Source organism: Bos taurus, chromosome 15 (genome assembly GCF_002263795.3).
Source record: "Bos taurus isolate L1 Dominette 01449 registration number 42190680 breed Hereford chromosome 15, ARS-UCD2.0, whole genome shotgun sequence".
Taxonomy (NCBI): Eukaryota; Metazoa; Chordata; class Mammalia; order Artiodactyla; family Bovidae; genus Bos; species Bos taurus.
Window position 1 is genome coordinate 33,984,249 of NC_037342.1, and position 287,391 is coordinate 34,271,639.

Genomic DNA, 287,391 nt, shown 5'->3' on the forward strand with positions numbered 1-287,391 from the left:
TATGTGATAGTATTTTTCGTGCAATAAGAAGCCCAGAGAAAAGTGGTTCCTGGCATTGGTTTAGGCAGTTGAAGACCCAGGGTCGTTTCCACTATACTATCCTCTCCAGTTTTGCCTTTGATCCTCACGCTGCTACTTTGTGGTCATGAGAAGGTTGTTCCAGCTCACATATCAAGTTCATGTTCAAGGTGGAGAGAAGGGGAATGTGGTGGTGCCAGTGCTGTCTGTCCCTTTTTAAGGAAGCCTAGGTTTTCCAGAAGCTTCCCAGCACACTTGCCTTCCTGTGTCATTGACCAGAGCTGGAAAGACCCACCACTGGCTGCAAAGGAGGCTGAAAAAAAGTATTTATTCTTTTCCGCTTCCATAATACGTAAAGGCACGGAAAGAGGGCATTTGAAATGAGTGTTGAAGTAGCCAACTTACAGTGTGTGCCACAGAGGTTTATCTCTATCTGAGGCTTGGAGATTAGACTGCTTTCCATTAATAGCAACCTGTGCCAGGCAGTAGAGGTGGCAAAATACCCAACCCCAAGAAAAGCAGTGGGACTTCCCTGGTGGCTCAGTGGTTAAGAGTCCACCTGCTGGTGCAGGGGACATGGGTTCCATCCCTCGCCTGGGAAGATCCCACATACCTTGGGGCAACTAAGCCCATGAACCATAGGCTACTGAGCCAGTGTGCCCCCACTGGAGAGTAGCCCCTGCTCGCCGCAACTAGAGAAAGCCCATGTGCAGCACAACCAAAAATTTAAAGAATAAAAATAATGATTCTTAAAAGAAGCAAAGAGGTGGACACGTCTCTTAGCTGTTAGAAGAGACAAAGCTGGATGGGGAAGGGCAGTGTCTCGTGGCCGTTGAAGGAACAGGAACTTCCTGGGGTAAGGGAAGTGAGGCACTTGGACCAAGTCCTTTAAATCTGAATTCTTTCCTCCCACAGGGATTGGGTCTGGGCTGCTATCTCTGCTCATCCTGTGTCCAAGTCTTGCTGTGTTTTAGAATTACCATGGGGTTTTGGAAACTCAGTAACTGCTACTTAACTAAAGTAACATGTGTGGAATTATTGCAGTTCACTATTCTTGTAGTTCAGTTCTGCAACTGTTACACCCACAGAATTTGCGTGGGATTCCACCTACCATATTAATCAGCGTGATCGTTTTCCCTCCCACCCATTTCTACTTCTTGATCATTCCCAAGAACTGCTCTAAAAGAACCCCAGTGCCTACCTTGACAAATAAACCTCACTTCCCTTCGATCATTCCTCCTCAGCTTCTGAATTCCTCTGACAGTATAATAAATAGATCCAATAAGATAAAATTATTGCATTCATTTCCTTTAGGCTGATTTATCTTGGGAAGCACCTCCTCTGTCTTGTCTATCTGTGTCACACCAGGATGATAGCTGTTATGAAAATCCAAAGATAAATGGCTCAAAACGTCGGCAGCCAAATTCCAGAATTTATCTCACTTGTGCAAACCGAATGATCAATCTCCAGTTTGATGAGTCGTTCTGGGTAGACCAAGCATTAATGCTGGGAAGGAGGAGTGTGTGCCGCCTGCAGGAAGCAGGGAGGTTCCATGGGAGGAACTGAGTCACAGGGCCTCTGGAGTGTGACATCTCAGTGGTAACGTCATCACAAAAGAGGAGAAGGGGTCTCTGTCACCAGGGAAGTGAGGTGCTGGTCTGGGAACATTAGAAGCAGCAGTTCTGGAGGAAGGGAAGCAAGCTGTAAGGGAAGGGGGCATTGTCAACACGCCCTGTTGTCTTGAGTTACCTCAGTGACGGACCTCTGAACTGGACATGCTCCCTGCCCTGTGTCCTCAAGGACCATCCAGAATAGCTGGGAGTTAGTATATACTTGCGGAGAAGGCAATGGCACCCCACTCCAGTACTCTTGCCTGGAAAATCCCATGGACGGAGGAGCCTGGTAGGCTGCAGTCCATGGGGTCGCTAGGAGTCGGACACGACTGAGCGACTTCACTTTCACTTTTCACTTTCCTGCATTGGAGAAGGAAATGGCAACCCACTCCAGTGTTCTTGCCTGGAGAATCCCAGGGACAGGAGAGCCTGGTGGGCTGCTGTCTCTGGGGTCGCACAGAGTCGGACACGACTGAAGCGACTTAGCAGCAGCAGCAGCAGTATATACTTGGGCTTCCCTGGTAGCTCAGCTGGTAAAGAATCCACCTGCAATGCAGGAGACCCCAGTTCGATTCCTGGGTCAGGAAGATCCCCTGGAGAAGGGATGGGCTACCCCCTCCAGTAGTCATGGGCTTCCCCGGTGGCTCAGATGGTAAAAATCTGCCTGCAATGCGGAATACCTGCGTTCGATCCCTGGGTTGGGAAGATCCTCTGGAGGAGGATGTGGTAACCCACTCCAGTATTCCTGCCTGGAGAATCTCCATGGACAGAAGTGCCTGGCAGGCTACAGTCCATGGGGTCCCAAAGAGTCAGTCAGTGTACTTAATGATTCTCTGTTTTTCTCTACATGAGTGGCCCTAACGCAGGGTGTGCATGCACTCAGTCGTGTCTGACTCTGTGACCCCATGCTCCGTAGCCTGCCAGGCTTTTCCGTCCATGGAATTTTCCGGGCAAGAATACTGGAATACTGGAGGAGAATTCCTCCTTCAGGGGATCTTCCCGACTCAGGGATCAAACCCATGGCTGAGCCACTGGGGAAGCCCCCTATGCTAGGGAATGGAGAGGAAAGGTTAGCTATCCAAAGGCAAGACTCACAAAAGATACTAAACTTGAATGAAATGGATTTTCCTTCTCGGCCATGTGCTCCCAGCTGAAAGAGGGCATCTGTGTGAATCACAGTTGTTCTGACCGTTTGAATGTCACTCCTCTGTGCTTTATTATTTTTTTAATAACTTTTTTTTAGGCCACTCTGTGCTTCATGCAGGAGCTTAGTTCCCCAACCAGGTATTGAATCCATGCCCCCTGCATTGGGAGAACAGAGTCTTAGCCACTGGACCGCCAGGGAAATCCCTCCTCCATGCTTTAAATTAAGAATGGAAAAGCATACAGCAGGCGCTCAGAGCTGCTGTGTCACCACCTTTTTCTCCACTTAGCACAGATGCATGGCTTCTCCTACAGGCACAAAGCCAAGGGCCTGTGTGTTGTATGGCAGCAGTCCCCAACCTTTTTTGGCCCAAGGATTGGTTTCATGGAAGACGAATTTTCCACAGGTGGGGGTGGGGGTGGTGGGGTGGGGGTGGTTCAGGAGGTAATGGGAGCGATGGAAAGTGGCAGATGAAGCTTCGCGTGCTCGCCAGCTGCTCACGTGTGCTGTGCGGCCTAGTTCTTAACAGGCAGCAGACGGCACAGACCCTCGGTCCCCGGGAATGGGGACTCCTGTTGTGGTGGACGGAACTCTGGACTTGATAATAGTTATCAAAGGTCCCACTTACTGAGCATATTCTGTGTGCTAGTGACATGGTGGAAGCTATCATCTTTCCCACTTGCTTCTAAAGACAGAGGCTTGGAGACCCTGATTAACTTGCTCAAAATCATGGCATTTGTAAGAGGCAGACTTGGCATATTGGAGCCCAGTTTCAGGTGGCTCCAAGACCATGTTTTCTAGTCTTGTGACACTCTGTGTCTCAGAAACCAGAAGAGTTCATTTGGGTTTCCAGCTCTGCTACTTCCCGAGTATTTCCTCTCTCTGGCCTTAGTTTATTCATCTGTCAAATGGGGGTGGGGTGGGGTAGGGATGGTTAGGCCAGGTGTTTCCTGACATTTCTATTAACTCTCAAGTTCTGTGCACTCTGTCCTTAAGCAAGATTTTCATCAGCATAGTCTTAATCAATCTAGATGTAGGGGGAAAGATAAGAGAAATTATTTAAGAAATTTTTTTTTTATTTTTGGCTGTGCTGGGTCTTCATTGCTGTATGGGCTTTCTCTGGCTGTGACCAGTGGGGGCTACTCTCTAGTTAAGGTGCCCAGGCTTCTCATTGTGGTAGCTTCTCTTGTAGGGCTCTCAGGCTTCAGTCATTGCAGCTCAGGGCTCAGTTGCACTGTGGCGTGTGGGATCTTAGTTCCCAGACCAGGGATCGAACCTGTGTCCCCTGAATTGGCAGGTGGATTCTCAACCACTGGACCACCAGGGAAGTCCCAAGAGAAATTCTTCATTTATTTAATTGCTAGCAATGGAGTGCCTCCATGGGGATACAGCAGAGGCCAAGCTGTCATGGTCTGGCCTTTGGAATGTAGCAGTAGAGCCTGGAAAACAGACATGGAATATGTTACAAGCATTGAGTGTTATGCAGAAAGATAACGGTGTATGAGACACTGCTGATGCTAATTCACGTGAACCCGATCCAGTCAGTTCCATGAATGTCTGCATGTTTCCCAAAGCCAGCATGTGTTAGAGTTTTCACAGCAGAGTGTAACAGGCACACTATGCTGTCTTCAGTTCCTATTATTCTGTCTTTTTTTTTTCATTCTTTTTTTTCTCACATAACCTAGTTTCAGGGGGGAGTTGTGGGAAGAGCATGAAGCATTGTACTGTGTCAGCCTCAAGAGGGACAAGGGAAGATGGCAACAAGGAGGAAGGGAGGGAGGGAGCAGGGCTGGAAAGCAGTGTTAGGGGAATGGAATAGGTCAAACCCGTGGGTTATGGCTTAAGAACATCTTTCAATTACTCAGTGCAATAGAAAGGGTATGAAAGGCTAGAAGGGAGAGAAGACAAGAAACACAGATTCATAGTATCTCTGATTTGGAAGCAACCCAATAAGACATGGGCTCCGACCTCCTCTAATTACTTGAATCCCATCTACAATATCCCAGCGAGGCTTTCTAACTTGAAAGCTTTCTTTGGAGGTAGCTGTCTACCTCCCAAGGCAGGCCATTGGACTGGGGGCACGGCTCAGGCTCAGGGGAGGGGCCCTTCTTTCAGTTGAGCTGATTTTTTTTTTTTTTTAATCTTCTATTGTCTGGCTTTAATTCGGCCCTTCTGGATTTCGTTAAGTTGATTCCGGTTTTGTTTCTCGTTTCCTTTGAGTCCTTCAAGTATTTCAAAGTGGCTACCACGTTCCCCTATGGCTTCACTACTGTGCCCCAGAGACCCAACCTTGATTTTTTTTTTAATTAAACATGATTTGTAAGCTTTTGATTCTCTGCCCCAGCCTCGTTGTCCTCTGGAAGCACTTCACTTGGTTGTTGTTTAGTCGCTCAGTCGAGTCTTTTGCTACCCCGTGGACTGTAGGACTGTAGCCCACCAGGCTCCTCTGTCCATGGAATTTCCCAGGCAAGAATACTGAAGTGGGTTGCTATTTCCTTTTTCAGGGAATTTCTGGGCCCAAGGATCGAACCCGTGTCTTCTACATTGCAGGCGGATTCTTTACACTGTGCCAACAGGGACTCTTGTTGGTGGTGACCCCTTAAAAAGTGGAACCCCAAGAACTGAGCACCATATTCCTGGGAAACCAGCTGAAGAGTAGAGCAGGCATTCAGACATTTGAACATGGATGGAGCCCAAGGTCAACTTCATCTTTTTTGCAGCTGTTTTACTCTTTTGACTCAGATAGTAAAGAATCTGCCCGCAATGCAGGAGATGTGAGAGATGCAGGTTTGATCCCTGGGGTTGGGATGATCCCCTGGAGGAGGAAATGGCAACCATTTCCAATATTCTTCCCTGGAGAATCCTATGGACAGAGGAATCTGGCGGGCTGCGGTCCATAGGGTCACAAAGAGTCGGATACGAATGAAGCAACCTAGTATGCACACACCAGCTTATTTAGAGTGAATTAAATTCACATACCCACTCCAGTACTCTTGCTTGGAAAATCCCATGGATGGAGGAGCCTGGTAGGCTACAGTCCATGGGGTCGCTAAGAGTCGGACATGACAGCGACTTCACTTTCACTTCTCACTTTCATGCATTGGAGAAGGAAATGGCAACCCACTTCAGTGTTCTTGCCTGGAGAATCCCAGGGACGGGGGAGCCTGATGGGCTGCCGTCTATGGGGTCACACAGAGTCAGACACTACTGAAGTGACTTAGCATAGCACCATCAATCAAATAGCTACAACTCTTACGAATATGCAATCATTTTGCCTATATTTCTTTATCCTGTTAGCAATGATGTACAGATACTGCTGGATGCATTATTAAAGTCTAAATATTCACTGTGTTTTGCAAGTCCTTAAATCTATTATTGTAGTCTAATAACTGTGTCAACAAAGGTAATCAAGTTCATTTGACATTCCTTGGCTTTAGCGAAACTTTGCTGGCTGCTATTGGAAACAGCTTTGCTTTCTGAATGTTTATAAATTTGTGAAATAATCCAGTTTGGGAAATCTTCTAGAGATCAGTTCGTACTCACTGGTCTATATAGAATCTGCTTTCTTCTCATCATTTGAAAATTGGGGTAGTTGCCCACTTTCATTTTTGCAGAATCGTCTTTATTCTTCATAATCACACACACACATATACGTATGCACACGTGAAGCCAGTGGGAGAAAGTGTGTATGAAGGAGCAGCAAACGAGCACCAGGAGAGTTAACGGTGCATGTATTTGACAACTCAGGTTGCGGGAGCGGAAGAAAACAGGAATGTGGGAGGGAGCCTCCAGCTGACACTCTGGGGATCAGGCAAGGCTCTTTAAAGGACTCTGTCTGTGCTACCACACCCAATTCAGGGCTTTGTAGGGTGATGCAAATGAAGCACTGGCCTTGGGCACAAAATCTAAGAAAGTAGCAAAAAACTCAGTAATCAAGATGAATAATATATTAGCATCAGTGCAGTGTATGTTTTGAAATAATAATCATGCAAAAAAAAAAATCCTGAATATCAAAACTCTAAAGGACAAGATCAGTATGTTACAGTTTCTCTTGGTCTGTTTTTCTTAATAACAGCTCTATTGAGCTGTAACTCACATTCCATGCAATTAACCCATTTAAAGTGTAGACTCTAGTGGTTTTTAGTCTATTCACTGAGTTGTGCAACTGTCACCACAATCAATTTTAAAACATTTCATCACTCCTCAAAGAAGTCTTGAACCATTAACAGTCACTCCCCATTTCCCCCTCATCTCCCCAGTCCTAGACAACCATTAATTTACGTTCTGTCTCTATGGATTGAATTTGCTTATTCTGGGCATTTCTTATAAGTGGAATCATACAATCTGTAGTCATGGGTGACTAGCTTCTTTCACTTGACATAATGTTTTCAAGGTTTAGAAACGTTGTGGCATGTATCAGTACTTCATTCCTTTTTATGGCTGAATTCTATTCTGTTATATGGTTATGCCACCTTTTACTTATCTAATCAGTTGATAAACGTGGGTTGTTTGCAGTTTTTGGCTATTATGAAGTTTTTGTATAGGTATATGTTTTCATTTCTCTTGGGTATGTATCTGGGTAACTGAAGAGCCTGGCGGGCTATAGTCCGTGGGGTTACAGAAGAGTCAGATGTGACTTAATGACTAAACAACAACAATTGGCAGATCATGGAGAGCTTCCCAGGTGGTGCGGTGGTAAAGAATCTGCCTGCCAATGCAGGAGATGCAAGAAATGCAAGTTCGATCCCTGGGTGGGAAGATCTCCTGGCATAGGAAATAGCAACCTCTCCAGTATCCTTGCCTGGAAAATTTCATGGACAGAGGAGCCTGTTGGGCTACAGTCCATGGGGTCGCAACGAGCTGGACACGACTGAGCATGCACGCTCACACACAGTGGTGACTATGTAAAAGCTCTTGAGGACTGCTAGACTGTTTGCTAAAGTGGCTGCGTCATCTTATACACGCCAGGAATGTACGAGGATTCCAGTTTCTCCATATTTTTACCAATACTTGTTATCATCATTTTTATTATAACCATCCTAGTGGGTGTGAAGTTACCTCATTGTGGGTTTTTTTAAATTAGAGAATAATTGCTTTGCAGTGTTGCGTTCGCTTCTGCCGTAGAACCACCTGAATCAGCCTTAAGTATACATATATCCCCTCCCTCGTGAACCTCCCACCCCCTCACAGTCCCACCCCTCTAGGTTGTCGCAGAGCACTGGGTTGAGCTCCCTGTGTTACACGGCAGCTTCCCACTGGCTGTCTCTTTTACATATGGTAGTGTGTATGTTGGAGAAGGCAATGGCACCCCACTCCAGTACTCTTGCCTGGAAAATACCATGGACGGAGGAGCCTGGTAGGCTGCAGTCCATGGGGTCACTAGGAGTCGGACACGACTGAGCGACTTCACTTTCACTTTTCACTTTCATGCATTGGAGAAGGAAATGGCAATCCACTCCAGTGTTCTTGCCTGGAGAATCCCAGGGACGGGGGAGACTGGTAGGCTACCGTCTATGGGGTCACATAGGGTTGGACACGACTGAAGTGACTTAGCATAGCATAGCATAGTGTATATGTTTGGAGAAGGCAATGGCACCCCACTCCAGTACTCTTGCCTGGAAAATCCCATGGATGGAGGAGCCTGGTAGGCTGCAGTCCATGGGGTCTCTAAGAGTCGGACATGACAGCGACTTCACTTTCACTTCTCACTTTCATGCATTGGAGAAGGAAATGGCAACCCACTCCAGCGTTCTTGCCTGGAGAATCCCAGGGACAGGGGAGCCTGATGGGCTGCCGTCTATGGGGTCACATAGGGTTGGACACGACTGAAGTGACTTAGCAGCAGCAGCAGTGTATATGTTTCAATGCTGCTCTTTCAGTTCGTCCCACCTTCTCTTTCCCTGCTGGGTCTACAAGTCTGTTCTCTATCTGTATCTCCATTCCTGCCCCGAAAATAGGTCCATAAGTACCATTTTTCTAGATTCCATACATATGTGTTAATACATGATATTTGTTTTTCTCTTTCTGACTTACTTCACTCTGTACACCTCAGTTCAACTGACTCAAATCCATTCCTTTTTGTGACTGAGTAATATTCCATTGTATATATGTACCACAACTTCTTTATCCATTCATCTGTTGATGGACATCTAGGTTGCTTCCATGTTCTGGCTATTGTAACTCGTGCTGCAGTGAACACTGGGGTGTATGTGTGAGTGTTAGTCACTCAGTCATCCGACTCTTTGTGCCCCATGGAGTATAGCCCACCAGGCTTCTCCGGCCATGGGATTTTCCTGGCAAGAATACTGAAGTGGTTTGCCATTTCCTTCTCTGGGGGATCTTCCTGACCCCGGGATTGATCCATAGTGGCTGTATCAATTTACATTCTCACCAGCTGTGCAAGAGGGTTCCCTTTTCACCACATCCTCTCCAGCATTTACTGTTTGTAGATTTTTTTGATGATGGCCATTCTGAGCACCCTGAGGTGATATCTCCCTGTAGTTTTGATTTTCATTGTGATTTTGATTTTATTTCCCTGATGGCTTATGATGTTGAGTACCTTTTAATATAGTTATTGGCTGTTTGTATGTCTTCTATGGAGATATGTCTATTCAGGATCCTTTGCTAATTTTAAAATTGTTTCTTTTTTATTATTGAATTGCAGGAGCTCTTTATATATTCTATATACAAGTCCCTTATCAGACATATGAATTATGAAAAATTTCTCCAATTCTTTGGATTTTCTTTTTACTTTCTTTAGAGTGTCCTTTGAAGCACAAACAGTTTTCAGTTTTTATCATGTCCAATTTATTTGTCTCTTATTGCTTGTGCTTTTGGTGTCATATCTAAGAAACCGTTGCCTAATTCAAGGTCACAAAGATTTATGCCTTTGTTTTCTTCTGAGGTTTTTAAAAGTTTAGCTCTTACATTTATTTCTTTGCTCCTCATGGTCTATTTTTGAAAAACCAAATTGTGTGACATTTAAGTCTCAGAGACTCTTCCTCCCTCAAACTTCATTTTAAAGTCGAGATTAGGAGAAAAAGAGTTTAACAGAGTTCTTCTTTACAAGTGCCTCAGGGTATTGGGATTTTATAAGACAAAGATGTACAAGACACCTCCAGACACTTTATTAGTATTTTAAGGTGTTACAACCTGGAAATTTTGAGTGCTAGACTGATGGACTCTGCAGGTGGTCTGAGGTGATAAAGAAGGTAAGAGGCTGCTGTCTGTTGCCGTCTGAACTTCCCACCGGCTCTGTTCTCTGCCTTCTGTCCTCTCCCTCCTCTGGGAGGAACCTCTGGCCTGAGATCCCTTTCATGATCTTAGTCCTTCCTTTCCATGTAGTTGCTTTCGCACACTAGCCCTCCCCACTTAACTTCCTAGCCTTCATACCTGCTTGTCCACCCCACCTCCCTCCTGATTCTGTGACTGAAGGCAGCCTAGTTTTCACAGAGTCCCCGCCCCTTTTTTTACGGATCAGGATAATGATCAGCTCTTCGTGCTCCCATGCGAGCCCCCCACTCCCTCCTCCTCTGCCTGCCTTTCTTGGAGCTAATCCGTACATACCTCAGGTTGTGTCTTCTTTTTTCCTTTTTTTCTTTCCCTATAGATAGAACTTACGAGGTTTCCATGGAAACACCTGGCCAGAGGTAGGGGACTTTTGGACAGGGGTGAGATGATGGAGCTTTGCTCACTTCTGTGGGGCTTCCTCACTTCCTCTCCTCTCCCTCCCCAATTCTTCTCGGGCAGCTCTTGGATCTGGTTTTGCATGACCCTCTAGGAGCCCGGAGCCTTGTTAGGACTGAACAGATGGTGGTAACAGTGGCCCTGAAATTTGCAGCTCCAGGAGGAAACTGTTTCTGGGTGATTGTCTGGCAGTTTCAGAAAAACCTGAATCTGGTGTGTTTCACAGGAAAAGGGTAGGTTCTTAGCGACAGTCCAAGTTCTCTCTATCATGTCATAAGGCAAGTCCCAGTTAGAAGAGTTAGGTCCCACATCACCACCATTCTGTTCATGTTTTTAAAAATATTTAATTAATGTATTTATTATGGCTGCATTGGGTCTTTACTGCTGGGCACCGACTTTCTTAGTTGTGGCAAGTGGGCGCTACTAACTCTCTAGTTGCAGTGCTCAGGCTTCTTGCAGTGGCTTCCTCTTGTTTCAGGGCACAGACTCTAAGGCACTCGGGCTTCAGTAGTTACAGCTCATGGGCTCTAGAGCTTGGGCTCAGTAGTTGTGGCACACAAGCTTGGTTGCTCACGACAAGTGGGATCTTCCCAAACCAGGAATCAAACCGGCGTCCCTTGTGTTTCGAGATGGATTCTTAACCACTGGACCACCAGGGAAACCCCATCGTGTTCACATTATTGCACAGACCAGCAGACCTTCTGAAGGTTTACACAGTCATTCCTGTACCTTTTGATGGCTCTGCATGCAGTCTAACACTTAAGCTAATTTAAGTGGGTTCCTTTCTCTGTATAGGCTAAGGTCTTCTTGAAATCCTAAGGTGGGGTTGGAGTTTGGGTGATGATACCTGGCTTGATCAAACCTTGAACTATGATTAAGAGTCTAGTCCTCTGGGAGACTAGATTTTTTTTTTTTTATGGGCTATTTTGAGTAGGATCCATATAGGTCAATCCTCGGTGTCCACTGTTCTCCCACAGATATAGGGCAAATTCGGATGAATATGTGGCTTGGGATGGGATGGGGCCTTGTCCTTGGTATTGGATAGCCCTTGCCCAAAAGGTGTCTACAGTGCTTCTCTCTAAAATCTCTGCCTCAGAGATGCCAGTCTTTGCTTTGGTTAGATCTGAGGTCCAGAGTTGGGGGAAAACCTGACCCAATCCTTGAGTAGATTACCTCAGCCTTACACCCCAGAGATTTAGGGTCATTCTTTTAGTGCCCTGGGCCAAGCCTGGCACCCCAGGAAGACGTTGAGATTTTCGCGTGCTGGGCCTATAAATGAATGCCAGGTCTTAGGTATTCACGAAAAACCCAACATGCAAGAGATTTTGGAGAAGGAAATGGCAACCCACTCCAGTATTCTTGCCTAGAGAATCCTGTGGATGGAGGAGCCTGGTGGGCTGCTGTCCATAGGGTCGCACAGAGTCGGACACGACTGAAGTGACTTGGCATGCATGCATGCATTGGAGAAGGAAATGGCAACCACTCCAGTATTTTTGCCTGGAGAATCCCAGGGACAGAGGAGCCTGGTGGGCTGCTGTCTATGGGGTCGCACAGAGTCAGACACGACTGCAACTTAGCAGCAGCAGCTGGAGATTTTGGGGTACAGAGGTTCTAATGTGTAAATAGTGCTCGTGCTTAGTCACTCAGTCATGTCCAGCTCTTTGTGACCCGTGGACTGCAGCCTGCCAGGCTCCTCTGTCCATGATTCTCCAGGCAAGAATACTGGAGTGAGTAGCCATTCCCTTCTCCAAGGGATCTCCCCGACCCAGGGATCAAACCCAGGTTTCCTGCATGGCAGGGGGATTCTTTACCATCTGAGCTACCAGGGAAGCCCAGCATGTGGCTAAGATGTATTAAACATGTATTAAAGGTTGCCACAGGGTTGTGGAGTTACATATTCCCAAAAGCCAGACCTGCTTTGAACATGATCGTGGACCAGACACACAAACATAACCACCACCTCTCAGGACTACGATACTTTTTAAATGATTAAAAAAAAACAAAAACAAAAAACCCACTCCATTCTTGAAAAAGAACTGCTGATTTAATGTGACCTGTTAGTTTACAGAGGAAGTAAAGAGGGGCTCAGAGAGAAAGAAAGAGTGTGATGGTGACTGGCCTGAAGTCACAGACTAGACCTGGAGGCTTGGGGCAGAGTCAGTGCTGGTGTCAGAACCCAATGCTCTGCTTGGGGTGGGGGGCCAGGCATTCCTGGTGCAAAGGGAGCTTCCTCTGACCAACACCTGGCAGTGCTCACTCAGGGCCTGAGAAAGAAACTACACGTGAAAAGTAAAACTTGAGTGGTTCCACCTTCCCCAAATAAGTGAATGACATCAGTAAGAAAAACTCAGGGTATTTTTTTTTCCCTTGGGGCCAGGGCAAGAGAGGGGTGGGCAAAGAAGAAGCTGTCCTGTGTGTCATTACCCTTTTGAAAGGCAAATTAATATTTTAAATTAAGTCTCTATCACAGAGTATGAATCATAAGAGAAAGATTGGCTAGCCTCCCTTTCAAGACCAGAAGCAGGAAGAGCTTTGAACTTGAATCTAATTGTAGCTTCAGATCTGGTATATTTCTCCGTTTCTGAACCTGGGTCAGTCACATCCAGGATTCGTTTCTTTAGGGGAGGTTTAGAGGACTTGAGATTGGAGAAGGAAATGGCAACCCACTCCAGTGTTCTTGCCTGGAGAATCCCAGGGACGGCAAGCCTGGTTGGCTGCCATCTATGGGGTCGCACAGAGTCGGACACGACTAAAGCGACGCAGCAGCAGCAGAGGACTTGAAAATGCTGAGATCTGTGATTAAATGTCATCTGTTCTTATTTGGGGTGTGAGGTTTCAACTGATACTCAACTCCAAGGTTCAGCTTATATTATGAAAAATGTTTCCGTTTTTCCATTCTGAAGACCTTGCAGTTGGCTGATGTACATATAGAAGTGTGATGTACGTATCGAAGTGTGTGGAAAGTGGATGCTTGTTGGGGTGACCATGTTATCGTATGTGAGGAAGCATCCAGGAGCATATGTGTGGTCAGGTGGCTTGTTGGGGCTTGGCAGGACATGGATGGTGCCCTCAGACAAAGTAATGTGGAAGAATTTAATAGAGATTCTTTGCAAAGACGTGGGAGAGATAAGAGAAATCAGTACGGGACAATGAAGCACCCTGAAGGGTGGCAACTGCTAGAAGAGGGCTTCCTGACCGGAGCTGTGGGCTTGTTACAAGGATCCGATTGATCTGTGGTGATGTGGCAGGAGAAAGCTGTGGTCCAAGCCGTGTCCCCATTCCCTGTTCTCCTGTCTCCAGCCATCACCTCCCCTTGCTGTTCAGTCCCCAAGTCGTGTCGACTCTTTGTGACCCCATGAATGGCAGCACACCAGGCTTCCCTGTCGCTCACCATCTTCTGGAGTTTGCCCAAACTCATGTCTATTGAATTGGTGATGCTATCAAACCCTCTAATCCTGTGTCGTCCCCTTCTCCTCCTGCCCTCAGTCTTTCCAGCATTGGTCTTTTCCAGTGAGTCGGCTCTTCGCATCAGGTGGCCAGAGTATTGAAGCTTCATCTTCAGCATCTGTCCTTCCAATGAATATTCAGGGTTGATTTCTTTTAGGACTGACTGGCTTGATGTCCTTTCAGTCCAAGGGACTCTCAAGAGTCTTCTCCAGCACCACAGTTTGATCGGCGCTCAGCCGTCTTTATGGTCTTTACTCCCTTGGCAGGACCCAATCAGAAGCCAGAAGGCAAGGGAACCAGGTGTATTGTTCCCAAGAGTCAGCCTCCAGGGTCACAAGCAAGACGGTGAGATAGAGATGGTAGATATGGAGGCCACATGGAAATTTTCCAGCACTTGGCCAGAGATAAATGTGTAATTGCAGGTAAGATATGATTGTTTCCTGAGAACACTAAAGTGTTCACCTGGCTTTGTACTTAAGATCGTTCCCACACTTAGAATAGACTTAGACCACAAACTTATGGTTACCAGGAGGAAAAAGGGTGGCGAGGAGGAGGGATAGATTGATAATTTGGAATTGACATGTGTGTGTGTGCTAAGTCGGTTCAGTCGTGTCTAACTCTTTGCAACTCCATGGACTGTAGCCTGCCAGGCTCCTCTGTCCACGGGATTCTTCAGGCAAGAATACTGGAGTGGGTTGCCACGCCCTCCTCCAGGGGATCTGGACCCAGGGATCGAAGCCGTGTCTCCTGTGTTTCCTGCATTGCAGGCGAATTCTTTAGCGCTAGCTCCACCTGGGAAGCCCCTTAGGATTGACATGTACATACTGCTATATGTTAAATAGATGACTAACAAGGACCTACTCTACACAAGGAACTCCGCTCAATATTCTGTAATAGCCTAAATTGGAAAAGAATTTGAGAAAGAAATGGATACTTGTATGGGTATAACTGAATCACTCTGCTGTATACCTGTAACTAACACATCATTGTTAACCAACTATTCGCCAATATAAAATAAAGATATTTTAAAAAGAGTGTTTCTACTTCAGAATCTGTCTCTTTTCACTGATTTTGTTTCTTTCTTCCCACAGTAATGAGGAACCTTGTTTCTGAACTGTGGCATCTTGATTAAGTGGAAAGTACGTGGGCTCTAGGGGTAAATAGTTCAGTTGCCCAGTTGTGTCCGACTCTTTGCAACCCCATGGACTGCAGCACACCAGGCCTCCCTGTCCATCACCAACTCCCAGAGCTTACTGAAACTCACATCCATCAAGTCAGTAATGTTATCCAACCATCTCATCCTCTGTTGTCCCTTTCTCTTCCCGCCTCCAATCTTTCCCAGCATCAGGGTCTTTTCCAATGAGTCAGTTCTTCACATCAGGTGGCCAAAGTATTGGAGCTTCAGTTTCAGCATCAGTCCTTCCAATGACTATTCAGGATTGATTTCCTTTAGGATTGACTGGTTTGATCTCCTTGCAGTCCAAGGGACTCTCAAGAGTCTTCTTCAACACCACAGTTCAAAAGCATCAGTTCTTCGGCGCTCAGCTTTCTTTATAGTCCAACTCTCACATCCATACGTGACTACTGGAAAAACCATAGCTTTGACTTTATGGACCTTTGTTGGCAAAGTAATGTCTCTGCTTTTTATCATGCTGTTTAGGTTGGTCATAGCTTATCTTCTAAGGAGCAAGCATCTTTTAATTTCATGGCTGTGGTTACCATCTGCAGTGATTTTGGAGCCCAAGAAAATGAAGTCTGTTACTATTTCTACTGTTTCCCCATCTATTTGCCATGAAGTGATGGGACCAGATGCAATGATCTTAGTTTTTTGGAATGGTGAGTTTTAAGCCAGCCTTTTCACTCTCCTCTTTCACTTTCATCAAGATTCTCTTTAGTTCCTCTTCTCTTTCTGCCAAAAGGTGGTGTCATCTGCGTTTCTGAGGTTATTGATATTTCTCCTAGCAGTCTTGGTTCCAGCTTGTGCTTCATCCAGCCTGGCATTTTCCATGATGTACTCTGTGTATAAGTTAAATAAGCAGGGTGACTATACAGCCTTGAGGTATTCCTTTCACAATTTGGAACCAGTCTGTTGTTCTATGTCTGGTTTTAACTGGTGCTTCATGACCTGCATACAGATTTCTTAGGAGGCAGGTAAGGTGGTCTGGTATCCCCATCTCTAAGAATTTTCCAGTTTGTTGTGATCCACACAGTCAAAGACTTTGGCATAGTCAATGAAGCAGAAGTAGATTTTTTTCTGGAACTCTCTTGCTTTTTTGATGATACAGCAGATGTTGGCAATTTGATCTCTGATTCGTCTGCCTTTTCTAAATCCAGCTTGAATATCTGGAAGTTCTCAGTTCATGTAGTGTTGAAGCCTGGATTGGAGAATTTTGAGCATTACTTTGCTAGCATATGAGATGAGTACCATTGTATGATAGTTTGAACATTCTTTGGCATTGTCTTTCTTTGAGATTGGAATGAAAACTGACCTTTTCCAGTCCTGTGGCCACTGCTGAGTTTTTCAAATTTGCTGGCATATTGAGTGCAGTCAGCACTCATCAGCATCATCTTTTAGGATTTGAAATAGCTCAACTGTAATTCTATCACCTCCACTAGCTTTGTTCATCATGATGCTTCCTAAGACCCACTTGACTTCGCATTCCAGGATGTCTGGCTCTAGGTGAGTGATCACACCATCATGGTTATCTGGGTCATTAAGATATTTTTTGTATAGTTCTTCTGTGTATTCTTGCCACCTCTTCTTAATATCTTCTGCTTCTGTTAGAGGTAAATAATAGTAGCTTGAAATCTCAGCTCTGCTAAACTTATTAAATGTGAGCTTTGGGCAAGTTACTAAACTTCCAGTTTCTTCATCTGTAAAAGGTGGGTAATGTTAAACTTTTGTGGTTGATCTGAGATCTAAAGACTACTTATCTCTGACTATCTATATCAATTTTATCTCCCTGTGTAGTAGTTGGCTCATGCTAAGTGTCTAATAAATGCTGCCTTTTTTCTTTCCCTCATAAATCTTCTTCCTGTGCTTTGGGTAATGAATTATTTCCTAAATCTTCCATCCCTTGCTCTTCAGTGCTTCTCTCATCTTTATAAATGTACTCACAAAGAAACCTCTCTCCGAACCTTAATGCCTCTCTAACCTGCCGTAGCTTGGCTATTATTCTCTCCTTCTGTTCTGATTTTCTTTAAAAATCATCACATGCTCATTTTGCCAAGTCCCTCACCGCTGCTTGACTTCTTAACTCCTTTCAGACTGGTTTGTTTTCTACCATTGCGCCAAAAATCATTTCAGAACTCTCTAACTCCCAAATGCCCAATCGAGTGGCCTCTTTCAAAAGAGCTCACTCTACAGTGTTGGACATGCCCGGTCCCATCTTTCTTCTTATAATATGCTTCATCTTTGATTTCTGTGCTGGTTGGTATAGCTTCTTGGTTTCCTATTGGCCTATTTCTATCTTAAAACATAGAGAGCTGCCCAGCGTCTCCTGGCCTCAATGGACCGGAAGTAGCAACAGCCTTGTTGATTGTTGTTCAGTCATGCAGTTGTGTCTGACTCTTTGTGACCCCATGAACTGCAGCACGCCAGACTTCACTGTCCTTCACCGTCTCCTGGAATTTGCTCAAACTCATGTCCATTTAGTCAGTGATGTCATCCAAACCATCTCGTCCTCTGTCATCAGTCTTTCCCAGCATCAGGGTTTTTCCCAATGAAGCTCTTCACAGCAGGTGGCCAAAGTATTGGAGTTTTAGCTTCAGCATCAGTTCTTCCAATGAATATTTAGGGTTGACTTCCTTTAGGATTGACTGGTTTGATCTCGCTGTCCAAGGGACTCTTAAGAGTCTTCTCCAGCACCACAGTTCAAAAGCATCAATTCTTTGGTGGTCAGCCTTCTCAATGGGCACTAGGCAAATCCCTTGCATCAGCTGCAGGATGTTTAGCAGATCTTTTAACCCCTCTGGGCCCATCTAAGTGGAGCTGGTCCCATCAGCCCTGGTCTGTGGTGTGTGAGAAGGAAGCAGGCATGCTTGCGTGCTCGGCTGCTTCAGTCGTATCTGACTCTTTGCGACCCTATGGACTGTAGCCCACCAGTCCATGGGATTCTCCAGGCAAGAATACTAGGGTGAGTTGCCATTCCTATTCCAGGGCGTATTCTGGACCCAGGGATCAAACCCACATCTCTTATGTCTCCTGTATTGGCAGGCAGGTCCTTTACTGCTAGTGCCACCTGGGAAACTCGGAAAGGAAGCAAGAAGGGATGTCTAATCTGTTTTGTGTGTACTGAATGAGTACACCATGCATTTACTCAGTGCCAGCTGGACCAAGATTGTAATCATTTGTTACATGTTCCGAGGGCCTTTTGGCAGAGGTATTTTGTGTTTGGGTCCCTTTGGGAGGCAAGTGAGATTAGAGAGTCTGAGGTGGCCAGAGGCAGTCCCTGTGCCTCCCGGAAGAATTACAGGTCACCCCAGTTGGGGTGTGCGAAGTCTTGAGTACCAGGATGCTGGCACTTTAAGAAGCACCGTCTGGTTTCATGAGTAATGGCTGGATGCGAAGTGTCCCCAGGAAGATTTTCCAGAGGAGGGTTGATTTGGCGCAGCCCTCTGGTGGAGTCACGGCTCACAGCCGCTTCCACACGCTTCGGAAAGGCAGCGTGTTTGCTGACACACAGGCCCACACACGCACACGTGAGGCCTGGTGTTTATCATCACAGACAGACTGTATTTGGAAGGAAAGGAGGAACCAGAAAATCCCCAAAGATTCTGAGTTAGCATTCTTTGCACAGCAAATCAAAGATGGTCATTTCAGGGAGCTTGGGGTCTTGTGCCATCGTGAGTGGGCTTTGAAGGCTTCTTAAGAACAGAACTGGCTTCCCTGGTGGCGCAGATGGTAAAGAATCTGCCTGCAAGGCAGGAGGCGCAGGAGACCCTGGTTTGATCCAAGTCGGGAAGATCCCCTGGAGAAGGGCATGGCAACCCACTCCCCTGTTCTTGCCTGGAGAATTCTGTGCACAGAGGCGCCTAGAGGGTTACTGTCCATGGGGTTGCAAAGAGTCGGACATGACTGAGTGACTACACTTACCACTGAGGACACAGCACCCATGCCAGCTTCTCTTCTCCCCTTAAGGGTTCCACAAAACACAGGAGGAAACAGATTCCTCGATTTCTTGGATTCAAGCTCTGGCATCCTCAGAGGTCTCAAAGTTTTGTTTTCTGGTTCTTGGTGTGCATATAGACAAGCATCAACCTGCTCAAACCCTCAGAGTACCCTGTGTGGCCTAGTGCTATAGACTGAATACCTGCATCCCCGCCCTCCAACCACTTCATGTGCTGAAACCTAATCCCTAGAGTAATGATGTTTCAAAGTGGGACCATTGGGAGGAGACGAGGTCAGGAGGGCAAAGCCCTCATCAGTGGGATTCGTGTCCTTCTGAAAACGATCCTAGAGAGCCCAGAGAGCTTGTGAGGACTCGGGGGGAAGGCAGCCGTCTATGGACCAGGAAGCAAGCCCTCACTAGACACTGAATCTTTCTATGTCTTGACCTTGGACTTGCCAATCCCCAGAACCCTGAGAAAGAAATTTCTCTTGTTTATAATATATATAATATTTGTATACAATATACAAATTATATACAGACCACAGTTTGCTCTGGAAGAAGTGGGAAGGAGCCCCTGCCTTCACCTGTTTGTAGGCCCCCTTTCTCCCTCCCACCTGCCTGTGAGGCAACCCTGAGGCTCACCAGCATCTCCATCATACCTCTTGCTCTCCTCGGATCCTCTCACCCTGTAACATCCCACTCTGTCCTTGAGCACCTCTGGACATGAGTGTCCCCCACCCAAGAGACAGTTTTTTATCTTTCTATAACTTTTCACAACTTTGATGATTCTCAGCATTTTTTTTTTTTTTTTCACTTTGGGTCAGATCTGGTCATAATTGCTGCCTATTGGCCTTAGTCTCACACACAAATCATGTCAGATACAGTTTTCCATGGTGATTTTTCTTTTTCTTTTTTTTTTTTTTAAATACTTATTAATGCATTTGGCTGTGTTAGCTCTTAGTTGCCATACGTGGGGTCTTCTTTTTGGCAAGGGGAATCTTTGTTGACTCAGTAGCATCTCACTTTGCAGCATAAGGACTCTCTCTAGTTGTGATGGGTGGGCTTAGTTGCTCCGTGGCCTGTGGGATCTTAGTTTCCTGACCAGGGATGGAACCCATGTCCCCTGCATTGCAAGGTGGAGTCTTAAACCACTGGACCACTGGGGAAAACTCTGTGATTTTTTCTGTTTTTTTGAAGACAGATGCTTCTTCCTCTTCCCCACCCCATGATTCATGTCTTCTACAGGATAGATATGATATGCGCTGTCCCTTCCACAGGTTGTTAGTGATGGGGTGGGGAGGGGGGAGTCATTGTTCTTTGACCAAGTAGAGGTCAGTCTCGTGACCTCTTTGCACAGCCCCACCTATAAACTCCCTCCTGGTTTCACCTTTTCCCCCACTTAATTCTCGGAGCCTTTACTCAGCCACTGTCCTCCCGTGCTCATTGCCCTTTTATTGAACCCACTTTGCAGCCTGGCTTAGCTGACAGGGAGCATTTCAAATTTCCTTTACTCCACTGTCCTCAAACCCATGGTCCCACCACTTTCCGCACTGTATCGCGGCGGGTGACTCCTTAGTACCACTTTAAAAATAAAACAGCAGTCATGGGCCTTCCCTGGTGGTCCAGGGGCTGAGACTTTGCCTTCCAATGCAGAGGGTGCGGGTTTGGTCCCTGTTCAGGGAGCTAAGATTATGCATCACAGCCAAAAATTCAAAACATAAAAACAGAAGCAACATCGTAACAAATACAATAAAGGCTTTAAAAATGGTCCACATGAAAAAAAAATCTTAAAAAAAAACAAAACCAGCAGTCACGAAATGAGGAATCTTTGAACTTCTTAACCCTGTATCAAGGAGCTCTATTCATTGTCCTTCCTGTCTTGTTAAGGTTCCTGTCTCTCATCTCAAGCTAGTTACACCATCAGTGTTTCAGATCTCATCCTCTCCTGCTTTCTCAGACCTTGTTTCCTCTATTGTCCCCTATGTGCCTGACCTTTTGTTCCTGTACTGAAATTGTTCTTGTCAAGATTACTGAATTCCTCCCTGGCATCTTGACTTAATTAATTCGCTTATCAAATATTTACAAAGCACCTACAGTGTTCCAGACACTTTGCATATTGTGCAGTGTGGATTCATCAGGGAAAGAGGCAGGTGGGATCAACGTGTACATATGGGGCTGGGGGAGATGAGGAAATAATTAATAAAGGAGCAAGTAGATTTATAAAATGTTGGGAGTTGAGTGGTAAGTGATGAGAGGAGAAATCAATCAGGGTCAGACCAGGTAAGATCTCTGAGGAGGTGGCATGTGAGTTGGGATCTGAATGAAGTGAGAGACTGGACTGTTCTTGGATAGTGGGAATAGTGAAGACCCTGAATGACCCAGAGAAAAGAGTGTGGGGTATTTGAGAAACGACCCTAAGACCCATGTGGTTGGGCTGGAGTGAATAAGTTACGAGGGTAGTAGAGGAGATTGGACGAAGAGGCAAGTACCGGATCACATGCTGGTGACCTTGGAAACACATTTTTGGTTTAGCTTCCAGATTTTTCTCCCACTTTTCTTGCAGCTCCCACTTAGTCCCTTGCAGATCCTCTTCTTCTGCCTGTCCTTTATGTGTTGTGAGTTCGACAAGATTCTATCCTAGGTCACCCTTTCTTCTCTCTGGACAGTTTGTCCCTGGACAGGACATACAGAGCAGCCACTTAATAAATGTTGTTTGATTCTGGTTACTTTGAGTTCCGTATTCATTCTGGTTAACTCTTCTCAGATTAAACTCTATAATTTTCTATAGATCAAATACAATCTGGCCAAGCAAGGCTCGTCATGGGGCTCTCTCCTCGCTTATTTTTAGGTTCTGTAATTCTATAAATGTAACCTAAATATGTGTCTTAGTCATTGCTGTAGCCCTGATGCTTAGTACCCTGCCTGAGTGATTGTTGGGTAAATTTAGTACAAGACAGGTAGACTCATTCCTTGGCAGCTGGTCCACATGATTGACTCACAGAGAATGTTATTCTTACCACACTCTTATGCTCCTAGGGATGAGTTTTCAGACCTTCAGAGACTGTCTATGAGTCTGTTACATTGTGTCTTGTTATACTTGACTCCTTGTTCCTGAATTTCAAGCTTCTCAAGCGTTTGGTTTCAGCAGTGCAATAGCTTTCCCTCAAGGGTTTTCCATCATCTTTGATTTTGACAAGAATGCCTTGCATATTTTCAATTCAGTCATTGATAAGATGGTTGAACAGGATGAGGTCAGAGACATGGAGAGCCCTCCAAATAATGGGATAGTTTCTTTTTTATATATTGTATTTATTTGGCTGCTCTGGGTCTTCTTAGTTGCGGCAAGCTGAGTCTTCCATCTTAGTTGTGGCATGCGGGATCTTTAGTTGCTGCATGTGAAATCTAGTTCCCCAACCAAGGATCAAACCCAGGGCCTCTGCCTTGGGAGTGTGTAATCTTAACCACTAGACCACCAGGGAAGTCCCCAATGGGATAATTTCTGAACTCTGCTCAGCGACTAATAAGTATGCTTTTCGAATAATAGGATCATTTAATTTGGGGTTTCCCTGGTGACTTAGACGGTAAAGAATCTGTTGCAAAGGAGGCAGCCTGGTTGCCTGCAACCAAGAGGTTGCAAAGAGTCAGACATGAATGAGTGACTTTCACTTTTTCACACTTTAATTTGGATGGTGTTAATAGAAAGGATGCTGAAGGTCACTGATGGGGCCTGCTTATTTCACAGTTGAGGAAACCAAGACTGTTGTGTATTAGGTAAACTCAGCAACACCACTTGGTGTTAACTGAAGGAGAAACTAGGAACAGAGCCCATCCACATGCCAGTTACTCTAGGTGTCTACATGCAATTCATTTTTATCCTTTGATTTTTATTTTTATGATCTCCTGCTTGTTGGCACATAATAAATTACCCCAAACCTCGCAGGGTAAAGTGGTAATAAACATTTTTTATCTCACACATTTTCTGTGAGTCAGGAAGTCAGGAGGAGCTTGGCAGAGTGGTTTGGCTGAGCACCTCTCATGAGATTGTACTCAGATGGCAGCTGGGGCCACAGGCATCTGAAGTGCTGGCTGGAGCTGGACGGCTCAGTGCCAGGGTGGCTCACACAGAGGGCTGGTGAATTTGTGAATTCACGCTGGAGATGACAGATCTCAGTCCCTAATCACATGAACCTTTCCATAGGGCTGTTTTGGGGTCTTTACAACATGGCACCTGGCTTTTTCCAGACTGAGTGATCCAAGAAAGAGAGAGAGCAAGGAGGAAGCCGCAGCATCTTTTATGAACCGGCATCAGAAGTCACACCCCATCGTTTCTATGATAGCCCGTTAGTGACACAGTTTCAGCCCTTGTTCAGGTGGAAGGGTGAGGCTCACTGGGGCTAGACCCTTTTTCTGAAGGGGAAAAACAACACTGTTCTCTTATACTGGGTGTTCCTGTGGCTTGATGGGGGCTTCTCAGGTGGCACTAGTGGTATAGAAGCCGCCTGCTGAAGCAGGAGACCTGGCTTCCATTCCTGGGTTGAGAAGCTCCCTGGGAGGAGGGAATGGCTCCCACTCCAGTATTCTTGCCTGGAGGATTCCATGGACAGAGGAGCCTGGTGGGTTATAGTCTACAGCATCGCAAAAGGTCGGACACGACTGAGCAACTTAGCACACAGGCTGCCTTCCGTGTTTGGCCAGCACCTCAGTTGAGACTCTTTTTACTTTTGCCTCCAATAAAGCTGTAATAGCCTCTGAATGATCATCCCATCCCTGTTTAATTTCTTTCCCTATTGAGCGCAAATCCCATCGAAGTACCTGCTGAGTCTTGATAAAATATAATTTTGATAATACCGTCCATATTCAACTCCTTTGCTCTCTGTTTTTAAAAGAGTTTGAAGGTTTCTTGGGGCTTTCCTGGTGGCTCAGTGATAAATAATCCGCCTGCCAAAGCAGGAGATGAGGGTTGGATCCCTAGATGGGAAAGATTTCCTAGAGGAGGAAATGGCAGCCCACTCTAGTATTCTTACCTGAAGAAGTCCAGGGACAGAGAAACCTGGCGGGCTACAGTCCATGGGGTTACAAAAAAGCTGGACACGACTCAGTGACTAAACAACAACGATGAAGGCTTCTTGTTGCTGAGATGATCATATAAATTTTTATCCAAAAACAGAGTACTTTTGAGAGTGAAGCAGGGTGTTCTTAGTAATTATGCATGAAGCAGAGATGAAATGAAAACTATCTTGAGAAAACCAGACTTCCTGTCATTCCGGTTGCCTGCCAATTAGGAAGAAGAACCTTATTCTGTCCATCGCTTTTCATATGTCAACAGCTTTCTCTTTTCATCACTTTCTCTCTCTCTCAGTGTTGATAGTTCTTCTGCTCCATCCAGTGATACCCAGTCATACCCAAACATAGACTTTCACACATTCCTGTTCTCATGTGTACTGTTCCCTCCAAATGGAATTGCCTCTCCACTTCCAACTGACTCCAGCCTCTTCTCAAAGCTGCTATTGCAACCTCCTCTCAACACATTATGGGCTTTCATCTCAAAACCCCCATAATAGGGGAATTCCCTGGTGATCCAGTGGTTAAGACTCCACCTTCCAATGCAGGGAGTGAGGGTTCCATCCCTGGTTGGGGAACTAAGATCCCACATGCTAAGCCTGCGTGCCACCACTACTGAGCCCATCCACTCTGGAGCCCGTGCACCACAACAATAGACCCCACATGATGCAGTGAAGATCCCGAAAGCTGGAGCTAAGACCAGATGTAGCCAAATAAATACATGTTTTTTAAAAAAGGAGCATCTCAGTGCAAGAGGAGAAGGGGGTGACAGAGGATGAGATGGTTGGATGGCATCACTGACTCAATGGACATGAGTTTGAGCAAACTCAGGGAGATAGCGAAAGACAGAAAAGCCTGGCATTCTGCAGTTCAAGGCGTTGAAAAGTCAGACACGACTTAGCAACCGAAAACAACAAAGTGCCTGAAGACAAGGACTTTGCTTTAGAGGATGTCTGTCTACCCAGTATCCTGTCAAAATATTTTGTGCATTTTGCTCTGCTTTGGATAGCAAGGAAAGAAAAAAACTTTGCTTATTATCTGGCATTATGGGGATAATAATGTCTAATGTTTATTAAATATTTTGTGTAAACCAGAATCTTTTTTTGCATCATCTATTTCATATCTACGTCAATCCAGCAAGCATGGCACTATTATTATCCCCATTTGATTGATGAACAAACAGAGATGCAGAGAGGCAAAGCAACTTCCCCGGCATCACTGAACTAATAAAGGATGGAATTTAGTACCCGAATTCAGAAAGCTACGAAACACAGCCTTTTTTAACAGACATTGTGTCAAGAATTGTTTAAAGCAATCTGTCTTTCCTAATTCAATTAATCTCCATGACAACCATATGAAGCAGATTCTCTTATGTAGATTTTATAAGAGGGCACGGTGAGGTTAACTTGCCATGGTCTCACGGATGAGGGGAAAGTGACTAATAACTTGAAGGGTACTGACTAAGCTTAGCCCCAGATGGCACAGGAGGCTCTTTCTTTCATGCCCAAGATGTTAAAGTAAGGAGAGCAGAAGACAGCTGGCCATTCGGATGCTGGAGGCTTCACAGCCCATTCCCGTCCGGTGCTTCCCAGGTTCCAAAGGCTTTGTCCTTAAGGCGACCTGGAAGCACCGGGCTCTGCTGTCTCCCTCGGTGTTTGTCCTGGAGGCTTCCTCACACACAGTGGCTCCAGTGACCAATGGACACGGTGAGTGGTGCCCTGAGCTTTCCACGCTGCAGGGACCAGAAGAACCAAGAGCGTGAAGTGTCAGACCGATGAGCGTGGCTTCTGATGAGAGTGGCTTAGAGTGGAAGCCTGGTTGCTTGCTTCACAGGGAAGAGAAAGAGTGGATCAAGTAGGCAGTGTGTCCACCGGGGACACATGACACTGGGGAGAGCCAGTGGAAGGTTTGAGAAGCTGCGCTTTCTATTGCTGTAACCGCTCCCGTCACTAGTGTCCCTAAGGGACCATGTTCTCGTATCCCTTTTTTTTTTGGCCTAGTATCCTGTGGGTGGAATGTTAGTTCCCCAACCAGGGATCAAACCTGTGCCCCCTGCAGTGTGAGCTCAGAGGCTTAACCACTGGGCCACCAGGAAAGTCCCTTGTTTTCCCTTTTTGAAGGAGAAATCCACCTTCTGGTTTACTTCTATCTATATTAGGTGTGGAGCCCTGTGGGGCTCCACACCTGACTTTATTGTCCTCCCATTCTGCCCCATGTCTGGAAATTATTTTCCAGCCTGCTCATGGGTCACGATGTTAGGGGCATCCTAATAATCAGATGGGCTTCCCTGATGACTCAGCAGGTAAAGACTCTGCCTGCCAATGCAGGAGACACAGGAGACTTGGGTTCAATCCCTAGGTTGAGAAGATCCCCAGGAGGAGGAAATGGCAACCCCACTGTAGTATTCTTGCCTGAAAAACAAAAACCATGAACAGAGGAGCCTGGTGGCTACAGTCTGAAGGGTTGCGAAGAGTCAGACGTGACTGAGGAGCAACTGAGCACAATAATCAGATAGGTAATAATAACAATAGTAGTAATGATAATAACTAGAATAACAAGTAGAAGGCTTGTTTTGAGTACTTACTGTGAGCCAGATTCTGTGCTGTGAACTCTTACTTGATTGTCACAATGACAAGGCAGAAAATGTTATTTCTACTTAGTAGATGAGGAAAATGAGATGAGAGAGGTTAGCTGAGTTTCCTGGCATCCCAGCCAGGATGTGGCAGTCAAGATTCAAGGCCATGTCTCCAAAGCTCTGCAGCCAGAGCAGCCTTGGCCTTTCTGCCTCCTCCCCCACTTCCTGCCACGTGTGGCCCCACAACCATCCTTGTCATCACAACCCATGTCACTTTGCAGATTTAGAATTCCAGAACCCATCCTTCTATCTCTGTCAGGAAGTCAAGGTGATTTTCTCCTCTCTCATTAAAAAAAAAAAAAAAAAAAAACAGGAAATTCAGACAGGATGTATGTATACATATAGCTGATTCACTTTGCTTTATAGTAGAAACTAACGTTGTAAAGCAAGTGTGTGTGTGTGTGTGTGTGTGTGTTAGTCGCTCAGTCACGTCCATTTCTTTGTGACCCTTTGGGCTGTAGCTCACCAGGCTCCTCTGTCCATGGGATGCTCCAGGCAAGAATACTGGAATGGGTTGCTATTCTGTTCTCCAGAGGATCTTCCTGACCCAGGGATGGAACCCACATCTCCTGCATTGCAGGCAGATAATCTTTACCATCTGAGGCACCCGGAAAGACCCAAAGCAACTATACTCCAATAAAATTTTAAAAACAAACAGAAAAAGAACTCTGCCTGGGGCAGACACTTGCTGTTGTTTGTTTGTTTTTGCTGAACTTGCAACTGGAAGGATGAAATCCTGAGAGTTACCTACCTGTCTAAGCATGAACCAGACAGCGGAAAGTACAGGAAAGTGAGCCCTGATGATGTCATTTGTATCCCCTTGATCAAGCTGCACCTGATATCATGATACTTGCAAACTTGAATCAATAAATTTATTTTCTGCTTTAAAAAATTAAGAAACACTTTATTTTGAATTAAAATACAAATACAGGGAATGATACACAAGCAATAGAACTCGATTGGCTTCCTCTGTTCTGTCTCTTGATCCAATCATGGACTCTCCCCACCCTGAGTAATGCCCTGCTGGCTCTTGTTGTGATCACTTCCTGGTGTTTCCTTGTAGTTTTATCTTTTAGCTGCAACTCTCCCAACATTCTAGTGTAGTCTTTTTCATTTTAATAAGTTGACACGTCTGTCCCTCTCCAGGTTCACTTTTCATCAGTTTCTCTTCCTTACATTTGATTTTATGCAGAACTCGGGGCATACAACCTTGGAGTTTCTCAGTCTGGATGGTGCTGCCTGCACACTCATAATACTGTTCAGTAGTTCTCTGTCCAGTTTATCGCCTGCAAATTGGTTGCTGGACCCAGAAGTTTGGCCTGAATAGGTTTGATCTGAGTAGATCTTGTTGGCAGGTTCAACCGCAGGGAGCATATGGCATCTGTCATCTTTTTGTGATCTTAGTAGTCGCTGATGCTCATTGGCTAGATTCATCAATTCATTGGATGTTGCAAAATGCTGATGTCTCATTATTTATTTTTTATGTATTTGTTGCAGTACCTTAAAAAAGAGGTGCTTCCCCTTGGTGACTATTTGATGACTGTTGTAGTTGATATTTTAGATAGAAAAAAAGATAAATATTGACTCTTCATTTATTTGCCAACTTTCAAGATAATTAATTCCTTGAACTACTAAAGGGGACCACTGAAGGCTATCGATTAATTTTTCTTATTTTAAAATTTGAATCTACCTAAATTAGGAGTTTGGGATTAACATATGCACACTATTATATGTAAAATAGACAGACAACAAGGACCTACTGTATAACACAGGAAACTATACTCAATATCTTATAGCAATCTATAATGGAAAAGAATCTGAAAAAGCATGTATATATATAAAATATATATGTGTGTGTATATATATATGAATCACTTGGCTATACCCCTGAAATTAACACAACATTGTAAATTAGCTATACTTTAGTTTTTAAAATGATTAAATTAAAATAAAATCTTGTTATGGGGGAAATGCCCAATTCCAGCAGGAAACGTTTAAGTATGTTGTACTTAGTTTGGTGGGCTTCCCTGGCAGCTCAGACAGTAAAGAATCTGCTTGCAGTGCAGGAGACCTGGGTTCCATCCTTGGGTCAGGAAGATCCCCTGGAGAAGGGGATCTGCAATCCACTGGAGTGCTCTTGGAGAATTCTGTGGACATACCATGGGGTTGCAAAGAGTTGAACATGACTGCGCAACTTCCACTCATTTGGTAAGGATGTATGTCTTCATTGTGAATCTGGGATTTGTATATCAGAATGATATTACAATTTTACTTAAGCATGTGAGAGTAAAAGTTGCTCAGTCGTGTCCAACTCTTTGTGACCCCATGGACTATACAGTCCGTGGAATTCTCCAGGCCAGGATACTGGAGTAGGTAGCCTTTCCCTTCTCCCGGGGATCTTCCCAACCCAGGGATTGAACCAGGTCTCCTGGATTACAGGTGGATTGTTTACCAGCTGAGACACAAGGGAAGCCCAGAAATACTGGAGTGGGTAGCGTATCCCTTCTCCATGGGATCTTCCTGACCCAGGAATTGAACTGGAGTCTCTTGCATTGCAAGCAGATTCTTTACTAAATATTCTTTACCAAAGTGTATCTTTCTCTCTCTCTCTCTCTCTCTCTCTATATATATATATATAGTGATAGAATATATCGGTATTATATTGCTTTACTAGAGATATAATAAATATTGAGAAATCATTAAAAAAAAAAAAACCCTTATGTTAAAGATGAGGTAACTGAGAACCAGAGGTTAAGTAACTGACTTAACATCTCACAGCACATTGGTGGCAGAGCTGGTAGTTTTCTCCCACCTCCCAGTTCATTCTAATCTTCCCCTTTCACAAGCAGAACCTAAGACCTGGAGCCCTAGGCTCCAAAGCTGTCTGAGAATATCTGAAAGGGCCAATATATATTCAAAGCATTGTCCAGCTCCCCTCCTGGCTCTTTGCATTCAGCGCACAGCCCCGCAGCCAGCTTGAGTCTTACTGGGAAGAGACTGGGGCAGCCGGCAGCTTGTGCACGGCTTTTGAGAGGGTGAGTTGCCAGCCCTGGAAATCCCGCCTGGTGTTGTGGGAATGTGCCCAGGTTGCTATGGGGAAGCTTTCAGCCATGGCTGCCGCAAGGCAGCCCCCTGCCAAATCCTGTCTTGCTGATTCTCAGTGGGGAAGTGGGAAGTCAGAGGAGAAGGTTCCAACCTGTCAGAGAGGAAATAGCTGAGAAACCATCTCTCCATCATGTTAATGATCTCAGCATGAGAGAGAGGGATAAAGAGAGACTGTTTGGTAGAGGAGGTCAGGGGAAGAGATGGAGGGAGGGCAGGTGATCAAATGGGGTTAGGAGAAGGAAGGTGATGTGTAACCCTGTGTGCAAGGGAGGCGGAGGCTGCCTGGCTCCTGAAGACTGCTAAGCACTCCATCTGTTCACACCTACTCATGTAGCTGATGACCTCAGACCCACCTACTTGTCCTGCTCTACCCCTTCCCTGCTTTTCTTCCGATTGCCCCCGCCCCCTCCCCCCAGGAATGACAGCAGCAGAGATAAGGAGGTGCTGTTTTATGTAAGGATCCAAATTCCCTGCTAACTTGTGGGTTAGAGAGCCAGTCAAGGCCAAGGACAAGGCTGCCACCCATGGCCCTGGTCTGTGTCCTGGAACACACTGGTGTGGTTACTTACTTTGGCTGGAGAGCAGGGTCACTGGGACTGCATTCTTGAAAGTGAAGTGAAACTTGACAGTGGGAGATATTACTGCCTCCACTGAGTCATAAAACTGGGATCTTTGGGCCAAGTGAGCAGGAACTTGCTCACTCTAGTTCTTTTCTGCATGAAAGAAGATTCCGGAGGACTTCAGCCTGAAAAGTCATAATAGGCAAGATGTTATAGCAGAATGTTTTTTAAATTGTTAGTTGTGAAATTAATTTAGTGAGTTGTGATCAGAATAATATATAAAAAAATGAAATGGAGTAGACAATAGTCCAGGGTACATTAATGACATGGAGAAGGCGGGTATTGTTTCATGAACTTCTTTTTAGTGTTGTGTGTGTAATTGTGTGGATGTGTACTGGGTCATGATGTATTTCTTACAGTAAATCACAGCCGAAAACTTGGAACATCATTGTTCTTTTAGAAAGTGTCAAGAGTGAAGACTTAGATTCACTGTAGGGTCTGCCAGAAAGTTGCTGTCTGACTTGTGGTGAGTTGTTTAATCTCTCTGATTTTCATTTTCCTTATCTGTGATGTAAATGAAAGAAACCAAATGAAGAGATTAAATCGATGATCTCTATGGTTCCTTCCAGCATCACATTCTATAATTTTTTTTAAGATTCTATGATTTTTAAGATAAATGAAGATTTAATTTGTCTTTAATGATTCTCAAGGAAGGAGATGGCATTCTCTCCAATAAGCAATAATTTCCATTAAAGAGCAGCTCCTTCTCTTTAAGCTTCATTCATTCACCAATTATGTATTGATATGTCAACACTGCTCTAGATCCCGGAGAGCCAACAAGTGGGATAAAATACAGAAAACCCTGTACATGTGATGTTTCCCTAGAAACCTCTGTAGCAAAGACTTCCCTGGCAGTGTAGTGGTTAAGACTTTGCCTTCCAATGCAGGGGGTGTGGAACTAAGATCCCACATACCTTGAGGCCAAAAAAATCAAAACATTAAAAAAAAAAAAAGAAACAATATTGTAACAAATTCAATAAAATCTTTAAAAATGGCCAACATCAAAAAAAAAAAAACCTCTGTAGCAGTAATTTTTTTTTCACTTACCATACATTAAAATAAAACTGAAAACCTTTCTTTAGACTTGAGAGGATAATTAGCATTTTTCCAGCAATTGTTTTGAACTCTCAGCCTCTCCTTCCGTGAAGTGGGAACGCAATCTTGAAATGCTAGGAATTCAAAGTCTAAAAGAGTTCCTGGATATGTTTTTTGTTTGTTTCGAAGGGTGACTTGACTTGATAATCTCGAATAGATAGAAATCTCAGTGTTCCAGACAGGAAATTATTATTTTCCATGAATGCTTTTCTTTTTCCTAGGAGCTCTTGAAATCACAGACCATCCACTGAAAGATAATTCATTTAAAATGTTCCATTTCAGCTCCTTGACATATTCATCTTTTCAGTATAGAAATGAAAAGCCTCCTTTGAGGACTTTGGGATTGGGGAGAAATCTTTCTGGCCCTTAAGTCAAAACTCTACTGTTTGGAGAAAGGGCTGGGTAAAACCTTCAGACTCCTGGCTACCAGGATACTTAAATTCATTGATTAGGAGTGCCAGGAACTTTAGAATCCGAAATCATCTTGACCACCAGGGGGCAGTAAGCACTTAGTTATTCCACACCACCAATGACTGCCATTCCTGTCTACTTTAGCCTGCAATTACAGGCTGGCAAAATAACCTTTTCAAAATATACCCGGCCAAGTCAGAGCCCCTGAACGCCAGGGCTATAATCAGTCATTTGGCTGACACTCCTGTCTCTCATCTCCCAAAATTGAACATGCAGGGCCATTCACTGATTCAAAAGTTATCTATGAAATCCATATATGTATCTAGTACTGCACTAGACTCTGCCAGTCCAGCCTTCATCTAGGCAAAGCCTCTGCTCTTCAGGACTCACAGTCTGTGTTTTTCCACGAATGAGAGACAAGGGCTTTCTGCCTCCAAGGTGGTTTCGCACGGTCCTGAATCCAAGGTTCTAAGGCTGTTTTCTTATAGTGAGGGGAAGGTTCTAGGTGATAGGATCATAATCTTGACAATTTCAAATGAAAGAATGTACATCTCTGTGAATGAGGTTTAGGAACTTCCTTTGGTATTATAACTAAACTTTGGAACATGAGTTGGAGCTGACTGTAGAGTCTCATCATGAACCCCAAGACAGGAATCACTGTTTGGCTGGGTAACCTTGCAGGACTGATCAATCTTTCTGGACCCAGATTTTCCCAGCTGCTTTCAGAAAAGGCCAGGACACTAATAGAAAACTTTGTGAGATAGAAGAGAATGTGGGCATTACCCCAGGATAAAAACCCAATGGGGATTTTGCCTGCCCTTTTGCTATGTGTTTACAGCTGATTGTTTAGTTGTGTAACTGGTAGCTCGCCCTGCCACTTCTTTTATTTGGTATAGATGCAGGGTCTAGGTTATGTTAGAACTGTAGTATTGGAGGGTAGTATGGAGGTTCCTCGGAGAAGGCAATGGCACCCCACTCAAGTACTCTTGCCTGGAAAATCGCATGGACAGAGGAGCCTGGTAGGCTGCAGTCCATGGGGTCTCGAAGAGTTGGACTCGACTGAGCGACCTCACTTTCACTTTTCACTTTCATGCATTGGAGAAGGAAATGGCAACCCACTCCAGTGTTCTTGCCTGGAGAATCCCAGGGACGGGGGAGCCTGGTGGGCTGCCGTCTCTGGAGTCGCACAGAGTCGGACACGACTGAAGCAACTTAGCAGCAGCAGCAGTAGCAGCATGGAGGTTCCTTAAAGAACTAAAAACTACCATATGACCCAGCAATCCCACTGGGTATATACCCTGAGAAAACCATAATTCAAAAAGACACATGTACCCCAATGTTCCCTGCGGCACTGTTTACAGTAGCCAGGACATGGAAGCAACCTAAATGTCCACTCACAAATGAATAAAGAAAATGTGGAACATATATAAATGGAATATTACTCAGCCATAAAAAAGAATGAAATTGGGTCATTTGTAATGATGTGGATGAGCCTAGAGTCTGTCATACAGAGTGAAGTAAGAAAGAGAAAAACAAATATTATGTATTAATTCATGTATCTGGAATCCAGAAAAATGGAACTGATGAACCTATTTGCAGGGCAGGAATAAAGATGCAAATGTAAAGAATGGACTTGTTGGCACAGTGGTGGAAGGAGAGGGTGGACCAAATTGAGACAGTAGCATTGATACATATACACTATCACGTGTAAAATAGATAGCTCGTAGGGAGCTGCTGTATAGCACATGGAGCTCAGCTTGGTGCGCTGTGGTGACCTAGAAAGGTAGAATGGGGAAGTGAGAGGGAGGCTTAAGAGAGAGGGTGTATATATATATATATATATATACACTTATAGCTGATTCATGTTGTACAGCAGAACCTTCACACAACATTGTAAAGCAATTATATTCCAATTAAAAATAAAGTTTTAAAAATGCAAAAGAAAAAATGTAATACATGGTCATATATTGATTAAATAAAATGTTTTTCAGAATTTTTTTTTAAAAAAGCTATAGTATTGGAACACAGAAGCCAATAATTATCCAACCAAGGGATCAGGTTTTATTTTATTTTTCACAAATTGAATGAATTGAGTGTGTAAATGGATGACATAGCTCACTGCTTTCTTAAAGATAGGATGAAATTAGAAGAATTCTGGGACACCCTTATCCCACCCCAAACTTTCTTGGGTGGGTATTGCCTATAGGTCATGTTGAAAAAGTTTGGCAGGATTCCCTATGCAACGAGGAATTGATGGATATATAATTATGTAATTAACTGTATTGGTTTCCCTGGTGGCTCAGTGGTAAAGAATCCTCCTGCTGCTGCAGGAGACTCGGGTTTGATCCCTGGGTTGGAAAGATCCTCTAGGAAGGGAAATGGCAAACCACTCCAGAATTCTTGCCTGGGAAATCCCATGGACTGAGGAGTCTGGAGTGCTACAGTCCATGGGATCACAAAAGAGTCAGACACAACTGAGTATCTAAACAACAAGATATATAATTATATAATAGTCTAACTGTGATTATATATTTGAAATATAACAATTATATAATAAATTTTATATTTATTATAAAATTTTGCCCTTGTTTTAATTTCTTCTGGTGTTTGCGTGGAGTAATTTTTACCAAAAGCCAGAGAAAAAGAAATTTGATTACATAATTTGATGACCTAGACATTTTTAGGTAGTGAACAGACCTTGGAAGGGGAATTAAGAAGACCCAACATGTCATTGTCTTACCACCTAACTACCAGGTAAGCACTTTCCATAATTATGGTAATTTGGAAGGGGCCCACCTGGCTGAAAATTCCACCTTTGCCTCTTACCGTGGGACTCACACAAGTCCCATAATTTCTCTGATCCTGCTCTGTCGTCTGTTAAGTAACAGTATGCCTATTTTACTTCCTTTATTGCAGCTGCTGCTAAGTTGCGTCAGTCGTGTCCGACTCTGCGACCCCATAGACGGCAGCCCACCAGGCTCTGCCGTCCCTGGGATTCTCCAGGCAGGAACACTGGAATTGGGTTGCCATTTCCTTCTCCAATGCAGGAAAATGAAAAGTGAAAGAAGTCGCTCAGTCGTGTCCGACTCTTAGCGACCCCATGGACTGCAGCCTACCAGGCTCCTCCATCCATGGGATTTTCGAGGCAAGAGTATTGGAGTGGGTTGCCATTGCCTTCTCCTCCTTTATTGAGGGGGTTGTAAAAATCATATTGCTCACTGGTGTAGAAGTGTTTTACTTAAAAGGGCTATGGAGACATGAGTTTTTATTTTGGTGGCCATCTCTCAGGATCTTATCTTGACACCTGTAAACTTCTGAGACAATTCTGATTTTATCTGTTTGGGCCTGCCCTTTCTTGCCCTGACAACCAATCAGGAGTTTCTGAGACGGTCAATTGTTTATTTTCTTTGGTTTTTAGAATACGCCCTTTGTCCAGACTCTTGTGCTGAGTTACCATAACACAGCCTAATTACCTGCTGGCTTGAAACTCTAGGACCTTTGCCTGCAGTTCACATGGCTTCCTGTAAATATCTACTTGTGAGAAATGGGTCTTATTTCTGCCTTCACAGTTAGTGACTTACCGGAAACTTTGCTCAATGTTATTTGGCAGCCTGGATGGCAGGGGAGTTTGGGGGAGAATGTACATGTATATGTACATTATATGTATGACTGAATCCCTTTGCTGTCCACCTGAAACTATCACAGCATGGTTAATTGGCTTTACTCCAATAAAAAATGAAAAGCTAAAATGGAAAAAAAAAGTTGGTGACTTAGGTGCCTGAAAATGTTGTTCATCAGGAACAAATTAGTAACAGCAGCAAAACTCAGAACAGACTTTTAGGGCATGGACAGTCTTCTTTCTTTAAAGGTAGTTAGCTGTATTTCGAGGTCAGAAACAGGTGTGTGACTTAGCCTTACTGGGTTCCAATTAGTTTCAAGCTATGATGGAGTTAGAATTATTGAGTCTCAAGATGAGATTTTAGAAATGAGTGCTCCATGTCCACTGCCCACCAGACATTTCTGATTCTAATAAACTCAGGGAGGCCAATGGGCAGGCGGAGGGTGGTGATTCTGGAGACAGGGACCAGACCTTTAGGGACCTTCGAGGACAAGGAGAAAAGGAGTTTATAGAAGCAGAAGCAGAAGTGGGTAAAAAGGCAGGGGGAGAAATCTTACTGAGAAAAGGACAAAAGAAAGAAATGGAGGAGGAAAAGGGGAGTGAGGGTATCAGGATGCAGTAAAGGAGGAAGATGAGGGTCTAGGAGAAGACTTGTTTGCTCCAGTCTCCTACTGAGACGGAGCAGAAACAAATATTCTAGAACAAAATCAACTGTCCTCAGATGGAGTCTTAACCACTGGACCACCAGGGATGTGCCCGACTTCATTTTCTAAGCCAAGACACTCAAAGACCTGTGTCCACTCTCTTTCTTTTTTTTTTTTTAAATTAATTTTTATTGGAGTATAGTTGATTTGCAGTGCTGTGTTAGTTTGTGCTGTACAGCAAAGTGAGTCAGTTATACATACATGTATGTCCACTCTTTTTAAGATTCTCTTTTTCACCTTAGAAGTATGTTTTTAGACAGAATCTACCTTGAGTTTGAGTATTATCTGCCTGGAAAAGAGCACCAATTATATCACAGTGTGCCCTGAGTTCACCCGAGGGTCAGGGCTCTCCCCTTTACTGGAAGGTGGGGCACACGTGGTTTCCGGCCCTCCAAACCAGCAAAGGAGAGAGATTCCACTTTATCCGGTATCACTCCTCTCTACCGTTGAGAAATGCAGCACATCATATACTGTCAAAATGAGAGCTGTGGGGCACTTGCTGTGATCTTTCCTTCCTCTCTCTCATTGCACCAGTGGCTGTGCTGGGGGAACCTGTCTGGAATGGAGAACCGATCCACCAATATGAGGAATATGTAATCATGGGATAGGGGGCATTGGAAAGCTTCCACAAGAGCTCAGGAGTCATTTGCACATCCTGTTTTGTCCTTTGAACTTCGAGAATGAATGGAATGTTCCAGTGAAGAGAGATCAGAGGGGAAACTTGGGGCTCCCCCTCTGCTGGTTCCTCTTTGAGGAGCTGAGAACCTGCATGATGAGCAAGAGACCTTCTTTTTTTTTTTTCAGCTTTTTTTTTTTTTTTTGCTGTGCTGGGTCTTTGTTGTTTTTCAAGAACTTTCTCTAGTTGCGGAAGTGGGGGTTACTCTTTGCTGGGGTGTGCAGGCTTCTCAGTGCGGTGGCTTGTCTTGTTGCTGAGCACGGGCTCTAGGCACATGGGCTTCAGTTGCAGCACGTGGGCTCAGTAGTTGGGTGCACGGGCTTAGTTGCTCCGCAGCATGTGGAATCTTCCCGGACCAGGGATCGAACCTGTGTCCCCTACATTAGCAGGTGAACGCTTATCCACTGAGCCTGCAGGGAAGTCCAAGAGAGTCCTCTCTTGTTAGTCACCGTTTAATCACTGATTTTTGCCATTTTGCTTTCCTGGTAAAACAGTAGACTTTGAGACTTAAATGTTTTCTATTGAGTCCCTGTTAATTGTTGGCTCCATGATGCCCGTAAAGGTTCCACATATCAGGTGCACATACATGGACTTTGTGCAGAATTCACAAAGCTGCCATTGCTGTAGCCCAGCCAAGGGTTAAATTAGTATCTTACTGTTGACGTTTGTTTAGGGTTTTTTTCTGTCATCAGACCCTTCTAAGTTTTCGAAATAAATATAAATGGTTTCACTCTGATTCAAAGAGGATTTTCCCCTGCAGCTGATTTTGCTCTAACATACAGCTTAATATAAAGCCTCACATTCTGAACAGAGTTAGCCTTCAAAGTGGATTAAGATTGTCGTGCTTCGGGCATTTTCAAGGCATTAGTTACAGTACATTGCATTAGCTTTACCAGTTGCCTCTCCTGTAATGAAAAGGATAGAAAGATCACCCGCTTGAATAGAAGACTCAAATGCCATCTTTTAACTTATGTGGAGTGTGATGGAGATGGTAATTGAAAGGGTAAAACCATTCCCATTGTAAGGAAGCAATCAAGCATTCTCTAGCTCCCTTAGAAAAGGCAAGCACAGAAATCTGAGATGCTGGAAGCTGAGAGTTCTATTCATACTAGTGATAATAGTAATGATCGTGATCATAATTGTACCAATTGTTACCATTTTCCACCCCCCTCCTCTTCTCTACAGGCCTTAAGAGAAGCAGACCTGTATTTTAAGCTATTATGTTGACCTCATCTTTATTCATGTCTTTTTTTTGTAAGTGGGGAGCTGCTCAAATGAGCAGCTGTGTAGCCCTGTGTAGCACTGTATGAAGTGGATTTTTATCAGGCTCCCTGGTGTGTTCATGCAACCAGACATTCCTTGATGCTCAGTGCACTTTATTACATTAGTGATTAGTATCAATGCTTATACACACGATTGCAGGTGCAAAACTGATACATGCTTTGACTTCTCTTAGCATTTACTGTGTGTTAGGGACTGTGCTGGAGAAAGCAATGGCGCCCCACTCCAGTACTCTTCCCTGGAAAATCCCATGGATAGAGGAGCCAGGTAGGCTGCAGTTTATGGGGTCTCGAAGAGTCGGACACGACTGAGCAACTTCACTTTCACTTTTCACTTTCCTGCATGGGAGAAGGAAATGGCAACCCACTCCAGAGTTCTTGCCTGGAGAATCCCAGGGACGGCAGAGCCTGCTGGGCTGCTCTCTATGAGGTTGCACAGAGTCGGACACAACTGAAGCAACTCAGCAGCAGCAGCAGGGACTGTGCCAATTGCTTAATGTATATAACCTTGTTGATCGGCTACCACAAGCCTGTAATACAGGTGCTGTTGTTAACAGTCTGATCTTTCCCAAGGGCTGACCGAGGCACTGAGACATTAGCTAAAACTTGTTAATAAATGGTGGATCCAAACTTTGAACCCAACCATTGTAATTCCAGGACCCTTGCACTTAACTGCTAGATCATACTGTCAAAGATGCATGAGGAAATCAGGGGGTATTGTAAGTTTTGTAAAACAAAATTACTTATTGATTTATTGGCTGCTCTGGGTCTTCATTGTTGCACACAGGCTTGCTCTAGTTGCTCTGAGCAGAGGCTGCTCTCACGGTGCATGGGCTTCTCGCTGCAGTGGCTTTTCTTGTGGATTGTGGGCTCTAGGTGCTCAGGCTCAGTAGTTTCCCTGTGACATGTGGAATCTTCCTAGACCAGGATAGAACCTGTGTCCCCTGCATTGGCAGGCAGATTCTTAACCATTGGACCACCAGGCAAGTCTGAGTATTAGAAGCTTACTATAACTGGAAAGTATGCTGTAATTGTCAAGGATATGCAGGTATGTCTGCCAGCTTTGAGAATTCATGTCTGCACATACCAATATTGACATTTATCTCAAACAGGTCATGTGATGGATATTAAAAATGCATATTTTTACAAGGCAGTTGCCATAATTGTGTAGTATAGGCTAATGAATGAGTTATCAAATCAGGTACCAATTTAGAACCAAGATGCTGACATCGAAGATGGAGGTCATTCCACGGAGCTAACCAGGGGAGAGCACAAGCTCTGACTTCAGATCGTGATGCCAAAAACTTGGCCTTTGTGCACCGGTACTGAATCGAATCTCTGAAACAGTGTTTTGGGTGAAGCAGGAAAGAATAGCTTTATTGCTTTGTCAGGCAAAGGGGGATACAGTGGGCTCCTGCCCCTCAGGAACTGTGCGTCCCAACCCTGGGTTTGATTCGGTGAGGAGTTTTATAGCAATGGTTCAAGGGTGGAGTTGCTCATAAAGTGTGAATAGAAATAGAGGAAACACAGACGCAGAGAACAAATGTATGGACATCAAGCAGGAAAAGGCAGGGAGGGATGAATTGGGAGATTGGGATTGACCCGTATACACTGGTATGCACGGAAGAGAGAACTAGTGGAGGCCTGCCGTGTAGCTCGAGAAACTCCACTCCGTGCTCTGTGCTGATCTGGGAGGGAGGGAAATCCAGAAGGGAGGGGGTATGGGTATACGTGTGGCTGGCTGATTCACTTCGCTGTACCGCAGAACGAGCACAGTGTTGTGAAGCAACTATACCCCAATAAATAAATAAAAAAAAATCAGTGTCACTTAGGCACTAAAAAAAAAAAGAATCAGGATGCATGCAGGGCCTGCACTCCTTTAACTGGCCTCGATGGCCTCCTCCCTTGTCTCTGCATCACCTGCCCTTTCCCTGATTAGCAACTGTTGAATCTGCCCTTTGGAACTCAGGGAAGGTCATGGAAGTTGGAGTCTGTTTCCTACCAACAAGAAAGGAAGGACATAGAAAGGCTTCTGTACCCAGGAGTCCCACACAGTCATCTTGGTTTCAGTTTGGCAGTTTGAACCCAGTCCAGCTGCTGATGAGCCGGGTGTCTTTTTTTTTTTTTTTCATTTTTGACTGCGCTAGCTCCTCACTGCACAAGGGCTTTCTCTGGTTGCCAGCAAATAGGGACTACGCTCTAGTTGCGATATGCAGGCTTCTCATCAAGGTGGCTTCTCTTGTGGCAGAGCACGGGTGCGTGGCCTTCAGTAGTTTCGGCTCTCTGGCTTAGTTCCTCCGAGGCATGTGGGATCTTGCTGGCCCAGGGATGAAATCCACGTCCCCTGCATTGATGGGCAGATTTGTAACCACTGAGCCACAAGGGAAGTCCCTATGTGTCTTTTACACGACCTTTCCAAGCCTCATTCTTTTCCTATTTGAAAATGGAAAGAACAACTTCCTCATTGGGGTGATTTGAGGATTAATTGAGATCATGCCTGATTTATAGTAAGTGTGCAGTAAATATTAGCTAGTCTTACTGTGATTGTGTTTGGATTGATACGATTTAAAATTCCCTCCCCACCTTCAGCATACAACCTGTGTACATAAATTGCTCTTTGTAGCATTTCTCCCTGAGAAAACAGGCAAATTGTTCCTGGAACCTGGGCCAAACCCTTACCCGTATAAGGTGGTTTGTGCCCATAAAATGGAAAACAAGCTATTTTGACAATGTGCTGTAGGGAGCACTGTTAGTAAAACAGTAACAGGGAGGATGAAGTAGTTTAGCATTTACAAGCACGTGGTAACTTCTGTAAATCTAAAACTGTTCTTAAAATAAAGTTTATATATATATATATATTTTTTTTTTTTTTTTACAAAATGTGTGTTACTGTGTTTCTGGACTCACCTGCTCGGTAATTAATAGGTTAAATTCGTTTTTATACCACAATAAACAGGCTATCAAAGGCAGCCAACAGAGAGAGGCACTTCTTGAACCAAGTTCCTTATCTATAAAATGTGGGGGTTGGTTTCTTCAAAGTATTTTTTCCGATTTGCAACTCAAATGGAATGAGTAGTCATTTAAGGGGAATTAAATTGTGACTTAACATTGGCCTTATAATCAAGATGGGTAGACATTCTTTGGACAGGAAACCATGGCAGAGAATGGTTATTTTCTGGAGCGCAGGGCAGCTCCAGAGCTCAGGAGGGCCTGGGCTTCCCACACAGGGAAGCTGGCCTGTCTGCAGATCTTTGGAAGAGAGTAGGATGAATTCCTTTCTTGCAGCAATGGTTAAACTGAGGCCTCACCAGTAACTGAGGAAGAACTGATTAAACTCTATTTCAGGGTGTTTTCTTAAGAGTTGATAGGTAAGCAGCTGTTTCCAAGTTCATTCTGGTTCCTTCCGTTAATGGCTCTCCAGAGATCCACAGTCCAAACACCCTTACCTAAGAAACCTGAGCTTTTAGTTAATCAGGAATGAATGTTCTGGGTGGAGAGGGTTATCCTCCCAGGTGACTTCTCCTGAGCTCTCTGTGTGATGCAGGCTGAGTGTAGTGATGATCTCAGGGAAGGAATGACCATGGTCAGAGCTGTCCCAAGGGACACTGCGGGGCTGCAACGGACCGTGTTCTTCAGCCTCCGTTTCTCTAGAAGGGCAGGCAGTCCCCAGAGAGCATGTGTGGGAAGCCAACTGGGTGCCTCTTCAGACCACCCCTCTACACCCCCAGCACTGCCCCACCCACCATATCTTCACTCTCGGATGTTCACTGAGCAGATACACCGTGTGGAGCAGTGAGCTTCGTAACAGGATGACAGAGATGAACGGGGCAGAAATCTTGCCTTGATGACGATACAGTCTGAGGGGAGGTGGGATGTGGAAAATGCTTGCCAGTAATTATGACATGGTGTGGAAAAAGAGGTGTTGCAAAACAGTGTGGGTAAAGTGCACCAAGGGTTTGTTTTTAATACACATATATACAAGTAAGTGAAGTGAAGGTCGTTCAGTTGTGTCTGACTCTTTGCGACCCCATGGACTATACAGTCCATGAAATTCTCCAGGCCAGAATACTGGAGTGGGTAGCCTTTCCCTTCTCCAGGGGGTCTTCCCAACCCAGGGATCCCGCATTGCATGCAGATTCTTTACCAGCTGAGCCACAAGGGAAGCCCATATACAAGTAAGGATTGATTTAAATGAGTGTGGAGGACATTCTCAAAAAAGAAAAGGAGAAGAAATCATAAAAGAACAATTAGAAGAACACGTATGGGCTTTTTCCAGAACCTCAGAACCTCTGGGATACTATCAGCCTTCGACCTGGAAGTGCCCCGCAGTGTCGTCTGGTCTCAACCTCAGTGCAAGAACGTGGTCAGTCTCTGCTTGCTTACCTCCCCCGATGGGAAACTCACCATTTGTTTTTGTTTGAGCAGTGTCTGGTTACTTAAGAAAGTGGGGAGAATTGCTCGTGTGTGTGTGTGTGTGTGTGCGTGTGTGTGTGTGCGCGCACAAAAGAGAGACACAGAAAGAGAGAGAAGGACAGAGAGAGGGAAGAAACAAAAGGGGAAAGTGAGAAAGAGGCAGGGAAGGAACCTAGGTTTTCAGTATCCTGGTGGGACCCTTCTTGTAGGACAGTGGGACCATGAGCGCTGACTGGTTGTTCTTTGGTTAAGCTGGGGAGATTTTATTTTGGCGGGGATGAAACCTACTATCCTGGTTCCAAGGTCCAAGGATGCAGGGCTGAACTTGCAGGGAATGAGATCATGTGAGCCAGCCTTCAAGAACCTAGACTTTGCCCTGGCTGACAAGATTGAAACCGTCGCCTTCCAAAGTCCTGAAAACAAGTTAGATCTACCTTTGGAAGCTAAATTAGAACACAAAGATCACAGAGAACTTACTTTTAAAAGCCTTTAGTGTTTGCTAAGCTACCATTTCAGCAGGTGGTGGCCAGCCTCGTTTTAAGCAAACTAACTTAGTGGAGCCTGGAGCTGTTGTGCGCAGGTCCCACTTAGAGTGTTGTGTGGACAGTCTCAGTGATGGATGGCTCCTGTAGAGCCCTGCTGACCCACCTGAGATCTACAGGTGGACTTTGTACCAGGTAAGGGGTGTTAGAGACACTTGGGTACCAGTTAGGAATTAGGACATCATTCGCTGCAAATGAGAATCTGCTTAGGTGGCCTAAACATGCCAAAGAAAAGTATTTCTTGCAAGCACTTCTGGCAAAGCGGGTTCTGCCAAATACTGGGGATAGAGTTTCTTTTTAAAATATTTAGAATTCAGTAGGAAGGCCCAAGGAAATTGGTATTAGCTTTGTGGTGTGTTTTAGATAGGGAACAAATAGAAACTGAGTTAGGAAAGCAGAAGGTCTTAGTTTGCAAAATTTCAACCCCAGATATCAATTTATTTACCAGATTGCAAATCAAATGAAAGCCATCACAAAAAATGGCAGAGAGAACCAGTTTGAATAGTGGCTGAAAGTATATTTTTTTTACAGGAAGTTGAAATAGAGTAATATAGAGGAGTGGAGAAAACACTGGGATTCAAACTGCTTGGGTTTGAATCATAGCTTAATACCTGAAGTTAATTTCTCTGGGCTTCGTTTTCCACATCTCTAAAATGGGGAAGTTGGCACCACCTCAGGATTTTTGTGAGGCTTAATTGAGAAAACAGAGTGCCTGGCTCAAGAAGTTTTAGATCAATCTTCAAGTTTTTAGGACACTGGAAAATTTCTAATCTATGCTCAGCTGAAACGGATTTTTCATATGGTTCAAGCCATTGTTATTATATATTTGCTTTGAAATGAAAGGATATGAACGTGTTCGTTGATTATTTACACACATACTTTTACCAAGTAGTAGTGTTGTTGCAAAGTTGTGTATACATCAAGTAATATTTAAAATGCATGAGGGGAATTTCCCACAGAAAGGGATTCTATTTGTGTAAAGCAGAAAGGCTTTTCCAAAAGTAAATAAACATTGTTATGTCTTTTGTGCAAATCTGATCATTCATGTGTTGAGATCAGTTCTAGCGAGGTATTTGTGTTTAACTTCTTGCTCTCTGTGGGCTTATGAGAGAATTAGATGCGCACAGAATGTGTGTGGACAAAAGCAGAAAGAGTATTTGGACTCCTTAGTACCATTTGTATTTTAATTATTCTTTGAGGTCAAAATACGACCTCCAGAATAACACTGAAAGCAATTAAAGTAGAATTTGACCAAAAGATATTTGATTTACAGAAAGCAATTTCCATTTCAGCTATATGACCTTGGTCCAGGGTTGATCTCACTAATGCCGTAGTTTCTCATCTGTGACCCTGGGTGGGACAGGGCAGAGGAAGAATGGACCAGATATTTAATGAGATTGGACCAAGTATCTGATGTTTCTTTCAGGCTTATAATTCTATTGCCTAAGGAAGGTCTATTGCTCATAAAACTTTCCAACTGTCAGACAGAATTAATATATCTTCTCAAAGTACTAATTTACATCATGGGAGTGGTGGTTATGAGAAATGGAGCTTTCTTTTCCTAGAAATATAAAGAAATGAGGTCACTCAGCATTCAGTGATGTTTTATGTTCATGTGGACATCTGATATTCAGCGGGAGGTTTCCTTGTTGAATGTGCCTTATTCGAGTCACTTAATTTAAGGATAAAAGTGTTCTTACCCGTAAGGAAACAGTCTATTTTAATGAATTGTTTTGGTAAAAGAAATGATTTTATTCAATGATGATCATTCCAACTCATGTATATATATATAGATATATATATTTTTTTTACTGTGCCATGCAGCTTATGAGGGATCTTAGTTCCCCAACCAACCAGGCATTGAACCTGAGCCCGTGAAGTGAGAGTCTGGAGTCCTAACCTAACTAGTCCAACTAGTTGCCTCAATTAGTTGGGAGTTGCCCCAACTCATGTTTTTAAAATGTGTGTTTTCATATACCAGGATGGCTTAAGTGAAGTAAACCTTTTCAATTCATAGACTGTGAGAGTCTTCAGAGATTACCCAGCATAACCAATTCCGCAATTCCAATTTCAGGGTGTTTAAAATACTGTGCAGTCACTGAATTGAGGTGAATCGGAAGGTCCATCATCTCAGCTCCCAGAACGGGAGTGGGGGGAATGTGAGCAACGGAATTGCCACCAGGGGGCAGTTGGAGGCAGAGTACAGCCAGGGTCCAGGCTGGTGGGCCATTCATGAAAAGTGGGAACACTGGAAAGTGTGACTTTCATTTCAAGGCAACAGCTCCCACTAAATGCAGAATTTTACAGGAATGAATTGTTTACACTTGCTCCCTTCTTGTAGAAGGATAAACGACTGGGGCTGCAATGGGAATGTACTCTATGTACTTGGATTATAGGAGCCATGGCTGAAAAGCCTTCCTGTGTCACAACAAAATAATTCAATTTTTTGTTTGAAGTGATATGTAAAGGCTAGTGTCTCCGTCGTGCTTGGCAAACACGCTGTTATGTCCCATCAGACCAAACTGGGCAGTTTTTACAGTTTCAGCATCATACCCCAGCATGAGAAATTACCACGGTCCTGCTCTACCCTGGAAGTGATTTGGAGCCCACTGCTCTAATACCTGGGCTTCCCAAGTGGCTCAGTGGGAAAGAACCCACCTGCCAATGCAGGAGACGCGGGTTCCATCCCTGGGTCAGGAAGATCCCTTGGAGAAGGAAATGGCAACCCACTCCAGTATCTTGCCTGGAGAATCCCATGGACAGAGAGGAGCCTGGTGGGCTACAGCCCATGGGGTCACAAAGAGTCAGACATGACAGAGCAGTGGAGCACGCACGAGCTGCTCCAACATCTCTACCGCTCTGGACCTGGGTTTATTATTTTTGTTTAGTCGCTAAGTTATGTCTGACTGGTTTACAGACTGGATGGATTGTGACCCGCCAGGCTCCTCTGTCCATGGGATCCAGGGTTGTCTGTAAAAGGGGGCTAGTTTTCTGATGTAAGAGAGGTGAAACTGCCGAGTTGCTGTTGGAAATCAAAGCCTTAAGTAGTTCCTTTAGTGCTTTAACCGGATTGTTTCCTAGACCTTTGGGGCCCTTCTCTTTGAGTGAGTTCAGCCCCCAAGTCTTTGTCTTGGCCTTTACATGCAAAGCCCCTTGTCACCTGTCAAACTTCACCTGCCTGCTGTACAACTAGTTAACTGTCTGTAACCTCCCTGTGCCTCCTTCTCTAATCTCTAAAACAGAATGAACAGTGGGGGTAAAGTGATGGCTAGGTCAGATCTTTGAAATCTCTGTTCCATCATTCTGGAATTTTGTAATCAACAGGATGTAAACTCCTCCAGGGCACAGACTTGGTTATGTGCATACCCAAATTCTCCCACCCCGTTTTCCAGCACTTAGAACACAGCGTGCTCAATTAATCTGTGTTTAAATGGGCAAGAAGGAAGATTTATAGTAGATGTAATCTCTTGCTCTCATCCATCACCTAACATTATGATCCAGACTGTTCTGTGTGTGATTCCAAGAATATATCCTGCGCTCTTGTATACCTCTGTGCCTTTGTGTAGGTGGTCCTTCTGCCTGGAAGCATGCCCCCGCCCTTGCCCCAGCATAGCTAGAAAACTCCTCTGCTAACCTTCTACCTTGGGCAGATACTGCCTCCTTCATGAAGTTCTTTCTGGATCAAACTCTCTGTCCCCTGGGATCACACTGCATTTGATACATGCCTCTATCAAAGTAGGTTTTAGTACTAAACTGTAGTCCTTAGATTGGTTCTCTGCTCTCCCTGCACCGCCACCTCAAGTTTTGAAGCCAGGGTCATCTTTGATAAACATTCAAGAGTTATTTTGAGAAATAAATGAATAGTGTTACAGAAACTTTTCAGAACCGTTTCACAGTACCCAGTATTATGGTATACTTAGAATCCAGGCATATTAAATACTTTTTGATTGATTTGTTAGATTACCAGGTACACCTCCAAGCTTCAGTTTCTTAGATATAGGCAGAACTCCATTTTAAATGGCATAATCATACAGTCACATTTTGTTCCTCTGAAACATAACATCTACCAACAATAACACACACACACACACACACACACACACAATTTTTCCCAGTCTAATTCCAGATCCTTAGAAGAGACTTGAACACATAGAAAATGCTCAATAACTATTTAAAAATGAATGGGAATGAAAGACACTCCTTTCACTGCCTGGTTTCTGGGACTCGTGGTCTCGTTTTGCAGCCTCCGTGTATTGCCTCACTCCACACTCTACCACCTGTAGCAGTCCCGTTTCCTCTCCTGGTCTCATCACCACTGTTCCCACAGAGAACACCAACGACCCATTACAAAATCTAATGGGATTCTCTCTGTCTTCCTCCTGCCTGATTTTGTGACAGCATTTGGCATCACTCACCTTTCTGATATGTGGTGTAATTGAAAAAGCATGAGTTTTAAAGCACAGAGATCTTGGTTTAAATTTGTGCTCCTCTTCCATTTGTTCCCTGTATGAACTTGGGCAAGTCAGGCACCTTTTAAAATCTCTCCTCCTCCTAACATGGAACTTTTGATGTCTATTTCTCGGGGCGGTTGGGAGGGTCAAATGGGATTTTGTGTGTGAAGCACTTAGCCTGGTACCGGGCTTGTAGTAGGCTCCTTCCCTTTCTTGACTTCTGATTCATCCCACATTCTTGGTTTTCTTCCAATCTACATCTCTGAATAAATCTTTGTAGAACTCTTCTTTTCCTTGCCCATCTCCTCTCATTCCACATTTTTCTCCCAGCTTGTTTCAGATTTTCTCCATCTCTTACCTGCAGTATTTGCCATGCATGCATGTAGTCGATACTCCAAAAACACAGACTGATTGAATGACAGTCTCTGAATTGGCCTCTGTGTGTCCCATCTTTTGCTTCTCCAGTATGTATTTCACACTGTCACCAGAATTGATGTTCCTCAAACACAGGTCCATAATGTCACGCCCCCCAAAAAACCCCCCAGCAAAACCTGAATAGCATCCCTTTGTTTAAAGAATAGAACTAGGGACTTCCCTGGTGGCCCACTGGTTGAGAATCCGCCTTGCAATGCAGGGGAGGTGGATTCCATCTCTGGTCGGGGAACTAAGATCTCACATGCCATGGGGCCACTAAGCCCCCACTCCAGAGCTAGAGAACCTGAACACCACAACTAAGACCCGACACAGCCAAATAAACAAACAAAATATTTTAAAAAAATAAAGAATAGAACTAAACTTTGAATACTCACCAGTCTGACCCTCTTGTTTGTCCTGCCTTGCCTCCTCTATGTGTCCTACCATAAGCCCTGACTTCTCTATTTTCCAAAACTCCCCAGGGGTTTTCTTTTTCTTCTTCTTCTTTTCATTCCCCTTACTCAAACAGTTCTTTTACTCCAGAGTGCTCCATTCATCTTTTCTAGTGAAATTCGTACTTTAAGTCTTAAGTACTAATGCCTCCATGGAGCCTGCCTGGACCACCTTTTCCCCTCTCCTTAAAATTGATTTTCTGCTCACACCTGTTTGCACTTATATTTTGCACTTCATTAATTCTGCCTTGCTAGACTGTATGCTCCAATGCACACACTTTGTCCTTCTTAGCTTGCTGTCTCCCCAGGGCTTACCGAGCAACCTCATGTGGTTCTCTAGCTTAACAAGGACTCTTAGAATTAAACTGGGTGGAAAATCAACAGGAGTAGTCATGTTTCCTAATACAGGTCTTATAACGGAGACTTAATTAGGTACAAAAAGGCCGACATTTATAGCACGCTTACTATGTGCCAAGCAATATTATAAGTGCCTTACGCTGTTCAGAGGCTCACCACAGCTCTAGGAGGGAGACATGGTTGATTATCTTGATTTTTTTTTTTTTAATACAGGAAACAGAGACACTGAGAAATTAAATAATCACCCCCAATCTAATAGCTGGTAAGTGGGGGAAGGGCTTAGAAGAGCAGAGAGCAGCCATGTGAGCCTGTGCACGCGGTCGCTAGTTTACAGCACCCACAGTATTTGAGGACCCTTCTGAGGAAAGCAGCAGACCACCCAAAGCAGGTCAGCTGCCTCCCCTGGGAATGGATGGGTGGAGTGACTGCAGAAGTCTTTTCCAGCCCCGATGTCCTTGGAAGATTTAGAGGACAAGTGATGATGCCTGTCTGAAAAAACAGGGTCAGCCAAGTGTTGTGCAAAAGAGTCTGGTTTGACCCCTAAGTCTTTTGATGAGCAGTTAAACCAGGGAGGCTTATCTGGCGACAGTCCTCCTGGGGTGACGTCATTGCTCACCCTGACCCCCACAGAGGCTGGCGGAAGCATGCCATCAACCTTGTGCATTTCCCAGGGCTGAGAGGCCTTGCCAGTGCACAGTCCTTGGGAACTGAAACTTGGGAAAAAATCCTGAAGCTCTTTCTTTTCTTCAGAAGCCAGAGGTGAGGCTGGTCCACTGTGGTTTTATTTAGGTTGTGTTTAGCCAGCACCCTCCGACCCCTTCTAAGTATATAGATTGAATGTGGAAACCGCACTGATGGCTTCAGTAGGGAACTCGTGCTTGGGGCAATGAGGTAGGGATTAGAGGAAGAAACAGACTCAAGCCACCAGGGGACAGCTTGATGCTTACGGTCTCCGATTCCACCTGTCTCCTCAGTCCCTACTGCCAGCTCCTTGTCCCTCACCACCCTAGTCATTGGTCCCTGTATTTCTGTGTCACGGTGCAAGATACAAAAGCTTCTTGTGAGTTTCAGAGAGGTGTTTAGTATCCAGTAATCAGAATGGCTGGAGTCAGAAATGTATCAGTTCAGATGGACTTTGTTTTAGGCCTAAGTGTTGCTTTTATTTAAGAGAGAGAGAATCTGGGCTCCACAGATCCATGATGGTTGGGCCTTTACCAGAAAATTCTTCCTTGCCTCTGCCTCTAATCAGGTTCCAGTTACCTTTGGAGCCATGCAAAGAAAGCTGCCCTGTCACCATCTTTAATCATCCACCGCAGCCCTTACCTGGCCTTCCTCTCGGGAAATGTTTATCATCTAACCTGAATCTCCCACCCTGAGTGCTAACAAACTCATTGCCCCTTTTGTTTATTTATGTCATTTCTTAGTTTCGGCATGTAGGATCTTTAGCTGTGGCATGTGAACTCTTAGTTGTGGCCTGTGGGATCTAGTTCCCTGACCAGGGACTGAACCCAGGCCTCTGCAATGGGAGCACAGAGTCTTAGCCACTGGAGCCACAGGGAAAGTCCCAAACTCATTTTTGCTTGCTCGGTAACAGAAGGAGAGTTTCTGTGTCCCACCCAGCCGTGCTTCATTTTGTATCTGAAGACAGTTTATTACACTGCTCTCATGGCCTCATCTACAGTTCTATCAGAATTTCCAGTTTCTCTGATGGCAGCAAGTTCCTCTTTGTGAATGCCCACTTCCTGCTTCTTTCTCCACTCCATGGGAGCCCTTGGGTCTGGCTACTCTGATGCCAGGCGGGAGAGAGATTCTGTGTCCTCTCCTTGAGGCGGGGTACTGACTGTTTTGTGGCAGCCGTGTTGGAGGGGACACACCTGTACGTGCTCTTGGGAGTTGCCTGCCCTTGGCATCCTTGAGGCTGGAGGGATGTGGGTCTGTGGGGGCCTGCTCCTTCCATTTCCCACTCACCTGGATGTGCATCCGGGAGGAATCTAGCTTCATAGCTGCTATGTTTCAGTTAAGTTCCCTCCTGGAAGTTTCCTACTTAATAATGGACTCTGGAGTTTGTGGGTCTCCCAGAGTAATAAGACAGGTGCTGGGTGTCTTGTGTCTGCAGGAAAAGGGAGCCTGAACAGTTGAGAATAAACAACAGTTGCTTGGTAATATGAGCTCCTTTCATTAAAGTCAGAAGCCTGGCTGTGAGCTGGGGGAAGGGAGGCCTGTGTGTTTCGGCACCACCTGTCTGGAGGGCCAGAGGTGAGGGCACCTCTGAGTCAGCTGAGAGCCAAATATGGGGGAGAAGTGATGAGTGCTGGGGGACGGGGGGGACTTGGGGAAAAATGCAGTGACTGAAGCTCTTTAGTCCTGACCCCCGACACCAGCTCCTCTGAGAAATTGTTTTTCAAAACTTTGCATTTCCATTTCCTCACTTGTAAAATAATGGTTGGAACTGAATGGCTTCATGTCGTTTAGTGATATAGCCAACTAAGATCAGGGCTGGTAAAATTATGTTGCTTCCAAGGGACCTGATGTCCAGAGCTGATTCATTTGATGAGATTTGGGTGGCCTCTAACTAGCTTCAGATGACCCTGGCTCAAGTTCAGGCTTTGTCATGGATCAGTTATTGTGTTTTTATCTGCGACCTTGGATATCTTTCTGTGTCTCACTTCAATAAATTACAAAATGAAGGTAATAACATCTGCTAGGGTCACTGGAAGATAAAATATTATGTATGAAGGCTCTTTATGAAAGTGTAAAGGTTACTCTACAAACAGAACACACAGGACCCTGGACAGAATCCAAAGAAGGACAAACTTCATTCTTCCCTCAATGTGCGTAGAGTTTTCACTGTAATGATGACTTGTAGCTGGAGGGCATTTCATTTTCAAACTAATGTCCCATTTATCATCTTACTTGATAGGAACAAGTAAACAGCTGAGGGTGGTGGAATGAGGAATGTGTTTTTAAAAAAAAACTTTTTTTTTTAAATTGAAGGAGAGTTGATTTTGGGGCTTCCCAGGTGGTGATAGTTCTTTACGAACCCGCCTGCCAGTGCAGGAGACATAAGAGACATGGGTTCCATCTCTGGGTCGGGAAGATCCCCTGGAGGAGGGCATGGCAGCCCACTCCAGTATTCTTGCTTGGAGAATCCCACGGACAGAGGAGCTTAGAGGGCTACCATCCATAGTGTCGCACAGAGTCAGACATGACTGAAGCGACTTAGCACAGAGTTGATTTACAGTGTTGTGTTAGTTTCTGGTGGATGTGCTTTGAGAAAGGTTTTTTTAATTTTTATGTTTTAGATGTGGACCATTTTTAAAGTCTTTATTGACTTCGTTACAGTATTGCTTCTGTTGTATGTTTCGGTGGTTTTGGCCGCAAGGCATGTGAGATCCTAGCTCCCCGACCAGGGATCAAACCCTCATCTCCAGCATTGGAAGGCGAAGGCTTAACTATTGTACCTAAAAAAATAGAGTTTTATTGGGTGACAAGTACTTTCTTTTCTTGAAGCCAAGAGTGCAGGTGGAGGTGAGCCAGGGCAGTGGTCGAGGGCTTCACGTGTCTGCTTTCCAGCCAAGTGAAACACTCACAGATTGAGTGTGGAGGAGGTTTTCCCTCAGGCCAGAAGAGACGTAAATGATCATTCTCCAGGTCTGCTGGGCACAAGGCTTAAATTAAATCTCACAGGAATTTAGATCCAGAATCTCTCGTGGGTGGAAAAGTGGGTGAGGTGTGTGGGAAGAGGAAACTGCTGAGTTTTCTTCCTTTTAGAGGCATATGTTTAAATTCAGAGGGCTCACAGTCAAAGTCAAAGGGGGCTGCCCTTGGTGACTCTCCCTTTCCCCCAAGTACCCATGGGGTCCTTGGGCACCTGTCTGTGGACCCTTCTGTTTTGTTTTGTCTTGTTGTGTTTTGTGGCTTCCTGGTGAATGGTAGTGACTCACCTTCCTGTTGCCCGCTAAACACCCGAGACCCGGCTCTCTGACTTCAACAGCCCCTCAACAAGCAGGTTCCCTGTACCAAGAAGTTATCAGATCTCCGGCAGAGCACTCATCCTTGGAGGAAATCCAAGGCAGTGAGCAACTCCGTGGCTTAGTTCTGGAGCCTGAAGAGTGGAGTTACAGCCCGGCCTCCTTGGCGTTCCCAGAGCCGGATGCAGTGTCCGGCTGCTTGCCCGGCCTGACACCTGATGGCAAGGGGTTTCTCCTTTCCGTGACACATCCAGGAGTGAAAATAGAGTGATACTGAGCCCCCTTGAGAGAGCCAGTGATCGGATGTGGAAAAGAGTCAGAAACAAGATAGGCCACTCTTCCAGGGAGACGTTTATGGGTGGTCTGGCTCTGGCCAGGAATTGGAAAAGACCCTGATGCTGGGAAAGATTGAAGGCAAGAGGAGAAGGGAACAACAGAGGATGAGATGGTTGGATGGCATCGTCGACTGAATGAACATGAACGTGAGCCAACTCCAGGAGACAGTGGACAGAGAAACCTGGCATGCTGCTGTCCATGGGGTCGCAAAGAGTAGGACACAACTTAGTGACTGACAACTGGCTCTAGTTTTTTTGGCTACGGTCTCTCTCACCCTGAGTGAAATGTACTTCCCCCAGATTCCCGGCCTTGGGGAGGTTGTGCAGTGTCAGGATGCCTGGAGCCATGCCCCCCTCCCCAGGTGTCACTGCAGGGCATGGTGGACCCAGGGCCAGCTGTCACACAAACTGAAGGGGTGTGTTTTCTCGCAGAGCTCTGGTGATCTTTAGGAATGTGGTTTCTCCTCAGTTTAGGGACATTTGTGACATGCTCTTGTGACTTTCATCCTGGCACAGAAACAAGGCATCGGTTCCCTCCTGGACTCATAGAAAGGGCAGAAAAGACAAGAACCGCATCTTGGACTTCAAGGTGCATTATCTGTGTTCCTCCTGGTCTGTCTGAAAGCTCCCATCTCTACTTGGGGCTTCCCCGGTGGCCCAGTGGTAAAGAATCCACCTGCCAGTGCAGGAGACGTGGGTTCTATCCCTGGGTTGGGAAGATCCCCTGGAGGAGGAAATGGCAACCCACTCCAGTATTCTTGCCTGGGAAGTCCCATGGACAGAGGGGCCTAGTGGGCTACAGTCCATGGGGTCACAGAGTCAGACATGACCAAGTAACCGAGCACACACATACACACATCTCTACTTTGGTTCTTACATGTAAGACTTACTGGAAAGGCAGATGGGCTGGGCTGGGAGGGAGGGTACATGTTAACTTCTTTGCTATAGGAGCTGGGCTCTTTAGACTCAATCTTGACAGAGGACTCCTCAGTGAGGTGGATCAGTTCTAGGGCCAGTCTCTTAGGGTGGAACCTGGGTCTAGAGAGTGAACTTTCTAGGTTCCATGACCCGGGGACATATAGATGTTTTGTGACCCAGTCCATGCAAGTGGAAGCAGAATTGACCCAACCCCCAGAAATGTAAAGGGAGTACCCTCAATTCCCTGGGACACCCTTCATGCTCATCTTCCTCTGATTTTATTCTGTGCATGGAATGGGGCTCTGATATGGAGGGGGTCACTCAAGATGTAGAGACCACCCCCCTTTTCCTGACTGGTCCCGTTGTGCCCTGTGTCTCTCAGGTCCTGTTGTCTGTCCTTCCCCCATATGTCATGTCTGCTGTCTTCAGCTTATTCCACAGAGCTGTCCTCTCTTCTCAGCTTGTCATTTTGGAAGCAGCCTCTAGGAACCTTACTGACCCCCCTCTGACTGTGTCCGGGCTTCCTGTGCCCCGACCTGTACCCCAAGTGATTGAAAGAAAGCACCTTTCTCGGTAGAGGAGATCCGGCCCCAAGAGTCTCCTAGTTTCCCCACCTCAACCCTGTATCCTTAGGTGGCCCTGGCGATTCCGGACTGAATTCCTCGGGTTCTCCCCCACCACCACCCCGCCCCGCTCCCCCTCCTAGGGGGAGTAAAGACTAGTGAGAGCTGCCTGGCCAATCGTCGCTTTGAGAAAGTTTGGGCCGTGATCCTGTTTCATTAGGCTGATTGGAGCAGCCGGGACTCGAAGGTAGAGTCCCTCCCCAGGGATCCCGGGTACTGTTACACTAGCTGTCGCCGCCCGTGCACGCCCCTTCTGGACAGACGTGACCCCCGCCCCCTTGCCCGCTCCTCGCCCCCTGCTCCTCCTCTTTTGTTTTTATCCAGCGTCTGCTTCCTCTCTCTCTCTCTCTCTCTCCCCGTCTTCCTCCTTCCTCTACCCCTTCCTCCCGCTCTCTGCCTCCCTGCAGCGCCAAGCCGGCTCCCCAGCCTAGTCTGCCGAACGCAAACCACTGAGAGTTTGCCGAGCCTCCCCCGGGGGCGCGGGCCGCCCAGTCCCACTCCGGCACGGTCGCCAGCCGGCGAGGGAACGCCGCCGAAGGAAAACAAGCGGGCGCGCGAGGGGAGCCCCGGAGAGGGCGGCTGGGCGGCGGCGGGCCGCCGAGTTCGAATCCGGGCGGCCGCGCCGCCAGCCCCCGCGCCCCCTCCGCCCGCGCGGCGCTCTGGGGGACGAGCTGGCTCAGCTCGCGGCTCGAGCGGCGAGCGTTTCCTAACGTGAGAGGCCGGGCGCCGCGGGCGAGGGCCGGGGAGCCGGGCCGGCGGGCGGCGAGGCGCCGGGGCAGCGCGGAAGCAGCGGGTCCCATGCCGGCGGCCAACATGATGGAGAATCTGCAGCCGCCCGCCCTGCAGGTGCCCGAGCCGCGGGGCGCCCCCGAGGGCAGCCCGGTCTGGTCCAGCTCGTCGACCCCCACGCTTCGCCGCCGGCGCTTCAAAATGCGCCGCACCAAGAACGTGCAGGAGCCGAGCCTAGAGGCCGGGCTGAGCGGGGACCTGCCCGGCGTCTTGGCGCCCGGCAAGGAGTTCCTGCAGCTGCCATCCATCGAGATCACGCCCTCCAGCGACGAGGACACCCCGTGGTCCAATTGCTCCACGCCCAGCGCTTCCCCGCGCCGCAAACGCTTCCTCCTGCGCAAGTGGCTGCGGGTGAGGGAGCGGAAGGAGTGCAGCGAAAGCAGGTACGTGCCGTCCCGTCCCCGCCTTCTTCCCCTTTCCTTCTCCAGCCTCCCCAGAGCCGCCAGGGCGGGGGGAAGGGGGGGAGGCGTTCCCAGGGCACCCGGGAAACTAAGCAGAGGATTGCAGGAGCCCTTCTCCCGAGTGGACGGCTTGCCCACGTGTCACCCATCTTCCCAGCCCAGGTGGGGCCCGGTGACTTTACAGTACACGTGTACACGGGGCTTCACGCTGCGTTCCAACCCATCGGATCCTCACAGCAACACGAACAGTAAAAATCTTAGCAGCTAGTGTTTACTGAACCCTTAGCAAACTCGGGTCAGTAGGATGCGCACTTCACCGTCTATCTCCACATTTAATCCCCACAGAACCTCTTTGAGATAGGTACTCTCAGTACCACTGATGGAGATCGTAGAAGGCAAGAGAAATTAAGTGGTTCCTCCACTCAAACTTCAGTTTGTAAGCTCCATTTAATGTTGATTATTTTATTTTTGGCCACCCCAGGTTGTCTTTCCTGGCCCCCCACGTGTAGAGGAGGTGTATTCACATTGAGTGAGTCAGCTTTCCTACCACAGAGAATCTTTAGACAGCTAGGCAGGGTCCACATCTTTGTAGATTGTGCCAGCTATTTTTTGCCTGGGTAGATGTGGCTTTTGAGTAGTTGGGAAGTTCGCTTTCCCTAGGCAGAGAATTTGTATAAGAGACAGGTAGGGCAGCTCCACACAGCCTTGGAGGAAGAAGGGAGTTAGGTTTAAGCCAAGCCAGTTGCCTGGTGGAGGGACGGGGCTGTCCTTACTGGCTCATTGATATCTTGTACCCTACTCATTTACTCTCAGACTCTAAGGCCCTGTATCTTAACAATGGTCTGTGCCTTTGTGTGAGGCAGCTGAGCAGTTGGCCACCTTTTCCTGGACACCTGCTCCCAGTCTGTTCAATTCCATTCATTTCAGTTCAACAAGTATTGATTGAATGCTCTTATGAGTCGTCTGATATTAGCTGATGGTGCTGTGGCCAGGAGGCAGGAGGTAGGGGGGGCTGGGTAGATGTGGGGATGTGGTAGTTAAGAAGGAGGATGGGAGGTGACTGGGATAAGAAATTAAGGCATGTGAGTTTCGCTGGTACTGAGGAGATGGAATCTTTAGAAGTCACCACTGTGTGTCACGTGGTGGAGGCTCCCCAGGTGGTGCAGTGGTAAAGCATCCGCCGCCGGAGACGCAGGAGAGAAGGGTTCAATTCATGCGTCAGGAGGAGCCCCTGGAGGGGGCAATGGCAACCCATTCCAGTATTCTTGCCTAAAAAATCCCTTGGACAGAGGAGCCTGGTAGACCACTGTCTCTGGGGTCTCAAATAGTCAGATGTGACTTAGCAACAGAGCACACACACATGCCACGTGGTACTGACTGTACAGCAAAGAGAGGAGGAAGACTCCTGGAAGGCAGAGGCTCAAACCAGGACACGTACAGACAGGTAGTAGAAAACAGCAGAAAGAGTATGATATCGGGGACATGAGATCAGGAAAGGGGAACAGTACCTACGAACATAAGAACAGGATGAGGTGTGTCTTTGAGAGGATGCTAAGAAATTGGGCTGGGTTATATGGATGATGAGTGTTCTCAGCCTGCCAGGCTCTCTTTCTCTCTCTCTCCCTCTTTTTTTTTTTTTGGTTGTAATGACTGGATGTGGTTATCTCTGCAGGCGAAGATGTAAAGCTTTGTTCTGGGGCTTTTCGGGAACCTGAGGATAACAGTTCTTTCTGTACTTGTCCATCATCCTGCCGCCTTTCCGCCTTTCCCAGAGAGTGGAGGGAAATGGGACAAACTTGGTGGGAGCTAATTTTTAAATTTTTTCTTTTTAAAAAGATTAAGGCTGTACTTTAAAGAATTGTAATTTTATTTATTTATTTTTGGCTCTGCTGGATCTTCATTGCTGTATGGGCTTTTCTCTAGTTGCAGCGAGCGGGGGCCTACTCTCTAGCTCTGGTGTGCGGGCTTCTCATTGCAGAGCACAGGCTCTAGGGCCTGTAGACTTTAGTAGTTGCGGCTCCCGGGCTCCAGAGCACAGGCTAAGTAGTTGTGGCACGTGGGCTTAGTTGCTCCACGGCATTTGGGACCTTCCCAGATCAGGGATCAAACCAGTGCCTCCTACATTTGCAGGCAGATTCTCTGTTGCTGAGCCACCAGGGAAGCCTGATGGGAGCTAATCTTGAACTAAAATAGTTCATCCCGGTTTGTCAGCTTCACCTCAAATGTGAGAGACCCTAAAAGAGGCCCTGTTTTGACCCTGAGATTCTGCCATGTGTACTAAGGACAGTCTTACATTGGTAGTCAGGGTGGGGATAGAGTGGATTTGGTTATTTTAGGAAAATGTAGTGTCTCGGTTTTGAGATGTTGCTCTTGGTTTTGAGTTCTCTGAAGGTGCAGTACAGGGAATTTCCTGGCAGTCCAGCGAGTTCACTGTAGAGAGCAGTTTGATCCCTGGTGAGGGAACTAAGATCCTCTAAGCCCCGAGGCATGGCCTGCCCCCGCCCTCCAAAAAAAAAACGGTTCAGTGGAATCTTCATTTTTGTTGGAGCAGGGAACAAACTTGTATTTATTTATTTTAAAAAGTATTCATATTTCTTCATTTATTTGGGTGCAGCAGGTCTTGGCTTCAGCATGCGGGATCCTCGATCTTTGCTGTGAGATGCGGGGTCCTTAGTTGCAGCATCCCAGCTCTTGTTGTGTCGCAAGATCCAGTTCTGGGATCCAGTTCCCCGACCAGGGTTCGAACCCCGGACCCCTGCATTTGGAGCGTGGAGTCTTAGCCACTGGACCACCAGGGAAGTCCCAGGGAATATACTTTTAAATCAGGAAGGGTTTTCACCTTCTGGGAATAGTTTAAAAACTGGCAGTAGTTTTCTGTGGTGACTTGTTGGGTTAGAAGAATGTTGGTATATATGCAGAAAAAGGCAATCTCTGGATTCAAACCTAGATTTGTCAGACTCCACTCTCTACTCTTAACTGCTGTGGAACTGCCTCCTGTTGGAATCTGTCTCAATTGTGGCTAAAACAAAAGCCCATTCGTTTTATGCCTTGAAAGTAGAAGGTTTCTGGGAAAGAAAAGAAGCAGTCAAGTGAATGAGTGACTGTAGATGGCCAGGATGGTTCCCTGAGAAGGAACTGGCGTTTAGAGGCAATAGGGCCCAAAGAGCATTGGATCTCATACCAGGAAAAAGTGAAGTGTTCGTCGCTCAGCTGTGTCTGACTCTTTGTGACCCCGTGGACTGTAGCCTGTCAGACTCCTCTGTCCTTGGGGTTCTCCAAGCAAGAATACTGAAGTGGGATGCCTTTCGCTTCTCCAGGGAATCTTCCCAACCCAGCTCAAGGCTACGTCTCCCACATTGCAGGCAGATTCTTTACCATCTGAGCCACCAGGGAAGCCCCATGTCAGGAGACCTGGGTTTAAATTTAAGTTCTGTCCTTTGTTAGCTGGGGAACCTTGCACAACTCCTTTCATCTTTTCTACCTGTGGATTAATGGCCAGTCTCAAGAGTGATATGTGTGGACATGTTTTGTAAACGTCCCTTTGCTGTGCAAGGGGGAAGGAGTATTGTCCTCTTCCTGTGAGTGGCTCACATGGAGGGGATGTATGCTGGAGAGTACAGGTTACATACCCGCATGTCCTGGAGCAGCAACCCGGGGCTCCTCACATGTTACAGGATTTGGAGATGCTGATGGGGAAGTGACCCAGCTCTGGCTCGGATAAGGGGACGAGCACAGCATGCCCTGTAGGGCATCTTTCCTCTTCGTGATCCTCACCCCAGGTCTACCTCTCCACACCAAGGAAAAGACCTTTGCAGGCCTTCGATGCCATTCTATCCCATGTGGTAGAGAGCACGGGGCTGAGAGGGCCTCGACTTGTGGATTTTTTTTTTTTTTTTTGGCTACACTGGGTCTTTGTTGTGGCACCTGGACTTCTCTAGTTGCAGCATGCAGGCTCCAGAGCGCGTGGGCTTAGTTCCCTTGCAGTATGCAGGATCTTCATTCCCCGACCAGGGGTTGAACTCACGTTCCCTGCTTTGGAAGGCAGATTCTTAACCACTGGACCACCAGGGAAGTCGCAGCTTGTGGGTTTTAACTGCACAAAGATAAAAATATAATCAGGAGACCTCTTTCTTCTCCTTTGGGAAGATAGAAGTAGAGAAAATGATGAAGTTAGCAAGGACCTTGGAGTACTCCGAGTCTAATTTTTTCTGGCTCATCTTTGTATTTTCACTGTCTAGCACTGTACTTGGCCTTTTGTTATGATCAATAGATGTTCATTGATGAATAAATTAATAACGGGTGAATGAATGATTACTTTTACTCTACTCTTTATAATGAAAGTGTCCTTATTCATGAGTCAGGGAAAATAACCTGCAGGAGATGAGTCCAGAACTGAGTTTTTTGCTGTATGATGGTTTTATTGAGACATAATCTTCCCAGGTATCCTAGTGGTGAAGAACCTGCCTGCCAATGCAAGAGACATAAGAGACTCTGGTTTGATCCCTGGGTGGAGAAGATCCCCTGGAGGAGGGCATGGCAATGCACTCCAGTGTTCTTGCCTGGAGAATCCCATAGACAGAGGAGCCGGGGGGCTATAGTCCATGTGGTTGCAGAGTCAGACACAACTGAAGTGGCTTGGCACACACATAATCTACATGCCATACAATTCAGTCACCTTTAAAGTACACAATTCAGTGTATATTTTAGTATATTTACAAATATGTGCAGTCATCACCCCAACTTTAGAACATTTTCATGACCTTGAAAAGAAACCCATACCCTTTATATATCACCTTCAATCCCCAGTCCTCCATCCTCTCCCCTCCAGACTAGGCAATCACAAGTCTTTTCTATGCGGAGCTGAGTTTTGAATGGGAACCAGATGCCTCTTAGTGAAGACAATTTGGATGTGTTGGCTTGAAGATGGGGATGGTCTTGATGAGGGATGTAGGAAAATGAGGGTAGTGATGTGATGGGCTGACAGACTATGATGTGTGCTGAAGAGTTTGAATTTCAATTAATGAGTCAGTCAACAAAGATGTATTGAGATCCTATGGACAGTGTGCTTTGTCTGCAGAGAGGATTCAACTCAATGGGGAGCCATTGTAGCTTCTGGAACCTGGGAGAGACATGCGCAGAGTGGTATGGGAGGCAGTGAATTCTTGCTGTTCTATGTGAACCAAGTGTGAGGTGGAGGCTGGAGCCTTGCACAACTCTTCCAGCAGTTACTATTACAGCTGGGGATTGTCATCTTGGCCACTGTTTGACATAAGGTAGCACAGTTTTTTGCTGGCCATGTTGCCCTCTGAGCTCTGTGAATAATGAAGTCTGAAGTTGATGGGGAAGGCTCTTAGAACTAGTACCCGCATGTCTCCCCAGATCCCTTGGCCATAACTGGTTTTGGTGATTGTTTAAAACCCAAATTGAGAGATTTCCCTGGTGGCAAAGTGGATAAGAATCCACCTGCCAACAAAGGGGACACAGGTTCGATCCCTGGTCCGGGGAAGTCCCACATGCCCCAGAACAACTTAGCCCATGCAGCACAACTACTGAGCCTGCGCTGAAGAGCCCAGGGACCACAATAAACAGTAACCCCCGCTCGCGGCAACTAGAGAAAGCCCAAGAGCAGCAAAGACCCAGCACAGTTAATAAATAAATTAAATTAAAAAAAACCCAAAAACCCAAATTGAGCACCAGAGTCCCTCTCACCTGCTGGAATACAGCAAGAGGTCAGAATTGGACAGAGATACAACCTTTCTGACAGCATCCTGATGTCATTCTGTGGAGGAGGGTGGGAGAGTGCCAAGGAGTGGGTGAGTAGGTGTGGCTGGCTGACTTCGGGCTATCTTTCTGGGGGACACAGAGCATTTCTGTGTCTCCCCAGGACATCCTCCTTAGCACTACCTCTTGCACCGCTTTCCCTCGGCATTTCTGTCTCCTCTTCTCTGTGATGTAGCGACCCTGCCATGTCTTCTGCCCGGCTGTACGTCTGATCTCAGCTGTTACCTCTCACTGACTCTGCAGGCCTGGTGGGCCTGGTTATCTGTCTGCTGCCAGCCTAGCTGACATGCGTGTTTGCAGGTAATGATTACCCATCACTGGGTGTATTTATTAATGTATCTGTTTTAAAACATTCATTTATTTATTTGGCTCCGTCGGGTCTTTGGCGTGTGATTCTGTTGCACCTGGGCCCCCTGCATTGGGAGCGTGGAGTCCTCGCCATTGGACCACCTGGGAAGTCCCTCCTTGGCTTATTTATCTTGAGTCTTCATCCCCTTCCCCTGACCTTAGGAGGGAGTCTTGCTTCCAGTTTTAGCTCAGTTTCCAGGGAGCAATCTGATGAGTGCATCCAGATGCCACACCCATCACTTTGGTGAGGACCCCGCCATATGGGAGAAGCACAGAGAGTGTGAGAAGGAGAGAATTCATGTCTTTCTTCACACAGAGCATCAAAGAGGAGACCTGTGATTTGTCAGCAGATAAAGTAATTGGTGCTGGATAAGGTTAAACTAAACCTCACCCAGACCCTTAATTCCTTGAGGGCGGGACTGTATCTTACTCTCTGCTAAGAGCCTTAAGTATGCATTTAATCCTCCCTACAAAGCCCCAGGTGGGTTTTTACAGCCAAGGAACCTGAAGTTCAGAGATGCGTTTGCTCTGGTCACACAGAAGCAGGGGTGAGATCTGAGTCATGTTCTTCTAATTCCAGAGACCCGCGCTCTTGGCAGCTCCACAGCACCATCTCCCCAGGGCCTGGGAATGGTTGGCCCTTGCGTATTTGAGATTCCATCCACGTGGAGGGGGTCTTCCCTGGTGGCTCAATGGTAAAGAATCCACCTGCAAAGCAGGAGATGCAGGAGACATGTGTTCTATCCCTGAGTCGGAAATACCCCTGGAGGAGAGCATGGCAACCCACTCCAGTATTCCTGCTTAGAGAATCCCGTGGACAGAGGAGCCTGGAGGGCTACAGCCCTAGGGTCTCAAGGAGTCGACAGGACTGAAGCGACTTAGCACACACACATGCACGCACGTCACGTGGAGGGGGAGGTGGGAAGGAGGTCTGAAGGATGGATAGGATGCTGAGATGTGTGTAGGGGCCAGGGGTCGGAGGTCAGCATGGGGATGTGTGAGGGTGGTGCTACCTCCATGGAGGGTGGAACTGCTCCGTGAGAAACAGCCGGCCTTGGGCTGTAGATGTGGTTTCCGGATTCAGACAATTTGCGGAAACAGAGAAGGTAGATCTAAGCCACTGAGAAGGTAGATCTAAGCCCTGTGGGCTGATTCACACTGGCCAGTTTCCTTCATAGCAGTTGATATCTTGACAGTTTCCGTGGTGGTTATACACTCAGCGGGTGCCAGTTCCATATAAGGGGAGAGACTGGGATTTCCGTGGGGTAGATTAACAGGTGATAATTCTGCCTGGCTTGGTTAGTCTCTCCCAGCAACACCAGTTGCTATGCTGGTCACTGATCATTGCTTTTAGGGTAACTCTGGAGTTTTCCTTAAGGCACTAGAAGGGCAGAGCTGCCAGTGGGGAATTTCCTTCCTGACTCCAGTGAGTGAGCCACTGGCCCCTGAAGCAGGTGTTCAGATACAGAGCCAAGCTGGTCCAAGAGCTGGGGAGTGATTGCAGGCTTGCTCTATGTACCAGAGCTTTGTGATGTCTGCAGGCTTTTCCTGGAGCCTCTGGCCTCTTGGGGTGCTTCCCTCTGAAGCCCAGATTGGTGTGGTGACTTGCCAAGGGGCATTTGGTACCTCGTGTGAAGAGAGATGCTTTTCAGCATGGGAGGAGCTTAATGAACCCTTGTCCTGTGACTTTGGAGCCTGAGGAACCTTTTTTCTCTTAGAGGAGATAGTGAGGGTTCTCAGGGATGAAGGACATGGGGTAGAAAATGGAATGTGGAAGGAAGGCAGGATGGGAGAGGCTTCAAGCTGACGCACAGAGGCCACTTGGACACAGGGTGGGTAGCTGCATGCCGCTTCCTGGAAGAAGTCCTGGTGGCTCAGTGGTGAAGAATCTGCCTGCCCATCCAGGAGACATGGGTTCGATCCCCGGTCCAGGAAGATCCCACATGCCTCGGAGCATCTAAGCCTGGGCGCCACAATTCTTGAGCCTGTGCTCTGGAGCCCATGAGCAGCACCTGCTGAAGCCCGAGTGCCCCAGAGCTCCTGCCCTGCAACTAAAGAAGCCACCGAGATGAGAAGCCCACGCACGGCAAGCCCCTGCTTGTCGCAAAAAGAAAAGCCCATGCAGCAACTAAGACCTATCACGGCCAAAAATAAATAGATAAATATTTTTTAAAAAAAGAAAGTCCCGGTGTCAAGTATTCTCCCCTGTTTTCAGACCCTGTGTCCGGATTTTCAGTTCCGATAATCTGATCAAAGTCATCGCCAGGAAGATGCGGCTGTGCTTTCACTCTGACCAGTGGTAAAGAGGAGAGGGAGGTGGAAACCCGTGGCTTTTTCATTTGAGGCCCTGATACATCTTTTGGGTCAGATGGTTGTGAAGCGCTTTCTTCTGCGTCCTTTGCACTTACTCTAACTGGCTCTAATCAGGTTTTCCACCCTGATTTTGTAGATGAGACAAAGAAATCTGGTGATTAGACACATCTCAGCGGCAAATCTGGGTTACAGCCTGGAACTCAGGCCTCTGACTTTAACCTCTAACGTTTGGGCTACTTTCTATCTGTCACATCTCTGGAACTTCTTCCAGCCTGGTGCCTCCTTCCTCCATGGTCTGACCACAGAGATTTTTTGCTCTTTCTGTTTTTGGTTCACAAGTTTAGTCAGGAAATGAGGGGGCTGAGCAAGGGGACTGAAAAAAATAATCCACAACCTACTTGTTTTTTCCCTTTTCTTTGCCACTATGCAGAAATAATTTGCCTTGGGGCCCCATTTGGGCAGGGTTGAGTGTGTTAACCCTTTATTGTTTGTTCCAGGAACTCAGGAAATACAGAAAGACAATGGACAGTTAGTTTAGTGATACATTTTTGAATCTAAGAGTCTTACAGCTTGTTGTCTTAAAAGGAATTTTTACATTATTAAAGTCAATGAGGAACTTTCCTGGTGGTCCAGTGGTTAAGACTTCATGCTCCCAATGTATGGAGGAACTGATATCCCACATGCCACATGGTTTGACCAAAAGATTGAAAGAAAAAGTCAGTGATTACTGTGTGTAGTCATATAGCTAGTTAATATCAAACTTTTGGATAGTAGGGAAAAGGAAGAGAGCTCATCATTTTATTAATACTGTGCTAAACCAACCAGTAGTAGTATGCTTGGAATATTATTTCCCAGTATTTTTTTCTCATTCATAGTTTCTTTCTTTTTTTTTTTTTTAATTTTATTTATTTTATCCTTGACTGTGCTGGGTCCTTGTTGTGGCACGTGGGCTCTTCACTGTGGCTCGTGTGCTCAGCTGCCCCAAGGCATGTGGGATCTTAGTTCCCCAACCAGGGATCAAACCCACATCTCCTGCATAGGAAGGCAGATTCCCAACCACTGGAGCACCAGCGAAGTTCTCAGAGTTTGTTTTTAACTGAGAGGCTTTTCACCAACTCTTCTGTATCTTGTACTGGTGGAAGGTTAAGGGAGGACATAAACCCATAGGTCAAGGACAAATAAGTCTGTGAAATAAGGAAAAAGAAGAATTTCTGAAGCATTGTTTCTGGAGGAGTCATCAGGATGAGATATTTCTCTGAAGTGGGGGGATGTGAGCCCTCTCATCAAAAAGATACTGTTTAACCTCGTCCTCCTGTTCTGCGTGACCCAAGGTTGGTGTGAGTGCCAGTCTGACCCCTCCGAGCAGTCTGCCTTGGTCCAGTAACCATTTGTTTCCTGGCTGGGTCATTATATTCTGGAGCGCTTCCTGACCTTTCTGTTGATTCTCAAGATTTTTGGATGGAATGGCAGTAATAAAGGTTACTCTGAACAGGGTGGAGCTTCTCCAGAGAACAGTTTGCCCTTAGCTTGGGTGATACCATGCCTTTTCCCTGTGTCTACAATGAAGCACGTCTTCCTGACATGTGCAGATCCCATTAGAAAAAAAAAAAAAGATAGTCCCAGGAAGGAGGATTGTACTACCTCTCCTCTCTTGGTCACTTCTTTCTGTGTTTTCAAGCCCAAGATCTAACTGAAATCCTCCATGGTATAATTCAAACACGTTCTCTTATTTTGTCCTCAGCGAAGGTGAGAAGACTATCTGGTCAGTGTCCTTTGAGAATATTCTTTCAGAGACTTATTATTAACAACTCGGGCTGTTGCTTCCAGATTCTAAGAGAAGTCCTCACTGGTTCTCCGGTGGGGACTCTGGGACCCTGCAGGTGCAGTGGGGGGACTGGTGGCCACACGTGTTAAAAAGCAGAGCCAGAATCAGACAGAACAAGGCAGGAAGTGGCCCGCCCATTCAGAAAGTTCTCAGGAACACTGGACAGTTCTCCGAAGTGCCTTCTCCATGCCTGGACTGCTCCCCAAAATGTCTCTGTTTGTCGACACCAGACAGTTCAGGCTGAAAATGTAGATAATTCAGGAGAAGTAATTCTCAAGTTCAACAAACACTTTTGGACACTTGCAGAGAATCAGCTGCTGTCCTGTATACTTGGGGCACAGAGATGGAGACAAGTGGCCCTTCCTTGAGGAGTTCATAGCCTTTGGGGGAGACCAATGTGCAAAAAATAATTTCAGTAGCATATGGAATTCTGACTAAAACATAAAAAGTAGGTCTGAGGAAAAGATTTGCTCGGAGGGAAAAGGGAGGAGGGTCCTGGGACCTAGGTTTCACTCCTGCTTAGACTTTTCTCGGACTCAGCTGCCACCTGTTAGTACCTGCAGCTCTGGTTCTCCTTCGCTGTCAGAGAATCTAGTCTTCATGGTGGGTGAGGCTTGTTCAGTCATTTATCTCTTTTTTAAAAATATTTATTTACTTATATCACCCCACTCCAGTACTCTTGCCTGGAAAATACTATGGGCGGAGGAGCCTGGTAGGCTGCAGTCCATGGGGTCGCTAGGAGTTGGACACGACTGAGAGACTTCACTTTCACTTTTCACTTTCCTGCGTTGGAGAAGGAAATGGCAACCCACTCCAGTGTTCTTGCCTGGAGAATCCCAGGGACAGGGGAGCCTGGTGGGCTGCCGTCTCTGGGGTCACACAGAGTCGTACACGACTGAAGTGACTTAGCATTTACTTATATGGTTGCATCAGATCTTAGCTGTAACAGTTGGAATCTTTGTTGAATCATGCAGGATATTTTGTTGTAGTGCACAGGCTCAGTAGTTGCGGCGCATAGACTCCAGAGTTCATGGGCTCAGTAGTTGCCTTGTGGCATGTGGGATCTTAGTTTCCTGACTGGGGATTGAACCCTTATCCTCTGCATTGCAGAGTGGGTTCTTAACCACTGGACCACCAGGGAAATCTCCAGTCATTTCAACTTTGAGCAGACTGGGAAGGTCCAAGGCCAGGAGGCTGGTCAGTGGCAGAGATAGCTCTAGAAGAGATCTGCAACCTTACTGTGTGATCCCCCGACTCCATGTCCCAAGGAGCTCATCTTTGCCCAGGATGGAGCCATATCTTCATCAGTGAACCCAGGAAGCTCCGGCAGGCCTTGTCTGTTGTTAGGGACAGGATGACGGTTTGTCCTAGACGAATGCCCTCGCTTACATCAGTCCAAGGGATTGTCTGAGGCACCATGGGAGTGGAGGCTCTGCTTTAATTTTTATTTTTTTTTTTACTACGTGAGCCTAGACAGGTTACTCAGGCTCTCTGGGCCTCAGTGTCTTTTCTTGTTTGTAATATGGAGTTGTGAGACAGAATTAAGTACAGGTGTCTGAAGAATCATGCTGTTTTTGTCATTAGTTAATAACTGATTTCTTTGGTGGTCTATGAGGCTTCTGAGTCTGCTCCTCTGGTTAGGGTAAGCTGAAATAGCAGTTTGTTGTTTCTTTGATGAGATGTCACTTTTCTGATCTATTAATAGGCACTGAAAATGAGTTTATGATTTTATAACTTGTGTCTGCTCTTGGCTGTCTCGTCTCTTTGTTGTTGGTCTGCTTAAGGCTTTGAATCTAGGTTTATTTCTCCTTCTCTATCTCCCCTCACTCTCCCACCTCTCTCCTCCTCCAAAATCTACATATTATCCTTGGGCTATTTTATTCACTCTTTTGAATTTAGTCATTCCCTCATGATGAGCAGTCTCACATACACATCTCAGACCTCATTTCTTTCCTGAGCTTTAGGCTCAGCCCTTCAGCTGGCTGATGGACATGTTCATTGGAATGTTCTTCAAAGCAGTTCGTAACTTAACTCTTCATCTTTCCCTCCAAACCAGTTCCCCTCTGTTCCTTGTGGTGGGGGTTGGTACCCTTCAGTTTCACCAGGTTTCCTTCCCTGGAAGAAAGTCTGTCTTCTCACCTCTCCCACTGTTACAGCTCCCTGGGCCACCACCGTCTCTCACATGTATTTTTCAGGCATCTGGAGCCACAGTGGCCCTCATGGCTTCACTTCTGCTCCCCTTCCTGCTTCCTTCATTGCCACTCCCAGTCCTCGGCCTCCAGCCAGAGTAACCATTCAGTGCCACAGATGAGATCTTCCTTTTATTTCCTGTTTATTTATTAATTAATTTTTTTGGCTGCATCAGCTCTTGGTTGTGTCACACGGGATCTTTTGTTGAGGTGTATGAACTTCCTGGTTGTGGTGCACGGGCTGAGTTGCTTCAGGGCATGTGGGATCTTAGTTCCCTGACCAGGGATCGAACCCTTGTCCCCTGTGTGGCCGGGCAGATTCTTAACCACTGGACCACCAGGGAAGTCCCAGGGATGCTTCCTTTTATTTCCAGGTCTTCACAGACATCGTTCTTCCACACAGAATTCCTCCTTTGTAACACTGACTTGCTTGGCCATCTTGCCCTTCATCTCCTTTGTATCTTAGCTCAGTTACCCTCTCCTCTGGCAAGTATTTCCTCACTGGGGTATTTATTACAAATCTGTATTCTTAAGTTGTGACTGTTTGGTCTCATTGTATCTTTCACTGAATCAGAAGCTATGAAGGTTGAGTTAATTTTGTTCAGTGCTTGTTTTATTCAGTACCTGCTGGACTCTCTGCATGGATCCTAGTAGGAGCCCAGTAAACATATACTTATAGAGTGAATAGTCAAATGGATGAAGAGCTGTAAGGAAATTTGATTTTCATGAAATTCTATTGGAAATCGTGTTATAAAGCAAAAAGTCCTCTTGAAGTTGAATAATTATGCCATTTATGTAAATCTGGATTGCTGCATGTTGTTGGTCTGTTTTAAGCCTGTTGATTTCTTTCATGGTTTTTCCTTTGTGCTGTGTCTTCCCTCAGACTGTGAGTGCTCACAGACCAGATACGGCTGCTGTTGTAAGGGTGGTCTCTATTCCAGGAGACAAACTCGGGCATCATGAGGTGGAGAGTGGTTGACCTCTCCCAAAACAAGACTCCAGAGTGCAAGGGCACTTTGGGAACAATGTTTTGGCTTATGGTCAACCTTACGGCTTATGGGGCCCAGGTAGTGACTAGCCTTTTCCCACTGAGGACCTGTGGCAGCTTTGAAGGCTATTTTTATTTTTGGATCTGTGATTGCCGTGATAATACTCCTTTTCCTAGTTTTCTCTGAGTCTTCTAATTCTAGGTCGGGGCAACGGTTGTTCTACTTGCAGGAGAGAAGGATTTTGTGATAGATGCACCCTTCCTTCTACCCCTTTTCCCCCCTACTTAGTCCAATCAGTGTTTATTGAACACATAGGACATGCCAAGTACTGTTCTAGACACCAGAAACAATAGAGAACAAAACAGTTTCTGCCCTAGCAGAATATGCATCCTAGGGAGGGGAGAGAGAGACGATAAACATGTGTTTGTTAACAACATTGATCCCTATTTATTATTGTTATTTAATTAATTTATTTTTGGCTGTGCTGAGTTGTCGTTGCTGCCTCCAGGTTTTCTCTAGCTGCGGCAAGCAGAGTCCACTCGCTAGTTGCACGGGCTTATTGCGGTGGCTTCTCTTGCTGCAGAGCACAGGCTCTTGGGTGCGAGGGATTCAGTAGTTGCAACACGTGGGCTCACTGGTTGTCACTTGAGAGGGGTCTAGAGCGTGGGCTCAGTAGTTGTGGTGCATAGGCTCAGTTGCTCCTCGTTAAGTGAAATCCTTCCAGACCAGGGATCAAACCCATGATGCCTGCATTGGCAGGCGGATTCTTAACCACTGGACCACCCTGGAAGAATCCGTGTGTTTTCTAAAACTGGAAAATCAGGAGCTGTGAAAGGAGCGTCTTCTACCCCACTCTGGAGAGAGAGATGATGGGGTTGAGCTGGGGCCCGACTCCCCTCCCCATGATAGTGCAACTTCATTCAGTTCTAGAATGCAGATGCACCTGCTGCTCTGACCTCTCCCAAGACCTCGGGAGACACGCTATGAATCTGGGCCTCTCTCTGCAGCTGTCAGGTGCCAGAGCAGTTGTTCTCTGGGTGTTTTGCTTCTTTCCTCCTCTTAGTGTTAATGGAAGCCAAGAGCCAAAGGGCTGCCAATACACATGGCCCTTCTTTTTTATTTTTTTATATCACAACATTGTTTATTATGTGAATTTTTTACAATACAAACAAAAAAATACAGAATTGCAATATATGAATACAGCTAAATGCAGAATGATGACTTTTTTTCCTTTTCAAGAGGCCATAATTCCCATTTCTAGTAAAAGACTGCACATAGGTAGAAATAGGTTGGTTGTTAGCTTCACAATTTTGCTTAGAAATGATCTATATATGCATTTTCCCCCCTGCTACTTACCATAAAGAGTAAAAAGGGAATTAAAGGAAAGTTTCCTTGTTGGTTCCTATCATATGAAAGATGCTATATTCTATTTTTTAGCAGGGCCAATGTAACACATGGCCCTTCATTATGCCGAGTCCTGACAGCCTTGAAGGCAGGTTGGGAATGCCATTGATTGGGGCACTCCAGAGTGTGGAGCCTTGAACTGGGAGCTGGGGAGGAGGGTGGTGCAGAGGAAAGAAGGGGTGCTGATGCCTGCTGTTGGGAGATTCCGGTCAGAGCGGCAGACAGTGGTGCCCACTTGGACATGAAGAAACACAGTGCTCGTCATAGTGATGTAATCATCTCTTAATCTGGGGGCGCATTTGATCCTTTTCAGTGTGATTTACAAGGCCCTGGGCTCTGGAAGGTGGCACAGGATATAATTATTCTTTGTATTTGCTGCACCTGCCATGGTGCCTGGCACACACCGAGCCTTTCAGTAATATGCTTCTGGCATGACAACCTAGCACTTCATTTGTCCCCACATCCTATGGGGTAGATGTAACAAGTATGCCCACTTGGAAGGGAATTGAAGCTCTGAAACGTGCTTACATCCATGCAGTTGAGTAATGATGGAAACCTGACTCAGAAGGGTTGTGTCCCGGCACCTTTAATTCAGGCCTTTTCCATCTTGTACAAACATAAGTGCATCTGGCACTGTACCCAGGCTGATGTTCACGTGCTGACAGCGTGGGTCAGCAGACACAACTGAGCGACTCACACACACACACACACACACACACACACACACACACACACACACATTCGGCCTTCTTTAGGCTGGCACAGTGAGAAGAGTCCAAATTCTACAAAAATCTGACAGCTTGGCTGCAGTGTACCTGCCACTGAGCTCTGACTGGCCTCTGTGCTTTGAAGAGTTCAGTCTAGTATATTTATTATTCATCCCCTCATTTGTTCAACTGCAGGTTTTAATTGGGCGTCTATTAGGCAGTCAATGCCAATCATAGAAATAAATGTAAAATTTAAAAATGTGACTGGTGTCTCCACAGAGGGGACAGCAGTAGCTGTTCCCTTGTTAGTCCTGGTTATTGGCCAGCCCTTGCTGTGAAGGACATCCTCTCTGTGGACAGTCTTCCTGAGGAAGTGGGGTTGGATGGACGTTTTATTTTAGGAGAGGAGAAGCAGTTTCCTCTCAGCGAAGGACCTAGCTCATTCATCTCAGAGTAGGCGAAGGTGGCCTGTGTTTTGTTGGCTGGAGAACTCTGGCTGTGGACATGGGGTAACCAGTGGTTTTTCTGCTCCTCCCTCTTTATACTGGACATGGAACCACTGATGCTTTGGTTTCTACAGCAGACGGTGGGCACAGAAAACTAAAAATTCTGTTTCTCACAAACATCATTGATGCAGTGATTCAGAACTTAGGCATTTGGGACTTAATTAACTATGCATTTTTCTCCCTTGTAGCCACAGAGAATCTGGAGTCCTAGAGCCTCTACCTCCCATTTTCCGCTAGATTAAGGCCCCTATGGGTGACAGGTGCTGTTAAGTCACTTTTACTTCTTAATCAGCTCAGTTGTGTCCTTAGTATTTCTTACTAAGAAATAGTTGGCACAATGCAGGAAACTGCAAACCTCACTCCTCCAGGTTAAGTGGATCAGTACTGGGGGATGAATGAACTACTGAGCCTTTAAAAATAAATGAATGTTTAATAGATATAAACATTACATATGGTGGCTCAGTGGTAAAAAAAAAAACAAACCCACCTGCCAATGTAGGAAACAAGGGTTCAATCCTGGGGTTGGGAAGATCCCCTGGAGAAGGAAATGGCAACCTGCTCTAGGATTCTTGCCTGGGAAAATCCCATGGAGAAAGGAGCCTGGTGGGCTGCAGTCCATGGGGCCTCAAAAGAGCTGGACATGACTGAACAGCTCAATATATACATATTCATATGATTTTGCATATAATTTTAAATTATACATATTATATAGTAGTAGTGTTAGTTGCTCAGTCAAGTCTTTGCAACCTCACGGACCACAGCCTGCCAGGCCCCTCTGTCCATGGGACTCTCCAGGCAAGAATGCTGGAGTGAGTTGCCATTTCTCCAGAAGATCTTCCTGACCAGGGATCGAACCTGAGTCTCCTACATTGCAGGCAGATTCTTTACCATCTGAGCTACAGGGAAGTCCCTGTATATACATATAATTTTAAACCCTGGGTGTTCCCTAGGGCAGGGGTCCCCAACCGGTCCATGGCCTGTTTGGAACCAGGCTGCATAGCAGGAGGTGAGCAGTGGGTGAGCAAGTGAAGCTTCATCTGTATTTACAGCCTCTCCTCATCACTTACATTACACCTGAGGGCATTAGATTCTCATAGGGGTGCAAACCAAAATGAGGTTACAGAGTAGACTGGACATCAGCAATACACTTTGGGTGTTACTCTCTCCCATCACCCCTAGATGGACCGTCTAGTTGCAGGAAATAAACAAGCTCAGGGCTCCCACTGATTTTCATTATGGTGAGTTATATAAAAAGGGTGGTGGTGCTGAGAAGACTCTTGAGAGTCCCTTGGACTGCAAGGAGATCAAATTATTTAATCATAAAGGAAATCAACCCTGAATATTCATTGGAAGAACTGATGCTGAAACTGAAGCTCCAATATTCTGGCTACCTGATGCAAAGAGCCGACTCATAAGAAGAGACCCTGATGCTGGGAAAGATTGAAGGTGGGAGAAGGGGGTGACAGAGGATGAGATGGTTGGATAGCATCTCTGACTCAATAGACATGAGTTTGTGAAAACTCCAGAAGATAGTGAAGGACAGGGAAGCCTGGCATGCTTCAGTCCATGGGGTGATAAAGAGTCAGACACTTAGTGACTGAACAACAAATTTCGCAATATAATAATGACAGAAGTCAAATGCACCATGAATGTAATGTACTTGAATCATCCTGAAACCACAACCCTCCCCCGTTCTTGGAAAAATCATCTTCCACGAAACCGGTCTCTGGTGCCAAGAAAGTTGGGGACCGCTGCCCTAGAACAAGTGAGGTCCTCATTGGCTGTGGGATGGTGACTCAGCTTTAACCAGCAAAACAAAAAAAAAATTTAATTTGCCTATTGAATACTATCTTTGCCTTGATGTCAGCATTCAAGTTAGTTCCATCTACCTCAGAGAGACTTAGAGACTTGGCCTGGCCTGTTCTGAGTGAGGGCAGGTAAGCCCACCTGCAGCTGAGTGATGGCGCATCTGGAGTCACAGGTGGCCACTGATTGTGAATTAGAGAGTGATGGGGGCAGCTGAGGAAGAGCATGTGTCATTTCTTTGCAAAACACTGTCGCTAACTTCCCAGGCCTACACTGTTCCTCTCAGTGTCTACACAAATGGCTTTCCATGGATCCCCTTTGACTTTTATCCCAGTAGTAATTTGCAGCCTGCTTCCATGGGGTAAAATTCCAGCCCACAGCAAGTTGTCTTCCCTTAGATTGCTCTGTGTCATGAGTTTCCCCCTCTATAAATAGAGGATCTTGGTAATACCCACCTTGTAGGTTGGTTTGAGGATGAACTAGGAAAGGTAAAAAGCATCTCTCTGTGCACAGTGCATGGTCACTTTCTGATTATTTTCTCTTTATCTCCCTCCCCTTTCATTTCCAGGGAAAGAGGTGTTTTCCAATTGGTGTCCTTTGGGGCCAACTTTATCTGATATGAAGGACAGGCCCTGGGACTTGTGGTTGTTTGTCATTGCGGCATCTTTGCTGAGTCACTTGGGGTTGGTGGACCTGAAAAAAAAATAGTGAGTGGTCCAGAAGGTGATTAGGGCTGTTGTGTGATCAGTTCAGGCAGCCTGTCCTGTGTCCGTACTTCCCAGTACACTTCTGAAACCTGATCCCCTTTCTCATAGGAGAGGGAGGGGACCGAGGAGCCAGCCCCGAAGGTGTTGTGTGTGTTTTTCCCAGCACTGAATTTCCTGTGATGTGGCTTCGTGAACCTATGATTTCAGCTTAATCAGTGCTGCCATAAGGCTCGGCTGGAGGACTCTAGATGATGGAGGGCAGGATTGTCTTCTGAGTTAGAGATGAGTGACAGTCTTTGATATGAAGGATAATAAGGAGAGAAGATGCTTTTGGTGCTAGGGAGACGATGCAGAGAGAAAACTCTTAGCAAAATGAGAAGAACTTGTAAGAAGGAGACAAGGTAAGATTTAAAGACAGTTTTTAAAAGAAATTTGGAGGGAGTGGGAGGTACAGTATACATGGGATAAGATAGGCGCAAGGATGGATTGTACAACATGGGGAATGCAGCCAATATTTTGTAATAATTGTAAATGGAAGGTAACCTTTAAAAATTATATAAAAAGTAAAAAAATTAAATTAAAAAAGATATGAGGCGTTTGTGAGATTAGAATTGGTTTTGCGTGTACCCTGTGGTGCTTGTGCCGTCTTTCATGAGACTTATTTATGGAACTTGTATTTTGAGAAACACTTGTTATATCTGAATGTTTTATGAGCACTTAATCTTATATTAGTAGGAATATTGACATCTGTTTTGTCCTCATCAGCAACAATGGTAAATATTGTTTGACTATGTACCGTGTAAGAGAGCTGTTTAATATTTAGGAAAGTAGGAAAGCAAACGTTTAAGTCTGATCTGGTAAATTTTGTCACTTAATAGTGATGTGACCTGGACGTATTTTTTTCTTTTTTGAGACTTCGCACCACTCAGCTTTATTATATTCATAATATTTTCACCTTTTAAATTGTCTCATTTTTAAAAATTTGTCTCTTTGTTGATGATCTGTATCCCATCTCAGCATCCCTGCTGCTGAACCATTAGAATCTAAGGTGTTTAGGAGCAGGGTTATGTCTCTGGTTAGGACTGAACTGGTACTAAGAAAACACTCAACAAGGGCACACAGAGCCCACGTTTTATGGAACGAACAGCAGTTAGTAAGTTAGTCCTCATTATGAGTGAGAACACCGAAGGGTGAAGAAAAAAAGTAAAATACCTCCTCTTCACCCCAGGAGTTTATATTCTCAGACTTGAAGGGCAGCTGTGGGCAGAACTCTGCTCTTAGGCCAACTGGAGTGTTATTTTTTGCAATGCTATTAAATAGCTCTGTGGCTTTATACACATCTCTTAACTTCTTTGGCCTTTGGTTTCCTGTTCTGAAGGGGAAAGGAGGTGGGAAGATCATCTTTTTGGCCTCTTCTTGCTGTAAGGATTGGTCCATAGTTTTATTAGTAAAGTTATAGATGATGATAAAATGATAAGCTGGAGACAGAGTGACAGTGAAAGGAAGCAGGGCTTAATGGAAGTCCGCAGAAGTGAGTCAGGATGACAGGTTTCTCTCTCTGCCGGTGAATTGCCACTCCAGGTGTCTGAGTGACTCTGGTCTTCAGCTCCCTGCTGTACAGCCCAGGCCGCCTCGCCCTCCTGGTTCAGTTCATGCAACACCCTTCTCTGCCACTCACTGAGCTTTCAAGTTGATTTTCCCTGCAGATTTCCTTCCGTACTTAAACCTTAGCCTCCTCTAGGGGATCTTCCCAACCCAGAGATATAACCCATGTCTCCCACATTGCAGGCGGATTCTTCACTGTCTGAACCACTAGGGAAGCCCAAGAATATTGGAGTGGGTAGCCTATCCCTTCTCCAGGGGATCTTCCTTATCCAAGAACTGAACCGGGGTCTCCTGCATTGCAGGCAGATTCTTCGCCGGCTGAGCTACTAGGGAAGCCCAACCTTAGCTTCATTGCACGTTTAAGGCCAGAAGGTGGTTGCCCAACACAGACAGCAAACCGAGGTTCAGAAAGTGATGCTCCTTGCTGTGTGTGCTGCTGAGTCAGGGAGCCAGAGCTGGACCCAGACTTCTGAGACCAGGTCCAGAGCTATTGCTCCACTCTGTTTGCAGTGTCTTCCATATGTTTTTATTTTTGACAGGTGAGTGTTTCTTTACACATGACTCCAAGATGAGTGTATGTGGATGCTCTAGAGAACCCAGTCGGGCGCTCTGAAGTCTTTTTATAATCCACTTTAGCAGTCATCCTGCTCTCATCCTTGCTACAAGGATCACCACCTCTGTTTCTTGCCCTGTGCCAACCTCTCCATTTGGAATATGGTCTGCTCATAAAATTTTACTTTCAAATGTCAGCTCAAATGCTTCCTTCTTTGTGAAGTGCTGTTTGTGTTCCCATGCCACCCAGCTGTTCTTTGTCTGGTTGTGGGTCCTGAACTTTGAACACACACTTCCTGCACCCTGCCCGCTTGCAACAGTTATTTCATTGTGTGTGATCTCAGTATCTGATGGACTGTCTGTTTCTCTGTTAGGTGGTGAATTCCTTAAGGATGGACGGTATCTTTTTCCTTTTTAATTTTGGTGTTCTCCCTCAAATGGAGCCTGGCATATAGTAAGTGCCCCGGAAATGCCACTTTGAATGCCCAAGGTTATTTCACTAAGTACTGAAATGAAGCCAAGGGTACTTTTTACCCCAAGAAGGAATAGTGATTCCAGATGTTGTAGAAATGTCAGGAAGAATTGAGATAGGAAAAAAGGCCACGAGGCAGTCATTGGTGACCTTTGATAAGAGAACAGTTTGTATCAAGGGGTAGAATTGGAAGCTTGATTGTGGGGTGAAGTGAATAGAGAGGAAGTGAATACAACTGGTGGAGACCACCAGTTAGGAGAGGGGGATAATCAAAGGGAAAATGTGGTAACTTCAAGAAGTATGATGAAACCACAATGGTCTGACCCATTTGGGGTGAATATTGGCCCTCTTGGGGGCAACTGGATACCAACTTATCTGATGCAAATGAGACTCTCCCAGCTGAGTCAGGAATGGAGCCTGCCCATGCAGTATCACTCATTACCTTCTTACTAAAATTGCCTGGAGAAGAAACTGGATGTAAAACAGAGTCTGGAGCAGATGGCCTTTTAATTAATTGATTGATTGATTGATAGCTGTGCTGGGTCTTCATTGTTGTGCTCGGGCTTTCTCTAGTTGTGACTACTCTCTAGTTGCTGTGCGCGGGCTTCTCACTGTGGTTGCTTCTCTTGTTGCAGAGCTCAGGCTCTAGGCATTCGGGCTTAAGTACTTGTGGCGTGCTAGTTCAGCGGTTGTGGTGCAGGGGCTTAGTTATTCTGTGGCATGTGGGATCTTCCTGGACCAGGGATCAAACTTGTGTCCCTTCCATTGTCAGGTGGATTCTTAACCACTGAACCACCACAGAAGTCCCTAGGTGGCTTTTTTGCTTTAAAGGAGCCTAGCTAATGAAATAAGGAAAGCCCCCCCGACCCCCGACACACACTATTTATTGCTGAAATGTGGGTGACGAGCAGAAAAGACAGAAATGAATACGAGCATTTTGAGTGATAAAGTGTATAGGGTGTGTATGTACAGGTGGGATACTTTAAGGTGTCAGCTCTGCAGATGGGTGATTACAGAATGAAAGCGGAGCTTCTGGACTAGCCCTCTGGGCTTCTGTAACTTCTTCCCATCTCTGAGTCAGATCTCCTTAACTAGTGATGTGCATTGTTGGGGAAGGAAGAAAAATTTCCTATATCCTTCTAGGTTCTTCTGACTGGCCTAAGAATGAAACTGACATGAGACAGAATAATAGGAGAAAATTAGGGACTTCCTTGGTGGTCCACTGGTTAAGGCTTAGTGCTTTCACTGTCATGGCCCAGGTTTGATCCCTGGTCGGGGAATTAGGATCCCACAAGCTGTGTGGCACAGCCAAAAGAAAAGGCTAAACCGGGAGAAAAATCAAACAAAAGTTTAATAGCATGTACACGTGGGAGAGATTCAGGAAAACAGTAATTTGCCACAGCGGCCCCAAGGCCTCTCCATAAACACCATCCTCATCTAAAGACAGGAGAGGATGTTGAGGGTGGGAGAGTCACAGGAAAGGCACGGTGAACAAGGGCGATGGTGGTGTAGATTTACGTTGCTATCTTCGCCACTAGTAAGAGTTTCTAGAGATTTGTTCTCCTCCTCTTCCAGGTGATGACAAAGACAGCTTTGTACATGGAGAATTCTCTTACAGATGTCAGTGTCTCTTTCAAAAGGGCAACTTCTAGTTGGTTTTTAGAGTCCTTCCCAGGTCTGCTGTTTCTCAGAAAAGAACCAGCTTAAAATATTTATGTGACAGTGTGCATGCCTGCGTGCTAAGTTGCTTCAGTCGTGTCCAACTCTTTGTGACCCCGAGGACTGTAGCCCACCAGGCTCCTCTGTCCATGGGATTCTCCAGCCAAGAATACTGGAGTGGGTTGCCGTTTCCTCCTCCAGGGGGTCTTCCCAACCCAGGGATTGAACCCATGTCTCCTGCGGCTCCTGCAATACAAGTGGATTCTTTACTGTTGAGCTACCGGGGAATCACCCTTAAAAGAGATGTATTTTAGGATGCTGATTTCTGCTCCCATACAGTATATAAGCATCTTAATGCTCTTAGCCCAGCAGAGTTACATAGAGGACTCAGCAGTCTTGTGAGCTTCTGGCATCATCAATGCAATCGCCTCCCTAGCCCTGAGCTTGGAAAAGCATTTAAAGAAGTTTGTTCGGGGGTGCTGTGTTGGTCAGAAAGAATGTCATTGTGACTTATGGTTTCCAGGGAGAAGAATGGGGGGAACAGATAGTGAGGGAGTTTGAGATCAAACATGTTGTTGTTTAGTTACTAAGTCGTGTCTGACTCTTGGCAGCCGCATGGATTGTAGCCCGCTGGGCTCCTCGGTCCATTCAGTTCTCCAGGCAAGAATGCTGGAGTGGGTTGCCATTTGCTTCTCCAAGGGATCCTCCCAACCCAAGGATTGAAGCCTTAGCTTCTCCATTGGTAGGTAGATTCTTTACCATTGCTCCGCCTCTGCTATATTTAAAATAGATAACCAACAAGGACCTACAGTATAGCACATGGAGCTGTGTTCAATATGTGGCAGCCTAGATGGGAGGGGAGTTTGGGGAGAATGTATACGTGTATATGTGTGGCTGAGTCCCTTGCTGTCCACCTGAAACTATTACAACATTGTTAATTGGCTGCACTCCAGTACATAAAAAGTTAAAACCGAAAATTCCCAGGAAATACAAATAGAATCTGGATAATAAAGTCATAGGTGGGTTATATTTACAATGGAATTAGGACAGATGGGGATACTTGGTAACATAAAATGGTACACTTGTATTCTTGCAATAAATAAGATGAATAGATTAGAATTTGAATTAAAATACATTTTCTTCGAATACTGTCTTTTTAAAGTGAGATCATGTGAAAAATGCACATAGTGGACACTCAGTACATGTTAGTTTCCCCTTCCTCTATGAAACAAACTTGGTCTCATAAATAGTTATCATTAACTTTTCTGCTGCATTTCTCAGCACACATTAAGATCTTAGGGTACTTTGTGTCCATACTTTTCAGCACAGTACCTGGTCCATCTAAAGTCTGCTTTCTCATCTTTTCCCTGTTTACGCGCTGCCATTTAAAGAGTTCTTTAAATAAATTTTGAGTGAATGAATTATCCACTTTGTAGATCATCAAAATCTATTTTATGCCTTTGTCTATATATGTGACTCCTAGAGCAGAAATAAAGAGGAGATGTGATGGGCGGGTGGGAGGTTGTTTCATTAACATCCTTATATGAAAACTTAATGATTTATGATTTATTCAACTTCTGTTATTTTTTGTTCACTATTCTCATAACTATGTAATTCTCATAATTATATTCTCATATACTTTTGTTCATAATTCTCATATTCTCAAGGTGTTCCAGTACCTGTTGCCTTCTTGCTAGTAAAAAGTGAGCAATGAGTGGCGTATACCTTATCAGAAAGTTGTCAAGAGTGCTTAGCTGAAAAGATAGGCGTTACCTCCTGGGTGGAAAATCCTTTGTGCAAACAGATCAGGTGTCCCCAGTCCACCCAGATGTCCCCAGTTCAGGTCCAGTCAATGCTGTTTCTTCCCAGGCCCCTGAGGGGCTGTCTGAGTTGGTAAGTGACCAGAGTTCTTGGTTAGGACTGCTTTTGTTGTTGTTCATTTGCTAATTTGTGTCCCGACTCTTTGCAACTCCGTGAACTGCAGCACACCAGGCTTCCCTGTCCTTCTCTACCATCTCCTGGACTCATGTTCGTTGAGTCGGTGATGCCATCCAGCCATCTCATCCTCTGTCACCCCCTTCTCCTTTGCCCTCAATCTTTCCCAGCCTCGGGGTCTTTTCCAGTGAGTTGGCTCTTTGCGTCAGGTGGTATTCTTGCCTGGAGAATTCCATGGACAGAGGAGCCTGGCAGGCTACAGTCCTTAGGTAGCAAAGAGTTGGACATGACTGAGCAACTGAAATAAAAACAGGACTGTTTTTATTTCTTTTAATTGGAAAAAATATAAAAAACCACGATAACAGTTGTACCTTAAACCAGTTTTTCCTGGGGCTAAGGACAAATGAATTTGGGGATGGGAGTGGAGGTGGGTCAGGGAAAGGGGACACAAGGAGACTGGAAAGACTGATTCTGGAATAGAGCACACCCTCACTCTGTCCTTAAAGGCCATGGTCCCTACGTGGCATCTGACCGTTTATTTGCAATAGGGTTTCTGCATAAACACCCCTCCTCCCCCGTGTGTCCTTTGTCCTGTAGGACTCAAAAGAGTTTGACCTTCTTTCCAGATGCCTTGTCCTTTCTTCCCTTGGGTGCCTCTGTCCTCAATCCCTGGGGCAGAACCCAAGGCTTCTGTATCTTGCCTACTGTAACCTTTAGGACTCAAACACTTTCAGCTTCGGGGGTTTGAATTCTATTAACTAGAGGGAAACAGGTGGTGACAAAATTAACTGCCAGTTGGGAAGCCACAGTAATCAAATGTCTTGAAAACATATTTATTTTTAATTCAGTTGGATCTTTAATCAGCTGTAAAGTAAACCCTGGCCACCTTTTTCATTTTGGGGAGGGGGGAGAATCTGAAACATTCCTGTAGGAATTCACCAGTTGTTTCTGGAACATCAGCTGCCCAGTCTACTCCACATTGGCTCCTAAATCAAGCTTCTTCTACCTTGGCTGGCAGAGAGTCAAGATGGCACTGACAAGTGTTTCCTGTGCTTATTTCTGTGCAGAGGCCCTCAGGGCACCTGAATTTCTGGTCTGTGGCTGGCCCGCCCCTCCTGAGTCCTGCTCTCAGACCTAAATGGGATGGTCTTGGCCTTTCTGGTCTTACAGGCCTCCCCGTTGGGCTCAGGCCAACCTTCCACTGGCTTTCTAAAAGTGTCTTTGAGCCAGGCTCTGGCTCTAGGAAGTCCTACTGTCTTTCCAGGCACGTTGCTCTGGCTTATTTGGCGTGCCTGTGACTTTTTCACCAGCTGGTTGATGAAACAGCTGGACTCTGAAGCATAAGTTGTATTTTTCAGGTATCATCAAACACTTGTTTATTTCTCTGATTTCACTTGTGGCCTTGAGACGTTGTGGCAAGTTGCATTATCTGTCCCATCTCACGTCAGTGCCCATTGACTGGTTAGGGCTAACTCTTATCACTTCTCATTTCAAGGATTTTGCGGCTTTGGACTTCCCAGATGGCCTTGCTTTCTGGCTGAGGGCTGCCTCCTGCAGAAGAGAAACAATGGACAATTTCAACAGAATGAACATTCAGGCCCTTCCCAGCAAACCCACCCCCAAGTTCATATCTTCCCCAGTCTCATCACTGAAGTCATTCCTGCCACCCACCCCTTCCCAGTTTTAAGTGAAAGCTATGGCCCAACTCAAGGTGAAATAATAAAGAGTTCAGGGTTAGAGAACCTGGATTGAAATCCTCACTGCTTGACTTAGCAATTGTTTACGCTTAGACATGTCATATATTCCCTTGAGTCCTTGTTTTCATCATCTTTATTTATTTTAAAAATACTTATTATTTATTTATTTGGCTGCATTTTCTAACTATTTATTTGTCTTAGTTGCGACATGCCAACTCTTAGTTGCAGCATGTGGGATCTAGCTCCCTGACCAGGGATCAAACCAGGCTCCTTACACTGGGAGTGTGGACTCTTGGCCACTGGACCACCAGGGAAGTCCCCTTCATCTTTAAAATGAGGATCGGAGTGTGTGTATGTGTGTGTGTATGTGTGTGTGTGTGTGTGTGTGTGTGTGTGTGTGTGTGTATATATAGTAGATATATATAAAGTAGATAAAGTATATATAGAGAGTATATATACTTATAAAGTAGATAAAGTATATATATATATTTATCTACTTTATAAGGTTGGAAAGGTCAGATGGAAAAATGTACAAGAAAGCACTTTGTAGACTGGAAAGCACTGTTTAAATGTTACGGATTGCCATTAGTATTAAACACAACATGTTAGTGTGCAATAGCTTGAATACACTGGAAATAACACTCAGTGTCTGTGCTAAAGAAGGGTTTCTCTGATGCAGCCAAAGGATTATCTCCAAGGCTAGGGCAGGGCCACTATTATCACTGGTGATAACTGCTAAGGTTTGGACTTGTCCTAGCTCCGTGGCTCAAAGGGAACAGAGCTTTGGGTCAGGTAAGAAGAGAAAACCAACAAGCTAGACCCTGGAGAGACAACAATATTATTGTGATTTTTTATTTGTTTTTATTTTTTGGCCATGTCTCGAGGCATGTGGGATCATAGTTACCCAGCTGGGGATTGAAGCTACTCCCCTGGCATTGCAAGCGCAGAGTCCTAACCACTGGGCCACCAGGGAAGTATTGGGAAATACAGTTTTTGAGGTGGAGTCTGTGGGTTCATGTGGAGAAGGAAATGGCAACCCACTCCAGTATCCTTGCCTGGAGAATTCCATGGACAGAGGAGCCTGGTGTGCTGTGGTCCATGGGGTCACAAAGTTGGACATGACTGAGTGACTCACACACTGTGGGTCCATGTAGAACAGACATTTAGAGGACAGTATGGACAAAGCTTGGAGGAGTGAGTGGACGTAGTGTATTTGGGGGGCACAACTGACTCAGTGTCAACAGAACTTTGGGGCTTAGGCAGAACTTCCTGTCGGGTAAGTTGAGAAGAAGTTGGTTTCGTCTTGTAAGACCTTTGGACTGTCATCTGTGACATAAGCGGAAACCTTTAAAAGACTTTAACCTGGGAAGAGGTTGTTTTAGAAGATAAAGGTGATGCTCTAGGTGCATTCTTTGCGGGATGACCTTGCCTCTACCAGCTGTGCACTTAGCTTCCCCATTGTGATTTTTTTTTTAGTGGCATCACGTTGGTGCTTGAAATCAACCGCTGTGGGAGTATTTACAGCACAAAACTCAGCAGATGATACAAATCAGTCTCTTTTCCGATTGGTTGTTAAAAAAATTTTTTTTCAGCACAGTTAAGAGACCATTTCAGTAGGGTAGGACTTAAGTGGTTTGCAGACTTAAGATGTGCCTTAAAAATCCTTCAAGCTCCACCCAGACCCCCAGCATCAGAATCTGGCAAGTGAGGCAGGCAGTAGGAACCTATTTTTTAAAATGTTTTCAGTCAGTTCTTATGCAACCAGTCTGGTATGACCAGGGCAAGGACAGGACAGGGAGGGAGAAGGGGATGGATATAGTAGGTGTTTCAAAGGTAGGAGCAGCAGAACTCAGTGACAGCTTGGAGGTGGGGAGTGGAGGAGAGGGAATTGCCAGAACTATTTCTGAGTTTCTTCTTTGTACAACTAAGTGGATGGATCGTGGTACAGGTAGCTGAGTGAAGGAAGGCAGATGTGAGTTATTTGGTAGTACAGGTGAGAGTGAGGAAAGGAGAGGGTAGTTTTAGACATGCTGCTTGAGGAGTCCATGGAGGCAGGGTTTTGGTCATGTTCTGTAAAGAGCTGGATCCAGGGAATTGATGCTTGGTGGAATGATCCAAGCTGGTGGTACAGGTTTGGGAGTCAACATGTGGGTTGTTGAGGCCATGGACTTGCATGAGATCATTGAGAGAGAATTTGTAGAGATGAGAAGGGGACTGTACAAAACTCTGTCAGTCCTAAAGGAAATCAACCCTGAATATTCACTGAAAGGACTGATGCTGAAGCTGAAGCTCCAGTACTTTGGCCACCTGATGTGAAGAGCTGACTCACTGGGAAAGACCCTGATGCTGGGAAAAATTGAGAGTAGGAGGAGAAGGAGGCGACAGAGGATGAGATGGTTGAATGGCATCATCAACTTAATGGACATGAATTTGAGCAAACTCTGGGAGATAGAGAAGGACGGGGAAGCCTGGCATGCTGCAGTCCATGCGGTCGCAAAGAGTCGGACACAACTGAGTGACTGAATAACAACAGAAGAGAAGCCAGAGGAGATCCAGCAAACCCAGTTTATATATTGATTACCAAAGTCAGTGGTTCCTTGGAGGGTGGGATTCCATCTACAAAATATCCAAAGGCTTAATAGAAACCACACGTTGTCTGATTCAAATTCTATCAACCCAGGGTATTGAGGCGTGTTATTGGGTGCTGAGCTGAATGACAGTTGAGTGCCTTTCACTAAAAACACACATGCAAATTAGCCAGGAGACAGATAGTCTCTTATCAGTTATCTCTTTCAAAATGTGATAGTTGAGAATGTGGGTAAGGGTTCTTGGTGAGGAGGAAGTAGGGATATCTGCAGGACAAATCTCCTGACTTACCCCTCTGACATCAGAGAGGGAACTTTAGCTTCTCATTTTGAGCACTTTAAAAGGACCAGGATCAAGAGGATTGTCCAAGGGACTTCCTTGGTGGCCCAGTGGTTAGGACTCCACAGTCAGGGGCCTGGATTTGATCCCTTGTTGGGGAACTAAGATCCCATAAGCTGTGCAGTGTGGCAAAAATTTTTTTTTGAAGATCATATTTGGGGGTTATCTGTGGACCAAATGGCTTCTGGCTCTCCTGGGGTTTGAGAGCCCTCAGCAGCTTCCTGAAACTGGATTGGGAACGAGGGGATTTTCCAAAGGCGGAGGGGCCACAGGGGGCTGGCTGGCCTTTGAGACTGTGCTGCCCAAGGTCTTAGTGAATTCTCAGAGACTTCAAGTCCTGGAAAACAACTGTTTGGCCCCGTGACCTCCTGAGTTTACCAATAGGAGATGTGGTGAAGTTGTATTTACTCTCTTCAGAGGACCTAAGATTTCACTGTGAAGCTAAGTAGTGACTGAAGCCAAAGATACTACTGGAATGTGGGAAACTGGGGAAAGGCAGTATATTCCTTTAGCTGAGAGCAACTGAAGAGAGTTTAAGCTGACCCAAGTTCTCCTTGCCCCGTCTCTTCAGGCCCCATCCGAGGGATGTAATGGGTGAGTATAGTTCTTTTCATTATGTGAGACCAGAGGCCCAGGATTCTGTCATGGGTGAGGGGTTCTTTACCCTTTGTGAAAACTATCTCAGAACACGGCTTTCAAGAGAAGAAATTCTTTTTTTTCCAATCAAAGCTTTCAAGAGAAGAAACTTTTTTTTTTTCAATCAAAGCTTGATTTTCTGTATACATGAGAGCTGGAGATGAGCATGAAAGTTTAAAACTCATTGTTTGGGATTAGCAAGTACAAACTACTGTATATGAAATAGGTAAATAACACAGTGCTACTGTATAGCACACGGATTTTATACAATATCATGTAATAAACTATAATGGAAAAGAATATGCACTTTTGTACATATGTGCATAATTGAAAAAAATGTACTTGTATACATATATGTACTGAATACACATGTGTACACATATATGTAATACATTTATATACGTATGTGTAACTGAATTACTTTGCTGTATGCCAGACACTAACACAACATTGTAAATCAACTATGCTTCAATAACAATTAAGAAAAAAAAGGAATACCAATGTCAGCCCCCAAAAAGGTACTAATGTTCAGTTATAAATGAATAAGTCACAGGGATATAATTTACAGCATGATGACTGTAGTTAACAACATTATATTATGTATTTGCAAGTGCTGAGAGAATAAATCATAAAAGTTCAGCTCTCATCACAGGAAAAATACTGTAATTATGTAGGTGATGGATATTAATTAGACTTACTGTGTTGATTGTTTTGCAATACATACAAAACCGAATGTTGTATACCTGAAATTAATGTAATGATTTATGTCAATTATACCTCAGTAAAATATACAAAAATTTTAAAATTTTTGAATAAAAAAAGAAAATTTAATGCTCATGGCATCTTAGAAAGAAAGAAACAAACAAAAATTTGGAGGCTTAGACTGCAAAATCTTTCCACACTGATGTTTACCTGTGATGTCTAATTGGAGGGGCACGTTCTTTCCTGTTTGCCTTTTGATGGAGGCTCTGTCAAGCATGAGATACGGCTTCTTCACATCACATATCTGAGAGCTGGGTCGCAGCTTTGGCACAGAGGTGGGGCTGGTGTTAGGAGGCCCATGCCAGCCCCCGTGGGTTCTCTTACAGGGGTGGCTTTATGTGGAGGGTTCGAATGCATCTAATTCAAGTTGGTGTCTCCAGGGCACCAAAGCTTGAAGCTTGGTCTGCTGCAAGCATGAATGAGTGAGTGACCCATGAGGAATTTGTATAGGCTGGTGGGCTTCTGGAGGTCTCAGGCCGGGCCTTACACATTCAGTAAAGCCTAGCAGGATACTTTGAACACAGGTATTGAGGAAAGGTTGCTGAACATGTGGAAGCACATTGTAATCTGGAGGAAGCGGGTAATACTGTACTCAGCAAAGTGTTTTCTGGACTGGCTGGGGAGTATTCATCAGAAGTGGACATGTCAAAGGAAGGACAAGCCTAGATATTTGTGTGTTGATTTTTTTTTGTTGTTTATTTTTGGCTGTGCTGGGTCTCCATTGCTGTGCATGGGCTCTCTCTAGTTCGGTCATGTGGGAGATACTCTCTAGCTGTGGTTCACGGGCTTCTCATTGCAGTGGCTTCTCTTGATTCGGGGCACAGGCTGTATAGGCGAATGGGCTTCAGGAGTTGTGGCGCACAGACTTAGTTGCTCCAAGGCATGTGGGATCTTCCTGGACCAGGGCTCAAATCTGTGTCTCCTGCATTGGCCAGTGGATTCTTATCCACTGTACCACCAGGGAATTAATTTATCAGACACATAGTGTACATCTAATATGTGCTAAGCACAGTTCCAGGCCCTGGAGATGAACAGAAATGACACATGAAATAGGATCTTTGCTCTCAAATAGCTAACAGTGTGGTGGAAGGTATAGGGCACAGAATCAGTAATTCCTGTATCCCAGGGAGGATGAGAAGTGTCATGATAAAGGGAAGTACAATGTGATACAGGACCACCGTGTGGGCGGTGGCCATCAGGGAAGATTTCCCTGAGAAGGTACTACTTTTGGAGGATGATAATAGCTTTAATGTTGAGTATGACTCAATGCCAGATACCTAAGTATTTTGTAGGTACTAATTTATTTAATTTTTACAACACTGTGCTGAAAAAGATATTTTTATCATCCCATTTTTTAAAATTTATAACATCTTTTATTTAAGGAGTACAAAGTACTTCACAAACGAGTGAGTGTGATGGGAGAGATGGAGAAGATAAATTACCTACCCCAAACCACACGGAAAATTCAGGAACAGAATATGTGATGCCTGTATCATCCCCATTTTATAGAGGGTGAAATTGAGCAGGTGGAAAAGTTGAGATTTGGATGTTGTTGTTGTTCAGTTGCTAAATCGTATCCGACTCTTTGCAACCCCATGGACTGCAGCACAACAGGCTCCTCTTTCCGCTATTTCCCAGAGTCTGCTCAGATTCATGTCTATTGAGTCTCAGTGATGCTAGCTAAACATCTCATCCTCTACTGCCCCCTTCTCCTTTGGCCTTCAATCTTTCCCAGCCTCAGAGTCTTTTCCAATGAGTCGGCTCTTTGCATCAGGTGGCCTAAGTATTGGAGCTTCAGCTTCAGCATCAGTCCTTCCAATGAATATTCAGGATTGATTTCCTTTAGGATTGATTGGTTTGATCTCCTTGCAGTCCACAGGACTCTTGAGTCCTCCAGCACCACAATTCAAAAGCATTAATTCTTCGGCGCTCAGCCCTTATGGACCAACTCTCACATCCGTACATTGACCGTCTAAAACTAGAGCCCTCAGTCTTAATTCCTGAAGATCCTACCTCAGTGATAGGAATGAGTGAAGCAAAGAGGGGAGTGAAGGAAAGGATGTATTGATACTAGGCTGGGGAATAGCACAGGCAAAGCCAGACAACTGGAAGGACCAGAGTGGGAGGTGAAATTCTGGAGTGCGTGCGGGAGATGTGGGCACTGGGAAGTAGATGGCATTCAGCTTATTGGGCTTTTGTAACTTAGTTTTAAGTCTGAAGTAAGGAGTTTGAGCTTTGTTCTGAAATTAGGGGATGCCTGAAGGATTTTAAGCTGAGAAGAGCCATGATCAAATCTGCATTTCAAGAAAAACACTGTTGTATCAGCGTCAGGATAGACTGGAGCAGGGCCGGGTTGGCAATGGGCGAAGCAGTTAGGAGCCGATTAAAGTAATCCCCGCCAGGAGTGATGAGAGCTTGACCTCAGGCAATGGCAGTCAGAGTGATGAATGGAGGATGGGATGCCTTGGAGGGATAGTGAAAGTCGCTCTGTCGTGTCCTACTCTTTGCGACCCCATGGACTATACAGTCCATGGAATTCTCCAGGCCAGAATACTAGAGTGGGTAGCCTTTCCCTTCTCCAGGGGATCTTCCCAACCTAGGGATCGAACTCAGGTCTCCTGCATTGCAGGCTGATTCTTTACCAGCTAAGCCACAAGGAAAGTCCAAGAATACTGGAGTGGGTAGCCTATCCCTTCTCCAGGGGATCTTCCCGACTCAGGAATTGAACTGGGTTCTTCTGCATTGCAGGCAGATTCTTTACCAACTGAGCTATGAGGGAAGCCCCTTTGAGCGATAGTAAGGTAGCATCTTGATGAAAGTGAAAGAGGAGAGTGAAAACGTTGGCTTAAAGCTGAACATTCAGAAAACTAAGATCATGGCATCTGGTCCCATCACTTCATGGGAAATAGATGGGGAAACAGGGGAAACAGTCTCAGACTTTATCTTTTGGGGCTCCAAACTCACCACAGATGGTGATTGCAGCCATGAAATTAAAAGAAGCTTACTCCTTGGAAGAAAAGTTATGACCAACCTAGATAGCATATTGAAAAGCAGAGACATTACTTTGCCAACAAAGGCCTGTCTAGTCAAGGCTATGGTTTTTCCTGTGATCATGTATGGATGTGAGAGTTGGACTGTGAAGAAAGCTGAGCGACGAAGAATTGATGCTTTTTAACTGTTGTGTTGGAGAAGACTCCTGAGAGTCCCTTGGACTGCAAGGAGATCCAACCAGTCCATTCTGAAGGAGATCAGTCCTGGGTGTTCTTTGGAAGGACTGATGCTGAAGCTGAAACTCCAGTACTTTGGCCACCTCATGCTAAGAGTTGACTCATTGGAAAAGACTCTGATGCTGGGAGGGATTGGGGGCAGGAGGAGAAGGGGACGACAGAGGATGAGATGGCTGGATGGCATCACTGACTCCATGGACATGAGTTTTGGTGAACTCCGGGAGTTGGTGATGGACAGGGAGGCCTGGCGTGCTGCAGTTCATAGGGTCACAGAGTCGGACACGAGTGAGCAACTGAACTGAACTGAACTGAAGGTAGCATCTGCAGGACCTGGTGTGAAGTTGATGAGGACGTGCATTTCTAATTTGACTGCACCCTTAGTTGTGGAGTCAAAGGGAGAGGACAGAAAGATGGTGAATTCATTTTGGGCCATGCTCAGTTTGAGATTCCTGTTGCACCCAAGAGAGTCCAGTACCACGGCAAATGTGCTGCGCTGTGCTTAGTTGCTCAGTTGTGTCCTACTGTTGGTCACCCCACGAACTGCAGCCTGCTGGGCCCTTCTGACCATGGGATTCTCCAGGCAAGAATACTGGAGTGGGTTGCCATGCCCAGCTCTAGGGGATCTTCCCAACACAGGGATCGAACCCAAGTCTCCCACATTGCAGGTGGATTCTTTACTGTCTGAGCCACCAGGGAAGCCCAAGAAAACTGGAGTGGGTAGCCTATCCCTTTTCCAGGGGATCTTTCCCACCCAAGAATAGAACTGGGGTCTCCTGTATGCAGTGGATTCTTGACCAGCTGAGCTACCAGGGATGCCCCATGGCAAATATATAATAATAAAAATAAGTATTACTGAGGACTTCCCGTGTGGTCCAGTGGCCAAGAGTCCACCCTCCCAATGCAGGGGCCTGGGTTCAATCCCTGATCAGAGAACTAGATCCCACATGCCACAGCTAAAAATCCCATAGGGCTACATCGAAGATCAGAGATCCACGTGCTGGCCAAATACATAAACAAATATATATATATATATATATATATATTTTTTTTTTTTTTTTTTAAGTATTATTGCTTCCCTGGTGGCTCAGAGGTTAAAGCGTCTGCCTGCAATGCAGGAGACCAGGGTTCGATCCCTGGATCGGGAAGATCCCCTGGAGGAGGAAATGGCAACCCGCTCCAGTATTCTTGCCTGGAGAATCCCATGGGCGGAGGAGCCTGGTAGGCTACAGTCCACGGGGTCACAAAGAGTTGGACATGACTGAGCGACTTCATTTCATTTATTTTTTCATTTTAACATTTTTGTGGTACTTATTACTTGCCAAGACTTCTATTAAGTGCTTTATATCATTAACTTGCATAGTCCTCCAAACAGGTCTGTGAAGTGACTTACATTTTAAAAGACAAGGGGGCAAGAATGTAAAGAGAGGTTAACAAGCTGCTCTGAGTTACTCAGATTACAAGAGGCAGAGCTGGAACTCAAATCCTAGGTTTGATCTGGAAACCTCTAAGCTGTGTAATAAAGCTTTCTAGTTGTACTAATATGGAAGCTAGTAGCCACATGTAGTTATCAAGTTCTTGAAATGTAACTAGTACAACTAAAGAGCTGAATTTACAAATATATTTCATTTATTGATTTATTTCTTTGGCTGCACTGGGTCTTGGTTGTGGCATGCAGGGTCTTTAGTTGCAGCATATGGGATCTAGCTTCGTGACCAGGAGTTGAACCTGGGCCTCCTGCGCTGGGAACGTGGACTCCCAGCCACTGAACCACCAGGGGAGTCCCAAGGAACTGAATTTTTACTGAATTGAAGTAACCACATGTGACTAGTGACTGCTCAGCTCTCTGCTATCTTTGGGTGTCATTAATGTATCCATCACGATTGAAGCTTTGCATGTGGATATGATTCCCCCAGAGATATATTGCAGTGGATTTTAATCTCCTGTGGATTACATTCTGTAGTTGAGAATCAGATGAGAGCTATAAATCCTCTCCCATGAATGTGTAATATAACAATTTCATAGATCCACAAAACCTAGGCTCCCTGGGTATAAAGCTTGGAAGAGCAAGATACCCAATAAAATGTGAACTCCTTGAGGTGTAGAGTTTCAGCTTCAGCATCAGCTGCTGAAGCTGAAACTCCAGTACTTTGGCCGCCTGATGTGAAGAACTGACTCATTGGAAAAGACCCTGATGCTGGGAAAGATTGAAGGCAGGAGGAGAAGGGGACAACAGAGGATAAGATGGTTGAATGGCATCACCGACTCAATGGACATGAGTTTGAGTAAACTCTGGGAGTTGGTGATGGACAGGGAGGCCTGGCATGCTGCAGTCCATGGGGTTGCAGGGTCAGACACAACTGAGCGGCTGAACTGAATTTAACTGAGGCATAGAGGTTTCTTCAGTTTTGTTTACTACTCTGTATTTCGTATCTAAATTCTAGAACAATGCGTGGTCTATAGTTGGTATTGTGGACTTCTCTGGTGGCTCAGACAATAAAGAATCTACCTGCAATGCAGGAGACCCGGGTTCGATCCCTGGGTCAGGAAGATCCCCTGGAGAAGGGAACGGCTACCCACTCCAGTACTGAGAATTCCATGGACAGAGGAACCTGGCACAGAGTCAGACACAACTGAGCCACTAACTCTTTCATAATAATGGGTATCAGATAATTTATTAAATGAGTGGCTTAATGAGTCCTCGGAAACATTTTAGGACCAAACAGAAGAGTCCACAAAGTTTGCTAAAAAAAGAAGAGAAACCCATAAACAGGATAAAATCCAAGAACCAGCAGATGGTTGTGTCATAGAAGGCAAGAAGAATGAAGTTTAAAGAATGGGAATAATCATCAGTGGCAGAACTGCCTGGGTGGTCAAATGAGGTTAGGATAGATAAATAACTATTGTCATTGGCTGGGAGTAACAGAGGTCCTGGTTGATGGCAAGGCAGGGTAGGGGTGTGGTTCAGGTTGCAACAACTAATTCACGAGTCAGTGGTGAAGAAGTAGAGGCAGAGGCCTCCATCCTGGTTGCCCCCCAGAATCACTGGACACTTTTTAAAAATATGTATTCTTGAGCAGGCTCAGACTCTGACTTCATAAATTGGAGGAAGAGGCCAAAGAATCCTGATAGTTTTTTTTTTTTTTTTTTTAAGTAATTTAAAGTTTACTGATGGCCATAGAAGCTTCCCACATGGCTCAGTGGTAAAAAATCCACCTACCGACGCAGGAGACACAGGTTTGATCCCAGGATTGGGAAGATCCCCTGGAGGAAGAAATGACAACCCATTCCAGTATTCTTGCCTGAAAATCCCATGGACAGAGGAGCTGGCGGCTATAGTCCATAGAGTCACACAGAGTTACACACGACTGAGCACACAGGCACACACACAAAGGAGCATTAGATGTGATAATATTTTAAATGTTTTAAGATGAAGAATTTTAAATTACCTAGAAAAATCAGAATAAATGAGATATGCTTGAAATAGGGAGATAAGTATCTTTTCTTTATTTTTAATAACTACTTAATCATCACAACACATTAGATGTAAATCTGTGATACAGTTGTGATGAAGTTTGGCAATCACCAAATAATTTGTTCGTTCAATTAAATAATGGCCCTGAAGGAAAGGAAGGAATCATAAAGGAGATAGGGAGAGATTTTTTTTAAAGTCAGAGACATGGGTATGTTTACAGGCAAAAAAGCTATTAAAAAGAGAAGTATTGGGAATTCCCTGGCTGTCCAGGGGTTAGACTGTGCTTTGACTGCCGAGGGCATGGGTTTGATCCCTGGTTTGGTTGCTGTTCAGTTGCCCAGTCGTGTCCAACTCTTTGCGACCCCATGCACTGCAGCCTGCCATGGTTCCCTGTCCCTCTGCATCTCCGAGTTTGCTCAAGTTCATGTCCATTGCATCGGTGATGCCATCCTACCATCTCATCCTTTTAGCTCTCTTCTTCTTCTGCCTTCAATCTTTCTCAGCCTCGGTCTTTTTCCAATAAGTTAGCTGTTCGCATCATGTGGCCAAAGTATTGGAGCTTCAACTTTAGCATCCGTCCTTCCAATGAGTATTCAGTGTTGATTTCCTTTAAGATTGACTGATTTGACCTCCTTGCTGTCCATGGGACTCTCAAGAGTCTTGGATCCCTGGTTGGGGAATTAAAAATCTCATAATCAGGGCAGCACAGCCAAAAGCAACAGCAAAACCTAGATAGAGGAGTGTAGTGAGTTATAGTGAGTTAAAAGACATTTAGCTGGATTCTGAATCCCTGAATCTTTGACCAGCTACCCACTCTGTTACTTGTTCCCAGGGGAGTCATTAAGCAGAAGCAGTCCCTGCTATCTTTGCAGACATATCATTAATTTTCATGCATAGCATGTAATTTTCTAAGTAGTAGTTGAGAATATTCAGGTATGTTGTGTAAAAAGCAGTCCTTGGCAGTGTCTCAAATCACATCTGTTTACTTTCTATTATTAGACTTTCTTATAGCCGCTTGCCAGATGACAAACAGAAACTGTTCCCTTTTATCCTCTACTTATTTGCTACCTTATTTATTTATTGCTTATTTGCTATCCTCTACTTATTTTCTCCCCCCAGACACCCTTCTTACTTAAACTAAAATGGTAGGTGCCAGAGTCATTTCACAGGTGCATATAATCCAACATGAAAACTCAGTCTTTTGTCGGTGATGGCGTGAGTCTACTTTTCAAGTCAGTGGCTCTCAACATTTTTACCATAAAGGTCTCTTCTGCTGTTTCCCTTCCATATATTGGATGTTTCAAAGTATTTATCTGCTGCCAAAGTAACTGTGAATATTAAGTCCAATGAGTGTCCAACATCTCAGGTGCACCTACCAAGGCCCCAGCATGGACCTGTGTGTGCTCAGTTGTGTCTGACTCATTGCAACCCTGTGGCCTGGGGCCTCGCTATGGAATTTTCCAGGCAACAATACTGGAATGAGTTGTCATTTCCTACTCCAGGGGATCTTCCCCACTTTGCCATCGAATCCGAGTCTTTTGGGTCTCCTGCATTGGCAGGGGAATTCTTTACCACTGAGCCACCTGAGAAGCCCAAGATGGGCCTGCTGCTGCTGCTGCTGCTGCTGCTAAGTCGCTTCAGTCGTTTCCGACTCTGTGCGACCCCATGGATGGCAGCCCACCAGGCTCCCCCATCCCTGGGATTCTCCAGGCAAGAACACTGGAGTGGGTTGCCATTTCCTCCTTCAGAGCATCAAAGTGAAAAGTGAAAATGAAGTCGCTCAGTCGTGTCCGACTCTTAGCGACCCCATGGACTGCAGCCCACCAGGCTCCTCTGCACATGGGATTGTCTAGGCAAGAGTGCTGGAGTGGGGTGCCATTGCCATGGCCCTAGATGTTTACACATGGTAAATGGTTACCACCATTTCTAATCCTCATTACAATCTTTAAAGTCATGTAGAATATCCATATCTGACACTTGGGAAAGTAAAGTAATTTGCCCAGTGTCACTGTGCTAAGTGGCAAAACTTAAATCTTCCAGACTCCAAATCCTGAAGTCAGATGTTGTGATTAGATTACTCACAACTTAATCCTCAGTACAGTTCTACAAGTGGTGTGTTACTGTTCTTATTTTCCAGGGAAATAGGCTGAGAGAGGGTAAATGACTTGTCAAACTTATAGCGCCAAAAAGAAACAAAGCCGGGGGTGAACCTAGGTGTGTCTGTCTCTATAAAGACAGGGCTTCCTTGGTAGCTCGGATGGCTGAGAATCTGCCTGCCACTGCGGGAGACCCAGGTTCAATCCCTGGGTTGGGAAGATCCTCTGGAGAAGGCAATGACAACCCACTCTAGTATTCTTGCCTGGGAAATCCCATGGACAGTGGAGCCTGGCAGGCTACAGTCTGGGGTCACAAAGAGTGAGACACTACTGAGCGACTAACACTTTCACTTTCAGAGTAATTCTGTTACATCCACTGCTTCAAATAATTTCTTCCCCCACTTTTATTAACCAAAGACATACGTCAATCAAAGCCACTCTGAGCTTTTCAGAGCTTCTAATTAGCATAAGATAATTGGTATCAACACACTAAATTGCTCTGATTACAGCCCAAAACAAATGCGAAAAATGAGGCACAGCCTTAGTGTGGGTAAATGTACAGATTCCACCAGGCTCTGGAAATACTAAATGACAGCTCACACATCCCCATAACTGCTTGGAATCTCTGGAATTTCTCAAACCCCTTCTGGGTTTAGGAGTCACAGTAGTGTCATCTGGGTAAGAAAGAGTTGTTTCTACTTACAAAGCACCAGCTCAAAAAAGGTGCCAAATTTAATTTCCCTCAGAGTGAGGCGGTACTTTATAGAGGACAAAAGGACACCTTCCCAGTAGGTTGTGTGTTTAGGCTGAACGCCCTTCCTGCCAGTGCCCAGGGATGAAGGTGGGTGGAGAAGGGAGACCAGTGGAATCATGGGAATTTACCCAGACTGCATTGCAGAGCTTCCTGCTCTAGCCTGTGAATTTCTGCCTCTGGGGTGTACACTGCCTCAGATGGAGTGGATTTTTTCCAGCCAACGTTCCTGGTTTAGTGTGACCTTCTAGGATAAGCTCCCAGCACTGACTTGCTGGCAGAGAAACAAAACCAGGACTCTGGATTTGATTCACTTCAGCTAGTTTCCCTTAGGAATGTAAAGAAGCATTTCCCCCACCTTATTTGGTAACTCCGTCTGGTGTTTCAAAATTGAATTTCTATAGTGAATTTTATCAGCAGCTTGAATTTATAACAGGAAAGACTTTTAGTCTTCCTCCTGCCTTAAACTAGCTCTTCTGAGGAAAAGGCAAAAAACAGTTGCTTATACAACTGCTTCCTTGCATTGTTAAGCTGACTTTGGGTCATCTGGTGCCCAGGCTAAATCACCCCAAATCAGACTTTCTGACAAAATATTTTCATCTGTGAGCAACCTCTGCTGGCCTTCCTCCAAGTTCTTCTTACCTTCCTTAAGCTGCAGAACCCACACTGGTCACCTGCCCTCCAAGGCCTTGACTGAAATGGAGTCACTGTGGGTGTGGCCCTTGACCCTCCAGCCTCCACATGCATGCATGCCTGCTAAGTCACCTCAGTAATTTTCTGACTCTTTGGACCGGAGCCCACCAGGCTCCTCTGTCCATGGGATTCTCCAGGCAAATATGCTGGAGTGGGTTGCTGTTTCCTCCTCCAGGGGATCTTCCCCACCCAGGGATCAAACTCCTGTCTTTTGTGTCTCCTGCGTTGGCAGACGGACCACTGAGCCACCAGGGAAGCCCCAAGCCTCCCACACTCCTCTGTAAACACCCTGCTCTGGTGGTGGTTTTTCTTCATGACCTCAGAAGCCTGGCAGATTGATGTAGAGGGCAGGGCAAGCTGCCCAGTGTCCAGGTAGCCTGTCTCATTTGAAAAGGCTCATATAAGAGAGGAGCTGAGAGGTTTTTTGTTTTGTTTTGTTTTTTGAGAGAGAGGCCATATCTGAATCTCTGAAAAGTCTGCTCAACAAATATCATTTCATGGAGTTGAGTGGAGGATGGGAGTGGTTGGCCTCTATCTCACTTTTAAAGATGGTGGTGAAAAAAATGTTCTGAAAATGGGAGGAGAGAGGACCCAGCTCCTCCTGTTGGCGGGAGGAGCCTGTGCACTCTGCAGCGGTTGCTGCCATGGATTTACCTGGAGGCCTCTTGTCTCACCTTCACCTCTTCACTGTGTTGCCTCAAATCCCCCAGGACAAGTGTCTGCGACCTGTGGCCTTTCACCCTGTGGCCATTGCTGTGTCGAAATACTCAATGAAGGTTAATTAATTAATATGTGGTCCGTGTTTGGTGAGTTGAACTGAACCAGAACCCTCTCTTCTGCTCATCCTGAATCTGTTTGAATTTCAAGTGTCAGCAAAAAACCCTTGCTGTTGAGTCAGTTTTCTCTTACCAGCCCCGGAAGGAAATGATCTTTCTCTGGTCTTTGTTTCTGTAACATTTAATATTGACTTCTAAGAGCTGTCATTTTCTACTTTTAAATGTAGTTTATATTGACTCTTACTTTCCAGATTGTAAACATGTTGAGAGATGTTTGAGATCAGACAGAGATCCTTGTCTGATTCATGACTTTATTTTCCATGACCCACAAAATGATGCCTTACACGTAATCATAGCATTTTTTACAGCAGTTGATGGGCTTCCGGTGTTGCCCGACTGGTAAAGAACCTGGCTGCCAATGCAGGAGATGCAAGAAACAAGGGTTTGATCCTTGGGTTGGGAAGATCCCCTGGAGAAGGAAATGGCAACCCACTCCAGGATTCTTGCCTGGAAAATCCCACGGACAGAGGAGCCTGGTGAGCTACAGTCCATGAGGTAACAAGGAGTCGGACACGACTGAGCACGCACACACACAGCTGTTAATATGTGCCAAACACTGTTCTTGATATTTCTTTAATTCTTGGAATAGCTTTGTATTCTTTAATCCTTATGATTGTTAAGAACTTTCATAACATCTGTCTTCATTTTGTAGGTAAGGAAAACACTGTTCAATAAGTTGCTCAGAGTCGTGATAGTAGGAAGTGAAAGATAATCTGAGGCAGAATATTCTAAGGTCTAAACCTAACCTTGATGCTGCCTCTTCTTCATATATGTGCACTTAGAGGGCATTATAAATACTTGTTGAATGCATGCAGTTGATATTTCTTAGTTGCTTAGAACCAATAAATAGTTTGAAGGTGATCCATGGTTGCTTTTACCTCCACTTTCTGAACTGTTTTCTAAGCAATGGGAAGGCCAGAAGGGGGCGCCAGAAGGTTGGTTCTAGTTTTGGTTTCAGAGGCTGGATGGGATTGGCTGCCTTCAGGTTCTGGTTTGGAAGACGGCAGTGCCATCTAGTGGGGTAACTTGTTAATATCAGCTCAGTTACTTTACTGAAACCCTGGTTCTTGCCGTTTGGTTCTGGGAGCTCCCTTTTTAGGCTTCCGGGGTGGTGCAGTGGTAAAGAATCCGTCTGCCAATGCCAGAAACGAAGGTAGGAAGATCCCCTGGAAGAGAAAATGGCCATCCACTGCACTGTTCTTGCCTGGAAAATCCCATGGACAGAGGAGCCTGGCAGGCTATAGTCCATGGGATCACAAAGGATCAGACACAACTGAGCAGTTTTGATAGCCCAAGGGAAGGTAGGGTGAGAAGGAAGAACAGCCCATTATAGTTTAAATGGAGTCAAGTTTAATTTCTTCCATGAAGAGGCTGTAGTGCTGAGCGTGGTCATCGGGTTGGTGGCGCCCCTTTAAGTTTTAGATGGTGTAAAGCACGGGGCTCCAGACACCCCTCCTCCCTACTCTCCACATGTGCTGCCAGAGATGTAGACTGATATTCTTCTCTCTCTCTCTTTTTAGTATATATTGTTTTGGTATTCCTCTCTTGATAATGGGTCTGCTTTGGGATTTGAGTTCTAGTCATCTGTGGGTTGCCTGCTGTAGCCTTAACACCTATCCTAGGTTGTATAGAGGAGGATACTTGATCCATATGACAGGTCAGTCCCAATGTAAAAAAGTCCAGTGGGTCAGCAACATGATAGCATAATTTGTTACGCGTTTTTTTTTTTAATTCACTTATTTTTAATTGAAGGATAATTGCTTTACAGTCTTGTGTTTGTTTCTGCCGTACACCAAGATGAATCAGCCATAGATACACACACGTCCCCTTCTCACACCTCCTACCCCATCCCACCCCTCTAGGTTGTCACAGAGCACTTGTTTCAGCTCCCTGAGTCATACATCAAATTCCCAACGGCTGTCTATTTTATATATGATGGAGTATATGTTTTTAAAAGGCAAGTCGAATGACGAGGAGCCATTCCGTAGGGAATGAGCGGCAAAAAAAAGTGCTCTGTGTGCACACTTTGTTCTGCCAGGCAACTGGAAGCTTCGTATGTGGCGCTTTTCTGATTTCTGGTGTGTGTGTGTGTGTGTGTATTTGAAAATGTGTTGTAAATTGCTTCTGAGTTCATTTACTTCTTGCTGAAAGATGGGATCATGAGAGCATGGTTATAAAATCACTTGCTTCTTTGATGGAAAGTGTGCAGGCACTGCGACCAGCACTTACCCTGTGAGAATGTTCAGAGTTTGCTGTCTGCTGGGGATCTAGTCTAAGGAATATACGGTGTAGAGATCAGTGCTTTTTATGGCTGTAAACTATCCAGCAGAACAAGGGAACAATATTGGTCCTACTGGGCCTGCGTTAGAGTGACATGTATGGTAATAACAATTTATTATTAATAGAATTTATACAAAACAGGGGTTTGCTAACATTTTCTGTAAGGGATCATACAGTAAATATTTAGGCTTTGTGAGACTAATGGCCTCATTGCTGCACTTAATTCAGTTCTGCCTTAACTACACAGCTCCGCCCTTGTAGCAAGAACAGTCCTGATTACTATGTAAATGAATGAGAGTGGCTGTGTTCCAGTAAACCTGTATTTAGGACATATAATTTTGAATTTCATGGAATTTTCATGTGTCATGAAATAATATTATCATCATTAAAAATTTTTTTAAAAATTCCCAACCATTTAAAAAAGTAAGCACCATTCTTAGCCTGCAGGGGCTCCAGATTTGGCCAGGGGGCTATGGCTTAAGGACTCTTGATTAGATACCTGGGGTACTTAATAATTAGCAGTTAATACAATGACTGATCACCAGCTTTGGGTTCAGCTAGTATCATAAGATGTCCAAACAGCTTTTCTTTCTCTTGAGTAAGATAAATGACTGTTGAATTCCACATACTTTTAAAGTAAGTGTCATGCATGGTATGTGCACTGTTTGGAAGAGAATTTCCAGACAGAGGCAGAATGAGAGAATAGAGTTTATTGCTCTTTGAACAGCTGACCAGCTCATGGTAGAACTGACCCCTTTCACAGGCTAGTAGCCAGTTTTTATAGCCTTGATGCTTTCGAATTGTGGTGGTGGAAAAGACTTCAGAGTCCCCTGGACAGCAAGGAGATCAAACCAGTCAATCCTAAAGGAAATCAACCCTGAACAGTCATTGGAAGGTCTGATGCTGAAGCTGAAGTTCCAGGACTTTGCCAACCTGATGTAAAGAGCCAACTTATTGGAAAAGACCCTGAAGCTGGGAAAGATTGAGGGCAGGAGAAGAGGGCGGCAGAGGATGAGATGGTTAGATGGCATCACCAACTCAATGGACGTGAATTTGAGCAAACTCTGGGAGATAGTGGAGGACAGGGAGGCCTGGCGTGCTACAGGTCACAGGATTGCAGAGTCATGCAGTTTAGCAACTGAACAACAACAAGGCAGAGAATATTCCTACTGGAAGGGTGGGTATTTTACCTCATACGGGGTCAAGGGCCTAGCAGGTTTAGATCCGAAGGCTCCTGGCAACAGTTGCTATGGGGCTTGGGTAATTCTGGAGATTTTTATCTTGTGACCTTAGTACAGGGCTCCACGGTATGCACTTTAAGAACTCTGTGAACTGAAGCTCCATAATCATCGTGCCTCCAGGGCTTTAAGGATCCCTCTGCTCACCCTCCTTGCCCTCCCAGGAGGCGAAGAATCCTGCCAGGTGGCCCCAGGCCCCATCGGGTCTCAAGTCTTTCTCCTGCTGGAATTCCCCTCTCTTCCCCCCACCGCCACCCCTTCCCTTCCTGCCCCATTGGCTGTGCCCGCAACTGTGGGTCTCAGGTGACGGGGTTCTCCTGCAGATCTAGAGGCCCAGGGACAGAGAATGCCAGAGGCACTTGCTCCATGGAACTGGCCTGGGAAGAGCCAGGTAATAGGTCAGGATCTTCCCGGGAGCTTTAGGTAGGATGGGTGGGGTTTTCAGAAGGTCTCAGTTCCACTGCCTGCCAGTTATGCCCTCTGTGTCAACTTCCATGGTAGGGGGAGGGAACATGTACCTTTAAAATGTTGTAACCCTGTTTCCCTGTCGAGCTGGAGTCTCGGCGCTCCCCCAGGGTTGAGAAAGGAGGCGAACGTTAACGGTTCACATCCTGTCTTTCCTCAGCAGCCAACAGAGCAGCCAGCAGAGCAGCCAGCAGAGCAGCCATGACGATGACTCCAGCAGGTTCCTGAGTCCTCGCGTGCGGGAAGAAAGGTGAGATCACATGGCCAGGGAGGACGGGAGGCCCGGGAGGACGGGAGGCCAGCGATGACAGGGGACGGGGAAGATGTTTGAGGAAGATCAAGTTTCTGCCAGAAGTGAGAACCATGAGAAACTGCAGAGGAACAGAAGCTGGCCTGACCTCTGTGCTCCAACACGGTTCAGAAAGAGAATGCTACCCCCTCGACCTGAGAGGGGACTAATTCTAAAGGCTTTGGGTGCTCAGTAGAGGGAGAAGTCAGTGTGTGGAAACCAAGTCTGTTGGAAAGATGTCGGAGTGGGACCTGAGGTGTCCTGTAAAGGTTGGGAATGCTGTGGATCTGGAGAGGGAAAGGGTGTTTCCAAGCCTGAGGAAAACGGCGTGGCCTGGGATGGTGTGTGTGTCATTAGAGTGGTACCTGAAAGCTGGGCTTGCCTCTTGCTGGGTGTCAACCAAAAGATACTGCCAAGTCAAAGATCCGGAGAAGGGGACTTCTGCTAAAGCTAGGGGTACATGCATATTCATGCAGGCACTTGAATGGAGGAGAATTCAGCATAGAATTTGGACAAAGGTCAACAGAGTTCAGGCTCTAGTTGAATGAAGTCAGGAGGGTCTGTCCATCCTCCACCTGGGTGGGGGCCTTAGTTCCTGCAGAGCTTGCAGACTTGTATCAGATGATTATGTGTAGTCCTTGACAGGGGTGGGGGGGTGGAAACTAGGACTGTGTTTCCTGACTGATTTTCCTTTGTCCCTGTCTTCCCTTACTTCTCTTAAGCTTCTTGGATCACAGAATGGCTTCTCTTAATGTCAAGAAAGCCATTCCTGGGACCCCAGGGTGCTTGGTGGTAAAGAAGCCACCTACAGTGCAGGAGGCACAGGAGATTCAGGTTTGATCCCTGGGGTGAGAAGATCCCCTGGAGGAGGAAATGGCAACTCACTTCCATATTCTTGCCTGGAAAATTCCAGGAACAGAGGAGCCTGGAAGGCTACATACAGTCCATGGGGTCACAAAGAGAGTCAAGATACAACAGAACACACATGCTTAAGAGGCTGGGACCTTTTTTTTAGATTTATAAAGCTTTATGTCTCTTGCTATAGTTCTCAGTTCTGTGCTTATTACTAACCATGATTGACAGTTAAGCTCATCAATTTAGGTGGAGGCATGGGACACTCCCGGAGAGGGCAATGGCACTCCACTCCAGTACTCTCGCCTGGAAAATCCCATGGACGTAGGGGCATGGTCGGCTGCAGCCCATGGGGTCGCTAAGAGTCTGGCACGACTGAGCAACTTCACTTTCACTTTTCACTTTCATGCATTGGAGAAGGAAATGGCAACCCACTCCAGTATTCTTGCCTGGAGAATCCCAGGGACAGAGCAGCCTAGTGGGCTGCCATCTCTGGGGTCACACAGGATCGGACACGACTGAAGTGACTTAGCAGCAGCAGCATGGGACGCCCCTGGTGGCTCAGATGGTAAAGAATCTGCCTGTAATGCAGGAGACCTGGGTTCACTCCCTGGATTGGAAAGTTCCCCTGGAGATGTAAATGGCAACCCACTCCAGTATTCTTGCCTGGAAAGTTCCATGGACAGGGGAGCCTGATGGGGTTAGTCCATGGGGTCGCAAAGAATCGGACACAACTGAACAACTAACACTTTCATTTTCTTCATGGGGTCTCCAAGGGACAGAGACTAATGACTTTCATCAAGATGCTTGATCAGTTATGATCCGCTGGGAGTTCCCTCAGTCTCTATGAGGCAGGAGATATTAGATGGGCTGCAGGTTAGACATTGACAACTGGCCCCTGTTCACACTTCCCGGGGTGACAAAAAGATGGGCTGCAGGCCGAACACTCATTCCCAGGCCCCTGTTTACATTTTCTGAGCCAAGAGACAAATGCGCTCCAGGCTACATGTTTGTGGCCAGACTCCTATCTACATTTTGAGATCTACACCTCGATAAAAGAAACGACAGGAATAGGGTGAATAACGACATTGGACGCTTTTATGGTAGGAACAGAGCTAAGCCCTATTAGAAGATCAAGAGGTCATACATTTCCATCCTTGGGGCAAGGGAGAAACTACACTTGCACAAAAGGTGTAATGAGGCCAAAAAGGCAGGGGGTGCCAGGCTATAGGAATTCTTGCCGTCTGCCTCCCGTATGCCTCTGGGATGAAATCCATCTTCACTGAGCGGTATGATCCCACCTAGGGGAGGGTCCCTAGACAAATTAGCTTCGGGGGGTGGGGGGAGGAGGGGTGGGCTGGGGCTGGTCAAAACAAGATTGACTAAGAAGCAGACAAAGACCCGGAAGACTGGCCACTCACAAAGGATTTAAACCTCCCAAGGCACAACTCTAGCAACTGAATGGAGTTTGCACATGTGCTCTGCCTTTCTAATAAATACTTTACTTCCTCTACCTCATTGCCTAATTTCTCCTTTCAAGGTAGATAAGGACTGGGGACTTAGATTCTAGCCACTAGTCCCTGTGGTCTATCAGTTAAGATTCCTGGTTTCCACCCAGGTGACCAGGCTTTGATTCCTGACCAGGGAATTAAGGTCTCGCTTCCAGCCGCTGCTCACTGCTTTGTGCATCTGAAATCATCTAGAGTGGCCTTCGCCCTCTTTTCAGTGCTCTCTGGATTCCGACAACCCATGCTTCCAAAATTGGAAGGGTCTGTAGAGTTCCCCAGCACAACTCCCTTCCCCATGTTGTGCGGTGAACATCCCCTGAAACTGTCCATTTCTGATCATCATAACTTCAGTTGATCGGCAACTCCTTAGTCCTCTATTTTATCTCTGCCGCTTGCTATGTTCCTGGGAGAGATGAATAGGTACCGACTTGCAGAGACTCTACAGCACGTTTTTCCCACGGCTCCTTGCTAACTAGAGTCAGCCTTGATTTTGTTCAGTACTTCAGATTGTATGTTGATAAAAGTGATATTTTAGCTGTTTCTCTGCCCCCTCCCACAACCCAAATGAAATATTATGGATGATCTCTCCTCCAAACCTCTGCTCGGAAAAATCCTTTAAATGTCTTCCCTGGTCCTTTCATCCTCATCCCTGGCCCACTGACAGCCCCTTGAGCTCTTCATGGTGGGTGTTGGATATAGTTTTGCCCTAGCTCACGTTGGGCAGTATGGGAAACAGAGAAGGCCGTGAGCTGAAGGATGCTTCTGTGGTGGTCCCTGTGGACCCCTGCCCTGGAAACTCAGGACTGGTGTGTGCTCACCATGGTCTTTCTGAATGAATTCGGTTTTTCCTTCACAGTCAGTGGGTTCTCCTGGAGAGAACAAGTCCTCAGAGTGCTAATTAATCACTCAGCCGCAGCTCGGAACAAACCTTGACACCCTTCACCTAATCCTTCCTCCAGCAGGTTTCTGACCAATTAAGAGACTCTCTGGGGCGTTTCAGATGTTGGTCTGTGATATGCTGGCCTAGAGCAAGTGTGCGATCTGAACCCTGGGGAGAGGGAACCTGACTTGTGCTCATTGCTCTGGGCCCAGTTTGATGGACAGCGCACCCTGCTGGTTACGATGGCATTTCCCACACCGGCCAGTGTAGTGCCTGGCCAGTATAGTGGATAATACGGACCCTTTTCTGTGGCTGCTCCTAATTCTGCAAATCACATTGTCAATTGCAGAATGAAGGATTGTTTCATAGAGCAGACAAAAAAAAAATTTGATTTTTCTGTTCTAAAGATCAAAATTATAATCCTTCAGTATGAAATAACTTTCCACTGGTTAAATAAAACATTGATTTTTCTTTTTTCTTGTAAAAGGTTTAGAATGGATATCATATTTAGAGATAAAATAGCTACTGTACTGTAATCTTTATAAAATCCACATTGGGACTTGCCTGGTGATCCAGTGACTAAGACTCCAACCTCCCAGTGCAGGGGGCCTGGGTTTGATCCCTGGTTGGGGAACTAGATCCCACATGCCTCAAGTAAAGATCTCGTATGCCTCAACTAAGACCAGTGTAGCCAATAAGCAGGTAAATAAAAATAAATATTTTTTTAAAGTCTGTATACTGCAGAGAGAGAAATGCCTTAATAAGACATCCAAACTGAAGGGCTTCTGAGAATTTATTTTCCTCATTCACATCAGCTTCTATCCAGAAAGGAAAAAAGCCTTTGGAACCATGATGGGGGGCAGAGTTCCCAGCCCAGGAAGTAGCTGCAGAGAGACAGTCACTTCCTGGGCAGGAGTGCCAGGGAGAAGTGTTGATTTTAGAGAATCAGTTTGTTGGAAACAGAGATTGTCTCAGAGATAAGAATAAACCCCTCAGGTTTCTGTTTGAAAGCAGACTAGATCTAGCTTCCTTAAAGTATGTGTATCACGGAATTTAGGATGCTGATCCAGTTCCATGCTTCGAGGTGAAGCCAGGGGTGCATTTACAAAACAGTAGTTCTCAGGTCCAAACTGGACCAGTTGGTAAAGGTTTCCCAGGTCCCTAGTTTTTTTTTTCTTCAATCTTCTCTATTTGTTTGCTTATTCAAACTACACCGTTGATTAAAAAAATTTTTTTAATGTATTTATTTACTTGGGTGTACTAGGTCTTGGTTGCAGCACACAGGATCTTTTAGACGCAGCACGTGAGATCTTTCGTTACAGCATGTGGGATCTAGTTTCCTGACCACGGATGGAACCTGGGCCCCCTGCATTGGAAGCACAGACTCTCAGCCACTGGACCACCAGGGAAGTCCCCACTAAGTCTTTATTTAGTACATTTCACCCAGTGTCAGGACCTTTCATACAAATCCACAAGCATAGAAAAAAGAGATGTTTCACTAAGGACCGTTTCTGTACAGGATGTTAGTCTCAACAGAACGTGATCTCAGTTGAACCAGGAAGCCTTTTCATAGTAGGAAAATGAGACGTGGACGGGGCTGGAGTGCAGCTGAGGACCAAGGCAGGGCTGCATGCATTCACATGCCAGTTCTACGCTGCATGCCGGCCTGGTTGCCACAAACCGGCGTGAAGTGTCTACAAGATGCTGGAGCCTGCCATAGTCAGGCTGCTGGAAGAATAGAGCCTGGCCCTCTGCCGCTTGGCCCTGCAAGATGCAGGCAAGAGCGAGAGCCTCAGTCAGCAGACCTGGTTTTGTCTTCTGTGTTGACTGTGCATTTTTAAAAGCATTTTACTCAGCTTTTCTGAACCTTAGTTTCATCACTTGTAAAAGCCTTTTCTTGTAAAGAGTACATGAGATAGCATGTGTTGAGTGCCTGGTGCTTAGTAGGTGCTTAGTAAGTGGTAGCTGCCAGTACTCTGATGGTTTTGGCTATTGTGAGTTTATACTGTCACTTTTTTCTTTTAATATTAATTTATTTATTTGGCTGTGCTGGGTCTTAGTTGCAGCATGTGGGATCTAGTCCTCTGACCAGGGATCAAACCCAGGCCCCCTGCATTGGGAGCATGGAGTCTTAGTCACTGGATCACCAGGGAAGTCCCTTTACTATCATTTTCTTCACAGATCTATGCTCTTCTGTCTTTGAAGAAACAGAGACAGAAAGAATGTGTAGAATATTGATCATCTACAAAATATCAGATACTGATCCTAAGCATAAATAGAATAAGGCATGACATTTGCTCTCAAGAGCCTTCTTATCTTTCAGTGACACATATCTATAAGAAAGTAAGTATAATGTAATAATTGACAGATGGCACTTTGTCTCATAGAATTTCATTGTAATAGAACTAAAGAATTTGTTTTCTAATGTTCCTAGTCTGTTCAGAGACTCTTATGTACACTTTTAAATATAAACCTCTCAACAGCCCTTTCAAATAGATGCTATTATTATGTTTATATTGGAGTTTAGAGAACTTAAGCTCGGTGGAGTTAAGAAATTTGCCTGAATAGAATAATGTAGATCCTCCACATAGGGTAGGATGGGGGAGGAAGGAGGGAGAGGGCGGTGGTATCCAGAAAGACTCCACGGAGGGGGCTGTGCTTCAGCTGAGAGCTGCGAGGGGAGTAGGAGTCTGTCACATGGCAGCGTTCCTAGGCGTGGGAACAAGATGTACATAAGCCGGAGGTGTGAGAAAGCAAGGCGTGCTCAGGAATGGCAAATACTTCAGTATGGATGCCAACAGTGGCCCAGGAGTGGGGGTAGCTAGCTAGTGGCTGGAGATCATCTTTGTACAGGTAGGCAGGTGCCTGATCATGTATCATCCTGCCGGGATGGAGTGGACTGTATTTATAGAAGAGGGAAGAGAGTGAGGTCTGTCCCAGGTATCCTTGTGAGAAAAATCCTCTTGGTCCTTGTGTGAGAGATGGATTCAAGGAACAAACGCTGGAAGCAGATAGACAAGGAAAGTTGTTGTGCTCAGTTGCTCAGTTGTGTCTGACTCTTTGTGACCCCATGAACTGCAGCATGCCAGGCTTCCCTGTCCTTCATCATCTCCCGGAGTTTGCTCAAACTCATGTCTAGTTGAGTCAGTGATGTTATCCAATCATCTCATCCTCTGCTGCTCTCTTTTCCTGACCTCAATCTTTGCCAGCATCAGGGTCTTTTCCAGTGAGTTGGCTCTTCCCATCAGGTGGCCAAAGTACTGGAGCTTCAGCTTCAGCATCAGTCCTTCCAATGAATATTCAGTTGATTACCTTTAGGATTGACTCCTTTGATCTCCTTGCAGTCCAAGGGACTCTCAGGAGTCTCCTCCAGCACTACAGTTCAAAAGCATCATTTCTTCACCGCTCAGCCTTCTTTCTGATCCAGCTGTCACACCATACATGACTACTGGAAAGACCATACCTTTGACTTTATGGACCTCTGTCGGCAAAGTGAGTGTATGGCAGAGAAAATACAAGCTTATATGTGTATTGAAGAAAGGGAACATGGTTTCATGAGGAAACATATCAAATAAATTGGGCCAGGACCAAAGTGGGGGTGGTGAGAGAGTGTGGTGGATGAACTAAGGCCAGAAGGATGAGTCTGAGATGGGAGGGAAGCAGTGAGAGGAGGCAGATAGTGAGACGAGATGAGAGGAGCTTGGTTGGCCACGACAAGGACTTGAGTCTTTATGCACAGAGCACTAGGAAGCCATCGAAGTTTTAAGAAGGGAGCCGATGGGGTCAGATCTGATTCTAGATAGATTGCAACTTGGGGAAAGGATGTACAGTTAGAAGGCTGTTAAATAGTTCAGACGAAGGGCTGGATGTTGGTGGCTTGGATGTGGGATGCTGGTTGTTGGGGGTCGGGGGGAAAGTAGGTGAGTTCCAGAGACATTTAGGGGATAAAACGTCCTCAACTTGTGATGCCCTGGACAAGGGGTGTGAGAGGGGGAGGTCTTCAGAGTTGGTCCTAGGATTCTATCGTGCTCTGCTGGGTGGTGCCTCTGCTGAAAGATAAGGAAACGGGTTTGGAGGAGGTGAGAAGAGATTGATCTAGATCAGAGGTGAGAGGACTAGTCTAGAATAGGAGAGAATAGTGGATGTGGGTGCAGGTGAGTTCACAGGTGAGGAGGAGGTGAGGAGGAAGGTGAGGAGGTTACTAACAGCAGCACCCCTTTTCTGTGTGAAATAGGAAAAAAGATCAGCTCCTACGATCAAGGAAGGTGGAGTGTAGTAAGAGGCTTGGGTGTTGTTAATTTATGGATTTCTTATATCACGTCTTCTCTGATGAGCTTCAAAGAAGTGCATGTCTTACTAGAACTTGCCCTCACTTCTCCCAGTTAAGGTAGGGAAGGCAGGTTTCATCACATCTGTTTTCTAGGCATAGTATTTAGCAGGCTGTGGTTAATTCTGCCCGCCACATGCTCTGTGCTGTGCACTCTTTGGTTCACTTCTCCATCTCCCCTCTAGCCTGGGAGACCCTGGAGGACACAAACGGTATCTCGTATGTGGCACAGGGTAAGTGCTCAGCAGCAGATGTTTGTGGAATGGATGAATGAACCAACAAGAAACCAACGCAGTTGGAGTTGGAGCTCCTGGGGTTGGAGCAAGGCCAGAAAGCAAGCCCGTTTCTTCCAGCTCAGGTCTGGCCATCCGAATAGCTAGCCTCCTATCAGAAGGAAAGATGTTTTCAGTTTCTGTCCCAGAAATTGTTCCCAAATCCTGTATCTCCAGGGCACTCTAGCCCCATCTACCCGCCTGGCTGTTGAATTCCCCACGGCCCCATGGACACTCAGGTGATCTCCCCGGTCAGCTCCCTCACCGGGAGGAAAGAGCCAGGAGTAACAAACCCTCTGGGAATGGTGCCCACGCTCCCCCCACCCGACCCCCCTTCCAGCAGCTGACATCACATGCAGGTACAGCTCCATCCTCCCTGTCTGAGGACAAAGGAGGAGAGGAGACTCACCAAGTGCCCGGAGCACTGCCAGATGTGGGAGGGTGGAGGAGGGCTCGGGCCACGGGCAGGGGGCATCCCGGTTAGGTCGGAGCCTGAGGCCCTCCCAGCCCAGGCCCTCCGCCCGCCTGTGTTCTGTGTGGAACCTCAGGGCGGGGAGAGCTCAACTATAGGGGCCGGTCGACAGCTGGAGGAGCTGCACGAGCAGCGGCCCTAGAGCGAGCCCCCAGCCCACGAGGTCCCTGTGGCCATGTGCTGGGCTTCCCCTTGAGCCCAGCATGGTGCAGAACCTGTGCTCCCAGACAGTGTCTTGCAGCACAGCTGTGAAGCAGGCCTGCCACCACCACGTCTCCTCCTTGAGGAAGAAGCTGTCCTTTCTACGAGCCAAGTAGGTGCAGGGCCCTGAATGGAGATCAGGGCAGGAGGATGTGGCCCTTGGCTGGTTTGGGGTGACCCGGGGCTCGTCGCAGAGGCGGGAGCGCTGTGGGGTTGTCTGCCGTGTTTGGGGATGTTGCAGTTCCTTGCCGGGTGACAGGTCCCCAAGAAGGAGTATGGTGTGTTGGCAGAGGCTGAAGGTGAAGGATGTGGGGTGCAATGAATGAGGCTGTGCACTCCTTGGAGGATGCATTGCTTGAGTGGACCTTGTCTCCAGGCAGCTTCCTTGGCTCTTTGGGTTCTTCATGCCCAGCCAGGGATCATTATTTTCCTTTTTCATGGTAAATTACTTCACTTGGTAAAGAACTCGGGGTTCCCAAGAGAAAGGTGAGAGAGAGAACGATGTGTTCTGCCTGATTTAGGGGTGATCTCTGGGGTCTTCGGGGGTGTTAATTTCCTTCCAGTGATAGGGACCTGTGCATAGGGACCTTTGGGGGTGTTGCCTTTGTGTGTTCACATCATATCTGCTCACTGGGGACTTCGCTTGAGAAGCTGCCGAGGAGGTCCAGGTGTGTGGCCCGTTGTGCTAACGTGGGCCTTGAACCTGGCAGAATCGTGGGGTGGTGTCTCATTGCCAAACACACTGTACCTTGGGCTTTGTGACAGGAAGAGGGGAGGAGGTTTTCTGGAGGAGAAAGAGGTCCCGACTTCTAGGATCAGAGTTAAATTCAGGGGCTGGTGGACATTGGAGAGAGAGGGGAGGCATGTAAGCTTATGGGCAGTTGTGATTTGTCGTGAAGAGAAACACAGTAGTGAGGACTAGGAAAGACAGGGCAGACGGGTGAGGGGAGGACAGGGAGAAGAGAGATAGGGAGAGGCTCGGTGCGTCTCAGAGGTAGGTACGGGCTGGAAGTGGTCAGTGATGGTCTGGATTCTTGCCCACACGCACCTGCACTCCGGCATGGACGCCCACGAGTGTTCAGCCATCTGTTGACAAGGGTGCTCTTCCCAGGGAGCTTTCAGGTGGAGGTTTGAGGCTGGGGAACAGAGAGACCCAGTCCTCACTCTCAGGTGGTGGCTCCCCGGGTACCAAGGACCCAGTGCTGTGGGCGCGCAGCAGACCCCCAGCGGGCCATGGCAGAACCCTGTGGTGTTGGTGGCAGGGACAGCAATCTCTGTCCAGTGGTCACGTGGGACTCAGGACTGCACTTTGAAGATGAAAGGATGACCTCAGATTAAATCCGGACTCTACCACCTACTGGCTGTGGTGCTTTCACAGCATCATCTTACCCTCTCTGCCTCTGCTTCCTTGTCTGAAAGTGGAGATAACTGTACCTGCTTTATGGAGGTTGTGGGGATCACAATGAGATAAAATGGGAGAAACACTTGGTACTCTGTCTGGCATGCAGGAAATGGTAGCTTCTGTTGGAACTGCTGTCGGCTCAGGCCACCCCTGGGAGCTGAGAGGAAGGTCAGCTTGGCGCTCAGAGAACCGTAGCTGGAGACTTGGTCAGAGTGAGTCTAGGAGAGGTGGCGTTTGATGACTCCTTAGTCACCCAGGGAAGCCAGTCAAGTCGACTCCAGTCCTCAGCCTCTCAGCTTTCTTTATGTGTGTGTGTGTGAGTCCGTCTGTCCCCGACTCTACAGCCCCATGGACTGCAGCCTGTCAGGCTTCTCTGTCCATGGGGTTTTCCAGGCAAGAATACCAGACTAGGTTGCCATTCCCTTCTCCAGGGCATCCTGCTGACTCAGGGATTGAACCCCATGTCTCCTGCATTGCAGGCAGATTCTTTACTACTGAGCCACCCATGAAGCCCAGCTTCCTTTACATCTTGGCACTGCTGCTGCTGCTGCTAAGTCACTTCAGTCGTGTCCGACTCTGTGCGACCCCATAGACGGCAGCCTACCAAGCTCCCCATCCCTGAGATTGTCCAGGCAAGAACACTGGAGTGGGTTGCCATTTCCTTCTCCAGTGTAGGAAAGTGAAAAGTGAAAGTGAAGTCACTCAGTTGTGTCGGACCCTCAGCGACCCAATGGACTACAGCTTTCCAGGCTCCTCCGTCCATGGGATTTTCCAGGGAGGAGTACCGGAGTGGGGTGCCATCGCCTTCTCCTACATCTTGGCATTAATGGTGTCTTAATTGTATTTATTTGTTTACTCGGTTGTTTGTCTCCCCAGCTTGTCCTAACCTTCGTGAGAGCAGGGACTGTGTTTGTTTCATTTGCTAGTTGTACCCAACTCTTGGAGTTGTGACTGAAACATGGTGTGTGCGTGTGCGCCAAGTCACTTCAGTTGTGTCCGACTTTGTGCAGCCCCATGGACTGTAGCCCACCAGGCTCCTCTGTCCATGGGATTCTCCAGGCAAGAACACTGGAGTGTGTTGCCATGCCCTCCTTCAGGGGCTCTTCCTGACCCAGGGATTGAACCCGAATCTCTTACATCTCCTGCATTGGCAGGCAGATTCTTTACCACTAGCGCCGCCCGGGAAGCCCTGACACATGGTAGGTGCCCAATAAATATTTGTGACGTGACTACCTGGAACTTGAATACCTGTCTGAAGCTTTTTGCGAGCTCTAACGTTCTGTGATCATGGGATTCTGTGACTGTGGCCCAGAGGGCCGCTGTAGCCCTTAACATGTGTTAACCTTTGTGACAGTTTCATGGTCTTTGATCTGTGACTGCCTCTCACACATGCCCCTTTCTCTGATCCACAGACATGTATGCTCAGAGGATGTGCGGTCTGGGGCAGACAGCACAGAGGCGCTTGGGCTCAGCCTTGACTTTGGGGGCAGGGCTCTCCAGCTTGCCTGCACCGCCCATCCCCGCCCGAGTTCCCAGTTTGTAGCTCCGCTCCGGCCGCTTCTGTTGCTGTCAGCAGAACTGTCTGCAGGTGTAGCCGTCACCTGCTCCGTGTTTCTCCTACTCCAGCATTTCTCCTTTTCTGCCTGAGAAAGAGGGGTTATTAATTATAGCTCAGCATACCACTCTCTCTCTCTCTGTGGATACCATCGCTGGGGTTTAGATTTGGATCACTGGCAGGTTGGCTAGTAAATTTCGTTCCCCAGCATCTCCACCTCCTGCTGGGAGAAACGGTATCCTCTCGGTGGGGGTGAGGAAGGAATGTGAGTGGGTGAAGCTCGGGGCTCAAGTCGGAACCCCACCTTCAGGCTTGTCCCGCTCTGAGCTGCATTCTTTGTCTTCCTCTCTACTCTAGAGCTAAAATGCAGTTGGAGGCTCAAACTCCTGGATTCTCTTCTCAACATGACACTGATGAATACTGTAAGCTCAGAGCAGCTATTTGCAGAGGCCACTCCTTGTTTTGAAGCAATACTTTTCCAGAATTATTTGATACTCCAGCTTGGTGGCAAACCCCATCAGTAAAAAAATTTTTGAGTGGTATCACTAATGTCATGTGTGAATGTATGTATGTACAGAAGTTGTGTGCTTGCACTACTGTATGAAGTATTCTGTATATTATGTAAACAAGTGGACATTTTAAAAGGATGAGCTAAAAAGTATAAATATAACTTCTAATAGCTCCTTCCTTCACTGCATGGGAAGTGTTTATATCTGCTTGATAAAGAGCAGCCAGCTTGGGAGCCCAGGGTGCAGTGGTCCTCATCCTTTTAACAGGTTTCAGAATCACTTGCTGGAGAAGGAAATGGCAACCCACTCCAGTTTTCTTGCCTGGAGAATCCCAGGGACAGAGGAGCCTGGTGGGCTGCTGTCCATAGAGTCGCACAGAGTTGGACACAACTAAAGCGCCTTAGCATGCATGCATACATTGGAGCAGGAAATGGCAACCCACTCCAGTATTGCCTGGAGAATCCCAGGGACAGAGGAGCCTGGTGGGCTGCTGTCTGTGGGGTCGCACAGAGTCGGACACAACTGAAGCGACTTAGCAGCAGCAGAATCACTTGCAGAGCTAATTCAGTATTCACATTCCTGGGTCCTCCTCTCCAATTCTGAGCCCCAATTCTGAATTTGCACAGGTAACACATTTCCCAAGTGGTTTCCATGCCAGTGGTCTTTGAGAACACACTCTGTAGCCTGCAACCTTCTAGCTGTATCAAGAATCCAATTTAAGGGACCTCCCTGGTGGTCCAGAGGTTAAGGATACACCTGCCAATGCAGGGAACATGGGTTCAATCCCCTGTCTGGGAACTAAGATCTCACACGCTGCAGGGCAGCTAAGCCTGTGGGCTGGGCTGTGGAGCCCGTGGGCTGCAACTACTGAAGCTAGAACACCCTAGAGCCCACGCTTGCCGAAAGCAGAGAAAGCCCATGCGCTGCAAGGAAGACCCAGAGGAGCCAAAACAAACAAAAACCCAATTTAATATGGCCGGACCAGGGAAGACCTAGGTGTCCTGATTGGTGACATCAGTTTTAGGGAATCTCTGGCAGACCCTTGGTCCCTTTTTACCTGGGATGCTGGGTCAGTGTCTGGCTTGTGTTTTTCCCTTACCTTCTGCATAGCCCAAGAATCACCACTGTGCAGCAAGGAGAAAGGTGGGTGGGTTGGGATGTGTAATTAATCATTTTCATCTTATCTGTCATCACTTTTTGGGCTGCTCAGTGCCTGCCTCTTCTGATCCTCAGACCCAGGAGCCACAAGCAGTTAAGTGCTGAGCTCTCTCCCTCTCTTTGCCAGTACTCTTTAATCCAAAAGAGGCAGCTCATCCACTGAGATGCAGAGAATCCCATTGCTGCCCTGGTTGGAACTGGTCCTGGGGGTTGGGGGAGCTGGAGAGAGTGGAGGAAGTCTGAGTATTTCACTCCCACCCCCCATCCCCCACACATACACACACACAAACACAAAAGCTCCCTTTGTCATTCTTTGTGTGAGCCTGATGGGTGAGTTAGTAAGTAGAATTCTGGGTTGACTTTTGAAACTCTCTAGTTTATTAGTTTGGCTCCATGCCAGACTTGCTTTGGGATCCACAAAGTGAACACTTGACCTGCTCAACTCCTTTCCCTCTGGAAATGCAGCAGCTATTACCCACATTTCCTTTTCCTGGCGTGGATTCCCTTCTGGCTGAGAGTTGACATCAGTTGTCCCTGTAAATAAGGGTAGAGACCTACTGAAGGAGCCCTTAACAAAGAATTTGAGGGGCCAGACACTATGCTGCTGCTGCTGCTAAGTCACTTCAGTCGTGTCCGACTCTGCGACCCCAGAGACGGCAGCCCACCAGGCTCCCCCGTCCCTGGGATTCTCCAGGCAAGAATACTGGAGTGGGTTGCCATTTCCTTCTCCAATGCGTGAAAGTGAAAAGTGAAAGTGAAGTCACTCAGTGGAGTCCGACTCTTAGCGACCCCATGGACTGCAGCCTACCAGGCTCCTCCATCCATGGGATATTCCAGGCAAGAGTACTGGAGTGGGGTGCCATTGCCTTCTCTGCCAGACACTCTATTCTTTACTAATTCATGAATTTCTTCTTCATTATCTATGTCAAGTGGTTATCTGCCTCTCTATGAATCACTTCCATAATGGGAAATCGGCTAAGTACATTCATTGGGGTCTTTTTCAGTAACGAAATATATAATTAATAAGAAATTACTGCAAATCTACAAATGAGAAGAGCAAATGCAAGACAACACGGAGTGTCTGTGTGCTTAGTTTGTGGGCACAATATCTGAGGTATTATTTGTTGTTACTAATAATAGCTCCTATTTTGAGAGCTTATTATGTGCTCAATGCTGTGCTTTTCATGTGCTGTTCTTATTTAATCATAATAGTGACCCAGGAAGGGAAGTTACTGTTCTACCCATTTTCTAGATAAGACAAAGTCCATTGTCTTTGCTTGTCAGTGGCAGAGCTGACCACTTTACTTCAAAGCTCAAGTTTTATTTGCATCGCTTTATGACTTCCCCTTAAAAGAGGATACACATGGGGGCCCGGTGCAGGACCCTCTGCTTTTCCTTATATCTAGTGGGCCTTTCGTTATCAACTTCCTAGAATTGAAGCGTCAGACGTGGAAGTGTATGAGCTAGTAGTCTTTTAATGAAGTTTATCTCAGAAAGCTTCAAAATCAGACAGAAGAAGAAACAAACAGGGAGAGAAGAGACCACAGTGATTCTGAATGATACAGTTAAATATGCCCAGAGGTCAAATAGATTTTTTTTTTTTTAATCTTTTTTTCAGTATACTTCCTGTGCATGCATGCAAGTGCATGCTCAGTCATGTCCAACACAGTCATGTCTGTGACGACATGGACTGTAGCCCACCAGGCTCCTCTGTCCATGGTATTCTCCAGGTAAGAATACTGGAGTGGGTTTCTACTTCCTCCTCCAGAGGATCTTCCCTGAGTGGGTTGCCATTTCCTCCTCCAGGAGATCTTCCCAACCCAGGATCAAACCGTACATCTCCTGCATCTCTTGCGTTGGCAGGCAGATTTTTCACCACTGAGCCATCTGGGAATCCTATGCTTCTTATACCATGCTGATTTTGAATAGTGCCTTAGGATTTTAACTAACAAGTTATATGCACAAAAGTTTCTGTACATCTCTGTTTGACAGTATCTCTTTATACAGCTTTCTTTCCATTTCACCATTATGCCTCAACTGCAGAACAGAACTGTTGTTACTCTTACCTCCCAGCAGGTCCCTGGTGAAGCCCCGGTGGTCAACTGCAGGACCGGCAAAAGTTCACTTCCCTGTGGGTTCGCCAGCACCCTCTGCTGGTGGTGACTTCCCAGGAGAGGAGGGAGTGGCCATCTGATCCCTCAATGGTAGCTGAGCTCAGTGGTGAGTCAGCAGGCAGAGACGGCAAAGGGAGTGGCCTGGACTCCACTCCTTCAGTTGTGGAGGGCTGGGGTGTCTGCCTAGCAGGACACCTTCCACCTCGTAGCTGTGAGAGAGGACACTGGGGGAAGGGAACGGCCAATGCCAAGGAAGAACTGCTGGTTGGTGTTGCTGTGCAAATGGGTTTGTATGTTCTTCTTAGACCCTCGGCTCAGATCCCTCTGGGGCCCATGAGTTCTTCCTTCGACATTTAAATAGCATGGTTCCGTGGTTGTTCTTTTCCCACCCCACCCAGCTTCCATAGCTTAATGGTCTGTTTGTTTTCTGGATGTAAGCGCTGCAGCGGCAGCTCCAAGGATGCAGCGGAGCCAGTCACCTTCAGAAGAAAAGCTAGGACAGTCTGGAGCGGGTGGTCGGCTCCGGAGGCATGCTCTCCACGTTTTCCCTTGTGTGCTGCTGGCTTGCAACTCTTCCCCAGCCCCTGGTCCAAGAACTGACGCGGTTCTGTATGTGCATCTTTCAGTTGCGTTTGCAGTCTCTTAGGAGATGTATTTGCCGGGAGGAAGGTGATCCCCGCCTCCCACCCCTCCACTATCTTGAAGCCCTCCCTCTGTCCGCCCCCACACCCCACCCTGGTCCCTTAGGAGAAACTTGGGACCCAGAGGAGGATACCCTGCCTCGGGAACTTGCCCTCAGTTTCTCCCTTACCTCTCCCATTGGCCTGGTCTGGCAGTTGCAGAGAACAACAATGAGGGAGTGAAACACTCTTGTTCAGTAGGCCTTCCCAGGGATCTGTGACCTCCGTCTGTCTCCTCATCTTGTTTTCCTCTCGGTTTCAGCAGTAGTCGTTAGAAGGTACCGCATCCCGTGTCCAGTGGATGTCCTAGTGACCTTTGGAGGGCCCCCGGCTCTCCCACCCTGACCTCCACCAGCACTGCCTCTGTCCTCAGTAGAGTGTGTGGTTGTACAGTGGCAACGTGTGCAGCTCCTATTAACATGTACCGTAAAAAGGTCAGGTAGTGTGATTGGCCTTCTCCCCTCTCCCCTGGCTGCTAACCCTCCTGCTCAGATAATCCCGTGGCTTCTCATCTCTCACCCTGAACCCTGATGGGAAGGGCTCTGGGGTCCTCTGCTACCTGGCTGGCTCGAAGTCTTGTGTGAAAATTGATACAGGCATAGGCGTCAACCTCCAGCGAGAGGAGTGGGAGGATTTCCCACCTTATGCATTTATGGCCCTTCCTATTTTTGAAGCACTCGCACAAATCTGTCAAGTGGTCCCCTCGCTCAGGGACCAGCTGCTGGCTGGAAGTAGTGTGACTCCACTGGAGATGGTGAGTCAGGGCAGGACTGGTGTAACCAGACCAGTGCCAGCTTTGCCTTGGCACCAAGTGCAGATGGCCTAGGATTTGAGGGAACTCAGGGAGTTCCCATTGTTCCCAACTCCCGAGCGTCCTTAAAATAGTCATCACACAGGCGACATTATTTTAGTTGACGTTTGTGGAAAGTGCCTGTTGGTGTCAGTCACTGTGCTCTTGTTTCAGGTTCCCCACTTCTCTATGAAATGTAAAACTATTGCCTCCATTATATAGATGGGAAAACTGAGGCTTAGGGAGGTATCAGAATTTGCATAGGAACACACCACTGCTAAGTGGTAGGCTGAAATCCAGGTAAGTTGACTCTAGTTTTTAACCACTATGTGACACTGCCCTGTCCAGTTCTAGAGGCTGATGTCCAGGCAGTATTGTTGATACTCCTGTTGCTTGTGAGGTCCCGGGAAGTGCTGCTGGCTGAGGCAGATGAGTCTTTGGATGTCTTGTACCTTGAGGAGCTTTGATGTGAAGCCGCAGTGATCCTGGCAAAGACCTCGGAGTCTGGCCTGAGCTGTGGGTTTCCCCAAGTGAGCCCCCGTGGGAGGTGGGCGGCCTGGCATGGTCCCTTATCCAGCCAGTGGAGGGTGCCGTCCAGGGAGCAGTTCAGCTTCGTGAGACCAAGTCAGACTTGCACTTGGCAGGATTAGCTGCCAGCTCCTGAGTTTCCCTCATGCTGGGCAGTTACTCTCCAGCCACGGCTCCTCTCGGACACTTCGGTTAAGCCCTGTAGTGGAAATTTCCACTTTGAGTTTGGAATTGCTTAGTCTCCTTTCTTCTCCCACTTCCAGTCAGATTGGTTTCCTGATTTTCTTATTTCTTTTTTTCTAATTTTATTTATTTATTTTTTCGCTGTCCTGAGTCTTCATTGCTGTACAGGCTTTTCTCTAATTGCCGTGCGCCAGCTTCTCATTGTGGTGGCTTCTCTTGTTGCAGAGCACGGGCACTAGGGCTCATGGGCTTCAGTAGTTGGGGTGTGTGGGCTCAGTAGTTCGGCTCCCAGCTTCTAAATCAAAGGCTCAATAGTTGTGCTACATGGGCTTAGTTGCTCTGTGGCATGTGGGATCCACCTGGACCAGGGATCAAATCCGTGTCTCCTGCATTAACAGGTGACCACTGAGCCACCGGGGAAGCCCTGGATTTTCTTTGTGAATCTTTCTTTCCCTTCTTATTTTCATGTGGAGTCTTCCCTTGTTCTTTGATGGCTTTCTCTGCTAAACTCCCCTCTGTGTCCCCACAGAGTCCATGACCCTTCAGCGTTACCTGCAGGTGTCTCCTGGTGGTCTCTTCCTGTTGCGTTTCTGCCTTTTCCTTGTTCTGGTGACTGCCTCACCCCACTGCTCGAGTGCTTTCATTCCACTGAAAAAGCAGTGGGGGCAGGGCTTGTTTTCTGTCCAACCTACTTCCACCATTGTCACCCCTGCAGGGGTCTTAAAAGGTTTTGCTCTGGTGAGGAGAGGTTGTTTGGATGGAGGAAGACAGGAAATGAACCATTGAAATTTTTTTTTTTTTAAAGCTCTCAACGTTTAAGTAGTATTTCCTGTGAAGTGAAGTGAAAGTCGCTCAGTTGTGTCCGACTCTTTGCAACCCCATGTACTATACAGTCCATGGAGTTCTCCAGGCCAGAATATTGGAGTGGGTAGCCTTTCCCTTCTCCGGGGGGTCTTCCCAACCCAGGGATCGAATCCAGGTCTCCCACATTGCAGGCAGATTCTTTAACAGCTGAGCCACCGGGGAAGCCCAAGAACACTGGAGTGGGTAGCCTATTCCCTTCTCTAGGGGGTCTTCCCAACCCAGTATTGAACCCAGGTCTCCCGCATTTCTCAACCCCTTCCCTATGTTATCTCATTTAATCCTCATAGTAGCCAGTGAGTTGAGGGATAGTGTTACCCCTGTCTCACAGATGAGGAAATGGGGCACAGAGGGGCAGTAACTTCCCCAGGGTGACACAGCGGGGTGGGCGGTTGAGTCAGAATTCAGACCTAAGGAGGAGGATTTGAGAGGCAGGCTTGCCGTGAGGCTCAGCTGCCCCTGAAGAGCTGATGGCTAACGAGCAAAGAAGAGGCTGGCACCTTCCAAACCGTCAGACACACAGTCGCCGTCGTGGGAGCTCACACACTCTGCCCCCTTTCACTTGCGCTGTCTCCTTCTTTCCTGTTCTGTCTCTTCGTCTCTCAAGAGAAGCTGCCGTTTTCTGTGTACGAGGAGAGCACACATCAAGTGACCTCTCAAGGTCTGTCGTGCTGGGAGACTCCCTGTTTCATCACCGTCTTCGGTTCACAGGAAGTGTCGGCAGTCTAGAGAGAAGGGATTTCACCTCTTTGGCTCAGGCACCTGATCCGTATTTGTGGTCTTAGGACAGGCACAGTGATCCGGCTGCAGATTTTATAAGCAATGCAGACAAGGCTGCCCCACCGCCCTTCACTCAGGGCACCTCACAGCCGCATGGTGCAGCAGGCTCACTCATCTGACCAGGGTCTGAAACAGCCAGTCCTGCTTCTTCCTGGCAGTGCCTCCTCCCAAAGGCAGGTGCCCAAGGAGGCGCTTCCTAAAAAGCAGCTGCAGTACCTGCCTCTGAGCTGTCCTCTAGGACTGGGTGCCTGGACTCCCCACCCCACGCCCTAACCGGCCCCTGCCCAGAGTCACTGTTGCCTCTTTTCAAGCATCTGGGTTTTTTTTTTTCCCCCTCCTTAACTTTGTACATAAGTATGGTGATTAAGAAGTTAGAATATAGTATCTAGGGTAAAGTAATTGGGCTTCCCCGGTGGCTCTGGTGGTAAAGAACCTTCTTGCCAGTGCAGGAGATAAAGGAGATGCAAGTTCGATCCCTGGGTTGAGAAGATCCCCTGGAAGAGGGCATGGCAACCCACTCCAGTATTCTTCCCTGGAGACTCCCATGGACAGAGAAGCCTGGTGGGCCACAGTCCATAGAGTCGCAAAGAGTCGGACATGACTGAGTGACTGAGCATGCAGCATGTGCGTAATTAGTATGAGTAATTGCCCTGGAGAGAAAATGTTGTAGTGATGTTATAAAGAGGACCTCCTAGCCTTTCTCTGCCTATCTATCGGTCTGTCTACCTATCGGTCTGGTCTGTCTATATATCTATCTGTTGGTCTATCTATCTTTTCAGTAAACGTTAGGCAAAATGTAAGGAGATGAAGCTGTTGGAGAACTTCTGGGCCCTAGTTCAGAAAGCAAGTGCATGGAATAGAGGAGTTATTTATCCTATAAGGAATCATCCAGATCAATTTCTTGCTGGTAAGTAGCAGAGATGCAGACTCAGTGGCTTCTTAATTAGATACTCTGCTTTTTTTCCTTCAATGTCATTCTCTTTTCTGTCTTTTTCTTTGGAGGTGTCTTTGGACTCAGGGACACAGTCCTCTTCTCTCTCATCAAAGCTTAGCACTATCCCCTACCTCCCCCCACTGTCCCAGCTTCCAGGTTGTCTGTTCTATAGCTAGTAGCACTCCCCTCTGCCCTGCTCTAAGTTCAGGGCAGATGAATTGTTTTGTAAAATACACATGAATGCTTCTGGTGAAGCACCCCTTCTACATGCTGTCTCCAAGCTCACCATCCAGGGCTGTGTGAGGTGGATGCTTTTAAGAACTGAGTAGGTGAATGTGTTTGGTCTCTGGGGAGACTGGGTGACGTCCCATTAACATCGTCTGGTTTTTGTGTGATTCTTATGAAACAGAACATCCTCATTCGTGGGTACCAACCTTCTGCTCTCCATCTGTTTGTACATCTGACTGTCAGTCCAGGAACAGAGAGGCCTGTAGGCCACAGCGATGGCCAGAAGGCACATTCCAGGCCTCTGAGCAGAGCTGACAGATGTGGGTCTGGCACGCCCCACACGCAAAGGTGTGGAAATATGATGGAATCTCACCACTGTGATACTGACCAAGTCTCTTACTCACCTCAGGTTGAATAGGTATCTGTGACAATAGTCTAGGGCTTATGGAAACCAGGCAATGAGTTAATGAAAAACAATTCATTGACCTGCATGATTTTCTCTTACTCTCATCCTTGTCCTTTTTTATTTAGGTTTATGGAACTTGGCGGCCCTTGGCTAATAGCGTTAAGATGAGAAAGGGAAGGGAGCAGTGATCTGTCTGGTGTTGATGATGGTTGGAAAAGAATGTACCTCCAGGAACCAGGATATGCATCTTTTTTCCCTCCTTAATTTTAATCTTGATGGTTGACCAATTTGGTCAGGTGTCTTGGTCTACGTTTTTGCTTATAGAAAGTGATCATGAATGAATCTTTGATGATTCTTTTATTTTTTGGTTCCGGAGAGCAGGGGCTACTCTCTCGCTGTGGTGCACGATCTTCTCATCGCAGTGGCTCCTCTTGTTGCAGAGCATAGGTGCGAGGCGAACGGGCTTCAGAAATTGTAGCACTTGGGCTCGGTAGTTGCAACTTGCTGGCCCTGTGGTGGTTGGGCTTCAGTAGCTGCAGCACAGGGGCTCGTTTGTCGTGGGTCGAGGGCCTTAGAGCATGCAGGCTTCAGTAGTTACAGGACATGGGCTCAGTAGTTGCAGCTCGAGGTCTCTGGAGCACGGGCTTAGTAGCCCGAGCCATGTGGAATCTTCCTGGCCCAGGGATAGAACCTTTGTCCCCTGTATTGGCAGGTGGATTCTTATCCACTGCACCACCAGGGAAGCCCATTGATGATTCTTTTTAAAAGCAGTTTCCATCGGACACAGGAGATTTGCTAAATTTATACAGTACCCTCTAGATGGATCCAGGATTTTTTTTTTCTCCTAACGTTTGATAGTGTATTTTCTAATTTGCCATCTTCAACAGAAAGGTGGAGTCTCAAAGGGAAGTTGCAAATTAACTGAGGTTTTATGTGAGTCTGTAGTCCTGGGAAGCAGGAGTTGGGGACTGAGGGGTGAGAAGTTTAATAGAATAACGTTTAGTGGAAGGGGATTTGGAGTCAGTGAACATGGGTTTGAGTCTCTGCCGTACTGTCTGTGTGACCTTGGGCAAGTCACCTAAAGTCTCTGAATCTGTTTCATTATCTGTGAAACGGGGAAAACAATATTGTCTCACTGGATGCCTGAAAGTGTCAGATGAGGTAATGGATTGGCAAACATGTAAATTATGGAGCACTGTACCAGTGGGAATTGCTACTGTTATTATTCCTGCCAGACCCACAGATGCTGGTAAAATAAACTAGGGGAATTGTTGATGTAATCATTCTTTTGGAAAGCTCTTTCCTTGATGTGCTGGTTACCTGACTGCTTGGATTCCTTGTGAAGTCAGGCTTGAACAAACAGAAGCAGGTACTAGAAAGAATGAGGGCAGGTGCATGTGGTAAGGGTTGAGACCTTGGGTCACTGCCTTCTTTTATTTGCTGTGTTTTAATCTCTCCCTTTAACCCTTGCTTTGCTGGGTTTTCTGTGCTCTGGGGGCTGGATTGCAGAAGTTGGGGAACGAGGGCATCAATTCTCTCAGGATCTCACCACCCCTGAGGGAAAATCTGTGTGGAATTGGGGAACAAGTGCTGGGAGACCTTTCTTGGATCCTTTTGCTTTTTTGCTGGGCCTTGGTTTTCTTCTCTGTTAGAAGGAGCTGAAACTTTAAAGTCTCATCTACCTGTAACTTTTTGCGGGTCTGAAATTACAGACTTTAAGGAATCTGTGTCCCTAACAGCAAGCCCAGGTTAGCACGTTAGAAGCGCTGCTGTAGAATGATGGAAGGAGGTACTTAGGGATGCCCTGGGATATTGACCTGCTCGTCCATAGGTGGTTCTCTCTGATTGGGAGAAAGATCTAAAGATGCCAATGTGTTAGGTTGAACTCCAGCAGGAAGACTGGTGGTTCACCAGAGCACACAAACTTGTTTCCTTGCTGGTTCCGAGGAGCTGAGCTGCTCTTTTGCATTCTTGCTGCTGCTGACACCTGGCAGACTTGGAGGAATGGATACGTGCGCTGTGCTTTTAAGTAGAGACTCTGCATTTCCCCACAAATGCGAGCAGCCCATGCCCCCTTCTGCCTAGGCCCCGGGTGCTCTGATCCCTCTCCCCGCGGCTGCCCTGACTGCCACAGCCTATCCCCGGTTGCCCGGGTGAAATGGGCCAGAGAGGAAGCGGTAGTCACTGCGAGCAGAGCGGCCTGTCCCTGCTGGGCAGGAAACCTAGAGTGATGAATGGGGCCGGATGAAGTCATCCTGCTCCTCCAATCAGGCTGCTCCAGAGAGATCCAGGGGCCTCTGCAGATCCAGCCGGCTGCCGGCTGCTCTCATGTACCTTTAGACAGGCTGTGAGTCTCTGGGAGTGGAGTGGGGGGGTGCGAGCCGCCCGCCCCGGCTCCTGTGTAGGCCTCAGTCAGTCTGAATGTTATTGCAAGGTGAGTGGCTTCACCGGGCGTATTCCTCTCCCTCTGCATTCTCGGCCTTGCCTGCCGGGCCCTGGCTTTGTGGCTCTGGCACCTCCTTGCACAGCACCTTCTGCTTCCATCTGAGGGCCTGCCCCTTCTTCTTGAGGTTCTCACACCCGCACCCCACCGCCCCCCAGCCTTCTCCCCTCCTGCTACCCCCGGAACTTGCTCAGCACCCGCCAGCTGGCCTCTTCCCACGAGCTCCCCTCGCCCTGACCTGTGGGTACCAATTGGCCCGGTGATGGGAGGGCAGGGCCTTCATCTCTGTGAGCTCTCCCCCAGCAGGGGGAGCCCTGGCGAGACCTGCACTTAACTCCTGGGAAGAAGGGCCCCCTGACTCAGCCCGAAGTGGGCGTCTGTGGGAACACGGGCAGGCCCCCGACATGCGGGGGGGACCCCAAGGCTCTTTGCTCCCCACCCCCAGCCGAGGAGGTCCCGGGGCCAAAGCTTGGAAACAGGTCTCTCATTTCCCGACCTTCAGAGGGGCTGTCTGTTCTTTCTGGGTGGACCTTTGTGACTCTGCCTTTTCTCTCTGGACGGCGCCGCTGCCCCTTAGGCCAAGCCGCAATCATGGAGCCGGCTGATATGGCGACAGCAAAGGTAGGATGGAAATGCTGCCGGCCGCACTGTGCGTAAGTGGCTTCGCTTGGCGAGTTCTACCTTCGGTTCACTTCTCTCTCCCCTCCTGTCCCTCAGCCCCTCCCTCCGGGAGAGTACCCAGGGACCGTGTCAGAGTGGAGGGAAATGGTGCAAGAGTGAGGACCTGCGGAGGGGAGGAAGGCCGGGCCCTCCAGTGCACTCGCCTCACCTCTGTGTGCCTGGAAGCCTGGCGGGTGGGGGCGGTGACCTGTAACTGTGATTGGGCTGACCCGTGTGTGTGCATGTCTTTCTTGTTAGCTTTGCCTCGGTTTTCCTTGACCTTTATCCTGTGTCTTTTCTCTCACCCTTCTCCCTTATTCTCCTTGCCTCCTCCCCGCACTGCAGTGCTGTCTTAACCCATCTGTGCCACCTCAACACTCTCTTTTCACCTTCCTTTGCTCCTCTTTTCCCTCTGCCTGCTGTATAAGGACCGGGTGGGGTCGACGTGGGCTGGACAGTCTTGAGAGCAGAGACTGCCTGTCATCCTGCAGCAAATGTTGGCCTTGGGATTGGCGAGGGGTTTGGCTCTGAGTGGTGGAGGTGACGGCTGCCCCTCCCACCATTCGTCTGATGCCCCAATGGAAGTGCAGGTCTGGGCATCTAGGAAATCGTGCCCGGTGCTATGTCGTGGGGACCCTGTAGGCACGCTAGAGGGCGTCCCTGAGATTGGAGTCTCTCCTGACTCCTGCTTGCAATTTGCAATTTGTTTTTCTGTGTGTTTTTTTCCCAAACAAGCAGCTTGAGCCATTAAGCGTGGATGGGGCGCTAAGGAGGCTGAGTGTGTAAGCCTCTGTGGTCCTTCCAGAACATCTCAGGGCTTGGTTTGGGGGCCTTCCTCTTTGGCCGATGGCAGGGTCTCCTTTCTCTCAGAGATGGACGATTGGACGAGGTTCAGACTTCTGGAGCAGGTTGGGTACCCCATGTGCGTGTGGCAGAGAGAGGGAGGTAGGAGCTCCAGCCAGCAACACTGCTCTGGGCAGTAATGTGTTAAAGCGGTTAGGATGCGTCTCTGGGACCCGCAGAGCTCAGTTCTCAGCCCCTTCCTCCCACTTCCACGTGCTTTGTGCTCTGATCCAAGTTACTTAACCTCTCTGGGCTTTCATCTCCTCGTCTGCATAATGGTGCAAATGACATGCGTGTGTTGTTTTAATGAGCTTAGATTCTGTCAGATACTTCCTTTTTCTTGCAGACAGAAGCTAGGGAGAGCAAAACTGAATGGGAACACGCCTCCCTGGATTCTCGGACCACATTGCCCCCCTCAGTCCCCTCATCCTTCCTGTCTCTTTCCTTCCTTCCACAAACATTTGAGCACCCATATCGAGCATGCATGGTGCAAGGTGCTCTATCCCCTTGGCTGTGTGCTGTGGCAGCCGTGGGAGCAGGCATCTGCAACTGTGTTTGGATCCAAAACAGTGTGCTCCAAGCAGTTTGCTGTCTGGCTGTAATGGTGCTCTCTGTGATGTCAAGTGTCATTTCTCACCAGGCTTACCTCTTACAAACCTGCTAGTCAACTCGCTCTTACAGTTGTAAGTGGTTTGGGATCAGTCAGCCGGCTGTCAAGGGGCTGTGGTGGTGAGTGCTCTGGGGAAGGTGTGGTTTGTAGGGGTGGGGGAGTTATTATACAGTTAGTTTGGAGATTTGTGTTTGCATTTGCCTATGGAGGTAGAAACGGAATGTGCTTCATTTTTCTTGGGTTCTTGCCCTTCCTTTGTCTAGATTGTGGATTATCTAATCAGGCCAAAAAAAAAAAAAACCAGACCTTGGAGCTGAACCATTCCTGAGGCTAACATTTGTGTTCAGGACCTTGACCACAAGAGGGAATCTGATTGGTCAAGGAAACAGACAACATTTAACCCTAGCGTTAATTCTTTTTCTTTAACCTTTTGTAGCCCAAATCTTTTGGGGAGAGTGTAGTTCAAGTGTTTTCAGTCTGGGTCCATGAACCATTAAGGTCCTTGGATGGACTTTAGGAGAGGGTCCAGGAGCTTCAATCATTTGTATACAGAATTTCCTATCTCTGTATTTTTCTGGAAAGAATATCCACAGCTCTCATCAGATCTCAGAGGGCTCATAACTCAGAAAAGTTTAAAACTCTTTTAACTCCCATAAAGAATCTGCTTGCATTTTACAACCCAGCTACAAAGAAAACCTGTACGTTGTGGTTGGCACAATGACATTGGAGGATGATGTGCACATGCAGGAACCACGGAGTAAAATTTCATAATGTGACTCACTGGTAACTGGTTTAATATGATGTGGGTGTCATTTTTAAATATATTGTTATTGTTTAGTCACTAAGTTGTTTCCGACTCTTTTGCAACCCCATGGAGTGTAGCCCACCAGGCTCCTTTGTCCATGGATTTCCCAGGCAAGAATACTGGAGTGCATAGCCATTTCCATCTCCAGGGATCTTCCCTACCTAGGGATCACACCCAAGTTTCTTGCGTCTCCTGGATTGGCAGGCAGGTTCTTTACCCTCTGAGCCACCTGGGAAGACCTTAAAATGTCTAAATACATGTAAATGCATCTCCCTTACCTTTACTCTGTAATATCTGATATCCTGTTCCCTGGATCCCTTCAGCTCCCAATATATTGGGTTTAATTTATTGTTGTTGTCAAGTTGCTTAGTCGTGTCCAACCCTTTGCAATCCCATGGTCTATATAGCCCACTCAGCTCCTCTGTTCAATTACTCCCCACTGAAATAACTTTTGGTGGAAGGTGTGGTCACTTGATGAGAGCCCCGCCTATTTAGACTATATTCAGTTCCTGGAGGCGGGCTTTTAGAGGTGTGACTTCATCTCTGGGAGTCTGCATTATTGCATTGAGATGGTGCTACTCTTTTTCTAAGGTTGCAGTTTCAGACTGGGGTCATCGGATGTCCCAACATGACTGTTAACATAAGTAGATGATAAATTGTGTCCTGAGAGTTTCCATTTCAGCCTTGAGAAAACGGGTTGATAAGCATTCATTAATCCATTCACTCAACAAATGTTTATTAAATGCCGATTATATGCCCGCAGAGATTCAATATGTGGAAGTTTTTGATGAATAACACAGGATCACTGTGAGCACTTAGTTCCTCATGGGTTCTTGGGGAGGACAGATGAATAGACAGATTATGATGGCACAAAGGTGATAAGGGTTGTAATAGAAGCTCAAGTCACCAGGAAAGCACAAAAGAACTTGGATGTTGCCTGTGCAGGCATCAGGGCTTTCTATAAGAAGTGACATTTGATCTGAGGCATGGGTGGGAGTTTATTGTGTGGACAAGGGGAGAGAGATGGTCTGGTTATAATTTGGAGCTGGACAGGTTTGAGTTCAAATGCTGGCAGTCCATGTTTTCTGGCTCAGTGAACTTGAGCGAGTTATCTTGACTTTTCCTAGTCTCAGTTTCTTCCTTTGTAAATGAGGGTGATATCATCCCCCCTACAGGACTGTTGTGAGGATTAAATACCTTCGGTAAAATGCCTGCACGTCGGAGATGTTCACTGACCAGTCGTGAGGCAGAAGCGTGTGGCAAAGCCCAGGTCACCACAAGTAGTTGTGCCTGATCGGCGCATAGGATGCGTGTGGATGATGGGAGGCAGGTGATGAAAGTGGAGAAGGAAGCAGGAGTTGACCCATCAGGACAGCCTTGGTGCTGCTGCTGCTGCTAAGTCGCTTCAGTCGTGTCCGACTCTGTGCGACCCCATAGACGGCAGCCCACCAGGCTCCCCTGTCCTTGGGATTCTCCAGGCAAGAACACTGGAGTGGGTTGCCAGTTCCTTCTCCAATGCATGAAAGTGAAAAGTGAAAATGAAGTCACTCAGTCATGTCCCACTCTTCGCGACCCCATGGACTGCAGCCTACCAGGCTCCTCCGTCCATGGGATTTTCCAGGCAAGAGTACTGGAGTAGGGTGCCATCGCCTTCTCCAGGACAGCCTTAGCCCTGCTTAAATACTGGGAGCAATTGAAGGACTTTATTTAAGATAGCCTCAGGTCTGCTTTTGAAAAAGTATTCTTTGACTGCAGGGTAGACAGATCATTAGAATTTTCCTCATTGTGTGCCCTCTCTGAAACTTTTATGTTTTCCACGTCTGTCTTCCCCGATTCATGTGCTAAGTTGCTTTAGTCGGGTCCGGTTCTTTGCGACCCCATGGACTATAACCCGTCAGGCTTCTCTGTCCATGGGATTTTCCAGAGGAGAATACTGGAGTAGGTTGCCATGCCCTCCTCCAGGGGATCTTCCCAACCCAGGTATCGAACTTGCATCTCTTACGTCTCCTGCATTGGCAGGCAGGTTATTTTCCACTAGCACCACCTGGGAAGCCCCCGAACTGATGTGACTTTATGCCTAATTAAATGCGAGGCAGGACAGGAGGCATGTAGGATGAATTCCTGGTCTCTGACTGGGTGGTGCCATCTTTTGGGATAGGCTCAGGAGATCATGGTCAGGAGGAGATGTAGTGATGTGGAATTTCATTTGTTGGTCTGGCTCTGAGGTGCCCATGGGACATAAAGGTGAAGGTATTCAGGAACAATTGGGAATTTGTATGAGTGCCCAGGGGAGTGGTCATAGCTGTACACATGTATATTTGGGAGGCACAGTCTTAGCTCCAAGGCATTGTTCAAACAGCCAGGACTGGATTAGGTCCTTATAAGAAGAACAGTTGTAGCTATGTGTGTGTAGATGGATGTTAACTGGACTTCCTGTAGTGATCTTTTTTAGTACCTACATACATGGAAGCATTATGTTGTACTTCTGAAATTATCACAATTATATCTCAATTAAAAAAAAAGACTAGATTAGGAACCTCTGTGACCCAGACAGCCCCCTTGGACTGGAGAAGCTTTTCAGATTTTTCATCAGCAGTTACGAGGCGGAGGCTCTCTTTCAAGTGCAGTGTGAGATCTTGGAACTGAGAAGGCCTTCTTCATAGGAGAGTCTGAGCTTTGTGGGTTTTGTAGAGAGATTGAAAAGTGTCGATGGACTGACCCAGAATTGCCACATATTTTTTTTTAACCCATAAACGGTAACAACAGGACTAAACTGAACTAAAATGTAGAAACTACCACTACCACCATTTGTGATGGGTTGGCTGAAAGGTTGGTTCAGGATTTTTTGTACCAGCTTATGGAAAAACCCAGATGAACTTTTTGCCAACCCAGTATTTAGTGAGAATCTAAACACAAAATTTTAAAGGATGAATTATTAAAAATTAAAGATACAGTATATTTAGTTTTGGGGAGCTTAACCACATTGCCCTTATTTTTCTCACTTGTCTGTGGATCTGCATGGATATATCATGGTGCAGGCCAGCACTTGGGCGCTCCTGAAGCAGCACAGGTAACTGGGGGTTGAGTTACAGTTACGGGAGGACACAGGTGCATTTACTGAGGAGCCCTGCAACCTGGGCTCTTAGGTTCACTCATGATTATTACCAGTCTCCTGTCTGTTGTGATTTGAGAATATCGTAGGTATAGCAGCCTGAATCATCTTTGAACATTTAATTTTCAACTTTAAGATGCTGATGAGAAAATATACTGATGTAGGAAGTGAAACTTCAGAATGCATCCTTTTAGACACTGCTCCATCCAAATAAACCTGTATTTATTGGCAGCCATCGAAGCAATATGTTCTGAAGGCACTATTTCTAGACACCTGTCATGCAAAGAGGAAGTTCTGGTCTCCATAGAGGATGATGACAAATATTGGATCCTTTTTCTGGCTAACTCTTTGGAGTTAAGGCCATACTAATCAAGAAATAATTAACACAGATTTAATATAGGCTTAGCTGAGAACATTCACCGTTACTCATTAGTTGATTGAAAAATTGGCATAATGATTACAAACCTATCTTCATTTTGAAAAACAGAAGTACTCTGCTGGTCTGATTAGCTGTGTCTCTCTAATGGGACTTATTGCTTTAAACTTTATGTTAGATTTATTATAACTACTTAATGCCCATGCCTTGTGTTCCTTATTAGCTTATGAGCTTTTAGAGCTCAAGAATGATATTGGATTGATCATTGAAATATCATCTTGGTTTGCCTGGGTTATGAACACATTAGCCACTCAATGAGTACAGCTATTGTTGAATAAATAAATAAATAGCTGACTGACCTAACAGAAACACCACAAAATAAAACCACCCAAACATCTCCAAAAAAATAGGAAACGTGAGAAACTTTGGCAAAGAAGAAAAAGTAGATCAGGAAGCACAGAAATGGAACCTGTGGTTCTTCTGCAGTGGGTAGTGGTGGTCTGCGGTCCCTGGTTGAGAATAAGCAAAATAAGGGTTAAAAAGTGTTGAGCACTTACTCGATATTATATCACGCCTTGTGTCATTGTCATGGATTGTTGACATCATGGCTTTTTTATAGATAGAGCCGAGGCGTAAGTGACTTGCTCAGGGTCACGCAGCTTGTTCAATACGGATTTGAACTGAAGTCTAGTTTCGGAATCCTTGTGCTGAACCACAAAACCATATCTCCAGGACTGGTGTCAGGCCCGTGTCAGTTAAGAATGCAGCTTTTCTCTGCTGGTCCTTGTCAACAAGCAAGCAGTTTCTCTGCCAGCAAGAGATTCTTGTCTTGTCCTTGGCCTGGAGACTTCCACTGTGAAAATGAGTTAACACTTGATTCAGCTGTCTGTTAATGGCAATTCTCATATGTCACTTAGTTGAGAAAGGAGAAATCTCCATTTGGTGGGAGGACAGCAGGAAGCAGCTGGCTGTGGGTGTATGGGTGCTCGGGCTCCCTCCCTGAGAAAACCTGAGAATGTTGATGCGCATCCTCCAGGGTCCCTGACACCATCAGTCACCCCGAATTTCTCCAGAGAATAAACCAGGAAGGAGCAGGGAGGGGTAAATAGAAATCTGCCTTGTTTCTTCCATCTGGCAGCAGACATGTTTCCTTTTGTTATGAGTGTAATTAGAATGAGGAGTGAAATGAGGCCACGTTCCCCTCTCCTGGGGGGTGGGATTTCTCCGAGGTGTGCGATGTCTTTCCTGACAGGAGGGCATTTACCTCCTAGAGGCCGCCCGTCTGTCTAGCAGCAGCAGGAGTTGTGATCCAGGATCTGCTAATGAAAGAGTTGTTGTTGTTTCATCATTAAATTGTGTCCTACTCTTCTGTGACCCCCTGGACTGAAGCCCACCAGACTCCTCTGTCCATGGGATTCTCCAGGCAAAAATCATGGAGCAGGTTGCTGTTTCCTCCACCAGAGGATCTTCCCGACTCAGGGAATGAACCTGCGAGTCCTGCATTGGCAGGCGGATTCTTTACCTCTGAGCCACCAGGGAAGCCCCCGATGAAGGAGTCCTACAGGTAAAGCAGCACTGAGTCAGGCAGGCAGGTTTGGAAAGCAGGGAGGGACTTTGGAGGAAAAGTGGAAGGCAGGATAAAGAGCAGGAGTCCAGTCCCCTTTGGGATTTTCATTGCCATACAGAGCAGAACCCAGGATGGTCCTGTCTCCTTTGATCAAGCCGGGAAGTAATCATGGAGAGGGGATGTCAAGAGCTGCTTCAGCAGACAGGGAGGGAAAGCTTAACTGGCTTCCGTCCCCAGGAGAGCAGGGGAGGCAGCTCCCATCCTGGCCTGGATTAGAGGGAGAAGGGCCTGGGCTGGAGAGCGCAGATGGTTTTGAGGCCTTTGTGGTTTCTGGGCACAGGGCTTTGCTCCCTAGCTTTTGCTCTCTTCACCAACCCCCACCTTATCTCAGGGTTGGGAGTAGGATCAGAACGAGGCCTCCCAGGGCCTCAGTTTCTCCTTCCATCCAGTGTGGTTTAGTCACATCTCACTGGGTTGTTGTGAGAACCCCAGACCTAATGCACGGGAGGCCGTCCGAAACTCACGTGGACAGACACCCCTGTGTGGAATCCCTGGCCGCCCGCCTCCATCTCATCTCCCTCCCTCCTCTCTGGTCCTGATGAAGAGGGGGTGGGATGAAGCCTACCAGAGCTTGACTTTGACCTTGTCCATCCTATTGGTTGCCTGGAGGAACCTTCTGGATTAGCAGATTGTGAAGGAGGAGCGAAGAAGGCTGGGGGTGGGGGTGGAGGTGAGTCTGTCTGTCTAGCACCCTAAGCAAATCCCTGGGGTGCAGAGGCAGAAGGAAGCGTCCTTCAAATGATCAGAGCCTGGCTGGCCTTCCCCACGAACCTCTCTACCCCAGCTACTCCGTGGCCTGAGCCGCCCCTCCCTAGAGTGGCCCGCGGGGCTTGAGGGCAGAGGTCCAAGCACTGGAGGGGTGGGGCGGGCTCAGGAGGCCCCAGGCTGGGTGCCAACCAGAGGGCAAGGCCAATGCCTGCAGTCCACACCGTCACCCCAGAGCCAGTGACTAATAGTGGCAGAGGGTGGGGAGAGGAGAGTGGAGGAGGGAGGGCAGGGAGGAAGGGAGAAGGCACGGGGAAGTGGTGGGGAGCACCTGATGGGCGCAGCTCTGGCCATCTGCCGTCCCCTCACACAGCCTCTGTTGACCGCAGCGTGGAATTCTGGCTGGAGGACGAGGTGTGGGGGCTTGTTGTTCAAGTGTTCAGGAGGCTCCCCCTCCCCCACTGCTCCTCTCCACTAGCTTCCTGACCTCCAAAATGCTCCTTAAATATAACGCTCTGGGCGCCTGACGACTCCCTCTGCCTGAGCGCGGAGCTCTCTGTCTCCCCAGCGTGTGACTGCAGCACTGCTCTGCCCCAGTTTTTGCCAGCTCCTGGAGGCATGTGGCTCTGCCCTGCAACTGCGGCGCTCCTCAGGAGCAGGGGCAGAGCGAGGGCAGCGCAGATCCGAGAGCAAGAGAGAAGGCGGGCCTGCGGGGACCACATTGTCCATCTATTTTCTGCTCCAGATACGCTCCACTCCCAGTGACTTCCCAAGGTCGTGAGGAGGCATGTGCGTCTGCTGCCGGAAAGAGGAAAGAGCCGCTGGTGGGGAGGTGGGAGTCACGGGGCTGAGTTCTCGCTCCGGCTCACAGATGCAAGGCGTCCCTTGGCTGGGGGCCTTTGGTGTCCGGTTATTGGTCACCAGCTGTGTGCTCTGGTTGAAAGGCCTCTCTCACCATTCTGACCCTGACTCACAGATGAGGCAGAAAGTCCAGTTGTGATATTGTCGGGTTAGCAGAGGAACAGCATGAGGGTGGGTGAGACCTCAGGCTCCTGGGGGCCAGGAGGGAGCCAGGGCAGCTAAAATCAGAAAGGAAGTTTTTTCCAGCCTTCATTCCAAACCCAGTAACATTCGGAAGGAACCACTGTAGCAAGAAGCTTAGAGTCATGTAAACCAACCTTCTTCTGTGAACGGAACCTTGGGCACACAGCCAACTTGTGAATATTTGTGAGACTGGGAAGATCAGTTTTTTGAACTGAGATTTTGGAAAATGCATATAACACAAAAGGTTGTCATTGTCAGTCCTTCCCCCACCACCGTCCTGCCCTTTCATCAAGTCTGTTCACAAAAATAGGCAAAGGCTGATGCCAGGTGAACACAGCTATGCCTCGTACCCATCCTGCTGACCACACTGTCCTCCCACCCTATGGAGGTGACCACCTCCTAAATGTTGGCTGTGTCATCCCCGTGACTTTTCGTTTTATGGGTACAGATTATCTCTTTATACAGATTCTCTATTTGGCTATAAAATGTCTGGCTTCAATCTATCGATCTCAGGCTTCCCTGGTGGTTCAGATGGAAGAGAATCTGCCTGCAATGCAGGAGACCTGGGTGCAGTGCAGAAGACACCCTGGGTCAGGTAGATCCCCTGGAGAAGGGAATGGCAACCCACTCTAGTATTCTTGCCTGAAGAATTCCATGGACAGAGGATCCTGGCAGGCTACAGTTCATGGGATCACAAAGAGTTGGACAAAACTAAGTGTTACTTGGGCAAAACTAACACTCACTTTTCACTTTCATCTATCTATCATGTGTGTTATATATATATATCATCATACTGTAGGTATTCTTCTCTGATTCACTTCCTCTGTTCAACATTGTTTCTGAGATTCATCCACTTGTGACAGTAAAGTATACATTTTCTGTATGCTGTTGTTATATACTGGGGCTTCCCAGGTGGCTCAGTGGTAAAGAACCCACCTGCCAGTGCAGGAGACACAGGAGACACAGATTTGATCCCTTGATTGGGAAGATCTCCTGGAGAAAGGAATGGCTAACCCATTCCAGTATTGTTGCCGGGAGAATTCCATGGACAGAGGAGCCTGGCGAGCTACATACAGTCCATGAGGTCACAAAGAGTTGGATGCCACTGAGCATGCAGGCACGTATTGCTGTATACTATCCCAGATCAAGAAAAGAGCAGTTAATTTTCCTTCCTGTTGTTGACATTTTTTCCCCAGTGTTTTGGTGGGTCCCTGCAAACCATGTTGTCATATTCAGTGCTGTGTGGAGTTTCTCACGTGAGCCCTGACTTTAGACGTTAGGGGAGGCACGTCTTCAGCCTGCCCACATAGTACCAAGTAGTTTCCTTAGGAACCAGACTAATACACACTTGCATAGCTCCTTTCCAACCTTGATATTGTTAGACTTAGACTTTTTATTTTATTTTATTAGGATTTTTTTTTTCTGATGTGGACCCTTTTTTGAAGTCTTCATTGAATTTCTTTCAATAGTGTTTCTATGTTTTGGTTTTTTGGTCGTGAAGCATGTGTGATCTTAGCTCCCCGACCGGGGATCGAATCCTTACCCTCTGCATTCGAAGGTGAAGTCCTAACCACTGGACCACCAGGAAAGTCCCCATTAGATTTTTAAAATTTTACCAATCATCTGGGTATGAGGTGGTATCTCACCAAAGTTTAAATTTGCATTTTCCTAAGTACTCATGAACTTGAGCACCATTTCGTATATTTATTGATCATTTCCTCTTCTGAAAGTGCTTATTCAAATCATTTGTCTATTTTTCTCATTGTGGTTTTTTTCTTATTAATTTATAGAATTTTAAAAATAAACTCTGAATAACTCCAGTTATTACACAGTCCAATTACATATATTGCGCAGTCTTCTCTCAGAAAAATCTTGTCTTTTCTGTGGTCAATGCTGATGATCATATGTTCTTAATCTTACTGTGGTTACAGCCTTCCTTTTCTGGACTTTTTTTTTTTTTGGTGAATTTCTTAGGAAATTCTTAGGCAACGATCTGTGTGAGGATCCATTTGTAATTATGACTTATTGGGGAGATTGTTTTTCTTTCCTCATTCACTCACTGTCAAGGTTGAAGACAGTTTTCCTTTTATATCCTCAGCAGCACCGTGTCTTTCAAGTTCACCCTTGTGGTGAGAGTTTAGTTAGCAGGACCTGCTTTCCCAAGTCTTCTCTCACATTAGCGGGCTTTTGGCATCACATAGGGCTTCGCTGGTGGCTCAGTGGTAAAGAATCTGCCTGCAATGCCAGAGACCCAGCTTCGATCTCTGGGTCGGGAAGAGCCCCTGGAGAAGGACATGGCCTCACACAAGTGGGCTTTTGACTTTGTCCCTTGTCCAGTGTGCTCTGTGAGGCCATCAGAACCAAAACCAGTTTCACAGGTTCCAAAAATGTATCCTCAAGGCATCCCTTGATTTTCTGGGTTTCTGCGCTCACTACATTTGTGCCTCTAAATATTCCTGTTTTGATAGCTCATCAAGCTTTTTGAAAAGAATTTTTCTTTCTTTGTTAGTGTTTTATTTTATGCAGCATTTTTTAGTTGTTAGCAGGAAGGACCATCAGGATATCTAGTCTACCATATTGCCAGAAATAGAAGTCCTCTGAGTTTAGTTTTTTTTTGGAAATTCTTGCCCTTCTTGAAAAATGGGTATCAAGGAGTGGCCAGCCAGATTGCAGTCAGGCAGAAACAGGAGAGTCTAACGCACCTGCCTGATCATACACAGATGAATGTAGAATTACGTCAGTGCTGACAATTTACCGGTCGGGGAACTTTTCAAACCGTACAAATCAGACTGTCCTCTATGAGAAGATAAAAGAAGGAACATATACTGAATGAGGAATCTCAGGGTGCTCCTCACATCACATACACACAGTGACATGCAAGCCAGCTAACTCATCAGTTAAAGGAAGAGGAAGCTAGCTTGATTCAGTCTTCCTTTTACCTGTGGCCTGGATTCTTTTTGTTCTGGGAGCACATTAGCCCTTATCATCAGCTTGTCTGATGATGGAGAAGATTTTTCTTTCATCAACATACATTATGATGGAGAGACTGGATATTGGAGTTGGCCATGCCTGCATTCAAATCCCAAGGTTGCAGCTTGTTGGTTGGTATTAGACAAATCGAGACACTACACTCTAGTTTACCAGGTTTTGTCTTGCACCTCTCCATTAGCTGTATTACCTGGAAAATAATGAGAGTTAACTACTTCATAATGTGTGTGAGGTTTCAGTGAGATAATGCTTGCCCTCAATAAAGTCTTACTTAATAATTGTGAAGCAAAGGGGAGTTTGAAAAATAATAGGTAAAGTGTAAAAGCTAAAGAATTTGAACATTACAATAGTGTTTCTAATGTAATGCTTGGAAAGCTTTGATTCAGGTTTTATGTATCACCTGTGATCAGAGCAGTTGATGGGCAGAATGAAAGCATCTTCCTGGAGTCCTCTAAGTGACATTAGCCTAGGGGCTGGGTCACAGGTCCTGGAAAGTCCTTTGAGAGAATTATCTTGGTTGTAAAGGAGAATTGTATGCACTTCTGGAATCTTCTGCATCCCTATAATACCTAGGCTGACAGTATGGCCAAGGGACAAGCTCAAGGAGCTTTAGAAACATAACCACAGATGTCTTCAGAAGTCTTGTAAGTGTTTCAGTGTGGTGTCCCATATGGGGACTATGGATGGAGAGAAGTTCCATCACCCAAGGATATCTTTACCAGTGTTTCTGCAGAACCATCTGGACGCTGGAGAGAGACAACAGTGCTTGAGTTAGGTTTGAATGAGGTCAATTAAACACTGGCTTATCAGACCCCTACTGGGCAAGCATTCCTACTCAACTGGAGAGATAAAGCTGAACCCATATACTTCCCCTGCCTTCATGGAGCTGATCATCTAAAAGGAGGAAGGCAGATCATAAACAAGTAATTATCTGCACTCTGGTTTTTCTTAAGTGTCACCTTAGAGGGTCAAGTGTAGATGGTGTGTGCCTATAGCACAAATGGATATCTTGATTGCTTTGGGGCAAGTTACAGGGTAAAGCCTTATTATGGTTCAGTTGATGGTTGCTATGTCATAATTAATCTCCTCTTTGTTCATTCTCACCCATCCGCATTACTGACGCAGATAGTCAGTAATCTAGGGGAGGACAAAAGGGAATGGCATGGTCAGAGGAGTTGCTGGGGCTGGAACTCCTGGACCTCAGCTTGGAGGATTGTAAGAAGAGCCATGTCTCCTTTTCCTGGGAGTCCAGTGTTCGAGTTGATGTTGAAAAATCTCAGTCCCTCCTCACTTGATGCTGGGTCTTGTCTGGATCTTCATGGGGCCCTGTGTGATGATAAAATGTTGTTTAAATCCTGCACCAGGCCTTGGTGGCCACCTTAAAGGGTTTCCTGGGCCCAGGTGACTGGGGGCGCTGCTGGGCCACCACAAGGAGCTGCCTCATCCTGAGCCCAGAGAGGCGATGTCCCCAGCAGGGAAGAGAACTGAGAGTTCTGAGTGCTGTGAACTGCTGGGGACCTCGAAGCCCTGTGCCTGCCCCGTCTTGCTGGGGAAGGGCGAGGACTCTATTTAAGGTGGTCCCAGGCAGCTCACCTGCCTTAGGACACCAAGGCACCTGGCCTCTTAAGTTGGCTCAGCTTCAGATTCGGGGCTTACCGAGAGCCTGGGGGCCATGCCCCCCTCCCACTCCCAGTGTGGGGCATTTTAACCCTTTGACGGATACCCAGGGAAGCACTTGTCCTCAGACCTTTCTGCCCTGTCCTCTTCCTTCTCCGGCAGCCACATCGCTCCCCCATCCTCTCCCTGACTTTCTGTCCCATCCTGCCATCCTGGGACAAAACGTGTGCTGTGTCTTTAAATGGGCGGAAGTGGCTGGCAGGGCTTTGCTTGGGTACTGCATTGATTAGGAGATTATATGGAGCTGCGGGAGCTGCCGCCTGGGGGAAGAGAGGTGCAGGTTCTACTTGTTTTTGCTCTCCTCCCGGGGCTCTGCTTGGGGGTCCTTTCCCTAGGCTGCTCGGAGCCGGTGTGAGGAGAGGGTGGGAGGGTAGCCGGCCAGCCTGCCTGTTGACAGCAACTCCAGGGCTTGTTTTGCAGCCTTGCCAGCCGTGCCCATCCTCATCAGAAACTGGCAGTGGCAGCGGCCACTCGGGCAGGCGGGCAGGCAGCTCCAGCCCCGGGCTGGGTTTGCAGAAGCTGTCCTTTGCCTCTTCGCCCAGCTTTCAGCTGGGAACAGGGAGGGAGAGAAAACAGTGGAATACTTCTTCTGGCTGGCGCTGCCTCTCTCTCTCTGTGTCTGTCTCTCTCTCTTGCCTTTCTCTTTCTGGGTTCAAGTCACATTTCATGGGATTCTGTTCTTTTTGGGACTTCGTCATCTTTTCAAATATGTTCTGGGACCTTCGGAGCTGTGCCCGGGATGCTAAGGACACGGTCAGTGGATTATCGTGACTGTACTAATGAAAGGATTCAAGCTGTCCTGGTGAGTAGACCAGGGAACAGGCAGCTCCCCCTGCCGCTGTCTTTCTTCACCCCAGTGTTTCCTGCCCCCACCCCCCTCCCCTGCTCCCCCCCAGCACCTCCACGACCTCAGGAGAGGTCTCCTTCAGATAGGCTCCCTCTTCTGAGCCGGGTATCGAGGGGTGAAGGTGGGGTCCACACACTCTGCAAAGTTGGGTTGCCCTATCTGGCTCACCCCCCAGCTTCTGCACCGCTGCAGTATTTTCTGCCAGCCTCTTCCTGGGGGAGGCGTTTGGTGGAAGTTGAGGGGCTGTGGAGAGAATCAAACTACAGCTAAAAAAGAGGCTCCAACTTCGAGGGGGCCGAGGGCTGGCGAACGCTGAGGGAACTGGATAAAGAAAGAAACCTTTCACAGGATCCCGTATGTCCGCATTAAGCTGGTGGTGCAGACTTTCTTTACCCGAGAGCATCCCAGGGGGCCCTTATCCCCCTGCTCCTGGGGCATTCTCACCCCTGGTGAGCAGTCTCTGACCTCTTAGAGGCTTCTCTCTGAGAAGAGAGTTGGGGGGCAGGGGTGCTGCAGGTTCTCCCCTCTAACGTGCCTGATGTCCCTTGCCCACCATGGACACACCTTGGGGCTTTGCAAGCCCTTCTTCCTCTTGCTTGGGGTGTGGGTATCTGTACTGTAGCCGCCAAAGTCCTCAGAATATTTTTGCTTTCCATTTTAAAAATAAAACCCTACCTCTCCCTCTTCTCCTTTGAATCAGATGGGTGGGTGACTTGGCTTTTTCTCTGGTTGAGCAACTGGAGATTTTGCTCGGAAAACTTCGCCATTCCCTGCAAGGTGGCGTGTGCAGCTCCGAGGAAGAAGACTCCCTGGCTGGAGATGGAGCTTCTTCTTGAAGGCTGTAGAGGTGGGAGGAGGAGGAGGCTTGGGAGTGCTCCCTGTGGCCGGAGGTCCTGGGTGGGGTGGTGTTGGGTCACTTTTCTAGAATGGAGGGTGAGTTGGGTATTGAGCTGTTTAATGCAGAGAGTCCTGGTCTGGCTCTTGGCCACATCTGGCTTTGCAGAACCACCCCCTCCCCCAACACCACCACCACCCCAGCTTAAACCCCAGAAGAGTCACTCTAGGCTAGCCCTCCTCCTTTAGGCAAGAGGGTCCTTCAGTGAAAAGATACTTTAGAAAAGATACTTTGTGGAAAGAAAGTGGAGGAACTTAGTTTCTGGTGGCTTAACCCTTCATAACTGTGAGGTCTGGGGCAGTTGGTACACAGCAGTAACCACCCAGCCTGTAGCTTCTGCTCCTCAGCGTTTGGTTTCACTTGCTTGTGTATTGGCTCCTGTGCGCAAGGAAAGCCCCCTCTGAGTTTGAGAAATGGAGGTGGGGGTACCGTGGTGCCTTTCCTGCCCTGGCTTTCTTGGGGCCAGGTTCTCTGTTCCTCCTGGGTTGGCAGGGTTAGCAGGCCCAGTCAGCATCCAGAGCTGGCCCCTTATTCCCCAGCAGAGCCGAGCTGGGCCCATGACTTGCATGAGGCCTCCAAGGTGAGCATGGGTGCCGCCCGGAGAGCAGGGACGCTGGCTCGTCACGGAGATCACTCAGCTTCCCCCGCGCCCCTGCTGTCAGCACGCTGGGGTCGGGGCCAAGGGGTGCTTGGCTGTCATTCAAGATGAGACATCACTTTAACGCAGAGTGTTTCTCTGCCCAGCCCGGGCTGGTCCCCTGGGGACATGCAGAGATGTTTGCCTTTAAAAATCTGCCTCCAGTATCTCTTGATGCATTTCAACCAGAGTGCAGTGTTAGGCTAGGAACTATAATTGGGGTAACCTTGTCCTTTTCAGCCAAGTATAATGTATAATGTTAGCAGGATAGGAAAATGGTGTGTGTGTGTGTGTGTGTGTCTGCCCCAGGGACTCTCAGACCCCGTGATTCACCATCTCATTAGGTACAGATTTATCGGTCCGTTTTGGCCCTGGGGCCAGACCCTGTAGTTGTGCTGTGGCTGTTTGGGCTGGAGATGCGGCTCCGTTTGGTACGATCTTGTGTTGGGGTACTCTCTCTCTCCCAATTGCAGGACTTGACGGAAACAAGGGGAGATAGATACCTTTGCTGCCTTGTTTTGGGTAATACTCTGTGTCTACGGAAGAGGATGGAATGAATTAACTCTCTAATGTTTGAACCATTTCTAGACACATTTCTGAAATGCCTGCTATGTGTTAGTGATTAAACTAACATGTATTGAGTGCTTACTGTGTGTCAAGCACCATATGAAGCACTTTACATGTATTAAGTCATGTAGAATTATAATTAAGGCCCCCACTTCACAGAGCAAGGAAATACAAACAGAGAGGTTAAATAACCTGCTTCGAGATGTACAGATACAAGTCTGGCTTTGGATTTGCAGGAATTCTCCCCAGTGATTCACTTGTTCTTTCTTCTGTATTTTATGTATATACATGTGAATATATGGGCTCCCTAGGGGGCTCAGTGGGTAAAGAATCCACCTGCATTGCAGCAGGCGCAGAAGACACCAGTTCAATCCTTGGGTCAGGAAGATCCCCTGCAGGAGGGCTTGGCAACCCACTCCAGTATTCTTGCCTGGAGAATCCCATGGACAGAGGAGCCTGGCAGGCTACAGATGATAGGGTCCCAAAGAGTTGGATATGACTGAGAGCTACTGAGCATGCACATATTGGCTGGTTTTTTTTTTTCTATTTTGCTGTCTCTTTGCCTTACTTTTGTGTTGATGTTGTTGTTAGTTTATTAGTCTTTTAAAAGTGTATGGAAGTGCATTATCCCATCCAGTCCTCACTATAATGCCATGAAGTGGCTGGCATCTCCATTTTCAAGCTAGGGAAACTAAGCTACAGAGCGATAAAGGGTTTTGACTAAATTCTTGCAACTAGTTAGTGAAAAGCCAGAATGCAAACTTTTTTTACTTGACCATGATTTCAGTTTTGCCCCTGCCACAACAACAGCAGAGTGTATCTGGTTAGACCCACTTCTCTAGAGCGCAAGGTCCAAGGTCTGTAAATTCATAAATCATCCATCCCTTCATTCTACAAATGCTGGCCAAGTAGTTATTGTTTTCACAGCCCTGTGCCTAGATACTGTGGGGGATGAAAAAATGAAAGGACATGTCACGTGACCTAGCCTCACCAGTAGAATGAGACCTGATGCCCCTCAACACAAACACATGCCCACACACACAACCTGCAGAGCAAGTCAGGAAGTACTAAAGCAGTGAACACCGAGCGCTCTGGAAACTCAGAGGGGGTTGGAACTGACTTCAGCTGGGGTGGCAGAGACACTTCTTGAAGTAATTAGCACTTAGTGGGGGTGTGAAGGCCAGACAGTGTTAGGTCAGTGGATGTTGTCCTATGTACAGCGTTAACACTGCACCTATTGGAGTTACGAGGTTATCACGGGGGGTGCTTTTGGACAAAGCTGATCAAGATACATGTCTGTGAATGACAAGTGCCTGGATCGTGAGCTAGAAATCCTCCCTGCAGTCCAACCTCCTTCTCTCTGGGCCAGGGGCTTTAGGTTCTCTTGAGAGATGATTCTGTGATTCCATCTCCTGCTAACTTGGTGAGCAAGGTGAAGGTGGCACGGAGGAGATTGGGAGAGGAGTGTGTGTTAGTCACTCAGTTGTATCTGACTCTCTGCAACCCCATGGACTGTAGCCCGCCGGGATCCTCTGTCCATGGGATTCTCCAGGTAAGAATACTGGAGTGAGTTGCCGTTCCCTTCTCCAGGGGATATTCTCAAACTCAGGGATCGAACCCAGGGTCTCCTGTATTGCCGCAGGTTCTTTATATCATCTGAGCCACGAGGGAAGCCCCCCGGGAGAGTAGGTACATACATAAATAGATAGGGCTGTGCCCGAGCAGAACTGCAGCACACGTAATTTGGAAACTAAAGAAGTTATTTAAAGACCACTTCACCAGTCCTTCTTAGCTTCTACGTGGTGGTTAATTTTTTCTTTTGTATTATGTGTGATGTAAAGCTGTTCTTAATTCCTGCAGAGCTTTAGGAACTCAGTCACTAAAAAAGTCTCCAGTTTGGTGGGGCTGCTCCCTGTACAGATTGTTTTGGCCTCCACAGGGCTTGGCAGCCTGAAGTGACATCTGTCTGGATTCTCTGTCCTCACATTCCTAGTCCTCACATCTGTTAAGGGCTGTGACAGACCTTCAGAAAAGTCCATGTGCTGGAAGAATTGCATTCAGTGAAAAAAAAAAACACAGAGTTGAGACAGAGCCTAGGTCTTGACGTGTAGCTGGGGGAAGCATTTCTGTGGCCAGGTCTTGGTCCCCAGTGGAGAGGAACTTCGAGTTCGTCTCTGTGTTTGAGTGGGTGAGCAAGCAGTCATGTGGCTTCACGCTGTTTATTTAGGAATGTGAATGCCGTGTGAGAGAACCCAGTCACTTATGTTCTTACCGGGTAACTGGAAGGGAGTCTGTTTTGCACACCTCCATCTTCCGTGGTGATACAAGGTATCACTTTTGATTTGATTTGATTTTGTATTTTATTTGATACAAGGTCACTGGTCCAGTGTGTGCCTTCTCTTCACATCTGTTAACACATGGAGACTTGTTCCTTCTTCAGCTCTGGTTTAGACCCAGGAAGGAAGAAATGGTTGGATTGAAACAAGAAGGATTTAAATTAGATGTAAGGGAAAGTTTGGAATTTCTGGAGTGTTATGATCAGGATGTGTATTTATCTTTTAAGGTCCTTTCTGTGAGGTCTGCTGTAGAGGAGGACCCTGGGCATGGCCTCTGCATACCCTCTCTAGAACCGAGCTTCCCAGCTCTTCTCAAGTTTACCAGGAAGTGAGCTGCAGTCAAGATTGGGGTTGCTTAGTGACTGGAGATTCTGGAAAGCCAACTCAGAAGTCTGAATCTTGTCACCACCTTTAAAAAATTGTTTTAATTAATTTATTTTTTGGTTGTGATAGATCTTTGTTGCTACAGGGCTTTCTCTAGTTGCAGTTAGTCGGGGCTACTCTTCTTGCAGTTGCTTCTCATTGCGTTGGTTTCTCTTGTTGCAAAGCACAGGCTCTGGGCACACGGGCTTCAGTAATTACAGCATGCAGGCTCACATAGTTGTGGCTTCTGGGCTCTAGAGCGTGGGCTTAGCTGCTCATGGGCATGTTGGATCTTCCCAGACCAGGGATCAAACCCATGTCCCCTGTGTTGGCAGGCAGATTCTTATCCATTGTACCACCAGGGATGTCCTTGTCATCACCTTTTGACCTACTGTGTGACCTGCTTGTTAGGTGACTTCCGTTTGCCCCCAGTGTAGCCGTCATGAAAGTGGGATTAAGTAACAGTGCTGGGCAGATTAGAGGGTCTCTCAGCTTTCTTTGACCAATGGTTTAAAAAAAGGCACAGTCCCCATAGAGCGGATCACTTGTGATGTGGGCCATTGGTGCACTTCTTTAGCCAGCAGGAGACCCTAAAAATAAACCTTCACTTGAAAATATTAAATATTCATTTACAAACATCCCCCAGCAGGTACACCTCTTGCTAACAGCGTGAGAGTTACTTATTACTTGGTGGGATGGGAGAAGTGGCATTTTCCCATGGTCTTGGTAACTCCGGGGCACTGAGTACTCGTCATATAGACATTAAATCCCTTGAGTGATCAGGAGAGCTTAGGGCAAGGACCAAATCTTCTGACTCTGCAAGATTTCCTAAAGGGATAGGGCCTTTTCCTACCTCTTACCCAGGTGTTTTTTTTTTTTTCCTACTTTGGGAAACTGCATCTGGCTTGAAATAAGCAGTACTAAACATTATTTTCCTTGTGTTTGTTTTGGTTTTTTGTTGTTGTCATCATCATTATTACTTAGGAAGAAAGATTCACTATATTAAAATGTAAGCCTCTGGATGGCAGAGATTATGTCAAACAAATCAGATGATGAGCACTTGATGATGAGCAGTTGTGTGGATGCCAGAGTCTTTGCTGCTGGCTAGAAACTCTTCTTCTTGGCTATTCCGAGACTTGTTGTCATTGCCTTTTACTGCTGGAAGAGATGATTTAGGGTTTCTCATGACAGAACTTGAGGAAGAGAATACTTCTGATCTCTTGCTCAGTTGTCCAGAAGTCTGGACATTGGTCTCCTAAATGAGCCATCAAGAAGAAAGCATAGGATAAATGGGGTATTGGCTAGATGTTTTTGTGTTTACTTATCCTTAGTGCTGTTCTTTGGTGGGTATTTGCAGAAAGCTGTTGAATTAAACTGGATTATCTAGGTTATGCCACGATGACAACCACCATCCCACTCCCCATCTGCAAACTCAGCACCTCAGCTCTCATTGTAAGTTAGTTTTTGACCATCCGTGTCCTCCCGAGATTCTGGAAAACTCTGTAGGGATCCATCCTCCATGTGGTTAGCTCTGTGATCCAGGCTGTAGAATCTCCTGGCATCTCCTCCACAAGCACTGCAGGGGAAGGGAGCATGCCACTTGAATGGTTCCCCTTGGAAGCTAATACACTGTCATTGCCCTTTCGGTGCATTGGCCAGAAGTAGTCACGTGGCCCTGCCTGGCTGCAGGAAAGCTGGGAGATGTAGGCCTATGATGGTAGGAAGAGAGGTATTATTGACACTAGTGATGCCCACCGCAGCTGTTTTTATGAGAGTGTGGGTGTGGGCGCATGCTTGCTCAAAACCTTACAATGTATTCTGACCGCCTGTAGAACAAGGGCCTTAATTTGCGATACCATGGAGGACCCTGTGTGACCTTGTGTGGATGCCAAGAGCTGCATTCAGCTTGCTGCCTGTTTTTATACAGATGGCAAGCTAAGAATGTTTTTGGTGTTCATAAAATTGTTTTTAAATGGTTGGAAAAAACCAAGAGAAGAGTCATATTTCATGACATGTAAAATTATGAAATTCAGATTTCAGTGTTCATGAATAAAGCTTTGTTTATGCATTGTCTGTGGCTGCTTTCATGCCTTAGCATCAGAGATAAGGCGTTGTAACAAAGATCTGTGACCCCCAAAACTGAAATAATTATCATCTGGCCCTTGACTCAAAGTTAGCCCCTAGTTTAGGCAAATAGAGATGCCACTCAAGTACAATGAAGTGATGTTTTTACTGGCTCCATCCTAGCTAGCCGTCTTGTTCCAAGCACCTTAATAGTAACAGTGATGATGGTAAAGATGTTAATAATAATAGCTAGTACTTATATAATAATTCTTCCCAAGTGGCACTAGTCGTAAAGAACCTACTGTCAATGCAGGAGATGTAAGAGTTGCAGGTTCGATCCCTGGGTCAGGAAGATCCCCCGGAGGAGGGCACTGCAATTCACTCCAGTATTCTTGCCTGGAGAATCCAATGGACAGAGGAGCCTAAGTGTTTTCTGTATATTAACTCATGGCCATTATGTGGGCTTTGTACTATTATTATGTAGGTTTTACAAATTAGTAAGTGAGGCACAGAGAGGTAAAATGATTGTTCCAAGATCACACAGCCCAAAAGTGTTCAAGATGACAATCTGACTCCAGAGCCCAATTACAAAGCAGTTGGAAATCAGGTCTTTGTCCATAAAAAGAAAGAAGACTAATACCCATGAAAAGGTAGAGAAATATTCCAAGATAATTTATGAAGACATTTAATGATATGAATTATAAGCACTAATGATGTGCAGGAACAGATGGGGAAGAGTAGTAATGAGCAAAATCAATGGAGAAGGGCTGGATGGAGCAGGTGGGATGTGAGTTGATCTTTGAAGGATGGAGGCCACTGAGATCTCTAGAGGGTATAGCAGATCTCTCAGGCAAGGAAGAATCAAGAAGTGGGTCACAGAACCAGAATGAGGGCCTGATGGATGAAGAGATCAGAACAGAGCTGAATGTTCAGAGGCAAGTCGGGGCTCACCTGCCCACAGCCTCCAGAGAGAGGCTGAGGCTGCGGGCTTGCTGTCTTACTTTGTGAGAAGCCCTTAAGCTCAGGGTGACCCACGTGTGGGAATGCCATTTCCCAACTTGGAAGGCGAGCCGTTCTGGCTGAGAACTAGAATAAGTTTGGTAGCGTGTGTGAAGATTAGCATTAGAAATTATAATAACAGTACTTCTCTGAGGTTTTCATTAAACAATTCTCATAATAAGCTTCACGCAGCCCTATAGGAAAAGTGATACTCATCCCATTTTACAGGTAAGGAAACTGAATCTCAGAGAGGTTTAAATCACAGGCCTAAGACCATGTGGTAAGTGGCAGAACTGGAATAAAATGAAAGATGCTAGCTCTAAAGCCTGTGCCCTTAACCTCCATCCTCTGCTTCTTGACGATGGTATGAAAAGTGTTTATTTGGTAGAACTGCTTTATACTTTGCATTTCAGCAGAGGTTTGCAGAGCAGGTGGGACAGCCTTTCTTGGTGGTGGTGCTCCCTTCGTCCTTCAGTCATGCAGTAGAATAGTTTTTTCCAGTGCACTCACCCCTGCAGGCTGAGCTGTAATCCTGTCATCTGTTCTGGTGGCTGTCACTTCAGGGCTGGGTCAGGGTTTCCTTAAAAATTTTTTTTCTCTTAATTTATAAAGTGTATCATGCATGTGAAAAAAAGTGTATTAATGTATCTGTATAACTTAAAGAAGAATACTTAAACATTGTCACCAGCCGGTTACCCATTAGAACATTGGGCTTCCCTGGTGGCTCAGACAGTAAAGAATCCACCTACACTGCAGGAGACGTGGGTTCCATCCCTGGGTCGGGAAGAGCCGCTGGAGAAGGGAATGCTACCCACTCCAGTATTCTTACCTGGAGAATTCCCTGGACAGAGCAGCCTGGCAGGCTACAGTCCGTGAGTTGCAAAGACAAAGAAGAGTACTTAAAACCTTGTCACCATCCAGTTAACCATGAGGACATTACGTAAACCTTTGAAAGCCATTCAGTTTTTGTTCCTTTTGTAAGATTTATGGAGATATTCGTAGGCGGAGAGGGCAAGCAAAATGCAAATCTTGGGAATGGAGCACTGACTGCTTTCCTGAACCTGGGTTTGGGACTTTCCTTCCTAGAGCAGCCAGGAGCTGCTTCTCACCTGGCACCTCTTTGTTCTAACACTGGCATAAGTGGCTGCTCCATTGGGCTTCCCTGGTGGCTCAGTTGGTAAAGAATCTGCTTGCAGTGCAGGAGATGCAGAAGACTCGGGTTCGATCCCTGGGTCAGGAAGATTCACAGAAGGAGGGCATGGCAACCCACTCAAATATTCTTGCCTGGAGAATCCCATGGACAGAGGATCCTGGCGAGTTACAGTCTATGGGGCTGCAAAGAGTTGGACAGCTAAGCATTTGGGTATAATGTGGACCCCAAGGACAGATACAGATGGTTCTGCTGTTTTCTAGTTGTATGATTCTAGGCAACTTCTTACTGTCCCCAAGCCTTGGCTTTCTCATTTACAAAATGGGACTTACCACAGCTGCCTTGGAGGTCTGTTGTAAAGACTGGGAGGATTACACAAGATCATTCCTGTTAATGCATTCTGAAGGAAACCTGGCACATTGTAACCACCTTATAAATGTTGAGCTGCTGTTAAAATCTCCTTTGTTCTGTGTTTGGCATCATTCAAAGAGTGCATGGTCATGGTCCTTGCTTTCCACACCTAAAGTCCAAGATTGTTTTCATGCCTTAGATGGACAGAGAGAACTCTGATCCTTATCTTCCCTGGGTACCCAGGAGCTACTGCTTAGGCCACTATCGGTCAGTTTCACCCCTCCTTTCAACTTAACAACTTCCTAAATCATATGTTTTAGTCTCATTGCTGGAGCTCTTCTGTCTCCTGTGCCAGGTGGATATGGTTACTTGGATACTTAACTGGGGGCTGGAACTTGTTCTGCCACTCACTGGGTGTGTGGCCTGCAGCGAGGCACCAGTGCCGTCATGCCTAAGATGGTAGGCAAGATGAGAGCAGCAGATTTTATCTCTTTTGAATCCCCATGGACTACAGGCCAGGATCTTTAGAGTACAGGACCTTTTAATATTCTTCCCATGGGAGTTGTCTGGCAGTCCAGTGGTTAAGACTTTGTCTTCCGATGCAAGGAGCACGGCTTCAATTCCTGTTCAGGGAGGTAGGATCCCACATGCTTTGGGGCCAAAACAAAACACAAAACATAGAAAACCAGAAGAATATGAAAACAAATTCAATAAAGACTTTAAAAATAGTCCACACCAAAAAAAAAAAAAATTCTTGCCAGGTTCCCACTGGATTCCTCCTATCGTCTCTTGAATTCATTTATTCATTTGTTGACTCAATGACCGTTTCACTGGGCTAGGTGGTAGGAGCACAAAGAGCAGTAAGAACGGGTCCTGGCCCTAGAGAGTGTGTGTGTGTGTGTGTGTGTGTGTGTGTGTGTGTGTGTATGTATTATTTGCTCAGTCGTGTCTGACTCTCTGTGACCCCATGGACTGTAGCCCGCCACTCTCCTCTGTCCATGGAATTCTCCAGGCAAGACCACTGGAGCAGGTAGCCGTTCCCTTCTCCAGGGGATCTCCCTGACCCGGGGATCGAACCCAGGTCTCCCACACTGCAGGCAGATTCTTTACCATCTGAGCGACCAGGGGAGTGGGGCTCAAAGTAGAGGGGGAGCTGGCACTGGACTCCCTGCCCTGTAGGGTCTCGCCAACGCTGCATATTATAGGAAAATTCCACAGAGGGACTCAGACGCCTCTCCTGCTGTAGTGCAAATAGATTTATCTTCCAGTTAAGATCTTTTTTTGGACCTTTCTCCTGAGACTGGGAGCCTCATTGTTTCATAATAGCCTCTCTGCGGCGATCTCAACTTTTTATCCTAACTGAATGGCCATGGTTTATATCCGGTGGCATTATGACCTGATAGGCAAAACCTCTTTGTTTTTCCACAGCTTAACTTGACAAGCCTGGGGATAAAAATTCTGGGAACTCTGACCATTGGGCTTTAGAAGGTGATTTGCTTTGCTCATTGCACTTCATTTTCCTTAGTCATCTTTTTGTTCTAAAATGGGCCATTTTTATATATTTATTTTGCATCTGTTGACTCTGGCATGTTCAAATGATATTTTTTTAACCCTCTGATTTTATGAACCTAGGTTTCTACTTCAGGTTCTTGCCTTCTTTGATACAAACAAATGAAAAAATAGATTTGTGCCCTTGTGAGGCCCATTAGTAATAGGAGCTAACTACTGCCATTCAGCTTTTGAGTAGTCTTTGTATAAACCATTACATTTGTAACTGCAATGATTATACTCCCTTTTACAAAAGTCTGTACGTGGAGCAGTAAATACTCAGCTCTGTTAAATGCTTGGAATATTGTATGTGTAGCTATAGAATTGGTTTTGCTTGCTTGCTGCAATCTTAATGTCTTTCTCTGGCTAAATTCTCCTAAGTATATTTGTAGGCATAAGTTAGGACCACTTTTAAATTGGTCAGTAGTGCTAAATATGGGCTTCCCAGGTGGCTCAGTGGTAAAGAATCTGCCTGCCAATGCAGAAAACTCAAGAGACACAAGTTCAATCCCTGGGTCAGGAAAATCCCCTTGAGTAGGAAATGGCTACCCTCTCCAATACTCTTGCCTGGAAAATTCCATGGACAAAGGAGCCTGGCAGGCTACCGTCCATGGGGTTGCAAAGAGTCAAACACAACTGAGCGTGTACACACCACCCACCAGTGCTAAATATAATTAATAATTTTCATTACCAGTCACAAAAGACCCTTAGCCACCATTGCTGGGAGAAGGACTGTCAACTCTGGATCTGCATCCCACTTTCTGTTCCCTCAGTTCTGGAAATGGGCTCCGCTCCACAAACTCACAACACGAAAAGCAAATTTATAACAATCTCCCTTCCAGCCTTCCCCTCACATCCTCTCTTAGTCATTCGCATTGGAAACTTGTGAGCTATTTTTTTACTTGTTCTTCCTCACTCCCCACACGGTTACTTCCGTCTTTGTAGTGTCTCTCTGATCATCCCCCAGTCTTTCCCGTGACTACTGCCACTGACTTAATTCAGAACCTTTGAATATCTTGCTTGGCCTGTTGCAGTAGCCATCTGGTTGATCATCTTCTTCTTCTTTTTTTTTTTTTTTACAGTTTTATCGAGACGTAATTCACATACCATACAGTTTATTCATTTAAAATGTATCATTCAGTTTTTAGTATATTCACAGATACATACAACCATCACAACAACCAATTTTAGAACATTTTCATCACATCAAAAAGAGACCCCATACCTTTTAGCTGGCATACCCCAGCCCTCCCAGCCCAGTCCTGGGCAACTACTGATCTACTTTCTGTCTCTATAGATTGCCCTGTTCTGGATTTTATGTAATATAGATATATGTATATATACATACAGGGCTTCCCCAGTGGCTCAGCTGTAAAGAACCCGCCTGTGATGCAGAAGGTGCGGGTTTGATTCCTGGCTTGGGAAGATCCCCTGGAGAAGGAAACGGCAACCCACTCCAGTATTCTTGCCTGGAAAATCCCATGGACAGGGGAACCTGATGAACTACAGTCCAGGGGTCACAAAAAAGTTGGACACAACTTCATGACTAAACAACAACATATATGCATACATACATGTATACACATATATGTATATACGTATTTTCCATTTGTGAAATATATGTATATATACTCACATGCATACACTTTGGTGACTGACTTCTTCCACTTAGTATTATATTTTTAAGGTTTATCCAAGTTGTAGCATGTATCAGTACTTCATTCCTTTCTTATGGCTGAATCATCTCATTTCTTTTGTAACTCTGGGATCCATTTTTCATTCAGCTGTCATGCAGGTCAGATTCCCAACTCTTCTGCAAAACCTGAATTTGGCTCCATGTTGCCCACAGAATGCAGTTGACACCCTGGTATGTCGCTCAGGGCCTTCTCAATCTGCCTCCATCCTGACTGCCCAGCCTTGTCATCCACTCCATCCTTCCAAGATATCTGCTGTCCCCACCAGCCTAACATAGCTACTCTCTAAGAGATCTCAAATACCTTTTCCTGGAACTACAGTCTTAATTGTACTGCTCCTTTGTTCCTGCTCCTTTCCTCCCTGCCCATGGAAATCCTACTTATCCTTCAAAATTCAGGTTTACTATCACCTCCTTGAAAAAAGCCTTTCCCAGATTGATCTTATCCTCAAATAGGAGTTAATTAGTCCTTTTCCATTCTCTGAGTACTTTGCTAGGATTCTTATAATCACATTGTGTTGGGTTAGACGTCTTTATAATATTGTCTTTGAAAGTAGAGAGTTATTCTAATTTTGGGGTTTTTTTTCCATTGTACTTTTTAATTTTAATTTTTATTTTACATTGGAGTATAGTTTATTTACAGTATTGTGTTAGTTTCAGGTGTACAGCAAATCGTGTTTATATACATATATCCATTCTTTTTCATATTCTTTTCCCATATAGGTTACTACAGGATACTGAGGAGAGTTCCTTGTGCTATGCAGTAGGTCCCTGTTGGTTGTCATTGTACTTTCTACAGGGCTTTACACATGGTGCTCAAAAAAATACTTGCTGGATAATTGATTGTATTCCTGTATTTACAGTTTGCTTTTCAAAGTTCTTTTATAGATGTCTTCTCTTTTGAAAATCAAAATTAAAGAAATTAAAAAAAAAAACATGAGTCCTTTTAACTTGTTAGATTATTTTTTGCAACAAATATTGTGGATATTGTAGAAAAATTAAAAATATAAAATGAAAAATATCATTCATAGTACCACCCCTCAGAGATAATCACTGTTAACATTTTACTTTATATGCTTTGAGCTATTGTTCATAGAAAGATAAATAGATGAAATTTATAGCTCATTCTATACACTGTTCTTAAGTTCTTTAATTTCTGATCTCTCTGTAATCATGAACATTGATTTACCTAATTCCTTTTAAGGGTATTATTACAAATTTGCAAGTATTTGTCCATTCTTCTCTTACTTGACATTTAGCTTGTTTCTAATTCTTCAGGATTAAACATAATGTCATGTTAACATTCTTCAGATAAAAATTTAGAAGCCAGATTTCTAGGTCAACAGCCTGTATCACACATGTGCCAAGTTGCCCTTGGAAAGGTTGTTCCAATATACAACCCACGCCCCCAAGTTATGAGAGCTTTTGTTCCCCCTGTCCTTGCCTGCCTGGCATTACCATTCTTTTTAGTCTTTGCCAATCTGATACTCCGCGAGTGGTATCTCAGGGTTGCATGAACTTGCATTTCTTTGATCACTGGTGATACGCTTTTAAAGTCCTTATTACCCACGTATATTTCTTCTATGAATTGCCTTTTTTTGTTCTTTGCCCACCTTCCTGTTGAGGTGTTTGTCTTTCTCCTTGCTCACAACTCTTTATCATAATAAGGCTATTAACCCTTTATCATACATGTTTTCAGTACTTTCCCTGGAATTTCTGCCTTTTCACATCAGGCTGATTTTCAGCATATTGAAGTTTGTTTGTTCAAATGTGATCAAGTCCTTCTTTCTTCCCCTGTTTGGTATTATTCATAGAAAGTCCCTACCAACCTTTAGAATATACATATGCATGTGTGCTTTCTTTAGGTTCTTCTGTGGTTTGTTTTTAAATTTAATACATTGGTCCATTTCATGTAACATTGTATCTGCTTCTGTAAAACTGATACTGTACTTCTGACTACATTTTTCAGTCATGGGATGAAAAGGGACTATCATAAGTCACATTCATTTTCCTAGCATCAGAGCACCAGCCCTGGCAGATGGGACCTCTTTGCCAGAGTATGACAGTCTCCTCCTTCCCATCCGTCACTCACATTTTCCATCATGCTTTCTGAAATCACCTGTTATTATGTGCCAGTTTCATGTTAATAATACCTATCTCGGTAGGCTGGTTTGAGGATTAAATAAATTTGCAAATTGAGATGTATGACAAGCTACAGCACACTGCTTGGCACATGAGCAGTTCGCATCGGATTTGCTGAGTGAATGAGTGAGTGATGATTTGAGCAGCGATGACAGGTTGCTGAGGATACCGTGAGGTAGAAGCAGCTCCTCCACTGAAGCGGGACCTTGGCCAAGCAACAGTGTAGGGAGAGCATGTGCCCTGGGGAACGTGGAAGGAGGAGGACTCCTGTTAGGGGTTTTAAGAAGGTGACAGTCCGTGGGTTAGGGCAGAGTCCATAGGCTCTCATACACCACACTTAAGGTATATAAGCAAGTGGGAGGTGTACTGGAGAATTCCACGGAGTGTTGGAGAATTCCAAGGAATGCTGGAGAGTTTGAGGTTTAGGGGGGGTTTATCAAGAAAATCTAATTGGGGAAGATGCACTGGGAGCAGAGCTTTGAAGGAAGCTGGAAACATACAGATTGGATTTGTGGGATGAGGTCATTTGATGCAGAGAGATTGATGTAAGTAAGCAAGCAATATATTTTTTTGAAATAGTGATTTTTTTTTCCTTCTTTCCTTTCTACCTTTGCTTTGGATCTCACTGTTTGCCTATTCTCAGCTTTTCTTACCCTTCCTGCTTTTAGTGCCATTTAGAAATCTCATGTTAAAAGTTGTTAGTACAGTTGAGAAAGTTATTTTTGAAGCACTTGAGCTCTCGGGTAGAAAGACACCAGGGAGCAGGAAATAAATATGTCTCAGAGCAGCCTTTTGAGAAGATTCCAGCCATAACAGCCTCTCTCCAACTTCAGTCAAAGCAGAGGGGAAATTTGTGTTTTCTAAGATTTACCTAGCACACCCCAATTTAAATTGGGGCACACCCCAATTTAAATAAATCAGTGAAAGAGTGAAAATCTGCATGGGTTCCCTAAAATGCACAACTGTTCAGGAAGCTGACGAAGAACAGACTTGGAGGACCCAGCCAGCTGTGGCCTGGGGAACTGGGTGAGGGGCGGGTGTCTTGTGATGAGGGGTTCTGAGGAGGACACCCTGAAGGGTGGCCGTTCAGCCAGGCCCACCACATTTGCTGGAGGAGGATGAGACGCTGCCCTGTGACCTCCCAGTCTCAGGCATTAGAGGAAATGCAGAACAAGGAAAAGAAACCTCTGTAGTGCAGAGAGGTACTTGGCAAACTCTGGGCATAGATGCTGAGGAAACCAGCATATGGGAGTCATTGCAGTTGACTAAAAACTGTTCTTGAATATCAAGTAAATGGTTACAGTACTCTCAGTCCCAAGAGAAGAGCAAGAAATGGGTTTCTGCCTCCTTATCAGCATTCATCATTTCCTCTATTAATGCCATCCTTTATTTCCGGGGTCAGCCAGCTTCAGCCTGCTGCCTGTTCTGTATTATAAATAAAGTTTTATTGGGACGCAGCCATGTTCTTTCACATCCATGTTGTCTATGGCTGCTTTAACCTGCAGCAGCAGAGTTCAGTAGTATTGTCAGACTGTCTGGTCTTACTCTCTGGCTCTTTACAGAAAGAGTTCACTGACCCTGGCATTATATGATGAATAGATGACTAATTTTGAATCGTTTTCCAGTGCGAGTCATGATTTGCATCAACCCACACAGTTTCCTAAATGAGGCCCCCTTTCCTCATGGTATACATTTGCAAGATGACTTACTGGAACCAGTGGTGTGGTCTGGGGTTCAGGCCGCTTGAGGATACACTGAGTGGCTAGTACTCTGAAAATAAACATTATTAATTTCTAACATGTATTTACTGCTCAATACGGTGGCGCAGTTGTAAAGAATCCACCTGCCAGTACAGGTAGATGCAAGAGACATGGATTCAATCCCTGGAACGGGAATTTCCCTTGGAGTAGGAAATGGCAGCCCACTCCAGTATTCTTGCCTGGAAAATTCCATGGACAAGAGGAGCTTGGCAGGCTATAGTCCATGGGCTATAGAGTTGGACATGACAGCACCACAACTACCACCACCCCCATATGCCAGTATTGCAGAGGAATTGCAGCTCAGCGACTCTAGGAAGCCTGTGCTCCAGGTTACATTAAACGGCAGGATTTGAACTCATTCTGGAGGAGGAAGGCTTCCCCGGTGGCCTAGCGGGTAAAGAATCTGCCTGCAATGCAGGAGACAAAGGAGACGTGGGTTCAATCCCTGGGTCAGGAAGATCCCATGGAGAAGGAAATGGCAACCCGCCCCACTATCCTTGCCTGGAGAATCCCATGCACAGAGGAGCCTGGTGGGCTACAGTCCACGGAGTGGCAAAGAGTTGGACATAACTGAGCGACTAAGTGCATGGCAAGTGTAGGAGGAAACCCCAACCACTCCGCTGCATATCCTGCCAGCCTCCACTCCCCACCCCGCTTCTCTCTGATTTCTGGATCAATCATCTGTCAGCTTTTCCTCTCTTGGATGAAATATTCTTGGAGCATCCATTCCTCGTCCATTTTCTTTTTGGACCGCCCCCCCACACCCCCCTGCCAGGAGTTGTCCGTGACCTGGCTCCCCAAGTCCCCTTTCCTCGGGGCCAACTCTCCCTGGAGGATGAGTTTGAGAAACAAATGAGGTCTTGCGTTTCCTCTGCATCGGCACTTCCTGCTCCATCACTGAACCTCGCCTGGAGCCACAGCTGTCACGCAGGTGGTCTGCCTTCTCCCAAAGACAGCAGGTGCCCGGAGAACCAGCTGGAACGGGGTGCATGGCCCAGGGCCTCAGGGCACCAAAGTGGCAAAAACGGCAGCCACCGGGCAGGCTGAGCTGGCATTTCTGACCTTTGTGGAGAGAGGGCGTCCTTAAAGGGACAGCGGGCTCTTTTCTTCCCTGGTGGCCGGCTGCCAGCTCAGATGCCAGGGATCTGAAGAAGCCATTGTTCTGGCGACAGGAGATGGGGGCCCAGGCCGCCCAGTCCTTTCTCCCTTTCCCGTCCCCCACCGCGTGTGCCCCTCTGATGTGCGGCTTGTTGAGGACCAAGGGACGGCGAGCTCCCTTCAGTGCCCTCACCTGCTCCACCGTCTGAATGCGGCCTGTCATCTGCTCCCCTTCCCTGGGGCCGACGTGGGCGCCACTGAGGGGCCCAGGGCACCGTGTCCTCGTCCCAGCTGAGCCGAGTGAGGTGGCGGGGCTAGTTCTGCCCACGGGCCTTTTGTGAGCCACCTGCATTGGCCTGGTCTTAAGCGCCTGTTAAAACTGCAGGTTCTTGGTTCCAATTCCAGAACTTCCGGGACCCCGGAATCTGAATATCCACGCGCACGCTGTTGTTTGAGAACCGCTAACTTCATTAGCAAGCTCCACACCTGCCTGGCCCTCAGGACCATGTGGGAACACACTGAATCAGAGTATCTGCATGAGGCCCACGGGCTGAAGCAAGGCTGCTTCTCTTTAATGGTTAAGGGTGGATATCCTGGAGGTGACCCACTGGCCTTGACTCTGGGGCCCACCAGCTATTATCTCTGTGATCTTGGGTAAGTTTCTCAACCTCCGTGTGCTTTGGTTTTCTCACCTGTGAAAATAGGGGCGGTTTCGAACCTATTGTACAGGGTGGCTAAAAGGATGAAAGGAATGATATTTGCAAAAATGGTGATGGTGGTTCAGTCACTAACTCCTGTCCAATTCGTTGCAACCCCACGGATTGTAGCTCTCCAGACTCCTCTGCTCATGGAATTTCCCAGGCAAGAATACTGGAGTGGGTTGCCATTCCCTTCTCCAGAGGATCTTCCTGACCCAGCGATTGAACCCGTTTCTTCTGCATTGTCCCTTGCATCGCAGGCGGATTCTTTACCACTGAGCCACCAGGAAGCCCATTTCTAAAGAGAGCACAGCAAAACTAGCACATCCGTATAGTAGACTTTTTTGTGAAATCTTTCCTTTTGGTAAACTGGTTATCCAAGTTTCATACAGGAGATTGTGATAGTCTTTTAGTGGTGGCGTGCCCTGGCTAAAGCTGGCCTAGGGGAGGGGAGCCATATATGCTTTTGTAAATGACCAGCAATTCTCAGGTGCATCTGTGTGACTCGCTCTGAGAAGGTGGCCCTGCCAACTCCTCTCACTGTCCCTTGGCCAGTAGAGTGAAGAGAAAAATCCTGGCCTGATTTCTACCTCTGGGTAAAGTGATGCTGCTGAGTACTGGAACACTGGCACAGGAAGGCCAGAAGCCACATGTGTAAGGCTGACTGACCTCTTCAGAGGGAATTGAAGGAGGAGAAAACAAGCTGCAGGCCAGAAATAGCTAGACATAAATACAAGGTATGCTAATTACTACCCACACCCAGCACCAGGCCCTGAGTTAAATGGAACCCTCTGCAGAGCCTTCCTGACCTCAAGGAGGGAGCCAGACACACGCACACAAGCATCCGTGGGAGATCGGGGGTGTGTGTAATTGGGGTGTGTGGGTGGCCCCACCCTCAGGAGCAGAGCGCTAGGGAGCCAGAATGGACCGTTCAGCATGCATCCAAGATTTTATTATAACTTTCTGGTTTTGCTCAACCCTTACTTTTCTGAAAACGATTCTGTTGGACTTCATTTTTCCATGTTTAGTATCCAGCTCAAGGCTTCTTTTTCTTCCTGTGCTCTTTAATTTCTCTTTGCATTCATTACCCAGGAGTCACATTTATCTGACTGCTTATGGGCCTGGCATGCGGTTGAAGGAGGGTGGGAGAGAGACACCCAACCTGACAGGATTGAGCGGTTGCTTTCTACCTTGCGCCACCCCCAGCCCACACCCGCACCGTCCCAGGGAGTTCTGGGAAATAACCAAGGCCGGACAAAAGGCCATTGGTCTAGTAGAGAATTCTAATGCTGTACACCCAGGCGATGGTATTTTATAGATCCTAATACAAAGGTTTTTGGTGAGTCAAATGCTAGATTATTTAGAAGAAAACAAGCCAGTCTCCCGGGCACGTCTCATGGATGTTTTCCATCTTGATCACAAATGTCAGCATACAGGGAACCCAGCAGTGGGCAGAGCTTTCCTATTGCCCACTCACTCCCACTTGAGCATATTTCTCAAGGTTTCCAGGAAGCTTCACAGGCGCATTTCTGTTCTTGGTGGGGATTCTGGTACCTCCGGTGACTCTGAGACCGGCAGTGATGGGCAGGAGGTGGGGCTCGGGGGATTGTGGGAGACATATTATCAACCTCTCCTGAGAGAAGGATTTGGCCACCTGCCCCATTAGTTAACAAGATTGACTCATTTTGGAGGCTTATGGAAATGATCCTTTGGTTTCTTTTTCTTCTCTTCCGGGGAAGCTGCAGAGGAAATCAGTGCTTTGGGTGAAAAATCGGGCTGAGTGAGATCAAAAGACCTTCTGCTTTGGAGATTCTTGGAGTCTGTGGTTATGTCTCTGGCCCCTATAAGAGAGAGGAGACCTTCCCTCTCAATCTGGAGAAGTATCTATAGAATAAGAGCAGATGGAGATTCCCTACTGGTCTCCAGGATGAAATCAGAAGGCCCCGTGCTCATCCCTACCCTGTAGGCTCACTGGGTGTCATCTGTGACGGGACATTGCTCAGCCTCAGATGATGTCTCAGAGTTGGGAGTTTTCATAAGATCGTCTGGACCAACCTGGAGGTCAGGATGTGAAATGAACCTCTTGCCTGGAAGCATACCCTCTACTCTACGAAAGCTCCCTATTCCTTCAAACCCAGTTATGCAATCTGATAACTTCTCTCTAGAAACACAAAACATGGGACTCTTCTCTCCTTTGGATTTCTCTCTCTCTTCCTTTTGTCAAATATTTCCTGTCCTGCTTGCTTTAAGGCATGTCTCCTTTAGTCTAAACATTCCTGGTTACTCTACACTTTGTCGTAGGGGTGGCTGTTCAGACCCACACTGTCTTATTTATCTTATCTGAACAATGGACCTTGTAAAGAGGGGTCCTCTTTCTAGGTATTATTTGCAGGGGTTATTACCTCCCTTCACTTGCTTCTGTGGATGAAGCCCAGGTGTATTGTAGTTACTCTTACGTGCATACTGTCCATGCTAAGTCGCTTCAGTCTGGTCCAACTCTTTGTGACCCCATGGACTGTAGCCGCCGGGCTCCTCTGTCCATGGGGTGCTCCAGGCAAGAATACTGGAGTGGGTTGCTGTACCCTCCTCTAGGGGATCTTCCTGACCCAGGGACCGAACCCGTGTCTCCAGAGTTCCTCTCACAGCCACTTTGTATTGGGTTGGCCAAAAATGTTCGTTCAGGTTTTCCTGTAACATCCGAATGAACATTTTGGCCAACCCAGTTGTTTTGGTCCATGCTGAGCATTGTGATCTCCGCCCACTCTACTTGTATATTCTTCGGCCTTTTGTAGAAAAAGGCTCTTACCATATGTCAGGGCTTATTCTGCAGTACGCCTGACATCAAGGACTCTCCAGCACCTGGGGTGCATGGCTGAATGAATAACAGTGTGTGGATCGTGAGAAAGGAAGCTAGTGCTGGTTGGATTTGATTTTGATTGGATCACGTGGTAACGCCAGGAGGTCACAGCATATGCCCGTGTGGTGAGTCAGCATCCCCAGCTTGCCCCATGGCTGCTCACTTTCTTAGTTCGGTCCCTACCTGTTCCTTTCCAGCTCTCATCAGGTCAAGGCCAGGTCCGAACTCTTTAATAAGGCTTGGCTCCCAGCTGCCGGGCACAGCCGCCCTCACGGCGTTTCAGCTCTTTTTCTCTGGAGAGATAGGAGATGGAGGGGAAGGGAGCCGAGAGGCAGGTGATTTGAGGCAATGATGTGTTCAGAAGAGACAGAATATAGAGAGAACAGACCCCATGGCCGGTCACGGGCCCTGGCTGTTCTGGTCAGCCTTGCTGCCTTGTTCTGCTTCAGTCTGTGGCCACAGGACTCTTTTTTTTTTTTCTCTTGGAAATTATTAGCACTTGGAGATGTGTGAGGGTAAAGAATGGTCATGGGCCTCTAGAACAGGAAATAATTTAAGGGGTCATCTAGAACAACCCCTTCTTTAAAAAAAAATTATTCATTTATTTATTTATTTGGCTGCATTGGATCTTAGCTGTGGCCCACGGCCTTAGTTGCTCCAAGGCATGGAGGAATTGGGATCAGACCCGTGTCTCCTGCATTGGAAGGTGGATTCTTAACCACTGGAGCACCAGGGAAGTCCCTAGACCAACCACTTCTTATAACAATTTGGGAAACTGAGTCCTGGAGAAAAGGTAGGATGCACTGAAGGTGTGTCCTCTGGGCGCCTGTGCCTTTTGAAGGAGGGTGCTGTCTTATAAAGTGAGTTTGGGGATTGGGGCTGGTCAGTAACTCCTCCCTTAGCCTGCATCGTCCTCAGTGAGAGTCAAGTATATTCTGTGTCCATAACCAGGAGGAGGCCTGTCTTGGGAACAGTGGCCAAAAGGGCAGCCCAAGTGCTGCCCTTGGGGAGGGTGGCCTAGCAGACTGGCTGCCAGGGCTGGATGTGTATGGAGAAGTGGACACTGAGAAAAGATGTCCACAGATGTGAGCAACTCACATCATCGGGGATCCCAGGCAGGGTCTTGAAGCCCCACAGAGCAGCTTGGACAGACCTGCAGAAGCTAGACTGGATGGAGGTGGCACTTCCAGGGTCCAAGGAAAGGGAGGCGACGAGTTCTAGGCGCCTCTGTGAGAGCCCGCTCAGTTCCCCTCCGGAAGTTCCCCTCCGGAGAGTCTGCAGTGAATTCAAGAGGAGCTGGGGCGTGACCGGTGAGCTCTTGAGCTTTCTCTCTACTTGGCTCTTCTGTCCCAATTCCACTGACCAACCAAACTCCTGAGACACGACGTGTGGAGTGGGGCCAGGAGGCAACTGCAGCCTCCCTGGCACACACCAGGGACCTCAAGCTGGGGCAGGGTCGTTGTTGTGACTAGGATCCTTCCAACTCGTCACCATCCCCCCACACCCCCACACACACCCTGCCCCAGCCCAGAGCTCCTCCCGTCTCTTCCCTACCGCTCCAGTGCTGTGCAGACGCCTAACCATGGTGTGAGCTCTTAGCTGCCAAAGCTGGCTGGTTCTCTCTAGGTTAAAGGAAGAGTGGGCGGTGGGGAGAGGGAGACGGAGGGCTGGTCATGCGACTTTAGCCTTAGGCCAGCGGCCAGAAGGACTCGAGATCTGTCCTTAAGTACCACGTGTCAACATCTTAACTGGGGCACCAGCGAACAGGCGTCCCTCTCTAAAACCTTAATCCAGGATTAAGGAGAGGTCAGTTACCTCCACAAAGAGGTGGTTTGGAAGGGGGCTTAGTCTCCCCAGAGGCGGACAGAGGTAGAAACCATAGCATGGGCTTCCACTTGTCCCAAGTGGTCAGGTCTCTCTCTCTCTCTCTCTCTCTCTCTCTCTCTCTCTCTCAATTCTAGACTGGTACTGAATTCTTGAGCCTGAAATTTGGCATTTTTCTTAAATTTCAGGGGACAGTCCTGTGACAGGACTATGACCTTCCTACTTGCACATTCCTTCATAGTAGTTGGTGTGTGTCTTAGGTTGAAAAGAGACCTTGGAAGAGACATAGAGACAGATTTTCCTGCAGGAGGTTTATTGGAAAGTGCTCTTGGGAACAAGCCTGTAAGTGGGTGAGGGGATCGGGATTGGATAGATGGAGAAGTTCAAGACTGACGCACTTGGGCCAGTCCCGGGCGGCCCAGGCTCTGGTTCTGGATGCCCCTACCGAATTATCCCAAACCAAGGCAAAGGGACAGGTTTCTGTATCCTGCCAATGGACCAGCCGTTTGGTTCTGTCTGTTCTCAGGGAGGCTTCCCTGGTGACTCAGTGGTAGAGAAGCAGCCTGCCAAGCAGGAGATGAGGGTTCAGTCTCTGGGTCAGGAAGATCCCCTGAAGGAGGGCACAGCAACACACTCCAGTATTCTTGCCTAGGAAATTCCATGGACAGAGGAACCTGACGAGCTACAATTCATGGGGTTGCAAAGAGTCAGACACAACTGAACAACTGAGCACATTCTTAGGAAGGAGGCACCCTCTTCCTTAAGCCTTCTCAAGGGCAGGGCCCCTGGAGGAGCTCAGGTATGACCCATCGGCAGCGCTTCCTGCAGGCAGGCAGCCAGGAAATGAGTGCCTGGGTCTGAAAGGGAAGCCTCGTGCAGATAATCACCGCACTGTGGTGTTCTTATATGTGTCTCGTAGTCGAGGACGTTGCACTTGGCCTTAAGTCTCTTCTTCCTCATAATCGCTTCTTATAGAGCCAGGTACATTATTATTTAATCCTCTTCCACGTTAACCCTGGGGTTTGTGGGCAAGTTAAACAACTTTCATTTGCATAATCAAATAATTAGCTTATCTCTGTGCCTGTGTTTTGAAGGTCTCCAACCCCACTTACAGCCACCCTCCTGGCAGTTTCTTCTTCATGGGCCTTCCTGCTTGGGCAGTTCGGTTCTCCAGGAAAGAGGACACCTTGCCTTAGAATGGTCCCTCTTCTGTGAGACCAGGTCCTTCCCCTGAGTTGCCGATCAGATCTGTCGGCCTCCTCACTTTTTCTACTTTCACTTCCCAATGCTTCCTGGGATCCACACAGACTCTTCTTACCAACTGCTTCCCATTGAATCATGATCATAGATTATCTTCATTGGCCTCAATCCCATTTTTTGTCTCCCCAGGAATCAACTCCAGTTCCTTGCCCCCAGTCCTTTCCACATGCGAGGTGTAATGTGGGGGTCTGGGCTTTCTTTCTCTCTGGGGCAGGACACAAGGACTGTTCTCGTGTGTAGATTTTTGCCATGGCCACCGAGCACCCACTCTAATTCTGAAGATTCTAAAAAGATAGGGGAAAATGTCTTGGTTCAAAAAAAAAAGTTTGACTTTTGGAAAATACAGATCACTATTCTTTCAGAAGAATGTTTGTACTACATTAAAAGTGAATTAAGATTAAAATTTTATACACCAGTGATTCTTAAACTTTGCTGCACATCAGGATCATTAGAAAATACAGAAGCCCAGCTCTAACCCCCCAGACTCGCTGATTTAATTGGTACACGCTGGGACCGGGCATTGGGGTATGTAAAAAATACAGGGTGTAGTAAAGTTTGGGAGTCACTGGTATAGACCATTCTGTGGATTTATATTTGATCCTGGCTGAAAATCTAGGACTGATGGTCAGGATCATTTAGAAAAGAAGACAGGGATACTCAGGAGTCAGTTATTTTATTTGGATAGAGTTACAAGAAAATTGGTGGCACCTTGGTGAAGAATCCACCTGCCACTGTAGGAGACAGGGGTTCAATCCCTTGGTCGGGAAGATCCCCTTGGAGAAGGAAATAGCAATCCACTTCAGTGTTCTTGCCTGGAGAATCCCGTTGACAGAGGAGCCTGGCAGGCTACAGTTCATGGGGTCACAAAGAGCTGGACACCACTGAGAGACTGAGCACACACCTAAGAAAATTGGTAGTATCAGCAGGCATGGCAACATGCGCTGTGACTAATACGTAGAGGGAGCCCCTCCCCAGAAAGCTCTCTTCCCAGTGGGCCAGGGGATGGATCTTTCTGTCCTACTCGAGTGCGTTTGACTCTCGAGAAAGCTTGTATCCTGCTGAAGTCTACCTAACCAGTGAGCACGGTTTTAGTGGAGGTGTTGGTGTACGGTAGGGTGTGAGTGGTGCTGGATCTATCTGAATCCTCATCCCTCTGTCCCCACCCTTCTGGCCATTTCTTGCTTCAGGTTTTAATTATGTAGACATCACTGTCCCTCATGTGAGAGATGCAGTATTCATGAGAGGTCTTGGGTTACAGCTGGGTCACAGGCAATCCATCTACTCATTCAGAACCCCCAACCCAGCTTCCCTGGATTAAAGTCTGGGTTTGGGACCTCAGGGAGGGCAGAGTGGGGACCTGTGAATCATCCGTTCTCCCACATTAATGGTTCATAAAACACGGACAAGCATTAATTCCAAAAGAGATATTTAATAGGGTCTCCTGGGTATTTGATGACCAGGGTACACCACGTCTTTTACACTAAGAGGCTGACTTAAAAGACCTTTAATGGTACCCCCTCATATTTTGAATTCTTCAGAGATATGTGGACCTCTCCAGCTAACAATTTAATTTCTTTTTCTCTTCCAAACTTTGTGGAAGACTGTTGTGTTTCTGTGTCCCACTTGTGCTTCCTTGACCCCCTTTCTCTCTGACTGCAGCCAACTGATAGCAGCCTGGCCAAGAATGGACTGTGGGGTCAGAAACTCTGGTCTCTCTTTCTGCTGTGTAATCCAGGGAAATTATTTAATCTCTGAGATACCTCAGTTTCCTCATCTGTAAAGGAGAGTTGATGTGAGGATTAAATGAGGGAGTACACATTAAATGTATAAAAACGATTTGGCTCATAGAATGCCCTAGAGCCATGGTCCCCAACATTTTTGATGCCAGGGACCGGTTTCACAGAAAACAGCTTTTCCACGGACAGGTGCAGGGGAGGGGCGTGGGGGGGGATGGTTTGGGGATGATTTAAGGGCATTCAAGCTGGTCCGAGGACCATGGTGTTTACAATTAATTGATCACAGCCAGTTACTGATATCTGGGACTTCCCACGTGGCACTAGTGGTAAAGAACCCGCCTGCTAATGCAGGAGCCATAAGAGACACGGGTTCAATTCCTGGGTCAGGAAGATCCCCTGGAGGAGGGCACAGCAACCCACTCCAGTATTCTTGCCTGAAGAATCCCATGGACAGAGGAGCCTGGTGGGCTACAGTCCACGGGGTCTCAAAGAGTTGGACACGACTGACACAGTTTATCACAGCAGAAGTCCATTACATTTATTGTGTACTTTGGGTGTATTATTGTTAAAATATCAGCTCCACATCAGATCATCGGGCATTAGATCCCGGAGGCTGACGACCCCTGCTCTATAAGCTTTTAGCCATTTTATTATTACTGACAAGGGCAGTGTCTTATTCCTCTGAGCTGCTGTGTGCTCATCCCTATAGAGCAGTGAGAAGTCAGGAGACTGAGACCACACCAATATGGTAAACAGGGAAAATTCAATATGAAGAATCATTAATGGGTAAATGAGTAGAGCAGACTCTAAAGAATGCAGGAATAACAGAGGTAGGGAGCAGTCATGGCCTCTAGGAATGAGGCAGAACACCCAACAAGGGAACAGTTTGTAAGTGTGCCCCCAACATAGGAGTACGATTCAGAGCTCTTTGGATGGGTGTGGCTGTCACCCAGTATATGGCACAGAAAGTTCCTGAGAGACTGCAGGCTGGGGTGCCAGGGAGGCTCACAGGCTGGCTGGCAAAGTGGGTATAGATCCCGCATCACAAGGTGAGGCAAAGAAGGGTGGATTTGGAGCTGAGGAGCAATAAATGGACACCTCGCCTAAGTAGGAAGAATAGAACTTACCTTGCAGGGTTGTGTTGAGGACTAAACGCAGTGCTGCTGCTGCTAAGCAATTATGATTAAATGCATATGATTAAAAGTGCCTTTTCTTTAGTAAGGGGTTTATTTATGGAAGTAGCATGGTGTGGTTTGAAAACGTTGATTTTAGAAATATTTCTGTGATCTTGGGTAAGGATGGGTTTCTGTACTCAGTTTCTTCATCTGTTTGATTAAAGTTTCATAAGAAAATATATAATAAATAAAATATGTGACCAGTGCATGGTCAATTCTCAGTAAACATTATAGATCTTTGTTCCTTTTCCTTCTTTGACTTACCCCCACACATTTCAGAATCTCCTAGATGTTTATGCTTTGGAAAAGCACGCGGCTTTAGATGATAAGAGTCAGGCTCCCTTTAGCCTATCACTCCCCGTAATTAATGGGCTTCCGGTGGATGGGGAGCGCTAGTGAATCCACCTGCCAATGCAGGAGCTGCAGGTTCAATCCCTGGGTCGGGAAGATCCCCTGGAGGAGGAAATGGCAACCGCAACCTGTTCCAGTATTCTTGCCTGGAAAATTCCATGGACAGAGGAGCCTGGCGGGCTACAGTCCATAGGATCGAAGAGAGTCAGACACGACTCAAGGGACTGAGCATGCATGCATGGCCCATTATTCAACAAATTCAGATTTAGTTAAAATCTTTGAAGTGTTTGCTATGTTAAAAACTCTTTTGTTTTCCTTGGGGGTGGGCGTAGGATTCAGAGATAAGACCTTATCTTTATCATCCCTACCTTCCATTCTTATCCGAAACAGCACTTGAGATGAACAAGATACCGTGGAGGCACCGACCTTTTTATAGCATGTGATTGAATGGGACTGGATTGAATGGAACCACTTGGTTCAGTTGGATTTGCAGATGCCTTAACTTCTTTTTCTTCCCCCGATCCCTCCAGGGTGCTCTCTGGAAAGTGCTTTTGATGCTGCACAAGGCTCTCAGAAACCGATTTTCCTTTCAAAAATAGAAACTCATGTGAGTTTTCCATATCTCTGAGGGAAAGGTTTAATTCAGAAAAAGATACCTTACTCTCTCCTCAGTGTCCTAAATTCATTTACAAAAAAGCAGTTTGGGAATTTAGGCAGCAAATTGTTCAGCCCTTGAAATGTGGAGATTTGAGTCAGGGGCAGGAATGCCATCTGGGGAAGCCCGGTCAGCTTTGTCCAGGTCACTGCCAACTCTCTGAGGTTCAGCTGGCCTCTTTGGAGTTTGCACTGTGACTTGAGGAAGGATGAGCACAGCACTGCAAATCTGTAAACACCATGAGTATGAAAAGGCCCCTTCCCGCCTCATGGCAAGTCAGTAGCCTTCTATTCATACACAATTAATGGTTGAGAATAGGACTCGACCAAGGGGGCCTAGGTTTCAGAAACATGCTCTAATGTTCATTAACCTTATACTGTTGTTCAGTTGCTAAGTTGTGTCTGACTCTTCGTGACCCCATGGCTCCTCTGTCCTCCACTGTCTCCTTGAGTTGCTCAGATTCATGTGCATTGAGTCGGTGATGCTATCTAACCATCTCATTCTCTGTCACCCTCTTCTTTTGTCTTCAGTCTTTCCCAGCATCGGGGTCTTTTCCAATGACTTGGCTCTTCACACACTTAGCCAGAGTATTGGAGCTTCAGCATCAGTCCCTCTAATGAGTATTCAGGGTTGATTTCCTTTAGGATTGACTGGTTTGATCTCCTTGCAGTCCAAGGGACTCTCAAGAGTTTTCTCCAAAAACACAGAAAGCATCAGCTCTTCAGTGCTCAGCCGTCTCTACAGTCCAACCCTTACATGACTACTGGAAAAACCATAGCTTTGACTAGACTTTTGTCTGATCTCTGCATCTGCCTTTTTAACCCACTGCTGTTGATCTGAATCATGTAGACACTAACACTGTTGAGCTATGCAGAGCTCTTTCAGAAGAAAGTTGAAATCTCTGCATTTCATAGTGGAAGAAGCAAAGTCTCCAGAAAGTATGATTTGTCCAGAGTCACATAGTGAATAGAGAAGGTAAGACCAGGGTGTGGGCAGCTTGGCCTCACTAGCCCTTTTGTTGCCTATCTTAATGGAGGATGGGACAGTCAGTGCAAAGATACTTACTGATACTTCTGTTGTACCCAGTACTCCTACGTGTTGGAGGGACATGAAAGAAGTCGCCTACAAGCTTAGGGATATAAAACTAACAGCATGACAACAAAAGCTACAATTAAATTCTATATTCTGTACTACAGTTATAAGCTCAGAGGTGGGGGACATAACCAGCCTCCTTGTACCTTTATTCTATCATTTTTTTTCAACCATGTACAAGAGGACATATACCTATTTTTGGCTTTTGCAGATGAAGAAAATGAGTCTGAGAAGAGGGTAGCTGGGCAACCAACAGTCACAGAGCCAGAAAGCAGCAAAACATAGCTCTGAATGCAGACTGGACCCCAGAGTCTGAGATCTTTTTCTAGAGTAACAGAAGGGGAGGTAGGTAGGTGGTCAGCATTTCAGAAAAAGCCGGACTTGACCAGACAAGTGCAGGCGGGTAGAACTGGGGCAGTGCTTGCGGCCCAGGGCATTGCCAGCACACCTTTCTTTGGCACTGAAATTCCTCTAGGTAAATGAGATGGGGGCCAGACAGTGCAAATCTAGGTGCTTCCTAGACACTGTGAGGCTGCTGTTCTCTCGACAGGTTGCAGGTACAAACAATCCCGGAAGGACCTTTCTTGATGAGCTGATAGGGCTTGGCAGTCCCAGAATGAGACTTTTTGCCAACAGATGCCCAACAAGTATTGAGTCTGGTGAGGACACAGGTGGCATCGATGGATCATAATTATTACTCACCTTCAGCATGTTATCCTGTGCAGCTGCAGCAGGCAAACCAAACTCTGCCCTTTAGGGACACCTGAAGAATGAGAATGCATAAACCAATCCTTTGCTACTCAAAAGTGTGGTCCATGAAATAGCAACATGGACATCACCTGGGAGTTTGTTATAACAGTCGACTCTTGGGCCCTCCCCTAGACTTAGTACATCAAAATCTGTGGTTTAAGAAGATCCTTAAAGTTTGAGAAACAGTGAGCTGTCACCATTGCTTTTGATGTTTGTTTTGGTCCAGATTTTGGATCCCTTTGCTCCTCCCCTCAAAAAATACTGGTGGTACTCTGAATTCTGACAGTCATCCTTGGGGTTTTATGGGATTTCAAGTCAGGTGGTCTGGATTCCCAGCTCAGCCTTTGTTGCCATGGGACCTCCCACCTTTCCAGGGCTCAGCATCCTTTTGTTAGCTGTGATCCTAACAAAGGCTTTGTAGGTGATTCTTGTGGAAATCAAATGAATTAATGTGAATGAAAGTGCTTTGTAAGTCATAAATGACTTTCACAGTATTCCATTAAAGTCATTTTGAATAGAATACCTCTCATCCGAAAGAATATTCATCTGGACTGTTTCTGTACCAGTGCTGCATTCCGGTGAATGTTGTTTTGTCACTCAATTGTGTCCAGCTCTTCGTGACCCCATGGACTGTAGGCCACCAGGCTCCTCTGTCCACGGAATTCTCCAGGCAAGAATACTAGAGTGGGTTTCTTCTCTGCGGGATCTTCTCAACCCAGGGATTGAACCCATATCTCCTGCATTGGCAGATGGATTCTTTACCACTGAGCCACCAGGGAAGCCCCATTCCAGTGAATGGACAGGAGAAAAAAAATTTTTTTTTCTTGGAGGTGCCGCTTAGAGTTTGAAATGACCATGCTTTGTCGTGGATGTAATTGTTTTACTTGTTAAGGCTCTGACCCACAGGTATCACGGCCTGCTGCCTTGGAAGTCCGGGGTAGGCTTCCCTGAAGAGTCCCGGTCATTTTCTGTGGTCTCCAATGCCGCCGCTTTCCCTTCCTCTGTTCCCAAGGCTCAGGCAATAAGCGCAGCTGTCATCCTTTGAAAGATGCAAGGCTCTATTTTGAGCCAGGCACTTGTGTTTTGATTTAGTATCACCTCCTTGATACAGGTTGACCTAATAGGCAACACCTGGGAAATAATTGGTGGCAGCAAAGGGAGCAGAATCTCTCGGGAGCATCATCTGGTGTTTTGTCAGATTGGGGGATGGAGAGGAAATAACGGCGCTCGCCGCCCCAGCGGCTCGGTCCTCCAGGGCGGCATGAATAATTGAGAGCGAGCAAGCTGACTGCACCGAAGAGTTGCTTATGTAAAGCGGCAGGCGGCGGCGGCGGCGGCGGGGTGTGCGCGCGCGTTTCTGCGTGCGTGTGTGCGAGTGTGTCCGCGCGCCGGAGGGGTGCGTGGCTGAGTGTGTCTGTGCGCTGTGCGCGTGCGTGCAGGATCCGGGAACAGCTGTCTTGGGAGGGAGTCCGAGGGAGAGAGAGAAAAGGAGTGAGGGCTGGGAGAGAGGGGCTCGGCGGTGTTCTGGTTCGACTGCAAGACCACGCCAAATACCGGCCGCAGGGGAGGGAGGGGGGTAGAAATTGACGGGGAGTCATGCTTACCATTCCAGAGCGGTTGGCAACAGCAGAGAAAGGAAGCTCCCCCAGCTTGTGAGCGCCCTGCCCCCCGCCGTTAGCCACAGGGCCGTGGGATGGTCATGGAGGTGCGTGCCCTCCGGCGCCCCCAGGGCCCCCGCTCCCCGCCCCCGCCCCCCACTGCCCAGTGCATGAATGAATGAGCTCTGCACTGTGCTCCACTACCTTCCCAATGGCTGCCAGGTTAGTGCTCACTCTTGCTGACGCTTGTGTGTGCGTGTATGTATATGTCAGTCCATCTTTGTTCCCTCCGCGCATTTTTTTTTTTTTTTGGAAGGGGGGCCTATGCCCAGGGGTCGGATGGGGGCCCCGGGGGCTGGAGCAAGGGCCTGTCTCTCTGGCTGCCGAGCTGTTTCCAGCTGGCGCAGGCCACCGGAACCGCCGAGAACACAGACCTTTCCAGGCACAGTAAATCCGGAGTCCATGTTGTTTGCTTCTGTTCTGTGTTGGGGGGATCCAAAAGCAGCCGGGGTGACATCATGCTACAGAGATGCCTCATTCTTTTTCCTCCCTGGCTCTTTTCTCTCCCCCTTCCTCACCTTCCTCAGGGCAGCACTGCCTGAGCTGAGCCGTAGAGCCGGGAGGGGTGGGCCCAGGGCGGCTGGAGGGAGGGGTGGGGTTCAGGCTGATGGAGTCCCCTTGGCCATAGAGACTTATTCAAGGGCCTGTAACTTGGAGAAAAAAGGGCAGAGGATTGCATTCTGGGGCGACCAGGCCGGAGCTTCTGGGGGAGGTGTGGACAGGCCATGTGCTCCTCTAGGTCTCCACCCACTGACTTAACTCTGGGGTGCCCCTGGTGGGGGAGAGGTGACCAGAGCAGAGGTGAGGCCACCTTCTCACAGACAGATACTGCTTCTTTGATGGATGGCTCTGGCTAACGGGAGGAGAGGATGAGAGGGCAAGTTGATAGCTCCAGTCTCAGGGAAATAAAGGGATTTGTTTATTCTTTGGCTTAGCCGGCATTTGGCTCAGAGATTTGCCATGTGTTTTCAGAAAATAGATACCCAGTGGCTGGGCCTTACTCCCCCACACCTCCTTGCATTGTTAGTTATTTGCTTGATTTAGGCAAGTGGAGGGTGGGGGAGGATTTGAAGCTCTGTCTCCTCGGAGACTCAGCCAGGCGCTTAGCCAGGGCTGGGGGGAAGGGATCTTCGCTTCTTTACCTTCTGTGACACTTCGCAGCAAACTGCTTCTGTGGACACCCCCTGGCTCCTCCGCTTCCCACCTCCCTCTCCCGGCTAGCCTGGAGGTGGGCATGCCTTCCTCCTTTGCCTTGGATAGTACTCTGTGGGTTGGAGAAGTTTAGGACCCGGGTGGAAGGAGCTGGCCTTGAAGGAAAGGGGGAGAAAGGGGTGTTTCAGGGAGCTGCCGTGGCAGGAGTATGTCAGTGTTGAGGCCATGGACAGTGGTACCCCACTGGGAGAGAATGAAGGAGTGGGAGCTTCTGTCATCCTACCTGGGAGAAAAGCTCCTCCTGTTCCTGGCCCTACGAATGTTCTGTGCAGGCAAGAGCCAACTTGCAGCCCCTTTCCTCAGCCTTGGAGTTGTCAAGCACAGGTGCCTTATTGGTGGGTCACAGACACACCCTCCTCCCCAGCTTGACAGAGGAGAGGCAGACGCACCGCACTGATCTTTCAAGGTCACACACTGTTCGGCCAGGGGTTGCCAGCTGTTTCTGTAAGACGCAGAGCATAGATACTTTAGGCATTGTGACCCAGGCCGTCTCCGTTGCGATGACTCAACACTACTTTGTACAGCAGAAGCAGCCACAGACATAGAAGGACAAACGCACATGGCTGTGTTCCCAATAAAACCTCATTTATGGACTCTGAAATTTCCATTTCATACAATTTTCACACATCACAAGATAGGCTTTTTACCCCCAACCGTTTAAAGATGTTAAGAACCATTTTTAGCTCGTGGGTCACACAAAATGGGTGTTGGGCTGGATTTGGCCCTTGGGTCATAATTTGCTGACCTGTGAATTAGTCCTGATTAGAATGGCCTGATGATCACCTGAGACCTCCCTGAGAAAGTGTGAAAGACGTGAGCGGCCTTCACCTTGCTCATGTTTGCACACACACACATCCTTCTATATGGTGACAGACAGAGGGCTGAATGAATTCACTTTTCCTAGTGACCTCAGATGGAAGCTCACTGTTCTGCTCTTGGCCAGCCAGGTGAAACCTCAGCTTTTCTGCAAGTCAGGCAGTTAGGGTCCAAGGAGCAAGTGTTTGGACTGGAAGGAGGAAAGCATTTGCACTTGAGAGCATTGCTGTGGTTCCGTATCTGTCCTGGAGATGCTCATATAAAGGTTCAGAATTGGAATATAACCTGAGTTGGGCTGAGAGCTGAGTGGATTCTTCATCATTCCACCAGAACTTGAGTTTGTCCAGGAGGGGGAAGGAATGGTGGGCGCGGGGAGTATCTCTTGTAGGGATACAAGCATACTTTGTGCATCCAGGCACTCTCTGTAGCCCCAAGGCTGTAGCCAGAGATATGTAAGAGACCAGTGACTAATTCTAGATTCCTCTGATTCAGAAGATGACTCCAAAAATATATGTTTGCAGTCTCATTTCCAGAGCACATGGAGTGATGGTTCTGCTCTATTCTGAGCTCATCAGAAAACTTATTTGCTGTTCTACAACCGTGTCTGGGCTCCATAGTTAAAGGGGGATTGAGGAACTGGAATTCATTTAGAGGAGAGTGAACCCCTTGGCTGAGGGGTAGGCTGGAGAGACTAGCAAGTCTGAAGGAGAAAAGGCTGAGGGAGCACAAAAGCCACTTTAAAAGTGCATTTGGAAGAGAAATGTGATTTATTCTACACCTGCCAAGGGGGCAGATATGTGGGACCTTTGGTGGGAAGCCACAGGAAACAGATTGAGCTTAAAATAAGAACAGTTGTCCAAAGGTGAAATGAGTTACATCATCAGTTAATTCTCTCCCTGTCACTTGAGGTAGACTGTAAACAAAGATTAGGTGGAGATGTAGGAGAAATGATTTTAAACTTCTAAAAATAGGTTTGAGGCCTTAGATGCATTCTATCCAAGGAGGGAGAATAGGAACAGAGGTGGTGCTGTAGTTAATGAACCGACCTCAAGTCTGGGAAAGCTGGAATAAAAGAAAATGGCGTTGAGTGCATTATAACAAGGTTTTTTGTTTTTTTGTTTAATCACAAAGAACTTCCTGATGGTTGCAGGAGACAATGAGAAGGATCATAGAGGAAAGCCCTGGAATTTTGTACTCTGAATATATTTTATTTTAAAGAAGGCTACTGATAAGAGCGGACATTCATCCCTCAGTTTCTATGTTCTTTAAAAATTTTTTAAATTGGGATTTCTTGACAGTCCAATGATCAAGACTCTGTACTTCCACTGCCATGGCCCAGGTTTGATTCCTGGTCAAGGAGCCAAGATCTTGCAAGCCATGTGGCTCAGCCAAAAAAAAAAAAATTTTTTTATTAAAATTTTGTGTGCTTAAAACTTTTTATTGAAGTATAATATACACACACATATATGCAGAAAATTGCACATATCACAAGCATAGAGCTTGATAAATTTTTGCAAACTAAATACACCTGTGTAACCAGCACCAGCTCAAGATATATTTTACTTAAGATTTTTTTAATGTGGACCCTTTTTAAAGTCTTTGTTGAATCTGTTACAACATTGCTTCTGTTGTTTATGTTTTTGTTTTTGGGGCCATGAAGCCTCTGAGATCTTAGCTCCCTGAGCAGGGATCGAACCTGTGCCCCCTGCGTTGGAAGGCGAAGTCCTCATCATTGGACCACCAGGCAAGACCCAGGATACAAAGCTACTGTGAACATCTGGGAAGCCCCTCCCACTCCCCTTCTGAATATATTTATATGAGGGTACAGCCTCTCTGGGTGACATAGATGTCTGCCAGCAAATGGACAGATTGGCTGAGCCTCCTACAGACCTCTTGGTTCTAAAATTTCTATGATCTTACTTGCTTCAGTCTTTTTAGTCGTATCCGACTCTTTGCAACCCTATGGACTCCAGCCCGCCAGGCTCCTCTGTCCACGGGATTCTCCAAGCAAGAATACTAGAGTGGGTTGCATGCCCTTCTCCAGGGGATCTGCCCAAACCTAGGGATCGAACCTGCATCTCTTGTGTCTCCTGCATTGCAGACAGGTTCTTTACCCACTAAGCCACTTGAGAAGCCCAACGTAATGGTTCTTCTTCAGCTCTGTTTCTGTTTGTTCTCTACCAGAAAGTGAGTCAGAACTGGGTTTGAATCCACAGGGTCTGGAGGGGTTTAGCCACTTGCTTAGCTCAGACAGCAAGGTTAGGAAGGAGCCGCAGGAGGGAAAAATATGCCAAATGCTGCTCTGTACCCCTGGGCACCTACACTTTGCACACCACCTGGACTGCCGGCCTGGTTGGGACTTTGTCCTGACAGCCAGCCCCGGCCTCTGGTCCCTCCAGTGGCGTTGCCCTGACCAGAGGGAAAGCGGGTGATGCTGAAATAACTAGGGGCCTGACTGCCTGGTGGCTCAGATGGTAAACAATCTGCCTGCATTGTGGGAGACCTGGGTTCGATCCCTGGGTCGGGAAGATCCCCTGAAGAAAGAACTGGCAGCCCACTCCAGTGTTCTGGCCTGAAAAATCCGGTGGACAAAGGAGCCTAGCGGACTTCAGTCTACAGGATTGCAGAGAGTCGACACGACTGAGCGACTAACACACACACCCCCCAGACTGCCTGGATCCTGTTTCTGGATCCTTTGCTGGATTTAGATCTGGGTTCCTTTGAGAGAACGCTCTGCTCTCAGGAGTTCACCATGTGTCCTGTATATGCTTTTTATCACCCCCACCCCACTTCTCTGTGGGGGGCTAGGCCACATTCACATCCAATCTTCTCACAGGTTGAAGCTGAAGTGCAGAGAGGAGGGATTGGCTCCCAGATCACACACAGGGAGGGCTTCCCTGATAGCTCAGTTGATAAAGAATCCACCTGCAATGCAGGAGACCCCAGTTTGATTCCTGGGTCAGGAAGATCCACTGGAGAAAGGATAGGCTACCCACTCCAGTATTCTTGGGCTTCCCTTGTGGCTCAGCTCAGCTTGTAAAGAATCTGCCTGCAATGCAGGAGACCTGGATTCAATCCCTGGGTTGGGAAGATTCCCTGGAGAAGGGAGAGGCTATCCACTCCAATATTCTGGCCTGGAGAATTCCATGGACTATATAGTCCATGGAGTTGCAAAGAGTTAGACACAACTGAGCAATCTTCACTTCACACACAGGGAAAGGAGCCAAACCAGGACTGCCTGGCTTCCTTGACAGGTGACTGGGGGAACTGTTTTGATTGACTCCATGTAGCTCCAGTACTCTTGCCTGGAAAATCCCATGGATGGAGGAGCCTGGTAGGCTGCAGACCATGGGGTCGCTAAGAGTCGGACACGACTGAGCGACTTCACTTTCACTTTTCACTTTCATGCATTGGAGAAGGAAATGGCAACCCACTCCAGTGTTGTTGCCTGGAGAATCCCAGGGACCGCGGAGCCTGGTGGGCTGCCATCTATGGGGTCGCACAGAGTCCGACACGACTGAAGCGACTTAGCAGCAGCATGTAGCTCTTACTGCAGGGTTAGTTAATTACACGTCTGTCTCTCTCACAGGTGATAGATTCCTTAAAGAAAAAGACTGAGTCCCTCATGCCTAGAGCATTATCTGGCTTGGAGTGTGTCTCTTCAGCTGTTAATTGGATGAATGGATGGATGGATGGATGAACAGATGAAGGAACGGATGGATTCTGCACAAGCTCTTTGTAGCTTTAGTAGCAACATTTCTCTTGCAGAAGTTGGGGGTGGGGCCCTTGTGGATCAAACTTAGTCGAAGCCAGAAGTTCTATTCAGTTGAATTCCCTGCCTTGTCCCAGTGGTTTGTGGTATTGAGGCTTCCGAAATATTTTGAGTGGATTGTACTTATATTTGATTGAGATTGATAGTCAAGTGTAAATGTATTAAGTTCCTCTTGTGTATTCAGTATCATGTTTAATAATGTGTATTTAATCCTGTGTATCTACAAAGAACCACAACACAGTTGGCTGTCCCGTGGGGTCCTCAGGGAGAATGTGTAAAACACGGGAGACGCATACGTAGTAGGTGTTCAGTAATGGCCGGTTTAACGACACCCAATCAGCAAAGTTAGCTTAATTTCTAAAGACTGTAAAGCTCAGAGATAGCTGGATGGAAAACGATCACCAAGAATCGTGGAGAACTAAGGACCACGGGGCTTAAAACTTTGGAGCTGTTCTAACATGTACGCAGCCACCTAGTGGGTGCTCTCTCCTTGGAAACCTGAGGTGTGGGGATTGGGTGGCTGTTGTCAGGGCCTCGAAGAGGGAGCTCCTGCATCCAGTGGGGGTTGGGATTGCATGCCCACTAAGGCCGCTTCCAGACTGCAGACTGTCATTATAGATCAGTTCAGCCAGCACTGCCTGCAAACCCGCAGGACTCTCTCCCAGACTTTAGGTTTGTCCTGCTGTGAACAGCCTCAGAAGGGAACTTGTCCGTCATCAGTAAGTGCCTGTGTTTCATTTCAGCATCTCCTGCTTCATGCTAAGTCTTTGTCCTCCTAGCCCTGTGGAAGTGGGGGCTAGCTAAAGGTGTGAATAGCGGCAGTTTGTGTTTTACTCCTGGTCTTTGCTTCGTGGACAGGACGGAATGTAGAAACAGGATGCAGTTCCTTAACTGGAAATTCACTCCCTACTTCTAACCCCCCTTTTGCCTCCGTAAACAGATTATAGGGACCCCTTTACTTTGGGGATGTGCTGCTTTTTTTTTTTAAGCTTCTGTCCCCCATCCTAGTAAGCTAGGTTGTGATCATCCAACAGGCAAGGAACACAGATACATGGAAAGATAAAGGGACTTTTCTCAAGGGTACACGAAACAGCACAGAATTTAAACTCAGATATGTACGCTTATGTCTAGACAAAGTGACTAGGCCAGCAAAGTCTGGAAGTGATGTCACATTTTAGTTTTCATGGATCCAGAAATCAGAATAAGAACCAATGGGCTGGTATTCTCAGAAGGCAGATCTGGGGCAAGCTTGAGAAAGAAATCTCTTAATGGAGTAGCTGAACAGTGGTTGTTGAAAGAGCTCATTCCTTTATTCATGCAATACATATCTGTGACCCCACTGAGCTGGAGGCACTGGGGAACCACACAGTAGACAAGGCCCCGGCCCCTACGGGGTGTTCAGTCCAGTGTAAGCAACTGAATGACAACAACAACAAATAAAGACAACTCCCAGTCCTGACAAGTGCCGTGGAGTGGGGAAGTGGAATGATGTGAGGACGACCTCCTGGAGACAGGGAGGGCACCGTAGATGCAGGGGTTCTTCAAGACAGGCTACTCTAGGGAGGGGACGTTTGAATTTTGACTTAAAGGTTGAAAAGGAATCCGAGTTCAGAACTGTAGGGGGAGAGTTCTGGGGCAGGGGTGAACTTGGTGTGTTTGAGGAACAGAAAGATCCAAGGAGGCCAGAACAGAGGGAAGGAGAAAGTGGTACAATAGAAGTTGAGGGAGATCCCTGAGTGTGGATCCCAGGAATGGACTGCTGGCCATCAAGTCCATCCCTCCAGAAGGTGAGGCCAAGGACACAGAATGGATTTGGTGCAGCCTGTGCACCCTTTGGGCAAAACTATTCGTGTCCACTGGTTCTGTTGCGTCATCAATTTTCAGAGGTTATCGTCATTTGTTCCTCTTTGAAACGTCCATAGGATGACTGGAGCTCTGGCTTGTCCCTCAGCTCTGGCCGGACTCAAATGAACTTACTTTGTTCTTGTCAGAAGGGGGAAAGTGGGTCAGGCTGTTTTGGCATTTCAGGCATGGAGTCCTGGTTCTACTGCAGGCCCTGGTCTCCATGGAAATGAAAAATAGTGTTTGTCATGCCTGTTCCTGGATTGAATTCCAAACTCTGGGCTGAACAGAAGCTTCAGGAAAGCCAGGGAGTAGGGGAGTGGGGTGGATGGAGCCTGTGGCCACTGTGATGAGAATCTGCCCTCCTTGGCTTGTGTTGGAAAAGGCAGGCAACCTTTGCCCAGTCTCTGACCCTCTCTTCACCCATCACCTCTCTGAACCAGAAACACCAGTAAAAGGGTAACTGATACCCTTCTGCCTTTCTCCTTGGCCAAAGACTTTCCATGGACCTTGTCTTTTTGTTAATTGGTCAATTAATAAATTCATCAACAACTGAAGTCACTGCTAAGATCTTCTCCACAAGTACTTTTCCAGGCTTAAGTTAACTCCCTAATGAGAATGTATCTAGTATGTACCTGCCGTGTGCTCAGTCGTGTCCTACTCGTTGCAACCCCATAGACTGTAGCCCGCCCGGCTCCTCTGTCCGTGGGATTTCCCAGGCAAGAATACTGAAGTGGGTTGCCATTTCCTCCTCCAGGGGACCTTCCTGATCCAGGGATCAAACCCCAATCTCCTGCATCTGCAGGTGGATCCTTTACCCCGCATCACCTGGGAAGCCTCCATCGAGTACCTAGAAGGCATTAGACGGCTGGCTGCAGATGTTTTGGATGGGCTCTGCTACCTTTCATTCCTTTTGTAGGATTTTTTTTTTTTTTAATTAACTTCACATAGGTACTTGAACAAGATAGGGATGGAAGAATGAGTCAGTGGAAATTGTTGGCCATAAAAAGTGCCCTGAATTGTCTACACAGTAGCTACAGAGATGGGGACCCAGTGAGGGACAGTGCAGAGAGGGGGTGGGGGCTGGGCCATGTGGACCCTTTGAGCCAATATTGGGGTGACCATTGGCCACATAGTGAGTCTGGAGAATTGTCGAGCTTCCGTTTGTAAAGTGTCCCTGCCCTTGGTCTGATCTGGTAACGATCTAGTTCTGCGTTCTTGGTTCCAAATTTCAAACAGAACCTGTCCCTGAACACTGTGTCTATTTCACCCAAAGGCCCAACTTGGAAAGCCCCCAGGGCATTTCAGCAAGTTACTAGCACAGAAAAGAGGGAACGAGCTGTTCATCTCTGTCAGAATCTTGGTCTTCTGGCAGTGGAGGGAGACCCACTCTGTGTCACGGTCTGAAGTTGTATTGTATGAATTGTGGCAGGAAGGAAGAGCATTATCCTTAACCTTGCTGAAATGTAGCATGATGCTACATTCTGGCCAGAGTGTGGTGTGCTGGAACCAGGCTGAGAGAGACCTGCTTTAGCGTAAGTTGGGAAGAGAGCTTCTATGCCATAAACAATGCATGCTGTATATGCTGAGTCACTTCAGTTGTGTCCCATTCTGTGACCCCGTTGACTGTAGCCCACCAGGCTCTCCTTCTGTGCGTGGGATTCTCCAGGCAAGAATAAAACAGACCAGCAAAAAGTGCCAACAGCAACAAAAGGGCATCTCTTTAGAGGCTGTCTGGCCCTTCTCTTCAACCAGGTAATCACAGTGTGACACATAAGGCACCATTGGCTTTTTCTCCCTTAAACAAGGAATTGGACCCAGTGGCAAAGTTGTTGCCAGGTCTAGGTTCTAAGTGCTAGGCTCTCAAAGAGTGAGCTCTGTACATGGTCACCAGGCGGTCCTCTTAGGGGAACTGTACTACATTTTCTGTCCTTTCCAAACCCCACCCCATCTGCTATCCTAAAAAGCGTGGGGAGGGGGGAATGTCACTGAGACTTCCCCTACTGAGCACCCCGTCCGGCTTCCTGCTAACCCCTTGGTGGACAGTCACATCATCTCTCTGGACCTGTGCTTCATCCATAACAGAGAGAGGACTGGATCAGATGAGCCCTTCTAACTCTGGAACAGTCATCCCTGAGACTGTGGTTTTGTATTCATGGGTAAAGAAGGCCAAGACCAAGAGCTTCAGGACATTGTAACAAGAACTGAACAGGCCTGGGAAGTTTTTTGTTTGTTTGTTTGTTTGTTTGTTTCCTAAATGACTTGGTATTTTGCTCTCCAGGGAGGAGAGCCCAAGGGGAGCGTGGAGCCCAATTAGGATTTGTGATCTGGGCCATTTTTCTTCTTTACAAAGTTCTGATTGGGTCTGCCCTTCCCATCTTCTGTGCTGTGTGCATTTAATGGGTACAGAGCCACTATGTGACAAGCAGGAACACAGAGAGGAATCGAAAATCAACCATCTTCAGGGAATTCCCCTAAATTCTGAATTTGGATCCATTTTAGGTGGACAGATTTAATGGAGGCATTTGCAGGTAGCATGGAAATTTCATGCAAATGTTATGCAAATACACCTGTGGGCCTTCCTGTCTCAGACACTCGAACATGTGCTATAGGAAAATTCAAAGTGGAGCTGGCTAATTTGCATGGATATTTGCAGTGCTATTATAAAGAAGTGAGGAGGATTACTGATGAGACTTCCGAATTGTCATGGGGATGGGAGGTGCATGGCTGGTTAACAGAATAGTCAGCTGTTGGGAATTAGGGACAACTGGATATCAGAATCAGCTTTAACTCGATGATACTAAGGGCAAGGAGGGATGAGGTGCTTGTAGTATGGCTGTGGGCACGGGATCTCATGATTAATTATCAAGCTCCTGCACCAAAAGAAGGTGTGTTGTGTCATGTTATTGGTTAGTCATTAAGTTGTGTCTGACTCTTTGTGACTCTGTGGACTGTAGCCCACCAGGCGTCTCTGTCCATGTAATTTCCCAGGCAAGAATACTGGAAGGCATTGCCATTTCCTTTTCTGGGGGATCTTCCCAACCCAGGGATCATACCTGTATCTCCTGTATTGGCAGGCAGATTCTTTACCACTGAGCCACTAGGGAGGTCCATAGTTTTGAGAACCACACCTTCATGCCCAGTCCCAGCAACCCTGGGGTCTTCTCCATCGGCAATTCCTCTGACAAGCTCTTCACGACCCAGATAATCACGATGGTGTGATCACTGACCTAGAGCCAGACATCCTGGAATGTGAAGTCAAGTGGGCCTTAGAAAGCATCACTACGAACAAAGCTAGTGGAGGTGATGGAATTCCAGTTGAGCTATTTCAAATCCTGAAAGATGATGCTGTGAAAGTGCTGCACTCAATATGCCAGCAAATTTGGAAAACTCAGCAGTGGCCACAGGACTGGAAAAGGTCAGTTTTCATTCCAATCCCAAAGAAAGGCAATGCCAAAGAATGCTCAAACTACCGCACAATTGCACTCATCTCACACGCTAGTAAAATAATGCTCAAAATTCTCCAAGCCAGGCTTCAGCAATATGTGAACTGTGAACTTCCTGATGTTCAAGCTGGTTTTAGAAAAGGCAGAGGAACCAGAGATCAAATTGCCAATATCTGCTGGATCATGGAAGAAGCAAGAGAGTTCCAGAAAAACATCTATTTCTGCTTTATTGACTATGCCAAAGCCTTTGACTGTGTGGATCACAATAGACTGTGGAAAATTCTGAAAGAGATGGGAATACCAGACCACCTGATCTGCCTCTTGAGAAATCTGTATGCAGGTCAGGAAGCAACAGTTAGAACTGGACATGGAACAACAGACTGGTTCCAAATAGGAAAAGGAGTATATCAAGGCTGTATCTTGTCACCCTGCTTATTTAACTTCTATGCAGAGTACATCATGAGAAACGCTGGACTGGAAGAAACACAAGTTGGAATCAAGATTGCCGGGAGAAATCTCAATAACCTCAGATATGCAGATGACACCACCCTTATGGCAGAAAGTGAAGAGGAACTCAAAAGCCTCTTGATGAAAGTGAAAGTGGAGAGTGAAAATGTTGGCTTAAAGCTCAACACTTAGAAAACGAAGATCATGGCATCTGGTCCCATCACTTCATGGGAAATAGATGAGGAAACAGTGGAAACAGTGTCAGACTTTATTTTGGGGGGCTCCAAAATCACTGCAGATGGTGACTGCAGCCATGAAATTAAAAGATGCTTACTCCTTGGAAGGAAAGTTATGACCAACCTAGATAGCATATTCAAAAGCAGAGACATTACTTTGCGAACAAAGGTCCGTCTAGTCAAGGCTATGGTTTTTCCAGTGGTCAGGTATGGATGTGAGAGTTAGACTGTGAAGAAAGCTGAGCACTGAAGAATTGATGCTTTTGAACTGTGGTGTTGGAGAAGACTCTTGAGAGTCCCTTGGACTGCAAGGAGATCCAACCAGTCCATTCTGAAGGAGATCAGCCCTGGGATTTCTTTGGAAGGAGTGATGCTAAAGCCGAAACTCCAGTACTTTGGCCACCTCATGCGAAGAGTTGACTCATTGGAAAAGACTGATGCTGGGAGGGATTGGTGGTAGGAGGAGAAGGGGATGACAGAGGATGAGATGGCTGGATGGCATCACTGACCCGATGGACGTGAGTCTGGGTGAACTCCGGGAGTTGGTGATGGACAGGGAGGCCTGGCGTGCTGCGATTCATGGGGTCGCCAAGAGTCGGACACAACTGAGCGACTGAACTGAACTGACAAGCTCAGCTGATTTTCTGTTCCAGCGAGTCCACCCACCCAGTAGACACTGAACAGCTAATATACTAAAGAGATTTATAAACAGATTTATCCCTTGATACTTACACGATTAGTCCATGGGAACACTCGTTCTCAAATTTTGGAGTGCGTCAGAATGAGCTATGGTGCTTGTTTTCAATGCAGATTCACAAGACGGTTTCCTGGAAATTGTCATTTATTGAGTGGAGTGCGGTTGGGATTTTGCACTTCAAGGAAGCATCCCAGTTGGATTTGGTTCCCACTTAGGAAGATCCCTTGGAGAAGGGAAAGGCCACCCACTCCAGTATTGTGGCCTGGACAATTCCATGGACTATATAGTCCATGGGGTCGCAAATAATCTAGCGTGACTGAGCGATTTTCACTAGGAAGTAATAGGGCTTCCATGGTGACTCAGACGGTAAAGAATCTGCCTGCAATGTAGAAAACCTGGGTTCAGTCCCTGGGTCAGGAAGATCCCCTGGAGAAGGGAATGGCTACCTACTCCAGTATTCTTGTCTGAAGAATCCCATGGACAGGGGAGCCTGGAGGGCTGCACTCCATGGGGTCACAAAGAGTCAGACACGATTGAGCAACTAACACTTTCACTTTGATGGGAATTAATATTTGGGAGCATTCAAAGCATGTTCATAGACCACTCTGAGGGAAAAGGGCAAGAATAATCCAGTTTTTACAGAGAGGAACAAAAACCTTAATACTATCAGCTCAGAAATATTTATTGAGCATTCATTATGTCTCAGGCACTACACTAAAGATCTGTGTCACTTGTGTTATTTCATTTAACACAACAGTCCTCTGGGATAGGTATCCATGTTTTTCATTTGTCCTATGAGGAAAATAAGGCTTAGGGGCCAGGTTTGTACAGCAAGTTGCAGAGCTGGGCCTCAACCCTGAGCCTGCTGACTCCACACACTGGCATTAATCCTGACCCTGCAGGGCCCAGGCAGGCCTTCAGCAAACTGTTTCAGTTGAAACTGGCTTTCTAAATTTCTAATCCGATGCTGTATCAGAGTAGGGTGCCCTGGAATGTATCGGGCAGTCTTCTAATGCTATACAATGTGCCTGTACAGCACATTGAAACTGTGACAGCCGTTAAGTTTGATCAGCCAGGTATTCGCAGAACTGGGCCCAGGGGGAACCAGAAAGTGAACATGAAGAATCTGGGGGTGGGGAGGAGGGGTCTGATTGGGGATGAGCCAGAGCTGGAAGGCTCTGTGGCCAGAGACCCCGGATGGAGCTGCTGGGGGTAGGGCAGCCAGTACATACCTTGAAATCTCTGGGGTAGAAACAGTTGACTTCACTGCAAGCAAATGAGTTAACCTAGGTGAGGAGCCACCGGACCTGTTCTGCTCGGGGATCTGAGACTGTGTGGGTAGCTGATCAGGAAGCTGGCTTGCTGGCACTGTCTACCCGGGCCAACACGACCACACCGGGCGGGAGGATGGGAACAGGATGCCAAGCGGACGGGGGCTGTGGCTCCCGTGTCTCCAGTGGGGGTGGGAGATGCAGCCAGGAAAGTCGCCGCAGAAAGCCAAGGGCCTTGGTCCTCTTTCCCTGGGCCCCTGTTTCTTGGGGACTTCAGGCAGACCTAACTGTGGGAAGCCAGGACCGAACTGTAGCATGTGGGACTGTGGTCAGACTTTAGGAAGCACTGTTTGTTAGCAAGGTAACCGGGAGAGGAGTTAACATTGTCTTGTTGGAGGTTTTAAAACAGGAGAGATGGGAAGTGAGTGAATGACCTCTGGGCCCCTTGCAATGGGTTAAAAGTGACTAGGGGAGGTCGTCTCAGCTGACCTAATATTGGGGAAAGCTGATGATGACAAGAATCTTTTTCTAAGTACTCACTTACGTACGTCATGCTTCAGAGGCACACAGTTCCTTGTAATGTGCTATGTACTCCATGCTCTCTTATATTTTAGGCTTTCACACCTTTGTTCTTGCTGATGTTTTGGCTTATTTATTTACATATTTTGATTTTTCAGGAACCTTCTCTTCCTGCTACCATGCCCTTCACCTGGCTCACTCTGACACATTTTCCAGGACCCAGCTTAAATCCCAAGGGCCATATCTTCAAGGCAGCGTTTATGGACCCCTGTCTAAGACGCCTTTCCTCTTTCCTGTCACACTGCTTGTTGCTTTTATTAAAATGAGAGGAACATGTGTCTAGCTCTTCCTGATGGCAGTGTCCCAAGCATAAAGATCCTTTCTCACTCACCAGTGTGAACCTGAACTTGAACGCCTAGGATTATGCCAGGTGCTCAGTGTATGTTTGTAGAACAGAAGACCCAGGTAAGAAGTTCTGTCACCTAGGCCAGGCACACAACCTCTATTGCTCAGGTTGCTTACGTGAAATTAAGAGTTGGTTATATTAACTCTAAAATCTACGAGGGGAGTTCTTAGTCCACTAGCTCCTCCAATCCTTGTCTTCCTTTTCTTTCTACAGCAAATCTACAGTCATGTTTAGCTTTAAAACCTGCAGATTTTGAAATATAATGTATTACTATTGTTAATAAGGATGGCCGAATCAGATTAAAGGCGAATCGTGGAGTTTGTTGGAAAGACAATATTACAGATTATAAGATTCATCAGAATAGGTTTTATTTGTTCAGCAGGACAGCTGAATCTGTAGAATGGAGTGCCTTTAAAAGAGTTTTAGGGGGAAAACCAAATATTGTATATTAATGCATATATGTGGGATCTGAAAAAATTGATATAGATGGTCTTATTTACAAAGCAGAAACAGAGACATGGACATAGAGAACAAATGCATTGACACCAAGGGGGGAAAGGGGGTGGGATGAATTGGGATTGACAGATATGCATTATTGATACTATGTATAAAATAGATAACTAATGAGAACCTACTGTAGAGCAGGGGGAACTCTGCTGAATGCTCTGTGGTGTCCTGAATAGGAAAGAAATCCATAAAAAGAGGGGATTGTGTAATGTATAGCTGCTTCACTTTGCTATACAGCAGAAACTAACACATTTTAAAGCAGCTATACTCCAGTAAAGCTTTTTTTAAAAAATAAGAGTTTTAGGAGGAATTTCCTGGCAGTCCAGTGATCAGGACTTAGCAGTTTCCCTGCTAAGGGCCTGGGTTCAATCTCTGGTCAGGGAACTAAGATCCTACGAGCCGCACAGGGTGGCCAAAGTGGGGGCGGGGGGAAGCTTAGTAAAAGAGTTTTGTTGTTGCTGTTCAGTCGCTCAGTTGTGACCCCATGGACTGCAGCACACCAGGCTTCCCTGTCCTTCACCATCTCCCAGAGCTTGCTCAAACTCATGTCCACTGAGTCAGGATGCCAGCCAACCATCCTGTTCTCTGTCATCCCCTTCTCCTCCTGCCTTCAGTCTTTCCCAGCATCAGGGTCTTTTTAAATTACTCAGTTGGCTCTTCACGTCAGGTGGCCAGAGTATTGGAGCTTGAGTCCTTTCAGCACCAGTCCTTCCAGTCCAGCAAATCTAGTGGTGGTTTTGCTGAGTTAGGGCTCTAGTAGCTCCAAGCATTTTCTTCTCATTTAGTGAGGGATCAGAGTGGAGGAGGAGCATGGGGTAGGGGATAAGAATGCTTTTGGGCTCGTCTTGAGTGTGAGCGTTGTGTGGGAAGGTCTGGTGTCAGGTGGACGAGTATGGGAGGGATCTGGGGACAGGCTTCGATGGCTGAGGCAGAGCGTGTGCGGGTAGGAGCGGCCAAGCAGGAGCTCTCAAGGGTACTTGGAGGTGATAGTTGGGGAATTTCTGACCGTAGTTTGAAGTTCACATTATTCCAAGAAGGGTAGAAAACCAGAGAGAGGAGGGTGGCTAAAAATGACAGCTTTACTTTTTGTAAAAAGTTCATTTTGACAGCAACATAGGGAATGGATGGAAGCCTGGAGGCAGAAAGTTGATTCTTCTTTCCATTCACCCAGCTCACCATCAGTCCTTGTGATCTATCCTACATTCGCTTTACTCAGCAAACAAGCATTATTGAATGCTTGGTTCTGAGCACAGGCTCTGTAATCAGTAGGCCCACATTTGATCAGTCCTCTCCTGCCCCTTACCCATCTGTGTGACGCTGGGCAAACTACTTACTCTGTCAGTTGTTCAGTTTAGCACCTGAAAAGTAGGACTAGCAACACCCCTAAATACTTGGCAGGGTGGTTTGAAAGATTAAATTAGATAATGCTTAATAAGTGCTTGCCATTATGCCAGGAGCTCATAAACGTTCATGAACTTAGCTATTTGTGTTCATAGTAGCAGGTTGGCGGTACAAATGCGGGAGCTGTCGTGATCCTGGGGGCTGTTAAAGCCGTGGGTGGTGTGGAGAGCTGCCCCGGAAGGAGACTCGGTGCAGATGGTAGCTGAGCTCATGCTGTTAATACTTACAGAGCATCCTGGTGAACCATGAGGAAGGTGCAGAGGCACGTGCCCCCAGGAGTGGCAGCTCTTCTCTTTAACACCAGGCAGAGTGTGATCAGTGCTTTGGTCAGTTCATTGGTGAAGATTTAGAAAAGCCTTTTGGAGAAGGTGGGGTTGAATTGGGTCCTAAAGGATGAATGAGACTCCATTGGGTAGATGTGAAGGGAGAGTGTTTCCTGCACAAGTGGTGAACAGTGGGGGAGTCAGAAAGAGGATGCATGCTAAGAAAACTATGGGGAGATAAGCAGGCCTGGAAGATAGGAACTCTTGTTTTTTTCTGGCTGCACTGGGTCTTCGTTGCTGCACTCAGGCTTTCTCTAGTTGCACTGAGCAGGGGCTTCTCTCTGTTGTGACGTGCAGGCTTCTCATTGCTGTGGCTTCTCTTGGTGCGGAGCACGGGCTCTAGGTGCTCAGGTTTCAATAGTTGCGGCTCTTGGGCTTAGTGACCTTGAGGCATGTGGAATCTTCCTAGCCCAGGGATCAAATCCACGTCCCCTGCATTGGCAGGTGGATTCTTAGCCACTGGACCAGCAGGGGAGTCCAGTGGGGACTCTTTAAGTGAGTACAGAGAGAAAGTATTGAGGTCTAGGTAACTGTCAAAGGATTTTTGGTAGAGAACTTTGAATTCCATTCTGAGGATTTGAGACTTTAATATGAATGTCAGTAAGAGGGCAGATAGGTAGTATCAAGCTTTTATTTAGGAAGACTTTTAAAAAGGACAAAGATATGAATGGTCACAAAAGAGGGAAGGCGAGGAGAAAACCACTCAGAAGGTTCTTAGAAAACTCTAGGGCAGAAGCATTGAGAACTTGAACTAGGACCCTGGGAAAAGAAGGAAAGGATGCATTCCAGAACTTTAAGGAAATGGAATTGATGGGATTCAGTGACTCACCTTTTGTGGGGGGACATGGAAGTGGTGAGTTTGCAGCCTGAGAGACTAGGAAGTGGTGGTGCCACTGAGGACGGGCCGTAGTGGGAGGAGGCTTGGGAGGAGAGACCACCTGCCCGGCTCTGAATCCGAGGTGCTCGTGAGATACCCGTTTAGAGGAGCTGTCCTGTTGGCAGCAGGTTGTTGGGCTGAAGCTAACAGATGTGATTTGGGTCAGAAGCAGGTAGAGGAGTCCTTTGATTCCAGGCATAGTTGAAGTCACAGAAAACAGGAAATGGCTTGGGCGGTGAAGAGCCCACCTTTGGAGAGGAACTGAATTATAGGCAGAAAGGCGAGAGTGGAACTAATTGCTGAGACAGGAAGAGGAATAGGAGAGGTGTGTGTCATCAGGAAGAAGGGGAGAGATTTTCAAGAGCAACGCAAATGATCAACAGCCTTATAAGCACAGAGATGGAAGTGGCACATGAGCGTGTAAATTGTTGATTGACATGTTGAAAGCAGCGTCTTTGGGTGACATATGGAGGGTCAGCTGACAGGGATCACTAAGGGTGGAGGATATCTCATGGACATGTCCATCCTGGGTGCCTGAGAGGCAAGAGGTTTTGGATAGTTGGGTACGTTTCCTCCAGGTTGGGATTTTTTGCCCACCCCTTGCTTGAATCTCAACAGCCACTTATCAGCAGGGATGCAGAGTTTGAGGAAGGATAAAGGGACCTCCTTTCTATTCCCAAGGCTGGAATGACTGTGTGTGAGGATGTCTTATCTCAGAAAAAGACGGGAGCCCACCTGTGGGTTCATATGTCTGAGATGGGCTTGTGCAAGGTGTCATCCACTCTCTAGTTAGTCCTTCTCTGAGTACACTGGGTGAGGTTAGGGGCAGAGTTCCTGGCTGTTGTTCCAGCAGAGCAGTCTTAGGAGATGGTGTCAGCCCTGGAGTACTTGGCCATGGGTTGAAATTGGCTTGAAAGAAAGGGGGCTGCCCCAGGGAGATGAGCGCCTGAGTCCGCTCTTTGGATGGGTCCAAGAATCCACTTGCCACCGTTTTAATGTTCCGCTTTTCCAGCTGAAGGAAAGGAACGTAATTTCCTTTCTCCAGGTTTTGTCGTAGTGGATGACAAGGTAGAGGGTAAGGATGTTGGCAATGTGGTGAGACCTGGAAGAGCCGCTTGTTGTAAATCCTAGTTGTTGTTGGTACTGTAACGAGTTTCAAATTCTGTTTGGGGTAAAGCACAGCATTGGCCACAAGTGTCTCCACACATCCTCTCGCGGTTCGTTTTTCCCTTTTGTTTCTGCTCTGCATCAGCTTCCTTCCAGGAGTCAAAGGCTCACCCTTGTCCCGCTGCTGCCCTCCTCCCACACTTGCTGGCTGGGGCTTTGGGGCTCCCCTCCTGTCCTCCCTGCCGAGGATCCCCAGGTGGAAGGTTCTGCCCAAAGGGGATGGTTTTCATTGCAAATGGGTCCAGTGGGCCATCTGAGGTTGCAGCTGGATCTTCATGCAAATGGCAGAGTTCCCCAGCCTGCACTCCACTCGCTTAGGGAGGGCCCAGAGTGTTTCCTGGGGCCCTGATGGCCTTGGATCTGGCAGTGCCCAAAGTCTGACGCTGCCCTTGACTGCCCACTTCTCAGCCCCTCCCCTTGTGCTTCTTTGGCCTTCCTGTCTCCTGTGTGTTTTCCATCTCTTTCCTACATAACCTTTCCTTTCCCCATTTTCTCAGAGCAAAGCAAACACCTGTTAGAACTTGGCTGCATCGAGTTTTCCTCTCCACTTCCTTCCTTCATCTCCTCTAGTCCTTTAAGAACACAAGATAAATATTTATAAAGTGCACAAGCCTTGGTATGAGGGGATTTGGTGGGTGTATAAGGTAGTTGTTGGAAATGAATTTGGGGGAGGGGACATAGCATGTGGGAACTTCCGCTGTGTTTACCTTTGCCCTGGGCAAGGGGAGCAGGAGATAACATGCTAAGTCACTTCAGTTGTGTCCGACTCTGTGCAACCCCATAGACGGCAGCCCACCAGGCTCCCCCATCCCTGGGATTCTCCAGGCAAGAACAGTGGAGTGGGTTGCCATTTCCTTCTCCAGTGCATGAAAGTGAAAGTGAAGTCGCTCAGTTCTGTCCGACTCTTAGCAACCCCATGGATTGCAGCCTAACAGGCTCCTCCATCCATGGGATTTTCCAAGCAAGAGTACTGGAATGGGGTGCCATTGCCTTCTCTGGGAGATAACATAGCTTGCAAGGAAATAGACGTGTGGGCGAGTTACAAGTCAGAAGACCCAGATTTCGTTTCTAAGCCCTCTGTGATCGGAGGACACTTGGTTCTCTTTGCCATGTACTGGTCTTTATTTTAAAAATAGGAATTGTGGCACTTGTCATTACTACCTTGGTGAAATGATTCCTTAAATGCTTTGGAAAGTGGGATTATTTTTGTTATTTTTTTATGGGCAGATATCTGTGAGGCAAAATGTAGAACTGAATTTTGCAGCATGTATAAAATGAGCTGATAGTATTGATAAATGATCTCTAATGAGTCTAATGAGTCTAATGAGACTCTAATGAGTCTCTCAGCTCTTATATTCCGTTTTCCCTAGACAATTCTTGGCATATAATGGGGGGAGATGGTAGGTCCTAACAAAATTTGGTGGATGGACAGACAGATGGATGGCTGGATGAACGAATCTCTAAATGTCTAATCGCCCTACTTATACCCCTTCCTACTGCTATTTCCATTTCACGTGGGCGCCACCGCCCCCTCCTGGCCAGCAGCAGTATTACTGTGCAGTCCATAGGTGGGCCATAGCTGGGCCCTTTCGTCCCTATTTCTCCCCAGCCCCAAACCCTGGCTCCCTGAGCTGGCTCCTTGGGACCTGTCTTTGGCCCTCAATTACTGACAGCTTGTCTTTCCTGCCCCTCCCTGTTACCCCACTCCCTCTCTCCGTCTGCCCCTGCAGCACTGCCAGTAACTCCAACCGCAGCACGCCAGCCTGCTCCCCCATCCTCCGGAAGCGGTCTCGCTCACCAACCCCGCAGAACGTAGACGGAGACACCATGGTGGAGAAGGGCTCAGATCACTCCTCGGACAAGTCGCCGTCCACTCCGGAGCAGGGCGTGCAGCGCAGCTGCTCCTCACAGTCCGGCCGCAGTGGTGGCAAAAACTCCAAGGTGAGCCTGACCCGCCGGCCACTCTGTCCTTGCTCATTAGCTGGCTGCAGGGAGGCTGGCGTTGGGGGAACAGTGAGGTAGAGAACCCCTTCGTGGAGGGACCTGACGTGATTGACCAGCTCTAGTGTACCAGAGAGAGCCTCTGTTCTGTGAGGTGAGAGTGGGAGGCAGGGGAGAACCCCTATTAAATCTTGATCTTCTTAGCTTAGCCCTCAGAGAGGCCCCAGGAGCTAGTAAAAGGATTCCACAATGACCAGTGTCTCTCATTAGGGGCGAGGGAGGCTCACAAGCCTTGAGATTTGGAGGAGGCGAGCTCTGGGGGTTAGGTGGAGGTCATCTCTTCAGCACTGCTACCGTTTCCAAATTTGGTGTGGAAGGGAACATTATTTGGGACAAATACAGTGCTGGGAAGGGAGTCCTCAGGGACCATTGCAGAATGCTGTATTGACCTTGGCCTTGGCCATCACCCAGCCTTATCTTCGGTAATAACCCACCTGGTACCCACCTGGCCAAGAAGAGGGCGACAGGGCTGTCCACCCCTCCCAAGTATGTCCTTGTTACCACCTGAGCCCCCGTTTGCCTAAGGGGGCCTGGGCTACTTATGCTTCCACAAAGAGTCGTCCGCCCCCCCCCCCCCCCCCGCCCCTTTAGTCCTTTGGGAGGCAGACGATGTCTCTGCCTTGAAGCTCCTTAAAGGAGCTTCTCTTTCCCTCTTGACTCACAGTCCCTGGGGAGGTGGGGAGACCCTGGGAGGCTCGGGAGCTGGCATCCCAGCTGAATTTGTCTTTTGATTTCTTGTTCTTCCTCTTCTTCCCCACCATCCCCCAAATACCTTCTTTGCATGCATGGTCTTAGTCTCACAAGCGCCTCTCAAAAGTAAGCCATCTTTTGTCTCTGTCTTCGGTCTCCCCTCCGGTGTTGAATTGTCTGTAGTGCTCCGCACCCCACCCTCCGCCCCCTGCCCAGTTTGGCCCATGTGTCTTGCTTGGTCCCTTTCCCAGAAGGGCCAGCCCCACTGACCCTGGCAGGCTGGCTGAGGTCACCAAGGGACCATTCCCACTGCACCTGGAGTCAGAGAACAGACCCGCCCCCATCCTCCCCACCCCACCCCTAACCCCGTCTCTGCCTGCTCCCCAAACACTGCCTCGGCAGGGAGTCTGTCCCCTCCTTACATGGTGCCGTTGAGAAGCAGAGTCCTGCCGGGGCTTAGTTTCACTCCTTTGGGGAAGGGAGGCTCCGGATCTGGTGGAGCAGTGGGACCTGATGCCTGCTGCTCAGGTGAGTTGATTGAAGCTCACAGATTCCCCTACGTGAGTTCCCTGATACAGTAGAGCGACCCTAGGAGCTCACCTTAGCCACTCCTTCCTTCTGCTTGCTCAGCCTGAGCGCTCCTCACTGCTTCCATCCACCGTCCAGCCTGCGGCTCGTGGTGTTCTTAGGATCCTGGCTCGTGATCAGAGGGGAACGTTTTTCCCAGAGGGCATGGTGCCAACACTGGAAGGTCATGGACATAGACAGCCCCTACCAGGCCCTGCATAGATGTGATCAGGTCAGGGAGCCTGTGCCAAGAGTCTACCCGGGACCCCAGGATTTGAGAAGCCTAAGGAGAACTTAGAGGGAGTGGAGGATGAATAGTAGGTGTTTCAGAACAGCGGGGCTCAGGAAATGATACCCACAGGGGAAGCGGGTGGCTACAGCCTAGAGAAAAGAGAGCTGAGAGGTGAACTTAATCATAGTCTCAAGCCTCTGTTTTGGGGAGCAGCAGGATAAACAGCTGTTCCGCTTCCTGAGGGGTGAACGAGAGGTTACAGGGCTAATCCTGCAGTCTGTGACCTTGAGGGTAAAAGCTCATCTTAGCTCTAAGGATTTTGAATGACGGCTGCTGGCTGTGGGCAGGAGGAGGAAACTGTGCCTGTACTGAGCAGGCCCCCAGGAGTCTGCTGTGGGTTTGGGACTTAACGGTGCAGGGCTGTGGGACGGACGGGTCTGGAGATGACCTCTGTCCACCCCTCCAGAATGCCTCAGTCCGTTGGCTGGGGAGAGGGCAGATGCTGCTGGACAAGGTGTCTGGTTATTGTTCCTCTGCCTCTGCCCACAGGGCGTGTACCTTTGCCATCCTAAGGTCAAGCCTCGAGCTTCCTCACCCTCTTACCCCTGTGCCAAGGCACTCAGCGAGCAGAACACTTACTTATGGTCAATAGCACTCACAGAGTGCCTCTTTTGGTCAGGTGATGAGGTTGAAAGGAGCATCCAATAATGGGGGGTTTTAAAACTTGTAAGTAGTAGATCTTCTGTAAGAAAGGAATATGAAGACCAGATTCTCACCCCCAGGCAGCGTCCAGTCTGGAGAGAGAGATAAGTAACACAGATTATCCACATTGTCTGTTCCCAGATTATCCACAAACCAAACCTGACCTTAAGGACCACAGGAGTAGTTGGGATGCTCCGTGAATTCAAAGGCAGGGGAGAGCTCATGTCTGAGGCAGGGAGCTGGTGCCCAGAGCTGGGCTAGAACTCCCAGTAGGATTGTGGAGGGGCACAAGGGGGCCTCAGAAGGGACCGGGACCTGAGTGTAAACCCAGAGTGCATCTCGGCCCCTTTCCTGCTGAGGAGCTGAAGAGGGAAGGAACGAGCTCCCCGCCTCCCCACCCCATTCATCACTGACACCCCAGCAGTTAACAAGGACTGAGTTGTGCGGGGAGGGTACCGTGCCACCCCAGGGAGACGTGGTTGCAGCCATGGTCGGTCTGGGACAGACTTCGAAGATGACACCTGAGGACCAGTATAGAAATCAGGTTCTGCAAGGTCAGTGCCTGGAGCAGAGAGCGAGGGAAAGCTACAAGGGGGAGAGAAAGGGAGGAGGAGGGTCTTGTGGTGGGAACACCCCATCCCCCATGGAGCATTTTTTCAGGTTGACCCCATGTACCCACAAGGAGGGGTCTCGCGGCTAGAGCTATCGTCACTGTTCTCACAGCCAGGCCACCTCTCTCCCTGTGTCACCTGCACCTTTTAGGGGAGATGACCTCATATACTCTTCAGACGGACTAGAGAGTGCCCCCACTTTTCCCTGGAGCCAGACCTCACTCACAGTGTCTGTCTCCTCTTCTCCGCACCCCCGTTTCCTTGTGTGTTAATACGTTGGAGTTGGACTAGGTAGCCGGGGAGGTCTTGCTCCTGTGACTCTGTAGCTATCCCGGTGCAGCTGACCCTGGCTGGGGCAGCCCTGCCCAGAGCCCAGGGCTGGACATCAAGGCCCAGTTCTGTTCCAGGACCCCTTAGTTGGTGCCACCTCCCAGCTTCTGCTCTGTAGTGCTGGCCTGCGGCCACCAGGGGGAGCCCCGCAGCCGTTGCCTGCCCCACCAGCTCCTGAACTGGGTACCGAGCTGTCTGGTAGGACCCAGGCTGGTCCCTGCCTGGCCCCGCATTGTGGCTCCCTGCGCTGGGTGTGCAGTGTCACGGGCTCTGTAGCTCTGGTGTGCCTTTAACCTTTTGACCCTCGCCCTGTTTTTCGATCCTAATTTTTGTGGTTTCCTTTCCAGTACGACAGACTTTACCTGATCAAAGTAAGAAACTGTTCTTTGCTCCCTACTCCTAGAACTGTAGCACTCCTCTGTCCCTCCCCTGCCCCCATCCCATCTCCAGACTCCTGGGCCTTTGCACTGGGGAGATGTGTAAGAAAGTTGCTGTTTCCAGGGACCTTGGGGTCCCCCAGGGGCTTGCTCTGCAGACTTCTAGGAAAAGCATAGAAGCCTGCTCAGCGCAGCCCTCACCCAGCAGCTGTCTTTGGGCAGTTTTCCTGATGTCCCCTCCTCCCCTCCTGGCTAAATCCACTAATACGTAACCTGTTAGAAAGCCCTTGCCCACTCCTTCATTCTGTTCTTCCCCCACCCCCAGCCCTCTGCACAGGAGGACAGAGGGGGCTGAGAACCTGCTGGCCAGTGACCTCACGGGTGCCAGGGGGCACTCTCCAGGTCCACTGGGCCTGGCCTCTCTGCCCTGCGAGTCAGGCCCTCCTGGCCCAGCAGCTTCTTTAGGACTCGGTACTCAAAAGCAGAGCCATGGGGATTGAACTTGCCCTTGCAAGGCTGTTTGGAGTTCAGGGGCTCATGCCCACATGGCTCTTCCCAGGGGCTGCTGTGGATTTGGCCAGAGGGGTGGACACCCTCAGTGGTGACGGGTAACCAGCTGCCCAGAGAGCACTAGATGGAGGCAGAGTCTTAGACAGAGGAACAAAAGTCCTTGCTCTGTGTATCCGACATGGCAGTACCTGCAAACCCATATTCTTATCCCCAATTTACACAAGCAGGTAACATACAGAGGAGCCACCCAGCGAGACAAGAGAGGGGCCCGGCTTCCCTGGTGCAGGCTCTCAGTTGTCCTGAATTTCCTTGTTCTAGACAGATTCAGAAGGGTTGGTTTGGTGAAACGCAGGCACACTGTGAGCAGTTGAGGCCAGTGGCTCCTAGAATGTGCCTTTCCACTGTTGAGAGGCATTCTCATGGATCCCTGCACAGCCTCATGCCCTATGAGCTCAGAATTGGACCCAGGAATTTCGGTGCCCTAAGATGCAGTTAGGGGTTCCCTGGTGGCTCAGTGGTAAAGAATCCACCTGCCGTGCAGAGACGTGGGTTCAATCCCTGGGTCTGGAAAATCCCCTGGAGAAGAAAATGGAAACCCACTCCAGTATTCTTGCCTGGAAGATCCCATGGACAGAGGAGCCTGGTGGGCTACAGTCCATGGGGTCACAAAGAGTTGGCCACGACTTAGCAACCAGACCACAACAAGGTGCAGGTAAAGTCTGACACAGCCTCCTTGCCCTATCCTCTCTCCTCCAGGATGACTAGAGGCTAATTTTCAGTCCCCAGTTCCCTTGTGGTAATAACTCCCTTCTTGATGGAATCATTGGTTTTGAACATTTGGACTTGGGTTGGAGGAGAAGACAAGGCTGTAGTGGGAATATGTGACTCCCAGATGGGGCCATGGGGACAGCTTTTGTTGGAAGATGACTACGGAGAGCATCCTGCAGAGAGAAGAGGGTTGAGATCCTGCCCTGCCGTCTGCCCCCTGGCCAGTGAGCTAGGGTGTGGAGATGAGCAGATAGAGGCGGCACCCCCACGATGCCTGTCCTTCCCCTGCTGACATTCTTCCTCTTCAGAGTGAAGGTGAAGGGCTCTACGGAGTTCTGGCAGGATGGGGTCACCGGCAGAGGGAGCGATGGCATGACCAGGCTTCATCTCTGCAGTCACACTCACCCCCCGGGCTCCACCAGACAACAGGCCTCCTGGGACGGGCTGCCTCCTCCTTCCCTTATGAGTCAGACCCCGTAGGACGAGGTGGACGGGATAAAGGTTGCTAACTGCACCCAGCTTCCACACCTCTGCATGCACAGCCCTACCTCGGAGGGCCCACCACAGTGAAGCAAAGGTTACAGTCCAGCAAGTCATGTGGCTTTTCTCATTTACCAGTGCGTATAAAAGTTATGTTTACCCTGTGCCTCATCCTGTCGAGTATACAATAGCATTCTGTTTAAAATAGCAGTGTATGTTTAATTAAATTATAATTAAAAATAAAATGTTAATTAAAATGTAATGCTGTAGGCAAAATGACATCAATAGACTTGCTTGACATGGGACTGCCACACACCTTCAATTTGTTAAAAAAAAAAAAAAAAGCAATATCTTCAAAGTGCAATCAAATGAGATGTGTGTGTAGTTAAGATGTGGACCTGCAGGCAAAGCTTCCTTGCACCCAGCCATTCTCCTCCAGAACCACACCCTTGGCAAAGTTTCTAAAACTGAAAATACTCCAGTCTACCCAAGCTGAACCTGTCGGACAGCCCCTCGAGGCAGGGGTCTAGACAGGTGTGTGTTTGTTTATCTCTGTCTGCCTGTCTGTCTGTCTTCAAGTGGGCTGTGTACGAGGGACTCCTGGCCTGTGAGATGGAAGATGGACCAAGCACAATCTTACTCATCCCTCCTCTTTCCCTAAGAAACTTCCCATTCCTGTGAAAATGAGCAGCCTTTCTAGCAGGGCTGGGAATGGAGGGCACCTGCAGGGTGGAGTTGGGTCGGACCCGCTGTGTTGGTATTGACTTAGAGCCTCACGAAGTCAGGAAGGACCTTTAGCAATTACGTGCTCCACCTGTCCTCCCAAGGCAGAGCCCCAACCACTTCTTGGCCACTATCTCTTTGCGGATCAGCCAGTTGGGTGGAAGGAGGAATTTGCCCAGTTGGAAGGAAGTTTCTAGCGATCCCTTGGATCCCCGACCCCAGAGGTTCCACCCAGCCTTTCCAAGGGGCTGACATGCAGCAGACGGCTGTGTTAGTCTCCATGGGTACTTTGCTTCTGATCAGGGACCATTGGGGACTTGGTCTCGGATGCCTGCAGCGCATCTCTCCCCCCCACCCCACCCCCATCAGAGGAGCCTTGTGATGGGGTCGACTCCCTCCCAGTCAAGCTCTCGCTGGTGCTGCGCTGCCTGCCACCCCAGCCACGGGGGCTTCCAGCATGGACTGCTCCCCGGGCCTCCTTTCGGGAGCTGTCTTGAGAAAGGAGGACCCTGCCCCCTGCCACGAGCAACAACACGGGGGGCCTTGAGCTGCCTGGGGATTCCTCCTCCCCGCCCGCCCTCCGCTGTCTGTGTAGCTTCCCCCTGGAGCCAGGAGCACTCTGGCCGCTCCTGCCACCTCTCCCCCCACTAACTTTGTTTCTCTTTTACTTTGTTCTTTCAGAAAAGCCAGAGCTGGTATAATGTAAGTATCCCTTTTCTCTTCTTGTTGGGCGCGTGGGTGGGGATGCCTGTGCTTAGGGGATGGAGTCGTGGGGGCGCACTGTGGTCTCCCTGTGGGCTTGGAGCCTAGAACAGTGGGCTTTGCCCCTGACCAGACCCCTCCCTCAAAAACCAGACCACAGTTACCTTCTGTAGCAAGGCAGGACTGCTGGTGAGGGAGGGTGTGCAATTCCCGGAGACCACGCAGGGATGGACTGTCTCCCCGAACCCCCACCCGAACCCCCGGATCCTGGACACTCTCCGGCCCTGATGGAGGAGACCAGGCTGGGGAGGCCCCCCCAGAGCGCAGACAGAACTTGGGACAGGGACCACCATCCTGGGGCCTGATCTTAAGGCCAAGTTTTCCTCCTTTTACCAAGACATTTGGAGGAAAAAACAAGCAGCCAGAAACCTTTTCGTTTAGCAGAGGCTGGCTTATGTAAACAGAATGTGACTTCTGCCCCAGGGTCTCCTCAATCAACCCTGGCATGCTCCACCCAGAACACATCCCCCGTCCCTGGGGGCGCTCCAGCCAGGAGCTCCTACTGGGAGGCCAATTATGGAGCAAGCAGCCCCTGCAGAGGCCACACCCTCTGGGTCTCTAACTCGCCCCTGAAGAGCCACAGGCTGAAGTCTCAGCCTCCTGCCCCGTCCTACTCCACCCTCCTGCCGTATGGATGGACGGGCAGTTCACAGCCACCAACTGGTCTCCAGCCACTGTCTTCCATCCCGGAGCCTGCTCTTCCCCGAGCTTCCCTGGTCCTGTGGATGCATCTTCCCCACTCCCCTGATACCAGGGCCAGTTGCATGGTGGACCTGGGGACGGTGTGGGAGCGGACGGCTGAGAGACAGACTTGGAGGATGCTTTGGTGCAGGGGAGGGGGGGAGAGGCTTGGGTTTCATGTAGACGCTCCGGTCAGAGTCACTGTGTGTGGGGGTGTGGAGGCGGGGGAGTATTTTCCCACACGGTTCAGCAGTTCCCCCAGAATCAAGCAGCCAGCAGTCAGCCCTATAGCTTCCGACCCGCTGCTGCTCAGGGGACTGGCCCTGAGATAGGACTGTTGGATCCCCTCCTTGACATCACAACGGCACAGACGAGGAGGTTGGCGGGCTGCGCGGGTGGGAGGGGAGTTGAGGGCTGAGATGGCCCGCCTGGAGGAGAAGCCTGCCTGGGGCTGCAGCCCCTCAGCCCCCTGGGCCAACTGTGGTCTTCGCCTGGGCTCACAGCCGCCCCGTGGCTTAGGGCTGACATCCCAGGGGAGAGAGGAGCTTGCTGTCTGTGGGAGGAGGTGAGGCTGGAGAATGCTTTCCTGGGAGTGGTGGGACCTCCAGCATCCTTTCCCTCACAGAATCTTCCACCACCCGGGGTGGGGGTGAGGGGCTATTGTAAAATTAGTGCCTCACAGAGGACCAGGAAACACGTGGCTGCAGACCCATGAGTCTGTTAAAACGACCGGATTTGGACACACAGGGCCTCGTCCCTGTTGCGCTCCCTCTCCCCTGCTCCTCTCTTTTCTTTCCAGCAGGCTTTTCCGTTCTTTCTCATGTTGCCTTCCCTAGAGTCCTTCCCTCCCCTTTCCTGGCTGACTCCCCCATTTTTGTCTCTCCACCTCTGCTTGCCGCTCCTTTCTGGCTTGATTATCCCAACTGGCTGTCTCTTTCTCTCTGATTCTAATGGATTTTCCTCCCTCCCACCCTTTTACCTCTAATCTCTCCCTCAGCCCTGCTCAGAAGACCTGGTGTCTGAGCCCTCAGCAGAGTGACAGGCTAGAAATAGGTGCTGCCGCTGGGCTGGATGATGGAGGTGGGCCAGCTGCCCTGTGGGGTCAGGGGGTTCTGCTGGCAGATGAGTGAGAGATGGCAGAGCTGGGCAGACAGATTCTTCACCACTGAGCCACCTGGGAAGCCCACTCAGATGTACCAGCGTGCTTATCCACGGGCACGGCCTGAGCGTGGCTGTGCTTCCAGGCCGAATGGTCTGGCTCGATCAGGAAGCCAGGTCCTGGGGCTTCCCCTACTGGAGCCCGAGCTCAGCCTCCTGAGCCCATGCACACGGGCATGCCAGGCCCTGTCCCCCACAGAGCACTGTGCTGTGTCAGTGCCTGCGTGCCGAGGCTCCACCAGGAAGCTTCCCTTCAACACCCTCTCCCCAGCACTGCCCGCCAGTGCTCCATTCCTGGTTTCTTGAGAGGTGCTTGCTGGGCCTCTGTTGCTCTGACCCGGTTCTCTTTTTGCTGCATCTGCTTGGTCCTCCTGTGCCACCTCTGCGTTGCCCCGAGGCGGCTAGACTCGGACCTTCAGGAAGGAGGTGGGTGTCTCCTCCTCAGCTCTGTCCTCAGCCCTCCCTGGCCCCTCTCCTGACACCGGTGGTGACTCTCCGGCTGCTCTGCTGCCCGAGGCGCCATCGTTGGCTCTGAAAGTCCTTTGGATGAGCAAAGGCCTTGTCGTCCTCGGCCCTGGGGACAGTTAGAAGTGCCTGGCCGGATCCAGGACAGGGAGGGTCAGCGCAGACTTGCTGACTGCTGCAAGAATGTCTCCAGCCCGTTGGCATGGCCTGGGTCTGATAAGAGAGGAAGCCAACCCAACGCATCCCTGCCCTCTGCCCCAGCCTCCCCCTCTACCTGCCTCTCTTCTGCATTTTCTTCTTCTGTTTATCTGGGGAGGAACTGTCACCATTGTGACAAACCACCTTGGCATTTATAAAGAGTGGGTCCCATGGAAGGAGGTGTTTGGACCCCAGGGAGACATGGAAATGCTGAGACAAGAGCCTCTGGTCTCCAGCAAGGGCTCTTCAGATCAAGAGTGGGGTTTGAGGGACTTCCCTGGCTGTCCAGTGATTAGGGCTCTGCACTTCCCAATGCAGGGCATATGGGTTCGATACCTGGTTAGGGAACTAAGATCCCACATGCTGTGCAGCATGGCCCAAAAGAATGGGGCTTGAAGAGGGGGCTGTCGGCAGCTGCCCTGAGACCCTCCCAGGGCTGATCACATCTACTGCCCCTGAGTCCCCCTCGTCTGTTCCCCACCCCGCCAGACCCACCGTTGACCACCACAGTTTTATTAGTCAAGGCGCCTAGTTTGGGGGATAAGTTCACGGAGGGATAAGCTGAAACAGGGAGCCAAGGGGCAGGAGGGGGAATAATGTGCCCCCAAAGATGGCCCTGCTGGATGCAGCAGACTCAAACCTGGGAGGAAGCCAAGTCACAGAAGTGTCTTCCTGGTGCTCCAGGTAGACAGAGGTGCCTTGCCTCTTTCCTGGGATCAGTTGTCTCCAGGCAACCCAGGGAAGGAGCCCAGACCCTGGTGGCTGCCCTGAGGCTTTGGGGCCCAAGTTGCCTGCTGGTCCAGGTGGGGGCGATGCTGGCTGTCCGGGGGGAAGAGGGATGGCGCCAGTCCTGCGGAGTGACCGGGCATGTCTGACAGACATATGACTGAGCAAGAGGACAGAGCTTTGTAGGAATGAAACTCAGATTAGGTCGTCGGTGAGAAAAGTGGGAGTGAGTGCTGAAGGCATCCCCAGCGACACCTTGGCAACCTGGTATTTTTTTCTGGGGAAGATGGACTCCACTTCCTCCACATACTGACCCCTGCATCCCCAGTAGCCGTCTTGACTCTGCGGAGTGACCTGTCTCCAACTGAGACTCTTCCCAGTCCTGCTCCTTCATGTCTCTCTGTCACACCTTTCGCCCTCCCCGTCTCCTTCCTTTGCTCAGTCACCTCCCCCATCTCCCCTTAGTCCACATCCGGCTCCTCCCTACCTGGATTTGGTTGAAAGTCCAGCGTTTCTTCTGAGGGTCTTAATTGGCTTTCTTCCTAGGCGAGGCCAACATTCTACCAAAATCCATCTGTTTTTCTCCTGGGCTGCTCCACCCTCTCCCTCCTGCTGCTCTACCCAGGGAGCAGGTACCACTTGGTCCCAGCTCCCAGTGTTTGCCGTGGAGTTAATATTTAGCCCAGGTCAGTTCCCTCTTCTCAGGCTGGAAGCTGGCAGTGCCCTGCCCGGCGGCAATTTTGAGGGGGTGTAGGAGACAAAGGGTCCCAGGGCTTATCTTTCTGGGTGTGTCCTGTCCCTGAGTCACCCCGCTGGAGCCCAGTCATCCCCTCATCTGGCTCCAGAGATACTCAAGCGTTTCCAGGATTCAGCCCTCATGGGTCCTGCTTACTGCCTAGATCATTGGATCTGGGGGGGCCCAGGAGAGGGGCATTCCCATCACCCTGTAAAATGGAATTGCTGGGTTCTCCTGTCTCACTGCTGATGATACTGTGGAGAGAAGCTAGGATATGTGGCTTGGAGAGTGTTGGCATGGACTAGGCGCTGGGGTGCCATGCCTAATAGGAGTGAGGACGTGTATGGATGTGTGCACACGAGATGCCATGTCAACAGGAACAGTGTCAGAGGTGTATAAGGAATGCGTTCATTTGGTAAATAGGTTTTGAGCAGCTGATGCTTGAAATTCACCATGCTGAGTGCTGGAGGAGATCGTTTGAGGCGTAGCGTGTTCCTGGAGACAGTGGTAGTCTGATGGAACAATCGCCCTGTGTGATATGATGGGTGGAGGTGGTGGCTGCATCCGGGGTGTGCACAGAGAGAGACAGGAACACAAGTCCTGGAAAGGACTCAGAATCTCCCTCTGCTTCCTCCAGCACCATATAACTGGGAGACGCCAGGTTCCTCTGAATCAGAAGTTCGGGATCTAGAAGCAAGAATCTGTATCTTGCATACATTTGTTAGATCATTTTTAAGTACAGTCACGTCTGAGTCAAACAGGACGAAGGCAACGTTCTCCATCATGTGCAGCCTGGAGAGCCTCCTGGGCTGGACGTAGCTGGGGAGGGCGAGGAAGGTGCCCTGTTTGTCTCAAAGTTCTGACGTTTCCTGGGAATCCAACCTTCCCGGCCCCAGTGCTGTCAGACCTCTGCCCCCAGCTTCTCTTTCTGGAGGCCTCCTTGTTTCCATCTGCCTGGCTCCCGTCCTCACCAGAGATCTCAGCTTCCCTGCTGCTTTTGACCCGGCCCAGTCTCTCTGCTCAGAGCACGGTTCCTTGGCCGCCAAGGTCTGAGCGGCTGTCTGGGAATCCTCATCCTGGCCTTGATCCCCATCCTGCTAGTACTGGAGACAGGACAGCGTCCCCGGGAAGGAAGGAGATGCCTCAGACGGACCTGGAAACTGCTGACCTCAACTTCTCCCCACCTGCACCTCTGAAATGGGATGAGTTCAACTTCCAGGCTCCTGCTGCTGCTCTGGGGAGGTCGGTGGATGGATGGATCAGTGAGGGGCCAGTGTGTCTCCAAGAAGTCCCTGGCTGTTTTGCGTCTTCAATTTTAGATTTTAGCATAACAGCAGTGCCCCTGGCACCTCCTCCCCGCCCTTCCCCCACTCGGAGCCTTGGCCAGCTACTTTCCATTGCAGGAAACATCTGCTGGGGAGGCCAGGCTCGGCCGGGGGTTACTGCAGGACATTGGCCGGTACCATCACCCAGGTCCTGTAACTTGAGGCATGTGTAGGGCTCTGGCCCTGCCCGCTCACCCGCCCAGCCACCCCGCCCCCCTCCTGCCACGGATGACTCTAACAAAGAAGTTGTTTGCTGGTCAGCCGAGGAGAGCTCGGCCTGGGAGGAAAAGGGGGGTGTGTACGGGTGGGGGTGGGAGCAGGCCCTGGTGCCTTGGCCAGCCGTGGCTGTGCTGCCTGGGTGAGGACCATGAGTCATAGCCACCAGCGCCCGCCCAGAGGAGCGATTGCACGTTGAACGGGCTGCCTTGTGGGACCGGCCAGACGGCACTGGGGAGTTGGGTGTCCGTCCTCCTGGGAGTTTGAGACCCACCACAAGCCACTGGGCTGTGAGTGAGCCGCAGCAGGGCGGACCTGTGGCGGCCCTGTGCACCTGCCCCGTCGTCTGCATCCTGGCCACTGCCGGCTGCTCAGAGCAGCTGTCCACACCAACCTGGAGAAGGGCTTCATCACGTCCCCTCTGGGTCACCCTTAGCCCAGAGACCTGCACTGGGAGCCAAGTGGGATGAAACAGCCCGGCCACAGGAGGCTGGCCAGCCAGCCTGTCCTGAGAACCATGCTGACCACACCCGCCCAGTTGTGAAGCTTGGCGCTGGGAACCAAGCTCAAGGGAAGCCAAGGAGGTATCAAGGGTTGCACAGACCCTCTGCCGAGGAGCCCGAAGCCACCCATTCACGTCCAGCCCGGGCGAGACTGACTGACTGCATCCTGGGAGCACGGTGAGAGATCTGAGCTCGAGGATCAGCGTTTCGTGGGGAGGTAGCCTGTGGGAGCGATGGAGTCTCTGACGGAATCGGGGGTCCTCTGGAGCCTCCTGCTGGAGCAGGACAGCCAGCCTTTGCAGCAGCACCTGAAGAAGCTGACGGAGGGACCTGCCGGTGCGGAATTCTGCTGCCGGCCCGGGTCTGAGGAGATCCCCGCCGTGAGTGCATGTCCTCGCTTCTCTGTGCTCTAGGGGCCCCGGGTTTGACAATCCTTGGACCAAAATTCTTTGGCTATTTAAAATGAAAATGCATGAGCCTTGCTTCTCTTTCCGTGGGAGGAGATGGCTTTAAGAGCGCGAGGACGCCAGGGAGAATGGGTCATCGCCTCCCACGTCACTAAGGTAGCTGGTGGCAGCCGACTAATATCTCTGTACTTTAGACCCTGGGAGGCTAGCTGGCCTGCCTTCCATGCTGGCAGCCTGCTCAGATCAGGCCACTGATTTGCAGGCCTGGGTTAAGGGGTTCCTACACCCCAGGAAGCCCTCGCAGCACTGGCAGACCTCCAAGACCAGGGCTGGATGGGCCCTCCCCTCCTGACAGCCAGGACTGTGTTTGAGGAGAGGAGGAGAGAGGGGGTCTCCCTCAGTTTGCCTCTGGTTTGGAGGTTAGGGCCCGACTCCCTGCACCTGCATCTCTGCTGATATCTGAGTCCTCACTGGATGTGAGAGGAGCAGGGGGTGACAAAGCTCCCTGGAGAGAGCATTAGCAACGGGAGGACTTCCAGGCTGGGGGTACTCGCGTGTCTGACGTCCAGGTTCAACTGAGGGGGGATTTGGGGCCATCTGGTAGGCTGGTCCTCAGGCTGATATTGGAACTTTGTAAAATATAAAGACTGACTCGACTAATAGTTTTTGTTTTTTTAATTGTGGGAGTTCCCTGGCAGTCCAGTGGTTAGACATGGGTCTTTCATTGCCAGGGATCCGGGTTCATTCCCTGGTCAGGAAACTAAGATCCTGCAAGCTGCACAGTGTAGCAAAAAAAAAAAAAAAAAAAAAACCCACAAATAAATTGTGTTAAAATACATGTAACATAAAGTTTACCATCTTAGGTATTTCTAAATGTATGTTGCAGTAGTGTTAAGTAGGTTCACGTTATTGTACATAAAATTTCTGGAACTTGCAAAACTGAAACCATACCCCCCCAAAAAAAGATCCACTTGCAGGCATGGAAGGCTAGCGGGGACCCCCACATAAGTTAGTATCTCATCACCAAGAGGTTGTGCTCGGCTGGGGCATCCCGGTGGTTCCCTTCTTGGCTCAGGAACCCCAAGGCTGTGCAGAGTGACAGCTCAGACCAGGAGCTGTGGACCACACTGTGCTAGTACCATGGTTACACTCTCATTTGTAACCATGTGCCTCGGGCAAATTGCTTAAACTCTGTGCCTCAGTTTCCTCGAGTCTAAAATGGGATAATAAAGATGACCCTGTAGTCAGGTGAAAGGATGTGAAAGGCTTTTGACAGTGCTTGGAGCGTGGTTATTTCTCACTCCATGTTAGCTCTACGAGGTCGGTCAGGAACTTATAGACAGTCAGGTGGTCAGGCAAGGGTTTTCAACGTGTGGACTCTTGTTCTGTGAGGCCAGGGAGCCTCACATTGAGGTTGGATATCTGTGTCGTTTTGAAACTAACATGTAGGTCAGAGGAGTGTTGTCTTCTGAGGTCTTTTCTAGCTATCGAAGTCACGGGGTGGGCTGGCTTCCAGATTTTTCCTCCCAGTGAGTGATCCTGATTCTTGAAGTTTGGGATTCTACAGCATGTTATTGCTTTGGGGAAGGTAACAGAGGATCCCCTTGGAAATACAACTCATTTTATAAATGAGCCAAAACAAGTTTAAATTTCAAATTAACTCTGGGCAAAGTAGTTGAAAGTGCTGTCTTCTCTCTTACATGGAAAACCTTCCCAAACTGAAGTCGTGCTGTTTTCTCTCCTCCAGCTTCCTAAAATCCTCTTCTCTCTGGCACAGGTAGTCAACTGAGCTGAGGGAGTCAGAACCTGCTGTCAGGGTGGCCAGGCTGCAGCAGTCCCTGTCTTGCAGGCTGTTGGTTCTGCAAAAAAGCCAAAAAGCTAACAGTGTGAAGCTCACTCCATTGTTGCCACAGCTAGTGGATTCTCAGGAAAGTGGGCGAAAAAGCGTAAATGGCCAAGACCCGTCAGTCAGCAACACCAGGACAGTCTGCCTACCTGGGTGTGCTCCTGACGTAAGTCGGTCAGCAGGTCACCCGAGTGGAGTTCAGATGGTCTGTATCATGATACCTGGCCCTTCCCGGGTTGTGCACTTATCCTTGGGTCCTTTCATCTACGGGCACACGATTGTAAGCTTAGAAAGAGCAGAATTCCTGTCTGATCAACTGGTTTATGGGATTTCCCGGAATGATTCGCTATCATTAGGAGTTTGCATTGAGGCACCAAAAAGGTGGGTGGATGCAGGGACGTCTGGCAGCTCAGGTGGTGGCAGGAGGTGAGCTGGGAACCAGGGATCCAGAGATTTGCCCCTGACTGGCCAGGGGACCTTGGGCAGGGACCGCTCTCTGAGCTTGGTTTCCTTGGTGGTAATGTAAAAGAGTTGGATTGGATAGTCTTGTACGCGGTGGTGAGCGAATGAAGTTTGAGTACCTCAAGTTGCCAGTTAGGCTTTTAATTCTCTACTTGTGTGCTTTTTTCAGTCCTAGTTTTATGGGTTTTTAAAAACCCAGGGCAGTTCTGCCCCTCCCCGCACCAGTTTTATTGTGATATAATTGACATAACATTGTACTGGTCTTACGTTTTAGGATTTTTTTTTTCCCGTCGTAAATTTCAGACCCAGCCAAGTGCTTACTATATTATTCACGATGGCAGCTTCTGAGAGCTGTACTAGGCACCATCGTATATCCTGGGTCCTGCTGTGGGGGTAGGGGGTCCCCTTGGGCCCCTACTTCACTGTCAGTTGGTGCTTCCTGCTGGCAGAAGGCAGGACAGCAGAAGCCCAGTGTGGTCCCCTCTTCCTTTCTCCACTTGGGATGTGGTTATGTGAGCCCTGCTTAGTAGGGTTGACGTTTTCTCACTGATAGACGCTGGGTAACACTGGGTACGAAGCCCTTGGCAGCTTCAAATTCTCTCCACCATGTTTTTCCACACTGAGCCCCCTTTGCCTAGCCTGGCCTCCTGGGGTCTCTGCCTTAACTGGAACCTCAACTTTGCCTTTAAATATGCAAGCAGGCTCTCCTCCTGCACCTTCCTCCCCCGCCCATGAACCTAGCAGCATCCGCTAACCTTGGCCATTGTCACTCAGGTGTTAAGCCCCACATACAAGCAGAGAAATGAAGACTTCAGAAAGCTCTTTAAGCAACTTCCAGACACGGAGCGCCTCATTGTTGGTGAGCGGGGTGACCTGTGTGTGGGGGCAGGAAGGAAGGCTGCTTCTCTGACTAGAGGGTCCCCAAGTGAGAGTGTCTGTCTGGGAACTGGGAGAGGAGACATCCAGAGTGCTGACCCAGTGATGGGGGCTCAGGGCTGAGCCCCGTGTGTGATGGTCTCCAGAGAGCCCCGCCTGGGAGGAGTCGTTGCTACTCTTGTGTCTGCAGATGGCCCAGCGAGGGACTGGGGAAATTATGGAGGGGGAGTGGCGTTAGCTGAATTATGTTGGCCTTTCTGCCTCTAATGTTCTTGCTTCCTCTGCTGTCTCATCCTTGCCTCTGCCTCCAGGCAGTAGCCTGTTTCACACCCTTCATGTTCCCAATCAGAAGCTGCTAGGGACTCCCTGGGCCGCTAGGCTGGTATCTCTCACACCTAGTCTGTGGTGGGCAGTTGGGCTCCCTGGGGCTGCGGGCGGGGGGCCGGGGGGAGGCGGTGTCTTGCTTAATTGTAGCGGTTTACTGAGAAGCCTCCCTGTCCCTGAGCTCCATCTCCCATATTCTGCTACAGATTACTCCTGTGCACTCCAAAGAGACATTCTTCTTCAGGGCCGACTCTACCTCTCCGAAAACTGGATCTGCTTCTACAGCAACATCTTCCGCTGGGAAACTCTGGTAAAGACTGGGGCTTCCCTGGTTGTCCAGTGGTTAAAACTCCCAAGCTTCCATTGCTGGGGTGCATGGGTTCAATCCCTGGTCAGGGAACTAAGCTCCTACTAGCTGCACGGCCAAAAACTAAATTAAGAAAAAAAAAAAAAAAAAAACCTGAGACTTGCTCCCCGAGGCTGTCCCCTGGGCTGTGGCTGAGGAAGTGGCCTCCACTTTTGTTCTTTGGTTGACTTCATGCTCTACCCAAGCCTTTTTATAATTCACAAAAGCATGAGTCTTGAAGGATAGGTCTCTCTACCATGCCTTCCCCTCTTCCCTCCTTCTTGGATGTGGAGGAGAGTGTGGAGACCATTTGATTTGGGGGAAATGCAGGTAAATATTTAGGCTTCCCTGGTGGCTCAGTGGTAAAGAATACGCCTGCAGTGCAAGAGATGCAGGTTTGATCCCTGGATAGGAAAGATTCCCAAGAGAAGGAAATGACAACCCACTCCAGTATTCTTGCCTGGGAAATCCCATGGATGGAGGAGCCTGGCAGGCTATACAGTCCATGGGGTCCCAATAGCTAGGCATGACTAAGTGACTAAACCACCACCACAGAAGCAGAGTCGTAAGAGTCAGAGGAAACTTGACCTTGCAACTCAGCAGAACTGGCTTGTACTTTCTGGGTTCTGCAACCAATTAGCCATGCAATTTGAAGCTAGTCCTTTATTCTTCATTTGCCTATTTCCTAGTCTTACAAAATAAAGTGAGAAATGATAGATAAGTGACTGTAAGGTCTCATCTGGTGCCAGGGTTCTGTGTTTCTGTAAGTGGCAGATTCTGATGGGATCCATGCATGTTTATCAGGCTGTGTAGAAATGAGAAAGCAAGCTCCTTGGACCAAGAATCAAGAGACCCTTGAGCTCCCAATGAGGGTTGCTCTACAGCCTCTGAAATAAGGGACTCAACCAAGTGATCTCTGAGGAGGTTCCTTCGCGGTTGAGAAGCATATAGCCTGTGATCTGACTTCCTCTGTGTGAACTGGTGCCTGGAGAACACTCTTCACCTGACTCTATTAATGCTGCCTCTTGCTTGTTTTCCTTTCTCTGTTTCTGTGTGGATGCCAGCTAACTGTGCGTTTGAAAGACATCTGCTCCATGACTAAAGAAAAGACAGCTCGCCTCATCCCCAATGCCATCCAAGTTTGCACTGACTCAGAAAAGGTAAGTAGAGTCTGATCTTGGACTTACTACTCCCCCAAACCCCAGTCCCTCTACTCCTGGATTCCTGCCCTTCAGTCGCATTAATGGGGAGACCAGTAGGGTTGGGGTGAGAGGTGGTAGAGTGAAGTGGATTGTGGGAACCACCTCTGTGGTGGGCAGGTGCTTAGAGTCTAGCAGACATGAGAGTGGAGTGCTGGGACATTGAACTTAGAGCCAGAACACCTGAAATAGAGTCCCGTGGCTACGGGAGTAGCCTGAGCCTCAGTTTTCTTATGTGTGAAATGGAGCCAGCGATGCCTATTTGTCAGAATCTTGGAATGACCTCCCACATTTGAAAACACTAAATTGTAAAGCTCTAAACAACGGAAGTTGTGTCATTATGTATCAGGACAGCTCATCAAAAGGAGTGAGGAGTCTGATAGGAAACGGATTGTCTACATTGTTGCCATGGGGAAGATGTGGTAGATAAAATCTACAGTGGAGAAAGCACTGTGATCTTTGACCTTTAACCCAGGCCCTGAAGACTGATACTTTCAGGGCTAGAGATGGACTGAACACAGGTCTATAACACCCTTTGACTTCAGGCACTTCAGGATCAAGAGCCCTGAGACTTCAAAGTCCAATAGTCTCTGCTTCGAGTTCTGCTTCTAGCATGAAGCAGCTTTGTAATTACAGGGGTCACCTACCATCACCACCCTATTTCTCTTTATTGGATATTAGCAGTCGTGTTTATTTTCCAAGGTTTTAGTGTGGTTTAAATGAAGTAGTATTTGTGAAGCACCTAGAATGTCTTCAGTAAAATCTGGTTTTCTGTCGCATTCTTCCCGCATATTATAAAAGGTCCCCACAAATGTGTAGGCTTCTTAAGAGCAGCAGTTTCTTTCTGTTTTGTTACTGAGCTCAAAATATGTAGAAAAGTGTTTGCACATGCGTCAGTGTATGTACATGTAGAAGAGGGCACACACTGATATTCAAGTGTTTGCTGAATTAATGAATCAAAGGGTGATTAGTGGGTTTACCTTCTCTTTCCTTTGGGCTGGTTCCCAGCTCACCACTTACCAATCTATGAATGGAGGCAAAGGAAGCTTTTTATGGAGGTGAAAACTTCAAACCAGAAAGAGAAGCACTGAGCAGAGTTGGATGAACATTGAAGGACTTAGAGACAGTGGGTGACTCAGAGGTCCCAGGTGCCTGGGCCATGGCAAAGGACTTGACGACAGTGGGTAACTCAGCGAACTGACCCCTTTCACTGCAGAGCCCTGTGCTGTCATCGTGGGTGCAGTATTTGAGGATGGGTTAGTAGCTTTTTAAATATATATATATATTTTTTTAATTTTTGGCCATGTCACGCAGCATGTGGGATCTTAGCTCCCCGACCAGGAATCGAACCCACACCCCCTGTGTTGGAAGCATGGAGTCTTAACCACTGGACCACCAGGAAGATCCCTCGGTAGCTTTTTTAAAGGAAGGAGTCCCATGTCTCCATCCATTATTTTGTAAGTCTTCACAGACATTTCTTGCCACGCTCTCTTTCAATCCAGCACTTTTTCACTTCGTTCGGGGCCCGGGATCGGACGTACATGATGATGTTCCGGCTCTGGCAGAATGCTCTCCTGGAAAAGGTAAGTCCTGCCCGCTCCTTCCTCAGCCTGAGGATGCACACCCACTAGAATGTCCCTGCCTCTTGGGTGGGAGCCACTGGGGTGATGGCTCTTGCTGCAGCATTGGCCCACTCTTAGGAAGCCCCTGCTTCCCCCTGGTTCCGGAATTCCTCCAGGCTCGCGGTAACGTGTCCTCCACTGCTGGTGACTCAGGTGCTGGGAGTAACATGTCCTCTTAAGTGAACAGCCTCCTGGCTGCCTGGAGCAAGGCCCTGTTGACTTAGGGCACTCAGTTCTGCTGTTTTAAAATGTACTGGGGTTTGTTTCAATCAGGTGTGGTAAAACACACAGAAACAGAAATAACTGTCATGAGGAAGAAGGTTTTATACTCACAGATCCCTGGAGCAGAGGCCCAGCATACCATACAGGAAGTTCCAGGTTAGTCAGGAGGCAGAGAGAGCGAGGAGGGACAGCAGAACAAGAGCCTTCATTTCACAGGAACGAATGAGTGTTTCTGTTGCTTAGTTGCCCAGTTGTGTCTGACTCTTTTGCAACCCCATGGACTGTAGCCCACCAGGCCCCTCTGTCCATGGAATTCCCAGGCAAGAATCTTGGAGTGGTTTGCCACTTCCCTTTCCAGGGGATCATCTTGATCCAGGGATCAAACATGCATCTCCTGCATTGGCAGGTGGATTCTTTACCACTGAGCCACCAGGGAAGCCCAAGCAGGTTTAGGACTGGCTAGTTTGAATGTTTCATCAGGCTTCAGGATAGAGAGACTTCTCTCCAGAGAGACTGTCCAACGGTAATTAGTGCAAGAGAGAATTGGCCTGGAATGTAAGAGCTATAAAGGGGGAGGTCCTTGGGGGTGTGGCTTTGGCTTGGAGGCTTTGCCTAGAAAAGGTGTTCTTCCTCATGGGGTGATTTTTATCCGTAGAAATTAGCTAATCCTGCAAGGGACAGGCCACCCACAGTCAGCAAGGCCTTAGATGTCAGAACATGAAAAATACAGAAAATAGGATTGGGAGTTTGTGATTAGCAGATGCAAAGTATCATGTATATATAGAATGGATCAACAGCAAGGTCCTACTGTATAGCACAGGAAACTCTATTCAATATCCTCTGATAAACCAAACTGGAAAAGAATATGAAAAAGAACATATTGATATATAGGCATATGTGAATCACTTTGCTGAACAGCAGAAATTAACACAATATTATGGGTCAACTAGACTTCAATAAAATAAATCTTTTTTAAAAAATACAGAAAGTAGGAAAATAAGTTAATACAGCCACCAGTTGACCACCTGAGTGAAGGGGACTCTGTGGGAAATGTAGATGAAGGAGACCTGGCTGAAGGTATTAGAGAATTCCCATGCAGATGCCAAAGTTGGCGAGGGGAGCAGGGGTTAAGAAACAGCCTCCTTGCCAGAGAAAGAAACTTAGGGGGGGAAATTATATGATGATATAATAATTCCAATTATATATATGACATGTATATAGTTAGGTATAATGTGTGTATCTACCTTGACTCTAGCCCAGACTTACCATCATCTAAAGGAAATTGAACAGATGTGTTATTTAGAGCTTTTTCTAACCTGAAAGTCTGTAGCCCTCGTGTAAATCCTGATAACTTGAGTTGGTCATCAACCTTTATCAGCCATGGATAGTGGTAAAATGATAATGCATTTGGGTCTCCACTGGCAGGTTTGAATTTTCAGCTCACAACCACTGTCATTTCTAAGACAGCACTGTCATTTCTAAGACAGAGGATCATCCATATGGTTTGCAAAACCTCTCACAAAATAACCAAGAATTCCGCCTGATGAGCAGAGTCTGCCAGTTGTGCTTGCCCCAGCTATGGTCAGATGAGCTGAGCCCGGTGGACTCAGGCAGGGAAAGCTGCGTGGAGAAGGCAAACTGTGAGGAAGGGGAGGGCGTGGTCCGACAGGGAGGCAGGCATGTCCCGGGCACGGTGGATGGTGTCCATGAAGCTGGAGGGAGGAGGTCCAGGTATAGGAGAAGCAAGTGCCTTCTTCTGGGACCAGGAGAGCGAACACAGAGAGCTGCCCCCCGACACACACACACACACACACCCCCACACCCACACCCCCCCACACACACACACACCCTGGACCTTGCTGGCTCAGAGAGAACTCCAACTGCTATTCTGGGCATTTCTCCACTGGATCCTGGAACCCTGGCTCATGGCGTCCTGCCAGCTGCCTGCTTCTTAAACTATACCTTAAAACCGGTGGTGGTTTAGTCACTATGATGTGTCCGACTCTTGTGACCCCATGGACGATAGCCTTCCAGGCTTCTCTGTCCATGGGGTTCTCCAGGCAAGAATACTGGAGTTGGTTGCCATTTCCTCCTCCAGGGGATCTTCCCAACCCAAGAATTGAACCTGGGTCTCCTGCATTTCAGGCAGATTCTTTACCGACTGAGCTACGAGGGAAGCCCATACCTTAAAAGGGTGACGTCAACAGAAAGCTCCGATTCCTTATCAGATCTATTGGTGGGAACGTTCTTTACTCTTTCTGTTTTTCTTAACGCTTTTCTTTTTCACATATGTATCCCTCCCAGCATCTCTCCCTCCCAGCAAACCAAGACTCATCCATGGTCTCCACCTTTGACCTTCATTCTTTGACATTCTGTTGCCTCTTGCCTGAAACTCTGAACCTCAGTGAGAGCTAACTTTTCTTAGAACAGTGCTTTTGGGAAGAATATGTAGACATCCAGTGAAATAAGAAAAACTGTATATGGAACTAATACATAGACCTGTAGGCGAACTGATTGTGATTAAGGATAAAGAAGGAAGTATTCAGGCAGTGAAGAGAGAGTTGGATGCAGTGACCTTTGAGGCCCCTGAAGCTGTGAGAATGGCAGCTTCTTTCCAAGCACAGGAACTGCCCAGCTGAGGAATGGGCCACCTTGTTGGTGTCACATCTTTCTTGGATCTGATCCACTGGGGCCTGTGAGGCCACTGTTAGCATCAGGAGATTCCTGCTGAGTTAGGGAGACTGGCTCAAAGTTGTCTCATTCTGAGTCCAGCTCAAAAGCTCTGTGATCATTTTGGCCCCAGAGTGCCTTGGTTTATGCTGCTTAATGCAGGGCCTCATTCACAGGAGCAGGAGGCGGGCAGTTCAAGGGCCCATCGGTTCTGCTGTGCAGACCTGAATAGAGGAAACAGGTCAAGTTCCTGGCTTTGCTAAAAGCCATGTTCTTAGGGGAAAAACAGATCTGGAGCAGAGGGCAGGGCAGGGGTGGGGTTTGCATGGAGCGGTCGCTCTCCACTCATCCAGCCGAGGAGGGTAGAGTTTGGCTTCTCATCCCTCGAGGGAGTCCAGGTAAACTCTGCCTCTGTGGAGAGTGGAGTCCCGAGGAAGGGAGGCTCAAGCCTCTCTGCCGTCCCTGCAGCCCCTGTGCCCCAAGGAGCTGTGGCACTTCGTCCACCAGTGCTATGGGAACGAGCTGGGCCTGACCAGTGACGACGAGGACTACGTGCCCCCCGATGACGACTTCAACACGATGGGGTGAGCGGGGCAGGGGGCAGGCCGCCTGCGGGGAGCCCTTCCAGAGGGGCGAGGATGGCCAGAGACTGGCATCTAAGTCAGGCCCTGAGGGAAGCGAGGGGGCACCCGGGACGGGGCTGTGGGAGGCCCCTCCCAGATGGAGGAAGTGGGTGGCTGGGCCAGCCAGCCAAGGCCAGGTAGGGAGCAGGAGGTCAGGCTGGACTCTGAGGGCTGCTGGGCCAGCATGATTTCTTCAGAGGAGGATGAGAAGCCAGGGAAGGCTTCAAATAGATAATTGATGAGACCTGACTTAAAATTTTAACATCACTCTGTCTCCTGGGTTGAAGATAGGCTGAAGGGGAACCAGGGCAGACCGGCTAAGAGGCTGGTGAATAATTTAGATCCTTTAGATGAGAGGTGATGGTGGTTTGGACCAGGAGGGTAGCTGTAGAAACAGCAGTAAGTAGTTAGTTTCTGAATATATTTGGAAGATAGAACCAGACGTATTTTGGAGGATTTGCTGATGAGTCAAAAAGGACTCACAAGTGGCTTTAAGGATCCACCAGCTGGAAGAATAGAGTTGTTCTGAACTGAGATGGACAATTCTAGACGAAGAGCAGCTGTGAAGGAAGATTGGGAGCTTGATGTTAGGCAAGTTGAGTTTGGGATGACTGTTAGCCACGTGGAGATGTCACGTGGGTGTTGATGTGTGTGAGTGTGGGGAGGTCTGGGCTCAGGCCATAACCTCGGAGGTTATTAGTGGCTGAGATCACCAGGTGATTGAATTAACATAAGCAGCAGCTCAGGGACTGGGCCTGGGAAAGAGGCAGGAAAAGAAAACACAAAAGAACATCCATTGAGGTGGGAGGATGCTAGCAATTTCGTGTCCTGGAAGCCAAGGGGAGGATGTTGTGAAGAGAAGGGGCTATTGCTGTACCATGTGCTACTGATGGGTTAAAGCGGTGCAGGCAGGCTTGAGGTAGAGGTGTCGTGGTTGTGTGAGAGGCATAGAAGAATAGACCGCAAGGAAAGAGCATCAGATGTGCAGTGCATAGGCCTACGCTCAGGTACCGCTTCTCACACTGAATAGTATTACCACTTCACTGTGTATCTACTTGATTGTCTCTAAAATGCATATCATGATTGACGCAGGGTTGTAACGCATCCAGATGTGGTAATGAGTAGAGGTTAGATGCCGATGAGAATGGTGATGATGGTCTCTCCCTTGGGAGAAGCTACAATGGCATACCTGTGGTGTCCACAGAAGGGTGCCTGCCTTTATCTCAAGGAGGGTTTTTCCTCAGTGTGTGATGCAGAGAAGTTTGCTATTTATGATCCAGAATCTGGGCAGCACCAGCAAAGGGCACTTGTTCAGAGTCCTGTCCTAGTCGCTATGGGAAATCAGATGTATGCTCAGAGCACAGATGTTTCATTAAATGGTCAGATTGGGGTGGGATGGGGTGCCAATGGGCAAAAAAGGAATTTTAAGACAAATAATGGTCACATTTAAGAGAATGCCTGGAAAAGGTGAATTTGAGGATAGAGATTTTACCACGGGAAGGAGGGGTAAGGTGGGAAGGAGGCTTTAGAAGGGCAGTTCACAGGCAAGTAGTGGCTGGAGGAAGGCCATGGACACAGCAAAGAAACAGACGAGCCCGTATAGTTTTAGGAGTGTGAGTTTCTTGTGAGCTGGCCGTCTTGGCCACCGAGGTTAACGTAGGTTCATGTTGCCTTTCTTTTTTTTTTTTTAATCATTATTGTCTACCTGTGCATGTTGCCTTTCTTTTCAGCTACTGTGAGGAGATCCCCGTAGAAGAGAATGAAGTGAACGACAGCTCATCCAAAAGCAGCATAGAGACCAAGCCAGATGCCAGTCCACAGCTGCCCAAGAAATCCATCACCAACAGCACACTGACGTCCACCGGGAGCAGTGAAGCCCCCGTCTCGGTACGGAAAGGGACCCCACTTTGCTTCCACCCCAGCCCAGTGATGGTGTCTCCCAGCCTGGGGAGCGGGTAGAGGGGAGGCTGGTTATGCCATGATCAGTTTATGCAGAGAGGCTCCACATTCAAATGAGTGTAGAATCCAGAGCTGGGTTCTCAGTGCAGCGGGTACCAGATTTTGTTTGGCTTAGCAGATGAGAATCATTCAAGTCCATTGTATGAGCTTGCCCTTGGTGGCCTGCCGTGATCAGCCCGCTGGTGGAGAACTATTCCAGGTCTTCTTTTCACTGCCTTGATCTGAAGTCAAAGTCTCACATGAGTACAGGACTGCACCACTGCTCTCTGTTCATTCATTCCATAAAGCGTGATGGAGCCCCTGGTATGGACACTCAGGGCTACCTTCCTTGCTACCTACCTGCTGTGCTGGCTTTGCAAAAGACGTAACAGTGTGGAAGAAGGAGTCTGTCCTCTGGGACTTGGTCATGGAGCGGGAGAAGCTGGATGAAGGAAGTGTCCGGGTGTGAGCTGGCAGGTCGAAGAAAGGGTTCCCAGAAAAGGGAGCCTTGTGTTGTAGTGGTTTAGGAGTCAGACCACTTGGCCTTAGAATGAAAACATCCATTCGATGCCTGGTCTCCATTTTCTGTCTCTGAAGTTAACTTGTTTTTTTAAGTCATTGTGTCTGAGTTTGTTTTTTTTTTTTGACTGGCACGAGTCTTTGTTGCAGCATCCAGGCTCTGTAGTGGTGGCATGTGAGCTCTCTAGTTTCAGCCTGTGGGCTTAGGTGCTCTGAGGAGGAATGTGGTAGCTTAGTATCCTGACCAGGGATTGAACCCACATTCTCTGCATTAGAAGGCAGATTCTTAACTGCTGGCCCACCAGGAAAGTCCCTGAGGTTAACTTTAAAATATAAAGAGGTGTACCTGTTCCCTCACAGGGCTAAAGGGAGAATGAGTCAAATATTGCTTGAGAAGCCTTTTGAACCTCGCAGGAAACAGGCAATAGTGGAGACAGGCTCACGTGGTAGAGGCCTGGACCCAGGAGAAGGGCGGGACTAAAGGATCCGGCTGTGCCCACATGTGGGGCTTGGGGTCAGGAGAAGGACAGGGCCTCCTGCTGGGTTCTGTCTTCCACAGCAGAACTGGGGAGAACCCTGGCCCCCACACCCCAGTTCCCGAGCATTCTGAACGTGCAGGCCCCCTCGGCCAGCTCTTAGACTTCCCCCTGGAGAGGAAACCAGGCTGACCGCTCTGTCTCCACCCCAGTTTGACGGCCTGCCCCTGGAGGAGGAGGTGCTAGAGGGCGACGGGTCTCTGGAGAAGGAGCTCGCCATCGACAACATCATCGGGGAAAAGATTGAGATCATCGCACCCGTGAACTCCCCTTCGCTGGACTTCAACGACAACGAGGACATCCCCACTGAGCTCAGTGACTCTTCAGACACCCACGACGAAGGTGGGTGTCCACAGTGGGGGCAGAGTGGCCCTTCCTCTCTCCAGACGTTTTTGAAGGCTTAACAGACGTTCCCATAATGGAGACAGAAGTCAGTGTGACTTCCCGGCAGAAGGGTGTGTGGATAATAGAGCTCTTTTTTAAAAAAGATACTCTTGTTATTAGCAAATATCCCTTTTTTGGGGTACTCAGTGTACGATCCTTGTCGTTTCATAGTTGTGTGTCTTTGCTCAGCGGGCAGTGCTTTATCCTGCCATTTAGTCTTGTCATTGCATGTTGGTACTGGCTTTCCTACAGCTCTGCCCATCAGTGTTTATGCCACCAGCAAAGTACCAGCTCTCTGCCCCTGGAAATTCATGGTCGTGTCTGACCAACAAAGAGATGGAGAAGAAGTAGCCGTGACCTGAGAGCTTGTTTTCCTGGAGACTAAGAGTAGAAAGCATTCAGACAGGAAGAGCTGATCAACCATAGGAGCTGACTGTGGGATTTAGTGGCAGCCTTGAAAAAAAACACTCTCAATGGAGAAAGTTAGTCACTCAGTCATGACCGACTCTTTTGCGACCCCATGGACTGTAGCCCCCCAGACTCCTCTGTCCATGGGATTTCCCAGGCAAGAATACTGGAGTGGGTTGCCATTTCCTCCTCCAGGGGATCTTCCAGACCGAGGGATCAAACCGGCACCTCCTGCGTTGGCAGGCAGATTCTTTACCACCTGAACCACCAGGGAAGCCCCTGGAAAATTAGTTAGGTTTTAATAGACACTTGCTTTGACTCAGCATAAGGGTTTCAGACCTAGTCTGTTGCCGTCAGATAGACTGTGGAGATGGTGCTTCTCTGGCATTTCTAAGTAGGTGGCTTCTTACTTCCCTCCTGCAGAAGGTTGGCCTCTCACCCTCGCCCAGGAACACGGTGCCTCTTACATTCCGGGGCGAGAGGCCAGATGCTCAGTGTTGATGAGTGTGGTTGACGAGCACTGTGAGTTGCTGGTGGGGTTGGACTTGTGAGGCTGGGCCAGCAGTGCCCACTTCTCCGTCTGTGGTCAGTCTCTCCTGTGAGTCACCTATAGCAGTATCTCACCTGTGGTTGCTTTGCCACTGCCGTCTAGGGCTGCACGGGTGGTTGCTGTGTGATAACTGGGGTGCCGCTCTTGTAAACTGAGAAGTGAGTGTCCCTCCCGACTGTGCTCCACAGTCCTGATCCTGCACAGTCGTGGGCATGGACCCTCCAGGATGCCCTGGCCTTCTCAGGGTCACAGGGATGCCAGAAATGTCAGCTTCCTGCTTGAGATCAGACTCTAACCTTGTGGGTCCCTCAATCAGGGCCTGTGTGGTGCTGAGGGCTCAGGAGGAGTGCTGAGGTTTGAGCAACTCTCCTGTGCTCTGAGGGACTTCCTGCGTGGCTCAGCAGTAAAGAATCTGCCTGCCTATGCAGGATACATGGGTTTGATCCCTGGTCAGGAAGATCCCCTGGAGAACGAAATGGCAACACACTCCAGTATTCTTGCTTGGAAAGTCCCATGGACAGAGGAGCCTGGCTGGCTATAGTTTGTATATACATGGGATTGCAGAGTCGGACATGACTGAGCGACTGAGCATGCACACACCTGTACTCTGAAACTTTCTTCTTGTAGAAAATGACAATTATGAAGTCATGGGGGTAGAGGCTGCTTTATGGAAGGAGAGCAGACCTTACACATCACAGATCTCCGCCCCGTAGTCCAGCCTAGAAGCTTTTATATAAACAGACTCATAAGCGTCCCTGGACACACCTGTGCCCTGGGCTGCGATGGCATTTGCTGTCATTCATGGTTTAACTTACAGACAGTTGGTAACTGATCCTCTGGGTTCCGTCCGGCAGGCCCAGGGAGTAGTCATTGATTGTATTTAAACTTAGGTCTAAAAGACCACTTTACTTTGGAAGGCTGAAAGTGTAAGGGCGAGTAGCGGCTCCACGAGCTCTTGTGAAGGATGAGTGAATGGGATGGAACTGCAGTCCCGTTGCACTAGTCCCCTTGGCATCCAGCGTGCGTGCCAGCCGAGGAATGGGGCCATCGGACACGAAGCCACAAACGGAGGAGGCCAGGGCTCCCCCGCCCCAGCCGAGGCCTCCTCTGAGCCTTGGCGGCCATTCCCATATTAACCGCAGAGACATAAGTGCCCTGGGGGTGTCCCTGGGGTGTCCCTCATCTTCCCAGCCTACCCTCCTCATCCTCTCTGTGCAGGGGAGGTCCAAGCCTTCTACGAGGACTTGAGTGGCCGGCAGTACGTGAACGAAGTCTTCAACTTCAGCGTGGACAAGCTCTATGACCTCCTGTTCACTGACTCACCCTTCCAGCGGGACTTCATGGAGCAGCGGCGCTTCTCAGGTCCGTGCCCCTCCCCAGGCTGGTGCCTCCCACCCCTTCCCTCTCTGTCTGCTCTGCTCTCCTCTCCTCCTCTCCGATGCACCCGTCTTTTCCCAGCCACCTGATGTACACCCTCCTTTTCCCAGCCACCTGATGGCCCAGGGCACTCCCTCTCTGGCTGCACGTGGTTCTGGAGCTCCCTGGGGCCCTGCCAGCTGCTCCTCTCCACGCCACTGTGGCTGTACTTGTCCTCTGCACCCGGACCTTCAGTACCAGCCCCCAAAGGCTCAGCGGTGAACAGGAACCCCCAGGGCTCAGCATCTAGCTAAGAGCAGCAGCTGCCATGTCCTGGTTGGCACATTGCACCCAGCAGGCTCATGACCCTGTCTTGTCTCATTCAATCCTCCAGTCTGCCCTGGGTGCTGGTATTATGGTCCCCATGATACCAGGGAGGGAGGTGGATCTCAGACCCCTGTTACCTGCCTAAGATCATGCAGCTGAGAAGGGGCCCAACCGGGGTTCAAACCTAGGGCTCTCAGAGTCAGTGCCTTGCACCGGATGCTCCTTGCTCCCGCCCTGCAGCTCCCCGGAGACCAGTAAGGCTGCTCAGCGTCCAGGCCTGCGGAGGAGCCCTTGGGCATCAGCACAGCCCTCTGCCAGGAGGAGGGGCGTGCCGAGAGCAATGGGAGGTCACGTCTCAGAGGAGAGGGCTTCTTCCCGAGGATCCCAGGCCCCCATCACAGTAGCTCCAGTGTTGCCAGCACCCCCGTAGGTGGCCCGCAGGACCTCCTGCCCTAGTCCAGAACAATCCGCATTCCGGAGCCTGTGTAGGTCCTCGGCCAGTCTACAATGAGCCTCTTTCTGCTCGGACGCCCCCTCCTCTCAGCCTCCTCCCCCGGCCCTTTGACTTCCTTTGGGGGTGCCAGTCGGCAACCAGGCCGAGAGAAGGTCGCTGGAGGGGGCCACTCAGAGGTGGGGACAGCAGGCCTTTTTCCTTCCCTCATCCCCTGGCTCCCCTCTCCCCTCAGATATCATCTTCCATCCGTGGAAGAAGGAAGAGAATGGAAACCAGAGCCGAGTGATCCTTTACACCATCACCCTTACCAACCCTCTAGCTCCCAAAACTGCCACCGTCAGGGAGACGCAGGTGAGCTGAGGTCGGGCGGGCACGGCCTCTGTTCTGCTGTAAAGGATTCAGGAGAGAGACGTCAGGATGAACATCTGGGCGGGAGTGATGTTCAGCCTGAAACAGTGCTTAGATGCTGCGTTTCCCTCGGTTCTGGGTCCCAGTTCAGAAGTCAGGAGCGGGCTGGGGGAGGTCGTCGGGAAGGAGGGGTTTCTCCCGTCTTGCTCCTCTTCAGCCCCATCCCCCCACCCTTTCTTCCCTGCAGACCATGTACAAGGCGAGCCAGGAGAGCGAGTGCTATGTGATCGACGCCGAGGTCCTCACGCACGATGTACCGTATCACGACTACTTCTACACCATCAACCGCTACACGCTCACCCGCGTGGCCCGCAACAAGAGTCGACTCAGGTGCTGTCTCTGCGGGTGGGCAGGTTATCAGACAGCACTGATGTGCTCCTGAGGAGGAGGAGGGAGGTGAGGGGTGTTGGCTGTGAGCTCATTCTTTATTCTGTCTTTTCTCTGAATACCTCAAGACCCGCCCCATGCCCTCTGCCCAACCTGACAGCTCCTGCTTCTCCACCACATGTTTCCTTCACTCCTCTGTGTATCTTTGTCTCTTTTGTTTTAAAATATTTACTTGGCTGCACCAGGCCCTGCTTGCGGCATGCACCACCATCAGTTGCGGCAGGCAAGATCTTTTCTGAGATGCAGCACGTGGGATCTAGTTCCCTGAGCAGGGATCAAACCCGGGCCCCTGCACTGAGAGGGAGGAGTCTGGGCCACCGGACCACCAGGGAAGTCTCTGTGTCTCTCTTTAGTAAAAGTATCAGAGCCACTGCTACTTACTGACTGTCTGCAGTTTATAAGCATTGTGTACTTACTTACCTCCATGAACTGGATTCTTTAGAGTAACCCAAGGAGGTGAGTTTGTCCTCACTTTTCAGGTAAGAAAACTGAGGGTCATTACAAGATGAGTAAGTTTTCCAAGAGTCACAAGCACTGAAACCCAGGTCTTAGAGAAGTGAATCTCTGCCCTTCCTGTCCTGCTGAATGCTGGGCATGTGGCGAGTTTCCGGGCATCTTGCTGATGGCAGTGGCTCCAGCCGTCCAGGCCAGCAGGAGCCCACCCATCACTCTGTTCCCAGCACCCAGGATGGGGCCTGCGCACAGCGGAGTTAGAAAGTGTTGATTGAGTGATTAGTCCGATGCTGTTTATGGCTGTCCAGGGCACTGTGATGTGCGTTTCGAGGATGGAAGAAATTTAGACTCTGACATTTCAAGAAGCTTGCCTATCATTTGGATTGAAAAGCCAAGACACACACCCATCTGAGAATAACTGGGTCGTGTACCTGTATCTTAAACCAAAATCTTTGATGGAGCAGAAATTCATTCGTGTCATTCAAATTGAATAGGAGTTTGATAAAAGGTTGCAGAGGGGTCTTTGGGGAGTCAGGAAGATCAAATGAATACCCACAGTTTGGAAAAGGGTCTGAATCTTTCTTGTCTTCTTATTAAAAAAAAAATTCCTTTTTGGCTTCTGTGAGAGCAAGCCCTCCCATCCCGCTCTTCTCTTTTTCCTCCTTCTCTTCTCCCTCCCCGCTCCCTTCTCTTCTCCCTTCCTTCTTCCTTTTTTCCTCCCTCTCCCGCACCCTCTCCCTTCTTTGACTTCGCTCCAGCCCCTCTCTTCCTCTCCTGCAGGGTCTGTGTTCCTTGCTTCTAGATTCCTTGGGGAGGGGGTCTTCCAGCTGGATGTCCTTTCTGCCCAGCTCCCTTAGAGGTAGCTGCTTGTCCAGCTAGACCCCCACAGAGCCCACCCTTAGTCCAGGAAGTGGTTGCTGGGAGCGGGGTGAGGGGCCATGGGCGTGCACACATCGGACTGGGGAGGGGTCCCTTCTTCTTCCTTGTGAGGGCAGAGCCGGCAGCCTTAGACGTGAGGAGTGTTGGCAGTAAAAGTGAACCTTCAGGAGAGCAGAGCAGCAGCTGAGCAGGAGCAGAAGGAGCTGATGCTGCAGGAGACCAGGCAGCAAGAGGCCCACGGGCAGAGCAGAAGCTGGCAAAGTGCTGGGGAGGTGGAAAGGCAGGAGGCGGGTGGTAGCCAGTGAAACTCTTAACGGTGGAAACTAGGAAGCCCAAGACTCTGCCTTGGGCTCGAAGTCTCTGGAGACAGAGAGAAGGGCCCTGGGCCCTCCCAGGAGGAGGCCCCATGGTGTCACGAGTGAGCTCTAAGCTGGGAGTCAGGGCCCTTCATGTTAGTCTTTGGTCCGCTTACAAATTGTCAGACTCAGTTTTCCCATCCCTAAAATGAGGATAACCCCACTAGCTTCACCTGCCTCCCGGGTTGCCCAGGAAAATCACATGAGGTCATGGATGCGAACCTGTAAAGGGCAGCATGAGGCTGCTTTGACCTTAAACCTGAAGTTTCCTGTTCCCAGCAGAGGAGGGTCCACCCAGGAAAGGGCTGATCTTGGTTCTGGCTTGCTCCTCAGGGTCTCCACGGAGCTGCGCTATCGGAAACAGCCCTGGGGGCTGGTGAAAACATTCATCGAGAAGAACTTCTGGAGTGGGCTGGAGGACTACTTCCGCCACCTGGGTGAGCACCTGTCGATGCTGCTGGGTGAACTGTCCCTCGGTCCCTGTTCAGGCAGGGGAGGGGGCCTGGGACACAGGGAGAGACGGAGGAGGAGAGGGGGACTTCATGGGGTCCCTGAGTCTGCCCAGAAATGGGTCCATATATGTGAACGTGTGCATGTTAAGAGTCTCTGACTGCGGCCTTTATGAGATAGTAATCGTGATGGGTGGGCTTCCCTAGTGGCTCAGTGGTAGAGAATCCGCCTGCCAATGCAGGAGACGTGGGTTCCATCCCTTGGTCAGGAAGATTCCCTGGAGGAGAAAATGACAAGCCACTTTGGTATTCTTGCCTGGGAAATCCCATGGACAAAGGAGCCTGAAGGGCTGTAGTCCATGGGGTCACAAAAGAGTCGCACACAACTTAGCGACTAAACCACAATAGAAAGGATCCGTGACCGCCCCCCCCCAGAATGAGCCTGAGATCTAGACACACTGGTGGTAATACTGTTAGAAGGAAATAGCCACTGAAGGCGTCCACTGGGAAATGTGCCGTGCCCTGGGTTGCATATGTGAGGGTGTGTGTTGGAAGCCTTTGTCTACACACTGTCGAACGACCCAGAAGAGGGCTTTGGGCTGGGCTGGGTCCCAGGAGAACTTTCTAGGGCTCAGGGGCATGCCTGAGGGACCCCCGGCCTCCAGGCAACACCCCAGAGTCCGGTATGGGAACATGGTACTTTTAGAGGGCATTCAGCTAGCAGTGGACAGAGCTGCTCCAGAGGTCAGTATGTTAGGTTGGAGGCGAGGGCACGTGGCCTCTTACGTGGTCTTTTGACCCTGACAGAGAGTGAGCTGACCAAAACAGAGAGCACCTACCTGGCGGAGATGCACAGACAGTCTCCTAAAGAGAAGGCCAGCAAGCCCCCAACGGTGCGGAGGAGAAAACGGCCCCATGCCCACCTGCGGGTGCCACACCTGGAGGAGGTGATGAGCCCCGTCACCACGCCCACTGATGAGGACGTGGGCCACAGGATCAAACATGTGGCAGGTGCGTGCCAGGCGGGGGCGGGGTGGATGTCACGGGGCTGTGGGCAGAGCTCCCAGCCTGTACCAGGCACACAGGCACACTCGCCCTGCAGCCTGGGATAGACTGGGTGTGACTGGCTCACGACTCACAAAGTCTGAGGCTCTGGATTCTGTACTGCAGTGGCCGTCAACCTTTTCGGCACCAGGGACCGGTTTCGTGGAAGACAGTTTTTCCATGCACTGGGGTGGAGGGCAGGGTGGTTTCAGAATGAGTCAAGCTCATTACATTTAGTGTGCACTTTATTTCTCCTATTATTACATCAGCTCCATCTCCGAACATCAGGCATGAGATCTCAGAGGTTGGGGACCCCTGCTCTACTATTTCCTTTTGCCCTTAAGCTCCCCAGCCCCTGCTGTACCCTTATGTGCTCTGTTGAACAGAAAGTGTCTTTTGAGTTTTTGCCTCCGTGTTCCCTGAGCTCCATGGCTCCCTGAATGAGCTTGAGCCTGAAGCGTCCGCATTCTCAGGAAAGGCTCCCGGAGAAGCTGAAGCTCAGACCCCAGTGTTACCTCGTAACAGGTCAGGGGGTCCAAGGTGGCCCCCTCCTCCGTGTGCCTCCCTCCTCCCATGGAGCTGTTCACACACTCCTGTCTTTGCTCAGTCGTGGAAACCTGCAGCAGGGGTTTTTCAGACTATGCTCTGCTCCTCCCTCCCCGGATACTGGGGTGTTGATCAGAGGAGGTTGAGGCAGGGGGAGGAGGGGGGTGTCAGCCTTCCATGTCCCTCGACCAGCTTTAGCCAGAGCACTCCCATCTTATTCGTGTGTTTTACATACAGGACTTCTGACTAACTTCTCACTTGAATAAACTGACCCTCAGCGTTCACGTGACTTTCTCAGCATCACGTGGCCGGTTAGGGATAAAGCCAGCGCTGAAAGCTGCCTCTGGCCCAGCCCAGCGCTGTTTGCCTTCCACGGCTGCAGGTCTCTGTCCTGCATCTGCAGGTCCCTGTCCTGCATCTGCAGGTCCCAGCTACAGGGGTCGGGTGGTTTTCTCATCCGTTCAGTCGCTTCCCTTCTAGTTGCAGAGGGCAGAGGGCTACCCACGAAGCACGTGGTTTCTGAGACAGCAGCATCACGGACAGCTCTGTGCAGGACCAGCCTCATGTCAGCTGGTGGTAGGCTCGCGGGCCGCGTGATGATGGCCTCTTCCTTCTCCCCACAGGTTCCACACAGACGCGGCACATCCCCGAGGACAGCCCCAGCGGTTTCCACCTGCAGAGCGTGTCCAAGCTGCTGCTGGTTATCAGCTGTGTGTAAGGGACTCCAGCTCTCCCCCAGCCCTGCTCCCACCCCTTCCTTTCTCGCCTGCCGCCTCCTCCCCATCTGTCCTCTCAGGCGTCCAAACAGCCTCGCTGCTGCCCCGGTTCTTGCTTTCTCCTCTAGTATCTCTCCAGATCCGTTGCTCTGTCTGTCACTCCTTGCCTCTTTGCTGCTTTTTTCTGTTTGATTCAGTGCTTTACTGTGTGCTAGGCCTTCAGGACTCAGAAGAAAACGCTGCATACAGCATCCGTGACAGGAACTCAATTTCAAGTGGGTCAGATGGGCAGGAATCGATGGTTACTGCAGTGCTGGATCGGAGAAGGCAATGGCACCCCACTCCAGTACTCTTGCCTGGAAAACCCCATGGATGGAGGAGCCTGGTGGGCTGCAGTCCATGGGGTCTCGAAGAGTTGGACACGACTGAGCGACTTCACTTTCACTTTTCACTTTCACTCATTGGAGAAGGCAATGGCACCCCACTCCAGTGTTCTTGCCTGGAGAATCCCAGGGATGGGGGAGCCTGGTGGGCTGCCATCTATGGGGTCTCACAGAGTCGGACACGACTGAAGCAACTTAGCAGCAGCAGCAGCAGTGTTGGATAAATGCTAATACAGAGATGCCACAGACGTTTTAGGAGCCCACCCTTTTGTTTGTGGCTGGTGTTCTGGTTGTCTGCTCTGTGCTGGGCATTGGGACTGTGCACTTACGGGCCCACCCTTGACTGGGTGGCCAGACAAAGTCCAGACTTTGGAGTCCAGGAAAAGTGTGTGCTTATTTTATTGTAAGCAATGTATACTCATTGCCATAAGCTATAAAACTGTGGGCTCAGTAACTTGCACAGGAAGTTCATTGAGAGAAATGAGGATGTAAGGTGGGAGGGCTTCCCTGGGGGCTCAGATGGTACAGAATCTGCCTGCAGTACAGGAGACCTGGGTTTGATTCCTGGGTAGGGAAGATCCCCTGGAGAAGGGAATGGCTACCCACTCCTGGGAAATCCCATGGACAGAGGAGCCTGGCGGGTTACAGTCCATGGGGTCGCAAAGAGTCGGACACGACTGAGTAACTAACACACAAAGCGGGAGAACACAGCTCTGACGTGTAAGCCCAGAGCCTGCTCTAAGGACTTCCGAACACTGGGCAGGAGCAGCTCAGACAGCTGAGTGCCAACCCTCCTCCCCTTGGTTGGGCCATGGCCTGACAGCCTGGCCCTTCCTGCCTGGAGCTGTGCTGGGGGATGTGGGGGCACAGCTTAGGGAGTTGGGGACTCAGGAGCTGCCCAGATGCTGCCCTCTCAGGGGTGTACCAGGCACTAGACTGTTCGTAGCTCTGTCCTGCTCTGTGATGCCCACCCCACGCCCCAGCCTTCATGCCTTCACTGAGGCATTTTCAGAAACACAGAAGCAGGCACACAGCTCTGCCCACAGGAAACTGGGAAAGAAGCCCTGCATTGACATGGATGGATTTGCACTTAAAAAAAAATCACCCTGACGGCAGCATTGTTACAGAATAGACAAGAACAGGCAGGAGGCGGGGAGGCCAGTGGAGCAGATGGCAGTGATCTCAGCGGGAGGGGCTGGTCGGGCTGAGGGCCGGGGGCTGAGAGGGCCCAGAGGTTAAGGCTTGTGCCACCTGGTTACATAGCGAAGTGAGGACTTTCGGGTCCACATGGCCGTGAGGGTTGTGTCGTGGACAGAAACCTGGAACTTAGTGAAAAGATGTTGCGGAAGATACTGTCAGTCCCCAGTGTTTCTGAGGTTGTCCGAGTGGACATGACAGACAGATAGCTGTCAGTGTGGACCTGGAGCTTAGAGGGGGAGTTTAGGCTGCAGTTGGAGATTCATTTGTCAGTAGCATCAGAGCCATGGTGTGCACGAGATCATCATGGCGGCGAGTATGGAGAGCGAGAAGGGGGATGGGCTGAGGACAGACCGGGGACCAGGTGGCAAGAGGGGGCCTGTGAGTGTCAGGAGGGGGGTGCTCTTGTTCACCGCACCTAAATATGTAGCATAAAAATAGACGCAAGTCTTCTGACTATGACTATGGCATAAGCAGCCCACATATTTTTATATAAGTAAATACAAAGACAACTGTAGGACCAGTGAAAATCCACTTTCAGCAGCAGCATTTTAATGTCATTCCTACCACTGTCAAAACTGAATCTCTGATGTTGGGTTTGCTTAACAGAAAACTCTAACCTTGGGTTAGCTCTGTTTCAGCTCTTTCTGTGTTTTGTTGTAAGTAGAGAAGATCAGGTGGCCTGAGTAAATTGTATAGTGGATTAAGTCAGGTTGGAGCTCTGATAGTTTAGGATATTCAGACCTCATCTTTCAACCCTAGAGCGTCCGGGCAGTGGGTCTGCTCCCAGTGTGCAAGTGGAACCTTTGAGAACAATGCAGGGTGTCTGTCTAAGTGGCCCACGCCACCGTAAGCCTGCCCTGTGGCCATCCACCCTCGCATCTTTTCTCTGTTTAGACCACCCTCAGGCCTTCACTTGAGCCACGTCAAGGGATGTCCCTTGGCCTCCGCTGAGCACAGACCAGACTGTAAGCACAGTCCCAAATGCAGGTGCTGAAGTGGTTGCAGGGCACCTTGAAGAGGTGGCTTTCAGAAGATCCAGGTGTCTGGTGCAATTAAAGGTGGTATCGTTGAGATTCAGTACATCGCTTAGAAGTCCTTGTGGAGAGCTCAGAGCCCCAAGAACACAGCTGAGTAGCCCCAGGGATCTGTAGCGCCCCTTTAAGGAAGACAGCCTTCCCGGGTGCCGGAAGCCAGGGTGAGAAACACAGAAACACATGCCATATGTACCACACATTTTGAAAGGTCAGAGACGTGGCAAAGATTTTCTTTTCTTTGTTGGTCTTTTTTCCATCTATTTATCTTCCCATTTTTGTCATTCCTTTTCCTGTGTGTCTGGACCTCCTCCTTTAATGAAAGTAACCACACCCCTCGTGAGGGGTTTCACATACACCCCCTCTGTGCACAGAGTCACCCCAGTAGAGTGGGTATTATTGGGAAACTTGATAGGAAGTTAAGAGGCTTCAAAGCTGGGAGCCAGGCTTTGTGCCCAGTTCTGCATGTCTACATCCTGTCTGTCCCAGAGTCTTCATCTCTCCATCCCATGAACCTTGAGGCCGCTGAGGCCGAGAGGAGAGAGTTCTCAGGCCCTCGCTGACTCTCCATTCCCCACTGGGTCCGACCCCTGCTTATCCTCCCAGCTCCCTGTCTCCTCGTAGCTCCGGCCTATCCCTGGGAAGCCTCTGCTGGTCCCCGTGCCCCCGGCGGGGCTCTGGCAGATGCACAGAGGAGCCAGGAGCCCTCAGGCAGCTGTGCTAACATCTGGGAAGTGTCGGGGGTCAGAGCTGGGAACCCCCCTGAAATTCCTCCCGCAGTTCGGGTTGGTAGGAGGAACCTTGTCTCAATTGATCTCCCTTGAGATACCAAAGGTCCACTTACGCTTGCCCCATCCCTTCCTCGCTCACTGTTCTCATCTGCTGTTTTCTCTGCTCCTGGTGTTTCTTTCTCACTCTCTCTGGCTCGAGTTAGGCGCAGCCTCCCCTTCCCCGCACGAGTCTGTTTCCAGCCTCTGCCTCCTCCCCACTTTTCTTCCTTGCTCCCATTAGGATCTGTTTCAGGTGCTGTCTGATCGCTTCTTTCACCCCCTCATCTCTCTTCCTCTCCATCCACCTCTCTTCCCCAGCACCCACTTCTGGGTGGTGTGTGTCTCTCCTTCCTGAGGCCTGCACCCCACACACCCCTCCATGGTCCTGCTGCTGTGCCCCAGCCCCTGCAGGTGAGAGTGCGTCTCTCTCTCTGTCTCTGCCCCTTGTTGCATTCCTCCCCCCACCTCCCCAGCTCACTTACTCACTGCGGTGCTTCAGGTGACCCAGTGGTCAAGGACGGTGGCCTCTGGGGTGGGGCACATCCCTGCCTCTGAGAGGGAGGGTGCCCTCCTAGACTCCACCTCACGGCTGCTGTTTCCGCCCCCTGCCCCCTCCCCCAATCTCCTCCTCAGTCTGGTGCTGCTGGTCATCCTCAACGTGATGCTCTTCTACAAACTCTGGATGCTGGAGTACACCACCCAGACCCTCACTGCCTGGCAGGGTCTCCGGCTCCAAGAAAGGTAACCCCAGCCTCTTCCCTCGCCACCCTCCCTGCCCCCTGCATGTCCCAGCGCCTGCCTCTCAGTCTCGGTAACCCCAGCCTCTTCCCTCGCCACCCTCCCTACCCCCTGCGTGTCCCAGCGCCTGCCTCTCGGTCTCAGTAACCCCAGCCTCTTCCCTCGCCACCCTCCCTACCCCCTGCGTGTCCCAGCGCCTGCCTCTCGGTCTCGGTAACCCCAGCCTCTTCCCTCGCCACCCTCCCTACCCCCTGCGTGTCCCAGCGCCTGCCTCTCGGTCTCGGTAACCCCAGCCTCTTCCCTTGCCACCCTCCCTACCCCCTGCATGTCCCAGCGCCTGCCTCTCAGTCTCTGGGACGGCCCTGCTGCCCTTGGTCGGGGTGGGGGTGGGTAGCCCTTGGGAATGAGTCCATGGATGAGCTCTGACAGTTGTCCTGTAGTTCAGTCTGTTTCTGGTTTGGGGCACAGGAGAACCTGCGAAGGACAGAGCACCCTGATGTGGGGTCTGGGCACACGGGACATAACTCCAGCTGCTGGGGCACCCCTTTTCCTACCCACAGGTTACCCCAGTCCCAGACAGAGTGGGCCCAGCTCTTAGAGTCCCAGCAAAAGTACCACGATACTGAGCTCCAGAAATGGAGGGAGATCATCAAATCCTCGGTGATGCTTCTTGACCAGGTGAGAGGCCCCTACCTGCCCTCCTTGCCCTGGGCTTCTAGACACAGACCGTCTTCCCTGCGCTCTGAGAGGAGCACCGTCTCCCTCCACCAGACCTCCTCCTCCATCCTTTCTTCTCCAGGCCAGCAATGGTTCTCGTTTTAGAGCCATCCTTGAGTGAGCTGTTGGAAACACCCAGGTTCCCCAAAGTTACATCAGTGAAATAACACAGTGGATTTGCAAGAGGAAAAAACTATAGATTAGATGGAAGGAGAGCTATTTTTTTTTTCTTGGTAAGCCATAGCCATCTGACAGGCATTTAAAGAGATAGCTCCCTTTTTACTGAGATTTATCTTCCCAGAGGGCATGTCTTTCTAGTTCCTTTTGATGTGTTCCATCCGTCCTCTACCACCTATTGCCCTCAAAACACAGACACGACACCCAGCCTTCAGGACATGGCTTCTCCTCTGAGGCTGTGCTGCAAGTCTGAAAAGAAGGTTGTACTGTGTCTTGTTTTTGTAACATCTTCTTCCTGCTGCTTCTTGCTATCTGAAACCTAAATGCATCTATTTAAGACAGTCCTCCTGGGGCGAAATCATTAACTTCATTTCATCAAAGGTGGGATCCTCCCCTTGCCACTAACTAGTTTTTTGACCTTAAGTAAAGGATTTTGTATCTGTGACCTTCCATTTCTTCATCTATAAAATGGAAATTGTAATCGTTGCTTCATGAAATTGCTATCACATTTGCTCTGATGGCACATAGGCACTCATTAATATTAAATTTTTTTTCTCCTTCATGGTTTGGTCTCTTAGTTCTCAATTAAGGAGAGAGAATTTTAATTCAACTACCAGGATCCAGCTTAATGGGTTTAGCCCACGCTCAGTTGTGTCTGACTCTTTGTGACCCCATGGACTGTAGCCCACCAGGCTCCTCTGTCCATGGAACTTTCCAGGCAAGAATACTGGATTCCACAAGAATCCATGCCACTTCATTCTCCAGAGGATCTTCCCAATCCAGGGACTGAACCTGAGTCTCCTGCATCTCCTGCCTTGGCAGGCAGATTCTTTACCACTGTGTCATGTGGGAAGCCCCAGTGGGTTTAAAGTGTCACGTGTTAGAGTACTGGAGCCATGTTTAAGGAAGGCGTTTTTTTTTTTTTTTTTTATCAAAAGAGGGTAGACAGCATAGCAAGGAGTCTGGAACTCTGGCGCATCAGGAAGAACGATAGAATTAAAGATGTGCTCGGAAACAGGGAAGACTGGGTGGGTGAACAGAAGAGGACAGTCTCAGAGGTTGGGGTCTAACAGCTAGAAGAGGGACTGAACTAGGACCAGAAGTTACAGGGTATCTGATTTCTGAGTCATCAACTAGAAGCAGACTCCTTATGGTTGCTGTTGCTGCTGCTAAGTCGCTTCAGTCGTGTCCGACTCTGTGCTACCCCCATAGACGGCAGCCCACCAGGCTCCCCCGTCCCTGGGATTCTCCAGGCAAGAACACTGGAGTAGGTTGCCATTTCCTCCTCCAATGCATGAAAGTGAAAAGTGAAAGTGAAGTCGGTCAGTCATGTCTGACTCTTAGCGACCCCATGGACTGCAGCCTACCAGGCCCCTCCATCCATGGGATTTTCCAGGCAAGAGTACTGGAGTGGGTTGCCATTGCCTTCTCCGCCTTATGGTTAGAGCAGTCCAGAAATGGGATGGGCTGCTTCAAAGGACTGTGGTTCCACCTCTGAAAGTGCTCCCTGGGTAACGAGGTGATACGTGGGGTGAGGGGCTTAGGGATTAAGGGGGCAGGGGCAGTTACTGGATGACCTGATCCTCTTCCAGCCATGGAATCCTGTTCAGGGCAGGTCTCCTTCAGGAGGAGCTTGGGGCCATCAGATCTGTAGCCTAGTAGACTCGAATTTATGGGCTTCCCTGGTGGTGCTAATGGTAAAGAACCCGCCTTCAATGTAGGAGACATAAGAGATGCAGGTTCAATCCCTGGATCAGGAAGATTCCCTGGAGAAGGAAATGGCAACCCACTCCAGTATTCTTGCCTGGAGAATAGCTTGGACAGTAGAGACTGGAGGGCTACCATCCATGGGGTTGCAGAGTCAGACACGACTGAGCGACTTAGTATGTATGCAGACTTGACTCTACAAGCATTAAGATTGGTGTTTTGGAACTTCTCTGGCAGTTCAGTGGTTAAGACTTCAGCTTCAGATGCAGAGGCTATGGGTTCCATTCCTGATCAAGGAACTAAGATCCCATATGCCTGCGGCCAAAAATCCAAAACATAGAACAGAAGCAACTCAATAAAGACTTTAAAAATGGTCCACATCAAAAAAATCTTTAAAAAAAAATCAGCGTCTTGTTCTGTCCCCCCCTTTTTTTTTTTTCCTTTTTTTAGCCACTCTTTGTGGCTTGCAGGATCTTAGTTCCCCAGCCAGGGATTGAACTCAGGTCCTGGCAGTGAAAGCACCAAATCCTAACCACTGGACCGCCAGGGGATTCCCATCATTCCATTCCCTTTAAAAGAACATTAAGGAGCCCCTCATCCCTACTAAGCAGAGGATACAGGAGAACTAAAGAGAAGAAAGTGGTGGATTAAGCAGAGAAATCAGAGGTTCTCAAAATCCTTAACTATTGACCCGTGAAATGTTCTCTGTCCTGGGCTGTAACAAAGCAGCTTATCCAGAGCCAGGGTTGAAACATGTTGTGTTGCGGGGGACCTCATTTTAGGATTCTCTCGCTGGAATTGCCCCATGTAGACTCCATCCTGTGATGTGGGATGCATGTGTTTCTTACAGGAGGTTAAGAAATTCAGTTAGGATTCCGTTAATTCAGTGATATGGGTACAGCCAGGAGCCTTCTCAGCTCCCTGCGTGGCACCCATGGTGAATAAAGGAAGGATAGGACAGTGCAGTCTCAACACACCTGAAACAAAGGCATTAAAGATGACTGCAGTACAGAACCCTAGGGAGTAGTACATGAAAGGCCAGGAGGGAGAGAGATGGCTGTGAGCCAGAGAGAGTTTGGGTTTGTTCTGGGGCTTCACAGTAGATGGGGGAAGGACCTCGCTGGCGGTCCAGTGGTTAAGACTTTTCCTTTCAGCGCAGCGGGTACAGGGTTCAATCCCTGGTCAGGGAAGTAAGATCCTGCATGCCTCATGGCACAGAAACCAAGAAACAAAAGAGAAGCAATATATTTTTTAAAATATTTACTTTTGTTTAATTATTTGGCTGTGCTGGGTCTTAGTTGGGGTATGCGGGATCTAGTTCCCTGACCAGGGATCGAACCCGGGCTCCCTGCATGGGGAGTGCAGAGTCTTAGCCACTGGACAACCAGGGAAGTCCCCAGAAGCAATATTGTAACAAATTCAATAAAGACTTTTAAAAGTGGTCCATATCAAAAAACAAAAAAAAAGCTTTATAAAAAAAATAGTAGATGCATAAGATTGATGGGCAAGAGAGAAGTGTTTGAGCTGGGGAGGACAGCGTGGCAACTGTTCCAGGATAGGAGGGCAGTATACTTGGGATCAGCAGGAAGCCAAGCTGAGTGAGGAGAAGACCAAGCCAGCCAAGCCAGTGGCCTTGTATGCAGGTCCCGATGGCAGTGGAAACTTTGAGAGAATTCTTAATTCAGAGCAACGAGAACCATGGGGTGAGGGCGGGGTGAGACTCAGTGACACAGCGACCCATACCCTGGGGGTGCCCAGTGCTATTAATAGATCAGCTGTCCCCCTTCGCCCTGAGGCTGTGTCCCTGGAGAACCACCCTCTTTTAGGAGCCTGCCCTCAGCTCCCTGGCGTGGCAGGGGACCTCCCATACTCAGGCGCGGTGGGTGCTGCTGGCTGGAGAAGCCCACTTGAGGGCACAAACCCGGGCTGGGGTACGCTTCCTTGTCTTACAGATGAAGGACTCACTCATCAATCTTCAGAACGGCATCAGGTCCCGAGACTACACGTCAGAAAGCGAAGAGAAGAGGAACCGGTACCACTGACAAGGCAGGAGCTGGGGTGGCTGCAGGAGGCCTGTGCAATACATGTACAGAGACCATATAAATATATATAAATATATATATATACAGATATAAATATATATATTATATACAGATTTTAAAAAGAGCTAATGCCTATGTACCAGGGAGAAGGAGCAGGGCCGCCCCCTGCGCTGGCCGGCGGAGCGCCGAGGAGGGCAGGGACCGCCTCTCAGCACCGACTTCCCCCGACCCTCCTGCTCCCCATCCTGTCGTCCCCACCCTTTTCCTTGCTGACCACTCTCGGCTCTGAGAAGGGAGATGTCGAGCCAAAGTTATGCCTGTGAAGACCCTGGGGTCGCAAGCAGAGGTCTCAAGGGGGGCATTGCTTAAGGTGCTTCATTCCCGAATCCCCTTTTGGTTTGTTTCCAAAACAGAAGAGAATCTTTTCTTCCCTACCCCACGCTTCCCCCAAGATGTTCTCTTGGGAAAGAGGAAGCGTCCAGGGCAGGAGCCTGATCTAAGCTCCACTGTACAAGGCTGCCCCATGTGCGTGGACCGCGCTCCACGAGTCCCGTGAAGGGGTCCCGCAGGCCGGCTGGGCAGGCGTCTCTGAAGGGTGTGGGCTTCGTGGCTGCAGGCTCCTAAGGGCTGGTGTTCTGATGAAGGGCATCCTCCTCCATTACTCCCTGCACCTTCCTCTAACCTGCGTGGGGCGTGGACCCAGTAAGGGTGGGGGTTCCTTCCTTTCCCACCCCACCCCTTCTCTCTGGTCTTTTCCCAGGCTGGATCTGGGTGAAGTGTCACTTTTTAGTGCCTAAAGCCCTATTTTTCCTCTGTGCCCTAAGAGCACATTGTTTATTAGTCAGGGTGGAGCGTTTTTGATCTTGTAAACTTCTCTTTCAGTGATTGTAAGTAAGTCAGGTCTGTGGCTCTAACCCCTTCCCTTTGAGCTGTCTTTTGATTTCTAGGGTGAATCAGGGTGTTCTAGGACCTCCAGGGTTTGAGAAGGTGAATGTATTAGCCATGGACGGAATGGAGGGTCTCACCACAGAGCTCCTGTTTAAGTAGTGAGCACCAACATCCATGCACTTTCTGGCTGCCAGCATCATTTCCTCTCGTTGAGGAACCTACTTAGTCAAGGGAGATGACTATCTGAGATACTTTGCCCATGAAAGAAGACCCAAGCCTTGGAAGGAATGAATTTGGCCCCAGTGTATGGGTTTGGGCAGGAAAAAGCCAATCAAGTCTGCCCCACTCGGGGCTGTTCCAGACCCTGTTTATCTGAGTTAGGAATGGAAGTTCTAGCAGGAGGAGCAAAGCCTTCCCTGGCCTCTGGCCCAAGAGAGGTATGAGATCATTAAGGAATAGGAAGAAGGCCATGGGTTAGGAAAGTGAGTTGTTGAGGGCCTTTGGGGGCTGGCTTACAGAACCCGTGATTCTTCTGACCTCATGGGGCCCTGTTGCACGTGCTTAGCATCCTTCACACTAACTGCTGTTTCTTCCTGTGATGACCCAAGGAATCCTGCCAGCTCCGGACAGGGCTTGTAGAGATTCTTATCAGGAAGGGATTATACCAATTTGGCAAGGAGAGCTCTTCCAGATTTCTTGTTCTAGCAGACCTCTTAATGGAACAGGCAGAGGGAAGGGAGAGTTGATCACTCACCTAGCCAAAAAGAAGAGCTATATTATATTCTCTTGGACTGGCCTGAGCATCCCACTTTGGCAATTAAAAAAAGGTTTTTAACTTTTCATTCTGTCTGAAAAAGAGGTTCTTGTTATTGCCCTAAGGGTAGGAAGAGAAGACAGAAAGATGCTGCAACCAGGTAGGATGAGAAGGTTCCATGAGGGTCATCTGGAACTGATAGCCCTCGTTTAGAAAAGGAGATACAAGGAAATAGAGTTGCATGGAATCCTTGTGAAGGGTGCATGTGCCCACAGGCCAGCCCGTCAAGATCAGCCCTGACCAGGACTTTGAATGGGAGACCCTGATGAGCATCAAAGCTTACAGGACCCAAGCTGCAGAGTGCAGGCTGCTAAGAACTTTCTTGTTGGAGTAGCTAGAAGTCAAAAGTATTCTCAGAAACTTTTGAAAGGACAAATGGTAAATTCTCTAATTTATTCCATGCATATTTATTTATTTAAATTATTCAGTTATTAAAAATAGTGTATTGGGACCTTCAGGGTGACTTGAAAAGGGCTATTTGCTGGCAATAAAGTGGTGGAGGTAGGCCTGACTCTGTGGGATTGTTTTACTTTGGCTTCAGCTCACAGGCCCCTCTCAGGCAGAAGCAGTGACAGGGAACTCTGCGAGGAACCCTCTGGATTTCTGGGGGTTTGGGCAGGAGAGAGTGTGTACACATGGGAAGCGTCTCTTGGCTTGCCTCATTTCTAAGAATCTTGGATCATTTATAGGCATTTTCTCAAACCAGGAGAAAACCAACACCTCTGTTCACTCCCAGACAAAAGCTGTTCCCTTTTACTCGATAACCTGTCAAAGAGAAGGGACCTCACTCTTGCAGATCAGTCTGGGAGTGAAACATGTAAATGACATGGTAACTTGTGGCTGGCAGCCTGGCTTGTAAGGGAGTGTTAAAACTGCCGTTTCTGAGGTTATTTCTCCTTGCCAGGGCTTTTTTTTCCCTTTCCTACATAAGAACTCAGTTATACAGGAGTCTTTCTGCATCATGTAGTGAGACATGTGAGTGTTTGCACTTTCTGCAAAAGGTTTTGCAGTTTCTAGACAGGTGAGAACAATAGTAAGGTTTGCAGTCCACTCCCACTGACTGGGGGGCGGGAATTGACGAGGCTGGTGTTGGCAAGGCCAGCCATGTCTGTGACTCTCTGCTGCCCCGTCCCCATCCTGGGACAAAGGGGTAGCTTTGCAGCACAGTAGGATCAGCAGTTGGGAGCTCTCGGTAACGGCACTGGTCTGAGAGGGTCAGGAGACCTGGGCCTGAGTCCTGGCCCCACCTTTGGACAAGTCACACACACATACACACGCTCCCTCTAAGCTTCAGGGCCTGACCTAGACTATCCTAAGGTCAGCTCTAGCTTTCACATGGTCTTGGAGGCTGGGTCAGAGCCTGGCCAGGCTGGGCTTTCTCTAACTTGGAAGGCGCCCTGCCAAGAGAGGACAGGCCTTCTGGACAAGAGCTTCTCTGGTGTTTAGATGAGTTGTAGGGTAGTGTCAGGGTTCCCGGGAAATCCAGGGTAGTAAAACTTTATTCTAAGGGCTAAGAGGACTAGGGAGGTCCACTGAATGGGTGGGAGAGGGAGATGAGAAAGAGAGATCAAGCCTGCTGTGTTGTTCAGTGTTAACCTGGGAGGGTGTTTCTTCCTCTGTCGGCCTAGTCTTAGTTTCCGAGGGTTCCTTCCTTGTGACTTTTATAAGCTGGGAAGAGGAGGAGGGTGGGAAGAAGGACATCATCTTGGACTAACCTTGTCTTCCATCCCTGGGCCGTGAAGCCTTTCATCTGTCCATCCTTCTTTCTCTTTGCTAGAGCAAAAGGTGGGGAGAAGTCATTCCTGATTTGACCACCTCTCTTTTGTCTCTAACCTCATTGGGGTTTGGATTAAGTATGGAGCTTTGGCTAAAATCCTTGGGTTGCCTTAGAACACTGACACTAAGAACCTGGGATTACCAGGAAGGCGGAGGACCAAGAAACCTAGAGGAATGCTTTGAGAGAAGTGGATTCTCTTCATTGCCGTGTCCATGACACAAGCTTGACCGTGTCTATAAGTTTGCAGGCAGCATCTCTAGGGTGAAATCTTAGAGGCGGGATTAAGGGAAGGATCTTTCTGGACTGTGTGGTCTCAGCAGGATCTTTCCTGTGCCCTCTATGCTTCATCTTTAGCTCTGCAGAGCAGCCAAGGCCAGCCCATCTTCCCAGGGGCCCCAGGAGAAAAGCACTCTCCTCTCTTCCCCCAGGTGGCAGGGCATCCCCTGACTGCACCTGCCCACTCCACTAGGAAGCTTGAGAACCTCTCTTCCTGACCCTCTCCTCCTCCAACCTTCGTCTCTAGGCAATGGGACAATCACCGCATCCACCACTTGCATCCTCTGCCCTCATCCCCCAACTTCCAGCAGGGCTGGCCCCGCTCCCCTCCACCTCTAGTTTTCTTCCAGAAGATTCGGTTTTGGGTCCGGGAGGAACATTTTTCTGGAAGGCCGTCTTTTCACCCCCCTGCTTTCCTGATGTGGAGCAGGAACTTGCACATGGTGTAGAGAGCTCCCCCCGCACCTCTCTGCCCACCTCGTTACCTCACTCCTGCTCCGGCCATGGCTGTGACGGGCCCAGCCAGCTCCTGGTTCCGATGTTCTGTGTGAAGCTCAGGGGTCTTGGGCATTGTTGTCTGTTGTAACTCGAGGCCCTCAGCAGGCCTGGGAGCCCGGATTGGAGCCTTGGCTGCTGGCGAGAAGCACCTTGCCTGCTAGGAGTTTGATGCCGGACGATGTACCCGACGTGTGAAGGCGTAAAGGACGTTGTCACTTCTGCCCCTCGGCCCTGCCTACTTCTCTCAACACGAGGAGATGCTGCAGAAGCAAAACAGGGGCCTCTGCTCCAGGCGGGAACAGCTGACTCCATCTGGGGAGTAGGCCTGGGTGCCGCGCGCCGAGATTGCTGAATAAAAGCAGCCATCGTTGCCAGCACCAGTGTGTGGCTCCCACGTTTCTCTGTCCTGCACTCTAGGGCCAGACCACTCTCTGCATGGACGATATCATCTTCCCAAACCCATGGTGCTTTCCCCCTGACTCAACCTGGACTCCAAGGTGGGGAGGGATGGGTCAGAGGCCACCGCGGCTCCTGGATAATCCTGACCTGGGGTGGAGTGGGGTGAGGCAGAGGGAGCAGCCCCCAACACCTGCACTGGGCCATACTAGGGAAGGAATGCAGTTGAATTCTCTGGCCATCTGCATTTGGATCTGTAACTTACTTCGCCTGGCGCTGTGCGCAAGGTCTGAAAACTTACTGCTAGTACCTAGAAACATTCAAGGCTTCCCGGTTCAATCTTAATGTAAAGTAGCTAGAGCCATGGAAGTACAGTATGAATTAAAAGAAAAAAATGCTGAACTACGAATCATGAATGGTGTGTGTGTTCATTGCTTGGTTCATCAGTGCTTGTTGTCCCAGATGTTTTTGGTCTTCCCAGGTGTCACCGCAAGCCTGGAAGGCATCTGTTTGCAGACAAGCTCAGGCAGGGGCTCCCAGCCTCTGGGATCTAAAGCTTGATGATGTGAGGTGGAGCTGATGTAAAAATACTAGATATAAAATGTACAATAAGTGTAATGCGCTTGAGTCATCCTAAAACCAACCCCACCCGGTCCATGGAAGAATTGTCTTCAATGAAACTGAGCCCTGGTGCCAGAAAGGTTGGGGACCCCTTCACTCAGACACAGGTGCACTGCCAGCCACTCAACATCTAAGACCTCCTTCCAAGGGGAGGGCGGCAGCCTCATGAAGTGGAATGGAGAAGAAGTCTGGGAATCAGATCTGAGTCCAGGTTGAAGCATCACTATTTATCAGGCTTGTTCTTGGGCCCCAGCCCTTACTCCAAGCCTAAGTTTATTTTTAGATAATATAAAATACATTGGTGTATATGTATGTGTGTTTCTTAGTATAGTGGCTAGTACTATACTAAGATAATTTTATATTGATTTCATTATTAATCAGTACTGTTGTTATTACAGAAGCATATGATAGACTGTGAATACCAATGACAGTTTCTTGTGTAACTTCTCCCTTTGGGGGCCTTGGCCCTTCTAGGAAGATGGACATTGGCGGACAGCTTTACTTTATTTATGTTAGATGACCTGGTAAGGGGGGGGCCTCCTTTACTAGGTCTTCCTTTCTGGGAACCCCTCCACCACCTGGCAGGAGACTTGTGTGATGTCATTCAGGTGAGAACACAGAGACTCGGATTCCTGTGTATTTGGGTAGGTAAGGAAGGAAGGGAGATGGGGAGATGATGTGTTTAATTCTAGACTATTAAATGTAGTTTGCATTCTCTGGGCTTGTATCCAGTGATTTTGAGTTCAAGAATTGATGCAGGCTGGGAGAGCAAGTAGAAGCCGGAATGTGTGTAGCAGACACAGTGAAGCAAAACCGAAGCAAGCCATGTTTAGAGACACTTTATTGACAGGAACAAGGAGTTTACTGAAAAACACCACCAACAGGCATTAGGTTGTTGAAATCTTGAATGGTCAGGAAGAACATTTCTAGAGTTCGGGGAAAGATGGGCTGTGGAAAATCAAGAAAAAGCCACGCAAAGCTGATAACGTGGTAACAAGTTTCGTCAGGTCCACGGCTGCACGAGTTTGCTGATGGTGTTTGACGCTGCTTCACAAACCTACATGCACTCATCCTTCAGCTCCTCCCTCCCTGTCACACACACTGCCCGTCAGCCGCATCTCTTGCCATGCGGAGAAGAAAAGAATAGTACCAGCTTTGAGGCTTAGCTGGGCTGTGATAGGGGTTAAATCTGATCTACAATTCAGACTTGCTTCAAGTGCTCATCTACTGGGTCCTACCGCAGACTCAAGGAAAGGGAGGGGTAGCTAGACATGAATCATCTACCACGGTGGAGTTCTAGAGATTAGGAAAGGCCTGAGTGATGATTTAAAAAAAAAAAAACCTAAGAGCACAGGGCACACTCAGGGGCTTTCTTGGTACTTGACGCGAAATGCACAATGAATGGATCATGGGCATAATGATGCCCCAGGTACTATACTATCTGGATACATTTGCAGTAACTAGGAGGATTCGCAGGGTTAGGGGTTTTTCATTTACAAAAGGAGGGGCGAAGACGGTGCTTTTTTATTTTTCCATTTCCACTTGGGAAGGGGTGTGTTAGTCGTTCAGTCATGTCTGACTCTGCGACCCCGTGGTCTGTCAAAGGAATTCCCTAGGCAAGAATACTGAAGTGGGTTCTCATTCTGCTCTCCAGGGTATCTTTCCAACCCAGGGATTGAACCGTGGTCTCCTGCATTGTAGGCATATTCTTCACCATCTGAGCTACCAGGGAAGCCCAAGGTCCCCAAGGGAAGGGGAACCAAGATATATTCTGAAACGTTATCTAGCTCCTTGCTTCTTCCTGCCAAGATATAGTTCTATGGTCTTTCCTCTCTGATTTTTGTCACATTCTGAGATGGTTGTGTTTTTCTTTTTGATGTAGTAGTTTGGGGGGAAGAAAAGGAGCTATCTCTTCTGTTAACCATTCTTAACTTGATAATATATTTCCAGCCTATTCCTGCTTTGAAAAATTCTGACTAACATTCCTAGTTTGGCCTCTAAGGAGAAACCAGAAACTCAGAGAATCAGAAGTCTGGGTGTGTGCGTGTTTGGAGGGGCGGTGACACTGAAGGATAATGCTTTTAAGTGGACTGAAAATAAAGGCTGATATGGGAACAGACCTTCAAGGTTGTTTCCACGCAGGAGCTGGGGCTGTGAGGCAAGGCTGAGCTGTTGGTATAAGTCACTAGGGCAAGGTGCTTACAGGGCCAACCGAGTTGAGCAGTGAAGTTCACTGGCTGTTAAGGAAAGGGAAAACCAGACCAAGCCTAACTGGCCATGAGTGAACTGTATTAAGGATCAGTCATGGGAAATATCCAGCACCAATACAACAGATGGGGTTCCTAGAGTGATGATAGCCCTTGAGAACATTTCTAAGCCCTTTAATAAGAACAGCATGCCAGGTAAAACTTCCAGAGCAGTGCACATTTATCTGAGTCCTTTGTAGGGATATGTGGTGAAACAGGAAGTGGGTGAGGATTTGAAGTAGGCTGGTGATCACAGTATCTTGTGGATATATAGTCATGATCAAGTCTCCCAGGAAGGAGTTTAATTGCAACTCAGAGGAAATAATGAGGTACAAACCAACGAAAAGGGGAAAAGCAAAATGAGATAGCCTGTGAAAACACGTTTCTAGCATGGCTCAAGAAGCCAAGTGGTAGAGGAGCGCTTGAGTGGGACTAGGGATGAGAGATGTTTAAGATCTCAGGACATGCAGGAGAGGCAAAGATTAGGTGGAAGTAAAGAGATGAAAGGATGCAGCTGTGGTCTCCGTGGAAAGAGGGTTGGGCAGGGAGCTCAGAAGACCTGGATTCTAGTTCTCCAGGTTCATTCATTCTCCAGGTTCTAGTTCATTACCACCTGTATGAACTTATGATTTGGTAAAGCTTGTCAGCCTCAGGCAGCCCATTCCTTCATTTGTTAATGTACTTGCAGTACCCACCTCACAGAGCTAGTTATGGAGGAGAAATAAGATAACTGAAATTAAAATGCTTGGTAAGTCATATAACCTAATAAAGTATTAAAGATGAGAAGAGTTGAGAAATTAGGAGATTACTTATGAGGATAAATAAGAAAAAAAGAGGTACCATTCAACTTCATTAAAATTCACTCAGGGAATACCTGAGTTGGGCTTTTGAAAAGGAAAAAAGGCAAACGTGCACTCTAGATCACAGGTTAGATGCATGGTCAAAAGGAGCTTCTATGCACGAGCCACATGACTAGGAAAACCTCACAGTAATCCAGACCTGTTTTCCTCACTATAAAGTAAGGAAAATCTATATTCTGTCTCCTATTTCAGAGGGATCATGTGGGAAATTACCAATGAGAAGGGCCTTGAATTTATGGAACGTGTTTTCTTCAATAAAATCCAACACTCAAATATGTGAACAAGGACTTATTTCAGGTACTCTTCCCTGGGATGGCAGAGATGAGCTGAGTTTCTCAGGTGAGACCCAAGGCCAAGGGAGCAGGATCTTCCCCCCAGAAGTTCCCTCTGATCTGGGGGATATCTTGTTCATCAGATCCCAGTCATTTCATCTTCTCATCCCCCCATAAAGCATCCTTCCCCCTCCCATCACAGAGTGCCGAAGGACATCACACGTAACCAGTCATTCAAAGTGAAATATGAGATATCGACTAAGATTTCTGCAGTGTTCATCTGCTCTCCTAACACCTAGGAAAAAAAAAAAACCACCCTGGACATTATGAATTCCCAGGTTAGCCCCAGTCCTATCACCTCACTCATTTGCCATCATCCGTCTCAGACTAAAAACACATTTCTTAGTTCTGTACCATTCCCAGATCCACCGTCCTTCTGGAAGACGTCTCAGATTCACAAATCTTTTCACTAAAGGAATTCTTCAAGTCCACTGCCTTTCTGGCCAGTTTCTAGTTACCTGAATCAGACTTCACCTCAGCCAGGTAATCCACCCATTTCTGTGCTTATGAAAGAGACAAGGCCATGGCCAAATTCAATTTTGAAGTCTTCATAAAATTATCCCATCTTGGGAAGCGTAAAGTGGGCAGTGCCTTGGGCTTATATCTACTTCAGTTTATCATTTAAGGTCTCCTAGAGTTGAGTCTCGGGTGCCTCCTATAAAATGCGTGATAATACTGATCCACAGAAATTTTGAGAAGAACATTGAGATTTCACTCCCAGTGCCCACTACCACCCAGCCATCTCAGTTGGTGTGCTTACCTAGGAAGATACACACATGTTATCCCCCAGGAGGGTCATGAACACACTTGTATGACTTCCCAAGTCTCCTTCAAGAAATCTCACTTCATGACACTCTTGCTTTAACCCAAATCCATCACTCCCGCTTCCTTCCAAGAAGACATCCACTCGCAGCAATGGGAGAGTAAGCCGGCTCTAGCCAGAGGGAGCCGATGCACGTGTCCACCTCCAGCACATGTTCTAAGTTGAATGGAGCACAGAGGAGGGGTCCAGTTGGCATCAGAGCCACTTGCTTGAAAGTGAGGGCAGGCTGAGATTGAGTCATGTAGAAATGTTGGCTCCTCAGTTCTGGCAAAGTCTTGAGGTGTGTAGAGGTCTGGTGGAGTTAGCAAGGCAGAGGTGAAAGTTCAGAGGTGAGTGGATGTATGAAGAATGAACTGAAAGGATGGACGCACGAAGGGAAGTGATGTGGTCCCTAGGGCACCCTCCTGATGCAGTTGATATCACTGGACCTGGGACAGCCAGCCCTTCGGTGTTCCGGCCACCTACCAGTGGTAAAACAGCTCACTGAGGATTGCCAGCCCAGTCTATCCCAGCCAAAGACTGACCTAATCCACGACCCTTACATAGGAGGGAGAAGGGGGATTACTTTCTGTCACTGTGTGTAAGGAATTCAAGTTGCCCCCAACACTCAGGCCAAAGCAATTCACCTTTTGAAGGACTTGAACCTTGCACAGAGCTTTATGACTTGGGCATCAACTTTAAGATGGACCCTAAGGATGGGGACTCTATGTAGAGTAGAAATCTAAGGGACCAAATCTCAAGTCACCTTGGTTTGTGCGTAACAAGGCCACCTGTACACCTGCCTCCTTATCTACCTGCCCCTCCTTTCCCTGTACATCACCTCAAGTTGACCCCTTCTATTCCTCCACTGGGACTGCAGAGTTCTCTTTGTTCTCCGATGGGATGGCCAGGTAGTCAGACCTGTTGGAGGAGAGACAGGGAAGAAAATCAGTGCATTTTGTATTCAGAAGAGGAAACAGGAAAAGGGAAGGAGCGAGGGCCTAGGAACAAGGATGCCTCTTGAACAGGAGGTCTCTGCATCTCCTCCTGGCCGTGTTACCCAAGAGAAAAGAAGAATGGCCCTTTCAGCAGACTAGAATCAAGAGTTTTGGTTTTTTTCCTTCCATAAGCAATGCACGAGTCTTCTCATTTATCCACATTGTTCTCAAGACTTAATACTGTTAGATTAAACCAGCCAAACTGATGGATGGGAAACAAAATGTTTTCATTTTGCTTACTATTGGTGATATTGAGCATCTTTTTCATAAGCATATAAGCAATGTGGGTGTGTACTTCTGTGATATGACTGTTCATTTGCTTTCCCAGGTTCTCTTCTGAGATATTTATCTTTTTTCTTCATGGTTTCATGTCCTAAAAATATCTTCTCCCAGTCTGTTGACTGTCTTTACTTATAGTGTAATAAAAGTTATCATTCTTTCCCCTCTCTGATTTGTCTTTTGTATTTTAAGAAATTCTGTTTTCTAAGGTAATAAAGATATTTTCTTATATCCCCATGGGCTCCCCAGGTGGCACTAGTGGTAAAGAACCCACCTGCCAATGCAGAAGGCATAAGAGATGTAAGCTTGATCCTTGGGTGGGGAAGACCACTGGAGGAGGGCTTGGCAACCCACTGCACTTGCCTGGAAAATCCCAGACAGAGGAGCCTGGCAGGCTATAGTCCATGGGGTCACAAAGAGCCAGACATGACTGAAGCAACATAGCATGCATGCACTTGCATTCCCTAATAGAATTTTATAGTTTTACATTTTATCTTGTCTTAAATCCTCTCACAACTTATTTTCGTTTAGTCTGTTTTATTTTCTATGTGGATAAAGAATTGTCCTTATACCATTTACTGGACAGTTCATTCTTCCTTCAGTTTTTAAAAAAAATATTTATTTTATTTGTTTATTTATTTAATTTATTTATTTGGCTGCACCATGTCTTATTTGTGGCATGTAGGATCTAGTCCCCTGACTAAGGATAGAACCCAGGCCCCCTGCGTTGGGAGCCTGGCGTCTTAGCCACTGGACTACCAAGGAAGTTCCAGTGGGGTTTTATTATTATTATATAGGCATTAACCTTTTGGGGGCTCTCTGCCTTTTCTGTTTGCCCCTGTTGTATGTCTATGTCAGTCCAGCTCTATAAGTAACCTTTGTATCTGATAGGAAGAGTCCTATCCTTCCCCAAAACTTTCTCTTTGAAATAGGCAAACTATATCCCATGAGCTAATAATGGTTGTTACCTGTTTAAAGGGTTGCACACAAACAAAATGAAAGAGCAGTAGGTGAAGAGCCCCTCTGTAGCGTGCAAAGCCTAAAATATTTACCACTGGCCATCCTCTGGCTTAAAGCTAGTTTTAGCCTTTGGGCCTCTGTATGACTTTTAAGATCAGCTTATTGAGGTCCTTGAACAATCCCATGGGTACTGTGATTGGAATTTTACTGCACGTGCAGATTAATCTGGGAGAGAACTGCTTGTTCCTTTCTCTTAGCAACTGATTCTAATCTTACGCTTCGGTTCCTCCTCTTATTGTTTTCATTCTTTCAAACAAACTTATGTTCTGTATTTTACCAGACCCTTCTTGTGTCTGAAGTCCCTGGGATTTAATCCTGCCATTTGTTATTTCTCTTGCTCCTGCTGAACTGTTTCCTGCTGTGTCTTATAGTTTTGGATCAGATTGTAGAATCAGATTCAGCAGTGCTTTATCGGAAGAGCACTATTAAGCCTCAACGGAAAGTGGGTCCCTTCAGGGTAGTTTTTCATTTGTTTTTACACAGTTATCACTGTCTGGGGACTAATTTTTTTTTATTGACTTTCTCAGCTTACAGGCTCCTGGATCATGTGGGCAGTATAAATTTAAATCCCAAACACTGTGAGAGCAGGTTCGTGGTTATCAATTCTCAAGAATCTTTTATGATTGTACTTGGAGGCAGGCCAAGTAGATATGTTTCCTTGGCTTTTGCTGGGCTGGTGCACTGATTATTTTGTGATCAATACTTTGCACGAGTTGTAACCCTCTGAGGATCCTAGCTCTTCTGGTGACCTCAGTTCCAACTCTGTTTCTTATGCCAGCCCAACTATGGGCACCTCCTGTCCAAGGGTGGCCACTTCCTGTCCAAGTGTGGGGCTTCCTGTCCAGGTGTGGCCACTTACTATGCTCTAGCACTAAAATCTGATCGCCTAGGTCACCAGGACTGACAGCCTCCCCAGCATATCATTTCTTTCCATCTTTATATCTTGGTCAATGGTAATTTTTTACTTTCCCGAGATGACAGATATCATGAAAAATGGTACTTTATCTTATCAAGCATTTCCAGGTGACAGTAGCCTAGATTTTGATTATCACCTCAGCTATGTACATCTGTGAGGGTTATTTTCTGTCTTTCCTCTCTCCAAATAACAGGCCAACGTGGCCCCTCAGATCCCGTCATTTGTTCCATATACTGGAGCTTTGGTGAAAATGGCCAGGGCACCCTCTGAACACTGAAGCAGTAGAGCCCTTCTCTGGATATTCAGTCACTGCCAAGCTCCAGAGGGAAGAACATGTTTGGAGCTCCTTAGCTAATAAAGGGCAGGGCCCAGGTAGCCTGATGAGCTCTGTGGTTTACAGCAAACAGCTGAATGTGATGGGAAGAGCATGGACATTAGACACGCTTCAGTTCAAATTCCAGCCTCTCCTCTCTACCTCATGCTGAGGTGCAGCCTCAGCAAACCACTTAGGCTCTGTGAGCTGCTTCAGCATCTAGAAAATGGTCATAAAATGCAGTTTTATGGGATTGTGGTGCCAACTGATGGCCTTACCTGATGGCTAAGAATGAAAGGCATGAAGTCAAACTTTGCTTTGCTTCTTATAATGGTCTGGGGCAAAGGGTCTCGGGCTCAACTTTCACATCTGTAAAATGGGTATATGCCTGCTGCCTACCTTAAAGCTTGTTGTGAGGGAAAGTGGAGGACTGTGTAAATCGCTCACCACCTTACCCATGAGAGCAAGCGCTCTGAAGGTGCAGGCTATCCCTATTTTGGCATCTTTGGACTTACGCATTTTCTTGGGCCGCCTCTTCAGCCTTCGAGACCTTCCTGTAGCAATATATCATCTCAATGAGCAGCCACAGAGTGAGGAAGACCAGGAGGATGTACATCATGATTTCTGAGACCACAGAGGTGAAGTCCTCTCCAGCTGCAAGGGGGAGAATGAGACTCAGAATGCGCAGTCCAACAAACCCAGAGCCGTCACTGAGCTTCGAGATGTATGAGGCCTATTTTTAGGTGTCTTAAATAAGCAATGGTCTAAAGGAACTTGAGAAGTTATCAAAGAGCTTTAATATCCTCCAGCTCTTGTGTCTGTCAGCTTTCTCACTAACTTTCTTCAGATGCTCTGGAGGGAGACATGGGGGAGAAGGGTGGCTTGGGGAAGAAGTCGTAGAGCAGTGGAAGGAATCCTGGAGCCGGGTGAGATACACCGCACAGCTGAGTCCCCATTTTCCTACTTCTTGCTGTGTGAATAGTCATTTCCTTGATTTAAGACTCAGCTTCTCAATTTGTAAAGTAAGGATAAGAATTCACACCATACATCGTCTAATGTATTTAAGAATATCTGTAAGATGTAAGGGTTTCCCTAGTGGCTCAGTGATAAAGAATACACCTGCCAATGCAGGAGACATGGGTTCGATCCCCGGTCCAGGAAGATCCCACATGCCTCGGAGCAACTAAACCCCTGTTGCAGAAGTATTGAGCCTGTGCTCTAGAGCCCGGGAGCTGCAACTACTGAGCCCGTGTGCCACAGCTACTGAAGCCCACGTACCTAAAGCCTGTGCTCCACAACAAGAAAAGCCACTGCAAAGAGAAGCCTGTGCGCTGCAACTAGAGAGCAGCCGCCGCTCGCCACGACTAGAGAAAAGCCCACAGCAACAAAGACCCAGCACAGCCAAAAATAAGGAAATACATAAAATTTTAAAAAATAACATGTAAAAGTCTGCACAGGTGTGAGGCACATGTCCTAGGTCTACAGACTCTGTCCTCTGAACTTCGGATGGCAGAGCATCATGTCCTGAGACACAGGGTATCAGAAAACAGGGACAAGGCCAGTGCTATCAACCCACCCAGTCTCCTGGGCATGCTCTCTGCAAGTTTGGATTAGAAACAAGGACGGCCCCAGCTCAGCTTCCTTTCAGGTCATCCCAAACCCAAACAGAAATGAGGATTTGAGAATTCTGTGTATTAATCAGGCTGTCCCCAGAGTTCTACTTCTGGAACACAGTTTTTTTTAAATGTTTATTTATTTACATGGCTGTGCTCGGAGAAGGCAATGGCACCCCACTCCAGTACTCTCGCCTGGAAAATCCCATGGACGGAGGAGCCTGGTGGGCTGCAGTCCATGGGGTCACTAGGAGTTGGACACGACTGAGCGACTTCACTTTCACTTTTCACTTTCATGCATTGGAGAAGGAAATGGCAACCCACTCCAGTGTTCTTGCCTGGGGAATCCCAGGGACGGGGGAGCCTGGTGGGCTGCCGTCTCTAGGGTCGCACAGAGTTGGACACGACTGAAGCGACTTAGCAGCAGCAGCAGCAGCAGATGGGTCTTAGTTGCAACACGTGAGCTCTTCAGTCTTCATTACAGCATGTGGGATCTTGTTCCCTGACTAGGGATCAGACCCTGGACCCCCTGCATTGGAAGTATGGAGTCTTAGCCACTGGACCACCACAGAAGTCCTCAGAACACGGATCTGATTCTGCTGTATCCCTGCTGAGAAGTCTTCAGTGTTCTACATCTCCCTCAGGACAGAGATCTGACTCGATTAATGCTCAACAGGCTCTCAAGGCCACTCACTGTGAAGCCTTCCTTGCCTCACTTCCATTCTCTTGGCCAGAAAAACCTCTCTACTCATACACACTGTGGTCTTCTGGAATCTGTGAACATTTCTTCTTCCTCTTCCTAGATTGTATCTCACACCCCACTGCTACCTCTGTGCCAACATTGTCTCCTGTTTTTCAATCTCCCACAGATTCCTCTAGGCTCCACAGAAGCCCCCCCCTCTGTAAGCCTTCCTCAACTTCTCATGCAGAATTATCACTCATGTCCTTCTCCAGGCACTTTTCCATCCATTATAACACTTCCCAAGTTGTTTTGTGATGTCTTTATCACTCTTCTGTACTGACTGGGTGCTTTTTAAGAATATATTTATTTCTGAATGATCATCCTGTTGTCTAATCCTGGAATACTTGAATTATTCAATAAGTATCTGTTGAATGAAAGAATATAAATAAATATTGATCTTCCATGTTTCCTAACCCAAAAAATGACAATTAAAACATGATCGGGGATTCCCTGGTTGTCCAATGGTTAGGGCTCAGCCTTTTTAATGCCATAGCCTGGCATTCAATCCATGATCAGGGAACTAAGATCCCGCAATTGTGAGCCACAGCCAAAAAATTATTTTAATTAAAAAATAAATAAAATATGATACATGCCAAATGTCCTGATATGTATTCCTTCCTAGTGGGAAGGAAGGCTGCACTCAGATTTCCCTTTGCTACCTCTTGGCAGCAAATTAGATTCACAGTCCTTGGTTATTCATAGGACCCAAGTCATCCCCAAGGCTTAGCTCATTAAAAGCACAGCATAGCCACAGCCATGACCTTCAGCTCAGAGAAGCAGTCCAAGTGTTACAGGAGCACCCAGATTTTCTAACTGGAGCTGGAGGCACAGGAGAATGCCATACACGTTAAATGTCCTCTCACAGGCTGGCTACAGCCTGATTTGCAATGTGCTCAACTTAAAGCACGCGATCTCTCTCTCTCTCTCTCTCTTTCTTGGCTGTGCTGGGTCTTCCTTGCTGCAAATGGGCTTTCTCTAGTTGTGGCAAGTGAGGGCTACTCTTGATGAAAGTGAAAGAGGAGAGTGAAAAAGTTGGCTTAAAACTCAACATTCAGAAAACTAAGATCATGGCATCTGGGCCCATCGCTTCATGGCAAATAGATGGGGAAACAATGGAAGCAGTGAGAGACTTTGTTTTGGGGGTCCCCAAAATCACTACAGATGGTGACTGCAGCCATGAAATTAAAAGATGCTTGCTCCTTGGAAGAAAAGTTACAACCAACCTAGACAGCATATTAAAAACCAGAGACATTACTTTGCCAACAAAGGTCTGTCTAGTCAAAGCTATGGTTTTTCCAGTGGTCATGTATGGATGTGAGAGTTGGACTATAAAGAAAGCTGAGCGCTGAAGAATTGATGCTTTTGAACTGTGGTATTGGAGAAGACTCTTGAGAGTCCCTTGGAGTGCAAGAAGATCAAACCAGTCAGTCCTAAAGGAAATCAGTCCTGAATATTCATTGGAAGGACTGATGCTGAAGCTGAAACTCCAACACTCCGGCCACCTGATGCGAAGAACTGACTCATTAGAAAAGACCCTGATGCTGGGAAAGATTGAAGGCGGGAGGAGAAGGGGACAACAGAGGATGAGATGGCTGGATGGCATCACTGACTCGATGGACATGAGTATGAGTAAGCTCTGGGAGTTGGTGATGGACAGGGAAGCCTGGCGTGCTGCAGTCCATGGGGTCTCAAAGAGTCTGACATGACTGAGCGACTGAACTGAACTGAACTGAGGGCTACTCTTCGGTTGCATTGCACAGGCTTCTTCTTGTGGTGGTTTCTCTTGCATAGCATGGGCTCTAAGGTGCACAGGCTTCAAGAGTTGAAGCACTCGGCCTCAGTAGTTGCGGCTCGAGGGTTCTAGAGCGTGGGCTCGGTAATTGTTGGTGCATAGGCTTAGTTGCTCCTCGGCATATGACATCTTCCCAGTCCAAGGGTGGAACCTGTGTCCCCTGCATTGGCAAGCAGATTCTTCACGACAGGACCACCAGGGAAGTCCCCTATCTCTGTTTAAGTGCAGAAATCAGGGCCTTCCCTGGTGGTCCAGTGGTGAAGAATCTGCCTTCTAAGGCAAAGGACACAGGTTTGGATCCTGGTCAGGAAACTAAGGTCCCACATTTTGTGCGGCCTCTGAGTCTGTGTAAAAAAAAATAATTTTTTTGAATGCAGTAGCCAGCAGTTGTACTGTAGGAAGCTGTCCTTAGTACCTTCATTAGCCTTTAGGGGAAGAAAAAAATTTCTGTCTTAGAGCTGGTCCAGCTTGAGCAGAGAGAAGGGAGAGGGTCTGGGACCATGGGGGTGGAGCAGACATGGGGATGTGTCATGGTGGAGGGGGGCAGCATGGGAGCAGTGAATATCTGGGGGTGGGCTGGAGGGGGCTGCCAAGGGGTTGCAGGGGTTGGGGAAGAAAGCAAAAGTGGCAGAGAGTGGGATGGTGCTGTGGGGAAAATACGTAGTGGAAATAGAGCAAATAGAGGCAAAGACCTGGACTACAGTCCTGCTTCTGGCGCTAAGGTGCTTCATGTGCGGGCAAGCCCTCCTCTTCAGAGCTCTGTCCCCCAGCCACAGGATGGGGGACCAGAGCTGCACCCTCCAATCACTTCCAATCACATACGCCAGACGGCACCCCGACCAGCTGAACTCACACTGCAGGAATGGTGCAGAGCCACTTACACCGAAGGAAAGCCCCCTGGGGGATTTCAATGCTTGTTCTTTGGTTAGAACCCCTAGATTGAAAGAGTGCCAAGCTTCCTTCCAGCCCTAAGAGAGCCTGAGGGGCTCGGTGGCTCTGAAAACAAATTTACTCTCCCTCTGTTCCTACTCAAAGATGGCTCTGGTGCCTGGCAGGTGGACAGGCTGCACTTCGCCACACTTTCCACTGGCTGCACCACTCTGGAGGCAAAACCTTTGAGAGCAGGAGGTAGAGACAGAGGCAGCCTCCGAACGTCTGGCAGTCACCAGCCGACAGTCCCGATGGTGAACAGCAGAGGGCACCAGGCTCCCTTCCCCCAGGGAGCACAAGTGTGTAAACAGAAGAGGATCCCTTAGGGAGGTCTCAGCCCAAGCCCTTCCATGCACACAGAAGAGATGGGCTTGCAGAGGGCAAGTGGTTCACCAAGTCTGAGCCAAGTGCCCTGAGCATCCCTGTGCACCATCAGGATTGACCTACCTTCCGTTTTAGTCTAGTCTAAATCATGACTAAATCATGACATGGCTCTCTCTTGCTGTTCACTCTTTTGCGTCATGAACTTTATCACCATAACATGATACGTTTGTGGCCTGGAAGTCAGGATTCCTGGCATCCTTTTATAGGAAGAGCCTGGCTTTAATGTGACCTCTCCCACCTCTCCTGCCTCACAGCTTTTGTCTGTGTTCACCGTCCTGCATCTTGGGGCAGCCAAAGTGCTGAGAACGTGCTGGAAATGGATGGTCTAGGAGAAGCTAGGTACAATGGCATCATCATTTTGCCTGGGTGAGAAAACAGAGAGGGAAATGCATATACCACTTTTCTGACACCTGAAGGAAAATTTGCAAGGGGTGAATGAGGAGCCATGGTGCCCCAAACACGAGTCTATTAAAAGCAGAACAAAAACAGTTCTAAGTTCACCTTCACGATTCTGGACTTAATTGCAACAAACATTTGAGTTCGAATGATGAAAGGACTTCCAAGCCTAACAAGAAACCACCTGGGGGAAATCTGAAAAAATGTAAAGACTAGAGAGCTAAACATCTTTCCCCTTCTCCCAGCTGAGCATGAAGTTATGTAAGGAGAGACGCCATGCACGGAGGAGGGGCTGCTCATATGATTACTGTGGAGGGAGACAGATGACAAAGACTGTCAGACTTTGGTCTGGAGCACTGGTTCTCAAAGCGTGGTCCCCGGCAGCATCAGTACCTCCTGACAATTTATTAGTCACATAAATTCTCAGGCTCTGTGTATGGAATCAGAAAGGTTGGGTTTAAGAAGTCTTGCAGGGAAATCTGAGGCTGGCTGAAGTTTGAGCACCACCAGTTTAGAGGTCCGTATGGATCACAGACAGGAAGGTAGATGACCTCTAGGGAACCGCAGGAGATTTCTCTGAGCCCATGGAATCAGAGATTCAACACAGGCCAGAGAAGACGGAGCTGACTTGGCAGTTTCAGGCTTCGCAGAGGCTGTCCTCTTTCTCTGAAGGTGCGAGGCCACGGACCAGGTAAAGATTCCTGTGTTATCATCCCAAGCCTTTCTGCTTTGAGGAAAGGCACAGAGAGAGGCAAGCTCTCGGGCAGCTTGCCGGAAGCTGGCCACTCCAGGAAGACAAGCCAGCGGTGGCAGTTTTAGATCTCACCACTCCAAATACATGGGAGTTTGCATTCTTCAAGGGGCTCATTTGTGTGGAGACCCACTGTCTTCCCTCCCCTGAGAGACCCCGGGCCCCAGCCTTACCCTCCTCGGTAACACGGAGGGGGATCAGCCGGGTGGTCTTCACGAAGGGGCGATGTGCCTCGAACTCAAACTCCCGGGAGACGTTGCAGGTGTAGAGGCCGGAGTCGTTCAGGGTGACGTTGAGCACAGTGATGGACACGTCCTGCAAGTCTTTGCTCCCGTTCCACTGCAGGCGCCCCTGGAAGGGGCTCTCCACCTCCTGGTGGCCGTTCCGATACTCGTAGATCTGTACGTGGAGAAACGGTGGGGGAGGGCCATGAGAGAAGACAGGGGAGGGGTGAGGACAGGGCAGAGAAGAGGACTAGATGGTGCATGGACAGGGGGGAGGGGGTGATGTTACCAGCAGCTCCCAAAATGTGGGAGTGGGGTGGAGGCTCAGAGCGGGGCAAGGAAGAGAGCCAAGGCAGGGCAGGCAAAGGCACAGGGGGGTCAGGGCACGTGGACGTGGAAGGATGGGGTAGGCAGGAAAAGGGGGTGGAAAGAAAGAGAACAGAGGAAGATGAGTGTCACATACCGGAGGCTGAGAGAAAGGAAGGACTGGAAGGATATGGAAAAAAAGAACAAGAGAGAAAGCTGTGCCGTGGGGGCCGCCAGCGAGAGATGGAGGCAGAGAGGCAGCTTCATTTGTCATGAAGGATCTGAGAGCTCCGGCCTCCAAATGTGACTCTTAGAGTTGATCACCACTGAGGGGACATGGGCAGTCGTGGCCAGGCCACAAGAAGGGGACCCAGGCTGCTCAAGTGGCCCAGATGAGCAGAGAGATGCCAGTGATGTGCGTGCATCAGCTCTTCCACTCTGGGTGGAGTTAGAGCTGATCGCTATGTTTCTTTTCTCTGACACTTCCACCTTCTGACATACCTATTTTTTTCCCCTCTACAGCTGTGCAGTTCATCTAATCTCTATTGGCCACACGTGGCTACTTACATTAAAATTCAAATTACTAGGAATTAAATAAAATGTAAAATTCTGTTTTTTCAGTTGCACCAGCCCCGTGTCAAATGTTCAGTGACACCTGTACCTGGTGGCTACTGAGTTGGACAGCATGAATATGGAATGTTTGCATCTTCGCAAAAATTTCTATTACCATTACTCTGTATTTCCAGCACAACTGTTAAAGCTTCTTTTCCTCCATCTGAGCCATCTTTTTACTTTGGGCAGGCCTGGAAGCAGAGCAGGTGGCTGGCATATAACCAGGCCTGAGGCTTCATGGGGACCTCTCCACCTCATTAAGATGTCCAGGCTCCTGCAATACTAGGTCCTGGACACTAGCCTTGGTCAAGGTCAGCCCTGAGCTGCGGACTGGAAAGGCTACTGTCCCAGGCCTGGCACCTGATTGGAGCAAAGCCACTTCAGAATGACATGTCCAGCCTAGAATTAGAAATGAGCCCAGCTTTAGGAGAGCTAGAGACAAAAGCAAGCAAAATTCAATTTCATCCTAATGTTGTCTCCATTAGGTCTTTGTGGAGAAAAAACTTGCCTCCAGGAAGATGAGGCAGTACAGTAAAAAGGGCTTTGTATCTGCTCTCAGACAACCTGTTTCATATCTAAGCTCTCTTTACTAACTAAACTTCGATTAGTTGCCCCTTTTGGGTATATGTGTGCATGTGTATTGGGCTTTCTGGGTGGCTCAGCAGTAAGAATCCACCAGCCAATGCAGGAGACACATGAGACGTGGGTTCAATCCCTGGATTGGAAAGATCCCTGGTGGCGGAAATGACAGCCCACTCCAGGATTCTTGCCTGGAGAATCCCATGGATGGGGGAGCCTGTCGGGCTACAGTACATAGGATCCCAAAGAGTTGGACTGAGCACGCACATGTGTGTGTGTGCTTGTGTGTGTTCTTAATCAAACACTTATATAGTGTTTCCTATATCAGAACTATTTTAAACATGTTAAAAATTATAGCTCATGGGACTTCCTTGGTGGTTCAGTAGTTAAGACTCAGCGCTTTCACTGCACTGGGCATGATTTTGACCTCTGGTCAGGGAATTAAGGGGCTTCCCTTGTGGCTCAGCTGATAAAGAATCCGCCTGCAATGCAGGAGACCTGGGCTCAATCCCTGGGTTGGGAAGATCCCCTGCAGAAGGGAAAAGCTACCCACTCTAGTAATCTAGCCTGGAGAATTCAATGGACTGTATAGTCCATGGGGTTACAGAGTTGGACACAATAGAGCAACTTTCACTTTCAGGGAATTAAGATCCCACATGCCACATGATACAGCCAAAACTGAAATAAATAAAAATTATAGCTCAAGAGTCCTGGTAACAAGTCTATGAAGTAGCTATAGTTTATATCCCCATTTTAGAGATAAGGAAAGTGAGGTACAGAGCAGTTAAGCAATTTGTCCAAGGACACAAGTTAATAAGCTGTGGAGTCAAGAACCAATCCCACGCAGCCTGGCCCCAGAGAGAATGAAAGTGTGAATAACTGTCATCCCCAAGTTGGTACTCAGATTATATAACTACCATTTTGGCACTGGCACCAACCAATCAGACTAACATTGGTCATGGCTGATCTCTCAGTTCCCAGACCACAAGGAGGTCAGAGGTTCCTCGTGGGAAGGATGGTGGTGAAGCCACTAGGGAGGTTTAGCACAAGTAACCACTACAGGATGGCCCAAACACTTTACCCACTGATGTACATGTACTAGTTGACCATCAGCTTTGGTCACCCCGACATTCTTACTTCAGGGGTGAGATGAAGAGACGGTGAGACTTAAATGGGTTAAACCCATGTCATTCCATTTAATAACACAGCGTTATTTTAATTTTTAAAATAAACGTATTGTTTTTGGCTGTGCTGGGTCTTCGTTGCTGCACAGGGGCTTTCTCTAGTTCCATCACGTGGGGGCTTCTCTTCTGTGCGGAGCACAGGCTTCTCACTGCAGTGGCTTCTCTTGTTGTAGAGCACAGGCTCTAGGGCTCAGGGGCTTCAGTAGATGTGGGACACGGGCTGAGTTGCCCCGCAGCATGTGGGGTTTTCCCAGACCAGGGATTGGCAGGTGGATTCTTAACCACTAGACCACCAGGGAAGTCCTTCAGTTTTTCTACTAATTTAATCCATCCAGTAGGATGGTGCAGAGATTAAATGAAAACACCTGCCTAGTGGGGTGACTGACGCACAGTGGGCTCTAAATACTATTTATGTCTTCCCCCCCTTATTCTGTTTATAACTAGGAGTGCTCGGAGCTGGCCGGGCGCCCTCCCTTTCGCAGAGGCTGGGCTACACTGAAGCTGTCAGTTATCTGCAGAGGAGCTGTCTCTCTTTGGAGAGAAGGAGCCAGTGTTTGTCAGATCGTCATTCCCCCAGACTGTCGGGAGCCAGGTGCAAAATGGCAGAGGCCAGCAAAGCAAAGACCAGAGTCAGCAGTCAGACATACAAGGAAATCTTTACCGCCCTCGGGCCTGTAGAACCATTCCACCACCGTGGTGGCCTCCACCTCCTCCCTCTTCATGCAGGAGATGCAGCGCAGCTTCATGGGGTTGCCCTGAACCGCCTCGGTCTCCGAGGGCACTTCCACACACACGGGGAAGCAGACGCCGACTAGAGAGAGGCCAGGAGACAGGGAGGGGCCAGGAGGTGTTGGGCAGAGGGAAGGGAGAGCAAGAAGGGAGGGAGGAGAGACAGAGAAGGAAGAACCATGAGACACATGGGAAAATAGCATGCACGTGTAAGTATCTCCCCAAGTACCCACTCTCCCGACCGGCAGGGATGAGCTGGCGTTGACCGAGAGGCTCACGGGAAACAGTGAGCTGCGAGCAGCACATATCTGACCCTGCCCTCAAAGACTCAGCATCTAGGTGCAAACAGGGTACCTCTGCATCCACCCATTGACTGCATGCACCCCTTCACTGAACCAGCATCCACTGAAATCTACCCTGTGACAGGCCTGATGCTGAGATTCAAAGTTGCACAAAACACTCACCACGCCCCAAAGGCGTTTATAGTCTAGCAGGGAAGGCACACTCCTAAGTGTCATGAAACCAGACCGCGGTGACTGACATACTAGTAATGTGCTCTGTTCCCAGAGGAGGGGCAGTTATTCCTGGCTGAGCTGGGGAGAGAGGAAGACAAGGATGGTGAGACTTGAGGCCAGAAAGGGAGATCGGACCCATGTTGTGGGGACCTCTATATGTACTGCACAAGGAGGGGGGCATATGTTTCAAAGCCATGGAGAGATGTAAGCATATCTGTGTTTTATGGGAGATGTAGGTAATTCTGAGGCATAGTGGAGGGCAGAGCAGCAAGGAGGACAATGTGAGCTGACCGTGGGACTGGGGCGATGCTTCACGCAGAAGAGGAGAGACACAGTTAAGAATCGGGAGGGGGAAACTAACACGACATTGTAAAGCAATTACACTCCAATAAAAAAGCAAACAACAACAAAATCTCACACCACACACAAAAATATAGAAAAGAATTACATGAAAAAAGACATGCATAAAATTAGAGGAGAGTAGTAAGAAACATGTTCAAATTTCTTAAAGGGAGAGAATTTTAAAATGTAAGTTATTTCTATATCAAAAAACATACAAAACAAAATAGAAAAATAAATGCAGAGTGGTAGAAATGAAAAACATTGGGAGGGGTGTCAGATCGGAGGGCACCTTGCATGCCACTCGGAGGTCTGGACTTATAGTTCCTGCCCCCTAGAAACTTGTGGCTCATTAAAGAGGGTAAGTACATCAGACTGAAAATTCAGAATGAATCAAAAGTGGGATGTGGCTGCCAACAAAGCAAGTGCAAATGTGGGCTGTGTTAACAGATGTAGCTGTAGAACAGAGAAGGAACAGTTCCTCTGTGCTGCTCAGAACAAATCTGGACTATGAGGATCAGTTCCGGTGTCACAGTGTACAAAAGGAAGTTTGTAGGGGAAGGCAAGATGGAGAGGGTCTGGAGCAAAGTCTGGTAAGAACAAAGCGGGGTGGCCGGGGCTGCTTAGCTTGGACATTGACACATCTGTCTTCAAATATTTGAAGGAAGAGAAAATAGATTTCTGTGGAAGAGAAAATAGATTCTGACCAGCTCCAAAAGCTACATGAAAGTAAGGCTTGCTCAATTAAAAACATTTTTTTTTTTTTGGTGCTGAAGCTGTTAACAAATGCAAAAAATTTTTTCGTAAGAACCTTCTTATACAGAAGGTTCAAAAGTGAGAGGAGCATCTGGGATTCTTATATTAGGACTTCTAACCCCTCCTGAGGCCACCTTCTCATTCATGATAAAAACAGAGCCCCTAAAAATGAAACAATACACACTGTCATTTAAAAACTTGGTCCACTGTGAGTGGCCAGTCTTTCCTTCAGTCTGTCTTAGTTCTTCCTAAAAGTAGAGGAAAGCTGTATTCAGAGCTTAAAATGAGATTGACCAACTAATTAAGAGTGAAAAATGAAATATTGGACTTAGAAGGGAACAAATTAAATTTTTAGACATAGTGTTTAAAACTAGAGGCACTATGATACAGTTTAGCATATTGAGATAAAATAAATTTCATTGGTTTGGTTTTAAAACTCTGAGCAAGCTGGGACTGCTCTAGTGGGCAGCCTGCAAGAGGCTCCCCTGCTTTTGCATATTTGTTGTTGCTCAGTTTCTCAGTCGTGTCTGACTGCAACCCCATGGACTGCAGCACTCCAGGCTCCCCTGTCCTTCACTATCTCCTGGAATTTGCTTAAATTCATCTCATTTCAAATTCATTTCACACATTTCTGCATATGGCTCATCACTTTAACGGGGGGAGGGTCCTTATCCAGGGAGAACTGATCAGAAACATTTTCAAAATGTGATACATTTGAAGTCTTGAGGATAGGCCTGTTTTCTTCTGTTTTTCTTTTTTTTAAGAAAGCATGGTCTATGCAAAAGTTTGTGAGTGGATAGAGGTGTAGAGACTATGCATTGAAAACCCCATGTAGCAGGGAGTCTTGAGGCACATGTATATTTAATGAGATGTGGTAAAGATGAATTAGTTAGAATTCCTATTAGCAAAATAGGAAAATGTTCCAAGTAATGTACAGTTACACTTATACAGGCAGGAGGAAGATGGCACTGGGCAACTGAAGGCTTGGGTTTGGTGGACTGTTTTTGCTTTTTTGGCTGCACCGAGTGGCTTGTGGGATCTTAGTTCCCCAACCAGAGATGGACCACAGTGAAAGCACCAAGTCCTGACCACTAGACTGCTATGGAAATCCCAGGTTGATAGACGGTTTAATCTCTATGAGACTCAGTTTATTCATCAACAAAATGCTGGAAATAATATCGAATAAATTTGTCATGAAAACTCTATGGGATGATTTCTACAAACATGTTCTGTACAAAGGATCATTAGAGACAGCCTCACTGAGAAGATGACACGGAGCAGGCACCAAATGAAAGAAAGGAGGGAACAAGCTATATGAATTATCTATGTGAAAGCGTACGGAGGAGAAAGCAACTCGAGAGTCCTAGGATGGGAGTGTGCTGGCAGAAGCAAAGAGCACAATAAACCACAGGGAACAGGAACTTCCCTGGGGGCTAGTGATTAAGAATCTGCTTTCCAATGCCAGGAATACAGGTTCAATCCCTGGTCCGACAACTAACATCCCACATGCCTCAGGTTTGTGCTGCAACTAAGACTGGATACAGCCAAAAATAAATAAGATTTTTTGGGGGTTGTGCTGGGTCTTTGTTGCTGCGTGTGGTCTTTCCCTAGCTGTGGTGAGCAGGGTCTACTCTTCGTTGTGGTGTTTGGGCTTCTCATTGCGGTGGTTTCTCTTCTTGTGAAGCACAGGCTGGGCTCAGTAGTTGTGGTCCATGGGCCTAGTTGCTCTGAGGCACGTGGGATCCTCCCAGACCAGGGATCGAACTTGTGTTACCCGCAATGGGGGCAGGTGGATTCCTATCCACCATACCACCAGGGAAGTCCCAAGATATTTTTAAAAATAATAATAAAGTACAGGGAACAAAGTGAGAATAGAAGGAGACAAGGTAGAAGAAATAAACCAGGACCGGATCGTGGCTGCCCTTGTAGACCATGACTAGGACTTTGGCTTCTGCTTTGAATGACACGGGAGCACTGCAGGGTTCTGAGTGGAAGAACGGCACAACATGATCTGACTGCTCTGTTGAGAATAAACTGAAGAGGTGAGGAAGCACAGGGTGGACGCAAACAGAACACTTAAAAGGCTGGTACGTGGATCAGACTGAGAGATGGTTCAGTGATTCTGCTTGGATGAAGATAGCAATAGAGCTGCTGGGCTTGCAAATGTCGTGTGCTGGACTAACATCCTTGAGTAGGTGTGAGGTGATGTACTCCAGTGAACATGAGGATGAGTTGGCCTTAACTATAAACACAGTTGGTTCATTTAGAGTAAAAGGGGGGAAAGCAGAATATATGTAGTCAGGATGGTCAGCAGGGTATAGAAGCCTCTCTTTGTTATGAGATGCCCCTGAGTAATGCAATCATCAGAGAGTAAGCCCCACTGACCACCTTCTCTTTGCCAAAGTCCAGTCTGAAGTCCTAAGAAAGAACCCTGCTCATGAGGTCAATTAAATTCATGAGGTCCCAGATAAGACATTGAAAAATGGCCACAAAATCCACTCATCCTTATTCGCTTTCCCTTTGCAATATGACTTGCTTCTTGGAAAAGACCCTGATGCTGGGAAAGATTGAGGGCAAGAGGGGAAGAGGGTGACAGAGGATGAGATGGTTGGATGGCATTATCGACTCAATGCACATTCTGGGAGATAGTGAAGGACAAGGAAGTCTGGCGTGCTGCAGTTTATGTGGTTAGAGTTGGACACAACTTACTGACTGAACAACAACTCCTTCCATCCAGAGGTAAAGTCTATTTTTCCATCCTGTGAGTCTCCAGTATACTACTTCCTCTCTTTTCATGAAATCCTCTAGATTCTAGAAAAGACTGTATGTATGGTAGACATTCAACCCACCCTGCTGACTATAAATAAGAAACTCCTGGAATAATCTTGACCAAATCATTTGACCTTTGGTCTCCTCTTCTGTTTCCATAGTAATAATTTGGAAACATGAGAAGGAAGAATAGATTGGTTATGATTATATTTAACTAAGGAATAGCATTAATCTATCTATATTAAGCAGTGGATAGTAATGTATATGTAACCAACTCCTCTAATCTTTCTCTTCTTTGGTTATCTGGTTATATTGCCCCTCTTGACTTTGCTCTACACTGCTTTCCTTTGTATTAAGAAAATAAAGGCTTTGATTAGAAAGTAAAACTTTCCAGAAAGAGGTAATAAATGACATTATTTGTAGATATGAACACCCTGAAATGACTTGGTCTATCAGATCTAGCCAGTCACTTAGTAAAGCCTTGAGAGAATGGGATGCAAAATGGGTTGCTGGGGGGAAAGAGGAAAACATTCCCCAGCACAACAGACATCTGGGAGAGTAGACCTGGAGAGGAAGAGCTGAGAAGATACTAGGAGGTGATGAGTAAGGCCCTAGGCTTGGGAGAGGAGTGGAAGGGTGGCTCCAAAGAGAAATGAAAGGACAGATGCCCACCTTGCAATCCTGTACAGAGAGCAGCAGGTGTGACCATAAGAGCTACAACAAGCACTAGAAGACCAAACTCACGAGATAAGAGTTCTCTACAAGTCCTTTCTCCTTCCCTGCACTTATTTTCTTATCTCTAAACTGGAAACGACACTACTTTCCCTGACTAACACCACTGGATTGCTATGGGGACCACATCTTCATTTGAAAACTGCTTTGTAAACTGTGAAGCACTAGGCAAGTGTGGATTTATTATTATTACTACTATTTACTTTAATGAAGGAAATGTGGAATTTTGCCGAATTCATGCAGAAAATAAAAGAATGGAAAAATTCCATTCACATTTGCATCATGTGACCAATCAGTTTGGGAAGGGTGAATGCATCTAAGCTAAGTGTTTTCCAATACTGGAATTACAGGCAAATACAATGAGATCGCATTTGTGAAGTGAGGCCTTCTCTCTAACATTTAATGGCAAAGTTTCCTGAACTATCTCTTTCTCTTTTTAGGTGTGTGTGCCTTTTTAAAATTAATTTATTTTTTTAAATTTATTTTTAATTGGGGGGAAATTGCTTTACAATGTTGTTTTGGTTCCTGCCGTACAACAATGCAAATCAGCCATAATTATACATACATGCCCTCCCTCCCTAGCCTCACTCGCTTACCCCATCCCATCCTTCCAGGTCATCACAGACTGCCAGACTAGGTTCCCTGTGCTACATAGTAACTTCTCACCAGCTATCTATTTTACACATGGCAATGTATATAGGTTGATGCTACTTTCTCCATTAGTCTCACCCTCTCCTTCCCCTACTGTGTCCACAAGTCCTTTCTCTATATCTGAGTCTCCATTCCTTCCCTGAAAATAGGTTCATCAATGCCATTTTTTCTAGATTCCATATATATGCATTAATATACGATATTTGTTTTTCTCTTTCTGACTTATTTCACTCTGTTCAAGATTCAAGGTTCATCCACTTCACTGGAACTGACTCAAATGTGTTCTTTTTATGGCTGAGTAATATTCCACTGTATATATGTACCATATCTCCTTTACCCATTCATCTGTCGATGTACATTTAGGTTGCTTCCATGTTCTAGCTATTGGAAACAGCACTGCTATGAGCACTGGGGTACATCCTTCTTTTTCAAGTACAGTTTTCCCAGGGTATATGCCCACTAGAGGGATTGTTGGATCATATGGTAGTTTTATTCCTAGTTTTTTAAGGAATCTCCATACTGTTCTTGGAGAAGGAAATGGCAACCCACTCCAGTATTCTTGCCTGGAAAATCCCATGGACAGAGGAGCCTGGCGGGCTACAGTCCATGGGGTTGCAAAGAGTCAGATACAACTGAGTGACTAACACACACACATACTGTTCTCCATAGTGGCTGTACCAATCTACATTCCCACCAACAGTGCAAGAGGGTTCTCTTTTCTCCATATTCTCTCCAGCATTTGTTGTTTGTAGATTATTTTTTGATGGCCATTCTGACTGGTGTGAGAATGGCCTTATGTAGCTTCTTAACTTGGTGAACCATGTTCAGAAGCTGAGGATGGACAAGGATAGGTGTAACACATATACTTCTTCCACAGATTTTTTTTTGGGGGGGGCAGGGGGATTGAGGGGTGGAGAGGAAGATGGGCACTTTGGCATTTTAGCAATATTCTGTAAGTTATTTCCCTACCATTCAACTGTGCAGCTAAAAAGGATGTTAGATATCTGCCCCAACATCCAGACTTACATATTTCCAAATACACATATATGAGGAACCAAATATTCTCAAGTTATGACATGAAAAGCTAGTGGCAGAGCTAAGACTCTGATCCAGGCTTTGTAAGTCCTAGTCAAAACGTCCTAGACTATAGCATACTCTCCCCTCCACTAGAATCCAGACATTAAAAACTTAAATTAGGGTTTGGGAAGAAAGGCTTTGTAGAATATCACCCAAGTTCCTCTACAACTTCACCTGTCATTGCTTTACTCATGTTCTTTCTTACGCAGCCCGAAGAACCTCTCCTAAGCCTCATGTCCCTAGTCTTCACCTCCCCTGAGGAAATCTCAGCCTTTAGTCTTCAAGACAGGTGAGATCATTGGCAACCTATTATGTCTGCTTCATGTTCAGATCTGGTCTACTCTACTGGGAATGGATGGCAGTGAGTCTGCCCTTGGGACTGGCCTTACTCTCCCTCTTTGTCCTTCACAGCCTGTCTCATCAAGCATTTTGTTCAACAGGAAGCTTGGCCCTGCTTCTGGTCACATGCAAAATCCAGATAACACTGGCAGCCAGAGTTAGTCCTGGAGGCTTAATAAAGAGATAATAAGGTAAAGAGGCAATTCCCATCAGCATATCTGCCACTGCACTAGCAGAATGAGTTCCATGCCAATCATAGAGCATGATCCCACATACCTAGTTTCAGTAAGGTAGGTGGGCATGCTCACATCTAATTATCCTGGCTATTGATTTTTAGCATGGAGGAAGGTAGCTAAGATGATGGCAAGGATATCAACAGGAGAGCACGTATATTTGACCAAGACTGAATGCCCATAACTACACAACTACACACAACTACAGGCACACACATACACACACACACACACACACACACACACACACTACTACATCCTCATCAATCCATTCAGATGCCCATGCTAACATGCTCCAACACAAACTAGCACACACATTCAGACGCTGAGGGATATACATCAATACAGTTAAGCATTCTCTCAGTCGAACATCCAGACATTATCATGTAGATTCATTAACTTCTGCCATACACAGCAGGCATCCCACTTCAAGCCCATCTCTAAGACCACTCTGCTCAGCTTTACTGTTCCAAGTATAGGAATCCCTTATTTGGAGAGAGAAGGTCACCTCACTGCTTCACAATAGATAAACAAGAACCTATTTATCTTTGAAGGCAAAAAAATCCAGCTCCCCAAACACCAAAGCACCTTAGTTCCCCATGTTCATGAAAAAGAAAAAAGATGCAATTCCCAGGTGCCTATTCATCTAATATATTACTGCAAATGGCTGAAGCCAATTTTATTAAAATTAAACAGTAGGATCAACAACTAAAGTATTTTCACTCCCAAAATGCACACATCCAGATTTTTTAATGTATAAAAATTAATTTGAAGAACTCATTGAGAAATGAAATGCAACTGCAACCAATATATATATATATATATATATATATATATATATATTTTAATAATGAACGTGACAGCATTCTCTTTCAGCAACAGGAAAGGGGGAAAAAATACTTTGTAATTAGCAGGAAACGGGAGGAAGGGTGGGAAAACCACCAAGGGAGGTTCGGGAATAAAGCATCAGAGGAATAGGGAGGCCTTTTGACAATCTCAAAATCCTAGCTCTCATGGAATCCTTCTGGATCCCATGTCTGGCAGACATGTACAGAGGGAAGCCAACCAGGGCTCCTTGTTGTCACCAACGATATCAATGTGTTATTATTGTTAACATTATTACTGTTATCTGCATCTCGCATGGCAGGGTGCTGGTACTTACCCCACAAGATGAGCAGAAGGGAAGCCAGAGGAAACAATCTGTTGAAGGCAGGCATCTTTTTTTTTCAGCGGGTGGCTTTCGGGGCTAAACAGAGATTCCCTGGGTCAACAACCGCTCCCTTTCAGAGACTTTCGAGGAAACCCTCTGGGACGAACTGGTCCACGGAGGCGACTTTCTGACTGAAATAAAGGCCAAGCGCCGGTGACTGGGGAGGCTCTTCGGGGTTTTGGAGCCAAGCGAGGGTTTCAGCTCCAAGCCACCCTAGCGGGCCGCCCCAGTTCAAAAGAGCGGATCGGCAGCTCGGGGCGCTCTCCCCAGAGCCCGTTGCTGGGATCCGGATCAGCACCACGGACAGTGCCTTCCCCGCCCACCCCGGAACTTCCAGTCTCCTGTTTGCGCGTCGCGGAAAGCTTGGCTCGGAACCGAGCAGCCGGCAGGCTCTAGGCGGCTGGGCTGTCGAAGGGGTCCATGTTAATCCACCTCTCACCTCCTTACGAACAGATACGCTCCAACCAGGATCCACCCAGACCCGGGAGCGCCGGCTTCATCCGCCCTGGCGGCTTCTCCAACTGGGCGTGCCCATATACCCGAAACCAACACGGAGCTGCCGTCTGAGCTACAAAATTCGTTCCACCTCGGTACCGTCCACACCCGCCGAGGCTCCCCGGGGAGATCCGGAGCGGCCAGGAAGAAGGTGGAACCTTCTGTTTGGCCGGCGATCTCAGAGGTGGGGCGGCAGGGAAGGGGGATGGACCCCTTCCCGGGAGCTCGCCCACAAGATCGTGCAAGGGCCCCGACCCTGGGTGGCAGGTGACCAGCTGCCCTTCTCCAAGGCCCCCTAGACCGTGTGTGCTCAGTCAGCCTTGACATGCGCAGGCTGCTCTCCACCCTCACTGCCACCACGGACCCACCCCCTCGTGCAACACTCCCCACCCCCAAACAGGCGTGCCCCTCCCAGGGCAGATCACGGCTGCCGAGCGCGGGGGCGGAGCTCGGAGCTGCGCAAACACCTCAGCCCCCGCGATTTCTCTGCTCGCCGGCTGTCTCCAGGTTTCCCTTTCACATCTCCACATGTCTCCCCAGCAGGGGCACGCCGCCTCCCACCCATTCACACCCGCCAGGCAACCCCACTCCGGCTTCCTGCACAGACGTGCTAGCCTCTAGCTCCGGGAAGAGGAGGGCCAAATCTCTCGCAGGCAATGATCAGTGACGTCATCTGAAATGTACATGGCCCCTGGCTTCTCTCTCGCGACCCCATACCCTCCTTCTCTCCCGGTGTGTTCTTTGTCTAGCCTTGATCAGTTGGTTCCGGACACACTTAACCCAGCAAAATAATCGCTGCTTAGAAATGGGGTAAGAGTGAGGCGCACCTGTTCCCATGTTCGCCTCCTCACCCAGTGAGGTGATCCAGATGTCGGTTCAACAGTGCTGTTGGGGGTGGGGCAACTCCCTCTCGCTCTAATCACTCCCCCCTCCCCAGTTTAAAAGCAGATAGATTGGGGTTTGGCGTCTCCCAACTATTAGCCTTACCCTAGTCCTAGCAGCTGTTTCAATGCCCCGCCCCATCTCTGGAAGGGAAACCTGAACCTTCAAATTTAGTTATAAACTCAATTGACATAATAGATTAGGAATGCTTGGAACCGAGTGAAAGGTTAATCCAAGAACCGTCCACCCCACCCCCACCCCCCCTTCTCATTCCCTACTGCTCCCTTTCCAAAAGGGGAAGCTTGACATTGATATTCCAAAACAGAATGGCAGGGTAACAGCTGACTGTAAGTGAACCACATGCAGGAAATTCTCCCTCCTAACATATCACAGAGCAACAGTGTCCTTCTTCCTGGGCAGGGAGCCACCGGGCCATAAACTCTATGTTGCTTTGAAGATCTGCCCTGAATCAGTGTGTTAGACTTGGATGAGAAGTTAAAGTCGACTTAATTCAACTTCCTTTCTAATTCTTGTATGCCTCAGGGACATTTCTGATGAACAAATTTGGCCTTTGTCAGTGGCCAAAGCTTACTACTTCGCAAGTTGGTTCCTTTGAATGTTTAAGAAAGTTCTTCTTTATATTCTATTGAATTCTGTACACTCTTCCTTCCTCCCCAAACTCCATTAAGTGGTCCACAAACTGTTTTCTTAAATAGAGAGTTAAGCTTCCCCACACTCCACCCCAGACTCTTTTGTTTGGGGTTAAGCTTTATACGGTTCTTTCAGTGTATTTTCTGGTTGGTTTCCAGCCCTTAATTACCCTGTCGCTGTCTCAGGAGGATTTTTAGTTTGTTGGTATGATTCTCAAAGTGACATTCAGAAGAGGAACTGTTGTTTTCTGTGAGGTCTGGGCAGTGTAAATCCAGGAGAATGATGGCCACATTTGCTTTAGATGGTGTGTCTGTCCAATTATATTTACAGCTGTATCTCACTTATAAAGAGCTATGGTCAATTAAATTCTCATAAGTGTTTTTCACGAAAGCTGTTGCAGAGTTATCTTGGAGTTATACAGGGTATCTTAGGGGAAAAAAAATTTCTGTATTTATTGCTATTAAAATTTATTAGTTTATTATCCCATGCTATTAATACTTGTATTGAATCCAGATCTAATTATCCAACATCTCTTTTCTTTAGCTTTGTCTCATCTTTAGGCTTGACAATCACTTGATCCAAATATAGACTTTTTTAATGGATAGGGAAAGAACAAAAAAGAGTTCTTTGGCATGATTTGAGAGACCTTATTCTAGTTTGACTAATTAGGCTTCTTTGGTATTATATTGGTATTGTGATTATATTTGGTATTGTGATTATAGCTCAATCGCAAATAAATACTCAAACATATTTCCAAATTTTCCATATTTGTATCATAACACGTTCTGAAATTTTAAAACAAAGGTATATGGGACTTCCCTGGAGGTCTGGTGAAGACTCTGTGCTTCCACTGCAGGGGGCATGGGTTCCATCTCTGTGATAGTCAGGGAACTAAGATCCCACATGCCTTGAGGTTCAGACAAAAAATTAATCAATCAATCAATAAAACAAAGGGTATATGTGAGAGGAATTAGACTTATAATGATCCAGATAAGAGAGGTTTACATTTACATAAAAACAGATTTTCAACAATATATTTCAAACCATTCCAGAGGGAAATGAATTACCTTTTGTTATGTTCAGGCAGTTGTTATGCAAAGCGTTACTGGGATGTTGTAGAAAAAAAATCTTCTATAAGTTAGAACTTTGGTATGGATTGTTGATGAAGTGCCAATCAGAGACTTCCCTGGTGGTCCAGTGGTTAAGACTCCATCCTCCCAATACAGGGCGCCTGGGTTTGAGCCCTCATCAGGGAACTAAGATCCCACATGCCACAACTAAGACCCAGTGGAGCCAAATAAACAAATATTAAAAAACTTTTTTCCAACCATCTTTGAGATTCAATGATTTTATTGAAAGTCTCACCCAAATACATAGAGTGATTGAAATGTTTTCAGTCTGATAATCCTATCAACCACTACACTACAACCATCACCACCACTGTAGCATGAACTGGCTTAATTTTACATAATTTTGTCTCATGTTTGTGCTGATTCCTAATTATCACAATGTTCTTTTTAAAATATTTTCCAACCTCATTTTAAATAGTCACCTTGAAAATTTTACATGAGATTTTAAGAAGAATGTGCTTGCCTCTAGTTTGCACAAGCCACTTCCCCTGTGTCCCCTCTAGTGAAAACAGGAGCATTTGGTTTTTTCAGTCTTCCAACATTTCCTTTGATTTTTGGCAGTAGACCTCAGTCACTTTCACAAGTACCTTTAGTTCCCTAAGGTACATCTGGCTTTGTTCTAAGAGTTTTTAATTCATTTAAAATAAGTTATCCCTTCCTCCTTTCTGCCATTTTGGCTTCAATCCCTTTTTGCTGTTTTTATTTTTTGTTGGTGGTGGTATTGTTTATTTATTTCTTTATTTTTACCTTTTTCCAACTTGATGATTATCTTCCCCTTATAGTTGAAGGTGAAGCCAGAGCAGACAGAAGCCAGAGCACTCTTTGTATCCTGTGAGACCATGCACATTTCGTGCTTGAAGCCCTTTAGTTGCATTTCACTGGATAATAAAATAATTAAAACCCAGACTCCTCTCCATGGTCTAGCAAGCCCTGCCCTGAACTCTGCCTGTCTCTTCACACTCAGGTCTACCATTCCCTGTCTTGTCCACAGTGTTCCAGTTACACTTGACTTTTTAAATATGTACCTCAAACTTATCAAGCTCTTTCCCATAATAGAGCCTTTGCATGAGCTGTCCCCTCTACCCAGAATGCTCTTCATCCTGTAGCTGGTTTCTTATCATGCCACGCTTGCCTCAGATGACTTCTTGAGTAACACTCCCTGGACACACTGTCTAAATTGGCTTCCTACCCATCACCTCCACCTGAAGCTACTCTACTCTCATGACCCTGTTCCTTATTCCTCCCATCTTCTCTCACTCTCCAAATTTATCTTATTTTAAATTTATGTACTTGCTTATTTTCTGTTTTCAACTCAAAATTCTATGAAACCAACCTTGTTTGTCCTTTTTGCTGTGGGATCCCTATGCCTAGATTGGTACCAGGAGGATATTCTGGGAATCCTGAATGAATGAATGAATAAGTGGATGGAGGAATGAGAGGATAGTGCAAAAAGAGTGAAGAGCAGAAGCCATACTCAATAGAGGGAACAGATAAATAGTCAAAGGAATGGGAGAAGGTGCAGAAAGATACAGTGTCACACTAGGCAAGGGAAGAGAGAATCTCTATTAATAGGCTTGGGAGACACTCCTCCATAGAGGGGTCTTCAGCTAACTGTGCTCAGAGATTGGGGAGGTGGAGTGGGGTGGATCAAGCCTGAGGTTCTCAGAGATTTTGAGATGGAGGGAAGGAGTAATTCTGATAGGGGAAAGAAAAATGACATCTGAGATATGCATGAAGAAGTTAGTCCTCCTGAGGAAAGAAACCCATTTCACTAAGATTATGGGGCAAGAGTTAATAACAGTAGTGGTGGTGATCCTGTGAGTAAAGATAAATTATGAGATTTTTTTAAATTAAAAAAATTATTATTTTTTTATATTTATTATATTTTAGTTGCAGCACACAGGATCTTTGTTGCCGCATGTGGGATCTTTATTTGCAGCATGTGGGATCTAGTTTCCTGACCAGGAATCGAACCTGGGTCCCCTGCCCTGGAAAGGTGAAGTGTTAAGCGCTGGACCACCAGGGAAGTCCTGAGATCTTAAGAGATATGCACACACACACACACACACACATATATGCACATAAATCTTGATAAAACAGGAGACCCTAATGCTGGGAGGGATTGGAGGCAGGAAGAGAAGGGGATGACAGATGATGAGATGGCTGGATGGCATCGCCAACTTGATGGACATGAGTTTGGGTAAGCTCTGGGAGTTGGTGATGGACAGGGAGGCCTGGTGTGCTGAGATTCATGGGGTCGCAAAGAGTTGGACATGACTGAGCGACTGAACTAAACTGAACTGAGGGGGTGGGGAGGGACTGGGGAACTGGGGACAAAAGAACTGGTGTGGAATCACCGTGGGAGCCTTCTTGACCCAGAGACGCCAAGGGAAGCATTTTGAGATCTACATATACCTGAACTTAGAGTCAAGATGCGGAAATCAGAGCCAAGTGTAGGCAAGTCAAGTGACCTGCTTCTGCTATTCTAAGTGGATTTTGAAAAATAGTGCACACCCCATGGGATGAGAGGGAGAAACCTGTTTATTTTAAACTGTGGCCACAGAGCACATGTGGGACTGAGAGATATCAAGCTTCCTCAAATCTTTCCCTTATCCAGCCTGCCAGCTGCGTGGGTACTGTCACCAGCCAAGGGATGTTTGGGATTAGAACAGGAAACAGTGACATGGTGACCAGACTGTGCGATCTCTTTCTGGAACTGCACATGGCAGAGAATCTGGCAGGTAAGGTGGGGCCTGAACTATTTTTTTCTTTTTAAGTAGAATTGAATTTCATCTGAATGATTAGGGAAGCCAGAACTTTCCTGATGCCCAGCAGGACCCCTACCCCTACCACTCATAATACACCCGATGTACAAAAAAAGATCCCCTGGAGGAGGGCATGGCAACCCACTCCAGTATTCTTGCCTGAAGAATCCCATGGACAGAGGAGCCTGGCGGGGCTACACTCCATGGGGTCACAAAGAGTCAGACACTACTGAAGCAATTAGCATGCATGCACACACTGCTTTTACCAATCTCCAGGAAACTCATGGTTGCACATAGTGAGAAAGCTGTCAATAATTAGTTATGGTAATCCAAACATCTGAATGGGAAAAAAGAAAATATAATTGGTGATTAGGTACTTCACCTCAGAAGAAAAGTTGTATTTTCTTTTCTGTTGGTTTTTTTCTTTTTAAGTACTATGTTCCAACTTTAAAAAAGTATCTTTTTATTTTATTTCTGGTTATGTTGAGGTTTCGTTGCTGTGTGCAGACTTTTTTTCTCTAGTTGCAGCTGTACAGGGCCACTCTCTAATTTCAGTGCACGGCCTTCGTATTGCAGTGGCTTCTCTTATTGCAGAGCACTGGCTCTGTAGTTGTGGCACACTGGTTTAGTTGGCCAATGGCATGTGGAATCTTCTCAGACCAGGGACTGAATCCATGTCCCCTACAATGGCAGGTGGATTCTCTCTCTCTTTTTAGTTTATTTATTATTAACTGAAAGATAATTGCTTTACAATATTGTGTTGGTTTCTGGCATACACCAACAGGAATCAGCCATAAGTATACATTTCTCACCTCCCTCTTGAACTTCCTTCCCACCTCCCACCCTATCCCACCCCTCAAGGTTGTCACAGAGCACCGATTTGAGCTCCCTGCAAATTCCCACTAGCTATCTATTTTACATATGGTAATATGTATATGTATTATAATATGTATGTATATGTAATGTGTATATATAATATGTATATGTAAATATAATATGCATTTGACATATGGTATATGTTTCCAAGATACTCTCTCCATCTGTCCCACCCTCTCCTTCCCCCACTGTGTCCACAAGTTAGCAGGCGGATTCTTAGCCACTGAACTACCAGGGAAGTCCTTATAAGGTATTTTCAATTATTTCTGTTAGCCTGGCATAATTTTTTATGCATTTCTGGCAGGCATGTGGCTGGAAATCTCAAACTAAGTAGGAAAGAAAAATCTCTTGGGGAAATAAGTATCATCGCCACCTTTGCTGCTTTTCTAAATACTACTGTTGTTCTGATATTTGGGACAGAACTCATCAGAAACACTATTGAAAAACAAGAGAGAAAAAACGCGCCAAGTTCCCGTCGGTCGTGGAGTGAGGAAGACCCTAGCGGTTCGGGCGCCCGGCTAGCGGAGCCGCTTCTGGCGCTCCTTGCCGTCCCGGGGCGGGGGCGGGCGCGGGAGGGCGCCGCTCCGGGGATGTAGTTGGTGCCCGCGCCAGGCAGGACCGAGCTGCAGCCCGGGTTCCCGCTCTTGAGCGCGAAAAAAAAAAAAGAAAGAAAGAAAAACAAGAGAAAGAAACCACAAAATGAGGCCCAGGTCTGGGACACAGGCCTGTTGCTTGCCTAGTTGTACTCTGAATAGTTCTGACATTTTCATTTAACCTCTCTGAACCGATTGTCTCTAATTGTCCGCCTCCCAGATTTACTGTGAGCACACATGAACACGTGTGTGTGGATGTGTTCTGGATCTTGTAAAGTCCTATAAAACCAAGAGGTATTAGGCTCCTATTTAGATGATTTCTTTAATCCTTACAGAGATGTGCTCAGCTGTTAACTTCAGCAGCAGGATGAGAAATAATCTGCTTTTCATGATTATCACCACTTTGGTTATCGTTATCATTATCATCATCAGCATTAGTATCTCATCATCATGGTATTTGAAGGCATGCTTTGGCCCAGAGCCATGCTACTGTAATTCATATGGATTAATTCATTTAATCCTCACAACAATCTTAAGAAGTAGGTACTGTTATAATTCTCTCTCTCTTTTTTGGGAGAAATAAAAACAAGAGGAATTGACTTGCTCACTCAACTTGTAGATGGTAGAACTGTGACCCAAACATAAGGTTCTTTGTCTCCAAAACTTTAAGGACTTAACTTCTCCTATGAGAAATTGACCATCAAAAGGCACTTCTATGTACAGATCATTCAGAAAGGTAATGACTCACTGTGCGATGGAAAGTTCTTAGATAAATGCTGTGTGTGTCTATGTGTGTGAGAAAAAGTAGGAACTCACTCAAATTCTGGGTGAATGAGAAACCTGTGCTGGGAAATGGGAGATGAGAAACATAAATACCAATGTCTTTTGGGTAAAGACATTTTGAATTTCCCAGGGAAATTAGGAAAAAGTTTTATCTTTGTATCTGCAGAAACTAGCAAAGTACTTGGTAAGTACTAAAGATACAATCTAGAGTGAGGATAAGACATCAGTGGTGAGAACAGGTGGGTTCACAAATGACTGTGATACAAAGGATATTAAGAGTAAAGTATAGAGGATCAGGGACTCCCCCAGGAAGTCCTATGGTTAAGACTCCAAGCTTCCACTACAGGGGGCGAGGGTTTGATCCCTGGTCGAGGAAGTTCTGCAAGCCACAGTGTGAGGCCAAAAGAAGAAAAAAGGTAACATATAGAGATGCAAGGTAGTTTACATTTCAAGCAGTAAAAGGAACAAGAAGGGGGTACATTTGAAACCCTCCTAAAGCAAAGATAGGACCTCAACAGGAGGTAATTGGAAAGCAAGACATTCTCGATGGGAAAACAAAATGGAGGAAAAGCTCAGAGGCAGGAGAGTTTCAGATCTGAGATGAGGAAAGTGAACGACTTAGTTTATGTGAACACTGGACACATTTAGAGAAATGATGGTGGGTAATGCTGGAACAGTAAGTTAAGTAAATAGTCTTTAATGCCCTTTTAAAAAGTCTGATTTGATAGGTAATTGGGAGTCACTGGAGATTTCAAAGTATATGAGTAAGGTGATAGGAAATGAGTTTAGGCAAATTAATCTGGCAGAATAGGAGACACAGAGTGGAAAAAATGGGCAAAATGACTGCAGTAGATGTAGTGAGAGGGAAGGAGGGGCTGAAGTAAGAGGGGGGAAGAGGGAGCGAGGGGGGAGAGGTCTGATCCTGGAGAAAATGTGAAGGTAAAAGGCATTGGATTTGACAAATGACCAGATGTGAGGTTGGGCTTCCCTGGTGGCTCAGACAGTAAAGAATCTGCCTCCAATGGAGGAGAGCAGGGTTCGATCCCTGGGTTGGGAAGATCCTCTGGAGAAGGGAACAGCTATTCACTCCAGTATTCTTGCCTGAAGAACCCCATGGACAGAGGAGCCTGGTGAGCTAAAGTGAGCAACTAACACACACAGATATGGGGCAAGGGAGGAAAAGTCATTCTAGTCATGGTCAATGGGGAAATTATATATATATATATATATATTTTTTTTTTTTTTTAATTTTAACTGAGCCACATCTTAGTCGTGGCATGTAGGATCTAGTTCCTTGACCAAGGATCAAATCCTGGTCCTTGCATTGGGATCATGAAGTCTTAGCCACTGGACCACCAGTAGAAATGGTGGGGAAATTTTTTATGTCATTAGAAGTTATAGAGAAGATAACAGGAGTGATTTAGGGGAGATTCCTGGTCAGGGAATTTTCAACATGCCTCACAGCAATTAAGCCCTTGTGTCACAACTACTGAGCCTGGGCTCTAGAGCCCAAGAGCTGCAAATGCTGAAGCCTGTGCGCCTAGAGCCTGTGCTCTGCAACAGAGAAGCCACCACAGTGAGAAGGCCTGGCACTGCAACCAGAGAGTAGCCCCTGCTTGTCACAACTAGAGAAAAGCCTGGGCAAAGCAATGAAGACCCAGTGCAGCCATTAATAAATTATATATATATAATGGATTTGTGATGAATGCAGTTCCAGTGACTTCAAGGCTTTCTCCAATAAAAATAAGCAACTATTCCCAAAGGCTGGGAGTGACAAGGTGGAACAGAAGTTGAAAGTGTTGAGGCATTCTAGAGTGGTAGTAAGTATGTTTGTGAAATGGCTAATTATATGCCAAGTCAAACAGATGGATAGAAAAGGACGATAAGGAATCATAGAAGGGGACTTCCCCAGTGGTCCAGTCATTAAGAATCCAACTTGCAATGCAGCAGACTCAGATTCGAACCCTGGTCTGGGAACTAAGATCCCACTTGCCACAGGGCAACTAAGCCTGTGCACCACAGCTACTAAGACCTAACACAGCCAAATAAATAAACATTAAAAGAGAATTATAGAGTGACTTGTGATGACAGTAAGAATAAGAAGCAATTTTAGGGATTGCAAGCAGCTGAGAGAAAAGGAAGAGCAGGAGATAATTGTCAGAGAAGATATACTGGGGGTTGGACTCTTTGGGATGGAGCTACACTGAGGGATAAACAAATCTGTATGGTAGGCATCCTGTTAAGCGACCAGGGTACATTGTAGATAGAGGACATTGGACTTAAGGTGATCAGGATAATGGGTTTTTTTAATTTACAAATTTGAATTATTTTTCCAACAAGCAAACATTACTGCAAAGCACACAAAAAAAATCAAAACAAATAGTCATGGCATTCAAAGAAATGAAACAGAGGAAGAGATTTCAAGTTCATATGCAGGTCAGTAAATCAACAATTCTTGACTAAATTCACTAAATGGTCAGCTGGACTGGATTGAAAACTGGTGGATGTTTGCAGATCTCTGGAATTTAAAAGAAAGAAAACGTGTGAGGCCAAAATATAAGAAGAGTTATCAGCATGGATTATTGACATTCCTGAAGGCAACGGTGGTATAAAAAAGAGAACAGCCTTTCTCAGATGGAGAGGAAGATGGATGATTTCTAGGGAAGTCAGCAGAGAACTTTGAAGAAGCTACAAGAATAGTGACCTGTATGAGCCCCATAAAGGAGCAGCTGAGTTGAGTCATTTGTATAAAACTGTGGTCTCATTATGGCAACTGGGAGCCTGGATAGTGAATGCTTCTCTTCCAGGGGAATAGAAGTAAGTGGAGCACACAGCCTCCTTCCAAAGGATTCTGGGAAGATTAGTACTGATGAGAGCTGAGGGAGAAAGTAAGAAAAGATTCAGTGAAGAAATGAAAGACATAACAGTCAAAATTGGGGGGAAGTTTGTTCCTAAAAGTACAAATAAAAACATAGTCTATGAATTCTAATAACAACATAGTCCTCCTGCATACACTGGAACTTATGGTACCCAAATACAACCCCAAAATAAGCATCTGTGCCTTGCCAGCAATCCCTGAGGGCCTTAAAGGCCACGAGGGTGGAGTCAGATCTCAGAGGAAGGAGAAGATACCTTTTGTTTTTATGAGGGAGGGAAGAGACACACCCTTGGTCCTGTTTTTGTGTATAGGAGAGTTGGCTGAAGTGATCAATGCAAAGCAATAAAAATAAACAATAGAATGGGAAAGACTAGAGACCTCTTCAAGAAAATCAGAGATACCCAGGGAACATTTCAGACAAAGATGAGCTCAATGAAGGACAGAAATGGTTTGGACCTAACAGAAGCAGAGGATACTAAGAAGAGGTGGCAAGAATACACAGAACTATACAAAAACGATCTTCATGACCCAGATAACCATGATGGTGTGATCACTCACCTAGAGCCAGACATCCTGGAATGCAGTCAGGTGGGCCTTAGGAAGCATCACTATGAACAAAGCTAGTAGAGGTGATGAATTCCAGCCGAGCTATTTCAAATCCTAAAAGATGTTGTTAAAGTACTGCACTCAATATGCCAGCAAATTTGGAAAATTCAGCAGTGGCCATGGGACTGGAAAAGGTCAGTTTTCATTCCAATCCCAAAGAAAGACAATGCCAAAGAATGTTCAAACTACCACACAATTGCACTCATCTCACACGCTAGTGAAGTAATGCTCAAAATTCTCCAAGCCAGGCTTCAACAGTACATGAATCATGAACTTCCAGATGTTCAAGCTGGATTTAGAAAAGGCAGAGGAACCAGAGGTCAAATTGCCAACATCTGTTGGATCATCAAAAAAGCAAGAGAGTTCCAGAAAAACATCTACTTCTGTTTTATTGACTATGCCAAAGCCTTTGACTGTGTGGATCACAACAAACTGTGGAAAATTCTTCAAGAAATGGGAATACCAGACTACCTTACCTGCCTCCTGTACGCAGGTCAAGAAGCAGCAGTTAGAAATGGACATGGAACAACAGAGTGGTTCCAAATCGGGAAAGGAGTCTGTCAAGAATATTGTCATCCTGGTTATTTAACTTATATGCATAGTACATCATGTGAAATACCAGGCTGGATAAAGCACAAGCTGGAATCAAGATTACCAGGAGAAATATCAATCACCTCAGATATGCACATGACACCACTCTTATGGCAGAAAGTGAAGAGGAACTGAGGAGACTCTTGGTAAAAGTAAAAGAGGAGAGTGAAAAAGCTGGCTTAAAGCTCAACATCAGAAAACTAAGATCATGGCATCCAGTCCGATCACTTCATGGCAAATAGATGGGGAAACAGTGACAGACTTTATTTTGGGGGGCTCCAAAATCACTGCAGATGGTGACTGCAGCCATGAAATTAAAAGATGCTTGCTCCTTAGAAGAAAAGCTACGACCAACCTAGAAAATATATTAAAAAGCAGAGACATTACTTTGTCAACAAAGACACATCTAGTCAAAGCTATAGTTTTTCCAGTAGTCATGTATGCATGTGAGAGTGGACTATATAGAAAGTCAGTTCAGTTCAGTCACTCAGTCGTGTCCGACTCTTTGCGACCCCATGAATTGCAGCACGCCAGGTCTCCCTGTCCATCACCAACTCCCGGAGTTCACTCAGACTCACGTCCATCGAGTCAGTGATGCCATCCAGCCATCTCATCCTCTGTCATCCCCTTCTCCTCCTGCCCCCAATCCCTCCCAGCATCAGAGTCTTTTCCAATGAGTCAACTCTTCGCATGAGGTGGCCAAAGTACTGGAGTTTCAGCTTTAGCATCATTGCTTCCGAAGAACACCCGGGACTGATCTCCTTCAGAATGGACTGGTTGGATCTCTTTGCAGTCCAAGGGACTCTCAAGAGTCTTCTCCAACACCACAATTCAAAAGCATCAATTCTTTGGCACTCAACTTTCTTCACTGTCCAACTCTCACATCCATACATGACCACTGGAAAAACCATAGCCTTGACTAGACGAACCTTTGTTGGCAAAGTAATGTTTCTGCTTTTGAATATGCTATCTAGGTTGGTCATAACTTTCCTTCCAAGGGGTAAGCATCTTTTAATTTCATGGCTGCAATCACCATCTGCAGTGATTTTGGAGCCCAGAAAAATAAAGTCTGACACTGTTTCCACTGTTTCCCCGTCTATTTCCCATGAAGTGATGGGACCGGATGCCATGATCTTCATTTTCTGAATGTTGAGCTTTAACTTTTTCACTCTCCTCTTTCAATTTCATCAAGAGGGTTTTTAGTTCCTCTTCACTTTCTGCCATAAGGGTGGTGTCATCCGCATATCTGAGGTTATTGATACTTCTCCTGGCAATCTTGATCCCAGCTTGTGCTTCTTCCAGCCCAGCGTTTCTCATGATGTACTCTGCATATAAGTTAAATAAGCAGGGTGACAATATACAGCCTTGACGTACTCCTTTTCCTATTTGGAACCAGTCTGTTGTTCCATGTCCAGTTCTAACTGTTGCTTCCTGACCTGCATACAAATTTCTCAAGTGGCCAGTCAGGTGGTCTGGTATTCCCATCTCTTGAAGAATTTTCCACAGTTTATTGTGATCCACACAGTCAAAGGCTTTGGCATAGCCAAGAAAGCAGATCTTTCTGGAACTCTCTTGCTTTTTTGATGATCCAGAGGATGTTGGCAATTTGACCTCTGGTTCCTCTGCCTTTTCTAAAACCAGCTTGAACATCAGGAAGTTCATGGTTCACGTATTGCTGAAGCCTGGCTTGGAAAATTTTGAGCATTACTTTATTGCCTTTCTTTGGGATTGGAATGAAAACTGACCTTTTCCAGTCCTGTGGCCACCACTGAGTTTTCCAAATTTTCTGGCATATTGAGTGCAGCACTTTCACAGCATCATCTTTCAGGATTTGAAATAGCTCAACTGGGATTCCATCACCTCCACTAGCTTTGTTCATAGTGATGCTTTCTAAGGCCCACTTAACTTCACATTCCAGGATGTCTGGCTCTAGGTGAGTGATCACACCATCATGATTATCTTGGCCATGAAGATCTTTTTTGTACCGTTCTTCTGTGTATTCTTGCCACCTCTTCTTAATATCTTCTGCTTCTGTTAGGTGCATACCATTTCTGCCCTTTATCGAGCCCATCTTTGCATGAAATATTCCCTTGGTATCTCTGATTTTCTTGAAGAGATCTCTAGTCTTTCCCATTCTGTTGTTTTCTTCTATTTCTTTGCATTGATCGCTGAGGAAGGCTTTCTTATCTCTTCTTGCTATTCTTTAGAACTCTGCATTCAGATGCTTATACTTTTCCTTTTCTCCTTTGCTTTTCACTTCTCTTCTTTTCACAGCTATTTGTAAGGCCTCCCCAGACAGCCATTTTGCTTTTTTGCATTTCTTTTCCACGGGGATGGTCTTGATCCCTGTCTCCTGTACAATGTCACAAACCTCTGTCCATAGTTCATCAGGCACTCTATCTATCAGATCTAGTCCCTTAAATCTATTTCTCACACCCACTGTATAATCATAAGGGGTTTGATTTAGGTCATACCTGAATGGTCTAGTGGTTTTCCCTACTTTCTTCAATTTAAGTCTGAGTTTGGCAATAAGGAGTTCATGATCTGAGCCACAGTCAGCTCCCGATCTTGTTTTTGCTGACTATATACAGCTTCTCCATCTTTGGCTGCAAAGAACATAATCAATCTGATTTCAGTGTTGACCATCTGGTGATGTCCATGTGTAGAGTCTTCTCTTATGTTGTTGGAAGAGGGTGTTTGCTATGACCAGTGTGTTCTCTTGGCAAAACTCTATTAGCCTTTGCCCTGCTTCATTCCGTATTCCAAGGCCAAATTTGCCTGTTACTCCAGGTGTTTCTTGACTTCCTACTTTTGCATTCCAGTCCCCTATAATGAAAAGGACATCTTTTTTGGGTGTTAGTTCTAAAAGGTCTTGTAGGTCTTCATAGCACCGTTCAACTTCAGCTTCTTCAGCGTTACTGCTTGGGGCATATAGACTTGGATTACTGTGATATGAATGATTTGCCTTGGAAATGAACAGAGATCATTCTGTCGTTTTTGAGATTGCATCCAAGTACTGCATTTTGGACTCTTTTGTTGACCATGATGGCTACTCCATTTCTTCTAAGAGATTCCTGCCGCAGTAGTAGATATAATGGTCATCTGAGTTAAATTCACCCATTCCAGTCCATTTTAGTTCGCTGATTCCTAGAATGTTGACGTCCAAGGAGTGGTGGCTGTGTGGGCACAGGAGGGCTGAGAGGAGCCACTCCACTTTCAAGGTCAGGAGGGGCAGCAGTGAGGAGATACCCCTCGTCCAAAGTAAGGAGCAGCGGCTGCGCTTTGCTGGAGCAGCCATGAAGAGATACCCCACGTCCAAGCTGAGAGAAACCCAACTAAGATGGTAAGTGTTGCGAGAGGGCATCAGAGGGCAGACACACTGAAACCATAGTCACAGAAAACTAGTCAATCTAATCACATGGACCACAGCCTTGTCTAACTCAATGAAACTAAGCCATGCCTGTGGGGCCACCCAAGATGGGCGGGTCATGGTGGAGAGGTCTGACAGAATGTGGTCCACTGGAGAAGGGAATGGCAAACCACTCTGTATTTTTGCCTTGAGAACCCCATGAACAGTATGAAAAGGCAAAATGATAGGATACTGAAAGAGGAACTCCCCAGGTCGGTAGGTACCCAATATGCTACTGGAGATCAGTGGAGAAATAACTCCAGAAAGAATGAAGGGATGGAGCCAAAGCAAAAACCATACCCGGTTGTGGATGTGACTGATGATAGAAGCAAGGTCCGATGCTGTAAAGAGCAATATTGCATAGGAACCTGGAATATTAGGTCCATGAATCAAGGCAAATTGGAAGTGGTCAAACAGGAGATGGCAAGAGTGAACGTCGACTATATAGAAAGCTGAGTACCAAAGAATTGATGCTTTTGAACTGTGGTATTGGAGAAGAGTCTTGAGAGTCCCTTGGAGTGTAAGGAGATCAAACCAGTCAATCCTAAAGGAAATTAATCCTGAATATTCATTGGAAAGACTGATACTGAAGCTGAAACTTCAATAGTTTGGTCACCTAATTTGAAGAACTGGCTCATTGGAAAAGACCCTGATTCTGGGAAAGAATGAAGGCAGGAAGAAAAGGGGATGACAGAGGATGAGATGGTTGGATGGCATCACTGACTCAATGGACATGAGTTTGAGCAAGTTCCGGGAGCTCGTGATGGACACGGAGGCCTGGCATGCTGCAGTCCATGGGGTCGCAAAGAGTCGAACACAACTGAGTGACTGAACTGACTGAACTGAAGTGGAAACTAGGAGTAAGGAAACTATTTCTTCTTTAAATCTCATCACTGGGACTTCCCTAGTGAGCCACTAGTGATCCCGTGGCTAAGACTCCAAGCTGCCAATGCAGGGGGCCTGGGTTCAATCCCTGGTCAGGAAGCTAGATCCCACATACCACAACTAAGAGTTCAAATGCCACAACTAAAGATTCCATGTGCTACAACTAAGACCCTGTGCAGCCAAATAAAAAAAATTAAATAAAATCAGTCTCATCACCAACCATCTACTGTTTGGGTCTTAATCTTCAGGACCAGATGGAAAGTTGAGAGGAGGATTTCAATTCTTTCTGATATCCTTTTTTAAAATTTAAATTTATTTATTTTTAATTGGAGGATAATTATAACATTATGTTGGTTTCTGCCCTGTATCACCATTGAATCAGCCATAGGTATATACATGTCACTTTTCTCTTGAACTTCCCTCCCACCTCCCACTCCATTTTCATTTCCTTTTATATCTCATTTTCATTTTCCTTTGTTTTTCTTTCTTTCCCCCCTTTTCTTTCTTTCCTTCCCTTTTCTTTCTTTCTCTCTGCTGGCTGCAAGGAGGCAGAGCCACAGCTGCGACTCTTTGCCAGCTGACAGGATCTGTTGATGTTGCTTCATTCGTGGAATTGAGAAGCGCCGACTCCCACTCCTCAGCTTCCAGGCTCAGCTGACCCGACAGCCCCCAGTGGAATGAAGGGCAGCACGTCCATGGCTTTCCTAGAAGTTCCTGTCCCGGCAACACAGAGTTCATTCCAACCCAGTGAGGTAAGATGAGCGTTTGTGACAGCTGCCGAATGGGGAGCTTTATTTAGACTCTCATCCAAAGTTACCCCTGCTCTCAATCTGACTCTGCTCCCAGCTAGACGAGGCTGGCTCTAAAAACTCCACTTGGGCTAGAGCTGCCTGTACAGGTAGAGTTCACAACAGCATCAAAGCCTCCACTAATTAGGGGACAGCCTGACAATACCTCGCCTGACACTTGACCCAGGCACCCGCTGGCCATCAGTCTTTGCCCAGCTTCTCCATTCTGCCCCTCGGGATGGTGTCATTGCTCCTCTTTGAACTAATAGAAAGAGACATATCCAGGAAGCCAAGGTTCAAAAGTAGACCTCCACTCAGAGACAGAGAAGAGTGATTCAGAAATGTTTGTTGTTTTCAGATAGACCAGAACAGGAAGAAAGGGAATACAAATTCCAAGAGTCTGAGATCAGATATAATGTAACAGCATTTGAATCTAAGATCATTTTTTAAAAAAGTAACTTAACCCTTCCTGAGTGAAAACAACCATATCCTAGAACAGCTTCTTTAAATAAACTTATTTTTCTGCCCTTTTTTTTTTTTTAACACTGCGTTGCTTATAGGTATCTTTAGAGATACCTATAAACCAGGAATATTTGGAAGACAAAATACTCAGTGGCAGATCTTAAATCTTTTTAAAGTTCTTGAGAAAAATAAGTTCTTGGTAGTGAGCTGGAAAGAGTAGAAAGCCCTAATTTATCAATTTCTGTAAATACTCCTACTAGGACTAATTTCTTTTTCAAAATTAGTATATTTATTTGGCTGCTTCGGGTCTTAGTTGTGGCACCCTGGATCTTTTGCTGGCGCCAGGGCTCAGGAGTTGTAGCACACAGACTCTCTCATTTGGGGGCTTGGGCTTAGTTGCCCTGCAGCATGTGGCATCTTAGTTCTCTGACCAGGGATCGAAACCATGTGCCCTGCATTGGAAGGTGGATTCTCTACCACTGGACCACTAGCGAAGTCCTCAGACTAACTTCAAGCTACTGATGTGACATCCCTGAGCATGGAATTGGGAAGACATAGACACATGGGTCTTGTGAACCAGTTCAAACCAACAGCAGGATAGCAGTGCTCTTAATTCTAATCTGGGCTTCCCAGCCAACCTCTGGCCAGGGGCTAATGAAGATCAGGCTCAGAGAGGGAAAAGGTACTTCCTTTTGTGTGCTTAGACACTCATCTGTTTGGGAAACACTTCACATTGCAGGGCACAGGAAATCTTTGGAGTAGAGGAGATGATTGCCTTCCCACTCCCATAGTTCTTATTCCAGTCTCAGAGCGGCTGGTCTGCGTTAGTCCCTG

At 47.5% G+C, this 287,391-nt stretch overlaps 2 protein-coding genes and 1 non-coding gene across 12 annotated transcripts; 2 read left to right on the forward strand and 1 right to left on the reverse strand.

Annotated features, from left to right (window-relative positions):
* The first annotated feature begins 55,356 nt into the window (after positions 1-55,356).
* Positions 55,357-241,922, forward strand: GRAMD1B (GRAM domain containing 1B). 10 transcript variants are annotated; one of them, XM_024975268.2, is made up of 20 exons: positions 55,439-55,873; positions 101,931-102,017; positions 192,762-192,972; positions 199,704-199,724; positions 209,282-209,366; positions 209,914-210,017; positions 211,118-211,213; positions 212,755-212,835; positions 216,235-216,350; positions 218,120-218,276; positions 219,535-219,724; positions 221,943-222,086; positions 223,094-223,212; positions 223,457-223,599; positions 225,678-225,781; positions 226,601-226,804; positions 228,007-228,097; positions 232,117-232,224; positions 232,782-232,899; positions 236,775-241,922. In XM_024975268.2, exons 1-20 carry the CDS (start codon positions 55,500-55,502, stop codon positions 236,862-236,864), a joined length of 2,643 nt encoding a protein of 880 aa, XP_024831036.1. In that variant the 5' UTR covers positions 55,439-55,499; the 3' UTR covers positions 236,865-241,922. The 10 variants fall into 10 exon arrangements, with proteins under 10 accessions (XP_059730707.1, XP_059730706.1, XP_024831039.1 ...); XM_010812450.4 differs by having other exon boundaries at positions 55,440-55,873; positions 101,928-102,017; NM_001191419.3 differs by having other exon boundaries at positions 55,500-55,873; positions 101,940-102,017; positions 236,775-236,981.
* Positions 106,891-106,964, forward strand: MIR2313 (microRNA mir-2313). The gene has a single exon (NR_031161.2). It is a non-coding gene; the product is annotated as a microRNA mir-2313 (primary transcript).
* A 4,879-nt stretch (positions 241,923-246,801) lies between the features above and the next one.
* On the reverse strand, positions 246,802-269,566 carry SCN3B (sodium voltage-gated channel beta subunit 3; the record flags this gene model as incomplete). The annotated part of the gene is given in 7 exon segments (NM_001046495.1): positions 246,802-246,856; positions 247,216-247,295; positions 250,416-250,554; positions 256,682-256,907; positions 260,061-260,224; positions 268,716-268,894; positions 269,203-269,566. Coding segments are annotated over 5 exon segments (648 nt in total). The 5' UTR covers positions 268,771-268,894; positions 269,203-269,566.
* Positions 269,567-287,391: the final 17,825 nt, after the last annotated feature.

Excerpts from the sequence above, each read along its gene's own strand:
- GRAMD1B (XM_010812450.4), top strand. The coding sequence starts at position 55,500 with ATGCCGGCGGCCAACATGATGGAGAATCTGCAGCCGCCCGCCCTGCAG. Across the intron at positions 218,277-219,534 it reads GCAGTGAAGCCCCCGTCTCG|TTTGACGGCCTGCCCCTGGA; the intron begins GTACGGAAAGGG and ends TCTCCACCCCAG. Across the intron at positions 226,805-228,006 it reads CAGGATCAAACATGTGGCAG|GTTCCACACAGACGCGGCAC; the intron begins GTGCGTGCCAGG and ends TTCTCCCCACAG.